General features: G+C 40.9%; 1 protein-coding gene across 1 annotated transcript; it reads right to left on the minus strand.

The window, feature by feature from the left end:
• Window positions 1-69,715: 69,715 nt before the first annotated feature.
• Window positions 69,716-240,099, minus strand: NPSR1 (neuropeptide S receptor 1). Its single transcript, XM_036739342.1, has 9 exons — window positions 239,950-240,099; window positions 221,326-221,458; window positions 102,626-102,729; window positions 98,363-98,456; window positions 95,257-95,458; window positions 81,940-82,016; window positions 77,110-77,196; window positions 71,142-71,322; window positions 69,716-69,800 (listed from the first exon to the last, which is right to left on the minus strand). The coding sequence occupies exons 1-9, from the start codon at window positions 240,097-240,099 to the stop codon at window positions 69,716-69,718; spliced, it is 1,113 nt and encodes a 370-aa protein (XP_036595237.1).
• Between the last annotated feature and the right edge of the window lie 33,454 nt (window positions 240,100-273,553).

Consider the following 273,553-nt stretch of genomic DNA (forward strand, 5'->3'; position numbering starts at 1 on the left):
TTTAAAGCCAAAATGACCATGGAGGGCTTCATTTTGTCTTGTTAGAGATATAGGTTTTTTGTTTCGTTTTTGAAACGAAAATGTAAAAAAAGGTTTAATGATTTTTTCTGACTTTTCTAGCTCTTAAAGAAAATTTGAGTTTGCTTCATTTTGGTTCTTTTTGACTGTAATTGGAATATGAAGGATGAACAAATAGTATTATTTATCTTATTATGACTACACTTCATTTTAAAATGCTGCTTTAAATTACTTATGCTTATTTTGGAAAGGCTCATTTTTTTTTTATAATCTATGACCACCCCGCCCCCACTCTCAAAAAAATTTTCCTTAGAGTGTTTGGAAATAGTAGCAAGATTTTAAATTCTATGCCAACTGTGACTTTGGCAGCAAACACAGCCAATTACATACACAGTGTTCTCTCCATTAACTGCAGGCAGTTGAAGCCTGTTTTTGACCTAGAGGCTAACAAGGCCACCTCCTTCCTGCCCAGTTGGATTCTGAGGCTCCAAGACTTCAGGCTCACTGACCTTTAAGGCTGCCTTCAGTGTTGTCCTCATGTTCTCTGTCAGCATTTCTGGGGCTAGTTATTGGAGTTGTTTTATCTTCCCTTCCTCCAAGCAAACGGCTCTCCCATTCGTTTTTCTGTATTTGATATAAGAGCCTAGCATGTGGGGAAAGTACTATATTCGCTTCACAGAAAGCAAAGCAAAACAAAAACCTCAGACAAATCCACTAAAACCTGGTTTCTTTGGGCTAAGGAGTCACAGCCCCTCTGGGGCTAGCTTATAATTCCCAAATAATCTTCACTCTAGGACTTTTCAAGTTAAAGGTCTCTGTGCATACTGGCTCTTTATAGTAGGGTTTTTTGGTTTTCTCTAGTTTTGTAATTTGCCGCTTGTCTCAAGTTGTGTTTCCTAGGTGTGTGTTTGTTTTTTTTGCAACAGTCCCAGTTAAACAGGGTAGGGTTAGAATGGAGCAAGTGTAGCGCCTGAGGAGAGAGCAGAGGACATGGGTTAATGGTTGTTGTCCTTCATGTTCAAAGAAGACCAGAATGACTTTCCTGTGTTGAGGTCATAGTACAATGTGCCCGACTATGGCTGATCAGACCAGCAGGAGCTCAGAAGGCTCCATTGCAGGCTGGCCACACATAGTCTACAGGGACATTTGGGGTGGAGATGGCTCTAGATTTGCATGTCTCACATTTCTTTTGAGCTGCTGCAGTTCTGCTTTGCTCCCAGAGCACAGTGCCTTCTTTGATGCAGGCATGCCAAATCAGGAGGCTTTTAAGAGTCTCCTTGGACTCCGCAGAGCTGGGAAGAGTCAGGGAGAGAGCAGTAGAATCAGGAAAGTCACGATCCTATTCTCTGAACTCTTAAAGCAAGGAGATAAGGGTATTTGGGTTTGGGCTTCTCAGCTACTCCTCCCCTTGCCATTAGTAAGGATCGACTAGTGACATACTCTTGGCATATAGTGTTTCTCTTATATCTGCCCTGGCTTTTAATACATTTTGCTTAAAACAAATTCCTGAATCTTTCTGACTACAAACTCTATAAACGTGTTCAGTGAATTCACATTCAAGATAGGCAGGAGATTCTGTACAAGCAAATCAACAAAATAGACTGTATATATATATATATATATATATATATATATATATATATATATGTATATATGTATATATATGTACATATATACATATATATATACACACACGCACATATAGTCTGTCACTGCTACATACACTGGCAAAAGTTAGTGGTCTAGATGTCTTTTCAAATATTTACTTTTGTAACACTATTTATTGATGTGATTCCACCAGCAGCTTTAATTATATTGTAAGCTAACAGAAGACTAGATGGCCAAAGGGTACGTTCAGCCATAACCGTATCTGGTGGCTATAGATATCTTTTACTGTATCATAGAGTAGTAACATGTTCACTATATGATGACAAACAGTATTAAAGCTCAGTATTTTATGTATTTTTAGGATTTTTAGAGTCTTTCTTGCTTTTATGTGAGGATGGGCAAACACAATTATAACATGTCTTCTGCCTCTCTCCCTACTCCCACCTCCCACATAGGGTAACGTTTATATTGTGAATTAGGCTCCAGAAGGGCTGAACAGAGTAGGCTTATAAAATATGCTAATGAAATCCAACAGAGAATAAATGGATGGATTGGGAAGGACATATCACAGCACTGTATTTTTATGGATTTTCTGACAGTTTACATGTATTATGTCTGTTAAATTTTAAATTGTGAAAACATGTATGTTTCCTAATTTTCTCTTTGGTCTCCATTTTTTCTATGGGGAAGGATACTCACCTTGTCTGTTATCATTGGCGGGGAGTAGAGAAAGACAGAAGCACCACTTCGCCTCCTTCCTCCCCCCACCCCCTGCCCCAGCCACACCACCCATAAGTATTTGAGCATGGGGACCAGGCAGTGGCCTGAACACATTTCTGAATTGCTTTCTTACTAGGAACATGCAGAAAAGCGTTATTTCCAGAAGTCTACCATTCTAACCACAGGGTCCATTACTACTCACGCTGCTTTACTCACCAAACAATAAATAGAAAGTTTTCTTTGTGGCATTGATGGGTTAGTAAAGTACACTGTCCAGCAGTGGCTCTCTTTACCACGTCCCATCATGAAAAATGGGATTTTTAGAGCTGGAAGAGGTTGTAGAGATCATTGACTCCAACCCCTCATTTTACAGATGAGGAAACTGAGTCCCAAAGGGTGGTGATTTTACCCAAGGGGACACTGCTAGCTTCAGAGCCAATATTTGAGCCCAGATCTTCTGAATTCTAGTCCAGTCATTTTTCTACTGCCCTTCTCTGGGTCGGGGTCGTGGGGTCATGTGGAGATTGGCTTTCAACCATACCTACCTATCCACCTACCTGCCTGTGAAACTTGATTGCCTCACACGACTTGGTACATGGAGTGCTGTGCTCTTATAACCCAGCTTGGCTCTTTAGAGGCAATGCCCTTAACCTATGGAGAATGCAGATGTCACTTCATCCGGCCTCCAGCAAATCACTGCTTTTCCATGAACATTTCAGGTTAGGCTTTTCTGGCCAACTCATGCGTCAACAGCTCCATTCTGTAATTATTAGCACCACCCACCCACCCTTCCCAGCCCCTCCCCCGCCATGGTCTAAGAAGGAGATATGTCCAAACTTAGGAGATTTCCCACTCTGCAAATACCTGCACACTATGTCTGGCACATCCAGCAAGGTGTGGACCCTGGGCAGAGTGGATCCATGCCTGGCTGGATGGTTCCAGATGTTTTCCTCAAGAAGCTCATCCTCCAGGCGACAGTTTCTAACTTAACCCGGTAATTATGAACACTTGATCACATGAATCAGCTTATTGATTTCCAGGAGCCCTTGAAGTTTTTCCATTGTCTTCACTAACCAAAGGAGGTTGGCAGCCCTCCCTCCCTCCCTCCCTCATCCACGGAGTGGCAGAAGCGATTTTCCAATGCTTGGCTAATAATAGTCACCGCTTCCTCTTTTGTTGTTACTGCCTTGACCCGTTGGGTGTAGGAGTCCACCAATGAGGCCACTTCTGTTTGGGCTCTTGAATGAACCGTCTGGTACCAGGACAAGTCTCAGACTTTCCTTATGCCTGTATGTCCATGAGATCATTGAGACTAAGGGTCTGAGGTCATGTTGGACACATCCTAATTGGTAATATGCCTAGGCAAAATAATTTATAGTCTGTTAAATAGTTCTGCCCTGCACTGTCCACATAGCCACCTGAAAATGAATTCCTTTCCTTCTTTGGGAACGTTTAGCTGGTCATCAGGGGGATGTCTACCCCAGGCATGAAAAGACTTCTTTCTTCCAGTAGGATGGGAGGAAGAGGACAGTTTCTTTCAGTGGCCACGGAGGCAGCTGAAGCAGGCTCTGTGAAGCACTCAGAGCCTGGTCGGACATTGAAGACACCAAGGTCATCTGCTGTATCCTGGGCTATGGCCAACCAGCCACTGGACTTCAGTGACTTAGAGAGAGTGAGGCTAACAATTTTGTGCAACTCTGCCTCACTTCAATTCACACGAAAGTCAAGACGTCACCCACAATGTCACTGATCCTCTTTGAAAACGAAGGACAAACAATAGCTGGCCATAGAACCCTGTCCAGTACCCATCAGTTTGCTGCCTTATTTCTTATACCACTACTTTGGGAGTAGGTTATTGTTTATCAGTCAGAGGCAGTTCTCTCCGAGTCGAGGCAACAAGCATTTATTCAGCTCCTGCTACGTGCTAGGAACACAAAGGTGGAGACGGGGGCAGGGGGGGAGGCGGGGAAACATTTCCAGTCCTCAAGAAGCTCACAGTCTAATGGGGAGACAACATGCAAACAAGTGTGTCCAAGCAATATATATTACACAATATAGATTGGAGATATCAGAGGAAAGGCGCAGCCACTAAGAGGGAATGGAGAAGGCTTCTTGGAGAAGGTGGGACTTTCACTGCCATTTGAGGGAAGACATTAGGCTTCAAGACCAGAAGTCACTGTCTGATCCTCTCTGTTCTTTTAAAAAATTCCCCCATCGTCATGCCCAGGTGCTGCTGATAGCAGTGACCTTCCCCACAGCCTTATCCCTTTATTTCTGCTCACTCTCCATATCCAACCTCTGGCTCCTTGAAGTCCTCGTATCTCCAGAATATTATCTGAGGAGTGGCCTATTCAGGTCCCATTCTGTGTCAGAAATGACCCATCCAGCACCTGAAGAAGAGCTGAATCACAAATGTTATTTGAAATCCCACCACCCACATATTTCCTTGATTGGGTTTCACTACCTAGCCTGGAGTAGTCTAGCCAAACATGTTGGTGAATGATACAGAATCCACCGCTGGGCAGCAGGCACCCCAAGGCCCTTATATCATTGCTAATTCCTAGAGCAGTTTCTTTCCTCAGCGAGTTCCTTTGTATTCTGTGTATGTGTCCAAATCATTCACATTGCCGTATATACTGATGTGTGCGTGTATACACACACACACACACACACACGCACACGTATTTATATACACACATTTTCTTCCCTGGTTGGAGATTAATTTTTTATGTGCCAGGCACTGTGCTAAGCTCTGAGTAAACAAATAGAAAAATGAAATTTTCCCTCCTCTTAAGGAGCTTACATTCTGATTGGAGAAGATAACATAAAGGAGTATTTGGCTGCATGCCAGACGGAAAGCCCCAGCAGTCCTTCCAATGCACTATCAGGCAGATGACCATTCCACAGAGGTCTAAGGAGCACAGCAACAAGATAGATGGTATCTCAGGGCTGTAGTTGATGGCTCACTGCTTATCCAAGCAGTGTAAGGGGTCATACTGGCCTTGCAGCTTAAGGGGTCTGGACCATGAGGGTGGGAAGAGGGAATGGGCCTGAGGGTTGGAATGGATTGAAGGGCTTCTTTTACCTGCTTTACCTAGCCTCTAAATGTCTGCTGTAATCTGGGCCAGATGGGCAGGGTGAGGGGGTCACTGGGGGAGAGGGAGGGATCATATCCTCATCCAAACTATATTTTTCGGAAATCCTTTTGTATCCAGTTGGAACCCTGCCCATGAGTTTGGAGGTTGCAAAGAGGGCACTTTGGTCCTGGTGTCAGGAAACTCTAACAATTAAGAGTTGTCCCAGAGTATATGGGCTGCCTTAGGATATGTTGGATCCCTTCCCAGTGGAGGTCTTCAGGCCAAGGCTGGATGACTACTTATCAAGAACATTGTAGGGGGGATTCTGATTCACTGATGAGCTGGCCTGGATGGCCACTGAGGCCCTTCCCAACTGAGGCTTAGTGATTCTGTGGCCTGTCTTCTGATGGTGCCATATTTGGATACATATCATCTTTCTTTGGAGCATGAGAAAAAAGTGCCTCTCGAGAGCCCCAAACTGGTTACAGGTTACATGGATTCACTCATCCTTCTGTTCCTCTCTGTCTAACATTCTTCCATCTTCACACTTGTAGCTGACACTGGTTTAGATGTTTCTCTTTCCACTAAGATCCTTCTCTGCTTCCTCCTTGAAGCTCTACTTCCATCATCTTAAGGAGCACTTTATCCTCCATGATAACCTGATGAGTGGAGACACACCTTTAAAATGGAGATTCATTTGTACCTTGAGCATCTATACAAACATAAACACCACAGATCTCTGTAGATCACTGCAAAATTTCCTTTGGCCTTCATATTTGCTTAAATGAGATCTTTTTAGTCCTTTGCCTGGAGAATTTCCAGATCTCGTGGCTAATAGTTGCATCTAGGTTCATTGTCAAAATGCCTGGGTTTTGTTCCTATTTTCTTGCAAGTTTTATTTAATTTATACCTTTCCTTCTGATACGACCATGACACAGTACCTTCAACTGGCAAGCAGCCTTTTTTTCCCTATCAAACCCTAAGGGAAACAGAGACTGCCTAAGCTTCTCTTTGTGTGAGGTTCTGTAGCAAGAATTCACTTAGAAGCAAGGTGCTCGATAATTAAATCTAATTGCTTACATTAGTGAGTGCTTCCCACCAAAGTTTGGATAGGTACTTCTTACAGTTAATTCTCTGGCCACTGCACTTTTCATGGATGGCTCCTAATCGTCTAGCTTAGTGTGCTATATATAGTAGCCATTTCTTCTCTTGCTCATTTAAAAGGAAACCAGTACTTGGTAGTCAATCGATAAATCTTTTGAATTATTTTTTCTAAATTCCCTTTTCTCCCTGTGACTTTTAAGTTTCTCAAAAGTTTGAATCATCATTGGCATATTTCATTATGCAAAGAGAGAAGTTGCCCGTGATGGAAGCAATCAAATATTTGTGAATTCTGATAGAAACTTCTAAAACATCGGATTTCTGTGGCCCTCTTCCTTTCACGGTATAATTGGAACCATTTTTTTAGATCTCACTTCGACAAAGGTTTTGATATGAAAAGATGACACAAGGGCCTTTGGCTTTTATCACATTTCTTACTTTTTAAATATAAGCATCTTAGGATTTAGAATGCAAATGTTAGTTGAAGGTTTTCTCATTGAAGAGACCCAAAAAGTGCATTAAGGAGGCAGGCTTTCTCCTTTCTATCAAGAGAATGTTTTGAATGGTATTTTCAAAGTAATAGCTTCTTTATTTAGAGTTTATTCTAAACTCCAAAACGAATGACTTGAAATTAGCATAAAGCATTTGACAGGACTTTCGAATCAAAGATAGTAATACAGAGAATGCTGTGTTATCTTAAAACACTAATTTCAATAGATCATAATACCTTTTAAGTGATTTTAAAATAGCATTGGGGACATATGCAAATTTACCATCTTAGAAGAACACTTTAATTTGCTAAATTAAGCTCAGATGCATGGATTTATTAACCTACCAACATAGGCTGTTTGCCAATGAGAATTCTAGCTCCCAAGAAAAACAAAAACCAAGACAATGTGTTTTTTGGAAAATGATTTATAGATAAATAGAAATTTGAATCCTAGGCAGTTTTATCTAAGTGGCTATGTGTAGAATTAAGTCTTATGGGAAGATTAATTTTTTTTAATTTATAAAGTTTTCCCTTAAGGGTGGGTATTTGTTTATTATCTAACATAATTCTAAGGCTGTGCATTTTTCACTGGGAATAACTCAGTGATCTGAGGTATCCAGATTTTGAAGATAGTAATCATTGAGGAGGAATTCTTCCTAGCATTTTATCTGGCCGTTTGGGTATGTAGGTGTTGCCCTTAACATTTCCTGTTGAGAAGTGCTGAATCAGCACCTGTCTGGCACCAAAAGCTTTTTAGTGGGTAGGGATGAGGGAGTGGGAAGAAGGGCATCTCTGTCAACATTTATTTAGGTTTTTTCATTACTGGAAATAAGCAAACTCACTTTAAACCTAAAAGCATTTATTATGGATCCCAGAAGATATCTGTCAATCACTAGATGCAGGTTCACCATCTTCATGCTGCTCATGTGGTGCTGAAAGCTGTCTGTGTCGTATTTTTTCTTGATTCTCACAAGCTCTTAGTCATTGAATGGAAGTTGTCTTAGGCAAAGTGAGGCCTGGGAAAGACCTTGATTTAGAAAGGCCAAAGTTATCCACTGCCTCCCTGCTGGACTTGGATGACTGGAGGAGAGAGTGAAGCTAACTTGGGCAGCTCTGCCTCACTTAAATCTACTTCATGAGCAAGCCAAGATATCACCTCACGTTGTCATCGGGCCTCTTCAAGGACAAACAACAACAAGGTACAAGAGAAAGGGAATGATCCTGTCCTGGTGGTTTTGGAAGCCATGGCAAAGCCCAATCAAGCCTTTCAAATGCTGTCATTTACCCATATATTGACAGTTCAATCTGCCCTTGTAAGAGAATCCTTATTGAAGGGATCCCTGGGTAGAATTTCCCTATTGACCAAATTGAATAAATGAATATTATAAGCACCATATGTGTGATAATGCAGACCCAGTTGATTTATCCATATGATCTGGTGTAGGAGCACATATAAGGTTAGGAATAAGACTGTCTCCCTAATTCTAAATGGCCCAGCGTTTCACAAGGATGCCCCCATCTCACTGACCGTGGAGTAAGGCAGTGGGGTTTTCCCACCAATGATAAGTTTATTTGGATTCTTTTCTTTTATGGTCCTTTTTTTTATCACATATGCAGAATGGCCAGGCAGGATTAGGCATCAACTGTAAAATATAAAAAATTGAGTTCACATACTTATTACTAGATACTTCATCTAGCAGGTAGCAGAAGGAAAGTGTCTGCTTAAGCTCCTCATTAATTCACAGATTTATCCCATTTGGATATTTTTCACTTTTGTAATCTCAGCCTTCTCCCTTACACCCAGAGACTTTCTGATGGGATGTCGCTCTTAGGTCCTCCTCAAGTCTGCCTTTCCTGCTAGCTTTGGCATAACCCAGGGCCCTTCTTTTCCCCAGTTCCCTTGTACAGCCTAATATTTCTTCAATCAAAAATATCCATGCCTGCCTACCTAGCCCATACAACTCTTGTCTGTCTTCCCATGGGGTCATCACCATGTGCTGGCAGGCTTCTTTAAGGACTCCTGGCATCCCAAAGATACCTGCCCAACTATCTATTGAATACTCTTAGCCATTGTAATAAGCACCAGTTGGCACTTGGATACCAAACAGCACAGGACTGAATGAGGTTGATTCTTCAAACTCACAGCTAATTAATGACAGTACTGGAAATAGACTTTGCCTCCTGACTCCCTGCCCGTATTCTTAAAGTATATATAACCTCCTGCATGATTAGAGTAGTATGGATGTATTCAACTCTAATTTAAATGGCATGTCACCCTGGAGGTAAATAGTTTAGGTCAGGGGTGGGGAACCTGCAGCCTCAAGGCCACATGTGGCTGTCTAGGTCCTTGAGTCCCCCTTTGACTGAATCCAAACTTCATAGAGCAAATCCCCTTAAAAGGATTTGTTCTGTAAAACTTGGACAGTTAAAAGGCTGCACCCGACTACCTAGAAGGCCTCAGAAGGCTTCAAGGCCACAGGTTCCCCACCCCTGGCTTAGGTCCTCATCTATTCTCCCCTGGACTACTCCTCTGTCGTATACTCAGTCTCTCCATCCATTCTTTCTCCTTTTCACTTAATTGTCCACACAGATGTCAAACTACTATTCATAAAGCATAGGTCTATCCATTCTCCATTCCCTCTGGGAAAATGCAGATTATTCTGGTGTTTAAAGCCCTTCAGAATCTGATGGCAATCTATCTTTCCAGATATATCTCATTACTGACACTGCTCCTCCACCAACATAATTTTCTTGAAGGTAAGAACTTTTGTTTTTGTCTTTGTATCTATATCCAGTGCCCATCATGGTGCACTTTAAATGCTTCTTGGACTGAATTGCAAATACTGTGGCTGAAGATTTGCATTGTACCAGTTACTGTAGGCTTTGAGGGTTTACAATAATCTTGCAACATGTTCAGTAAAATCCTCTGCCTTTATATGTTTGTTTTGCTTTGGAGATCCATAATTTTACGGCGATGGGCATTTCCTCCATTACAGAACTCAGTCCTCTGCACCTTAAGCTTTACTGTGGCCAGGAAAATTCATTACCTGGTGAATATTTACATTGAATCTGCGATATTTGAATGAGTTTTGCCCCCTCAACCTCTTCCCCTACCTCTTCATTGAGGCTTCACTCAACTCTAGGCAAAATTGTGAGCAACAGAAGCCTCCTTCCTACCTAATCTTTGTGCCTCCCTAACCTGGTGCCCCCATATCTCCTCCCTAAAACCAAGTGCTGATCGACCTCTTTCTCCATTGAAATCTATTTGTATCTCGTGAACTAGGGGGTCAAGAGATCAATAGCTGACCCTATGAACTAATGTGGACCAAAGGATTATTCCAAGGCTGTAGATGCTCATAATTATCAAGGCCTTCTGGAGACAGTGCCTCCACTGCTGTTGCCAAATATGTTAAGAATTTAAGATCGTAGATGTAGACTTGAAACTTTCTTCAGATACCATCGAGTCCAACTGTCTGACTTTATAGATGAGGAAACTGAGACCAGGAAAGTTAAATGCTTGCCCCAGATCTTATGGATAGTGAGCCTTAGAGGGTCAGGGTTTGTATCATGATCCTCTCTCTCTAGAGTCAGCCTTTACTGAAGGGTTGGGATTTTTGATTGGAGGGAGAGGGACTTGAGGACAGGTGGGACCTTTCACCAAAGCTAAGACAAGGCTTTTGTGCACCCAGGGCAAGGTTTGAGACATGTGCCTCTTACGTGTCACTATCCATCCACTGGAGACTTTGAGACTTCACCATCAACACATGCTTCTTGATATCACAAAATAGATGTCTGAATGCTACAGAGAACAGAGTCTTAAAACATATTCATTGACAACATCCTTGGCTGAAGTCTATAGCGCTTGGATCCAGTGGGCACTTAAATGTTTATTTGGATTTAATCGCTTTAATTGCATTAAATTTGAGGGGTGCTTGTATCTGTTGTCTTTGTGGTGCTCAGCTGTCCACCTTGCCTACTGCTGGTTTCACCTTTGTCTTTCGCCATCCCTGAAGTCATACCAAGAAGGCAGCCATGATGCCTGTCTATAAATGGACACATTGTACACTCAGTTACCATCTGTATGTTCCACACATGCACATACCCCATGTAAGCATATGTTGCACGTGTCTTGTTTGCGTACTAAGAAACTACCTGAATAGGACCTGTAGAGATTCCGGCTCATGGCCATTGTTGGTCATATTTGATGTTCTCTTCTCTAGTGGAGCTGCATCAACCAAAAGTACAAAAACGTAAGTAAAACTCAGATTTATCTATTGGAAAATTTTCTTCCCTATTTTATAGCTGACAAAAGTAGTTCCCATAACTAAAGAACATAGGGCTTTTTTTTCCTGTGACACAATTTAATTCAACCAATATCTGAATATCTGATACAGGCGAGGCACTGTGCCAATCACTGGGGAGGCAAAAACAAATAAAATCAGCCCTCCCCTCAAGGAGATTACATTCTAGTGACCTCAGATCACAAGGCCCTTCACATCTTACTGGGGGTAAGGGCAGGTGTTGCTGCTATTCCTGAGACCCGTGAGCTTTTCTCCCTGTGGATACCAGTTGGTCATCTGTTGCTAGTGACGGATGACAAGGGTGGCAGGTTCATTCTTCTTAGCTGGTTCTTCTCCATGATGACTTATTAAATAGAAAGGAGAAAGGGAATAAGGGAAGAAGAAGGATGGAAGGGGAAAGAGAGAGGTGATAGAAGGGAGCAGGGGAAGGGAAAGAAAGAAAAAGTAGAACAGGGAGGGAGAGGGGTAGGGCAAAGGAGAAAGAAAAAGATGAGGAAGGAAGGAGAGAGGAAGATAAAGGGAGAGGGAGGGAAAAGGAGAAAAGAGGAGAGAGTGGGAGAGAGAAAGTGCTGCTTATTATTTCTTTGAAGATCTGATTTAGCAAAGAAAGATTATTTCGCTCTTGTCTACATAATGAACATAGCACTTTTATAATACATTAAGGATTATAAAGCATTTTGCTCAGAACAACTCTATGAGGTAGATTCAACAAACAATTTAACAAGTGCTTATAATAATAGCTAGCATTTATATGGCTTTTCAAGGTTTGCAAAAAACTTTTACAAGTATCTCATTTTATGCTCCCAACAACTCTGGGAGATAAATGCTATTAGCCCGGTTTTACAGAACCTACCCAGGGTCACACAATCTTTTTGGGGCTGGATCTGAACCCAGACAGATCCTAAATGCCTGCCATGTGCCAGGCAAGGGAAAGACTAATAACAGAATGAAATAGTCCTTTCTAACATTCTACTAGGGAAGGAGGGGGAACAATATATAAACAAATCTAAATGTAAAATCTATAGGGTAATTTCTGGGGAGAGAACCCATGACTGGAGAGAAGAGAAGAGAAGAGGCCTATGTGGGAGGTGAGGTATGTGAGCTAAGCTGTAAAATAGGCTAAGTATTATTACAATAGAAGTGAGGAGGGAGTGCCTTCCAGCTATGGAGGATGACCTTGAAAGGCATGAAGACGGAACATCTTCCATGAGGAATAGCAAATAAGCCAGTTGTGTTGAATGTAATATGCAGGAAGGGGAATCATGTTCAGTCAGTCTAGAAAAGTAGTCTAAGGCCTAATTATGAAGGGCTTTAGATGCCAGACAAAGATGGTACCAATGGAGTTTTTTGAACAGAGACATGACATGGTCATAATTCGAGGGTCCCCAACCCAATGAATGTAAGTGTGGATGGCCCAAACTTCTCTGAATTAATCAAACCGATAAGAGGTGATTTTCAACTAAATGAGAACAAGTCCTTAATTTAGGAAGAGTGAAATGATTTGGTCTTTTGAATGAATATAGATGGCACTGTGCAGGAAATATTTTGTGACCAGCAGCAATAACTCAACACACCTCTGTGCCTAGGTATAGCCCAACAAGCCAGTCTGGAATCACATATGTTGGCAGCAGGACAGGCTAGTTGAAGAGAAGTTCTGGCCATATAGGTAATCTGTGTCAGGCAGACAGGCAGTAACATTAATTAAGCACCTTCTAAATCTTGGCTACTGTATATATGTTTGTGAGATCCATCAGAGTATCAGAGGTTCTCACCAGCAACCTGAGATCAATCATAGAATCCAACTGAGGCAGAAGCACTGTCAGAGGTGATTAAGGATGGATGTGGAAAGCCAGTCACCCAAAGACAAGAAGTTTGAAGAACAGTTTTTAGCTACTGTTCTTGCTATTTCTTCTCAGAAATAACCTTTTCTAAAAGCTAGCAGTTAATATTTGCTGACTGATGTTGATAGGGCACTATGGATGGGGTCCCATAAGTACTGATAACACTAAAAGCCACAAGCCCTCAGCTCTACCGCTAGAGTCATGAGCGATGTAGTGTTCTCCCTCTGGAAACCTGATCTGACACCTGAGAGAGGGAGCTGGAAGGGATGCTTCAAAAATAAGTATTATGCTTATTTTTGCAAATGAGAAAACTTAAGAGATTCATTCAAATTCTCGCAACTTGTAAGCTCCAGAGCCAGGCTTTAAACGCACCTCTCCTGATTCCAAGGCCAGCGCTTTTTCTGCTGTCACATGGTACCTCTTATGCCTGGAGTTTGTATATCTGCCATGAGGGGAACAGCAGTTCTGGGTTTTATCTACTTGTCAACCAGCCAGCCTTTCTTCATTTGTTCATTTAAGGAACATTGGTCAGACAACTACGTTTGGCCCGATATTACATGAAGTGCTTGAAATGATACAACATTGAGTCAAGATGTAGTCCCTACTCTCATGGATCTTATGATTGACTAAATTCTACAGGTGTGATGAACCAATGAAGGTCAGACAGGACATTCTTTCCCACTCTTTACTAAGCTACAAGGATACTAAACTGATTACTAACATTTGGTAACAAATTGCAGTTTGTAGCTTCTAATGCTGTCACTTTTCATCGCTGCTCACAATTACCAATGTTTGCAATGTTAAGAAATGATATGATACAAAGCAGTATTTAAAGAACCATAAACCTATCAGAGTCAGGCAGCTTCCTAACGAACCATTGATTACCATAGATCCCTGCTTAAACCCTGTTTAATCTAACTTAATCTAATGTGGCTTCCCTTTAAGGGAGCTCCTTGAATTAAGAACACTTGATTTATGAATTTGTCTTTCATATGGCTGAATGGCCAATGCCATTACTGTGTGTGTGTGTGTGGGGGATGAAAATATTCTCATGATCTGGACCAATAAATCACATATCCTACCAATACACTTTTTTGTTTTCACGTCCAAACTGTTTTGGGAACTGTTGTCTCAAATAGATCCAATTGGACATGACCCAACACATGACTGGAAGCTAGAGGCCATCTTCACAGGTGAAGATCCTGGCATTTGGAATGTCACTCGACTTTTTGAAAAAAAAAAAAAAAAACCTTTCGTTGTGCGGTTATAGGAGGCTTGGTGACAACATTTGACATGTCTCCCTCCTTGTATTTCATAGCATTATCGATTTAGAGATGTGAAGGACCTTCAAGGTCATTCAGTTCAACCTCCTCCTTTCATGGTTGAGGAAATAGATGTCTGGAAAGGTTGAAGGGCTTGCCCAGAGTCACAAAGGCATAAATGATAGAGGCAAAATTTGAACCCGGATATTTTGACTCCAAATTCAGCCTTCTGCTGCACCCCGCCAGAAAGCTATCATGTGGAAGAAGGGTTAGTCTTGTCTTGCTTGGGCCTGGAAAGGACTCCTGGGGACAAGGGGTGGACCTTGCTGAAGAGCCAACTAGAGCTCAGTGTAGACTGTTAACAATGAGACCTAAGCGCAAGCAGAATGAGCCATGTCAGGATAGAGAAGTTGAGCCCCTAAATTGAGAACTCCCAGCGATGCCTGGAAAACGACCTTCTGAGGATGCTGTGAAGGTCCATTCTTGGCCAAGAGTGGGCTGGACTAGGTGGGCTGGCTTTCTACTTAGAGAAGCCTGGAGTTTAAATGATATGAAAATGATGGTTTTCTCCCTTTACTCCAGTCTTTTTGTGGAGACTGTGCACATGCGGCCAAATGGAAAGCATAGCATGTGTGACATTTGTATAATCTCATATTCCTGCACAACAGAATTTCATCTGGAGCACTTCGCTGCTCTTCCTGCTTTTATTGTCTTGGAAATGAAACATACTTCCCATTCCAACTCGTGTGAGAATCCCGGCAAATGCTGCCATCTGAGCCCAAATGTCTGTTTGACATTTTTTTTTTCTCTCATGATGGGATTTTGGGAGGAATAGAACATCTGATCTATGTGGTGGGGATGGGGGGGGCACATGGAATGTGCAATATTCTAATGAGCTGGGTGATGAGTGTCAGACCAAGAAAGGGAGGAGGGATCCTCGCTGGGTATCAGAGCGGCTTTGCACGAGAGTTAGCTGCTTCAGTGATGAAATGTTACAGGGCTGGCCCTGGGTAAGAATGTGAAGTAGACATTGTCTTCCCAGGACCTCCAGACCCTCCCCGTCTGGATCCTTGTTAGATAAGGATGGAATCAGATGGCTGCTGAGGTCACTGAGTCCACACCGGGCTCCTGACCCTTCCTAGCTATGTGAGCCCTGGGCAAATCACTTCACCTTATCTGTAAAATTGAGATCATGATGGCACCTACCTTCCAGGGATGTTGGGGGTGGGGGTGGGGTGGGATAAAATGAGATAATATTTGTATTTGTATTGCAAACTTAGAGCACTATATAAATGCCAGATATTATTATTTGACTATGAATTTTTGTCCTTCTAAAGGGGGTACTTTCTATGAGTTTGAGAATTACTTGAATAACATTAACAAAGGCTGTGATTTATAGAATGGTAGAGAGATTTTGGAAAGCTCTTACCACAGTGCCTGGAACACAGTAGGCACTTAACAAAAGCTTGTTCTTCCTTTCCCTTCCCTTAAATATTTCTGATGACACCTGGTCTCATGGGAAGAGTTTAGAGTCAGAAAGTTTGGGCTAGGATCCTGGTGCTGCCATTTAGTATCTGTCTAACAGCCTTGGGCAAACCACTTTGCTTCTCCATGACTCAGTTTCTTATTCTGTAAAAGATGAGGTTGGACTTGATGTTTCTCCCTACTCTAAATCATAGGATTCTAGAAAGCTTTTATCCCCTTGGTGGGTGCTGCCCAGCTGGCAGGCCCCCAGGACCCTTCTGTTCTCTCTTTCTTCCTCACCAGCTCCCCACCCCCACCCCATTAAAACCTTCTGTTCCTTCCTTCCCACCTAGTTGCTTGTGATTGAATGATATCAGCCTAAAATACTTCCTGACCTCATAGGCATTTACATTTTAATAGAGATTTGCAGGTTTTAAACTTCAGATAATAGTCAGTGGATATGAAAAGAATTATTAACTTGAAATCCTCTGGAAAAGCACCCCCTAAACATAATAGCAATTGTTAATGTAGGAGCTGACATTTATGGAAACCATGGGGCTTGGGTTCCGATTCTATTTCTTCCTCTTATCACCTGTGTTAATTACCTTGGGATGGTCACTCTACCTCCCTGGGCCTCACTTTCCAAGACTGTAAATGAAGAGGCTGGACTCCATGATCCCCACCATCTTTAGCTCTAGAATATCATAATCTTAATGCTGGCAAAACGCTTTACATGTTGATAATGATAGCAAGCCTTCTTCATATCTGCCTTGTGAAATAGGCCCTGGCATTGTTCCCATTTTATAGACGAGACATAGGAATCTCAGGTGACTTGACCAGGATCACACAACTAGTGTCTGAGGTAGGAGCTGAACTCAGATCTTCCTGACTCTGGGTCCTTCACCATATTCACTACGTTACCTAATTCTGTTTGATTCTCACCCCAACGTTATACAAGGTGCTACAGCCATTGTCACCCCCATTTTACAGACGAGGAGACTGAAGCTCAAAAAGTGACTTGACCGCGGTTGCACAATGGAGTGGTCAAGGATGGACTCAAACTGACTGGAAGTCTAGGCAGGGATGTGCTGGAGCCAGCTCATACCGGCTTCAAGAGACCATCGCTCAGTTTTCAGTATGAACATTTGTACCTCAGAAGTGAGAAAATATCCTAAATCGGGGCTCGATTTATTGTTTTTTAAATTGAGTAGATTTGAGAAAGTGAATGAGAAAATGCTAACAATTCACGTTAAACTAAAAAGCGTATCGTGGGCACATTTTTTCCCTTGGAAGCCAATTGTTAAACATTTACCAGCACAACACTGAAGCTGGCCATTTGGAGAACTGCTGCTTTGTTTAAGGTTCACAATAATCCCTTGGAGTTGCTTGTTGTTGCCATTCATTCCTTTCAATCATGTCCAACTCTTTGTGGCCCCGTTTGGGATTTTCTTGGCAAAGACACTGGAATGATTTGCCATTTCCTTTTCCAGCTCATTTTACAGATGAGGAAACTGAGGCAAACAGGGTGAAGTGACTTGCTAGTAAGTCTGAGACCAGGGTTGAACTCAACTCAGAGAGATGAATCTTCCTGACTCCAGGTCCGGTGCTCTGTCCAGTGCACCAAGAGTAATTCCTTGGAACTAGAGACTGTTAGAGCAGAAAGGGACCTACCTACCCCATCATTTCACAAACATGGAAACTGAGTCCCAAAGAGGGGAAGTGACTGTGTCAAGTCACAGGCTGGTATCTGAGAGTTCATGTTTCTGCTACGCCCTGGTGACTCTTGTGGAGATTGGCAGAAGACAGGGAGATGGCAACGAAGCTGATCTCTCCTCTGTGGAAGAGAAGAGCTTTGCCTTTGCCAGTCATTGGACTTGAATATGGAACAGACACATCTGCTTCCTACTGACAGATGTTTTTGATGCTTTATACTTCTTGACAGCTTCTTTTCAGTTCCAAATGATTAGGCATTCCCTTTGCATTCTTACTGATAATTATTCCAGCCTCAATGTTTGCTACAATCACAGGGAGCTTTTGCTACCAGGTCTGCTCTCTCCAGGCATCCCAAAGAAACAAATGAAAGCATTACAAAATACAGAAATCTATTTGCTGGAGATGGCAAATTCTGCCTTTCACAGGGTAGGAAGTGGTTTATTTGGAGGGTCTATTAACATCAGCCTCCCATGGATAGCTTTCCGACTCTTAGATTTGGGATAAAGGAGATGGGTGCGGTCACTGCACAGAGTGTCATGTAGATGTTCAAGGGATATAGACATGGCACTGTTGCAGTTGGGGTCATGAGGTCACATGGGGTAGAGGTAAGACTGGGCATCCGCAAGAGTTTTCTCGGAAGCTTGATGCTGAGGCTTAATTATTGTGTGACAGTGAACAGTGAACAAAAGACTTTAGCAGTACAAAAGGGGAGGGTGGTTCTGATAAAGACCATAAGTATCACGAAGATAACAAAACTTTATTGCTACGCACAAGGGGAGGAGGGAAACGGCGGCTGACAGAAACAATGGAGCCTCCATTGCCCTTAGTCCATAGGCAGCACATACTGGGTTGGCTTTGGAAGTCCACGGGGCATTTGCACTCCAATCAAAGGCCCAAAGGCCCTCAGAGCTCAAACATACATAGAGTTTTAGACAAAGCGTCAATAGATAGAATACCCTGTCATTCATGGGAGAGGGAGGAGGGAATCAGGTGAAATGAGGGGATTTTCTGAATTTAACATCATGAATTAACATGGTGATGATGATGATGATGCTGATAGCTAGCATTCATAGAGGGCAAACCTTGAAGTGCTCTGTGGAGGGTACTTATTGTCATAAAGGGTTGCCATGTGGAAGAGCGATTCCAGGCCAATGAGGACGGAACCAGGGCAAAGGCCAACTTCAAGCTGATGTCAGTACGAGAGCTGCCTGCAGTGGGGGGAGGAATGGGGAACTTCCTCCCATTGCAAGAAGTCTGTGAGCAGAAGTGGGGTGGCCACTTGGGTCAGTTATGCCCTAGAGGGGATTCTTGTTCAGATATGGGTTGGACTAGGCTGCCTTTTAGGTCCCTTCCAACTCTGATTCTGTGATTCTAGGGTACAAAGAGGGAATCTTAGATCAAAGTCATTCAGACACTGCCTCTATCCCTTTCAATCAACTGCTACAGAAGTCTGGGTTGGGAGAGGCAATTCTGCTGCTGGGCTGGGAACTCTGCCCAGCAAGAAGCTGAATGGTTCAGAGCGAAGGTGTCACTTCTCAGCAGAGCCTCTGAGTGCCTTCTCATTTTAACCCATGGAGATGGCTAAGAGAAACTTGCTGGAAGGCTTTGATTTAGTGGGAAGCTTATTGGCTGCCAGTTTCAAGGAGAAGTCACCTTTGAGCATGAAAAGCTTTTTAACTTCCTTGGGTTGTCTAGCAATGGCATTTTAGTAATTACATTATATCCTTAGCTCAGGAAGGTTTTGAGAGTTAGATGTAATACTGACAACAGTTATTTGGTGCCTTGTTCAGACTTGAAGAGGCATCACTATGTCAGGGTTAATGTACAGTGTGTCCACCTGTGGCTGAACAGACCAATCCAAGTTCGGAAGGCTCTACCACGGGTTGGGCACAAATAGTCTGTATGAACATTTGGAGTGGACCTGTCTCTAAATTTGGGCATCTCATTTTTTTGAGCAACTGCAATTCTTTTCACATAGAGCACAGCACCTTCTTTGATGAGGGCACACCCTGCTGGGCACTCCTGTGTCAATGTCTCCCACATCTCACAACGGATTCCAAAGTGATTTGGAGAGACCTTGAGAGTGTCCTTGTATTACTTCTTCTGATCTCCATGTGAGCATTTGCCTTGTGTGAGTTCTCCATAAGATAGTCTTCTAGGCAAATGTGGGTTTGGCATTTGAACAACATGGAGTTTCTCCTTTTTTGGCAACACAATTGCTTGTCTCCAATTATAATCCTAATTCCAAATACCTCAACCTAAATCTCCCCCCACCTCCCAAAAAGACAAACACAATCCTTATAATAAATCAGCATAGCCAAAGAAAATCAATCTATACATCTGCTATGGTCAAAAATGTAGATCTCATTTTGCACATTGGGTCCACCATCCTTCAGTCAGGAGGTTGCTAGACTGCTTCATCTTTGGTTCTCTGAAGCCTGGATTGGTCATGGCTTTAATTGGAGTCATCCCATCTTTCTGAACAGAAGGCATCACACATTTGCTACCATAAGATGAGAACAACAGTGCTCCCTCCAAATGTAGACCAATTATGTGTTTATGGACTTTATATAAAGTATTTGCAGCTTGGATTATGACAAAGTCTGCAAACACTTGACAAGAAAACAGTATATTAGCTAAGGAGAGGGAAAAATGAATCCAAAAGTCTTATGGGTATTAAGAACAACTTAATTCAGGAATTATTAGACAAGCCATTTCGAAGTTCCAAAACATCTACACTCTCTTTATAGATTATAATAATGCCTTTGACTCAGTCTTGGGCTCATGGCTTGTTCATGTTTTGCAAATATATGTTCTTCTAGTAGTGCCTACTATCTGCCAGACGCTGTACTAAGTGCCAGGAACACAAATAATAAAAAGACAGTCCCTCCCCTCAAGGAGCTTACAATCTAGGGGGCAGGGGGAGAGAGATAACACAAAAAAAGGAGGCAGGAAAGCAGAGGTGGGGGGAGGGGGGCCTGGTACAACAGATAAGAGCAGAATAAGCCCAAAAGTCCAGTATTTGCCCTTTATCAAGGCATGCATTGGGAGGAGTTTGGCACTCAACCCTCCAGAGGGGAGAGAAAGCTGTGGTAGATGGTGTCAGTCAAAGCTTGAGTTAACAGCAAAAAAGATGCTTCAAAATAATGAGAATTCTAGAGTAATTGATGTCCATATGAAAACTGTTACTGCTAAAGACATGCCCCCAGGGTAATGTCGAGAACAATTTGTGTCCAATGTGGCATTTTTCAGGGAGACCGTTTAAGCCCATTATGGTTTTGCCCTGCCTAGAGCCCCTTATTATCTCCCAAACAGAAGCATTGCTTCCAAGTTGAGGGAGAACCAAATGAAAACATCTTATTAATGACTGATGTACATTATGGCATTGAACTATCTGGCTCTGCCCCCCCCCCCCACCAAAGACATTAAATACCTCCTTTATCTAGCAGAATCTTTCTCCAATGATATGAAAATGCCATTTAACTTGATAAATGTCAAATTATTAATCTTCCTCTCACTGGATGGACCTCTCACTTTTCATCTTTATCTCATCTGCCTCTACCAAGGTAAAACCTGAGAGTACCGGTGCCTCCCACTCTCCAAAGGGTGGCCACAAACTAGCTCATCTTACCAATCTTGTTTGTTTGTGTGCACTTGAGAACACCAGTGTATGTCATTTCTTCAAAGGAAACTATAAACTCACCCTTATTCATCCATGTTCCAATGACTCTTTCATTTCATTTCTGCTCCCAAAGCATCAAGCAGAGAACAGATTTTATTTATAGTCAAGGAACCTCCTTTCCCTTCCTTTTTTGTGGGCTTTTATTTCATTCCCCAGACACTTAGATAATCATTTTGGTCTGTAGCACTCCCTTCATTGGAGCCAAAAGCAAGGGGAAAAGCAGGGGTCCACTGGGAATTCAAGAACTGCCTGCATTCGAATGGACCATCCATGTATGTGGATGACATTCAGGTACCTTCCCCAGGAACCTGGACAATCTGTGTTATGGATGGAGCTGCAGCGAGGTTCAAGGTTAGAGTTCTGGTTTCTCCTAACTGTGGTTCTGCTTGGCTGCTCCCCAACCTGGTTGCTCTATTTCCAGCTTCTTTCCTCAGATGCTTTCCCATTGCTTCATTGCTACTGTCCTCAGTTCAGCTTTGTCATTCTGGCTCCGACAGGCTGGCCTCTCTCTCTCCCTAAGGAAAGTGTTACAGTTCTTTCGGAATAAAATAGTCAAAGTCTGAGCCATGTGGAGCTGTCCAGTTCTTTCAGACAGTCCTAGCACTGGAATATCTTTGGACCATTTGGGATTTTCTCTTAATTTCCCTGGTTCCACAAAGGTTTGCCTGAGTCAACTCTAGGAACCTCACTCTTGCTTGGATTTCTCTAAGGCAGGATTTTAAAAAACATGCACTTTTACTGTCATGGACACTTTTGGCAGTCTGGTGCTTACAGGCCCCATTTAGAATAATGCTTTTAAATGCATAAAATAAAATAGGATTATGGAAAAAAATAAATTATGTTGAAATAGTTATCAAAATGTATGAAATATCTTTGTATGTGTATTCTATCTATCTATCTATCTATCTATCTATCTATCTATCTATCTATCTATCTGTCTGTCTGTCTGTCTGTCTATCTACCTATCTATCTGCCCACATGTATGTGTGTTTTATCTATCTATCTATCCATGCTAAGTTTTAGACGATGCAGTAGATAGAGTTCTTGCCTTGGAGTCAGGAAGATCTAAGTTCAAATTCGGCCTCAGACACTTACTAACTGTATGATCCTGGGCAAATCACTCAATTCTGCCTCAGTTTCCTCATCTGTAATATGAACCAGAGAAGGAAATAGAAAACCAGTCCAATATCTTTGCCAAGAAAACCTCAGATGGGGTCACGAAGAGTTGGACATGACTAAAACAAATGAACAACAAATACCAAATTCATGGAACTTTGTCTGTATTTACCATTCCAGGTGCACTTAAGTCCATCCAGTTAAGTCCATGCTGATTTGTTCCCTTTCTCAGGGCCTGGGAAGTATTCAATCCACTCTGTTGGCACCTCCCAGTAGTCTTTTATGTATTCTGAATTGTTCTCATACTTCATTTCCCTTCTTTTCCATTTCTCATGCCATGAGGGAATGTCCTCAAGGTTTCTAAACTGTTTATGCAAATAGCTTCAGAGCTGCTCCTCACCTCTCTTGAGATCACCAAAGGGAAGAAGGAAGGGGCAGAGTCAGTTTTCTTGCAGCGGGTGAAGAAATTAAAGGCACAATGATATACTCTAAGCAAAGTGATTATTTTAGACCCTACCTCCACTCCTCACACCAAAATAGCTCTTCCCATATATACAAACCCCACCTCCAACTCCTACAGGATCCTGAATAGACCACCCCAGAACAAAATTTTGAATCCCCCGAGGCTCAATAAATTTTCTAACATTGACTTTTCGTGAATTGAATTTACTTAGAAGTATGGCTATCCATTCCCCAATTGAGAAATGGTCAAAGGATATGAACAGGCAGTTTTCAGAGGAAGAAATTAAAACTATCTATAGGCATATGAAAAAATGCTCTGGATCACTACTGATTAGAGAAATGCAAATCAAAACAACTCTTAGATACCACATCTCTCCTGTCAGATTGGCTAAAATAACAAAACAAGAGGATTACAAATGCTGGAGAGGATGTGGGAAAATTGGAACATTGCTACATTGCTGGTGGAGTTGTGAGCTGATCCAGCCATTTTGGAGAGCAATTTGGAACTATGCCCAAAGGGCTGTAGATATGTTCATACCCTTTGACCCAGCAATACCACTTCTAGGGTTGTATCCCAAAGAAATCACACAAGCGGGAAAAGGACCTATATATACAAGGATACTTATAGCAGCTCTTTTTGTGATAGCCAAGAAATGGAAATCAAAGGGATGCCCATCAATTGGGGAATGGCTGAACAAGCTGTGGTATATGAAAGTAATGGAATACTATTGTGCCATAAGAAATGGGGATGATATGGACTTCGTAACAATCTGGAAAAACCTACACGATATAATGCTGAGTGAGCGGAGCAGAGCCAGGAGAACATTGTACACAACCACAGATATATGGATTCCGTGAGGACCAACCCTGACATACTTTGCTCTTCTCAGCAATGAAAGATGCAAGGACAACTCCAGGGGACTCACGATGGAGAATGCTATCTTCATCCAGAGAAAGAACTGTGAAGTTTGAATGCAGATTGAGGCACACTTCATGCTCGCCTTTTTTCTTCTCTTTTGTTTTTGTTTTTTTGGGTTTTTTTTTTTGGTTCTGTCTCTTTTTTCTCATGATTCACCCCATTGGTCATAATTCTTTTCCACAACTTGACTAGTGCAAAATTAATTCAATGCGAAGTTATACATGGTAGTTATATGAGATTCCATGCCGTCTTGGGGAGGGAGGGGGGAGGGAGGGGAGAAAATCTGGATCTCAAAATTATGTAGAACCGTGTGTTGTAAACTAAAAATAAAAAAAAATTAATAAAAAAAACCATAAAAAAAAGAAGTATGGCTATTCATGAAAGGATTGAAAGTGACTAATTTGGCTTTGCTCATGATAGAACAAACCTTGGCATTAGCACTTTCAATTACTGGGAAGGTATTTTTTCTTTTAAGTGTGACATGTGTGTACTTTTGAACAACTTCTTTTAATTACTTATTAGTAGCTACTCATTTGTGCTTCATTAATGTAGATGCACACCATTAACATGCATTTACTAGTATCTCATTCATTTTTTACTATGCTAAGTGTTTTATCTGGATCTTTCTAAGAATATAATTTTCCCTTTTTTCTAATCTGGACCTATAATTTCATTGATATACAGAGAGGAAACCTTATCAGTGTAGATTGACAAATATTCAGAAATTTAGAGCAAGTCTTAGAGATTTCCAGGGCACTGAGAATGATTTTCTCAAGGACATACTGTTAGTATGATCCAGAGGCTAGACTTGAACCCAGATTTCGCCAACCCCGAGACTGCCAGTCTAATAGGGCAAGCTGCTGCCAAAGTCTCTTAGTACCATGGAATCATAGATTTGGAGTTGAGAGAGACCTTGGAGGTCATTGAAGCCAATAGTTTGCAGTTGTCACATCTGAGTTGGAAGTTGTTCAAAGGAAATTTTCCATAAGCCTTTGGATCTAGCACTGAGGAGGGGGAGGTTCCATGTTAGCAAACCACTTGGCAAGTGCTACCAGATTTCTTGCTTCTGTCACAGTATTGGTTAAAGGTGCTATTCCTCTGGTGCTCTTTAAGACCTAGCATCAACATTGAAATTGCTGACTTCCCAGAAGCAGGGATTGATATCAGGGGCCTAGCTAGCAATTCTAGAACCCAGGGTAAGAAGCATACAGATTCCTCAAATTAACTTTTAAGGGCAGACTACATATCAAGTGAAAACTTTGGGCCTTGGGAAACAAAGCTCCATGTATAGAAATGAAACCCTTAGGACACTGACCCTTCTTCCTCCCCACCTCACACAACCATCATGGGTGGAGACTCCTGGGATTAAACCAAGAAATTGGGCATTTGGCACCTTCATATGGAGTGTGCATACACAGGGATATTTTAACTAATTATAGTTATTAGTTATTATAGTTATTATATATGTAATATATATATCATAGTTATTAGTTATTAGTTATCTCTGCCTGCTATGGCTAATATAAATACTGTCAGGACCCTCTAAACCTAAGAATCCTACAACAAAGAGCCAGCAATCTCATTCTTGTTCTGACGCTGACAAGGAAAAAAGGACTTGAAGCTATCTCTTCCAAATCTCCCCACTAACATATAAGCCTCCTGCTGATCCCTCTAGCCAATTACCCCTTCTCCCCCAAAGGTATCACAACTATATTGCCCTTTAGAATGAAGAAGGATAAATAAAGGAAAAGTAAAAAAAGAAAAAGGGGGAGAGACAGGGGTGGGGAAGAAAACTGAATGAAATGCAGAGAAATTTGCTGGCAACTGGAAAAGTGGGCCTATGATGAGGATCTGGCAATAATGGTGACAGCGCTCAGGAGTCTGGTCCCAGATGATGTGTTGGGAGTGGAGGAGACAGGGGAAGGTGAGCATCATTTATCCTGGCACCAAAGTGGGACCCAAGAGAGTAAACAGATTTAATGTTTTCATTAACCTTTCATTTATGATGCAAGGTGTGAAGGTCAGCATAAAGGACAAATAAGATATTCAATCCATTGCATTGGTTGGAATAAAAAGTGCGATGAATGAGTTTATCTTTAGAAACAGTGTTAATAGCAGAAAGCCAATCAGGAACCATAGGGCAACAGGGAAGGCAAGAGGACTCCTAGAAGATAAAGACTTTTGTCTTTCAATTGCTAGTCTCTAGCATAGTACAGATGGATACTCAATAAATTCTTCTCAAATTGAATTGTAATTGGAAGTAGAAGGGAACTTAGAAGCCATCTAGTTCAACATCAACCTTTACAAGTGAATAAACTGAGGACCACAGGGATTATGTGACTTGCCCAAGGTCATACAGGCAGTAAATGCTGAGCCCACATCCTCCACTTTACCAAGCAGCTGTCCTTCTGGGCTACAATGGAAAAATGTTGAAGTACTTTTTTTCTGAAAAAAAAGTATCTCTCCCCACTTGGAGACCTCTGCACTATCAATATGGAAGCCCCAAAGGAACCCACAGAAAACTTTCCAAAAAAGGGTGTAGACTCAATTATAAGAAAGCATATGGAGAAGCAAACCCGGTCAGTTATGCTGTTAATGATGTCATGGCAGGGATCAAAGGCTACTTTAATGTGCGGCACTCAACTCTTCTTTGAACTTGAGAGGCCATTGGATGCTCAAATCACAGAGTCATACATGCTCTGAGTTGGAAAGAACCTCAGAGGCCATCTATTTTAAATGACACTTGAGTGAGTATCTCTTCTGCATCAGAACTGGCAAGTGATCATCCAGAATGTGCTTGGATTACCAGCAATGTGGGTCATATATCACTTTCCCAGACAGACCATTCTGCTTTTATTATTATCCCAGAAATTTGTCCCAACATGAAGTGTCAGTTTGCCTTTTTGCCACTTCCATCCATTGCTCTTAATGTGTTAACTCCTTGGTCAAGGGAAATCAGCCTAACCCCTCTCCCATGTGATAGTTAGCCCTTCAAACATTTGGGTCCTCCATAAGTCTTCTCTTTTTCATGCAAAACACTCAACTGATCCTCAGCTGAATCTATGGTATGAACTGGAGGTCATTTAGCATCTGGCAGATCATTTGAAGTCCCACCCCCACAGGGTTATTGAATACCATAAGAAGTGTTGTTAATTGCATGAATTGGAGCCAATCTGCCTTATACACCTCTGCACAAAATAATTTGATTTTATTGTTAAAGTCTTTATATGATGTCTTCAAATAGTTAGCAAGGGATTCTCTGATTTCCTTTACTTCCATTGACTATGAAGTTGCCTCTCTTAAAGCTGTGTGGGAATTGGGTACAATTATTCATGGATCTCCATGAATGTCTTTTACTTAGACCCTGTCTTGCGAGAATGATTCACTTAAAGTTTTTTTGATGTTTATTTTTATTTTGTTTAAAACTGAACGTGGAAGGGGATGATTCAATCTCTCTATCCTTCCAGGGTTGATATTGTTATATGTGAGAATAGACAAAGACAAGGCCATGTGGCATGAAATCTTTCATTGTATAATTGAAATAGTGCCTGGCTCAGTCACTGACACAAGCTGATTTTTAATAAATTCTTCGTTGATTGATTAACTGAAAGTTGACAAACTAACTTGAGTTTATGGAGGTTCCATTCCTTTGGGCACTTTGTACTGTTACTATCTGTGTTAATCTTAAGCGATTTCTAGCACCAATGGTTTATCTTATTGTATCAAGTGGAAGACTTAGTCAATTATCTTTGGAGGGGGCGGAGTAGTGCTTGAAATTAACAACCTCTTTTTGATCAGCTGTGTTGTTCTATAGACATTTCCTTTTCCCCCAGATTATCGAACAATAGTGATCCATGTCATAGTTTTTTTATTTGTAGTTCTAGCGCACATACTAACATGATAGAAGAAATGCCTTTGTTGTATACCTACAATTTCCTGGGAAAGAGAGCTTTTTAGGAGTTGTTTTTGCAATTGTGAAAAATCTCTTTTATTTTGAAAAAAAGAGGAAGAGAGAGTAGAGAATACAAGAAGGCATAGGGTAATTCAGAGTCATTTAGAAATTGAGGAGCAGAGTTCAAATGCCTTGAAGAAGATGAGAGCCTTGCTCCCCATTCCTCTACTCTTGGATGCTGGAGCAATTGACCCTTGGGACCACCCTCACATTTAGGGAGAAGAAAAGATTATGTCAGCATCCAGAAGTGTAAGGCATCTGTGAAAAAATGTGGGGGACCTGGTGGACCCGAAAAAAGAAAGGTGCTTAATAATAATCAACGTATAGTACATGTGTATAAAGTATCCTTAATTTGTTTAATTCATTTAAGATAATTAATTCATTTAAACTTTATGGTCATTCAGAAAAACTGGAAACAATTTCTACCCCTGAGGATGGCCGGGCTTATAAGCAACAGAATCAATTCTAAAATTAGCTTTTCGAGCTAAGGAATGAAGGAGTCTTTCGAAAGACCTTCAAACTGATTGTTAGCGATTAAGGGATTCTCTCCTATCAGTATAGGCCTACTCAAAGGGAGCTGTCCAGCTTCTGAACTCACCAGGCACTTCCAGTCTGGCTTATTAATGAACCTCTAGCCCCACCCTACGAAGGAGCTAAAAAACTATCAAAGGCCAATAAGGAGTGGCTGCTCTATTGGTTATCTGATACAGGCGCCCTTCTAGCTGGGTAGACTTCTTAGAGAAGTCTTTGGATTTGTATACTCTGAGCACAACACATTAGAGGTGTGTTTCCTGGGAATTTGGATTGTGGTGGGTTTTGCATAAGTATATTTTATTTATGTATATTTATGTACATATTATCTGTCCCAATGGAATATAAGATCCTTGCATTCAGGGACTGTTTCATTATTGTCTTCGTATTCCCAGTGCTTAGCATAGTATTTGGCACCAATGTTTGGTAAGTGGTCTGATTGATATAAATGCTGATAGATTAAGTGATTGATAGATGCCTTTGATGGCTGGCCCAAGGGTTCAGGGTTTGCTTTTTAGACCATGACATTAGACCATTGACTTTCCACTTTTCTTTATTTGGAGATCTCATTCATATGTTAAATTATCTGTACAACCCACACTCAGTCAGCTGTCTAGAATGAAAAAGTACCTTACAAAAACTAACGCATCATATAGGTAAGAAACTTAAAGGCACAACTATTAAATCCAGGTTGATATGTCTTGACAATCCAATTGGGATTTTATTGTTTTGTTACTGTATTGTTTTCTTCTCCCATTTTCTGTATAAGTCGGGAATCTCTCTCTCTCTCTGTCTCTCTGTCTCTCTCTCTCTCTCTCTGTCTGTCTCTTTCTTTCTCTTTCTCCCTCCCCCTTTCTCTTTCTGTGTCTGTGTCTGTCTTCATCTCTGTCTCTCTCCCTGCTTGCCCAGCCTGGTCACTGAGGAAGCACCCTGCCTGATTTCTCTAGGTTGAGGTCTTATCCTCAATTTCAGATTAATTCCCAGTCCTAATGCTCTTCTAAGTTTCTAGCTTACAGAAGTCTATCTGAACTGGCCTCACCATTCCTTGGGCACGTGACTGACTCCTCATTTACTTTTCCCCAGTTACTTCCTATTCTTAAGACTTTTCTAAACTGCCTCCCTGCCCCCTTCAGCGACTCTGTTATGGATCAACTCATCTCATTTTCCCTCCCCCACCCCAATTCTATAAACAGTTTTCTTGGCTCTTCTACATTACCAGGTACTCCCATTTCTGGCAGAGCCATGGCATTCAAATCCTTGTTCATATTTTCTTATTTTAGAATTCTCTCTTTGGTCCCATTGCTGTTGTTCTGCCTCACATCTGTTTGATGTATACAGACCCCACAATTACAATCAATATTGCTCCTGTCACACTGGGAAGTGAAGTGCATACTTTTGTAGGGAGTGGGGAGGGCTGGGATAAGGTTCTTCCCCATCCAACTGTGGTCTCTGTGTGTGGTATGAGAGGGAATGTTCAGGAGCCTCTATCTCTCACCCACATTAGAAGAGGCTCTACAGGCACCAGCTAACCTCTGGCTACCTGCTAACAAGAGCTCTTTTTGATCTCAGCCTGCCACGGTAAAAGGAACTCAGCCCAGGAGGCAGAAGACCTGGGTTCAAGTCCCACCCCTCTTCTGTCAGTTACTAACTGTATGACCCATAGGTGAGTCAATTCACTTCATGAGCCTCAGTTTCATTATCTGTACAATGGGAACAGTAATACTTTGACCACTTCTTGTACATGGCTTTTGTGTGAGAAGCCCTTTCTGAACTGTGAAGATCTATGTAAAAAGAGCTATTGATAATTGTGATGATGAGCCAACAGAAACCTCCCCTTTACCACACACACACACACACACACACACACACACACACACACACACACGGTGCAGTGCTGTGTACCCTCTGCCATGCCCCACCAGGCCAGCACCATGAGTAACTGCTTCTCCCTTTTCCTGCTCACCCCAGCACAGTGTTGTCAATACTGAAAGAAGTTGGGTTTGCTGAAAACTTCCAGAAAAATGAAGGATATTTAGGATAAAAGATCCACAGCTTAAAGGGACCAAAGAGGTCTCCAGTTCAACTGCCTCATTTTGCAGATGCAGAAATGGAGACCCAGAGAGGCTAAGTCACTTCTAGATCATACATCAAGTAAGTGGCAGAGTCCGTCACTTGGACCCAGATTCTGTGCCTACATGTCTGGCAGTCCTGGGGCCCAGTATCTGTCCTGTATACCTGACACGGTCTGAGCAGACTGGTAATTGGCTTCCCTGAGACCTGCAAATTGAAGGTGGATAAATGGGAAAGCTGTCATCTGGGTCTTTTGCTTTCTGTGTCTGTCTCCTTCCTTCAGTATGGGCCGTTGGAGAGCCCCACTTTCCCTCCATTAGCTGCGACAAGCCTGAGCTCTTCAGCTGAAGCTGCCTAGTTCTGTTATTTGAAGTACATGCTCATTATAGATTTCCCAAATAAGTCATATTATTCCATCAGAAATTATTTCTTCCAAACCAAATGACAGACCTGAAGCAATATCAGTAGAAAATGTCTGTGCCGTGCCAAGCTCCCTCTACCCAAATGCCTGGTGCTGTTCAGGGCAAAGTTTCACCACTGTGGGACACTCAGCACCCAAGAGGCAGCATGGCACATTGGAAAGAGCATTTGCTCTGGAGTCATGGGACCTGGGTTCAAATCCCACCTCTGGTCTTACTGGATGACCCTAAACAAGTTACTTAAGCTCCATAGGCTTTCATTTCCTCATCTGTAAAATGAAGGATTTGGATCAGAAGCCCTCTGAGGTCTCCTCTGGAGTGACCTCTAATCTGATGGTTCACAAATGGGTATCCACAAACATAACTTTTCTTTTTCAAGCCAGACCTAGAAATCAGTGAAGAGAGGTCAAGTCAACTCAACAGCAATCTGTTAGGCACTTACTGTTGTCCAAGAACTAAGTATGAAGTTCTAGGGATATAAATATAAGCAACAGGAAAGACAGTGCCTGCCCTCAGGAAGCTTGCATTCTAACGAGGGAAGACAACTAATAAAAGATAGCTGAATAGATGGGCTAAGGAGGAAAGGGTCCTGCCTGCATAGGGCCATGGTGGTGAAGTCCAGATGGTCAGGAGTGGAGCTAGGGGAAGAGTGAAGAATGGCTGGTCTGGGCATTTCCTCCAAATGTGGGTTATGAGAAGAACAATGGGATGAGGAGGCAGCCAGGGAGAAGAGATTTTCAGGGTGAGAATGCCTGCAAGGGCGGAGGCATCTTCCAAGGTAAGAAGGCAGCTGATGAATGGTGGCAAAGTCTGGGGAATAAGGAGTGGACCTGGGAGAGGGGCTGTTGTGAGCGTGCTTCAGTTACATAGTAGGGAGACAAGAGAGGTTGTAATTCATCATAAAACTGTAGAACATTATCTGAAAGACACTTTACAGATGGTTTCTCCAGATTACCCCAATATATAGATGTGGAGGCTGACATATAGAGATAAGTAACATGCCCCAGGTAATTCCATGAATTAGTGGCAGAGCTGGGATGAATATGGAGGCTCCCTGAGCTTTCTCCCACCACATCACACTGTCTCTCTAGCCTTTCCTTCCAGATGCACCGTCTCCCCTAGATACGCTAGAATCTCTTTCCTTAGCTGGGCATCATCATGCTTCACTTTGCCCCCAATCCAAGGATTGTCCTTACTTACTCCAACCCACTGGAACTTACCTTATCTTATTCCCTTTGGGCCTTCCAGGATGACAGCTGGCCAATGGGACTCACTAGGTCTCACAGTTGGCAGAATAAACCAAATCATATTTTATATACTCCCAAGGTGATGGCTATTTATTTAAGGAATATTATTGTAAATTCTTTTATAAAGAAATAACCCTTCTGACAAGTGAGTGTTGGTTGCTGTCCAAAAGTGATTATGTTGACCTTGAAGTAGTTGGTCATAGAAATGTAGAATCAGAAAGGACCTTTGAGATCATGTAGTGATGAGGACAGCTTAGACATTGTCCTCTTCCCATCACTATCCCTCTAGGAAAAGGAAGTAACTCATAAGCAGAAACAGCCAGGGTCCTTGCGGAATCTAAGGTGTTGTACCAAGTTAGCCATGCATTCTTGTCTTTTTCTGGCTTACTTATGATTAGAATATTCATAGGGTCTGAATATTCAGTGCACCTGAATAAGTTGTTTCTTAAAGAAATTTACATTTGGTCAAGGGTTGGAGAGCATCGTTTATCAGTTTTCAGTTTTAGAAATAAATGTCTGTCTAGTACCTAGACCTTATTTTGCCATAGCATGTTCCAGGATCAGAACTAAAAGCTGGGTCTCAGGATGGTTAGATCCCAGATATTTACATGTATCGTTGATGTATACTTTCTTCTGGGGTCAAGAAATAACAGGCAGTTGAGCTCTGTGAGGGTGGGCAATAGCTTTCTTTTTGACCTTAGTCTAATTGAACTGGAAAAATGGAGTTCAGCACAGACCTGAGGCATGAATCCTCTTTACAACCACAGCAGGGAGTCATCCTGCTTCTGATCGAAAACCTCCGTTGACAGGGAACTCCCAGCCCTTTACATACTTTATATATGGCCATCTGCCCTTTGCTTGAAGACCTTTAGTGAGGGAGAACCCACTAAATCTGAAGGCAACCTGTGGTACTTTTCGCAGAGCACTTTCCTAAGATTGAACTGAATCTGCCTCTGAAACTTCCACCCTTTGCTCCTACTTCTGTTCTTCTGGGGATGAGCAGAACAAGTTTAACACCTCATTGAATGAATGAATAAATGAATTTATTGAATGTTGAAGCCCTTAGCTCTTCAGAATAATAATAATAATAATTGTATCAAACCCACGACACTCACAAATATGTACAAAAGAAAAGCAGGGCCCCAAGAGGAAGGGCAGTAATAAGAAAACAAAGGGAAAACAGTGCTTTTATCAAGATCTTTGGCAATAAGGGGTTAATGCCTGATCCCTGGGGCACTCTCCCGGAAACTTCCCTCCATGTTGATATTGACTCACTAATGGCCACACTTTTGCTTCAGTCAGTTCACTAGCCTAGCCCACTTCTTTCCATCTTGTCCACAAGGGGAATATGAGACTTTGTTAAATGCTTTGCTGAAATCCAAGTAAACTCTTTTAACAGCATTAGCTTGATCTACCAGTTTATTAACCTTGTCAAAATAAAGGAAATGAGGTTATTCTGACCTGATGACCCCTGCCAACCCTTACTCTTTCTTCTCTAGGTGGTCATTAATGATTTATTTAGAAAGACATTCTAGAATTTTGTGAAGAATTGAATCAAAGCTCATTGATCTAAAGGCTGGTAACCATAGTTTGCTGACACCACTCTCCGACCTCCCCCATTCTTTAGAAGCCCTAACTTGACCTTTCCATCCTTCCTACCTAGCAATAGCCCCATTCCCCCTTTCCTTTTGCAGCCAATCTCCTAGAAAAAGCTGGCACACTCTATGCCCCCATGTCCTCTATTTCTACCTACTTTTCAACCTTGCAGCGGGGCTTTACACACCACCACTCAACTGAATCTGCTCACTTCAGCATTGTCAGTGATCTCTAAATTGCTTTATTTGATATATCTTTTTTCTTATTCTTCATTTTTCTTGAGTTTCCTGCATCATAGCACACCGTGCATCCACAACACTGCAGAGTAGGGTAATTGGGAAATGTTTAGAGATAACATTACACTTTCAAACTAAGTCAGTATGTGTCCACAGGAATCCTTATATATGGATTAGTGGTCCCCATTTCTATTTTAGTTTGACCCCATTGTTGTAGACTGAACTCTCCTTCTGGTAATTCTCTTGGGCATCTTCCTCTCCGTCTGTCCCTTCTTAGTTGCCTTTGCTGGGTCCTCAGGTAGTCCTGTTCTCCAACTGTGAACATCCCCTAGGGAAAGTCTGTTCTGAGCTCTCTTCTCTTTCTTCACCATGTCTCTTGTTAACTCCATTAGCTCTCATGGGTTCACTTATCATATCTATGAAAAGAAACATCCAATATAATATGTATAATATATACACATCCACACATACATATATACACATATACAAATATATGCATATATACATGCACAGGTATTATCATATTAGCTATCTTTTTTGTTGTTGTGTGTCTTCAGAAGTTCATTCTTGGGAACTTCTCACCTCTGCTATATTGACTTCCTCTATAGAATTTTAGTCCCTTTGCCTGAACTCTTCCGAATCTGCCCTCCTCAAACCTAAGGTGCTTTTTGGGCCATATTTGTATTTTTCTTCCTCAATCATGACTTCTTATATGAAACAGTCACTTTGCCAAGGTTCCCATTATTTCTATATCAGCAACCATTCTTTCCTTCTTCAGAATTAGGTTAGGAATAACAGTTCTCTTTATTACTTCTTCCAATTAGTAAAGAATTAAAATATCATTAGAGTCAAGTCAAGAATCTATCCCTCTGGCAGTTTTCTCCTTTCCTTGTTCTACTGTAGAAAAAAAGATCCTTGAAGGCAAGGATTATTTTGTCCTGGGTCCTCAACATGCAATACAGGGTCTTATAAATAGGCAATTAATAAATGTTAGTTTCATTGAATCGAATCAAATTTTTTTGCTAACATAGCTGAACAAATATTTTTATTGTCCTCAACCTTGGGAAATTGAGAATTAGTGCTTCCCATGATATTAAAATATTATCATGCCCCTTTTTTGTATTAGTCCTTAGTTATCTGCTTATGATTCTGCCATTTTCCTGTGGCCTTTTAAAATATTTTAATATCTGAGAATACCGGTGAGCTCTCCATGGAGCAGCACGGGGGTGGGGGTGAGGGGTCCTGAGGCTCAAATGAGATAATGGTAATAAAGTACTTGGTAAACCTTAAAGCACTATGTAAATGCCAGCTACTATTATTGTGGTTTGCCTCCAGTCTGGGGATGACTACATTCCCTTCACCTTCCATTACACTCCTGCAGAGCAAGCAGTGTTTATGGAGCAATTACTGGGGTGTGCTGGTGAATGTTTAACCGTAACTGGGCTGGGGGTGATATGGGTATATGTACACACTCTTTGGAGCTTAATCTGCATTAGTAACACTTTCTTAATTCTAGATAATCAGCAAAACAATAAAGCAAGTCCTGATTTGTAGAGATCACTGATTTCTGAAGTGTAAGTTGAAACAGCCTAGAATATAGAGTGCTGCGCCAGAAGTCACAAAGATCTAAGTTTAAATCGAGCCTCAGACACTAGCAATGTGACCCTGGGCAAGTCATTTAAATTCTGTTTGCCTCAACTTCCTCAAGCATAAAATGGAGATCAAAATTATACCTACCTCACAGGGTTATTGTAAGAATCAAATAAGATAATATTTGTAAAGTGCTTAAAACAGCACCTGGTACACAGTAGGTGCTTTAGATATGCTAGCTTTTATTATTGTTAAATGCTCATGCTTGAAATGGAAAGGCTCATAAGCCTCTAGCACATCTCTGCTGTAGCAATCTTCTTAGGTATTTTTTCTATATCTAGAGAGAGGGGGAGAAAAAGAAAGAATGAAAGAAGGGTGAGAGGGAAGGAAGGAGGGAAGGAACAAAGGGAAGAAGGAAGGAAGGAAGGAAGGCAAAAAGGAGATAAGGATATAGGGAAGGGAAGAAGGAAAAAAGGAAGGAAGGTAAACAGCCATTAAGAGATAGAAGGTTCATATCTGTCATGCCCTCTGGCTGATGATCCTAGAGGAAAGTCTTGCTTCCCACCTGCCCATCTCACTGGAGCAGGGTCACCCTATTCTCATGTCAGTAATCTTCAAGTTGACCTGAGATGAATCTTGACCTCTCTCAATAATCCTTCGATTCATAAGGGGAATAGCATGGCAACCTCGACATTGGGACATAACTTCTTTCTGTATTCATCTGGAAAGAACCCCAAGTCTGCAATCAGAGGACCTGGAGATTCAAATCTACTTCTGAGAAGTAAAACTTGTGACAGCCTTGGCAAGACCATTAGCCTTCTATGGGGTAGGGTGGGGAGAGAGGTGGGAAAAAGAATAAAAAGTGCACAGCAAAACAGCAAAGAAAACTTGGAAGGAAGCACAGAAAAACAGGGTAGCTTTGAAAATGGTATGTATCATTTATTTATTACATAGGCTTTTTAAAAGTAAATAGTATGAAATGGAAATTCATGGTTTTATATTGAATCCTCTTTTTATGTACATGGAAACATTCCCTTTTTTACCTTTTTCTATTTAAGTTTAAAATGAGTAAATTTTTTTTTAAAAAGAAAGAAATCTTTAAATATCATTAACCATCCTGGGCCTCAGTTTTCTCATCTATAAAAAGACTGTTGAATTAGATGGACCATGAGACCCTTTCCAGCTCTAGCTTAATAGTACTGATAATACAGGCTAGCATTTACATAGAACTCCAAGGTTTAAAAAGTGCTTTACAGATATTATCTCATTTTATCCTTACAATAGCCATCGGGCGGAGTTAGGTGCTTTATTTCTTGATTTTACATTTGAAGAAACTGAGGCTGACAGAGGTTAAGTGACTTGCCCAGGGTCACACAGCTGGTATTTGAAGCTAGGTAGGAACTGAACTTCCTCTAGGTCTAACTGCCTCTAGGATTCTGTCCTTGTTAGTGGACTGTGGCCAGGAGTCAGTACATGGTGGGGGTGCAGTTAGAAGTCTGAGATAATGGTGTAATTTGGTACTACCTGTGCCAATTAATATGGTTCCTCATCCAACTTATCTACCATCTGGCTTTACTATGATGACGTCTAAGTGGTCTGTTAAGACAAACTTTCTCTAAGAAAGAGTTGCCAATGAATGGGGGCACAATAAGCCAATACAGAGTAACTCGAATCCAGAACCCAAGACAAGTAACAGGAAAAGCTCACTGCCCACAATCCCCGTAAGAACCAGTTACATTTATTAAAATGTTCTGTGGCTGCAAGCAAGGCATTTGAGTCAAATGTTGAACTCCTCCAGCATTCTACAAACAACCTTCTTTCTATCTAGCTTCCTTTTCTCAGGTCCTGATAAGTAAAATCCTGAAGATGGCCACCATGACAAGCCATTCTTAGTGACTGTTCCTCTCCCTTCAGGAATACAGTGCCTTGTTCGTACCCCTCCACTCACGCTAGAGTGTAAATGACTAATAGTTTTTTTTCTTTTTGCAGAGCTTTGGTTTTCCGCATTTTACTGAATGCTTGAGATGGAAGGGAACTTTGAGATCCAGGAGAGTTCTCAACCTAGATGTTGGGAGCTTGTTTTTTTTTTTAATATTTTGATGATTTTATTTCAATGTAACTGGTTTCATTTGTAATCCTGTGAATTATATTCCATGCATTTAAAAACATCATTCTGAGAAGGGTTTTATGATTCAAAAGCCCATATTTGACAGATGAGGAAAGTAAGGCCAAGAGATGGGAGGGTTTGTTCAAGGTCACACAGCCCTTTGCATTTAATCAGGGTTCATAACCGTGTGTGATCGGGATGAGGCTGGACTGAGGCCCCACAATCAGAGAATTGCTCAGCTGCTGCTCATGGTCTTTGAAGCTATCATGTAGCACAAGGTCCTCAGTGATGCTGAAAGCCGCTTGGGGCAAGTGCCAGTAGCTGGGATAGCCGGAGCTGACTAGTTTGTATAAATTCTGGCCTTGTGCCTGCCCATTCCTGTTCCTACATGGGGTTAGAAGACCAAGCTTGGGCATCGGGTACCAATACAAGATCGATGTTTCCCTCTCCCCTAACAATGCAGGAAATGCTGTGAGAATGAAGAATGATAATTATCTTGTATCTCCTTTGTGACCCTAAAGGTGATAAAATGCAAATCATTACTATGTACAATAATTCAGACAGAGAGGAGGGCAAGCTGGTATCATAGGCATAGGGCATATGGAGCCAGAAGTAAATGAGTTCAAGCCTTGTCTCTGACACTGACTTGCTCTCTGAGGCCCAAGACCATAAGATAAGGTAACTTGTGCATTGATAGAAGGAATTTCCACACAGACAGAATCACAGGTGCAGGAAGGATAGCATGGTAGATTCAGAGCTGGGAGGGACTTGGAAGGCCATCTAGCCCAACCTCATCACCTTAGAGATGAGGAAGCTGGGGATCAGTGAGGGGAATGTGGGGGTTAAGTAGCCGGGGTGGGGCTCAAAGGCAGCACCCCCACCCTGATATCAAATCTAGAGCTCTTTCTTCTATGCCACCCCCATTGTCCACCCTGGACAAGTAGGAGGAGGACGTTAGGAGGAAGAATGAGAGGTCACAAAGGGTAGCGAGAAAAGGGTCTCTAAGTAAGAGGCTTCCAAGACGAACCTTGTCCTAGTCATGATTCCATAAAGCACATGTTCTTGGAATAATTCCAAATTCACATCTTATTACCAGCACAGCTGTTAATGGAAAATGAAGAGAATTCCAGCTAGAAAACATGGTGATGAGAGAGAGAAAATGAATGTGAGCCTTCATGGGACAAAGGCCTCACTTTGGCACTCCTAGTGTCCTGACTCTGCCAGAAGGACCTCAGAGGTACCATGTTATTTCTCATTTTATGGATTAGGCAAATGATGCTGAAGAAGACTGACTTGTCCCAGATCACACATGGAAGCGTCAGGGTAGGCTTGGAATCCAGGTTTTCCAGAGCCAGTGTTCACTGTGCCGTAGAGCTCTGCCCCTCCTACCACCCAAGGGAGCTTTGTCTTAGAAGGCATCTTTCTGTGAGGATGGAAGGTCTCCAAACTATGGCCCTGGAGTCAAAATTGTTGGAAGGCATGGACAAGAACAGCCCAGAATGAGCCAATTACAGCATTGTCTCATTGTTGGGAATGCCCACTGTTGGGAATGCCCACATCAATGCGATCTCAGATCCATTGGGTTATTTGGGTCTAGGCAGGTGTATTGTCTTTTCCTTTTTTGGGTCATATCTAGGATTTAATATGTATGGGAAAGTCTTTCTGCCAATGCAAATTTATAGTCTTATAGAATTGCTTAGGGCACTACTGAAAGATGAAGTGATTTTCCCCGATCACCCAGCCAGTATTTGTCAGAGGTGGGATTTGAATCCAGGTCTTCCAGACCTGAGATAAATGAAGACTAGAAGGGTGTGGATGCAAGGACCTCACTGGTATATAGATAATACATTATCTATCATGAACAAAATGGAGAAATATGGAAAAAAGTACCTATCAGATCCATACAAAGGAGGGAAAGTACATGATCAAATAAAGGATAGGGGAGATCATGAAAGATAAAATGGTTAAATTTGATTATATGAAATTCAAAGCAAATATATTATGAATATAAAATTTGCATAAGCAAATATAATAAAGCTAAGATTTAAAGGGAATCAATTAACTGGGAAAATATTTGCAGCAAGTTTCTCTGATAAAGGTTTTATTTCCAAGATATATAAAAAGACTCACTCATCAATTTTGTAAGTGGTCTAACGATGTGAATAGGCAGCTTGCTCTCCAAGGAAGAAACCCAATCTATTTATAGCCACATAGAAAAAAAAGCTCCAAGATACTACTAATTAGAGAAATGCAAATTAAAGCAATTCTGAGATTCCACCTAACACCCGTCTGAGTGGTGATGATGACAAAAAAGGAACATGATAAATGTTGGAGGGGCTGTGGGGAAACAGGCCCATTGATGCACTGTTGGGAGAGCTGGGAATAGGTGCGAGGATTTGGGAAAACCATTTGAAATTATGCACACAAAGTTATCGAACAGTGTGTGTCCTTTGACCCAGCTATCCCTGACCTCTACCCCAAAGAGATCAAAGGAAGAAGAAAGGTCATATGTGTACAAAAATATTTATAGCAGCTCTTTTTGGAAACCAAGAGATCTAACGATCGAGCAGTTGGCGAATTAGTTATGGCAAAGGCATGTGATGGACATTCATTGTGCTGTAAGAAATGAGGAAATAGATGTTTCAGGGACACGTGGAAAGGCTTAGCTGAACTGGCACAGAGTGAAGAAAGAGGAAGAGTAATTTATACCGTAGCATCAATAATACAAAAAATAAACAGATTTGAGCATTTTTCCTAAACTATCGGAGAATGAAATGAGCAGAACCAGGACAATAAGTCATACCACAGCAACCTAAAAACAAATATCTTTAACAGCTGTCAGCTACGTGCAATGCAGTGGGCATTCCTGATTCCGGAAGACTGATGATCAAATATGCTGCCTGTTTCAAAGAGGTGACGGATTTAGAGTGCCGAGTGATTATACATACAATCATATAATATGTATATATAATCATATGTATGTATATAACCATCTGTACCCGAATCACATATATACACATATCACATATGTGAATATGCACATATGTGTATACAGGTTTTATGTATGTAGATATATTAAATAAATGTGTCTATATACACCTATATATTTATGAACATCCATGGGGGAATTCTGTTTTGCTTGACTACATGTATTTGTTACAATAATTTTATTTTTTTTTCAAACTGGGTGGAGGGTGGAATAGAGGGGAAATAAATAGATTTCTGTTCATTTTAAAAACTGGACCATTAGGGAGCAGTGCACATGTGAAATGCTGTGGGCACTTCCAGATGAGGTCACTGTCTCACTCATTTTACTAAATGGTTTACTTGGTTGCAAGAGACCTCTCAGGAAGTGGGAGTAATCTGGGAATATCGTAATGTAAACACAGAACGTGTCAATAAAATGAGAGAGACAGAGACAGAAGGACAGAGACAGAGAGAGAGAGACAGAGAGACAGAGACAGAGAAAGAGAGACAGAGACAGAGAAATAGAGACAGAGAGAGACAGAAACAGAGAGACAGACAGAAAGACAGAGACAGAGAGAGACAGAGACAGAGAGAGACAAAGAAAGACAGAGACAGAGAGAGAGACAGAGACAGACAGAGAGACAGAGACAGACAGAGACAAAGAAAGACAGACAGAGAAACAGGGACAGAGACAGAGAGAGATAAAGACAGAGACAGAGACAGAGAGACAGAGACAGAGAGAGACAAAGAAAGCCGGAGACAGAGAGACAGAGACAGACAGACAGACAGAGAGATAGAGACAGATAGAGATGGAGAGAGACAGAGACAGAGAGAGAGAAAGACAGAGACAGAGAGACAGAGATAGACAGAGAGACAGAGAGACTCAGAGAGTCACAGAGAGATACAGAGACCCAGAGAGAGACAGAAGAAAATAGCTTCTCCAGGGGCTTACATTCTAATGGAGAAGTCACTGAGTTGTTACTCAACCAGGTTGAATGACCCCTCTCATCAATGAAGCAGGAGGGTCAAGCTCCCCACTCTGTGTGCATGGATGAAGGTCCCCTTTGGGGCTGGAAGAGAGAGGGGGAAATTGGGAATAGAGAGCATTTACAGTCTCCATGACAAATTTGTATTTCAAAAGAAGAGTTCATTAATTCCAGTAAATTTCTAAGTAGAGGAACATGGGAAAGATGTTTGGCTGCTTAGGATGAAAGGGAGGAAAAAAAAAGTGGGTACCCAGTGGTTTGATCCAAAACTGAGGAGAGCCCTGGGGGCCCTCTGCTTAAAGAGATTCTGGCCTCTCATTCCAATACTTGTAAAATTTACTGGGGTTAATGAGCTCGTCTTCAAAAACAAAACTACTCTGAGAGGGGGTTGGCTTAGGCTTCATTCACAAGTTAGTATGAACGACTCTGTTTAGCTCAGAATCTAATAGTCAATATTAAGGGAGCCAGGTAAGTTCCCCCACCCCCACACTGTAGCCCTTCCTGGGCTCCCAGAGAACAAAGCTTCGGGTCTGGGAGAGGGAGGGAGGAGCCCACTGAAGACTGAAAGCCCCAGCTGAGAATCCATGAATATGGAGGGACACTCCTGCTACTGGGCTGCCCTTTCTCTTAGGGGGTTATTAGCAGATCACTCTAATCTCAGCGGGAAGGAGCCTGTCTCAACAGATGGGAATCAAAGTATCCCAGAGGACTGAGGACATCGATGTTGGACATCAGCTGGAGGCATTTAATCCTAGGCTACAAGCTTTCCAAAGTAAAGGCTTCTATTGGGTTCTGGTCTGTTTGCAAAGGTGGGGGGGGTGAAGGCCTGACCCTTCTCTTTCTTTATAGTAGAATTATTTATTAGATAATGACTCTTTTTTTAAAGGAGCCTTGATTTCCAGCTGGTAGGGGGTCCTCCGAGGCCCTTCTAGTACAACGCTCTCATTTTACAGTTGAAGAAACAGGCCTGGCAAGGATGACATCAATAAATATAAAAAACAAAACACAGGAAGACCAGCATCCTGTAGAAAACTATCTCGAACTGTTTACATTTGAAGAAATGAAAAACTATATACTTGGACAAAAGCAACAGCAACTTATTTTCTCTATGTCCCTTCCCCAGATCTTTTGTGATTTGGTACTTTTAGGTTTTTCTTACTATCATTATTTATATATTCATCATCCATATGTACCTTAATTTAACATGTTCTGGCTGAGTCACCATTCTGCTTTGGGAATGACTTCTTGGTTGTGGTTGTTGCTGCTGTTTGTCCTTTGTTCTCCAAGAGGACCCTGACATCAGGGAGGTGGCAAGTGGGTGAATTGGATTTAAGTGAGAGAGGATGTGAAGAGGAAGGAGTGGGGGCCGAGGGGCTGCTTGAAGGAAGCCCAAGCAGGAACCTACTGCCCAAATCCAAGCAAGAGGCTCTGGGAGCTAGAATTAGGCCCATTATGACGTGAGGGAAGAAGGGGGTGAGAGAGACTGAGAGACCCAAAGAGAGACAGAGAGACACACACACACACACACACACACACACACACACACACACGGAGAGATGTTGTGGATGAAAAACTGCCCAAACAGGGCAACTAATTGTTTATGGGGCAGGGGGTGAGAATGAAGAGCTAGATCTGAAGAGACAGGCAGCCAGGTGGCTCAGTGGATAGGTCAATGAGTCTGGTGTCAGAAAGATTTGAGCTCAAATGCAGCCTCAGACTCTTTCTAGCCTCTGCCTGCCTCAGTTTCTTCATCTGTAAAGTGGAGATGATAATAGCATCTCTCTCTCTCAGAGTTGTTGTGAGGATGAAATTAGGAAATTATTCAAAAAGTGATTTGTGTGCCTTGAAGCATTACATAAATGCCAGCTATCAGGTTACTTTTACTACTACTCTGAGGTTGCCAACCCGAGGGTTTGGAAGAATGGTGGTGGTGAGCTTTCCACAGGAATAGAGAAAGGAGGAAGAGAGGAGGGTTTTGTCTAGCAAAGCTACAGATGTGAACCTGGATTCCAGGGGCGAGATGAGGGCTGCCCAAGTGAACAGATTTAGAGACAGAAGAGACCTTAGAGGAGATGAGTCAAACACCTTCAGTTTACACATGGGGAAACTGAGGCAGGTTAAAGGGCTTACCTAGGGATGTCAGGCCCTGCTGCTCCAAGCTTGTTGCTCTATCCACTACAGAGGCATAGAACCCCAGACCTAGGTCCAGGGATTCAATACACTCCCAGAGCTGTGGAACCAGATTAAAATGGAATTGGGGGACATTGAACAAAGTAAATAAAAATACAAAACAGAAATTTCATTATAGGTTAAAACCTAGTCACCATTCAATTTGGCAGGGATCATTATGGATGGATTAACCCTAGGCCCTTGTTCCTATTTGAATTTCACACCTGGAGCCATCACCATAGAGACAGTCGTGGAGCCCATGAGATGAGATGAGAGAGAGAGAGAGAGAGAGAGAGAGAGAGAGAGAGAGAGAGACAGAGACAGAGAGACATAGACAGAAAGAGAGACAGAGACAGAGAGACAGAGACAGATGGAGACAGAGAGACAGAGACAGAAATAGAGAAAAAAAGAGAAAGAGAGAGAAAAAGATGGAGGCCAGACTGATAGAGACAGAGAGACAGAGACAGAGAGGAGAGAAGGGCCTTGAGAATACCCCCACATAGAGGGAAGGTCGTGGATGGAGATCTGATAAAACAGACAAAGATGCCTTGGAAGAGTAAGCCTGAATTCCACGGTCTGGGCGCCAAGGAGCTCTGGGCCCTCTGGGGAGGAGAGGCAAGCAGTGCTTGGCTTGGGGAGAGGAAATCTAAGGACGATGAACTTTGTCTTTGCACTCTTGTCTCAAGTTTACCCAAGACTGGCCCTGGCCCTGGCCTGGAGAGGCTGCATTTCAATGGCCAAGATCAACAGCTCCTTTCCTTGGCTGTATTTGAAAATCCTGGAGTATTTACACTAGGCTTTTGGAAGCTCAGTATATGCTGCACCGCAAGTTAAAAAAAAGGTTGTGGAGATAAGAGGAAGACTGTGCCCGAGGCATATTAATGTCAAGGCTTTTCATACCCAGTTTTGTGCTCTGGAAACACTTCAACTTGGCTTACAGCACAAACTCTTGTTTTGGCCAGAGAAAAGGAGAACTTGAATTCTTTGTCCGTAGGACTTTTTAAACTTTCTCAAAACTTCATTCATTTACTCATTCATTCATTCATCATATATCTACTAGGCACTTGCCTTGTGCCAGGCATTGCGCTGGGTTACAAATGCAAAAATGAAGCAGTCCTTTTTAAAAAAAAAATTTCTTATTTATTTCATCAATATTTCCCAATTCCACATAAAATTTTTTGAAATTATTTTTTAAAAATTTGAGTTCCAAATTCTTCCCCTCCGTCCCATCCTTCCCTCCTCCTTGAGAAGGCAAGCACTTTGATTTTAATTATATATGTGAAGTCATGCAAAACATATTTTCATATTAGCCATATTGCAAAAGAAAACATAAAATAGAACAATGAAGATAAGGAAAGAAAAAAAGTCTGCTTCAATCTGCTCTCAGACTTCATCTTGTCTAACACTTTAAGGTAAACAAAGCACTTTTCAAATACATTCCTCGGTTCTCTCTCTGGAAGTGGATAGCGTTTCTCGTTGTGGGTCCTTTGGAATTGCCTTGAATCACTGTCTTGGTCGGAGTCACCAAGTCTTTCAGATTTGATCATCATGCAATGTTGCTGTTACTGTGTATCATGTTCTCCTGGTTCTGCTCACTTCAGTTTGCATCAGTTCGTCTAAGTTTTTCCAGGTTTTTAAAAAAAACAAACAAACCTTTTTTTTTTAAACCATCAGCAGTCCTTCTTAAGATTATTGTTTTTCACTGAGTGGTTGAGGGGGGGTGGTATAGAATAAATAAATTAAATATACATGCATATGATATATATATATGCATATGTATATGTATATACAGGTTAAATAATTTTAGGATGGGCAGGTGACATCTGAGCTGAGTCTTGAAGGACACCAAAGAGGAGGAAATCATGAGGGAGGTGCTCTAGGCATAGAGGACAGCCACAGCAATAGCATGGAGGTGGGAGATGGCCTTTCATGTACTGGAAACAGCTGAAATATAAAGCACACTCAGTGGGGTGATGCATAATCATCCTGGCAAACCAGGCTGGAACCTGATGGTGACAAATCTTTAAATGCCAAGTTTAGGAGTTTGCCTTTTATCCCGAAGGCTATAATAGAGTCCACACTCTGACCCTCAAAAAGTAATAACAGTGATAACTGATGTTTGTATGGATCCTAGGTCTAGAGCTGAAAGGAATTTCTAGGCCTATCTATATATTTTGTGAAGAGGTGACTGAAGATGAATAAAGTTATGTGACTGCCTAGAACTGCTCAGTCAGCCAATAATTATGGCATCCCTACTAGGTACTAAGAACCTACTAACTACCAAGTGCCTCTAGCCTTTCAAGTATTCAAATCAAGGTCTCTTTAATTCCCAGACTGGCTCTACCTGTTTGGTCAGGCTGCCTTTCCTAAGTCTGGGTGTGATATTGGCCTACACAGATTGCAATTTTTCTTAATGCAGTACAATTATTCTCTGTATCTTTCAATAGATCCTCCACAAAGGGTTCACGTAGGATATTGGATGCCACAGTTCTCTGAAATATGATGAGATGTGATACAGTATCACAAGGATTTGATTTAGGGGAATGGGGATCTACCCATTGTCCCTCCTTTACTCCAGCACCAACCCTCCTCTTTTTTCAGTCATACAAGTCCTTGATGGCTTGGGATATTTCATGCTTGTAAATCACTGTTGATAATGAGCTACATTGTGCCCGCTGTACCCATTGGCCTTTCCATGTTTCAGGTCCATGTATCATCACCAGGGGAAAAGCGATATGAAAAAATGGACTTTGGTGGTCATAAACGATCTGGCATCATTTAAGGCACCTTGACATTTCCAATGATGAACAAATGAAAAATATTGATCATTGTGTGTCCAGTAGGTGGTTATGAAGAGGAAGGAAGACACTTCCTGCTCTCAAGGCACCGACATTCTCAGAGAGGAAGAAAACGGGTATTGGAGACTCCATGTATGGGGCAGATGCAAAGCCAGGGAAGTCTTAGGATCTTCTTCTTTTACTAAATTCTAGGCCTAGTCCATTGTCCATCTGTGGTACTGACTAAGATGTCTGTACTGATTGACAAACTCAGTGAGATGCCACTTATTACTGGTGTGACTTTGGACAAGTCATTTCCCTTCTCTGGGCCTTAGTTTCTTTAACTGTAACATGAGGAGATTGGATTCAGCAGCCTTTGAGTTCTCTAACAGCTCTAAATCTATTAATTAGGTTTGGATACTGGCATAAACATTTACTACCTTTGCTTAAGTTTGTAGAGCCTCAGTTTTCTTATCTATAAAGTGGGGTGACCTGTTACTATGAGAGTCAAATGAGAGAATACTTGTGAAGTACTTTGCAAACCTTAAAATGCTATGTGGACATGAGCTAGTGTTATTGAAATTGCTTCTTGTCTCTGGCTTTCATGATCTCTCCTCTGAAGATGAAGCTTGTACTATGTAGGGCCTTGGGGTTGGTCTCCCTCTCTCAAGTTTTTCCTCACTTCAGTCCGTCATCCAATCAGTTCACAAACTGACTCTCCTAACACGCAGGTCTGACCATCTCATTTTTCACCACACCCTTCAATAAATCCCAATCTTTCTCTGCCACCTCCAGGATCAAATATAAAAATCCTCTGTTTGGCCTTTCACAACCTGGCCCCTCCGTACTTTCCCAGTCTTCTTACAACTCACTTCCCTCCATGTACTCTGTGATCCAGTGACACTGTCCCTTTTGCTGTTACACTCACAAGACGCTCCATCTCCGGCCTCCAAGCATTTTCACTAGCTGGTCTTGATGCCTACAGCTCTCACTTCTCCTCTCTCTCCTGGCTTTCCCTTTAGGTCTCAGCTGAAATCCCACCTTCTGCTAAAAGCCTTTCCCAGGCCTCCACAATATTAGTTATCCTGTGTAAATGTATCTTGTTTGTACATAGTGATTTGCATGCCATCTCCCTCATTAGATCATGAGATTCTTGAGAACAGGGTCTCTTTTTGACCTTTCTTTATCTCTCCAGTTTAGCCTGGCACTTAATAAATGCTTGTTCGATTGACTATTTGCCACTTCTTAACTGTTCAGTAGGTTGAGGGCAGGGGGAGTTTGGCAGATCACAGAGTTTCTGTTTCTGAAGATCTCTCATCTCCTTGGAGAAGAGGTACTGTTTTGAGCCTCCCTGAGGCCAAGAAGCAGTGGATATAATCAGGAAGAAACACAGGCTGGGGAAAGTCATTTGCTTCCATCCCAATTGTCATGGAGCATTGGACCATTTTTCTAGTATCACGTGTACTGTGGACAGTGCTGGCTGGATGTGTGTTTGTGTGGAGTGTGTGTGTGCGTGTGTGTGTGCGTGTGTGTGTGTGTTAAGCACAGAGAAAAATGTTTTTCCAAAAGCATTCCACGCTGTTATAGAGAATCTCCTGAACACAGCCCATATTGAAGAGGGACTCATTAAAGAGGATAAAGTCCTTCACAGGTTTCTATTTGTGGAAGTCAATGTATTTGTTGCATTTAGCACTCAGAATATTTCAGGATTTCCTTTAGTGAGATCAATTTAAACAAGAGTGACCAAATAATCCATAGAGGAAAATAAAAAAGTCGATGAAGGAATATTGCCCAGATTATGACATATGGTTGAATGGAGAGTCCATTAATTGCTCTAACACAGACATTGTAAGTAGATAATGAGCTGATTCCAGAAGTAAATATGATGAGAATGATGCTTGGTTTGCATTGGTTTTGGAACTGTGCACTGCTGTCAAGAATCCCCAACACATTAGAACACCCACATGATTTTTAACACACTTGTACTGCTGGTGTTGCTATATACTTTGTGAGTCATGGGACATTAAAATCTCCAAAAATTTGGGTTGACCAGAAGGTCAGAGGAGGGACACATGGTGTAAATGGGCTATAGTATTCTATTTTACCAGTAGTGGTTTGCAAACTGGGAGTAATGTAAAAGATTTTATGAAGGGAACAAATGATTGAGGGATTGTAGATGAGATCTTAGTACATGGCCCTCCCTCCTCTTTTTCAATCACAACAGGATAGAATACATACAAACCAAATGTTGCTCTTGTACCCGCAACATTTTTTGGATAATTTTTTTCCAATTATATGTTAAGATGGTTTTCAACATTCATTTTTAATAAGATTTTGAGTTTCAAATTTTTCTCCCTCCCACCTTCCCAAGATGATAAGAAATCTGAGATAGGTTATACATGTGCAATCATGTAAACATAATTCCGCATTAGTCATGTTGTGAAAGAAGAAGCAGAGAAAAAAAGAAAAGCCACAAAAAACCACACACAAAAAAAGTGAAAATAATATGCTTTGATCTGCATTCAGACTTCATGGTTCTTACTCTGGGTGTAGATGGCATTTTCCATCATGAGCATGAGTCTTTTGGAATTGTCTTCAATCATTGTATTGCTGAGAAGAGCTAAGTTAATCATACTTGATCATTGCACAATGTTGCAGCTACTGTGTACAATGTTCTTCTGGTTCTGCTCATTTCACTCAGCATCAGTTCAGGTAAATCTTTCCAAGTTTTTCTGAAATCTTCTTGCTCATCATTTCTTACAGTACAATAGTATTCCATTACATCCATATACTACAACTTGTTTAGCCATTTAACCCCCAGTTTATGGGCATCCCCTCAATTTCTAATTCTTTGCCACCCCAAAAAAGAGCTACTATAAATATTCTGGTACATATAGGTCCTTTTCTCTTTTTATGATCTCTTTGGGATACAGACATAGTAGTGGTATTGCTGGGTCAAAGAGTATGCACAGTTTGATTGCCCATTGAGCATAGTTCCAAATTGATCTCCAGAATGGTTGGATCAGTTCACAATGCTACCAACAATGCATTAGTGTTCCTACATCTTCTCCAGCATTTATCACTTTCCTTTTCTGTCATATTAGCCAATCTGATAAGTGTGAGGTGGTATCTCAGAGTTGTTTTAATTTGCATTTCTCTAATCAATAGTGATTTTGAGCATTTTTAATATACTAAAAAAGCTTTAATTTCTTCATCTAAAGCCTGTTCATATCCTTTGACCATTTATCAACTGGGGAATGACTTGTATTCTTATAAATTTGACTCAGTTCTCTCTATCTTTGAAAAATGAGACCTTTATCAGAAACAATGGCTGTAAAAATTGTTTCCCATCTTTCTGCCTTCCTTCTAATCTTGGTTGTGTTGGTTTTGTTTGTGCAAAAGCTTTTTGGTTTAAAGTAATCAAAATTATCCATTTTGCATTTCATAATGTTCTCTATCTCTTGTTTGGTCATAAGTTCTCCCTTTTTCCATAGATCTGGCAGGTAAACTATTCCTTGCTCTCCCAATTTGCTTATAGTATCACCTTTTATGTCTAAACCATGTATACATTTTGACCTTATCTTGGTATATGGTGTGAGATGTTAGCCTATGCATAGTTTCTGAGATACTATTTTCTAGTTTTCCCAGCAGTTTTTGTGCAATAGGGAGTTCTTATCCCAGAAGCTGGAGTCTTTAGGTTTATCAAAGAGTAGATTACTATAATTACTATATTGTTACTATAATTACTATAATCATTGACTTGTGTCTTATGTACCTAATCTATTCTACTGATCCACCACTCTATTTCTTAACTAGTACCAAATAGTTTTGATGATTGCTGCTTTATAATATAGTTTTAGATCTGGTACAGATAGGCCACTTTCCTTTGCATTTTTTTTCATTAATTTCATTGATATTCCTGACCTTTTGTTCTTCCAGATAAATTTTGTTATTGTTTTTTCTAGCTATATAAAATAGTTTTTTTTGGTACTTTGATTGCCATGACACTGAATAAGTAAGTTAATTTGGGTGGAATTGTCATTTTTATTATATTAGCTCGACCTACCCATGAGCAATTGATATTTCCCTAATTGTTTAGATCTGACTTTGTGTGAAAAGTGTTTTGTAAATGTGTTCGTATAGTTCCTGGGTTTGTCTTGGCAAGTAGATTCCCAAATATTATGTATTGTTTACAGTTATTTTAAATAGAATTTCTATTTCTATCTCTTCTTGCTCAACTTTGTTGGTAGTATTTGGAAATGCTGATGATTTATGTGGGTTTATTTTATATCCTGCAACTTTGCTAATGTTAATTATTTCAAGTAGTTTTTTAGTTGATTCTCTAAGATTCTCTAAGTATACCATCATCTCATCTACAAAGAGTGATAGTTTTGTTTCCTCATTGCCTAGTCTAATTATTTCAATTTCTTTTTCTTCTCTTATTGCTAAAGCTAACATTTCTAGAATAATATTGAATGATAGTGATAATGGATATCTTTATTTTACCCCTGATCTTATTGGTTAAGCTTCTAGTTTACCCTCATTGCAATAATGCTTGCTGATGATTTTAGATAGATACTACTTATCATTTTAAGGAGAGCTCCATTTATTCCTATGCTCTTTGATTTTGTAATAGAAATGGGTGATGTATTTTGCCCAAAGCTTTTTCTGCATCTATTGAGATAATCGTATGATTTCTGTTGGTTTTGTTATTGATATGGTCAATTATCCTGATAGTTTTCCTAATATTAAACCAGCCCTGAATTCCTGGTATAAATTGCCCTGGTTATAGTGTATTCTCTTTATGATAAATTGCTATAATCTCTTTGTTAATATTCTATTTAAAATTTTTGTATCACTATTCATTAGGGAAATTGGTCTATAGTTTTCTTTCTCCATCTTGGCTCTTCCTGGTTTAGGTATTAGCACCATATTTGTGTCATAAAATGAGTTTAGAAGAACTCCTTCACCTATTGTTCCAAATACTTTATGTAGTATTGGAATGAATTGTTTTTAAATTGTTTGTTAGTATTCATTTGTAAATCCATCTGGCCCTGTAGATTTTTTCTTAGGGAGTTCATTGATGACTAGTTCAATTTCTTTTTCTAAAAGGGGTTATTTAAATATTTTATTTCCTCTTCTGTCAATCTGGGCAATTTATAGTTTTATAAATATTTATCCATTTTACTTAGATTGACAGATTTCATGGCATATTGTTGGGCAAAACAGCTCCTAATTATTGTTTTAATTTCCTCTTTGGTGGTGAATTCACCTTTTTCATTTTTGATGCTGGTAATTTCATTTTCTTCTCTTTTTAAATCAAATTAGCCAAAAGTTTATCTGTTTTTTCATAAAACCAGCTCTTAGCTTTATTAATTCATTATTTTCTTACTTTCAGTTTTATTAATCTCCTTTGATTTTCAGAATTTTCAATTTGGTATTTAATTGAGGATTTTTAATTTGTTCTTTTTCTCACTTTTTTAGTTGCATGCCCAACTCATTGATCTCCTTTTTCTTCATTTTATTCATGTAAGCATTTAGAGATATAAAATTTCCCCTAAGAACTGCTCTTGCTGCATCCCAAAAATTTTGTTATGTTGTCTCATTATTGTCATTCTCTTTGATGAAGTTATTGATTGTTTCTATGATTTGTTGTTTGACCCACTAATTCTTTAGGATTATATTGTTTAGTTTCCAATTAATTTTTAATCAATCTTTCAATAACCCTTTATGTAATTTTTATTGCTTCATGATCAGCAAAGGATGTATTTAATATTTCTGCCTTTCTGCATTTGATTGTGAGGTTTTTATGTCCTCACTTAACTTCTCATCTAATAATTTGGATGCTATACCCCTTGGTGCATATATATTTAGTATTGATATTATTTCATTGTCCATGGTGCCTTTTAGCAAGATGTAGTTTCCTTCCTTTTCTCTTTTAATTAGATCTATTTTTTTGTTTTTACTTTGTCTGAGATCAGGATTGCTACCCCTGATTTTTTCTTATTTCAGCTGAAGCAAAATACATTCTGCTCTAGCCTTTTGCCTTTACTCTGTGTATATCCCTTTGCTTCAAATGTGTTTCTTCTAACAACATATTGTAGGATTCTGGTTTTTAATCCACTCTGCTATTCATTTTTGTTTTATGGGAAAGTTCATCCCATTTACATTCATAGTTATTATAACAAACTGTGTATTCCCCTCCATCCTGTATTTCCCTGTTCATACTTTTCTCTCTCATTTCACCCTGTCCTCTTCCCCAGTGTTTAGCTTCTGACTGCCTTCTCCAATCTGCCGCCCCTTCTATCAGTCCCCCTCCTTTTTCTTTCCCTTCTACTTCCCTATGGAGTAAGATTGATTTCTTTACTAACTGAGTGTGTGTGTTATTCCTTCTTTGAGCCAAATCCAATGAGAGTAAGGTTCAAACAATGCTCACCCCCTCCCTTCTTTCCCTCTATTTGTAATAGGTCTTTCATGCCTCTTCATGTGATATAATTTATCTCGTTCTGCCTTCCCCTTTCCTCTTCTCCTGGTACAATCTGTTTTTTACCTCTCAAATTTTTTTATCATCACATCAAAGTCAACTTCTACCCATACTGTCTGATCATGATTTTCACGTAGTCCAGTAATTCTCAAATTATCTCTCCTGGATCTATGTTCCAGGTCAGTTGTTTTGGTCTTCCCTGTCATTGTATTAGCTTTGTATAGTCATGGCTCTTTTTTTGTTCATTTTAAAAAGTTGAACTCTGCTCCTGGGATAAGGGGATACTATCATTCCCCTTTTACCCAAGTGGGACAGACCTTTCCCAAAGTCCTTCTAAATTCTCTTGGGCTGGTAAATTGTTTCACTCTATCTTTTCGTGAATTCTGTCACTCCAGAATTCTCTTAGAGGCTGGATTTAATTTGATTCTGAGGGAAACTGGGGACAGCTCAGCCAATGTCCTGGCTTCTCCACACCATCTTGGCAACCATATCTGAACCTATGTGTTAGCAAGGAAGGAAGTCCCTCTGTGATCTGTGCTTGTGTGCCAGGCAGGGCCTCTAGCTGCAAAATAGCCCTCCTGGTCCTTGTCTTGGTGCCTGGTGTTAGAAATTCAGCTTTCTAAAACCTGAAGGCTTTGTGCTCTCTTGGAGTCTCCTATTAAACGGAAAATGCCCTAGAGGGGAGGAAAGTTAAGCCTTTATCTACTCATGTCTTAGAAGGAATGAGGGTTGTTGGGGATGTAGATAGGAGAGGATATGAGCACATTTATAAAATATTAGAAGAGGATAAAGGAAGATTACAAGCATTATGGCTGTATTTATTTGTGTACAAACTATCTCAATAATCTGGTTTTGCTGAGTCTTATGCTAGTTCTTCAGATTTGACTCAATTCAATAGACACTGAAGATTTCTGCAGTCTCATTTTCCTCTCTCTGCTTTTTGCTATTCTTGTGAGGTGATACTGCTTATAATATTCATTTATCTTTCTCTAATGTTTTGCAAATAAGCCATTCTCTGCAAGGCCTCCCAGGAAGGAGCCAGGGAGATAGCACCATGGGAAATCCACTAGGTTTTGAGTCAGTGGGCCTGGCTCAAATACCAGCTCTGCTCCATATCTCCTGGGTGACCCTGGGAGAGTCAGTTAACCTCTCTCAGCCCTTGTTCCTCTTCTCTAAGTTGAAGATATTAGACTAGATAGTTTCTATGGTCCCTTTTAGCTCTAAGTTTATGATATTGTTGTAACATAGTGTGTTGGCAACCAAAAACAGGCTCCTTAGCACTTAGTCAACAAGTGCCCTTGAATAGTTTGGCTTTTTCCCCTGAACTAACTGAATGCTATTTGTATGTTGAATTGGAGTAAGCTTGTCGGCCCCTCCACCTTGCTTCCCTTGCTTAAGCTGATGGAAAGAACCTGTGCTTTCCCTGGTGTACCTTATACCCCCACAGAAGCTGCTAGCTGGCTGGTTAAAAACAGCTTCCGTTGGAGCCAGAGACAGCTACAGCTACAGCTACGGCTATATCTGAAGCCGAAGCAGGAGCTGCTGGTAGCAGAGCTGACCTACGGGAGGAAGCTGAACAAGGACTTGAGGCCAGTGGGTAATCTTTTTACCATAGAGGGGAAGCATGTATATGATTTTGCTTTATGCCATCATGCTTCTCTGTGGCCTCCTGGTTACTCTTGTGAGGTGGACTTATTGGGCCTGGAAGCTTTTGGTCAATATATCAAAATGGGGATGCTGGTTTGTGGGTTTGTTACTGTGGAGCCTAAATATATGCTTTGATTCTTCTGCCTCCTACTTTGAGAATCCCTTGTATCCAGCGGTTCTGAACCTTTCAGACACATATATGATCCTCTTTGAAATTATAAACTCTGCCCTCATATTACACATATACTCTGTGGCTATTTTCCCAATGCCCACAAACACTGACAATTCAGGTGCCCAGAGATCAACTGCTACATTTCCCCCCAGGATGTTATGGGTAGCCCTGAGGGATTAGGATATCTCTCTGATCAGAGAGCTCACAAGCCCCCACTGGTATATTCTCACACACCATCATCATCAATCAATATCAGTTAGTTGTTTGGAATTAATTAGCTTTCAGAAAAGAATATTTTACTAAGATTATATAGTAAGGCCAATTAGTGTATCCCATCCCCACTCCCAAAGGAAAAAAAGACTGTGACACATTCCATCAGTATACACAGATTCCAGGGGAAAGTGGGTTCAAGCTTAGGAAGTACATGTGACAAAGTGGTGACTCAGGTCCTGGCTGCTAGACATGGTTTTCTTCCCTTTATGGAGAGTATTTAGAACTTCCCTTTAGTCATGACATAGCTCTTTTTGCTGGGATTCTTGCAGTTTTGAAGCTACCTTTCCTCAATGTGCCTAGTTTGTTCTTGGCTCTTAACGCAGACAACAGTGTTTGTTGTTCTGGGGATGTAGCTAGGACGAGGACTCAGATGTCTCAAAGTCCTCTGACCCTCCAAAGTTCACAAGGTCCCCCTCTGGTCAAGGGCAGGGAGGGAGGGGGAAGCCAAGGGGCTCTTCCTCCTCTTAAGCATTTTCTCCTCTGGTGCTTGTCTGTAGGGTTTCTACCACTAAGCTTCCAGATGCCCAAACATTGAATTCCAAACTGGCTTGCCATTTTGAACAAGGACCATAGGGGATGGACCAAGTCCCCTCAACCAATCTTATACACTTCATTGGCAATATCACTCCATTTCATTCGATGACTTCAAATCCTTATAAATTGTCCAGGGACTTTTACATACCTAGTCTAAAGTCTTCCGTTGATAGATTGGTTTAATGGAGGCATTCTCATCTTAACCAAATGAGAATTACTTAACTCTAATTACTTTCACTGGGACGTGGTGATTGACTCCAGTCTCCTATTCCCACTCTTATACTGGGACTTTGTGATTCTTCCCAACTGCATGGAAATCTTGTGATGTTATTTGGTAATGAAGAGGACACTAGAACCAGATTTAGGAGAGATTTGGGTTTGAATCCTTTCTCTGACACCGATTAGATGTGTAATCATGGACAACTTGTTTTATACCGTGGTGTGTCTCAATTTTCTCATACATTAGCTGGGTATATTACAACTCAAAGTTCCTACCTCATAGGGTAGCTATGAGGCTCAGTGAGATAGTCTACACAAAACACACTGTAGTGTTACATGATCTGTGGTCAGAACTGATCAGCTCTACAAGCTCTCAGAGAAGGCAACCATTCATATGATGTGTTCAGAATAGGTTCCAGACTGGGTCTAGGTCTTAAATAGCCCTCCCATTTCCTAAAATCCTACCATTAGAGATATATTCCTTTAAGTCTTAAAGATTTTTGGCTCTTTCAGAGTTTCTTATTAATTTCAACCCTTAGAAAGTCATTTTCCCCAAATTTATTACTTATTTTTAACATTAAAAAGAATTGAGTCCCAAATTCTTTTCTTTCCTCCAGCCCCTTCTCCACCCACTGAGAGGGCAAGCAATACATTAAGTATAATGTAAAATCATGCAAAACATATTTCCATATTAGCCATGTTGCAAAAAAGGAAGAAAAATACAGAAAATACAAAATTATATTTCGATTTGCACATAGAATTCATCAGTTCTGTCTCTAGAGGTGAATAGCATTTTTCATTATGAGTGTCTTGGAATTGTCCTACATCACTGCATTGCTGAGAATAGCTAAATCACTGACAGTTGGCCATTGTACAATGTTGCTGTTACTTTGTACGATGTTTTCCTGGTTCTGCCCATTTCACTTAACATCAGTTCTTATAAGTCTTCCCAGGTTTTTCTGAAAGCATCCATCTCATCATTTCTTCTAGCACTATATTATTCCTTCACAATCATATACCACAACTTGTTCAGTCATTCCCCAATTGATGGCCATCCCCTCAATTTCCAATTCTTTGCCACTACAAAGAGAACTGATATAAATATTTTTGTACATGTGGGTCCTTTTCCCTTTCTCTCTCTGGGATGTAGACCTAATAGTTGTATTGCTGGGTCAAAGGGTATGTATAGATTTATAGCCTTTTGGGCATAGTTCCAAATTGTTCTTCAGAATGGTTGGACCATTCACAACTCCACCAACAGTGAATTACTGTCCCTATTTTCCCATATTCCTTCCAGTATTTGTCATTTTCTTTTTGTGTCATATTAGTCAATCTGATAGCTGTGAGGTAGTACCTCAAGGTTGTTTTAATTTGTATTTCTCCTATGAATAATGATTTAGAGCATTATTTTCATATGACTATAGATGGCTTTGATTTCTTCTTCTGAACTGCCTGTTTATATCCTTTAACCATTTATCAATTGGGGAACAACTCTTATTTTTATAAATCTAACTCAGTTCCCTATATATTTGGGAAATGAGTCCTTTGTCAGAGAAACTTGCTGTAAATTTCTTGATATTTCATTGTCTTTGATACCTTTTAGCAAAATGTAGTTTCCTTGAGTATCTCTTTTAATTAGGTCCATTTTTGCTTTTTCTTTGTCTGAAATCATGATTGCTACCTCTGCCTTTTTTGCTTTAGTTGACGCATAACAGATTCTGCTCCAGCCCTTTATCTTAATTCTGTGTGTGTCCTGCTGTTTCAAGTGTGTCTCTTGTAAACAATATATTGTTGGATTCTTCTTTATAATCCATTCTGCTATCCACTTCTGTTTTATGGGTGAGTTCATTCCATTCACATTCACAGTTATGATTACTATTTACTTTCCTCCATCCTATTCTCTTCTGTTTATCCTTCTCTTTCTCTTTTTACTCTGTCTCTTCTCAAAAGTCTGTTTTTCTCGGGATCATTATTACCTCCCTTACTTTGCCCTCTCTTTTATCAAGCCCTACCCCTCTTCTTTTATTGCCTTCCCCTTCTACTTCCCTGTTGGTAAAGATTGTTTTTATTCAACTGAGTGTGTATTCTTCCCCATTTGAATCAATTCTGATGAAAGTGAGGTTCAAGTCTTGACCGCCATTCTGCCATTTTCCCCTCTGCTGTAAAAGCTCTTCCTTGTTTACCTCTTTTGTGTGAGATAATTTCCCCCATTCTTCCTCTCCCTTCTCCCAGTGCATCCTTGAAGAAGGGTAATTAAATCTCGTCAGAAACACTCTGTGGTTTAATATAAAAGTCAGCCATCATCATCATCATCTCATCATCGTTGTCCTTGATGTTCGGTGATGTTGAGAGAGGGATGCTCCCAGGACAAGTCAATATTCTGTCATTAGTCTTTTGTGTTTAATGGACTATTGCTCAGTTAAATATACTGATTGCTTTTTTTGTAGTTAAATAAGAGTGTTGGGGTATGAGCCTCTCTCCTAGGGATTCACTGAAAGCATCCTTGGTACAATTCCAATGGCAATAGGATGACAGAGACGATCTGTATCTCATCTTGTTCCCACATAGTTTTGATTTCTTCTGTTATCTGTCTAGTTTGGGCACTTTCCATTCCAAACAATTCAGAGGTTGTGAGGATTCCTTATAGCCACATATCACCATCATCATCGCCATCACCATTGTCATCTTTCTTTTCATCCCTTTGGATGAATTTGGATAGAAATGGAGCAGAGACAGTCACCACCCTGCAGGGAGTGAGTGGATAAATTGTCCTTGTGGTACTTTTTCTGAAAGAAAAACCAGCCTCTTATTGCACGCACCTAATTGGTCCTTCCTTCCTGGCAAGTGCTAGCGAAATGAGTCTCACCACATCCACAGCCCCTTTTAATCAAGTGGAGACTGCCCAGAGCCCCTCGGCAGGCTCCTAGACCTCAGGTAGACAGAGTCAAGGAGGTAATGACTGGGATTTCGCAGGCCGCTTTGTTGGTGGCCCTCGCTCACCCCATAATCCTGTGTGCCAACCACCAACCCCAGCTTGAAGGACTAGCTAGGGCAAGATCTGAAGGCTCAGCATTTGCTTCACTTCTCTAATGAGCCATTAGTGGCAGCCAGGCCTGGGTGCTGGAGAATCAAGGGCCCTGAGTGTGAGCACTCTTAGAAACTTAGCTCCTTAGTAGCTCACCCGACACTTCAAATTGCAGGCCTTTAGCCATTTAAACACAGAATTCCAGGGCTTTCTAGAATGGCTGCTGCACTCAGAAAGGTCTGACTTCAAAGCCTGCCTCAGACCCTTGCTAGCTGCCATGTTAATGTGAGTAATTATGATTATTACTTGGACCGGATTTCAGTGATTTTATTACAGGGCCTCTCCCTCCAGTCAGGAAACTCCCTTTGCTGATGCAGCCCTGCAATTCATCATCCCTCCAAGAGTGTCATTTGGGCAAGCACTGAGAGGTTGTCACCTACCCAGGATCACACAGCTAGTCTGGGTCAGGGCTTGACAAAGGCCAAAAATCCAGACTGCTGTGATTCTCAGGCTGGCTTTCTATCCTCTGTCCTATTCTATGCTGCCATTTGGATAATAATAATTAATTAATTATTATTATTAATTATGAGTCATCTGGGAATTGATATTACCTTGAGGGAATCCCCAGCGGCAGAATGAACAAGCCTGGCTTGAAGGGATTTGAGGACAAAAAAAAGTGGAGGGGGGTGCGGTTTGGTAGGAGCCACACAGAATTTAGAGCAATTCAGTAGGATGGAGAGAGAGTTTATTTGTTTTAACAAAAGAGGAGAAATATGGTAGAATGGAAAGAAAGCTGGCCTGAAAGGCAAGAGCTAGACCTGGATTTTAGTGCAGGCAGTGAAGCAGAGGGGATAGGAAGCCAATGTTGGAACCAGGAAGACCTGAGTTCAAATCTTGTCTCTGACAGTCTGGCTGGGTGACCCCTTGACCAGTCACTTAGCCTGTCAGTGCCCCAGACCAGAGTCACTGAATGCATGTTTGTTGATTAAATGATTACCCAAGGTCACTCCTATAGTAAGGGTTGGAGGTGGAGGATGAATTCAGGTTTCCTGACTCTGGGCCAGCCATGGTGGGAGCTGCCATGTATTGTGATATAGCCTCACCTTCCAAGGGGAGAAGTTTCTTCTCTGTCCTGCTGTATGTCTTATGCTCATTCCTATCTCTATATCTTTGTTTATGCTGTATTCTATATTTCTTGTCTGGAACACCAGACCTCTTCTCTATCACCTGCCTCTCCTTCAGAGGTCACCTTCCACCTCATCTCGGAAGCCTTCCCCAACCACTTCTAGCCATGGCTATCTTTGTCACATTCTTCAAATAATAATCCTACATAATATGACATTTAGGGAAGGCCATCGGCTTTGCAGAATGCTTTATATATGATGTAAAGCAGATGACTGGGCTGCCAACCCATAACCAATATAGGGGGACGTGGAGAAGCATCTCTGGGCATGACATTTTACAGGGGAAGACTGTGCCCAGGTCAGCAGGTAAAGATAGACATATGACAGACATAGGGAGAGGCCTCCTTTCATGTGTTGGGTTTAATGGGGGGGGGTCATCACCTGTAAAGAATCCAAGGGTAAGATCAGATATAGACAATAACATAGATTCCCCTTTCCCTTTCTTTGCCTTTACTCAAGAGCTCATCTCTGCTAGGTCTAGAGGTCACTTGTTTTTGGACAAGTGCTGTCTCTGGGGGTCTATCTTGATTTGCCTCCATTGCCTTTGTGACTTCTGTGTGGAGTCACTCTCTGACCCTCCGACTGAGGTTGTCAGTGTTTCTCCTTCTGCCCAGATCCAAGCCTTCCTCCAAATCTCTACCTCTGCAGGTGTTAAACATATAACAAAGATTAGTGGCTGCCAGGTTTTCTTGATATATATTTAATGTGGAAGGAAACAGTAGAAAGGAAAGGGCCGTGTGTAATGGTAGGTGAACAGTTCAGATAGGAATCAGTCAGGGCTGCTGATTATAGAGGCCGAGTCAGCTACTTGCCCTGACCATCGCTTTCTCTTAAAGGGAAAGGAAATCATCCACCAGTTTGAGGGAGAGGCATGCAAGCAGCTCCCAGAGGTTGGGGTGCCCCAAGAGATCCTTCAGGCTTTTTCTCCACAAGGTAAGTATCAGGAAGAATGGCAGCTCATTGTAATTTTCTGCCTCCTCCTCCCAGAAGCCCTCCAGAAAAGCACAGTCTTACAAATGAAAATTCGAGTCTTGTTTCCATAGCAATGCAGGTGTGACATTTTCTCATTGCCTCCCAACAACCCTATAGATGTATATAGGAATTTAGCTAGATCACAAGGGCCCAGGAGGTGGTAGCTGATGTGAGATATCAGATGCTAACTCTGAGGAGGCTGGAGTTCCTCTTTTTTGGACAGTGTAAGGATGGTTGTGATTAGATTTTTTTTTGGCTCCTATGTCTTCAAGGGGAATATAGGGCTAAAATTATATATTCATGCCAAATATTTATATTCTGGGGCAGGGCTGTCCACAATACAGCCCGTGGGCTGCATGCAGCCAGCAGTGCGATTTTATGCGGCCTGCCTGTGGGTTTTAATTTTCAAGAGTGAAAAAATAATTTGCATGGAATGCATATTAGGTGTTTTAATTCCATCATTAACAAATAATCTCGTTGATGTTAATTTCCTTTGATGTTTTTAAGCAGTAATACGGATGAAACATATCGCACGGAATTTTCAATCGATCTGTGGGTTGTGTTCCATCTGTATGATGCAGACTAGTCAGGATATACTGTTGTGTTGTCGCTTTCTTGTTTTGTGTTTGCTTTCGTGCTTTGCCCCTTTGTCTGTTGTATTGACAATGTGTGTCTCCCACTTTCTATCAGTGTACTGTATTTTTTATTCTGGGTGAGGCCTTTGAATAGTTATTTTAATGCAGCCCTAAGATAACCTAAGGTTGGACAGTCCTGTTCTAGGGATATGATGCTCTTTTGGGGTTCAGGGTAAAACCAACTCTTTCTGGTCACTTGGGATGGGAAGTTGTCTCACTCTGGACCTGGATTGTAAGAGTTAGCTTCATCCTGATCAGATTGGATCCTCTTCTCCCCGACAAAAGGCAATTACCCATAGCAAGCAAACATATTTATTGAAGCAAGCAGTAACATTGTTATCAGGAAAATTATACAGATCAGATAAGGTATAGGATACAGGAGAGTCTGGAGTTCAATTGGGAAACAAGATGAAATCTCAGCTTAACCAAGGACAGCACAATTTTGCTGGAGACATTTGCACTTGGGGGTCTCTGGGGATGCAGGGACTGAGAATCAAGGGGCATATTGTGGTGCCCTCCCTCCTTACATGTCTGGGGCTCTGAGGCCTCCTGACTGCTCTTCAAAGCCCACCTTTGTCTCCTCAACCCTTCTCTCTCCATTTCTTCTTGGAAGTCTCCCCTTTGAACCACGAGTCATGGCTCCCTCCATGTACATACACAACATACAGGATCGCACACTGTCCTTCAAGGAACCATGTAAGCCCATTTGTGTGTGGTGCTACATACAGGTCTTTTTATCCATTTTACTGAGGAGAGAACTGAGGTTCTGAGAGGTAATATGCCTTGCCCATGTGTGATGGTCAGAAAAAAACAAAACAAACCCCTACGCTTAGGGGAGCCTCTGAGATATGAAGTTTGTGTGGGATACATTCCCCGTGTTCTAGACATACATTCCTCTTCCTACCTGGCACCCTCACCCTTCTCTGGAATCTTTTATAACTGGAACCTTCAGTCCATGCTTTAGATGCCCATGCCTCATGCAGCCTTGATCATTGGCGGCTATGTGCTTAGGTGACATCAGAGGTGGAAAAGCAGTTGGGTCCAACCAGGGCTGTGTCGGTTAAGTGTGTAAAAACTGGCTCGCTGAAAAAAAATGGATAGGCTACTCATTTAAAAATGTAATCTACTCCATTTTCTCCATCAGGGGAGAAGGGGACTAAGCATTTCCTCAGCACCTACTATAATTCTGTCACTTTAAGTCTACATCATCAACAAAACAATGAAACAGCTTAGACTCTTTCAACGTTTGCTGATTTCTGAGATAAAAGGCTCACAATGAAAATTTAACAATCATCTGTCATGAGATAGCACGAATGGCTACAAGCCCACTAGATGGAGCTGTGCAAGAAACCCCCTCCATCTTCCTGTAAAATCCATAGTCCTGCCCTCTCTGCTTGCTGACAAAGGGGGGACCATCTAGTCTGTGAATTACCGACATTTGGCTAGTATCATTTTCCTTGGTTAGTATCTGCCTAGTTAACCCCACCTTCCATTGAATGTTGTCTCGAGAACGGCTAAGAGTTGAATGCGCTCAGCAAACCAATAGAAACCAGGTGTGGTGGGGAAGAGGCCCATATGGTCCTCCTACAGGTGGCCTGGCTTTGGAGAAATCAGCCCGGAAAGATGGTAGCAGGCTGAAGGGGGCACCAGGGAGCCAAGATCCAGGCAGAAATACAGTGAGGGTGCAGAGTACACCCAACGGTCCCCCGACCCATTATTTTCTTGAATTATTTTTACTTGTTCTGAATATTGTTGTGGCCGCCTCAGTCTGCTCCTTCCTCAATCTTTTGGAGAGTCTGTATGGCATAGGGGTTAAGAGCAGTGGATTTAAGCCTGGGTTTGAATCCTGACTTTGACACTTATTAACCATGTGACCTTAAATAAGTCACTTAATCTCAACTTTCTATTAAGTGAGGGTATTTGGACTAGGCGGCTTCTAAGGTCCCTTCCAGCTCTACATCATGCTATGACTTTTAGCACTCTTTATACTGCTCTTTGTTCGTGGTATAGTCGGCAAACGCTCCACTTCAATGAGTGGGAAAAGGAGGAGGGAGGGAGAGAAGGAAGAAGGTAAGGAAAGAGGGAGAGAAGAAGGGAGACAGAGAGGCACAGCTGATAAAGATGCAGCAGAAAAAACCCAAGAGGGGCCTGGTGGAGGAGGGAGTGGCTCAGAATGCTCCCTCACTGAAGGTGGGAGAGAGGAGGGTTGGATTGGAAGTCAGTGAACACGGCTCCCAAAAATGCCTGTTCTCACCCCGTGACCCTTAGAGGTCACTTAAAGACTCTGGCCTCAGGTACCTAACCCGGAAAATGAAGGAGCCTCCTGTGCTAAATCCCCCTTCCTTTCCTCCATCAGGTTGTCTAATTGAAAAGGCCACCCATTCCATTTAGGACTTTTGAAGCCCATCTTTTCTAGAGGTGATTTCCTGCTGTTCTAGAAGGGCAGATTCACTAATGGTCTTAATTCCATCTTGTGCGTCAGGTTCTGGGGCTGCTAAGTTAGTTTGATCTCTAGTGTCTGGAATCATGGGATCCTAGGATTTAGAGTTGGAAGGGACCCAGCCCCTTGACTTGATAGAAGAGGAAACTGAGGCCCAGGGTGGTTCAATGACTTGTCCAAAGTCAGACATGGAGTAAAGCAGCAAAGCAGGGCTTGAGCCCCATCCCCTGACCCCAATTCAACATTTCCTCCAGTTTCCTTTAATGTTTATTACTTTTTTTTTAAAGTTTAGGTCTCCCTATGTTGCCCCAGCTAGAAGGTCAGAAACTGCTCATTGGCTGATCTCACCCCGTCTGTTGGTGATCTGCACCAGTTCATGCCCTCCTCAGGCAGCCTGGGGGCCCCTCACCCCTGAGTACTCCTCATCTGACTGCCCAGCTCAGTACGGATCCCCTGGCTTCCTCCCTGCCACACACAACTCATTCGCCTCAGCATCCCCGGCAGCTGAGTTGCAGGTGTGGGTGCCCACCATGGGTGGCTTTATTAACCAATCTAGGAAAGGAACCATGTTAGCAGATACCTATCCAGTGCCTTTGAATGACTGTACCCCTAATAAAATCTGACTCATCTCTCTTCCTGTTTGGATGGAGATGTCTCTCTTCGGGTCACTAATTCAGTGAATGCTTGTTGAGAGCTTATCCCCCCATCTATTTCCTTTCCTAGTATTTGATTTGAGGGGGGTGTATATCCTAGCCCAACAGAGCCATTCTGAAAGACAATAGGGCCTAAGGAAGGCAATCTTGATTTAAAAAAATAGTAAAGGATTTTGTTTCTGGAAGGATGCCACATGGTTGCAAATCGTGCGGCATCCCCATCTCGGAAGAATTAGAGTTGTCGGTGACCCAAGCGTCTGCAGGAAGGTGTCCAGTGGGTGGCAGAGACTGCGGCACAGCCCCACTTGTGACTCGGGTGGGAGAAATGGAATAAAGGCAGGGAGGGAGAGATCACTGATGTATGGCACCAATCTGTAGCCATGTGATATTAAAAGAACCAGAGGAAGGTCTCTGGTGTGAGGTATGGATCCTATGCAAGACTGATAAAAGGACATGGACATTAGGTAGGACAAAGGGACAAGGGTGGCTATCTACACAAGTGAAGGGAGTTTCCCTAGTAATAACTGACATTTCTATAACATTTTAAGGTTTGAAAAGCATTATACCTACATTATCTCCTTGGAGCCTCACAACAAACCTGTAAGATAGGTCCTTACCAGTTTTGTTCTAAAGATAAGGGCACCACAGTTTGGAGTGGCTTACTCAGAGGCATCTAGGTGACAGAGAGGACAGAGTGCTGGAGCTGGAGTCAGGGAGACCCGAGTGCAAGTGTGGCCTCAGACACTGATTCACTGTGTCTCTCTGTGCATATCTCTTAGCCCCTCCTTGCGCAGTTTCTTTATCTATGAAACAGGGATAATCAAAGCACCTGCCCCCCTCAGTCAGGGTGGTCGTGAGGATCCAAGGAGATAATATTTGCAAAGTGATTTGTAAACCTTAAAGTGCTATCTAGGCAAGGTGTATATACATATATAAATGCATACTTTTAGATGCACATCCATATCTGTGTATATAAAGACATGTGTGCAATATGTATATGCAATGCATGCATTCTCCACTAAAATTCCTTTTGAGTAGTTCACCAAGGTGGTGGCGGGGGGGGCAGGGTGACTCTCAGTTCTTCAAGGTTGTTTTGTAGGTCATGAACCTTGCTAAGTTTGACAAAGTTAAAAGGCCTGCATATCCCACTCTCCACCACAGTTTTGACACCTGGCTCCTCCCACCTGGGGCATCAGAGGTGGGAAAAGCCCTTCACTTTACCTACGAGGATCTTAGGCAGCTCAAGAGTTATTGCTCCCATTTTAGAGATGAGAAAACTAAGGTCACATGGCTAGGAAAGATTCAGACTGGGACTTGAACCCCGGTCTTCCAGCTCCTTGTCCTGTCCTTGTGCTACTGTACCACACAGATACTTAAAAGGCCTGGAATAAGGAAAAGACAAATTGTTTAAACTATTTGAGAATCTTTGTCAAAATAAAACTTGTTGAATGCTCCAAGGCTCTATTTTTTAGGTTTTCTTTCCCTTTAAATAACCACAAATTAAAGGTATTTGGGAAAAAATAGTGTGGGATATTGGTAAAACTAGAATTCAGTTAAATTATGTCCAACATGTGCCTGATAAGCTGAATAGATGTTTCCATTTTCCCTTAATTTGCTTCAGTGAAGGAAAAGCACACATTTCTTTTGTGGGCTTGACTCGATTAAATCCGCCTGCTTTTGTTAGACAGATGTTCCTTCGAGCCCTGAAGTGGGGAGCTGTTGTAAAGCCCTGTACGTGTCTCCGATGCAGGAGGTCAATGCCTTTGTATTGCTCAAGAGCCTGGCACTACCCTCCCAAACCCTCTCCTCCAACCTTCCTCTTGGACTATTGCCCACGTGGACACTCATTTTCTCCCAAGACTCAAAGTATGCCCAAGATGGTAAATTACATCCTCATCTCAGAGACCATAGTCATGGAGGGAAAAGACATAGAATTTGGCACGTTATTTCCCACCTTACAATGGCTCCTCAGGGCCACTGGTTAGAATCCCGAGCTTCCTGTGAGGTTGGGCTTGGACACCACTGGCTACAAAAGGCTTTTCTTGAATCCACCAACTGTTAGCTTTTTCTGTCTTGAAATTTGTAGTTAGTCATCCATGCGCACACAGTAGGCTCTCACTAGCACTTGAGAAGATTGAACTGAATGGAAATGGAATGTAATTTGAACAAAGTCCTCAGAAAAGGTTCCAGGATCTCTTATTCTCAAGACACACCTTTAGCCAATCGAATAATAAATCTGAATGCTGAGAACTAAGGAGATCTTGGTCTGACCTCTGGCTTTAGGCAGAGAAGCTGATACTTGTTTTACAGGTCCCATGAGAGGTTACATGGCTTGCCACAGCTGGTAAGCATCAGAGGGATCGATATCTTCTCATAGAATAAAATCCAAATCATTTCCATAATTCTCTTGGCAAGAGGCAGTGTGGGGCAGTGGGGAGAAAGCTTTCCTGGAAGCCAGCCAGACTTAGGTTCCGTTCTGAGCTCTGACACAGACTGGCTATAGGGCCCTGGGCAAGACCCTGGGCCTCAGGTAACTCCTGGGCACTATAAGCTGTAGAGGAGTGGAGATTCTGATTGATAGGGGAAGCTCCTTATACAGATTAAAGTTACAGGTCCAGGTTTAAAAAACAAACAACAGCCTTGTGACATAGTGGATCAAGTGCCAGGCTTGGAGTTGGGATGACCAGAGTTCCAATCTTGTTTCTGACACTGTGTGACCTGTCTGACCTTGGGAAGGGCCCTGAACCTCTCTGCACCTTGAGCAGCTTTACGATTTACAGACCGCAGCATGGCACCATGGGAAGGGCCCTGGATTTGGGGTTGGGGCCACTGGGTCCAGTTCCCAGCTCTTCCATTATTTCCTGTGTGGCTGTGGGCACCTTCTTTGTGTCTCAGTTTCCCCATCCGTAAGATGGGGCTGGGGTCCCTTCCCCATTTAAAATACAATCCTATGACCCACTGAGTCATAGGTTGGTTGTGATCTGTCTTGTTGGAGCCCCCAAGAATCATGGCTCTTAAGGTGCACCTATTTCCATCATTTGTTCAGCAAACATGCCGGACTCCCACAATCCAGGACCCTACCAAGTCCTTTCCATTTTTAACCAGGCAGCTTATCACAGCATCCCATGTGCCTGTTTTGTCCACCAGTGCTTGTTCTGAAGTGGCAGCAGCTGTAACAATGGCCGACTTTATCTGCGGCATGCAACATGCTTGGGAAGACTTACAAAGACTACTGATCACTGAGGAAGGCAGCAAAGGCCATTTACTGATGAGGACTTTACTGAGTCGTGGGACTTCTGCTGTTGGGTTGGAGGAAGAGTAAGCGGATCTCTGACTTGCCAGTCTAGAGTATGTTCCAAACCTTGATTGTTAATTGGCCCAGATTCCTGCGAAGGTTTTGAAAATGACTCTGTGCATCTGTTATGGAGAGCTGTGATCTCCAGCCAAAGGATGGGCAGTGCTCATTAATAAACAAAAGCAACTCTGTGCCAGTGGGGTCACCCAAGTCCATCCAAGTGGTTTCCATGAGTTTTAAAACCTGAAAACTAGCCTCAGATTTTTCAAATTTAGCAATACCCCACTGGGCAGATGGTGGCTGACGACTCCAATTTTAGACTAAAGGGATGTTTTCCCTCATGCACAGATGGGACAAGAGGAGTTCATGGTGGAAATACCACCATGACCTTAAATATGCCACCCCTGGGCTGACACTGTAATAAGGGCCAGAGTGCTATTAAAATATGTCCAACATTTTAATGACTCCAGTCTTGCGGCAGCAGAAGGAGATTTAAGTGCTGAATCCTGGGGAGGAGGGTTGTGCCAAGGACACTTTAATGTCAGAAATCTATGCAAAGCTAAAAATAAAACGCTCGTCCTTGTGCCCGTAGGTGGTGATCTATACATAACTGAGAGACATTTGCTCTATTTCCAAGAAGAAGGAATCTGACAATAGAAGGATTAAATAACTTTCCCCCCAAACTTAACCACATCCCATTTGGATCAAGGTCTTGAGAGGAAATGTCCTGGATGGCTAGAACAAGTGAAATGTACAGCCGAATGGTGCATGAGCTTCAGTAGATAAGGTCCTGGATCATGCAGATTGGAGAGGGAGGAGAAAGTTCTGATGGTGAGTCAGGCAGCTCAGTCAGGGGCCAAGGGAAACCTCAGTTCAGTCTGCGCATTGGGGAGAAGGGGCCCAGAACAGTGGGAATATTCCTGTTGGAGAATGGAGATGGGGAGAGGCACACTCTGAATTCTGCTTCTTTTCCAGCTTTGAAAAGGTCCCCTTGCCTTTTAATACTCCTTTCCCACAATCCTCTCTGGCTGTTGGCTTGTTCCCGCTGGTGAGCATGGTCTTAGTTCTTAGTTGCCCACATGTGTGGTCTTAGGTCCCTGGTTCAAAGGACAGGCCATTGCCAGTCCTGCTCCTTTCCAACATCAATGGTCAGCAGAACAAGATGTTGTGGCCTTTGCTAGATAGCCAGGCTGCTGCCTACAAACCCACCTACAATCCAAGGTTTTCCAGGAAAGGAGATATTGACAATCCCTCAATGGAAATGAACCAAGGCCAGTATTTAGAAGACACACCATTTCGAGGACTTGGCCATTGAATGATGTCAGTAAAGCCTTCATGAAATAATAAACTTCTCATGCCCCAGTCGATTTCCAGCCTGCCTTCTTCACTTCTTTGCCTTCTCTCTCCTACTTCCCCACCTTTCTTCTCTCCTCTTGGCCCAGCCCCCAATCTGTTGATGAGAGAGAATGATGGCAGAAAGGCCAATAAATGGTAACCCAGAGATAGAAGAAGCCCTGCTCCTTTTGCTATGTTTTATCGGTGACCTTCAATCAGCCTTCTCTGGCCCATGCTAATGACCAGGCCACAGATCTGTGTCTGAATAGAAGCCTTGTTGATCCAGCCAGGCAGCTCCAGGTTGGAGGCAGAGTTCATTTGGACAACGGAAGGGACGGTGGAGGGATGCCCGAGGCCTTTGCTAGCTCCTGCCCTGCTGATGGGGGCAATGATCAGAGTGCAGCCCCAGTGCCCCCAGCCTCCCTGTTAAACAAATTCTGGCTTGGGTCTGATGTGCATCTCATGCCTCTCTGTTTTCTCTTGGAAAGTCCCTCGTATATCCCTTCTTTCCCTAGAGAAGGTAAAGTGAGAAAACAAACATTAATTTTATCTATGGGACAGGTAGAGAATACTAAAATCATGCATTCCGAGCCAGAAGAAAGCTCAGAGATTGCCAAGTTCAACCCTCTCATTTTCTGGATTAGAGACTTGGAGCTGGAAGAGCCTCAGAGACCCTCCTCTAATCCAACTGCCTTGTTCTACAGAGGAGCTGAGACTTGGGGAAGTAAATTAACCTACCCAAGTTCACACAGGCAGGAAATGCCCAAGACGTGCGTTAAAACCAGATAGTCTGACTCTCCAGGGTAACTGAGGCCTGAGAGATGGGGTGATGACCAAAATGACACAAATTCATTCATTCAATGAACACTTAGTAAGCTTTTACTAGATATAGTGAGCTAGGTTATGCACCTGCGATATAGTGATGAAAATCAGAGTCCTTGGCCCTCGTAGCCTTGGGGGTGGGATGGTGGCTCTGGATCCTTTTTGAGCTTTGATTTTGGAAGGGCTACACCTGGGATCCATCTCATCCAGGCCTCGTCTAGGCCACCTCAGCCTGGTCTGTTGCCGCCATGTCCCTTTTCCTTTCTCATGCCAGAAGCTGGAAATTTATTTAGCCATAACCTGTTCCAACAGCCAGCTCCCTGTTAGTTTAGGGATAACGTAAAGGCCTGCAGGTCCTTGGGGCCAAGTCAGGAAGTTCTAGTTTTGATTAATTTCTCAGATATTAGATATGGGATCCTGGGCTATGTCTCTTGAGACTCTGTATCCCCATCCAAAGGCAATTGGACTTGATTAACTCTAAGTTCCCTTCCAGCTCTAAAACTGTGAGTCTCTGTTCCTGTGACCATGAGGGGCTTACATTCTACTGTACATGACCACATATATAGAGAAATGCAGAGTAATTCCAAAGGGAGGGAGGTCCCTGGCAGCTATGAGAATCAAAACAGGCCTTACTCAGAAAGAAGGTGATACTTGAGCTGAGTCTTGGGGGAAGAAAGGAAGTCCAAGACACACAGCAAGTGCCAGAGTCAGGATTTGAATCCAGGGCTTTATTCTAAATTCAGCTTGCTTTCATATTTCCCCCTCAGCTCATTCTGATTTCCCAGTGATCAGAGGGCCAGCAGCAGCATCTTTGATGGGAAGTCCCTACAACCAGGTGTTGAAAGGACTCAGGTGGCTTCAGTCCTTGGTTCTGCCCCTGATTCATGGTGCTTATCTCTCTGAGCCTGGGTTTCCTCGTATGTAAAATGTGGCTGCCCCAATACATCGGGAGCTCCCATCAGGCAACACCTGGATGACAGGGCTGAAGAAGCCGCCTGTGCCCAGGAAGCCAAGGTGCCATTGTTCTGACCTGCAGGGGTAGCAGAGGCTGTTGCTGAAGAGGCAGTAGATCAGGGGGTTGATGGCGCTGTTCAGGGCTGGCAGGTTTTGGATGATCACGGAGGCATAGAAGCGCTCTTTGGTCTCAGGGAGGAGACTGAAGTTGTCCAGAATATCAAAGAGGAAGTAGGGACTCCAGCAGATCACAAATGCTAAAAGGAGAGAGAAGCAAATTATAAAAATGGGATGAATGCTTAAGCTTGGCATGCAGATCCCCACCCAGCCTCTCCATTCCTCATGGCCTGGCTATCACCTTAACTTCTTGAATGGCCCCTTCCTGTGAGAAACAAAGTTATTAACAACCTTTGAAATGATCCACTGGTTAGTCTTTTCTCCAGCCATGTACACTACCTTGGGCTCACAAGCCCAGACTCTGAAAGTAATCAGAACCAGTCAGTTAACAAACACTTACCAAGAACTGACCTTGTCCGAGGACAAAGTCTGGCTCTGAGATATGAAAGAACTTCAGGGTTTAGCTCTTCATGATTGGATGAGGAGGTCTCCAGAAATAAAAGAAGAGTGGAAGGGACCCTAGAAGTCACCTCGTCCAATGCCCTCCTTTCATTGAAGTAGAGATTGGCCCAGGGTCACAAAGGTGGCAAAGCTGGCATTTGAACACAAATCTTCTGCACCCCAAATCTTCAAACCTTCAGCAAACATTTATTAAAGCTATTGCTTAACGTGTCAGACATTGTGCTAAGAGGTGGTGGTACAGAGACGACGACCAAAGAGTCTCTGTATGGGGCAGCTTGCAGTCTATCACGGTAACAAAACACACATGAGTATGCCGACATCTATATTTCTTTATCTAATTGTATCTAGATGTACACACATATTTGCATTCATGCGTGTACATGTATGTATAACATGTTTCTACACGCGTATAACATATGTATTAATTTGGGGGCAGAGGGATAAACAGCTGTAGGGATAAAGGGCTCGTGTAGCAAGCTTCGCTGCAGCTGAACTCTTGAAGGCAGTAAGGATTCTGAGAGAGGGGAGTGAAGAGGCATGGCATTCCATCCTGTACAAAGGTGTGGGGGCGAGAGATGAACGTCTTTGGAAGAAGAACAAGGCGGCCAGTTTGACTGGAACAGAAAGCACGGGGAGGAATTTATTTTCAGTAACTGTGCTATCCTAAAGCCTTTGATTGTTTCAGGAGCTTAAAACCAATCTCTCCACATGAGTAAGTAAGTGTAAATACTCATTTAAAACATAATACAGTTATGGGCTTCCTCACCTCCATTCAAATTCTCCTTGAGGGCCTTGCTTACAAAGATTAAAATTGTGTGTTTGTGTTTTACAAATCTCAAGCCCTCACCTATAAGCAAATGATATGCTAGCCATAAATACTGACTACCTATCCATAACGCCAACCCCCTAAAATCTACTATTGGGCAGAAACTTTCTTGGCCTGGTTATATGCTTAAACAAAATAAAAAAATACATGAAAATATAAAACCAATAATACTTCCAGACTGAGAGCTAGGCATAGCAGATGGACAGCCCATATGTTCCGTTGGTATCTACGCAGTGATGAGAGATAGACCAGTACAAACTCCCCATGTCCATTTATGGGAAGAGATGGAAAAACGATGCATAGGACTGGAAGATAGGGATGGGCCTATCTGCAGTACTGGAGAGTTGTATATCAATGAGCTCATGGATCCCCATAAATAACATTTGTCGTTTAGACTTTTCACTAGATAGAGACAATCTTATTGCTTCTGACCCTCAGGTATTCTGAATTAATGAGGCTTGGTTTAATCTTATTTCTATTTATTTATACAAAATGAAGAGGAGCAGACTGGTGCAGCGCTCATTTGGGATACAGACACCTATTTTAATTCTTATTAAGTGCATACTAGGCTCACTTGTTTCCAGATTGGCAGAGGGTCGCAAGTGCCATAAGCACCTTCTAAGTTTCTGCACTGAGCAAAGACCCGATTGTCTCACCTTGGTTATGGCTTTGGGGCTAGAATAATGTGAGATATCCATAAAATGCAGCTCTAAGTATAGTGATGATAAAGCTCTTCTGGGGGTCTCAGAGGAAACGCTCTATAGAGATACAGGACGTTTCAGCATCCCTTCAGATTGTTGATATAATGTGTGTGTGTGTGTGTGTGTGTGTTGGGGGTAGGGGGCGGGGAAACGGTCACAGAATCACGACTTTCAGAATACAGTCAAGTCATTTGACAATGTGCTTGTTCCAGGGGTGGTGGATGCTTTTAGGACACCAAGTCCTGCCTTCTAAAAGGGTCATCATTTTCCACATTCTCCAAAGTGCTACAGAAAGTGCTCCCATCGTTCCTTTGTCTCTCTGTGTGTGTGTGTGTGTGTGTGTGTGTGTGTGTGTGTGTGTGTGTGAGTGTGAGTGAGAGAGAGAGAGGGGGAAGGATATTTTTTAAACTCCAATTTCTCTTGCAATGGAAATGCCCTGGCGCTGAGCTGCTTTGGAATAAGTTCATACGCAGAGGTCTTTGCATCCTTCTGGGGTAAGGTCATATTGATGGAACTGAGTCAGGAAAGGGCACGGTGGAGCCCAGCCATGCTTGTGGCAATATGTGACCACAGAGTGGGGCTGACTTTCAAGCCAGCCTCTAGTAAAGAGAGCAGGTGAAATCAAGCAAACAATCAACTCCCCAGTTCTTTCTCTGTCTTGCCTTCTAATCTAGTGCTCACCTTCTAGCCTCAACTTTCCTGGCCCACAGTTGCTTTTCCTGTTTATCTTAGCCTCTTGGATTTTGGTACAAACCCCAACCTGATCTCTGATGGCTACCGATTGGACCCTATCCCCAGGACCGATGCTTCCCTAGTCACTAGCACACAGCACCCAGTAACAGCTTGCAGTGGTCTTTCTGGGACTCGGGCAACGTCCACGATTTCACCTCAAAAAGCAGATATGTTATGTACGCCAGATTGTTTGCTCTCAGGATGATGTGTTCCTTATAGACTTTTTCCTCTCTCTGGCATATTGTGGTTTCTTTCCCCACAACCATGCAAAACATCAGAAGAATAAAATAACAGACCCTCCCACATCATCAGGAGGGTTGTGGTTTCCTGGAAGCAGAACTTGATTTGGAGTCAAAAGACAGATGTTTGAATCATGGCTCTGACACATACTACCTGTGGGACCTTAGGCACATCATTTAACTTCCCTGGGACTCAAGGTACCCGCTCTCTAAAATGAAAGGGTTGGGACTGGATGGCTCCTTCCTAAGGTCCTTCCAACTCTCTGGCTCCTAAAGCACCTACTTCCCTCTTACTCATCTCAGATTATTTTGTGGTATGTGTGTGTGTATATGTGTATGTATGTGTGTAAACTCTCTGTCTATGTCTATCTCTCTGTCTCTCTCCGTCTCCGTCTGTGTGTGTGTGTGTATGTGTATGTATGTGTGTAAACTCTCTGTCTATGTCTGTCTCTCTGTCTCTCTCCATCTCTGTCTGTGTGTGTGTGTGTCTGTCTCTGTCTCTCTGTCTGTCTCTCTGTCTCTGTCTCTCTCCGTCTGTGTGTGTCTGTCTCTGTCTCTCTGTCTGTCTCTCTCTGTCTCTGTCTGTGTGTGTGTGTGTGTCTGTCTCTGTCTCTCTGTCTGTCTCTCTCTGTCTCCGTCTGTGTGTGTGTGTGTGTCTGTCTCTGTCTCTCTGTCTGTCTCTCTGTCTGTCTCTCTCCGTCTCTGTGTGTGTGTGTGTGTGTCTGTCTCTGTCTCTCTGTCTCTCTCTCTGTCTCTCTCTCTCTGTCTCTGTCTCTCTGTCTCTCTCTCTGTCTCTGTCTCTCTGTCTCTCTCTCTGTCTCTCTGTCTCTCTGTCTCTCTCTCTGTCTCTGTCTCTCTCTCTCTGTCTCGATCATGTGTTCTCTTTGTAAAGAATGTAAGTGACTTGAGGGTAAGGACTGTTTCTTGGTTTGAGGTTGGGTCTCCCTGTCTCACCCTGGCATTTATGGCTCCAATCCCAGTATCGATCTTGTTGAAAGTTCCAAGCTTCTCTTTCTAGCCTGGGCCCTTCACCCCTTAGGGAGCCTTATGGTGTTGTTCTTGAGGGCTCGCCATGTTGGTCCAAGACTTTGGGGCGCCCTCCTGATCTGCATTAGTCTTATTGCTGCTCACAGCTCTGGGGCTCATCAGCCTCAGCCTTCCCAGGGGTGGCGATGCCAGGGGTGGCGATTTCAGGGGTGGCGATGCCAGGTGCGGCGATGCCAGGTGCGGCGATGCCAGGGGTGGTGATGCCAGGGGTGGGGATGCCAGGGGTGGCGATGCCAGGGGTGGCTGACTCAATGCTTTTTCAGGGATGGATTGATGAAGAGCTTTGGACTCGGAGTCAGAAGATTCAGGATCAAGTGCTGGCTCTGCTCCTATCTGTGACCTTGGGCAAGTGCCTTCTTCTCTCTGACCCTCAGTTTCCTTATCTGTAAAATGGAGGTGCTGATGGATGTAATATCTGTTCATGGGGCTGTCAATGGGAAATCCCAGAACATTCCTTATATCGCTATTTAAATGGCTATCCTTCCTTAATCCACCTCTACACACGTGGCTTGCTGTTGGCTTAGAATGTCCACCCCGCCCCCAGCCCTGCTTTCTGACCGAAAGGCTGGGGGCTTTCAGGACCCTGGGTGCAATTTCAGATTACAGCAATCTTCCCTGTTCTGGAACAGAGTGTTTAGAAGCCTGTGCATTTTCAACTCAATTCCCAGGGAAACTGGATCCAGGTCTGTGAATGTCTTTTATCTACTGGAAAGACCTCGGATAAAAAGCCTTGAAACCCTGCAAGAACATAAATGTTTGCTCTTCCAGATCAGCTTTTAGAATTGGGCCACGTTTCTTGCTCTCCTGTTTTTCCTGCTTTGGATCCCTCCCACACTCCTCCCCGCTCCACTTCATCGTCCAGTCAGCATTTGTCCATTGTCTTTACTCTGGGGTTTTCACAGGGTCTAATGCCAAGAGGGGAACATGCTGGGAGCCTCTAGGATCCAAGCAATTTAAAAATCAATTAAAGATGGAGAAGAGCCTGGAGTGGAGGTGGAAAAGGGGCCTGGAATATTCCACACCCCTCTCCCCCTGCCCCTCTCCAGGCTTGGAGTCCTGGTTTCCTTCCCTGTTTTGCTCACATTAGGGATGGAGAGCTCCAACTCTCCACATTCCAAAAGCCTAGCTTAGCTACTTACACATAGTAGGGGCTCAAGAAATATTTTCAGTCAGAACCATAAAGAGGAATTTTGTGAAGGAGAGAAGGCTGAGGCCCAGAGGACTCTAGGACCAGGGACAGCGCCACCTGTCCAGGTGACAGCCCTGGAAATGGCGATCACTGGATGGAGGGGACTGGAGGGTGGTTGAAGAGCCAGAAGTGAGCCCCCCACCCCATGTCAGTGCCCTGGGTCAAAACTCCCTTCACCCTAACTTAGGACTCTATTTGTAATGAAGATGATCTTTGTGTCCTATTGAGAGGAAAGGGTGGGCATGAAATATACCCCGAGATGGGAGGATGGATGAGAAAGAGGAAAGGGCTGGACAGGGAAGGCACGAAAGAGAGGAGACCTGGAGATGGAGACAACCTGGAAGCCAGGAAGATGGATACTGGCTGTGTGGCTCTGGGCAATCGCTGCATCATTCATGGCTCTAGGCAGCTAACTCTAAGACTAAATGTGCCAGAGAAGATGCCAGAGAAGACTACCAGGGACAGGATTGGGCAGCTAGGTGGCGCAGTGGATAGAAGGCAGGGCCTGGAGTCAGGAGGACCTGAATTCAAATTCAGACACTTACTAGCTGTGTGACTCTGGCCAAGTCGCTTCACCTGTTTGCCTCGGTTTCCTCATCTGTAACACGAGCTGGAGAAGGAAATGGCTAACCCCTCCAGTATCTCTGCCAAGTGTCTTTGTGACACGGGATCCCAAAGAGGGACTGAACAACAACAGGTCCCCGATGCCTGGCTCACGGTGGCTAACTTACCAAAAATGATGACGATGCTATACTTGATGGCCTTGATCTTCGCCCTTGAGATGAGTCCTCGGTTGTAGCTGGAATGTTGTCTCTCCTCTGCATAGGAGAAGGGGGAAAGGGAAGATCAAACATGAGATGAAGTAGTCTCTGGATCTGACAGGTAGCTAGGTTACGTCTAGGTCCAAGTGGAGTCGAATTCTACAACTCTTCTTCAGTTCAATTAAATCAGCTCAATTTCCTCCCACTCCAAGCCCAGCTGCCATTCATCTTCCTAAAGCACAGGCCTGGCCATGTTAGTGCCCTGCTCCAAGACTTTGGTGGCTTCTGATCACTGCTACAATATAATACAAACGCTCCCATTTGGTACCTAAGAGCCTTTGAAGTCTACCAGCTGCCCGTCTGTCCAGAATGACTGCACTCTCCTTCCCCCACATATTCAGTATTGCAGTCACACTGGCCACCTTGAGGTTTCCTGAGCACAAGTCCATCTCCCATCTCCGTGCATTTGCTCAGGTTGTACCCCATACCAAGAAATGTTCTCCCTCCTACCCTTTGCCCATTCTAATATGGGTCACTTCCTATGAGAGGCCTTTACTGACACCTTGAGTTGATTTTGCCGCCTACAATTGGGGCAACTAGGTGGCACCATAGTGCACAGAGCACCAGGCCTGCAGTTCATAAGACTCCTCTTCTTGAGTCCAAATGCAGCTCAGATAGGCACTAGTTGTGTGACCCTGGGCAGGTCACTTAACCCCATTTGCCTCAGTTTCATCATCTCTAAAATGAGCCAGAGAGGGAAATGGCAAAGCACACTACCAAATGGGGTCTAACTGAACAACAAGCCCCCTGTAATAACTCGGTCTCTTTCCATTTATGTTCATGTGGCTTTGCCCTTGTAGAAGGTAAATTCCTTAAGGGTCAGGGTTCTTTTTTTTTCTTTTAGTTTTTGTGTCCCTAGCATGTAGGTCGTCACTGGGTCCAAAGCAGGCACTTCATAAATGGTTGTTGAATTGAGATGAATTCAACAAACATTAATTAGGCACCTACCACAGACCCCAACTGGCTCTTAATAAGAGTTCTGTTTGCTCATTGATTCAATGAAGGTGGTCCTGGGCGCCCCTGAGAGCTCCTCCCCTCCCAGGTCAGGGCAGTGGAGGCACCAGCCAGCTACTATTGGAATGAGGATTGCTTGTGGGAGCAAAGAGATTTAGCTGATGACCTCGAGGAAGACACATCACCATTGTCATTTTTTATTTCATCTGTAAAATGGGGTGATAATATGTTACTCGTGTCAAAGGGTAATTGTGGGGACTCTGTGAGCCAATGCATGAAAAGTGCTTTGTAAACCATAAAGAATTAGCTACTCTCAGCCAAACTCAATTCAACCAGTATTTATTAAGCCCCTACTGTGTACGGGGCTGTGGTCTGGGTGCTGGGGATACAAAGATAAAGTAAAATACTCCCTGTCTTCAGGCAGCTTACCTTCAAGAGGATTTCTAAGCATATCTATTAGTGTTTCTAAATTTTGGTGCATACATTCATATATATGCATATATATACGTACATATATTCATATACATGAAATGTGGGGTATGTACATAAATATGTATATATGTGTGTATGCACACACATAGGTACATGCATACATATACACCTCGGTAAGTAGGAGAAGGACTTGCCTTCCTATCATTTCAGTGATAAAGGGAACTCCTGGGTGAGGAACTTCCTCTACCAGTGCAGGAGGGAACTTTCTCTGAAATGTAGTCTTAGCAAGCTGCTTGGGCTGTTGGGAGGTTGAGTGACTTGCCCAGGGTCACACAGCCAGGATGTGGCCCAGATGGGATTTAAATTAAACTCAAGCATTCCCATTTTCACAGCCTCTTTTCTACCCACCACACCATTCTGCTGCTAAGCCAGGTATCTAAAGATATAGTAATCATAAGGGGGTCACTAGCATCTGGGGGGATGATCAGGAAATGCCCCAGGGAGGTGGGAGATGGAGTGGAAGACTTGGAATCATGGGGACCAGGGTTCCATTCCTGCCTCAGGCATTTCCTCACTGGGTGGTCATGGGCAAAGAACCCCTCTGGATTGGTCAATAGAGGCCCCACTTGTAGAATCTCCATTTCATTGACTTGAAGCTAAACTGAATTTCTTTACCAACCACCTCAAATCCCAAACCATGTAGCAGATCTGCTTTCTCTCCACCTAACCAGGGTGAGTGGAGGCGTAACAGCTGTCTGGGTGAAAAGAAAAGAACATGCTTCCATGCAGGAGTCCTTTGTGGTGGGGGGTGTAGAGGGGCTGTGAACTTAGCTTTAAGAAAATATTTCAATATAATCAGTTCCCTTCCTAATCCCTTGTATTTTTATACATTTAAAACCGTGATTCAGAGAAGGGATCCATAGGTTCTCCCAATCTACAGCCCCAGGGATACAGGACCCAAAAGCGTGAAGGAGCCTGCAGAGCACAGCTGTTACCTGGCAGGAATCGTGAATGCTCAGAAAAACGAGGCTATCTTTCCCTTGGGGGCAGGAAGGCAGCTGCCTGAGGAGCTCTCTTGGGAGGCTTGGCTATGACTGGCCCAGGAGAACAGGCGAGTTCCTAAGCCCTGAGACTCGCTGTGACTTAGTTTGGCTTTTAGAGTGTTAGGGGGTGGATTTAGCAAAACGACAGGGGTGGATTGAAATCTGCTTAAAATGAAAACTGGCATCTCTTTCCATACCAACACCAGGGATGATTGTATCAGATACCAGTCCTTGAGCTGGCCCTGAAATCTCTGAAGATCCCATTCAGCAGCACCCCTGCCTAGAAAGAAATGCCTTTGGCATTGAAAGAAATTTCTTCATAAGACAGAGAGAATCCTAAGCCAGCAGTTCCATGTTATTGGGAGAGCGAAGGAATTATTCCCTCTCCCCATGGGGACTGAGCATCTGATCAGCAGTCAAATCCGCTGTCAGAATGCATTAGCACCCTGGAGAGTCCAGAGGTTACCTGGGCACTGGCCTCCTGCTGGAGAGCTTACGTCTGGTCTCTGGCTTTAACTCGGAGCTGCTTTCCCATGTGCCCAGCCTGCCTTGGCAACTCAAGGCCCTAAGCTGTCACATGCTCCTGGCTCCTTTTAAAGAAGGTGCTGCCCAACATGGGAGATCATTTGGAGTCTGAATCTTGAAAGAGGGTGAGCCATCAAAAGACATCCTGTTGGTACCGCCTTCTCAAGTCCCTATCCCCTCCTGAATGCATTCAGACGTGATTCTAGAGCGGGCATCAGGGTTTCAGCACGAGATAATGGGCATAGAGAATACAATGTTGCAGTCTTGTAGGGAGGGGTCAATTCTTGCCCCAGACAACTGTTAGCTGTGTTATTTATTTATCCTTTCTGGGAAAATGCTAAGAGAAATCATTCGTTCGTTGGTTGTTTGTCCTTCATTCTCAAAGGGGACCATGACATCAAGGAGGTGATGCCATGATGTGTGAATGAACTAGATTTAAGTGAGGGGGCGAGGGCTATGCAAAGTCATGAGCCTCACTCTCTCCTACTGAGCCATCTGGGTCCAGCAGCCAGAAAGAGATCAGGACTGGTGAGACAAATAGCACTTGCCATGCAAGGTTGTGACATGCGTATGTGAAATGTTCGCACTATATAAATGTGAGCTCCCAGACAGTCCTGGGATCACAAATTGGGAGCTGGAAAGGACCCTAGAGGCCAGCCAGTTCAAGCTCTCTATTTTACAGTTGTGGAAATGGGTCCAGAGAGGTTAAATTACTGAACCACAGTCATACAGCTAGTGTCAGAGGGAGAATTTGGATTCAGATCTTTCTGAATCCCAAACCGGGCAGTCAATAAGCATTTCTTAAGCACCCACTATGTGCCAGGCACTGTGCTAAACACTGGGAATATAAAGAGAGGTCTAAGCCCAGAACTCTAACAGCTACACTATGCTATTAAGTTGACTAAAATTCTTTGGGACTTGAAAACCATTGGTTTCCATATAATTTCTCCTTTAGGGTCTCCCAAGAGTCTGCCTCTTACCGGAGGGTCAATACTTGGACTAGGAATCCGGAAAATCTGGATTCAAACCCTATCAGACATCTACTAGTCAGTCATTGCTGCCTGCCCAAGGCAATGTTTTCAAGGTTCAGAAAACTTTTGATCTCAAAGCACCTTGCTGCATGGGGATAGGAGCAGGGGGTGGACAAAAGGCAGGCTCTGATGACTTTAGGTGGCATGTCTCCTTCATTCACCAGGCTTCTTATATAGGCACCAGCAGAGAGAAGGCCAAGGAATGCCTTGTGTGTGCTGCAGAGAGGGTTGATGGCAGGGGGGCCACATTTTATTGTCTGCGGGTCCAAACAAAGCACAGGAAATCTATGTACAGGCCCTGTTACGTGTATGATGGTTTTTAAAGTTTGTTCATTCATTTGTTTGTTTCTTTTCATCCCAAGGTCCCTTTCCTTGGCTGAACACTCACTGGGCCGTGCTTGCCTTGGGTGGGGGGCTGTGATCTCATTGATCTCCAGGGACCTCCAGATGGAGGAACACCTTTCACCCAAGGATATCAGCTCTTGCACTGTGACTTGAGATACCAGGAAAAGGGAAATGACTTGTCAAGGGTCTCACAGCTAAAGTTGGAGGCACAATTTGAAGTCAGGCCTTCCTACACTGTCTCTTTAAAGGGAAGCCACTTGTCGAAAGAAAGCAGCTTGGCTGACTGATGAGATCTCTGAAGAGTCTATGGCTTTAGAGATGCCCAATTTCCCACATCCCAGCAGGAAAACTTATCAAACAAGTAAACCAAATTGAGAATTCAGAATGTGGTGCTAGGACCGGAGACTTACCAGAACAATTAGAGATGATCCTATCATGGGCTTTGCTCTTAATCCAGATGGTTCGAATCACAATGAAGTAAATAACACTGGAGAGAGAGACACAGAAAGACAGAGAGACAGAAAGAGAGAGAAAGAAAGAGACACAGAGAGAGACAGAGACAGAAAGAGACAGACAGAGAGAGAGGCAGAGAGACAGAAACAGAGAGATGGAGAGAGAGAGACAGACAGGGAGAGAGACAGAGACAGAGAGACAGAGGGAGAGAGAGAGGGAGAGAGGCAGAGAGGCAGAGACAGAAAGACATAGAGGAGGAACAGAGACAGGAACGGAGAAACAGAGAAATTCAGACAGAGAAAGAGACAAGATTGGGGCGGAGGAAGGAGGAGGGAAGAGAAAAAAGAAAACAAGGTGAGTTTCTCTGAGTGTTTTGGGTGAGTTCTCTGAGTGTTGAAACCTGTTGCATTTGAGGTTAAAAGCTCCCCCCCCCAACTCTGTCATTTCTCTGACCACCTTCCGCAACCACTGTCTGTTCTAACTTGGGGCTGATGGAAGAGCCCCTGTTCTAAGGCAGCAGGGCTTGTGTTGGCTGTAGCTGACAGGGTACTAATAATTTCTGAAGATTTTGTCCAGCCTCAAAAATGCAGAATTCTCTTAAAGGCTGTGCTTTTGAGCTGCTGCTCCCTTTTTTTCTGGGAGGGAGACAGGGGCCCCAGACAGAACCTTCTTAAGTCCCCGGTTTGTCTCTTTAAAGGCTCCTGCTCCATTACTCCATACCTGGTCTTTCTTAAATCCCTCCACAGTTCAAGAGTGAGAGAACATTGTGCAGTTTCTGGAATTCTCAGCTCTGCATCAGTCTTCCTCAAGGCTGAGGACTTTATCACCAGACAAACTGAGTCAAAGATCACAGGATCATCGAGTCAGAAGGGACCTGGGAGATCATCTGGTCTTGACTCTTTGGGGCCATCTATTCCAACCTTCTTATTTCATATACGGGGAAACAGAAACCTAGAAAAGTACAGTGAGTTGCCCAAGGACACAGGTAAGTAAGAGCAAATCCAGGCTCCATCTCCACGTCCTCTGGCTCCAACTCCAGCCTTCTCTCCCCTGCACCACGAGATATTTGTGGCTCTAATGAGCATTTGAAAATTGCAGCCAATGGTGAGTTGGGCCCAGATCTGAACAGTAGGAGGGGAGCAAGCCGGCTGGCCTCTGGGAAGTTACAGAGCTATTGTATGGACACCAGGCTTCCCATGAGAGTCAGAGCCCATTTTTCATACCAACATTCTGCTGGTAGCATGGTATCAAGACACACACAATGCCAGGGTCTCGGAAGAATGACACACATACATGTCACCCACAAGTCTGTGGAGCAGTGCAGATTGGGGGTGGTCAGGCTGCGCTATATACCCAATAAATTGAGTGTGGAAAGAGTCCTACGAATTATGTAATAAAGACCAAACGGGGTACAGGAAGACAGACACAGTTCCTATGTGACCTCTAGGAATTGACCTTTCAATGACACCACTATGTGTAAGGTCATTAGGTGGTGCATAGATGAACACTGGACTTGGAGCTAGGGAGAATTGAGTTCAAATCCTGTCTCAGACTCTTCCTTGCTTGTGATTCTGGGCAAGTCACTTAGCCTTTGACTGTATCAGCTTCCTCAGGAGTGAGATGAGGTCAGACTCCATGGCTTCTGAGTTTCCTTCCAACTTGGAGACCACGATTTCCTATTTATGTTACTACTCTAAAATGATGTGGTAATAATCTTTCTCTCCATCCAGATATCTACCCTTCTATCCTCTCTCTCTCTCTCTCTCTCTCTCTCTCTCTCTCTCTCTCTTTCTGTCTCTCTCTTTCTCTCCATCTCTGTCTCTGTCTGTCTCTGTCTCTGTCTCTGTCTCTCTCTCTCTCTCTCTCGGAACCTATTAATGAATCAATTGAGGCAGTAGTATGGAATGTTGGGTAGAGCACTGCTTTGGAGTTAAGACCTGTTGTGAAGCTGCCTCAGGTACTTACTAGATGTGTGATGCTGGGCAAGTCACCTAAGGGCTCTGTGCCTCAGTTTCCTCATCTGTCAAATGGGGTGTTTGGATTTTATGGCCCTGCAGGTCCTTGCCAGCTCTAAATTTATGATCCTGTGATCAGCCACGTAATCAAAAAGCATTTATTGTGTCTTGTGTCCTCTGTGTTCCAGGTTCTCAGCGGGGCGGGTGGGGTGGGGGAAGGAGGATACAAGTACAAAAATGAAACTGTCCTTCCTCTGGAGGAGCCCCTAATCTAGGGGAGGAAACAACATCTACACCTAAAAATGCACACAGAGTAGAGGGACCAGACCCGAGACTCCATCAGTGTAGGAGATCCCCACAACTCCTGCAGGGGGCGCTCCTCCTCTGCAACTCATAGCCCTTCGGAGTCATCCAGCGCGATGAGAGGCAAAGACACTTGCCCAGGGCCACACGGCCAATGGGGGGTGTCTGAGGAAGGACTTGAACTAGCTCCTTCCTTGATAGGAGAGGCCAATTCTTGATCCACTATGGCAAACTGCCAAAAATTTTTAAAAATCCTGGTAATCAGAGTTCAAATGTAGCCTCAGACACTTACTAGGTGTGAGACCCAAGAAAAGTCACTTCAGCCTGTCTGCCTCAGTTTCCTCATCTGTAAAATGAGCTGGAGAAGGAAATGGCAAACGGCAAACCTCTGGTGTCTTTGCCAAGAAAACTCCAAATGGGGCCATGAAGAGTCAGACATGACTGAAAACAACTGAACAACCACCACCACCAATGGTAAGGCGCAAGGAGGCACGGGCAGCTACCGGGGTTGGGAAGGGCCTCCTAGAGGCAATGGCACAGACCTGTGCTGGGAAGGAAACACAGGATCCTCTGGTAGGAGGGGGGTGGTGTCCTAGGCATTGGGGACAGCCCACGCCAATGTCATGAATGCAAAAGAATTCCAGTGCTTCCCTTTCAATGAGGAAATGGGCTTTCCTTCCCCTTCTTTGAGGGTTTCTAGGTCACAGGTCTGAGAGGAGAAGCCTCCAGGGCCATAGAATCATATCATTCAGTGAGCTGGAAGGGATCTTGGTCGGGCCTCAAACTTTTGATTTTCCTCTTTGCTTGAGTTTCAGGGGGAGAGTGGGCAACAAGTCCCTTCTTTTCAGTCTTTGTGAACATAGATGCTTCTGCCAAGCTCTGCTCTATGGAGCCTTGGAGGGCGGATCTACAGGTTGGGAATACTTCCGTCAATGGCAAGGTCAAATGTCACTGAGAAGAAACCCAAAGAAGGCACCAAAGCTGCCTCTCATTCTCTTTGGAACCGAGAAAGTGCTCCCTGGAGGCCCACATGCATCGTGCTGTTGCTGAAGAGCTCAGCTCTCTTGTTTCTCTGTGGAAGTGGGGTGATGCCACACTAGCTACACTTTTACGTACGATTCTCTTGGTTTATTTGTACAGCTTATTTTGGGAAAGTTAAGGTCAAGTAGCCACACAGCAACTTTTAGGACCACAGGTCTGCAGAGAGGCGGGGCCTCAGAAGTTAGCTGGTTCAAATTCCCTCATTTTACAGATGATGAGGCAAACTGAGACAAAATGACTTGTTCCAAGTCCCCCACGTAGAGGCAGGATTCCCAACCAGGGCATGGACTCTCAATTTGGCCTTCTCTCTACTGCCCCCAGTGTTTCCCAGAACAGGAGATCTGGAGCTGGGAGGGTCCTCAGAGGACATCCTTCATGTTACAGATGAAGGAACCTAATGATTTGCTTAAGATCACAGAAATAGGTAGGATTCAGACCCTGGCCCTCTGATTCCGTGTCTGAGGAAACCAAGGCACAGATACAAGAAGTGCCACATGTCACATGCCACATGGAAATTAAGTGGCAGAGCTGGGACCTGACAACATGCTCTGAGACCAAGGTTCTTTCCCCTGTACTGCTGCCTCCACTTCAGTGTCTAGTCACAAAAATGTTATTCATGCTTCTTTAAAAGATAAAAAAGAAAGATAATCTAAAATCTTATCATGCATGGTTGAGTGGGTGGAAACAAACACTTTTTCCTTGTGGGAGTGACAGAAAAACATTTTTTTTGCAGAATTTTCCCACTCTCTCCTCACTCAGGTCTTCACATCTCTAGGGAAGAGAGAGGCCAAACTAGGCCTTGGCAAATAAATGTACAGAGGACAGGGCATAATGACCCACATCCTGTTAATCCAGAAGAACGTCCGAAAGGGAATGGGCCATGGGAGAGTTTGGCAGGTGGCTGCTCTGTCTCCATTATCCTAGCTCTAGGGACCAGCTGCTCAGCTGTCATCTCAAAGAGAGTCAGTAGTAAACAAAAACTCCCCTTCATCTTCTAAGGAAAAGATGAAAAACCTCTGGCCCACAGAATGGATGTGGTCCTAAGGATATTTGCCCAGTAGGGCAAAAGTCTGCTAAGTTATCAAATGAGATGATATCTGTGAAGCACTTAGCACGGTGCCTAGCTACATAATTGTTAGAGATTATTATCATTGTTCAGTGGTCATGTGGTAGCAGTAGTGGTAGTAGTAGTAGTAGTAACAGCAGCAAAGTCTCCTTTCTGCCAAGAGCAGCACAAGTAATCACGTTCTGACTTACCTTCGTGATAATTGCTTCCTCCCAAAGGTGGAGAAACAAGCAAGGGCCTGCAGTAGTCTAGCAACAGTGAGATGATGGTCATGCACATTGATTTTGTCATATCTTGGCTGAAGTGGTACGTTCAGTCATGGCCACTACAGGTTAGGAAGGACACCAGTGGGCTGGAGAATGTCCAAAGGTGGGTGACTAAGTTGGGGAAATGTCTTGAGTCCGTGACATATGAGTTCTGGTTGGAGAAACTGGGCATGTTTAGCCTGGGGAAGAGAAGACTCAGGGAGAATGTGACCGCTATCTTCAAGCATCTGAAGGGATTAGACTTGTTCTGCTGCCCCCCCAGGTCAGAACCAGGAGCCATGGTGGAAGCTGAAAGGAGGTCCATTTAGGCTTGATAAACTTCTTCATAATTAAAGCTGACCCATAATTAAAGAGATGGTTTTGCTAGAGAGGTGGTGGATTGCCCTCTGTGGAGGTCTGGAGATTGAATTACCACTCATCAGGTCAGTTATAAGGATTGCTTTTGATTATGGGTTGAACTAAATGACCTCCAAGGTCCTTTTCAGCTTGGAGGCTATCATGCTTCTGCACGCTGCCCTGGTCAGCCATTGTGGGAATATCAGATTCCTTTCTGGGTACTGCAATTTAAGAACCTTGATAAGCTAGAGGGCTTCCAGGAGAAGTCGACCAGGATACAATTGCTGTTGTATCAATAAGTCCCTGCCATATGAGGATGCACTGAAGAAATTGGGGCTGTTTCCCCCCAGGGGATAAGAGAGCTGTCTTCGTCTGTATGATGGGTTTTTAGAAGACTGGTTCTGCTTAGCCGCTGAGGGCAGAAACAGGAGTGATGAGTGGAAGCCATGAAAAGGCAGATTGGTGTTGATGCCAGGAAAAACTCCCTAACTAGAGAGGTTGCTAACCAGTCACTCCACAAGCATTCATTAAAGCACCTACTGTGTGCCTCCACCTGAGCTGGGCACTGGGGATACAAAGACAAAGACGAAGCAGTCCTTGTCCTCTGGAATTTCCATTCTGTGAGGTTTACTTCAGAAAGGTGTTAGCTGTGTTGGGAGGCCCTAGGGAAGAAGGCTCCCCCAATAGAGGATCATGGGGACCACTTGACCGTATGTCAAGCAGGTATGTGGTAGAGGGGATTCTTTTTCAGGTATAGGCTGGACCAGACAGCTGTGGGGGCCCGTCTCTTCACAATTGGTGCTTTAGCTTCTCAGAATCTAGGTTCTGAGTGGGACCAAGCAAAGGTTCTGCTACTATCACAAAGAATAGAGAAATCGTTCCCTCTAGACTGTAATCTCCCTGAAAGCAGAACAGAAGTTTCTTGTACTTTTCCCCATCTACCCTTTAGCCCCTAGCAAAGTGCTGAGTACTAGTCAGCGTTTGATAGATGCTTGTTAGGAATGGGACCTTTTATAGCTGAAAAGACCACCAAGTCCCTGGGTTGTGAGTCTTGGGCTTTCTACTTCACCCTATGATATCCAAGATTTTCAGCAAAAATACAAATAAAAACCCAAGCCAAGTGGCCTATCTACTATTCCCTACTGTCACTTTTGGGAATTGATTTTAAAAACACTATGTAGTTTGCACCATTTATCAATAAAAACTCATGTGGCTCCTCAGATATGAGGATTTCTACCGAGCCCCAGTCACCTGGACATGCATTTCCTATCAAGATGGTTTTCCTTCCACCTGACCCTCGGAGCCTTGAGTCTGAGGTCGTGGGCACAGCTATGACCATTTTCAAAGGTTGCCCCCGATCAGTACCTTCAGAAGCTCCCTGCCCTGGTCTGCCACTCCTAGGCACACATCCTCTTCAGAGTCAGCCCTGGATCTGGGACTCAGCTCTGGGATGTAAAAAATGAAGGGAAAGTAGATACTGTGCAAAAGGCAAACCACTAACCAAAGTCCAAAGGAGTTTCTCCAATTTCTGTAGCTTCTGGAAGACATTTGGAAGAGAGAAAAAATTACAAAGAGAGAAGTCTATAATATCTGATGATAAAAGATGTGGGTGTACATCTCACTTAGAAGGAAGCCACAAGTCTGCCAGGACTTGCCTGCCCTTCTTTGGTTTTGCAAAATGTCTCAAAACAATTTAAGAAAATTTGGATACAAGAAGGAATTGGACAGACACCCTTCGCAATCTCACTCTAATCTGGCCTTTAGAGTAGAGGCTCCCTTTCCTTGCCTCCAGCAGTACCAACAGCTGGCCAACTGCCACCCACTGACTGTTAAGTCCACCAGTCTTGGAAGAGGCATCTTCCCCTCCCCCACCCAGACTGCTGATTCTACTTGTCCACTATCTCCTTCCCCCTCCTCCCGAGTCCTTTGAAGAAGCAGCTTCTATGGAGAAGGATCACCAACAACTGGCACCGATGGGGCAGGAAAGTTAGACTGGCTGGGTCAGCAAAGCTCCCAGAAAGGGAGACAGGCATGTGCAACTGCTGCTGCCACTTCAGTCATCACATCCCCTCAGACTCTGATGGCAAAACCCCCCAGGACACTGAGCCCAAGAAGCTTAGAAATAGTGGTGTCCTCCAGACCCCTGACCCTGCCTGCTTCCAGACCAGACTCCTTAGAGATCTTTGAAGAGGGGCCATTACTTGGGAGAAGTCCTCAGCTTCCACCAGCACCACCAGCAGCTGACTAATTGCCAACAATGGACTCATATCAAGGTCCTTGGGAGGGCCAGCATCTCCCAGACCACCTTCTGTTTCCGACTTGGCCTCTCCAACCATCATCCTGGGGTATGAGCCTTGTGGAGAAGCAGCCTGGTGACTCCTTCTTTGGGTGCCACAGCCATAGCTAGTGAAGAACCCAAAAAATGTTCTCATGGACAAAGACCTCGGCACCTTTCAATGTTTCAACTACAGAAATTGATATGATTTTATCAGTGGAAATGGTGGTAAAGAAGAGGCCTGACCATCAGCTTTGGTGTTGCACCCCAAGGACTACAGGGCCCTTCCAAGGCAGAAACCTCCTTCATGTTTTAACTCCTCCATTAGTACGTGAGATGTTTTAGAGCAGGGCCTTTCTTTTCTTTTTCCATCCCAAGGGCTTAGCATGGTATGGTGCCCCTAGTGAGCAATCACTAAATGCTTTTTAATTCATTCATTCCTTACTTTTATAACATCGTAAGTCCACGTTTGTGTAGTGCTCAAAGTCTGACAAGTTTTTACAAGGTACTTTGTGATTGATCACATCTCATCCGATCCTTCATTGTTCCTTCCTTCTTCTTCTCTCCCATCTTCCCAGGATTTTATTGCCCATTAGCACCTCTGCAAGGGATTGGAAGGCAGCTTCAGCTTTGAAAACAGGGGACACAGTGTTAGAGTTGGAGACCGGAAGACTTGAGTTTGAAACTTGCTCCACACACTTATTAGCTGTGTGACCTTGGGCAAGTCACTTGACATCTACCTACCTTAGTTTTCACATCTGTAAAATGGGAATAGCACCCATTCCCCAGGGTCATTGTAAGACTCAAATGAGATAGTCTGTATAAAGTACGTCACAAACCTTAAAGTATTGTACAAGTGTTAGCTGCTATTATTATCACGAACAATTCAGTAGAGATGTGGTAAAGCCATTTTGATGCTTTTTGGTGCCTTTAGTCTTTGAGCCTCCAGAAAAGCAGTGGATTCATTATTGCCCTATCATCCCCTAAGCTACAGGTCATAAGCCCCTTTGGTACACCTTAGTCAAGGTTCTTCTCAGGCTCCTCCAAGGGATCTGTACGTCACTGACGTGGCTCCTCTCTCTGATGAATATTGCAGCCCATTTGTGCTTCCTTCCCTCCTGACCAACTTGAAGATGGAAACATCTCTGCCCTGTTAGCTGGCTAGTACTCACAAGAGGCACATGATGGGCCCTTAATTTAAGCCTTCTCTGATTGGAGGACAAGTCACGGCTTGCATTCCACTGTTCCAGCCTTTGAAAGCAGCCGGTGCCCTCCATGCCACCAAGTTGTTGGGCATCAGGGGATAACTTTGGTGGAGATACTTTTTAGTCACTCTGGTAAAAAAAGTGAATCTGGGGAAGATGTGGGTAGAAAGAACCCTGGATTCTGCATTGGAGGTCCTGGGTTCAAATCCTTCCACACAGCCTTGAACAAGTTACTTTGTTGCTCTTGGCCTCAGATTTCCTCATCTTTGAAACAAGCGAGAGGGACTCACTCCATAATTTCCAAGGTCCCTCCTGGCCCAAGATCTGTGATCACGGAATCCTTCAGTAGGTAGCGACCAACGGGCAGGATTGGGTGATCATTTGTACATTAAGAGGACTTGTGCATTCCGGGGCCCCTGTGGATGAGTTTATGATTTTTGTCTAGAAAGTTGGTCCATCCGCTGAAGTCAGAACTGGGCCTGGGGCTAGGGAGCCATTTTCAGCAAACTTTTCTGATTGATCACTTCTATGCTCCCTGGGGGAAACTAAGCAGCTGGTCCCACGTGCCCTCTGTCCATTCATGCCGCAGTAATGGTAATGAGTTGTTTTTCTGGGTCACCACCGTCCCCCAATCTCTCCTGAATCTCCTTGGCGGAGCTCTTTAATTACTTCTGGAGTGAGTACCTGGCGTAATTGCTTGACTTCAGTCTTGGCTGTTTTCTTGGAACCTAATTGATTTCTCATTCCCCCACCGCTCGGATCCCGGGGAGGCAGCAGCCGAGGCATGAGGTACCTCGGGCCAACAATTGAGAATTAATAAGAGGGGGAAGAAAAGCAAGCTTGTCAGATGGCATCGATTTGTGATTTCAGAAAAAAAGAAACCAAACTAAACCAGACCGTGTTGTACTAAACGAGGGCTAAGAAGATTAGGGAGGGAGGGAGGAGAGCAGAGGCAGCAGAGAGGGGACAGCGCAAAGGGCACCAACCCCCAAACCACACCAGGGATTTAGACAACGTGTGTCTGTGTGTGTATGTGTCTGTGTGTGCGTGCCTGCGTGCCACACGGAGCACCAGCTGTTGCCTGATCTCTCAGATGCCAGTGACGATCTTACATTGTTTTTGTGCAGACACACATGGGCCTGTCGGTGTCTCGTCTGCGCCAGAAGAGCGCCAACTCCTTGAGGGCAGCACCTATTATCTCGCCTTTGTCTTTGTGTCCCCAGTGGCTAGCGTAGTGCCTGGCACATGGTAGGAATGACTGAGGAAAGATTGGTCAAGCAATTACTACGTGCCAGGCATTGTGCTAGGTGGCCGGTGGTGTAGTGGATAAAGCCCCAAACCTTGAGTCAGGGAGATCTGAGTTCCAATTTGGCCTCCTACTTCCTACTTGTATGACCTTTGGCAAGTCACTTAGCCTCTGTCTGCCTGTTTTTTCATCTGTAAAATGGGGATGATAACAGAACCTACCTCCCAAGATAGTTGTGAGGATAAAATGGAATAATATTTGTAAAGCATTTTGAAAACTTGAAAGTGCTACATAATTCTTGTGGTTTGTTTTTGTTCAGTTGTGTCCAGTTCTTCGTGGCCTGGCTTTGGGGTTGTTTTTAGGCAAAGATAGTGGGGCGGTTTGCCATTTTCTTTATCTAGCTCATTTTACAGATGAGGAAACTGAGGCAAACAGGGTGAAGTGACTTGTCTAGGGTCATACAGTGAGCGTCTGAGGCCAAAGTTGAGTTCAGGTCTTTCTGATTCCAGGCCCTGCACTCTACCCACCCTAGCTGCCCTCACCCATTTGCTAGTTATTTTCTTCCTTCCTTCCTTCTTTCCTTCTGTAGCACGGTGGATGGAGTGTTAGGTCTGGAGTCCAGAAGATTCAAGTTCCAATCCTGCCTCAGATACTTGCTGGTTGCATGACCTTAGTTTTTCCATCTATAAATGGGAATCATAACAGCACCTACCTCACAGAGCTGTTGTGAGAATCAAATGAGATAATATCTATAAAGTCTTAGCACAGTGTTTGGCACACAGCAGGTACCTAATAAATGCTAATTTCCTTCATATCTATATCTAATCTTCTGACTTGAGTCCCCTCATCCCACCACACACACATACATACGCATTTATATGTATGTATGTATGTACATATATAGATATATAGACATGGACATATACGCATGTATGTGTATGTATATATATGTATATATTTTTTTTCTGTGACTTTTAAGAGGATGAAGAGGAGAATGAGCCGACAAACCAAACCCTAGCGTTGCTGTCTCTGCTTCCTGCTTCATTCAAGGTCCCAAGCATTCTCTTATCTTTCAGAAATGCTCTCAAGTCATCAAGAGTAGCACATATGGAAGGTTTTCTATACTGAAAACAGAATTCCCCTCTCCAATGCTCCCCACACCTTCTCCTGCACCAAAGTATGACATCTTCTCAATAGTAAATGACACCTGGCAAAACTGGCAAGATGTGAGGCAGCTATAAGGTTGACAGTTATTCCATAAGCTTGGGCTCTGGCCAGGGGAGCTCCTGTCGGCTTGCTCTAGCCTGCCTAAGCCTGGGATTAAAGTTGATCCTAGACCCACCCAGTTGCAGAGGTCCAGTGGTAGAGGGGTAGATGGAACTGCTGCTGTCCAGGGTACTGAGCCAGGACTGACGGTCAGAAATGAAGACAAAGGCTGGCTAATGAATGGATTCAGAATGAAAGAACCGTTAAAGATTTGCCGCCTGAGCAGAGCAGGACCTTCTAAGTGAGTGATGGCGTAGGAGCCTCAGAGAATGCCGAGAGCGGCAGATCCAGATTGATTCAGTAGGGAGTCAGTTACTAGGTGACTAGGAAAGTAAGTATGGCAGTGATGTACAGAAAGTGGTTCTTAAGCTTCCATTAGTGCCAAGAGCTGTGCTAGGCTTTGAGGATTCACAGATTGTACTAGTCCCTGAGGCACACCCTTCATGCTAGCTGGGAGAGCTTACTCACTGCCCTATCAACACCCTGATCTATCTGCCTCAATTTAAAAACATTTTTTATATAATCTCTACTTTTCTATTATTTACTTTTTATATAATTTATATTTTTAATAATTTAGAAGAACTATTTTCTAAGATGTTCTCTTTGCTTTGACCCATATTTAATGACAGGATTTCAGAGTTATAAGGAACTTCAGTAGCCTTCTAGTCCAATCCATCCCTCACTCTAGATTCCCCTACAACACCCATGACAAGTGGTCACCCAGCATCTGGTTAAAGACTCTCAATGATGGATAGTTCTCTGCCCTTCAAGAAAACTCGGTCAGTTTTTGTACAGCTTGGATTGTTAGGAAGTTTCTCCTGACATTAAAACTAAATTTTCCCTTTCACAAATTTCACCTATTTTTTTCCATTTCAGATCTCTACTAGAGCCAGATAGAACAAGTCTAATACTTCCCCCCCCCATCCCCTTCTTCCTTCTCACACCCCTAACACCTTTGTTCATATTCTCTTTAGTTCCTGCCCAGACTATTTCAATAGCTTCCTTCCTAATTGGTCTACTTGCTTCAAGGCTCTCCTTACTCCTACCCTTCTTCTGTACAGATGACAAAGTGATTTTCATTAAATGTAAATCTGACCATGTCATTCCCTCTCTTGCTTAGGAAACCCCAGTGGCTCTATGTTGCTTCTAGGACAAAACATATTCATAAAAATGAAGTCCTCTGTTTGGCTCTTAAAGCCCCTTTCAGCTTGGCCACAACCCATTGGTCCAGACTCATTAGACATTACTTGCTTCTTGCTGTTCCTCCCATACAGTATTCATCTTTCATCTCTGTGCCTTTGAACTGGATGTCCTCAGAGTGTAGAATACATTCCCTCTTGCCCTCTAAGCTGTTGGTGATGCAGTGAATAAAGCACGTGCCCGTACTTAGGAAGTCCTGAATTCAAATCTTGTCGCAGTCACACTCTAGCCATGTGACCCTAGACAAATTATTCAACTTCTATTTGTCTCAGTTTCCAGAACTGCAAAATGTGGATAATAATTGAACCTATCTACCAGTGGTGTTGTGAGGATCAAGTGAGATAATTTTTGTAAAAAGCACTTAGCACAGTGCCTGGTACATAGCAGGTATTGTTTAAATGCTTATTCCGTTCTCCACCCAGTAGAAGCTTTACTTCCTTTAAGATTCAACTCAAGCTTCACCTACTTGAAGCCTTTCCTGATCTGAGAAAATGTGAGTGGCCTCTCAGCAATGTATTTATTATAAATGTATTCTTCATATACAGAAATACATACACACGTGTGTAAATACACAGATATGTATATACATAATACACATCTATCTATGTATCTATGTATCTATCTATCTCTTTCTCTCTTATCTGTCATCTATCTGTCTGTCTGTCTGTCTATCTAAAATAGTGTTAATGGATGGTAATCTTAGAGGGAAGGGTTCTTCCCACCAGAAGGGGTAGGGTATAGGTAAGGCCTCCTGCAGAAAATAGATTTTGAGGTGAGTCTCAGTCCATCCCTTTCCATTAAGCCCTTCCTGCCCACTTCAAATGAATGCCTATACTAGCAAATATAGCCTATATTTCAAACTTACTGCCTTTAGTGTTTGCTCCTCATCTCCTGTGATTCAATCTTGTCTATACAACAAGAATGTAAACTCTTTGAATATAGGGAACCTGTTTTTGTAAACATTAAATTGCTTTAATAATGTTCATTGTTTCGCCTATAACCACTGGCTTGGATTTCTTTTGTACCTCCCATAGTCCCCTGACTGGTGGCCATGTGTGAGCCATGTCTGAGAACGTGGCCACAAGTGCTTGTGGTGGTCTGGACAGGACTCTTACCTGATAATGATCAGGGGAATGAAGTACACCAGGAAGGCCACGATGGTCATGTATGGGATCCAGTAGGAATCATCAGGCCACAAGGCCCAGCACTGTATTTCTCCATTGGCTAGTTTCCTTTTCCCAAAGATGATCAGAGTGGGAATGGAAAACAGGAAAGAGAGGCTCCAGGCAACGAAAATCAGAACTTTTGCCTGCTTTTCTGTTTGAGAAAACCAAAGGATTAATCAGTAATTCCCTCCCCCTTCCTTGCAAAACTCAGAAATTCTGAAAATAAGTTTGTAAATTGAAACCACACAGGGAACTATATCTAAAATGTAAGATCCTTGGAGGTCTTTGCCATTTTTCATCTTTGTTTATCCAGTGTTTCATCAAAGGAACAAACAAAATATGTATGTGACAACAAAAAATATATCTGACCAAAGGTGAAGATGGGCTGGTCATTTAGTGAGAACAAGGGATCACCACTGATGGATCATTTGGCTATAGTTTTGCAACTGGAAGAGACTCTCAAAGTCATCTAGTCTGAAGTCTTTATTTTACAAATGAAGAAACTGAGACTTTGAGAGACAAGTATTTTGCCTTAGGTCATGTCAGCCATAAACAGTAGACCTGGAATTTGAACCTAGACCCTCTGAGTCCAAATGTAGCATTGTTTCATTTGCAGCATGCTTCTAGATGTTGAATTGGTTTCCTTGAAAGGTCAAGAGAACTCAAGAATGGCTCCTAGAATGTTAGGTGGACGGACCCCTTGAAGCAATCAGATGGGAGCAGATGTATGAGTGTTGTGCCAAACAAATAGACAGGAATGTGATACAATCTGAATCACTGGAGGAAGAACCCACATAAGAGATCACAACTCCATGAAATTCCTGTAGTATCTCTTATGTTTATCCCACGGTAGGTAATTAATCAATGCATGTTAAAATGACATGTCTGGTCTGGTTGAGTCTAATGTCTATGGATGTAGTACACACGTTGTTAGGGCTATTTGACCTCTTCTGTTGGACTTTCACCTTCAAACCCTTTGTGAAAATGAATCAGATCATCATCACATCATATAGGAAAGTTGTGTCTAAGTGACTGTATTGTGTTCCAGCTTCCAAGCCATGCCTACCTCCCCCCATTTCCTAAAAGACTGACCTCATCATCAATAATGTTCCCCAACGCAGGACTTCCAACTTATTCTCCATTAACTTCCAACAAAGATCTTACATTATGGTCAGCATTAGGCTTGATGATCTCCAAGGTCTCTTCCAGGTCAAATGTTCTAGAATTTAATTATGCTTTCTATCTTTGAGGAAGCAATGTGACAGAATACATATGGATTTAGAGGACCTTGGTTCAGATTTTGCCTCTTAATATAACATGGGCAAGTCATTGAAACTCCCCAGATGTCAGTTTCCTCCTTTCCACAATAATGTGGTTGGGTTAGATGACCTCTAATCTCTTTCAGCTCTATATCTATGACCCTAGTGGTCTTCACAATGAGAGGGATGGACTAGATAAACTTTGAATTCCCTTCTTGCTCTAACATATGATGCTAGAGGTCATTTACCTGATCAAATTCTCTGTTTCCTTATAGTGTATAGAAGGAAATGTAGAGGTCCTTTAGGCAACCCCCTCATTTTACAGATGAGGGAATTGAGTCCCAGAGCGAGAAATCACCTTCCTTGGAGTCATGGAGACAGCACAATGTCATTTTCCAAAGGTTTGTTTGGAAAAGAAGATAAGCTGGCCACATAACAAGGGTGAGGGGTAGCCAAAGGCCAACCTAAAGCCTTTGAAATCCAAATCTAGTCCCATTCCTTATATGTTCTTATGGTGCCTGTTTCACAGCATTGCGGGGAGACCAATGAAATTATTTATGTCAAGTTCTTTGTAGACTTTAAAGCACCATACAAGGGTCAGCTGTTTTTCCATTGTATGCAATTTACCTATTCACCTTCCATGACTATCTATGAAGGGATCTTTCATATAGAACTGGAAAGGAACTCAGAGGCCATCTAGTCCAATGTTTTCATTTTCCATTTGAGGAAACTGAGGCCTACAGAAGTCGAGTGGTTCACTCAAGGTCATACAAATGTTAAGTGTAAGAGATGGGAATTGACTTCAGGTCCTCTGACTTCAGAGATGATGTTTATTCACATTAGACCACACTGTTGCGCTATAGATAAAATTCCTTTTGCCTAAAAGTTCTCCATTTATTCTCTGCTAATTCATGGACTTTGACACTTTAAAAGCTTTAAAGAGACCTCTTCCAATAAGCCCTCCCAGGTTAATTCCACCTACCTCCAATGAGCCTTTATTCAAAATCCAATAGCAGTCGGGACCATACCAACTTGCCAATATCGGTATATTGCTCTGAAAATGTTCTGAAGCCATTTTCACCTTAGTGTTGCTTTCCTAGCTACCTGTAACTAGCTCAAAGGCAGGGGACTATCTTGTGTTTGCCTTGATTCTTCCTACAACCTTTAGTGAGCTCAGTGGCTTACAGAAGATATTCAATCATTGTTTCCTGAATAGGGTGACTAAGGCTAGGAAAACAAAAAGTTCTTAAAAATCCATTCTTAGTGTGACAGCTGCTGAATCTACTGTTCTGATCCATCTAACCAAATGTCTTGTTGAGAATGTCTTCTCTAACTCTGGTGGATGATTGGGCCTAAATTTTGAGTTTTAACCTTTAACTTCAGGCCCTGTAAAGATATTGGACTCCTCCCCTTCTCCTCACCCTGCCCCCATTATCAAATGGGCTCAGTTTATGTATCCTTTTGGCTATAGATTCGAAATGTTTTTTGGGGGGAGTCCCAAAATGACTCAGTCAGAAATTTCATCATAGAGTCAATGAGAGCTGGAAAGCACCTAAGGGATCATTTAATCCTAACCTCTTTATTTGACATAAAGAGAAACTGAGACCCCAAAAGGGAAAATTACTTGTCCTTGGGGAGGGTCACACAGGGGAAAAAATAGCAAAGTCCAGATATAAATGCAGATTCCTAAACTTTAAATACATAATTCTTTCCACTCCACTATATTGTCCCCCCTCCAAATAGTGCCTAGCAACTCATCCCATTGGCCACATTTTAGCAGCATCAAACCAACTCACCTCCTTGAAGAATCTTCATAGGGTAAACAATGGCATGATACCTGTCAATGCTGAGTGACACCAGGACATAGGTTGAGGCATATAGGAGCACCACCTGAAGGCAAGAAAAGGAGATAGAATGTCGCAATGTTCAGGGTGGAAGGAAGGATACCTGGCAAAAAGCAGCCATGTCTGGGGATGGTTGGAAGCTTAGATATTTTACCTTGGGGAAGAATGGGCATCACTCCAGATGCATGCACTGCAGGAGCTGGGATGGCTATCTATGTATCAGGACACAGGGCTGGGTGGGCAGTGACATTCTATTCTAGCATTCCTTGGGTGCCTGCGAGTTCCCTTCTTTTTACCAATCCTTGCATTTATTGGACACATTTAACTGGAAGTGACATTCACAGCTGAAACTAATATTCTTGGCCACAGTGAAGCCAATGCTTTATTATTATTATCTTAACCAGACTTGTGACCCTGCGCTTACAATGATATGGAGAATGACAGATGAGGCAGCCCCTTCTACTGATGCACACCAGCACCTGCTCCTCAGCTTCTAGTCTCAGCGACTTCATGGGGGAACCAAGACATCCAGCCACTTGCATAGTCGATATGCAGGGCTGTTGTGTGTTTCAAACAAGATTCTGAATGGGAAGCTCTTTAAGGTTTACAAAGTGCTTTACATCCATGATCTTGTTTGAGACACAACGCCCTTGTGTGGAGACTCTAGGAGTGCTAGCTGCTGTTGCTGTTAATGTTATCCTCCAGTCTAGTAATGACTTCCTCCACTTGTATAATTTTACCATCTATTTCCTCCTGTAACTCATTTAACTTTTTCTTTAAGAATTTCGATACTGCGCCATTTGGTGCATATATATTTAGTACTGATATTACTTCCTTGTCTCTGTTAGCTTTAAGCAAAATATAGTTTCCCTGCTTATCTCCTTTAATTAGGTCTATTTTTGCTTTTTCTTTGTCTGATGTCATGATTGCTATCCTTGCTTTTTTTAAACTTCAGCTGAAGTATAATAGATTTTGTTCCAGCCTCTTTTTTTTTTACTCTGTGTCTCTCTGTTTCAAGTGCATTTTGTAAAAAATGTGTTGTTAGATTTTGTTTTTTAATTCATTCTGCTATCTGCTTCCATTTTATGGGTGAGTTCATCCCATTCCCATTCATAGTTATGATTACTATGCATTACCCTCCATCCTAATTTTTTTTGCTTGCTTATCGTTCTCTGTCTCTCTCTCTCTCTCTCTCTCTCTCTCTCTCTCTCTTCTTTTACCATGTACCTCCTCAAAAGTCTGTTTTGCTTCTGATCACTGCCACACTTAATCTGCCATCTTTTTAATCCCCCCTTCTCTTATCCCCTTTTCTTTCCTACTTTCCTGTTGGTTTAAACAAATTTCCATACCCAATTGAATGTGTGTGGGGGGTGGGAGGGTGGGAGGGTGGGGAGGAGTGTGTACATTCTTCCCTTTTTGAATCAATTTCTGAGAGTGAGGTTCAAATAGTGCTTGTGATCACTGTCCCATTTCCCCCTCCAATGTAAAAGCTTAACATATTTGACTTAAACCTATACTCTCTATGTAGATTATTTCTAGTTGTTCTAATAACGATAAAGCTTTTAAGAGTTATATATATCACCTTTCTGTATATGAATGTAAACAGTTTAACCTTATTAAGTCCATTATGATTTCTTTTTCTTATTTATTTCTTTATGCTTTTCTTGATTCTTGAGTTTAAATGTCAAGTTTTCTTTTCGGCTCTGGTCTTTTCATCACTAATACTTGAAAGTCCTCTATTTCATTAAATATCTGTCCCCCTGAAGGATTATACTCTTTTGCTGAGTAGGTTATTATTGTTTATAATCCTAGCCCCTTGGTCTTCCAAAATATCATACTTCAAACCCTCTGCTTCTGTATTGTTGAGACATGGCCCCACGTTATGTGAATGGCTTCTTTCTGGCTGCCTACAATATTTTCTCCTTGACCTGGGAGCTCTGGAATTGGGCTATAATATTCCTGGGTGTTTTAATTTTGGGATCTGTTTCAGGAAGTGATCAATGTATTCTTTCAATTTCTCTTTTAATCTCTGGTTCTAAAATATTGTGGCATTTTTTCCTGATAACTTCTTGAAATATGATGTCTAAGCTCTTTTTTATAGTGACTTTTAGGTAGTCCAATAATTCCTAAATTATTTTTCCTCAATCTATTTTCCAGGCAGTTCTTTTTCTAGTGTGATGTTTCACATTTTCTTCTACTTTTTCATTCTTTTGACTTGGTTTTGTTGTTTCTTAATATCTCATGGAGTCATTAGTTTCTGCTTGCCCAATTCTAATTTTTAAGGAATTCTTTCTTAAATGAATCTTTGTACTTCTTTTCCCATTTGGTTAATTCTGCTTTTAAAGGTATTATTTTATTTAGTGTTTTTTTGTGTCTCTTTTACCAAGCTGTTAATCCTTTTTTTCATAAGTTTTTTTTTGTGTTATTCTCATTTCTTTCCCTGTTTTCCTCTATAACGATAGTCTCTTTCTTTAGCTCATCCAGTAATTCTTGTTGGCCTTGTGTCCAATTCATATTTTTCTTTCATGCTTTGCCTGTAGCTGTTTTCACATTGTTGTCTTTAAACCCTTTGGCTGCTCTTTTCAAAGCTGGTTCTGGGGATCTGCAAGTTTTCAGTGCTTCCAAGGTGGTTTGATCTTGGAAGATGTGTGGTAACTGCTCTCCTGGTATGCACTCTGGTCTTCCCCAGAAAGCTCTCCTGCTCCCTTGATGCAAGCCCTGGTGCACCTTTATGCCCTTGAACTATAACACAGAACAATGTCTGGACAATCCAACAGAGTTCTGCACCCAATGCCAATTTATGGGCCCCTGTAATATCTTTCTGATCAGTTGCCTGACAGTCTCCCTGTCCCCACCTTACCATCTTTGAATTAAGATCTCCTAGGGCTGCTGCAACCACTGTCATAGTACCTTCAAGGCCCATTGATGGTGCTTCCACCATGTGTGCTCTGGACTGGCCCCCGCCCTGGTGTCACAGACCTCTCCTGCCAAGCTCCTCAGTTGTTTTGGGCTGAAAAAAATGTCTCAGCCTGACTTTTTGTTGGCTCTGCTGCTCCAGAATTTGATTTAACATGTTATTTTAAATAAAAGGTCGTGAATTGTGAGGCAGTGGCACCCTATTCCTCCCTTGCTGCAGATTTTCATGCAAAGGCTGGTGGACCTCTTTTTAGGAATTTGAGTAATGAGTAAATGAATGAAAGAATGAATGAAGGAGAAAAAAACATTTATTAAGTGCCTACTGTATGCTAGGTACCCCAGTATTTAGCAGTGACTGGAACATAGTATGTGCTTGATAAATGTTTATTGCTTGATTACTTGATTACTTTGCCAAACACTGGATGTAGAAATTATAAAAACAAAGACAAACCCTGTCCTCAAGGAGCTGATATTATATAGGGGAGGACTCTTATATATCTATGTATACATGTGTGTATGTGTATGCATATCTGTATACATACATATACACATGCTCATATACATTATATACACACACCTACAGGTACAATGCATATATAGTCAGCAATCCATATACATATGTATATGTATATGTAAAGATATGTATATATAAGCTTTATATTCTATATTATTGAGTATATTATAATAATACATAAATTTACAATATATATTTTATACTATAATATATATATACTGTGCATGATATGACATTAAATATATTATGTAATATATATTCTCATTATTGTGAGTAATATAAATTTTATATTAAGAATACACAGACCTACATCTACATATGTGTGTGTCAGTATAGGGGTATGCGTATATATGTGCATATATACACACATGTATGTGTAATAGATATAGATGTGTATATACAAATACATTTATATTAATTTTATAAGTGTAAATACAATGTACATTTGTGTGTATATAAATGTGTGCATATATACATACACACAATACGATATACGTACATACATATATTTTTCTGCATGACAGCAGTGGCAAGAGATGGCATTCTAATGTCTATTTCATCTCTGATCTGTGATTCTGTGAATCTCTCGTTCTACCACATTAGTATGTATCCAAAGTATAAGTCCTTTAGCTAGAATGACAATTTCTATGACAATTTTTCTGAATTTGTAGAAGTGCTTTGAGGAATTGTAGGGATACGTCTAAATTCCCTTTCAGAGATCTCCTGGTGGGGGTTTGAAGGTGCAGAACACAAATTTAATCTCTCAACTTGACTTATCTGTATACCTGTAAGTAACGAATCACCCGACAGACCAAATCCGGTGCCATGAAATCCCCTGTGAATCGCCAAATAATATCTGTCATTATGTTGATGAGCCCTGTAAAAGAATCTGAAGCAAAAACACACGAGTAAGGAGCGATCAGTACTTTCAAAAGATACATTTGCGTACATCAATGGTCATGAGTTATTCTAGGTTATTTCACAGTGCCTGTCACGTAGTAGGCCAAAATGCTTGTTGACTTCAGGTACCCTGCAACCCTGGAGCTCTGAGTATTCCTGTCCAGGAAAGCTTCCTTCCTCTTTACTTGCACCTACTCCATGCCCCTTTCTCTGCTTTTTATCATCATCCCATTTCCCCTTAACATCGATTGGTTCAATCCTTTCTTTGGTCCTACTTTGCCCCCAATTTAGTTATTATTATTATTTTAAAAATTTTCTATTGATATAATCTGCTTTTACATTACCTTCATTTTTGAACATGCCCCTCCCCCCTCCCAGGGAGCTATGCTTTGTAACAAAGGCTAAAAAAGAAAGAGAAAAAAACCAATTCAGACAAATAGATGAAATATATGAACAGAATCCAATAGTGTATGCAGGGTTCCACATGCATCGTTCTTCTCTGAACACAAAGGAGAGACAGATGCATTTTTCTCATCTCTTTTTTTGAGGCTATTTGGTCGTTGTAATTACAGAGGATTCAGTTTTGTTGTTTTTCTTTCCGTTTACTTTCTTTGGTAGTTGTGTATGTTATTGGCCTGGTTTTGATTGCTTCACAGAGTCAATTCACAGAAATTCCCTCATACATCTCTTCATATTTAATGTATCTTACAATATAGTCAAATCCTATTATTATGTTCATGCACCATTATTGGCTTAGCCATTCCCCAACCTCACTTTGTATCCACTTCTTCCTTGCCAGAGCAAGTGCTGCTATGAATATCTTTGCTGTATATGAAATTGTTTGATTTGTTTTTGACCTCTTCATATATATATATATATAATATATACATACATGTATGTGTATATATGTATATGTGTGTGTGTACGTGTGCGTGTGTGTGTGTGTGAGAGTGCGCCTAGCAGCAGAACCTCTGTGTCAAAGATCACGGATGTTTTGGTCTCTTTCTGAGCATAACTCCAAATTGCATTCTAAAATGGTTGGACAAATTCACAGATCTCCTAAAAATGCATTAGTGTGCTATCTCCTATGGTCCCTCCAATATCAACTCTTTCCATCTTTTATTATTTCTGTAAATTTTCTGGATATAAAGTGAAACTTATAATTGTTTTGATGTGTATTTATCTTATTATTGTGATTTGAAGCACATATTTGTTAATAGGTTCCAATTTGTCACTTGAGAAATTTATTCATATGCATTAATCATTTATACTTTAGGAAAATAGCTCTTGAGCTTACGTGTTTTAATTCATTCTCTGTAGCTTAACTGTCAGACACTTATCACAGATATTATTTGCAAATATTTTTCCCTTCAACAGCTCTACTTCTTAGCCTAGCTGAATTGGTTTCATTAATTCAAAACATTTTCAATTTCATTTTATGAAAATTATTTATTTTATTTTTTGTGTTTGCCTCTGACCCTGTTTTGATTAAGAATTATCCTCCTTGCCTTAGATGTGAAAAAGCATTCTTTTTGATTCCCTTCACATTTTAAAATAGTCTGACCTTCAGTATTCATTTTGCATTTAGTTTGACATGTTGCATAGTATGTTGGTCTAAATCTAATTTCTTCCATGTTGCTGCCCAGTTTTCCCAGCCATTTTCATTGAAGGGTGAGCCCCTCATCAAGGAGTTTACATTCTCAGACTTATCAAAAACAGTTACCAAGTCAAATTCTTTCTACTTATTTTTACCTAGTCTGTTTCATTTATCTGCATTTCTATTTTTAACCAATGTCAAACTGTTTTGATGATACCTTCTTTGTAATGTAATTTGAAGTCAAGGCGTACCACTACCCTTTCATTCATACTTTTTCATCATTTCCTTTGTGGTTCTAAATCTTTTCTTTCTCAAAATGAAATTTGCTATTGTTGTGTTTAGCTCTAGAAAGTATCCACTTGGTTCCAATTTTTTAAAGCTCTTTTTCATGTTCTTAGAATTCATACTTCAGATAACTTGGAGTTTGGACATTTTTGATATTATTCTTGCAGGGCTGTACCATTATTTTGTAGTCATCTATAATTACCTGTCCTTGCAGGTAATTTTTCTTCATGTACTATATGTGTCTTTAAAAAAATTCCAGATGCTAAATGAGCTCTTTGTGCATTCTAATCTCCCTTTTCTTCCTCACTGGAAATGAATGAGAAAAGGGATTAATGGATTATGGAAAGACATTAGTCTTGGAAAATAAGAGCATCTCTCTTTTTGAGACAAGAGGAAAAGAAGAAAGGATGAGTAATGGGCCAGGTATATTGAGGCATGGAAGAAAGCGTAGTGTATGGTCACTCAATGTTAGAACTATAAGGCATATTAAAATCATCACTTTTGAAAGTCTGTTTTTAAATAAGAGGAAATTGGGCTCACACAGATGAAATAGCTACATGGAGTTCATGCAGCATGTTAGTAGCAAAGTGGGGATTGCAGCCCATCTCCTGTTTCTCAGATCCATGAACTTCCCACTACACCATAATGACAGATTCTAAAGTACAGTGACAACAAGAGTGGATTTGGAATGAGGATCAAGGATTGAAATCCAGCTCTTTTATTAAATTTCTGTGTAACATCAAGTAAATAACTAAATTCCTCTGTTTACTGATCTGTTAAATGAAGAGATTGGATATGTGATGTCTAAGTTTCCTTCTAGCCCGATTCTATGTCACCATGTTCTATCTAAAATAGATAAATGGTGTCTATAGCAGAAAAGGGAAATTAAGTTAATATCAAATGACTATCCAGTCATAACCTTTTAGTTTTGGAGTTGGGTCCTCAGAGGCCATTTGTCCAATCAATCAACAAGTATTTATTAAGCACCTCCTATGTGCCAGAGACTGTGTTAAGTGTCAAGGATACAGAGACAAAAAATAAAACAAACCATAGTCCCTAGAGAGTTTATGAAGAAGGATCCACTTTGCAATCCCTAATAAGAGATTATCTGTGAATTATTAGTTCTATCTACTTGTGTATTCAGTTTCCTGTGATATCTCACTTGGAATATATGCACGGTCAGTCTTCACTTATTTCATTTCAAGTGCCCTTGATTGGATTTATATGACTTCAGACAAATATACTTGACCAATTCTTGTAAGGTGCATTCCATCCCTGGCCAAGAAATCATCATTGTTAGATTTTAGTCCACGGCCCAGCAATTGAAACCCTATTTTTAGATTCATCTTCTTAATCAAAATGTTACTTTCTACCTTCAAATGGTATCAGGACCTCTTGTGTTGAATGGATGGTATGATATAGACAAAAGGAGCACAGGATGGGCGGGCATGAGTGAGCCAAAATTCAACTCTTTGGAGGGAACTTGAGAAATTAGATATTTGGGATGTAAATGCCACCTGTGCCTCTGTTGTCACTTTCTTGACAGGACTTCATGATCCCTAGTCCTGTTTTCTAAGTTCTTTTTGATAAGCTTGTTTCCTCCCAGGTAAATCACCAGTGTTAGATATGTAGGTATTTATTATTATGTCAAGGTTGATCAGTATTGGGAGTTTCTCTGTCACCTGCTAGAGGTACATGTAGGTAAGACAGTAGACCTCTCTATTTATAAGTTAGGTCAGCATATGACTATCATAGTTTCCCTTAGTAGGAAGTTACTAACCATCAATATCTGTACCTTCTTCTATTCCTGGGGGATTAGTGACTATTTCTGGTGACATCTGTGGGTTACAATCTTCAGGACTGTGAGCACAAGTTACTTTCTTCCCAGAAGGTACAAGTTTACCCTCTACCCCTCACACATATAGCTCATAGCTAAGAAGGTTCATGGTCTTTCCTATTTTTCTCTGGGTCACATTCTTTACCCTCTAACATCCTTACACAACTTAGGATTTTCCTTTGGTTCCCTCAGTTCTCTTCTTTCTTTTTCTTTATAAGCCATTATACTATTTTTTTTAAAGAAGCACTGTATTCTCCCCTGTGAACTGGAGTAGTTTCTCTCTAGCCCTCCTACCTTTGCTTCTTGTAGGAAGGAGGTTCATCTGGAATTTTGGCCTTGCCCTGCTGTTGCTTGCCAACGGCAAAGACTCAAATATAGCACGATCCTTGCAGTTCACTAAGGAATTCTTCTTGCTCTTCATATTCATTGAAAGTGAAATATGCAATTCTCTGGAACTCTAAGTCTAGATATTTGTCATTTTTGTGGCCAATTTTCATGGTGAACTGTCTACTTGCTATACCTGTTCACTTTGGGCTCAGTTAATATTCTTAATCCATGAAACCTTCTAGAAATCAACAATTCCCTTAACAAGTCTTTTTGAAAGATCCTTTTAATAACCCATTTTACAGCTTTGTAGGAATGGATTTGTTAAACATTTACTAGTTGGTAGGCCTTGGGAATATAAAAAATAAGCATGAAACAGTCCTTGCTGCCAAGGAGTATGCATTCTATCCCTCTGAAATGATCTTCCAGTTTAGTCTTTGGCCATGTGACCATATCTATTACTATTTTCTGAATTTTTTGAAAACTGATTTTGTAAGCTCTGATCAAGAGCTTGGTTATTAGTTGGCTGTCATGTCATGGTCACTGCTCCTTCACCAACACCTTCTTTTTGGTTGATCAGAATTAAGTAGGAGGACACCTTTCTTCATTGGTACTTCTACCTTATGAGAGAGGAAACTGTTGACAAGCAAAAGTTAGTAATTCAATTCATTTAAACATTTATTGAACACTTAGTACACACAAGTTATTCTGTGAGGTGCTGAGGGAAATGCAAAGATAAATAATACATAATATTTGATCTCAAAGAGTTTCTATTCTAATAATACTTAGCAAGTGTTTTGACTTTTTAAAAGAATGATCCTTCAATGAACATCTCATTTCCACTATTAGAGTACCTCTGTGTTAGTTTTATGATCTAATTTGGGAATGTATCGTCCATACCTTCTGTCTGGATGGGTGTTCTGTAGTTTATTCTGATAGCAAAATAACTTCTCTGATCTCTTATTATCACCAAAGTACTCTCCACTATGGCTTTATTCTCAGGTTTACTACATGTTCCTGGCACAATATTGCTCTCCACTCCTACCATTAGATTTATTAGCCTTGAACAACTTATTAGATCTAATGCTAAGAAAGTTTTAGGTGATCTTGTAGACAAAATGTATTGACTAATATTTTTCTGATATTTAGGGCTGCAAGAACTGTAGCTTTTACTGGTTCCTCTGAGAAGACATGATTAAAAATAGGCTGGCTCATAAACGGATTTTCAACTTGGACTAAATCAATTTCCCCTAAAGATGACTTACTACCTTTGTTCAGTATTTTCTCTCCCCAACAGATCCCCAAGCATCTCTGTAACTTTGGACTTCATATCATCATTCAAAGGTCCTTTTCTCCTGAGTCTCAGTGAAGACAGCCACAAGGCCTGGTGCACATCAGAAGGCAGACAACCTTCTGTGCCAGTGAAATGAACCCTGGGTTGCTGTCAGCATAATCTGAGGTGGAAGAAAAGAACCCGTTTGCCAGTTTGATTTAATTGGGCTGCCAAGAATCCCTGCTAAAGTGAGCAGCCAGGTTCGTCACAAAAGGAATGTTTTTTGCCTTCCTTCCCTGCCAAAGGGAGCCTTTTTATTTTTTCAAAGAGAATTATATGCCTCTTCTGGGATGTTAGCTTTCAACAAGAGGAAATCAAAGGTTGCCACAACCAAATACTAGGGTAGCCATGGGAACCAAAGGGAAGGCAGGAGGTCCTTGTATTTTATCATCAAAGCTTATTAATCACTCTGGATTTCAGGCAGCTAGTAAGGATTATGTTATTGATTGAGCTGTCATCCTACCTACAAGATTTCCCTCTTATATGGGCCAGGACAGTGGAAGAAAAGAGTCATTCTAATCTCTTCGATTCAGATTGTTAGATCTGGGTGGGATCTTAGCAATCTCATAGTCTAATCATTTAATCTTGCATATAAGGAAACTGAGGTATATAAGAGTAAGTTGAGTTGCTGTGTAACCCTAGGCAAGTCACTTAACCCTGACTGCCTCACCAAAAAACAAAAAAGGAGTGGTTGAGTCATCCACAATTGTGCAGAAAGGTTATAGGAGAGAATCCTATTTTCCTTAATTTCTGGTGTCAAACTCAAATAGAAAGTATCCCTAGCATATTAATTTAGAAAACCACAAATTAACATTTTATGCTTTGCACTGTATTTTGATCTATTTTGTTAGACATTTCCCAATTACATTTTAATCTAGTTTGAGCTACATTCCAGAATTCTACAAGCCAGCTGTGAGTTTGATGCCTCTGCTCTATACCATATTGAATATTTTGAATCTAATCTGCAGGATGGTATTGGGTGTATTAAGACTAGAGCAAAGTAGATTTGTGAAGGTCTGTCTTCAAGGAGCCTAGATTCCATTTTTCACACAATCCTCCAAAATTTCATTTTTAACGAATCTTGAAGGCTATTTAATACAACTGTGCAACAATTGTCCCTAGTAACCTCACCGGGGCCTTCCTTTCCAGTCGTCTCTACCCCACCAGAAACTTGGACTTCATCGCTGGTTCCCTCAGCTCAGATAAGGGAGGCTTTTGCTGTATCTTGACTAGATCTGGGCTGCTCCCAAACTTCCTGCAGTCTTACCCACGTGGCCCCATCCAAGGTATCCTCCTCTGTTTCCAGCTTCATGTGCTGTCTCCCCCCTTCAAAAGTAATCTCCTTGATGGAAAGACTGTCTTGCTCTCTTGTATTTTTATTTCCAGTGCTTAGCCCAGTGACTGGCCCATAGCCATTGCTTAATAAATTTTCTTAGCTATTTATTGTGAGAAATGATTATTTCTCATTTGTGTTTATTAACTAATTATTGAATCAGCACCAAGGTTTTCCCCCTTTTCTATTTTCTCATCCAGAAACCCAGGCCAAGATCTAATCAGACAGCAAAAGAAATTCTAAGTTTGGGCTAATGGGTGCATTCTCGTTCATTGTGTTTGCTCAGACAGGTCTGGGAAAAATGTGGATCCTCCCTTTTGTCAGACAGGTGATATGGAAATTGATAAGTCTGTTTGATTTAGGTGACCCAAGGTACTGCAGGACTCATTATAATATAGCCCATCCTCTCCTTGTAATATCCATTTTCTCATTAATTATTAACCGATTAGTGTTGATCGCCAACCTGAGGAACACCTGATCTTCCAAGGGCATATAGACTGTGAGCCCACTGCCATTAGGGTTCTTTGGTCTTAGAGAAACGGGCAAATGACCATCCTTTTATTAATAAACTTTCTGGCCTTGTTAATAAAATGATCAAATTATCCAGAAATTAAGGTTCAAGGCTTTTTAAAAGCACCATACCATCTATCTGTCTGTCCGTCTGTCTGCCTGTCTGCTGAGAAAGCCCATTACACTCTTAGTTCCATTAGGAAATTTTCCCTTGCCCTTGCAGCAAAAACAAAGCCAAGCAACCGACCAACCAAAGAAACAAAAACCCAAGCCTAATCCTTCTTCCACATGTCACTCCTTCAAATATTTGAATGTACCTCTTCCCCTTCTCCCTATCGTCCCTATGTGGTCTTTGGTGTCTAATGTCTGTCATCTTTTCTCCCCCTTTCTCTTAGGATTTCATACCTGAATTATACCTAATTGAGCCTAATTTATGTGCTATCCCTGCCTTGGGGAATTTATCTTTTAACTGCAATCCCTAAGGACCTTACCCAGCACATAAATAAGTACAGGTAGTCAATAAATGTTGGTTGATTACTTGAAGATTGCTAATTGGGTAAAGAAAGGACATCCCTTGTAAATGTAATTTCATGTAAAGGGACAATTTGGAAGGAGAGAAAAACACTTTCTTGTGCCTCTAAAGTCACACAAAGTAGGCATCTGCCTCCTATAAGATTGACACTGGAGTGCACAGGAGGTATCTAATTTTTCTCAAGTCCTAGGTTAGTCATGTAGGAAATCTTATGGAAATGAGATTTTTGAGTTGATCAGGTTAAATAACTGGTTGGTTAGAGTATGGAACTACTGAGGCCAATGCAATGGGTTTGATTCTGTAAGGGCTAGTTATCATTGGTCTATATAGCCTCAGAGTGTATACATTCTTATCCTGGTCAGCTATGCCACTGATGTCTGCAGTGAGCCCCAAGGAAAACCATGCAAATCATAGGGTCATGAAGCTGAAAGAGTTCCTTAGAGGTCACTTCCCATTCTACAGATGAAGAAATCGAAGCCCAGAGAGTTTAATTGACTTGTTCACATGGCTAATAAGTAACAGAGCCATGATAAAGGACAGCCATGACTGTCCTATTGATTTAATTCTGTTCAGTTCAGTTTGACTTGATTCAATGAAATTTGATTCAGCAAATATTATTAAGATTTCCAGTATGCAAGAACCTAGGTTAGGCGTTAAGGATGTGAACATGAAAATGATACTGTTCCTTTCCTCAGATGCTTCTAATCTTAGTGATAGAAAAGTACATAGATCAGATCAGGCCAGAGGCAAGGCTAGCTCTGCCACATCTTTAGATCAAATGCAGGCTGTCGGGGATGGAGGAATTCTAAGAGTCAACCAGATATGATCAGTTGGTTGGATCATCACTTTAAGGCTATGGATCAATTTGGACAGTCCTCAACTGCTGAGTCTTTGGTTGTATTAATATCCTTCATCTTCTGATTAACGTAATGAGGCAATTAGGTACACTGGTTAGAGTGCTGGACTTGGAATTGAGAAAATGAGTTCAAATCCTCTCTTAGACCCTTATAAGCTATGTGACCTGGGGCAAACCACCTTGTTTCTCTTCCCTGTTTCCTCATCTGTAAAACAGATAATTGCACCTACTTCATGGGGCTTTATAAGGACTAAATGAGATAATATATATATACATATATAAAAAATACTTAGTAAATGCTGGAGTGCTATATAAAGGCTAACTGCTATTCTCATTTAGATAGTACTTTATAGTTCGCAATATGCTTCATGTGTATCAGCTCCTTTGATCCCTACAACAGTCCTGTGAGGTAGGGACAATTATTATCCTCCTTTTACAAACAAGGAAACTGAGTTTGACAGGAATTATGCCTTGCTCGGTTACATAGCTTGTGAGGATCTAAGGCAGGATTCAAACTTGTATCTTTATGGTTCCAAGTCCAGTACTCCCCCAGCTAGCTGCCAATTTGATCATTGCTTTTCTTATTTCTTGTTTTTTTAATAAATTAATTTATTTTTAGTTTCCAACATTGGCTTCTGTAAGTTTTAAATTTTCTCCACCTCCTTCCGCTCCTCTCTCCCCAAGAGAGCATGCAGTCTGACATATGTACGCACTTTTATTAAACATATTTTCACATTAGTCATGTTGTATAGAAGAATTCAAATGAATGGGAGAAACCACGAGGGAGAAAAAAACAAAACAAAACCAAAAAAAGAGAGCATTCAGACTCCATATTTCTTTCTCTGGATGTGGATAGCATTTTCCATTATGAGTCTTTTGGAATTTTTTTAGGTCCTCATGCTGCTGAGAAGAACTTAATCTATCAAAGTCAGTCATTGCACATTGTGGCTGTTAATTTTTTTTAACGGCAATTGGGGTTAAATGACTTGCCCAGGGTGACACAGCTAGTAAATGTCAAGTGTCTGAGGCTGGATTTGAACTCAGGTCCTCCTGACTCTACTGCACCACCTAGCTACCCCTTGATCATTGCTCTTTGAGTCTTGCCTAGATTTTAAAAATGGACTCCACAGGTATGAATCAGGGGGCAAGAGTAGATAGCAATTTGTTTGAAACAGGTTAAGGGTCTTAGAGGATCACAAGTTCTATATGAGTCAAGAATATGACATGCTATTTAAAAAAATAACCTTTCACAATCTTGAGGTTCCTTAAGACAAACATAGCTTCCAGGAATAAGGAAGTCGTTATTCTGGATATAGGGTAATAGCCCTTCTGTACTCTCTAATTGCCAGGTCGTATACGGAGTGTTGTGTTTAATTCTGGCAACCACATATTAGAAAGGACATTGACAAATTGGTGAATGTGCAGAGGAGTACCACTGAACTAGTGAAGGAATTCAAGTCTATGTGATATGAGGATCAGTTGAAATAATTGGGAAGATTTACTCTGAAGAAGGGAAGCCATAAGAAGAATATAATAGCTGTCTTCAAGTTTTTGAATGACTGTGATATTTAAGGATTAGAATTGTTCTGTTTGATTCCATAGGGATGAACTGGAAGCAAAGGGTAAAGGAGAAAAGAAACACATTTAGGCTTGGTGTTAGAAAAAAAAACAAAAACAAAAAAAAATAACCCTTCCTAACCGTAAGATATGTCTCAAAGTAGAAAAGGCTTACTTGCCTGAGAAGTGATAGATTTCCCCCTCCTTGGAAGATTTCAAGGAGAGACTGGATGACTATTTACTGGTATATTGTAATGGGTATTCTTTTTAGAATATACGTTAGACTAGATGGCCTCTGAGGTCTCTCCAACTCTAAGATTCTGTCTACATGCTCAGTAGTTTTCATTAAATATGCTTCTCTGGAGCAAAATGCTATGTTTATCTAGTGGGAGTCAATGAGTCAGGTGCTCTATTGACCATTTTGAAAAAAAGTTCTGGGTAAAAGAATACTGACAGATTGGACTGTGATAGCCTCATTAACTATTTCTGGTGGGGGGTGAAGATCTAGAATTCCCTTAGGATCTCTCCCTTTTTCAGTTGCTATTACGCATTCTTTCCTGTTGGAAGAGCATGGTAAATCTTGCTAGCATCTACGGCCCATGCACCATAGTGCAGACAACTGGTGGGAGAATGTGGTTACCTCTTCTTTCAAAGAGTTTCTCAACAGATAATTGGTAGAGAAAATGGGTGGTCTCGCTAACCCCGTTCAATTTAGAGCTGCAATTTCCCTCTCTTTAATTCAAGGTTGAATTTAATGGAATGGATGTTTCCAATTTCTTGCTGGATTTTGGCAGGGACATATGTGTCTTTTGAAGGTATTGCATTATAATGAAATTAGGAAAGAATCCATCTGCTTTCCTTTCTAAAGGCTTTTGCTTTGTCTCACAACACTTCTTTCAGACAAATGACAGTAATAAGAACTGACAATCAGGTAACATAGAGGCAGTTTGTATTCCAAATTCTGGACAAGGTGGTTTGTTCATATTATTTGGAGTTCTTGTAAGATTAATGTTTGGAAAGTATGTAACCCTAGGGGTCTTTGTAAACAGGAAAACACTGAAAAGGAAAGAAGGAAAGTGGTTATTTGGACATTGGTCATCCACAGTGACTCTCATATCCACTCTTTCCTTTCCAGGACTGGGGTTGCCTTGCTATAAGATTAAGTCCCACAAATACAAATGCTATGTGTAAAGTACTGTGTTAGGCTACATGGCTACAAAGACAAAAAAATCTAGTCCCTCCTCTCAGGGAGCTTACATTCTATTAGTGGATAAAATATGTACACAATTATAGTACAAGAAAACTGAAGGGAGGAGAGAGTACTAACACCTAGGGAAATCAGGTAAGTTTTCATATAGAATATGGCATGCAATATGATTTTTGAAGGAAGAAAAGAGATATAAGAGTAGAGATGAGGACGGAGGACATTCCAGACATGAGAACCAGCTTGTGAAAGTGAATGGAGGTTGGAGAGTGTATCACTTTTAGGAAACAGTTTAGTGGTCCAGTTTGGTGAAAATACCAAACCCACGAAGAAAAGCAGTGTGAAAAAGTCTGGAGAGTTAGATTAGGAGTCTGTGCTTTATCCTATTAGTGATGGGGAGCCAACAAAGTTTGTTGAGCAGGAGTAGATGGGTAGAGCACCATAGTAATATCTGTGACTGTGACTCAAGTAGTTCATTTGGCAGCTGGATGGAGAATAGATTGGAGAGAAGAGAAAGAGAAAACTTGGAGATCAATTAGGAGACTATTTCAATAGTTCATGTCAGGACTGAGACAGAGGGTGGCTACAAGGAATGAGAGAAATTAATATTATATATTATACTAATAACTAATTATTAATTTGTGATACATCCTTTTCCTCCTATTTTTGTTAAGATTCCACTCCTGAAAAGGTCAGTCACTCTCTGAAAGGCATGACTTAGTTGCATGATTGACTAGGTTGGGTGGGACCCCACCCAACTGGGAAACCAGATTTCTGTTTAGAGTATAAACAGAATCCAGTCTGGGTGAGTCCTTTGCTTGGGGGAAGGAACTATTGTCCTTGATCCCTTCCATTAGATTTTTAGGGCAGCCATAAGCTTGTGAAGGAGAAAACTAGTCAGAGATGTCCAGATGGAATGGCTTCCCCTGCCCAGATACCTTGAGGTTTCTGAGTCTCATGATCAAGACAGGTTCTCAGTGGGAGGAGCTGAAGACTTTTAGTCCACCTCCTCATTAAATGTCCACCAATAAGGGTTGAGTTTCACTTGTCAAGGGAGTTCCCTGTCAGAAGGCACACATCTGATTTAAGGTTTTTCATTGTCTCCTTGGTTACTGAGAGAAACCACTGACCATCAATTTATTGATTATTGGCTAGCCTAATTAATAAATTGACTAATGATACCTGGAAACCTTTTCTCTCGGGGTTTTAGACAGAGAGATGTCCATTTTTAGACAGGTAGATGTCCCTGACCACAGCTCTCATTTCTCTTCCATTTTCCTGTCTTTTGCCTCATCCTTTCGATTTGAGCATCAGATCATCGCTCCCATATGCACATGCATGGACAAACTAATTTCCTTCTCAACAACTCTATAAATTCAATAATGAAAATTTTATGCTATTAACAATACTGTGAATTATTTCCTAACAACAGTAGCCAAAAATTAAGTGGAACAGCAACCTTGTCGGTCTTCCCCTCTCAGCTTGTTTTTCTTTCTTCTTTTCTAATTAAAGGGGCCATTCCTTGACTCACTTCTTAAAGAGGCCTATTCACTGAATGGACATTACCTCACTCTAAGTGAGTATATGAAAAAGTCTTAGCCTAAAAGGGCCAGGGTCTCCCATTGCATCCTGGACCATCTCTGGTCATCCTGATGAATATCTAGTCACTGGACCCAGATGGCTCTGGAGGAGAAAGTGAGGCCGGTGACCTTGCACAGTCCTCCCTCACTCAAATCAAAGTCTCATCATCATTTCCCTGATGCCATGGTCCTCTTCAAAAACAGAGGACAAACACAACAACAAATTTCATAATGATGTAAAAAAAAAAGGATTACTATCTCCATTTTTAAAAGGAGTAAAATGAGGCCTAGAGAAATGAAGCCCCTCGCCCCCAAAAACAATAGGCTATGAAGTGGGCAATCCAGAAATGACGGCCAATGTCGGGCCTCTTCCTGATGCATTATCATGCCTTCCTTGTTTAGAACAGGGCTTTTAAATCAGAGACCCATGAACCTAGTTTTAAAAATATTTTGATAAATGTGTTTCACTTTACTTGGTTTCCTTTTTATGCGTTTAAACACATCACTCTGAGAAGAGATGCAAAGGCTTCCTCAGACAAAGGGCTCATGACACAAAAAAGGTTCAGAACCTCTGAACCAGATGCTTTAGCCTCATTCCAGTGACTTCTGGGGGTTTTTTTGCCTTGGTTTCCTCTAGGACCTTTCTATTTAGAGGTGCAGCCCATCTTGGCAGTGGCCCCTCTGGCTTCAGGGAATTGGGGTTCTGTTAATCACTTCATAAAATACAAAGGGAAACCACAAGGCTGAAAACAAAGAGATGCATTTTACAAAGGTAGTGGAATGGCTCTATTTGTAGATATCAGATTTCTCCTCATGGAGGGTTGCAAGCAAAGTTGAGATGACCATTTCTCCGTTATGACTTAGGGGAGATTTCTTGTTCAGGGAAGCTATTCGGTTTGTATCAGAGAGTAGGTTAGCTAGAGTTTTCTCATGTAACAATAAATCCATTAACAAACAAACAGCATTTAAGGAACCAGTTGACCAATATTTGGCACATAAGAGATTTTGAACACAAAGTCAGATCATCGCTCAACCTGGAGATTAAAAAGACATTTACAGAACACGAGAACGAAGGATAGTAATGGTGAATGAATGCTGAAGAGTGCATAGTCCTATAAACAAGCTGTATTAAAAGTTTTGAAGAGTCATTATATAACAGGCATTAAACTTGTTCAGCTTGGCCCTAGAAGGGCAGAAGTAGCAGACTATATCCTTTGCTTTCTGGATTATCATATTCCAGGTTCTTCACTTCTTTAAATTGGTGGCTGCTAAATCTTTTGTGATCTTGGTTGTGGCTCCTCAGTTCTTGGATTCTTTCTTTCTGGCTGCTCATAATATTTTTTTCCCTGTGGATTTTGGTCTTAATATTCCTGGTAGTCTTCATGTTAGGGTTTCTTTGAGGAGATGACTAGTGGATTCTTTCAATTTCAACTTTGCCCTGTGGTTCTTAAGAGATCTGGGCAATTTTCTTTCAAGATTTCTTGAACTATGAGGTATAGGCTTTTTTTATTTTTGGTTCATTGACTTTCAGCTAGTCCAATGATTCTGAAATTATTTCTCTTCTATCTGTTTTCCATGTCAGTTGTTTTTCCTATGAAGTATTTCACATTTTCTTCTATTTTAAGACTTTTGATGTGTTATTATTTTTGATATCTCAGGGAGTCATTCGCTTCATTTGTTCAATTCTAATTTTCAAAGAGTTATTTTCTTTGGTAATATTTTGTACCTCTTTTTTCCAAGCTGATACTTCTCTTTTCATATCTTTCTTCTCCAATTCTTGATTCTCTTCCCATTTTTCCACCTAGCACCCTCATTTGGCTTCTGAAATCATTTTAACTCTTTTTAAAAATCTTACTTTAACTCTTCTAGGAATTCTTGTTGGATTTGTGTCCAAACTGCATTTTCTTTAAGGATGTGCTTGTAGATGTTTTCAAATCAGCAACTTCTTCTATGTTCATATCTTGAGCTTCCCTGTTGCCATAGTATCTCTGTGGTGGGATTATTTTTTTGTTTGCTTATTCTTTTATACCACTTCTTGAATTTGGAATATATGTTAGTGTGCTGCACACCTCTGCTATGGGGGAGGATGTCTGAGCTGAGCTTCTTACCTCCCTATATCTTTTGGCTACTTTCACAGCTTAGGCTAGGGGTCTGAAATCTTTCAGTGCTCCCAAAGTGGTGTCATCTGGATCCAGGTTTGCATTTGTCAGCTTGTCCTTGGTTGGAAGTTTCAGTAGACTGTGTTGGTCTAGTCATTATTAGCCTGCTGGGAAACTATCAAGTCTCAGAGTGACTGAATTGCCAGCTCCTCTTTTGTCTGGGACTCTTGTGCTACCCCACTGAAAACTTATAAGCTAGGCTAAAGGGTAGAGCTGAATCATTGTTCTGTTTCTGGGATTAGAGCCATGTAATTCCAAAATTAATTCCTTGCCCAGTACGCAGCTAGGGCCAATGCTCACGACTGCTCTTCTCTAACCTGGATCTGTGACCCATAACTGGGTAGTGGAAAGAAGAACTGCCAGATGGCACCTGCTCCTGTGCCCAGCAGCTCAGGGATGTCTTGGGATCTCTTTCTGCTGCAGTGCTACGTCCCTTGATGCCCTGTCTTGATCCTATTTTTATTTTTAAATAACATTTCATTTTTCCCCAATTACGTGTAAAAACAATTTTTAACATTTATTTTCTTTAAAGTTTTGAGTTCCAAATTCTATCCCTCCTTCACCCCCCCCCCTTCCCTGAGACAATAAGTAATCTGATATAGGTTATATGTGTGCAATCATCTAAAACATTTCCATATTAGTTATTTTGTGTAAGAACACCCAAACAAAAAAAAGAAAGTGAAAAATAGTATGCTTTGGTCTGTCCTGAGACACGGCAGTTCTTTCTCTGGAGGCGGATAGCATTTTTCATCATGAGTCCTTTGGGATAGTCTTGGAACATTGGATTGCTGAGAATAGCTAAGTCATTCATGATTCTTCACTGTCCAATATTGCTGTTACCACGTATAATGTTCTCTTGGTTCTGTTCCCTTCACTTTATACCAATACATAGAAATCTTTCCAGTTTTTTCTGAAATCATTCTGCTTGTAATTTCTTATGGCACATTAATATCCCATTACAATCATATACCACAGCTTGTTTAGCCATTCCCCGATTGATGAGCATCCCCTCAGTTTCCAATTCCTAGCCACCACAAAACAGCTGCTATAAATATTTTTGTACAAACAGGTCCTTTTCCCTTTTAAAAAAATCCTTTTGGGAGATAGACCTAGTAGTGGTATTGCTGAATCAAAGGGGATGTACAGTTTTGTAGCCCTTTGGGCACAGTTTCTTGGTCCTCTTTCAGTCCTTGGGTGGTAGAACGCTCAGTGCCATGATTCTCCTGGTCATCTCCCATCCCCAGTGTCTGCATACCTTTCTTTACTTACTGTGATTTCTTGCCTCTCCCAGTCAATTCAGTCTTTGATCCAGCTCACTAGGATACCATTGTAATTGCAGCCCCACCCTCTTCCTCCACTTTTCCTTCTCAAGCCATAGGTGGCAGCAGAGAGCACAAGCCCTTATAAAAAAGCCTGTTCTTTTGCTAATTAATAGGTGATAGAATAGATGGAAGCAATAGTTGCCGTAGGCACCGCTAGACAATAACATCATTCTCTCCAAACAATCAGGAATCGTTCTGCTTAAGCCTCCTCTTGGCTGACTGGTTCTTAACGCAAAAGCTCTAGAGGAGCACTTTTCAACCCCCCTTGCTGTGTCTTCAACTTTTCTCAAGGTTCTTCCACTCTAGCCTACCCCTAGTCCCTGTGCTGCTGTCTTGTGAATTCTCTTGCACTTCTCCTGCTATTGCTGCTCTTCCTTCTTCCTTCCTTCCTTCCTTCCTTCCTTCCTTCCTTCCTTCCTTCCTTCCTTCCTTCCATCCTTCTTTCCTTCCTTCTGTAACAGCAAGCACCCTGGCACATCTAGGATGGCCTGCTAGCACAGTTCTTCGATCTGCTTTTAAAGGAAAGATAGCTTTTGAAGGGGTCAACAATTTTACTTTAATTACAATCACTAGTTCAAGGGAAAGATCAGCACCCTGAATGTGAAGAAAATACAAGCAGAGAAAACGCATGCAGAGAAATTAGCACAAAGACCAACAGACAGGGCTCTAGCTGTCTGAACAAGGTAATACAACCACCTATATATACCACCAGATAAGGGGAGTACAGATACATCTGAGTAGTCAGAGAGCTCTGAACGAATGGCTACTCAGAGTCCCATCCAGGGAATCAAAATGTCCTTCTCATAAGCGAACCCCCAAAGCAAAATACCAACCTCAGAATATATACACTTCTCAGAGCCAGAAGGCATCACAACCCTCCTGATTCAAGCGCCTAATTAATTTAGTACCAAAAGGCGTGAAAGCTGTCCTACAAGCAAGCCTTCCCCTAAGCAAGTTCCTCCTTAGGCAAGTTCCTCCCCCATTGGGCTCTATGTGACTCAGAGCTCAAAGCAGCAAGACATCTGTGATTGAACACATGTTGTCAGATAGGCCTATTAATGGACAGGGAAGATCTTCTTATTCCATTAACATTATACCTCCCTCCTGTCCTTCCTTCCTTCCTTCCTTCCTTCCTTTCTTCCTTCCTTCCTTCCTTCCTTCCTTCCTTCCTTCCTTCCTTCCTTCCTTCCTTCCTTCCTTCCTTCCTCTCTTCCTTCCTCCTTCCCTCCCTTTTTTTTCCTTCTTTCCTTCCTTCCTCCCTCCCTCACTTCCTTTTATCCTTCTTTCTTTCCTTCCTCTCTCTCTCTCTCTCTCTCTCTCCCTCTCTTTCTCTGTGTCCCTTCATCCCCCCATCTCTTTCACAGCTGAAAGGAGAGTCTTTTGACTCTCGGAGGCTCACTTTTCCCTTAAGACATCACAGTTCTACAAATTACCTTTTATCAAATTAGAATCTTTTTAAAATAATAGCGCAGCCTATAAATGTTTGTATCATTTCTCAATTTCTTAGTTTTATCCTCTGTGTCAGAAAATATGCTTATACAATTTAGGAAAGGCAACCATCATACCTCAGCTCTGAGCTCTTTTGTTCTTGTTTAGTTATTTTCAGTCGTGTCTGACTTTTCATGACCTCATTTGGGGTTTTCTTGGAAGAGATGCTGGAGCAGTTTGATACTTCCTTCTCCAGCTCATTTTACAGATTAGGAAACTGAGGCAAACTGAGTTAAGTGCTTTGTCCAGGATCATACAGCTAGTAAGTATCTTAGGCCAGAGTTAAACTCAAGATGAGTCTTGCTAGCTCCAGGCCCAGCACTCTATCCACTAAGTCACTTAGCTGCCCCATCTGTTTCTTTGGTGCCCTTTAAACTATGTTTTTTCACACTCACATTTCTATAGTTTCCAATAAATAAAATGCTTTTTTCCTCTGCCTCTTTATAATATCAAATCCTTCCCACACAAGTAAGACATTATTCTACATTATTAGAGGAGATCCAAGTCCTCAAATCTGTACCACAGATCATTTTCTCTCCAAAGCCATCCAAATCCCATCTGAAAGCTGTTTCTTCATGTACATATTTTATCAGTTTACATTGAAACAACATTCTTTTTCTACTCATATTAGATATCAAAATGTGCATTCATAACAGTGGTGATATAATACATTTTTGAGAATCAATATGCATCTTCCTTTACACAAAAACATTCTCTGCCCTTTTCATCATTAACTGTTCCTTATGAAAGAAGTTCTTAAAGACAGAGTGTATCTTTCACATCCATCACCAGACTCTAGCATAGCTTTATTGAGGAGCTCATGCCCCAATGCTAGGGCCATACTAACCTAATTTTTTGTGTGTTACCATAGAGTGGTAGACCACAAGAATGCTGAGGATATAGCAGTATTTTGGATTTTCAGCAAGGAATCTGATGAATTCTTTTATGCTATGCATGTAGACAAATAGAGAACTATTGGTTTAATGATAATGAGGTTAAGCAGATTTGAAACTAAATGAATGACTGGACTCAGAGAGGGGTCATTAAGGCATCATCTGTCAACTTGGAAGGAATTCTCTCCTGTAGTGCCCAGCTCTTCTGTCAATGAAGTAGACAAAAGCATAGGGGGCATACTTAGGAAACTTTCAGATGGCGTGAAGCTAGGAGGGAGAGCTAACAAAGTCAAAGTCAAGATTCCAAAAGATCTGAAAAGCTCAGGATAATAGGTTGTATCTAAGAAGACGAAATGTAATAGAGATAAAGTTAAGCCATTCACACGGACTCAGGAAATCTAATGCACAATTACAGGAGAGCCATCTAAAGGTCGATGAGCCACGTCGGGGAAGAGTGAGTTCCCCCTTTCTGAAGGTTTTTAAGCAATGCCTGGATTACCATCTGAAGGGAGAATAAAGAAGGGATTATCATTCCAGGGGCAGACATGCTATGCAGTGGATAGAGCACTGGACCTAGAGTCAGGAAGCCCAGAGTTCAAATCTAGCCTCAGACACCTACTAGCTGTGTGACTGTTGGCCAGTCACTTGACTTCCGTATGCCTCAGTTTCCTCATCCACAAAATGGGGATAACAATAGAATCTACCTTCTAGGACTGTTATGAAAATAAGATGAGGTAATACCTGTGAAGTGCCCTGCTCACCTTAATGAACTCTATAAATGCCGTCATTATTGTTTATCATCATCACCATCATCACCATCATCATTACAGCAGGTGACCTCGGAGGCCCCTTCCGACTCTGAGTTTCTATGATTCTGTGCTATATTAAGTAATTGCTATTTTCAATGAATGATACCAAACGCCATGATGCCAGCTTTAAAAAGATTCCTGCTGTTGAGAAGCTGGTAATCTAGTTCTAGTCTAAAGGATAACAAGAGAAGGAAAACAAATGATGCCATTACCACAGCATATTCCAAATTACCCAGGCAAGTGAAGGATATGGATGATGCCTTCCTGGTATAGTTGACAAGTGGGCACTTAGGCAATTTGGCAAGATAAATCATATCCTAGGGATTTCTGTTATGTGTCAAAAGTCTCATTTTGGTTACAGAAAGCATTTAAGAAATTCTAATTTTCCTGATAGTTTCATTTCTTAAGAGGCAGTAAAAAACAAACAAAAACAACAAAGGGGAAATGCCGCTCAGTTCTTCATTCTGACCAGCTATTTGGTGATGCCAGTCTTAGGAGAAAGGGATGATGCTATTCTAGAACTCATAAGAACATAGACAGTAGGGAAGATAATTAAGTTCCCCAAACTTCAGGAAAGTAGATTTCAAGAAGCTGAAATTGAAGCAGGAATTATTCTAAGGCTGGAGACTTAAGGCCTAAACAAATTACCTCCTGACAACATCCACAAGTAATTAAAGAACGACAGAACTCGGAAGATTTGGAGAGAGTGGGCAAAGCGCTGAAAGACTAGAAGCCGACATATTCTAATTTTCCAAATGGGGTAGTATGAGATATTGAAGTGATAGAATAGCAAAATTAATGATTGTTATTGGCAAAATTCTAAAACATTATTAAATTAATGACTTATGAGCACTTAGAAAAGGAAATGGTGACCACTGGGAGTTAAGATGGCTTGGCTAAGAATAAGTTACACCAAATTAATACAATTTGCTCTTTTAATGAAGTTACAAGGCTGGGTGGATCATGGAAAGTTCTAGAAACACAGTGTATCTGGATTTCATCAAGGCACTTAATAAAGCTTCATGATACAATTGTGGATTTATAGCCAGTTGAGAATTTTAGTTAATGAGTTGATGCCAACTTGGAGGGAGGCCTATGTAGACATAGCTCAGGCTTCATGTATTGAACACTTTTATTCATGACTTGGATGAAATTTTAGATAACAAAAAACCTGGGAGGAATAGCTAATGTCTAAACAAATACAAGCAGGATTCCAAAAGATCTCATCTGACTGGAAAAATTTAATGAGATGAAATTTAGTCTAGGTAACTGTGTAGTTCTATAGTTAGGCTGAAAAACAAGTACATTTTCCATATTGCATAAGACTCCTCTCTTGCATGTTCTCAAACCAAAATGTAATAAGATACAACAAAACCTTAGTTCTCCAGTTCAAATTATATTTTTGGAGATTGTGGTTTGTTCCTGGGATATTTATTTCTTCCCTGGAGCCAACTTTTCTCTCTTGAATTAGGCTCTTTCTAGACAATACCACCAGTAGGGTGAGTGAGCTGTGGTCTAGCTTTGCCTATTCTCATTAAAAGAAAAATGGTCTTTTTGAACATTTGTAAAATGCTATTCAGTTTCCAGAGCCTTTGTCTATATATTGGCCATATATAGCTCCCTGTATGGTAACTAACAGGAGTGCAGGAACAAAGGTGCATGGCAAAGGTTTAATAACCATGATGAAAAACTGCAGCTTTTTATAATTAGGTCTCCTCCAGAAGTACCAGGGGAATAACAATATGTAGAAAAGGCAAAATAGAGGCATAAGCTAGAGACGTGGAAGGAAGCTCAAAGAAAACACCGGACAAAACTTTTATTCTACTGGTGAAGAAATGGAGCCTGGAGAAGCACAAATAAGTTGACTAAAGTCACATGTGCAGTAAGTAACAGAAGCCAGATTTTACCAAGGTGCTCTGACTCCACATCTCGTCCTCTTTGCTGGGTACTATACTATAGTCTATATATTCTCCAATTCTCCGTGTAGTTCATGGTTATTTGGAGAGGTTTTCCCAATACTTTGTGGGAGGAAACCAAGGGATAGTGAATAGGACAGTTTGACTGAAATGGTGTCTACAAACCAATAGCTCCTGGATGGTTGCGTTGTGATCCTTTTTTTAAAATAATTTTAGAGAAATACTAAAATTTAAATACATAATAAGAAAAATAAGCATTATAAACAAATATAAAATTAGAAAAGAAAAATATGTCATGCACACAGCAGAACATAGGCGAGGATTCAGAATATATAGCAATAACTTATCATTTCAAGAAAGCCTATATATTAAATACTGTGCATTAAGTTGAAAGCTATCCATTTCTTCTTGCTTCCTTGTAGGTTTTGTTTTGCTTTCGGATGTAGACTTTTTACTTTGCTTTTTTTTCCTCCTTCTTCCCCCGCTACCCGCAACCCCAAGGCAACAACTGAGCATGGATATATTTATATATAGTTATTGCTATATACACACATTATACATTATATATACATTATATACACATACATACTTTCTCTAAGAGATTCTACTCCTAATCTTGTTTTTATGTTTGTGCATATCTCTTTTTTCCTATTTCTCCTACCTTCTCTACTTTACTTCTACCTGCTACTTTGCCCTCCTCTTACTCAACCTACCCCTACTCCAGCAATCCCTCCCTCATCCTCCCATTCATCTAAATCTGAACACCCTTCTATACCCCTCTTTAACCTATACCCTCACCCTCCTCTCTAAAGATCCCTCCTTTATCTTCTGTCCTTTCCCTGCCCTCTTAGAGTTTTATTTCTTTTTAAATTTAGAAGACTTTTATACTCTTCTAGGTGTACATGTGTTTTTCCCTCTTAAACCTATTCCCAATGAAAGTAGTTTTCCAAAACTAACAGCCCCCTCCCTCATCTAATTTCCCTGTATTGGTTCTTCCTCTTGGACCTCATTTGATTAGATAATTATTCTTTTTTTAATATCATTTTTTTATTTTGTTTTTTGCTTTTTTTGGAGGGGGGATGGCAGGGCAATTGAGGTTAAGTGACTTGCCCAAGGTCACAGAGATAGTAAGTGTCAAGTGTCTGAGGCCGGATTTGAACTCAGGTCCTCCTGACTCCAGGGCTGGTGCTCTACTCACTGCACCACCTACCTGCCCCAAGATAATTATTCTTTTAGCTGTTCTTGAATGGTTTTACTTTATTTTTAAAGTCACATCATACTCATGTCTACCTCAACCTTTCTTATAAGCCATCTAATTACTAACAACAATCTTAGACATAGATTTTACATTTTCCATACATAAAAGGTAAACATTCTATCCTTATTTAGTCCCTTGTAATTGGTCATTGGTATGCACCTTATATTTCTCTTGGCTCTTGTATGTCAGATCTTCTATTGAGTTCAGGCTTTTTTTTAACAGAGTTGTGAAAGTATGACAGTTTATCTAATGTCCATTTTTTTCATTCAGAATTATGCTTAGCTTTGCTGGGTATGTGTTAGGCCGGAGACCCAGTTCTTTTGCTCTTCATCGTATAGTGTTCTAAGACCTGCAATCATTTAGTGTTGCCAACACTAGATCTTGTGTAATTCTAATTGTGGTATCATCATATGTAAATTGTTTTTTTCATATTGCTCATAATATTTTGTCCTTAATCTGGGGGTTTTGGAATTTAACAGTAATATTCCTGGGAGTTTTCCTTGTAGGAGCTCCTCCAGGTGGTGTTGGTAAATTTTTTCCATTTCTACTTTCCCCTCTTGTTTTAATGTTCCAGTACAATTTTCTTTAATTATTTCTTGTATTATTCTATCAAGATTCTTTGTTTGATCAGAACTTTCAGGTAGTCCAATTATTCTTATGTTTTCTTTTCTCTATCTGTTCTCTAGATCTGTTGTTTTTCTTATGAGATGTTTCACATTCTCTTCTATTTTTCATTCTTTATATTTTGGTTTTTTTTTTCATCTCTTATAACTTTGCTGGCTTCCCTCCACCCAATTCTGATTTTCAAGGGGTCGTTTTCTTCTATAAGATTCTGAATTTCCTTTTCTAATTGGTTGACTTTCTTGTTATAATCTTGTTTTTCTTGTATTATTCTCACTTTTCTTTTTAATCTCTCATATTTGATTTTTAAAGTCTTTTTTAAAGTTTTTCAATGAATTCTTTTTGGGCAGGTGAACATTTGACATTACTCTTTGGGGTAGAAGAAGCTTTCTTTGCTTCAAGTATCTCTCTGAAGATGAACCGTGGTATTCTCTATCCCCATAATAGCTCTCTGTGGTTGGATTCTTTCTTCTTTGCTTGTGCATTTTTTTCAATGACTCAGTTTTTATAATCACCTCTAGTCCTGGGGTATGGGGGATGGTGCCTCTGGCCTCTGATCCTCTTCACTTCTGTCCTCTGACGTTGAACTCAAACCAAGATCTCCAGCCTCCTGTAAATGCCTGCAGCCAGTGGTGTCCTGCCCCACTGCTTCTGCACTCACTTGGCGTGTGCTGGTTCCTTCTCATCCCCACCTCTCTCTGCAGCACAGCTGGATCCGGTGTTCCTTGTCAGCGGGGGTTCCCTCAGTCTTGCTCAGGTCAGACACCTGCCTCTCCTCACTGTCTCAGTGGTAAATGTTCCTGTGGTAGATTGAGGAAGCCTCCCAACCCAGCTACCCCCAGGGCTTGCCTCCTGATGTTAAAGGGGACCCTAACCTGGAGGTGTTTACTCTTCACCGGGAGGAAATCTAATCCTGGGATTTTTCTTCAGATCTTCTCTGATTGTCCCAAGAGGACCCCTGTTCTGCCCCTACTCTTATTTGTTTTCACAACTCTATGTTTGCCCAGAGGTGCTAATTTATCTCTTTTGTGGAGGAAAATCTTGAAAACTTGAAATTTTCTGACCTATTTCTCCATCTTCCCAGAATCCTCTCCCGTTGTGATCCTTTAGGAAAGATCCTTCACATTCCCCACCCTTGCTACATTTATCCTTCATGTTTCTACCAGAACAATCTTTTTTATATCATATATAGCTCCAGTCAAGAGACAGTATTGCCTTGTGGAAAGAGTAGTTCTAGGCTTAGCACCAAATGACCTGGTTTTGAACACTATATGTGTTATTTATTATTTGTAGGACCGTGGGCAAGTCACTTAATTTCTCTGGGCCTCAGTTTCATCATCTATAACCTGTGGGAGTTAGGCAAGATTATCTCCACAGTTCCTTCTAGCTTTAGGGGTATGATTCTGCCTCTATTCTAGTAAAAAGACAGGTGGATCAACCAATAGAAAGTCAGACAGACAGACAGCTAAATAGACTGACAGAAAGAAAGACAACTAGATAATGTCAACATATTAGGAGACACCCTGTTTTCTAGAGCCAAGGCCCAGCAAGCAAGCTGTGCCCTGAGCTTGGCATAACAACAATTTTTTGCCCTCACCCTCTGAATGATCTCAGTCACAGCAAAATCCCAGAATTGGAATTTATGATTGTCATATTATGTGTAGTGATCACATTAATTATTTAGATTTGTTGGAGTTTCCCTACTTCCTAGGGGATCCTGACCTGAAAGCTGGGGCTGCAGCAGATGTGCTGCAGCAGAAAGTAATCAATCACATCTCCTGACATGCTAAAGATCCCTGTGCTTATAATTGCTAAGTGAACCAAACCAGGTGCTGCACTCCTATTCTTGTCATGCTCACTCTGGTTCTGTACCCTGCTGAGATCACAAGGCTTGGTAACATTAACATTGAATCCAAGGCTCAACAGTTCTAACAACTTGGAGACTGCTCCCATAGGTCCCAAGAATGCCTTAATTGTCCCCCAAAATGCCACTACTCATGGACCTGCTATGGGAACTGTTTACTCAAGACCTAATAATGACTGTGTTATGGTCTAGCCCTGTGTGGTTTTTAGGCTTAAAATCCCTACCCCTGCCATAATCAAGTAAGCCCTCCTTCTCTGGAAGGTGGACTTTTTGCTTGCAAGCATTTTCCTCACTCTAAAATTAAACTGCTATTTCATTCCTGATTCACCTGTCTCTGGCCTGCTTTGTTAGGCTCTGGCCATCTACAGGTCTGTATTTAAAGGTCCTTTGTGGATAGATAAATAGATAATTAACAAAGCATTTACTATATTCTAGGCACTATGCTAAGCACTGGGAATAGAAATAAAAGCAAACAAAACAATCTCTGCCTTAAAGGAGTTATAATGTGTATGTGGGGTGGGGTGGGCTTGAGAGAATCCAATACATAAGAAGGAACTGGAAAGCAAGGATGAGGGTGGATGGGTGGGGGAAGTTGGAGAAATGACTGGGAAATAGTGGGTGAGCCTGGCTCTGGGAAGCTGGCCTTTCAGAGCCTAGAGTGGTTCCAGGAGTGGAGTAAAATAAAAAGAACTTAGAGACTTCCTATTCACTACCAAAGATATTTTAAATTCCTTTCCTGGACATTCAAGACTCTTCAAAATGTCGTACTACTTTATGCTTCTAGTAATTACCTGTCATTCTTGTCCCTGCACTCAATGCTCTATCCCAATTGGACAGCTCTCTAGACCCTGACCATGCATTACACCCTTCCTTGAATAGTTATTTATGCTCTTTATTATGCTTTGAAAATTCTCCTCTCTCCCTTTTGAAATTTCTCATCTTCTGTAAACTGCAGCTAAAATGTCACTTCCTCATTGAAGCCTTTCCTGATTTCATCTGCTAGTAATGGGCTGTCTTCCTCAGATCCCACTGAGTACCTTCCTTAAGAACTGATTAGTATAGATTTCCTTGGTGCCTAAAAAGGAATTCCAGATTGTTCAGGCATAGGTTGCTTGGGCTGGGCATAATTTCTGACTCATACTTCAAGACTGCCCAGGTCTATCTGATATGGAAACAACTGGTTTATTCTGCCAATTTAGTAGGGAAAAACAGACCATTTCATTGTATGTTAAAGAGGACCAAATAGCTTGGAAATAATTAAAAATACAAGTCTGAAACTTGGGAGAAACACTAGGATTGAAGACATCAGTAAAGGTGTCATCTGCCTAGGGGTGTAGTTGAAGTCACAGCAGTGACAGACTGCCAAAGGAAAGAATATAAAAGGGAGAGAGAAGGAGGTTAAAGACAGAGCCTTGATTAATAGTCTCTTTAAGGAATGTGCACAGGAGTTGAGAAGAGAATCAGGCAAGGATGGTATCTCTGAAGGCAAAAGAAAAGAGTAATTGAAAGGAAGGGCTACTGTTTCTCCCTTCATTCATTTTTTGGCAAAATATCCATTGCTGTGTTCCCCTCTTGTTCCTGAATTTCTTTACTTAAGTCTAATGATATATAATGGCAGCCCACTTGTGCCTATCCTGTTTCTTTTAAATAAGGCATATGCATCTAGGGCCACATTGAAGTGATGGATTTCATCCCACCAAAGTTTGTTGTTATTGTACATTCTTCATTCTCAAAGAAAACAAATAGCATCATGAGAATGATGTCTTGACTTTTGCTTGAATTCAGTTTGTGTGAGGCAGAGCTGCACAAAGTCATCACCTTCTTTCTCTCCTCCAGAGTCATCAAAGTCCAATGGCAGGACAAAAGTCAAGTTGACTGGCAATAGCCCTGGAGGCAGTAGATGACCTCGGCCTGTTTCAGAGAAATTCATGGGGTCAGACTCACTCCTCTAAGCTGAGTCCTCAGTTTCTCTTTTCTTTTTTGCAGTTGAAACATTGCATACTTTTGTCTAGACATTTGAAGCCATGAATTTTACTACTGGTCCCCTTCTTGGTTTTTTTTTCCCTCTCCTGTGACTTTTTGAGAATCTTAACTGCTCATCTTCTTTCATTACAGCTCCTCTCTGTGCTGTCTTGATGGACATACATAGAGATTTTCTCCCTCTTCCATCCTTTTTAGTTTAAATCCCTCTGTATTAATTTTGCAAGATATTAGGCAAATACAATTTCACCAGACTTTGTTAATTAATATTCATTAAAGTACTATTTCTCTTTACCGATTCTCTTCTTAGATAACTTCCTACCCCCAATAGTCTTTGCACTAGGTTTAACATGGCACAAATGTCACCAGCTTTTCCCTATCTGGGTATCCTGAATAAATGAAATGTACCAGGTCTATTTAAGGAAACAATGAAGTCCATACAAGACTTGCTCACTCCGGTGTTGGCATGTGCCAAAGGCAAGCTGCATCCCTGAGTGTCTGCTGCTTGCCCGTTGCCGAGTTGCTAGGTGATGAGCTGAATGACAGGTCTTGAGCAAGTGGTTTCTTCCTGTGACTTCTGAGAGTGACCACTCCTGCTTGTTGGAATTAGGTTATTTTGGATGCAGAAGATACTCAGGGCTGTTGGGGAGCTGTCCATAGCTGAATCTCAGGGGCAAGATCAAGGGGGGAGGAACAGAACAGGGTTAGGCTCATAACGGCTGAGGCAAAATCTCCATGAAAGTGAGGGAAATTGGAAAATGCATTGGTTATATAAGTGTAAACCTATTTTTACACTTGGTTCCTTAGACTTTTGTCTGATCTTAGAAAATGTTAGCCTATTTCAACATAGAGTGCTGACCTTGGAGGCAGGATGTCCTGGGTGCATTTCCCTCTTCTGACACTCGCTTGATTACGGGACCATGGACAAATCACTTAACGTCTCTCGGACTCAATTTTCTCTTCGTGAAGTGGGTACAACAATGACTGTTGCTTATCTTATGGCAGCGCTACGACGTTCAAATGAGATAACGAATAAAGGAGCATAGAGCTCGAGCTGGGAGGAACTTCGAAGGCCACATAGGAGAATCCTTTCATTTAAATAATAAAACGGAGGCTTAGGAAGCTTAAATGATTTCTTCAGGATTGTGTTGGTAGTCAGTGTCAGAATAGTCAGTCAGTTGAGAAGCATTATATAAAGAAAAGCAAAAGACCATCAATTGTCTTGAGGAGCTCACAATCTAATGAGGGAGACAATATGCAAAGGACCATATGTAAACAAGCTATATGCAGTCTAAATGGGAAATGACAGTTAGAAGGCCTTAGAATTAAGATAGATTGGGAAAAGTGGGATTTGAGCTGGAGCTTAAAGAAAGATGGAATCCAGGAGGTGGAGATGAGGAACGGGAGCATTCCAGGAATGAGGGTTATCAAATAAAAATGTCCAGAGCAGAGAGACCGCTTGTTTGAGGGACAGCCAGGAGACCAGCATCACTGGATCAAAGAGTATAATGAGAGTAGAGGGGTAAGGTGCTAAGAAGACTGAAAAGGGGTGTGTGTGTGTGTGTGTGTGTGTGTGTGTGTGTGTGTGTGTGTGTGTTTGTGAAGATAAGTTAGAAAGGGCTTTGAATGCCAAACAGAAGATTTTACATTTGATCCTGAAGGTGATAGGGAGCCACTGAAATTGGGGGTGACATGGTCAGACCTGGGCTTTAGGAATTTTGAACCCAGGTCCATTGACTCCATAGTCAATGCTCATTCTTCTCTGTTACATAAGTTCCCAGCACAAAGCATGTTGCAAACTTTAAAGTACTATAAAAATGTTAAAGTAATATACACATTTCAAGGGTCATAATTCTCTTGTCATTCTTCCTTCTTTATGCATATCTCCAAATCTTGAGCATACTTTATGCCTTTTTCTCATCTTTCCTGCTCAGCCTCATCTTCTTGTCCACTTGGCTCTGGTTCCTCATGGCCCGAACTAGTGTATCATTGTCTAAGACCAGGCTTTCTGGCTAATATTGCAACCTTTTCTGTGGAAGGCTATTCGCTGAATTTTCTGGCTGCTCCTAAGGGGAGCTGGGGCCAAGGGGAACAGCATAGAGAGTGAGCTAAAATGAGTATATTTTAAGTCATAATTTCTCATAGCATCCTGTGAATCTCTTGTGGACTCAAAGGAATCTATTTTATGATCCCTTAAGGCCCCCCAACTTTGCTAAGGCTTCTTTAATAGTAACTTCATCTATGACTTGAAGAAGCTTTGAAGGAGGCTCCAGCCTTTTCCCTAAGGGCATTGTGGGCAAAGAATCATTTGCTCTGTGGGGGTGATTTGAAGGGCTTACTAATAATATTTTCAAACGCTAGCTTACCTAGGATCCTTTCATTTCTCCATTGCCTGAGGTCACACACCAAGCTATTACTGATCACAGCACAGACACTCTCTTTTTCTGTTTACATCAATGCACCAGAGGACATTCCAAATGGGATGAAATATTAAGATTGAATTGGAGCAATTTCATGAGCTGGCTGGGCTCCCATTCCTAGCCAATGTCATGTACTTAGATGGCAATTAAAACCGCATCTCAAAGGAGAAAATTCTTACATCTGTGTTCTGGGGTTTCCTTTTAGTCAGCTCTATCAGCTTGGCACTGGGCCATTGTTGAAAATTAACTCCCCCTGCCCCAATCTGAGTTTAATGGTCGAATCCATCAACTCTCTGGGCGCTTTATTAATCCCAAGGAGATGCCTTCCACCTCAGTCATTATTGATGAATTAGGTAAACACTGATCGGGTTAATTCTCATTACAGCCCTCCACTTTACAAATAGCTTCTTCCCAAAAAGGACCTTTCAATTAGGTTTAATGTGTCACAAATTCCACTAGTGTTCCCTTTTTTAAGTCCCCCAGATAAATAAAAGCAATAGGTCTATTCAAGGAAATGGCCAGGTCCACTTAAAAGCTGCTTGCTCTGAAGTTTCACTAGGGGCATAGGGGCATCTGTCTGTCCCGGCATGCCCGGGGAGTTGCTAGGTAATGAGGAAAAATGCTCTCTTCCACATAATGTAACACTGAGTACAGGAAGATCTGATGTTTTCTTCAACCAGGAAAGGAAAAAGGACATAAGCTGCTGCAATATCCTCTCCCTACTCCAGCAGGAGGGCAAATTACTCAACTCACAGTGGACTCTAAAGAGCGCTTTCACTGCATGAAGTTCATATAGACTTTGAGCCCATACTGGGAGAGTGGATGTGATTTCTCTTCTTTTAATGAGATTTTTTTTTAACTTAGTGAGAGAAGTTTACTTGGAATATTCTGGAAGAGAAAAATGGAGTTTATAGTTGTATGCTATGGGAAAGAGAATTCAATCAAACAAATATTTCTTATACCCCTACCAGGGTATATGTACCAGGCACTGTGCTAGGCACTGGGGCACAGAGAAAAGGGAAACAGTCCCTGACTTCAAGGAGATTACATTTCCCTGAGATATATGATGACAGGGACACAGATAAGCACATTCCAAATAATTTGAAGTCAGTCAACAGCAAACAAGCATTTATTAAGCACTTACTTTGTGGGAGAAAGCATTAGCTACTGGGAGATTGGGTAAGGTTTCTTAGAGGGAGTATTTCCTGAGCTGAGCCTTAAAGGAAGAAAAGAATTCTGGGAGGTGCAAGTAAAGAGGGGAGTGGCTTGTGCAGAGGTGTGGAGATAGGACCCTGTCTCTGTCATCCAAGCTCTGATTTTGACTGGCAGATACTGACTATCTGCGTGAATGTGAAACAGCCACCTAAATGCTCTGAACTGCAGTTTTCTTAGCTGTAAAATGTGGCAAATATCTGCCACACACACCTCCCAGGATTCCCAGGATTATTAGAGGTAATATGCATGAAAACACTTTGCAAATGTTAAGGCACAAAATAAATATAGTTCTGATTGTGAGGAACCGAATTACCATGCAGCGTTACTCCCCCAGGTGTCCCCACCCAGCTCCATGTCGCTTGTAAATTTAGCAAGCATCTTTCTGTGTCTTCATCCAAGTCATTAATAAAAACATTGAACAATAAAGCCAAGGAGAGATCCCCAGGCAAATCTGCTAGGTTCAAATTGATCCTTTTTTGTCCTGGATCTTTGATTTGAACTGTGTGGGAACCTTCTACTGAGGAGGCATCATCCACTGATGGGATCAAAAGCTGCTCTGCAATTTGTAATCTTAGAGGAATTCCTGGGGAAGTGTGGAAGGGGCTGAGACATTAATGACTCACCCAGGGTCACACAACCAGTATATGTCAAAGGTGAGTCTTGAAATAAAATCTTCCTGACTTCAAGGCTAATTCTCTATCCACTATGCCACAGCTGACCTTCAAAGCTAATATTATTCAAAGTAATATTGAATCATTACTTTTTCATCTTATGGTTCAACTCAACCCTTTCAACTTAAGGTTCCCATATCCATGAAAAAAAAATGATCAACACATTCCTTAAGAGATCTGAGATCACTGTGAAGAACTAAAAAGACTAGGGCTGGAGGAGAATTAGAAATTGGTCTGAGCCGAGGAACAAGTGGCACTGGGAGGTAGCCACTGCACTCATTCCACAGTCAGTTTCGGACAGCCTTACCTATCTGCTATTCCAGCCATTATTTCTACCAGGGTCAATAAATCCCAAGCGCGTGTTATCTTCCTGATTCTGTCGTTCATCATTTTCAATCCTGTCTAACTCTTCATGACCCCTTTTGGAACTTTCTTGGCAAAGATACTGGAGTGGTTTGCCATTTCCTTCTTCTCATTTTACAAATGAGGAAACTGAGGAAAACAGGGTTAAGTGACTTGCCTGGGGTCACACAGCTAGTAAGTGTCTGAGACTAGACTTGAACTCAGGTCTCCTGACTCCAGGCCCAGCGCTTTATCCATTGTGCCACTTTCCTGATTAGATGTTAATTCATTTTTATGATTAACCCACAGCTTATCTTGATGATTAAGTTAATCTGACCCCTGTTTTTGATTACTACCCCCCCAAAAAAGAAAAACCCCAACTTCTGTACGTGGTGAAGATTCATGGTTTCATATTCAGTCTTGTTCTTTGGTGCTTTGTATGGGAAATACTCATGTTTGTTGATATTTTTCATGTCTACAATAAATACAAATAAACTAAAAATACTTTAGCTGTAGGCATGCTGGCAAATATGTCCTTTCCAGACCTCTATTTGTCAATTACAGTCCATCTAGACTCCCCCCCACTTTACTATACATATGCATATACTTGTACACATACACACATGCTATAATTTATACATATTTTATATTGACTGTATATAACATACATATTTTAGATGAAATTTTTGTCAACCTAGCCACGATGCTACACTGTTTACAATAGAGCATATGTAACATGTATTTCAGAGTCCCTCATTCTCTTTATTTATATTTTTAAGTAAATATTTTTATTGTTAACCTGACAGCCATCAGCAGCCAGAGCATTTCCATACACAAAGAAAAAGAGAAAAGGAGAATTGCAAATGAAACTATGAATCTACCAGGACTGTCACTTTGGAAAGCAATTCCTTGAGAGACTGGGAAGCAGGATAAGCAAATTTTAATGGCTGGCTTAGGGCCTGGGAAATTTTGAAGTATGGGACATCGACAAGCAAGGACAAACCTGGTTGAGATTTCACAGTGAGAGGGGCAGATACCCAGGAAATAGCCATAAAGTATGGACTCCCCCTTGTATTTGTCAAGAGAGGAGAGGTACCTTGAAAAGGGGAGAGGAGAGCAACAAAGAAGAAGGAGGGTAATCTTTGCACAGACTTCAACTTCCCAATGCTGTCTGGGACCAGTCTTGTTATAATCTACCATTTTTTTCTTATGGCAAAATTCTATCTATGGGTTAGGCTAGATATCCATAGTTGCTTTTTTCTCAGAAGAATTCTCACTTGTTCCATATTCTTTAGGGACAAGTTTTCAAATGCAGTTCAGTTCATTCGAGTGAAATTAATATCTACTTGAACTTTTTAGTCACATGATCTATCAAGGGTGCATAGACTCAGAAATCTCAGAATCAGGGACATTGTTAAGTTAACCTGACACTGACATCACCCATTCACACAAGATGGGCTCAGTTCTCCCCTCTGCTGCCTGAGTTTACAGGGAAAGGGGGCACTGGATCTCATTTTCTTCAAGAAGACAAAGGGACTCAATGTTCTATTCTAACAGTTATAAGCAAGTGAGTTCTGTGGAAGGGCTGTCAGGAGGAGGTGAGGCAGCATCCAGGATGAACACCTCCTGCTTTGCATTCATTCATTCATCTATTCATTCACCTATCTAGGGCAGCCAGGTGGCCCAGTGGATAGAGCACTGGGCTTAGAATCAGGAAGACTCATCTTTGTGATTTCAAATCCAGCTTCAGATGCTTACTAGCTGTGTGACCCTGGGCAAGTCACTTAACTCTGTTTGCCTTACTTCCTAATCTGTAAAAATGAGCTAGAAAAGGAAATGGCAAACGACTACAGTATCTTTGCCAAGAAAGCCCCCAAATGGGATCATGTAGAGTCAACAACATCGCCACCACCATCATCATCATTATCATCATCATCATCTATTTTTTTGATCGTTCATTCATGTCAAGGCAAAAAGAAGTTAACACATACTTACTATGTGCCAGGCACTGTGTATAGTGATGAAGAAGGCAGAATCATCCCTGCTATCAAGGATCCCACATTCTAGTGGAGAAGACTACATGGCGATAACTAAGTAAATACAAGATATGTATAGAGTATATGGAAGGTAATCCCACAGGGGAAGGCTCTAGGAGCTGGAAGAACCAAGTATGGCCTCCTAGAGAAGATTTGAGATTTGAGATAAGTTTTAAAGGGACCCAAGGAAGGGAAGAGGTAAGGGTGAGGAAGGAGAACATCCCAAGGCATGAGACAGCCAGTATAGATGCCCAGAGGTAGGAGGTGCATGATCATCTGCGAAGAATAGGAAGTAGGCCAGTCTTGCTGGGTTTTGGCACGTGTGGAGAGCCATAATAAATAAGAATACTGGAAAGTTAGGAAGCGATCAGTCTATGACAACTCTAAATGACAAACAGAGGATTTTATATTTTTTCCTGAGGGTAATATGGAGCCACTGGAGCTTTGATTATATGGGGGGTGGGGGTAGGAGGGGGTGTGTATGACACTGACAGACTTGTATTGCAGGAAAATCCCTTTAGCTGCTGAGTGGAGGATGGTAACCTGAGGCAGGCAGATCAATTAAAAGGTTATTGCAATAGTCCAGGAGAAAAGTTAGGAGAACTGATGTGCAGGATGGTGGTGACTGTGTGAATAGATAAAAGGAAATCTAACTCAGGGAAGTTGACAAGGTAGAAAGGACAATATTTGGCAATGGACTAGATATATGGGCTAAGTGGGAGTGAAGAGTTGAGGATGGCATCCAGGTTTGAGCCTAGGCAAGATGGTGGTGCCCTCAACAGTAATCGGAAAGGCCTGACAAGGGGAGGGTTTTCGAGGAAATATAATGAGTTCTGTTTTAGACACATTGAACATGAAATGCCTACAGGACATCCAGTGTGACATGTCCAAAAGGCAGCTGATGATGTAGGACTGGACCTCAACAGAAGGCCAAGGATTGACCATCTAGGTCTCAAAATTATCTGCCTAGAGACAACAATTGAACCTATGTGAGCTGACAATTTCACCAGATGAGATAATATAGCACAAAAGGAGAAGATGATCCAGGGCAAAATCTTGGAGCAAAAGAAATAGTAAAGTAGTGGAAAGGTCAGACAGATAGGAGGAGAATCAGGAGAGAGCAGCGTCATGAAAACTTAAAGAAGCTCTGGTATGCTTCTAAGCGTGATGCTTTCAGCCATGTTGTCAAATGCTTTCAATGAGAATGAACATGGCATCAAGGTCAGCTACCGCACTGATGGTAAATTCTTCAACCTGAAAAGGCTAAAAAAGTGGAGGGAGTGTTGGTGCATGCTTTTCTGTTTGCAGATGACTGTGTACTCAATGTGGCCTCTGAAGCTGAGATGCAGCAAAGTATGGATCGATTCTCTGCTGCTTATGCTTATTTTGGCCTAACAATCAACACCAAGAAAACACAGGTGCTCCATCAGCCACCACCACACCATCCACACGTGGAACCATTGGTTACAGCAAATGGAGAAGTTTTGAATGCCGTGGATATCTCACCTTGGTAGTATCCTTTTCAGGGATGTAGACTGATAATCCAGAAGGAGTTCAATAGTGTTTTACTATGGGCAGATGAGGAAGGATGAAGGGTTGAGAATAGACCATTAGATTTGACAATTAAGAGATCACTGAAAATTTGGAGGCATTCAATTTGGGTATTATCATGAGATCGGAAGCCAGGTTGCAGAGGGCTAAGAAGAGAATAAGATGAGAGGAAAAGGTGGCACCACGTGTAGATGGCTTCTTCAAGGAGTTTCAGTGGAAGAAAGGAGAGGAGAGAGCAAGAGGTGCAAGAATTTTTTAAATATGTCTTACAAGTTGGGCATTATTCTTGGCACTGGGGATAAAGATATAAAAGGTAATGATTCCTGAATTTAATGCATTTAACATTCTATTGGAGATGAGCAAAATGAAGGTTTGAATGGGCCTCGTACTGTGGCATCAGGTTTAGGACCAAGATGTGAATTGATAGGAGAGGACTGTGATTTTGGGTCTTGCTGAAGGAGCGAGTCAAAGGGTACAGAGCTGGAAGCCTGAGGGTCCTGACAAACTTTATTTACTTTTCAATTTTAAACCTTACTGGAAGGTTTCCCTCTCCCCAGATCCCTGGTACCCAGTGCTGTACAAATGTGTTCCTCCTGCCCCTGCCTGCATTGTGACATCCTATTGAAGTCTTCCCTTCCCCACCAATAATATCAAATCTCTCATTCCCTTAGTAGAGCTGATTTCGGGTAGTATTAATAGGAAAGAAGGCTGATTAGCCAATCTCTCTCTAAGGTGTAAATGATTGATATCCCTTTGACTCTTTGAAACAACGGTAGCAGTCCTTAATCCGTCACTTAAAAAAGGTGGCTTACTAACCCAGAAGAATTCCTTAATTGAAATGTCAGGTGGGATAACAAAGTGAAAGAAAAATCAAGAAGCATAGAACATTTTTGTTGCTTTGGTGTTGGAGGAGGGAACAAATAAACAGATCAGTCCTTTCCGAGAGGGGAGTACATCTGCCATAGACTAGCACTTTGAAATTGTTCTTTTATTATGGATTTGCCTTCCAAATTAAGTCTCAAATCCTTGCCTTGACATTGAAGGCTGTTTTCAATCTGTTCCCAACCTCATCTCACCTCTCCCCTCCAGTCAAACTGGATACCTCACCATTCCCTTACGTCCTTCTACTTTTTAAAACCTAAGGCTTGTTTATAACATCCTCTAACTCTGCCATATATTTCTCTTCTTCTGTACCTGTTAGAATTCTTTATGGTTTAATTAATATCACTTCCTTTGTGAAGCTGCAGCCTCTTACTCAAGCCAGAAATTATTTCTTCTTGAATTGGAAAAGATATTAGAGGTCACTTAATCTAATCCTGAAGAAGTGTAGTCTTCTCCAGGCCAAATATTCCTAGTTTCTTTAATTGACCTTTGTATGGTATGTCCTGGTTTTCACCCTTAGGACACATTATGGCTTGTCACGTCCTTCCTATACAGTGATGCCCAGAACTGAACCGGATATTTCAGGAGATGCCTCATGGGGCAGAGGGCGGTAGGATTGGGAATTCTTTCACTCTGAGTACCATGTTTCTGTTGCATAATGGATAGAGGTCAGGCCTTGTAGCCAGGAATACCTAGGTTCCAGTCTGGTTTCTGACATTTACTGCCTATTTACTCTGGGCAAGTCATTTAACCTTTCAATAGTCCAAAGGAGTTTCTTTACCTGGGAGTTTCCTTTATCAGTGAAATATAAGTCCAGTCTCTATCGTTAAGAACGCATTAGCTTTTGTGAATGAGTCAACAGTGAATCACATTCTCAACATGTAGTCCATCTCCAGTTTTCTTATAATAAATGTTGCTTAGATATGTCTGCATCATCCTGTACTCATGAAGTTTATTTTTTAAAATCCAAATACAGAGCTTTACAATTCTCCCTACTCAATGGCAGGCTATTCTATGCCATACCTCCTGGCTTGGGACCTCTGCCTCCCACCCATGCCTCTAACTTCTATTATGTGCTACTGATTAGTGTGATTTTGAATTTAATGGGATAGGATAGGATAAAATGGAATATACTGTACTGGAATAGATTGGGTTGGAATTAGGACAGACCAGAATAAGATTAGGTAAGATAGGACAAAATGGGATGGAACAGAGTGCAGTGGGATAGGAGATAATGAAATGAAATAGAATCAAGGAGAATGATATGAAATATAGTGATACAGTAGAGAATAACAGAATGGATTAGAATGGGCTGGGATGGAATGAATGAAACACAATCCTACAGGATGAAATGGAATGGCATGGAGTAGTTAGGATAAAATGGAAGAATAGAATTTCAGAACCTGACAAGATCTTTATGATTATTTGTTCTAATTCTCTCATTCCAAATGTGAAGACTTGAGGAAACTGAGGCACAGAGTGATGAAATTATTTATCCTTTGTTATATGGATAGTGGCAGGGCTGGAATCAGATCCCAGTTTTCTTATTTCCAAGCCTACAGTTTTTCTGGGGGGTGGGAGTACAATATAAAAAAGTACTCTTTTTTATTTTTTTTAAAAATAATTAATTTATTTCTAGTTTTCAACATTCACTTCCATAAGCTTTTGAGTTCCAAATTTTCTCTCCATCTTTCCCCTTCTCCACCCCAAGACGTCATGCCATCTGATACAGGCTCTACATATACATTCATCCAGTCTAGGGTTTTTTTTTAACACTAGACAGTACACCTAAATTTCAGATTGAGGGACTCTTCCTAGTGTCCTCCGAATCAGGCCATGTTTGTGACTGACTCCCTACTTCACCTTCATTTAAGGCCAACCCTGATGGTGGAGAATAAAGAGCAGAAAGCTAATATATCCCTGGCAGAGCCTAAATGCCAGTGAAAGAGAAAGCACAGGGGATCAGATCCTCAGATATTGTATAAGTGAGGAACACAATGGAATTCTGCTCCATTACTGATTTAACAGCCCTAAAAGAAGCTTGCCTTGATGCAGACAGCTTCATTTTTTTTCCTGGTTTGCCAGAAAGTAAAGAGAGTCTGACTGACATCTACAGAAAATACACATCGAAAGTGTGAGCTAATTTCATTCTGAATCAAAGCCCAGGGACGTTTTCTTTCCTTCAGAATGATAGTAATTGGCTTCATTGTGTTAGACATGAGCCCCTGCTCAAAACCCAAGCCATTATGTCTGCTTCATTTCAGAATTGAAATGGGCAGTAAGCACGTAATTTCATCTGCTCATTATGTTCCTTATGTTCGCTGCCCTTTCAATATAAATAAACTCATTGACCCCCAGGTTGTTCTTCCTCTCCTTCACCCCTATCCCCCAAGTCATTGGTGATTTGACTCTTTTTTTCTGTTATCCTTCTCTGTCTTGACTGTCACGGCTCAGGGTCATGGGAAAGGCAATGTCTCAGTTTATTACCTGGTTTAGCTGTTTATACCAACACCATTTGTTTAAGGAGATTTCCTCATTGAAAACCGAGGCCTGATTTGGAAACCTCATGGTAACTGGAGCCTGTTCATTAAAGGCAGCAGCCCTTTGAAGAATCGATGGCTTTATACACCTAATTCTCCTACCATCTATGGAGTTTTGAACATGGATGCTAGATTTTTGTGACTCTGCTCCAATGAAGAGAATCCAGAATGCCCCATTGGAGCCAGCTCATCTGATTCTAAATCTAGTCCTCGTTCTACTATACCAAGCTGCCATGTTCCGTATATTCTCCCTGATTTGACTGAGAGATCTTTGAAGGCATGGCCTGCCTCTTGTACATTCTTTGTCCCTTCGCAAGGACTTTGTACCAGTATATGTATTTGGGCTCTCTCCTTGTAACTATCAAGGGTTTCTGTGTGGCTGCTTATGAGGTTGCTGTGTCATCTCCATCTATATGTTAGAAGTGACATAAGACTAGTGTAAATTGTGCAGAATGAAGAGGCTCCCACTGTCTCTAAGAATCTCCTCTGAGACTTTGAAGCATTTCAAATTCCTATCAAGAAGTTGATTATTAAGGATCTTATAGAGATATCTGAATTTTCATTGGGTTAAGGCATCATCACATTAACTAGTGGGCAAGTACTTTGAACAAAGAGCCATATGTAGGATGAACAAGTCTTTGTTAGCTCCCAAAGACATCGCTCTCTGTTGTTTCTGTTCAGTCATGTCTGACTCTGTTTGATCCCATTATGGAGTTTTCTTGGTAAATATACTGGAATGGTTTGCCATTTCCTAGTGGATTAAGGCAAATGGAAACTAGGTGACTTGTCCAAGGTCACACAGCTACCTAGTGTCTGAGGCCTGATTTGAACTCAGGCCTTCCTGACTCTAGGACTGGTGCTCTATCCACTGAGCTGCCTGGCTGCCTTTCTGAGGGACTGGTAAATTCAGATGGGAGAAAAAGCAGGGAAGGTGGTTAAGAACAGGAAAGGATGAGAGCTCACTTTTATTGAGTTCTTTAAGGTCTGTGGAACATTTCCCTCACATCAAGCCCACGAGAGAGGTTGTGCCAGTATTGATCCCATCATACAGAAGCAGAACTGAGAAGCTGTGCTACTTGCTCATGAGTACATAGCCAGCAAGCATCTAAGGCAGGATTCAATCTCAGAGTCTTCTGACTCAAAGGGCAGATTGCTTTCTGGTACTCCATTCTGCCTTTCAGAACAGGGCTCCTGTATGGCAAGCTGTCATATGGAATCTTCAGGGACTAGGGGAAGCTTGAGAAGCAGGAAAAAAATGGACAGAGCTCATAATTTTTCCTTGGGTTCCTCTGATGAGTGAGTGGGTAGAACCTTTGAAGACAGTCAACAGCTGTATTTGAAGCTCTCCAATTCTGCTTTTTTGGGTGAAAGAGTCATGTTCCTAAGAAGTGGTCGGCAGAAAATTTATACAAACCTACAAAATAATTACTCCAAAAGTCCTTATATCTCATGACCTGTAAACTTAAAAATAGGATGATATCTCCTTCTTGTCCTTCCTATATATCCTCTTCATCTGATTAAAACTCCCTCAAGTTGATGAGAGCTATCTTTGGTTCTGAATCTGTGAACCTCTGAGAATTCTATGGAAAGAAATATAGATATTTTCTAAGCCTGCTGAATGGCATGAATAGGGATACACAGAGAGAAGACACTGCTGTAGCCCAGCCTCGAGGGATTGGAGGCTTGGTTTAGGGAACACTACTTCTAATCACTCCACTGCTCCTTGCTGTCATGACAGTTGCTGCCTGGTGAGAGAAACCTGACTTTAGACTGCAATGCTGTCCCAGCTTCTATCCCTGGTGCTGGATTTTTTGTGATGGCTCATTCTCGGCCTCAACTTCCACCCATGTAAAAGAGGGGCAGGGTATTTCTTCCAGAAGCAACCCCTTGCTCTCAGATGTTTTGAGTCATCGCTACTTAATAAGGTTGACAATGGCTCTTTTGAGTGTGTGAAATAAACTTATTCAGAAAACCACTTCTTTCAAACACCTCTCTGGGTTTCCAGTAGCCTCAGAGAGCTGATTCACTGGAGACTATGAAATATTAAAGAACAAGGAAGGGGAGAGCTAAGCCAGCACAGCAATAGAATCTTCTGACTAGAATATGAAAACAATTCCAGATCGAGATCTTTGGGAGCAGAGATATGTTCGACCTTTCCATTTTTCATTGTTCCTTTTTGAGAGTCAGAATGTCACAGTGGGTTGTTTGTCTCAGAATAGTGTATTCTGCTCTGGGCACCATAGATTAGGAAGGGCATTCACAAGCAGGAGGGTGTTCAAAGGAGGGACAACCAGCATGAAGAAGAATCTTGAGGTCCAGGCCATAAGAGGATTTATTGGGGAAATTAGGAATGTAAGGAGGGAAGACTTAGATAGCTGCATTCAAGCATGTGATGGGTAGTCAGTTGGCAAAAGGGCAGCCTCGTTCTGCTTAGCCCCAGAAGGCAGAACTGGGAACAAGAGACAAAATGAAAAGGGGCCAATTCAAACCTGACATAAGAAAACTTTCCTACCACTCTGAACGAGCACAGAGTGGGGTGACCACAGAATTGGAGTATTCCTATTCACTTAAGATCTTCAAGCAAAGCCTGGATGACAGCTTCTTGGATAGACTGTAGAGAGGACATTTTTAAGGTTATAGGTTCTTTACCTTATTTGTATCTCGAACCCCTTAGGCAGTCTTCTGAAGCCTGTGGATCCCTTCTCAGAATAAAATATCAAATACAATGCATAGGATTACAAAGAAAAATCATTATATTAAAACACAGCCACAAAAATGTAAAAAAAACCAAGTTCATTACACCCGCCTGAAACTTATAAATGAGGCCCAGATTGATAATCCCTGGGCTACATGACCATTGAGGTCTTTCCCAGCCCTAGTATTCTATGATTCTATGACCTGGCTTTGATTCCTATCTATTATATTTACTAGATCTGTAATCCTGGGTAAGCCCCATAATCTCTCAGAACCTCAGTTTCTTTTATTTGCAAAATAAGCATAATTATAAATGCACCATTTGCCTTGTATGGTGGTTGCGAATAAAGTGCTTTTTAAACTTGAAGTGCTATAAAAGTATGAGTTATGGCCATTTCTACTTTTCTTGAGGTTTTCACAAAGATGAGAATGTTGGGAATGCTTGAGAGTCCTATCAACAAGCATTTTATTAGCAGAAATTAATAGTTGGGCCTTTCATTTTTCATACTTCTACATAATATTTTCATTTTTATATATCTTCAAAATCAATAATAATGAAATGTCTTATTCATAAGAATTGAATTAATTGAATAAAAATTGTCTTATTCAAAGACTGGAGGTATAATAGCAAATAATTTGCTCATAACATCATTTAAATTCTCTGTTTGGAGGAAAAATGAGGATTTAATCGAATTTTGAATTGTGTTTATCCTGACAGGATTTTTAAGGCTCTAAGCATGGGATTTATTTTTGATGGGTGACATAGAAATAGAAAGATGGGTAACTTGGAGGAAAACTGAAAGATTCCTGTTTCCTAACTCTCCATCCTTTCCCCTGGTTGCTCAACTCTACTTTGCTTCCCCTTTCTCCTTGTCTTCCTTGGTCCTCTTCCATTTCTTGAGTTATTTGCTTTTAAGCTACAGTGTTATAAAGGCAAGGGCATCTGCAAAGTCTACCAATGGGGATACCACTACGTGAAATGAGCCTGATTTACTGACTGATCTCACTTTTGCTCTACTCAAGAGGGGAACCAAGACAATCAAGACTTAGGATTGAGGAGACATTCAGTAAGGAATTTTTTTTTTCTCCACAAATTCTTTCCCTAGGGTTACTAATAGGGGTACCCAGCTTTTGGCATATTAATTCACCTCGTTCACATACACTAATACCTTTCAAAGTTTCCCTTATTGACTCTAACTTTTTTCATTGATAACACAGAGTTAAGTTAAGAGACTTTAGAGATAAGTTTGTTAAAACACCTCGTTTTATAGATGAATAAATGAAATTTAAAAAATTATCAAATGCTTACGATATTTAAAGCACCATTCTAAATATTGGGCATACAAATAGAAAAAAGGATTCAGTCTCTGATTTTTAAGGATATCCTTCTTTAATAAAGGGAAACAATTAATATAGAAGGTTTCAGCTATACCATTTTCACCACATAATTGTCACCACTGCATAATTGTCACACCCTGTTTTTTTCAGTCCAAAAGTTAGTTTATAATCTCTCATTGCATAAATGTCGCATGGCATAATTCTGTTAGTCATGCTGCTTAAGCGGTAAACAGAACAGCAATGTATTTACCAGTAGTATGTGGATGCAATTTATCTCTCACGCAATGTGAGCCATGAGTCCAGAATTCTTAGCATACATGCACTATCAATATTCAATTTTAATGTAAACACATGAGTATTTCAAATATCCTAATCTTGTACGAAGACAGTTTAGCAATACATGATTTTAAAGTAATACTGGCACAATTATTTTCAAAAAAGTTTACATAATGGTCTCACTCCACTTTTTTCCAAAAAAAAAATTGGCACGAAATCCATAATGATTATGTGGTAAAATATGGTAAGTCAGATGAAATGTCCCAGGATCCCGCAAAACAAATGGTAATGAATCTTTTAAAATTTTTTTCCATTGATAAAATCAGATCTCTTTTTGATATTGAGCCACTTGATAGTGACAAGGACTTTGACATCAAGAACTTTTTTTTTTCCTGGGTCTTCAGTAGCTATGAGTGCTGAGAAAGTGGGAAACTGAAGATGTAGTACCTTGTAGTGCCCATTGACAGGTCAAATCTCCACCAGAATTGACCCCTGTATGATGGCTGTGTGGGCAGAGATCAAAGCAGGACTGGTGGTCTGGGGGTGGGGCCACTGTTATTCCCAGGACACTTTGACTGTCCAAGACTGTCTGTCTCCATTGGAGTGTGAGGGGAGGTCATTATAGAGAAGCCACAATACTTCTCTCACGAATTCAAAGCCTTAGCACATACTGGTATTTAGAAAGAACCTAGTGGAGACTAAGACCCAAGAGGTTTAGTCGGGACAATGAAGGGAAGGGGAGAGGGAGCTTTTCTCTCTAATAGCTCACTTAACGTCAGATAATAATGATGATGATGGTGGTGATGGCTGACATTTATAAGTCTCCCATTTCATTGGAGCCTCCCAAAACCTGAGCAGTCAGTGCTTCTAATATCACCATTCTCCCAATCACAGGCTCAGAGAACCATAGGAAAATATCGGATAGAAATTTCTTCTCTGAGTTGGGAAAAAGGCTAACTTTTCAGTAGGGGATATAGGTAAGGTCTTTGGTCCAGTCCAATGAACACTGTATCTTCACAGCAGCCAATGAAGCACTTCTCACAATGTCAGACCAGTTGCAAAAAACATTTTGATGAAGAATTTCATTGAGGTGATTGAATTTTCCCCAGGCCAATGAAACAGCTGGGTCCTATGGCCAGAGGAAATGAATTATTCTTCCCGAAAATATTTGCTGGAGGTAGTCTAGCAAAAGACATGTTCTGAATCTCTACTCCTTTGGAATTTTTGCTTTTCTTCTACTCCTTACTGAAAAGGACACTTCCTGCAAATTCAGTAGGACTAAATCCCTAAGGCAAATCTTTGTCACCTTGATAAATCTTCTTATTTTAACACAAGCACTTGTTTTCCATATAATATTTTGGAGTGGCTCCCTGGGGAAGCCTTTACTATGTCCCCTCCAAAGGTCAACTCTGGTTATTGTCTGGCAGTGAAATGTCACTGAACGGTTCCATGTCATTAGTTCCAGAAGAAACCTTTTAAACTAGGAGTAGTTTTAGGTTGAGCTCACCCAGGAATCTCCAGGGTTGCTTACTCAATGACACTGATAAGAGTTGCTTGTATAAGAGATAGAGCTCATGCCTATAGAGCAATCTCTTTTTTTTTCACAGTCAAGGTCAAAGTTATGCATCTCTCAAAGTAAATTTAAGAAAACTTGCCTAAAATCCCAAAGGAAATAATTCCTGGGATTTTTTTATTTGGAAATCTGAGCTGGGATTTGGTGAATGAGCTGGCAATTTGATAAGAAATGGAAAACTCCAGGCCTGCCAACTCAGGTAGAATTAAGAGGAAGGCTGGCCATGATTTATTCTATTCTATCTATTATAACTATAATTTATTCTATTCTATCTATTTTAACTATAATCTATTATAACACTTACAAAGTCTCAAAGTCTAAGATGCATTTTATATGCACTATCTCATTTGGTCCTCAAGCAACCCTGGGAGGCTGGTGCCGGTGTTTCTTTTTAGACTGCATCTCTGATTTCATTTGCATACCTCCACCCCCTCAAGGAACACCTGGTCTGCAATTTACAGGCTTAGAGGCTGCCTGGAGGCAGTAAGTGGAAGTCAGTGGGAGAGGCAGGAGCTCAGCACAGGCCTTTCTGAGCGCAGGCTTTGCTCTCCATCTACTATGCTAGGATGCCTGTATTCTCAGAGATGAAGCAAATGGGGCTTACTGAGTTCACGTGACTTGACCACAGTCTCACGACTAGTTATTGTCTGAGTTGGAACATGAAATCGAAGGCTGGCTTTCTCTCCGCTACACCATGATGTCTCCCTTATAGAAGAAGCTGAGGCTGAGTCATCTCAAGTGGCTCAGCCAGAATTCCACAACTGGTAAGTTTTGGAATCTGAACCCAGGTCTTTGTAACTTCAATGATGGCTTTCTATTCACTACAAAATTCTGCCTTTCTTTGGGAAAATGAGGTTGAGAGAGGTTAAGGAACTTGCCCAGAGTCCCATAGCACAGAGGAAGGCATCGGGACTCCAGTCTTCCTGACTTCAAATATTTATCACTGTAGACTTTCAGTCTAGAGGTTTAGACCAGCATCCGGGGTGGAAGAGAGAGGTCCTCTTTTTTCTTTTGATGATTCTAATTCTCTGTGGCCTGGTCTTGATTGGGTTCTAATGTCTCTGAAAGTGTCCTTCCTACCAGACCCCTCTTTGCCGCTCCATAGTCAATCGTTTCTTCAAGAGGCAGTCTTGTATAGTGGAGAGGGTGTGGATGCACCTTGGTGTTAGGAAGAGCTGGGTTCAAGTTTGCTGCTGACTGTGGGCATGGCATAATCTTTTGGTGCTCGGATAGCTCTCTTGGTCTATAAATTATGGAGGAGTTAATGATATGCATCAGTGGAGGGACTTTTCTTATAGTGAGTTCTCTACTGGGTAAATCACAGACCTGACCCCACCTCCCCTGAAACTCCCCTCCCCTAAATTACTCATTTGACATCTCATCTAAACATTTGTTAAGGACCTACTGGATTTAGAACCATGGTGAGCCCTAGAGGAGACACAAAATCAGCATAGGACCTAGTCCTTGCCCTCATGGAACTTACATGCTAAAAGCAAGATAAGAGAAATACGTATCACTATCATATGACAATATTATAAAGTATGTTCATTAGAGAATTACAAATAAGATTATCATGTGATATTTGAAGAGGAAGGCCCTTATTTTCTGGGCAGGGGAGGGCAGAAACCAGAGAAGGCTTAGCAGAAGACCTTGCTTCCTTCTTTACTGAGAAAATTGCTGGTCATCCATTGTGAGCTTCCTCTTCTCCCTTATTTACCTCTTAAAACTTCCCTACATTCCCCCACTTATTGCTCTTTTTATAGTCTCAGATGAGGAGCTAGAGCTTCTTATATTTATTTATTTTACTTTCAATTCACGGAACAAAACAAGCCTTTCCACAACACAGTACAATAAAAAAGATGATTGCACATGACACCAAGTACGACTTGCTATTCCCTCCAAACACACAACAAAGCTATCATGTAAATTTCTTTTTGCCCTTCTTTCTTTCCTCCTCCCCCTGCCCTAGATTAGATAACTATTAGCATTATTATTCGATTAATACATTACTATTCCTATCAATAGATTTCGACAACTGCCATTACTACTAGTAGGCTACTATTGGACACATATAGGTGCATATGTGTAAAATTATTCTATACATACTCCTATTTATCAATTTTTTTCCTCTGGATGTAGATAGGGTCTTTCTTCATATGTCCTTTATCTTTAATTTCTGTATTTATAATAATCAAAATGACTTAGTGGCTCGAAGTTGTTTTTAAAACAATATTGCTGTTAACCATATACAATGTTCTCTTGGTTCTGCTCATTTTGCTCAGCATCATTTTGCGCAAGTCTTTCCGTGCCTTTCTAAGATAATTGGATTCATCCTTTCTTATAGCACAGTAGTATTCCATCACAAACATACACCACAACCTGTTCAGGCATTTCCCAATTGAGGGGGATCCCTGTAATTTCCAGTTCTTTGCCACCGCAAAGAGAGCTGTTATAAACATCCCATTTGCACTTAAAGTTATAATTACTATTTGTGATTTTCTCCATCTTATTTTTGCCACTGTTTTCTTTCTCAGCGTCTCTTTTTACCCTGTCCCTGTTACCTTATTTTCTCCCCCATCCTCACTGTAACAACAATGTTGCTAGCAGCCACTGTGGCTATGTAAGACCAACAACAACCAGTACACAGAAGGCTGCTAACACAGGTTCTTTGATCTGCTTTTCTAAGGAATGCAACTTTAAGGGATTAATAATTTCCAGTTTAATCAAATATATATACATATATATATATATATATATACACACATATATATATACACATATGCACACACACACACACACACACACACACACACACACACATATATATATATATATATATATATATATATATATATATATATATATCATTCACTTAGTTCTGGGGGAAAAGACCAGCCTCCTGAACTTCAAGGCAAATACAAACAGAAATTACAAACATCAACAGACTGACCTTGTCTGATTCAAATCACAATTCATAGTTACCAGAGAAACACCAGTATCTATCGGTCTGGGTTACAAAACCAGGGGGTGGGGGGCAGGTTCAATGGGTTGCCCAGAGTCTTGTCACTCACATCCTTTCAATGAGTGTACCACACCCTCAAAAAGTCAAACGCCCGTCTCAGATCTTATGTACCTGTCTCAGGGCCTTGAGGCACTTCAGGCTCACCATTTAGGGTGTGAGAAATCAGTGTGGGAAACTCCAGGCACCAGCACCATGTCATAGTCATGTACAATTCAATGATTCTCCATTGTCTTAGTGCTGAGAAACATCGCAAGGCAAAAGATCCCACCCTACCTGCCCCATTCAAACAAAGAACAGTGAAAAGTCCCATTTTGCTTGCCATTACACCCACTTCACCCTCCTCTACAAGAATCCTTCCATTTTCTCCCCCTACCTCCATTCTCTCTCCTCAATCTCAATCCACGCGTTGCTCCAGAAGTCCCACCCCATCCTGTCCCCCAGTTTTCTCACCTCTCTACATGTTCAGAAGACATCAGAAAACATATTGTTTCCTCTTCAACACAGATTGGAGGAAGGTTCCAACATTACCACCCTCCACCCCCACCTGCTTCCTATTAGTGCTTCCTTTAAGCCCCATTTTACCTTTTTCCTACCCTTTTAGAATCACCCCATCAGACACAGCTCAGCCCCAACCTTTCTTTTAAACTACCTTAGTAATGATGACCATTTTAAGAATATATATATGACGAGGCTAAAGAAAATGATGAGGTAAGGAACCATAGGTTTTTAGGGGTGCTTGAGACCCTAGAACACCGACACACCAGGTCCTGCCAAATGAATTCGACTCAAGCCTTCTCAGTCAAGGAAAACAAAGTTTATTAAAGATTTGCCATAATAGGTAATCTTATCTGTGAAGCTTTTTTTCGCAAGCAGGCCAGATTCAATCTACTGAGCTATATTGAATCTGAGCACCTTCCTGGAGGCAAGATGGAGCTTATACACAGAAAAACTGTGTGAGGGATTGACGGGCAGTCAAGTAGTCTGGGGTGACTAGAGGAGGGGTTTAGTTAGGGTCTTGAGGAGGAGTCTAAGGAGGATCTTCATGGGACTGGGGTGACTGGAGGTCAAGACTCCAGGAAACAAGAGAATGGGATTTTTATGGGATCAAGGATGGGAAGCAGCTGGACAATAGAGGGCTAGGCTAGGTAGAGATTTGGGCCTACATAATGAAAAGCTTATGGTCTCAGGTGAGGCCAGATTTAGTGGGAAGATTCAAGGAGAGTTCAAAGGAGTTCCCAGAGACTGTACACCATCAGGTTCAAGGGGGTTCCCAGAGACCGGACCCCCATCATTATTTATTAAACAGTTTCACCTTAATGAGCACCTTATTGGTCTTTAATGTTTTTAGAGCTTCTGTGTTCTCCGTGTCCTCCTCTCCTTTCTCCTTAAGAAGCTGAGACAATCTTCTCTCAGTCTCTGTCTTTCTCTTTCCTCTCTTTCCCTCCCTTCCTCTCCCCTTCCCTCCCTTCCTTCCCCTACCCTTCCCTTCCCCTCTCCTCTGCTCCCCTAAGTATTGTCTATTCCCACTTCCATTCATCTCCTAATCCTTTTTCAATCTTACTTTTGACCACCACACTTGATTGAAACTGCTCTCTCTGAAGTTACCGAAGTTCTGCTAATTGCTAAATCCAGTGACCTTTCTTCGCTCCTCATTCTTTTTGACTTCTCTGTAAACTTTTGACACTGTTTACCACTCTCTCCCACTAAATAATCTCTTGTTTCCTTTTTTTTTGATGCTGCTCTCTTCAGTTTCTCCTCCTACCTCTCTCATCCCTCCTTCTGTCTCCTTTGCTGGCTCATTATCCATTTCCCATCCTTTAAGCACAGATATCCTTCAAAGCTCTGTTCTGAGTTCTTTTCTTTTCTCCCTACACACTGTGCTCTAATTCATCCTGAATCAATATATCTAGTTCTCTCTCTCTATGTGTCTCTGTGTCTCTCTGTGTCTCTCTGTGTCTCTCTGTGTCTCTGTCTGTCTCTGTCTGTCTCTGTCTGTCTCTGTCTCTCTCTCCTTCCTGAATTCCAGTCTTGCATTGCCCACTGCCTACTTGGCATGCAAACTTTGGATAGGGAGAAGGACTGGTTCTGATTCCACTAGTTTAGAGAACTCCCAAGTGAGCAGACTCCTCTGGTCAATGCAGATCGGCACCTTCTCCACCATTAATGATATTACAGAGCTGCGTAGAGCAGTGAGATATTAAGTGACTTGTCTATGGTTATTCTACCAGTATGTGTCAGAGGTGAGCCTTGAACTCAGATGTTCGTGGCTCTCTATCCACTGTGCCACAATGACCCTCATAAATGTCCAACCAAACTTAGCCCAAATGGAACTTCTTTTCAAACAGTCACATAACCAACAAGCGTTTAGCAAGTTTCTATCATGTGTCAGTCGCTTTTCTAGGCGCTAGTGGTTACAAAGACAAATAGTAAATAATACTAATAGTTAGCATTTTATAGAGCCTACTATGTGCCAGACACTGTGCTGAGTACTTTACAAATATTATCTCATTGGATTCTCACAACAGCTTTGAGAAATACATGCTACTGTTCTCCCCATTTTACATTTGAGGAAACTGAGGCAGACAGCGTGACCTGCCCACAATCACACAGCTAGTAAATATCTGAGGTCAGAATTGAACTCAGATCTTCCTGACTTCAGGTCTAGTGCTCTAGCCACTGTCCCAGCTGCCCGGTGTTTGCCTGTTGCAAAACCTCTGAGTTTGCATTCTGCTAGAGGAGATAACATTTATAGGGACCAGCATAGCTTGAATACTTACAGAATGAATGCTAGGTGGTTTGGGGGTGAGAGGGTACTAATAACTGAGCTACTTTCCCCATTTCTGAGTGTTTCTCTTTTTTTTCTTTATATTCCTTTTCCTTTCTCCTTCCAGGAGAAAGTTGTTTCCCAAATACAATACCTATAATGGGAGATCCTTCTGCTATGGCAGCCCAGTTCTTTGTAGTGCTAAAGGGCCAAATATGCTTTTATGTGCTAATAACTTGATTCCAAATGGCTCAGTGAAAAAGCATAATCTAAAAAGGTACCAGGTTTTTATGGTAACACACTTGAGTAAGGATCTATTGTGTACGCGAATAGCTTTAGCAGAAACATTTCCCTGGCCAAGTCCAATTCATTAGAGGCCTGATGTAAATTCCAGGTTGACCTGTGAAAGTCATTTGTGTAAATATGTCTATACAAACCACATAACAGGGAGAAAAACAGGCTGCCAAGGGGAGAGCTTTAATTATGCAAGGAGTTTAGTATAACTCAGGACTTCTGTCAGGTCAGGGGAGACTCAGTTATTTGTCCTAGAAAAGGAAGGAACCTGACCGGCAGGGGAGCTTTTAGTCTTGGCACAATGGAGTTGTGATCCAGAATGTTACAACGACAGCAGCAACAGAGCTGGCATTTCCGTTGTCCTCTAAGATTTTCCAAGCACTTTCTGCCTATTATCTCACTTGAACCTCACAATGGCCCTGTGGGTAGGTACTATCAATACTGCCATTTGTACAGAAATAAGGAAATGGAGGCTCACAGAGATGTTAAATGAGCGACTTGCTCTGGGTCAAACAGTCCACCAGTGTCTGAGGCAAGGTATCAGTCAGATCTTCCAGCCTTCCACATAGGTCCTCCTTCCATCGGCCACACTGATGTGAAGGAAGATAAATGCTCTGGGTGGTGGAGACAAGGAAGGAGCACATTCCAACCATGGGGCTTGGCCTGGGGCACCGGTGCCATATTGTCAGACATCTAGGTGGCAGGAAGCCCTGAATTCAAATCTGGCCTCAGACATTTACTATCATCCCTGGCCTCTTCCTATCCACTTGGCTGCTTCCCTACTGCCCACAAATATACCCTTGTTTCCCCTCTCTTCAAAAATTCCTCGCTTGATCCATCTGTCTCCGCTAACTATCTTCTCATATCTCCTCTGCCTTTTGTATGAAATTGCTTGAGAGAGTCTTCTATACCAAGCACCTCCACTTTCTGTCCTCTCATGCTTTTAACCTCTCTAACCTCTAACGTTCCGATCTCCTCACCCAACCAAAGCTGCTCTCTCTGGAGTCACTAGTCATCTCCTAATGGCTGGATCTACTGACCTTTTCTCGATCTTCACCTTGCAGGACCTCCACAGCCTTTGACAGTGGATCACCCTCTTTTCCTTGATACACTTCTCTCTAGGTTTTCATGGCATTACTCTCTCCTGGCTCGCCATTTCTTAGGTCTGACTGCTCCTTCTCAGTCTCCTTTGCTAGATATTCATCTAGGTCATGCCCACTAACCACATATGTCCCACAGCTTTGGACTGTGCCCTCTTTACTTCTCCCTCTAGATTATTTCACTCCATGATCTCATCAGTCCTCATGGATTCACTTATCATCTCTGTGTAGATGAATCTTAAATCTACTTATTCAGCCCTAAGCTCTCTCCTGACCTCTAGTCTCATATCTCCAACTACTTATTAGACATGTCAAACTGGATGTTCAAAGACGTGGCAGCAGGCCACAATGCAACCTATGTGGCCCAAACCAGATTAAAACTCTGATTGGTAAATATTTAACAAAAATAAATAAAAGAACAATAAAACATAGATAAGATCACATTTAAAAATGAAATCAATATATGACCTACAGGAATCCCTCCATATGTATTAGTGATCCTTGTTCTATTTGAGTTCAACATCGTTGCTGTGAACATCTTAAATTCAATACATCTCAGGCTGAGCTCAATATCTTTCTCTCCAAACCCTCCCCTCTTCCAATCTCCCCTATTACTGTTAAGGGTACCTCCATCCTCTCAATCCCATAGGCTTACAACCTAGGAGTTATCCTCAACTTTACATTCTTTCTCACTCCCCCCATAACTAACCTGTTGCCAAGCCTGTTGATTTCACCTTTGCAACATCTCTCAAATGTGCCTCTTTCTCTCCTCTGACACTGCCACCATTCTAGTGCAGGCACTTATCACCTCATGCCTGAATAATTGCAATGGTTTGCTGGTGCCTCAAGCCTCTTCCAACTCCAATCTATCCTTCATTTAGCCACCAGAATGATTTTCCCAAAGTGCAAGGTAGATGATGCCTTCCTTCCACACAGCCAACTCCAATGGCTCCCTATCACAAATAGGATCAAATATAAAATCCTCTGCCACTCAAAACCCTTCATAACCTGGCCTACCACATCTTTCCATTCTTCTACACCTTATAGTCTGCCCCTCCTCACCATGTGCTCTGAGGTCTAATAACACTGGCCTTCTTGAACAAGACACTCCATCTCTAGACTCTAAACTTCATTGGCAGTCTCCCATGCCTAGAATGCTCTCCTTCCTCATCTCCATCTCCCAGCTTCCCTCAAGTCCCAGATAAAATCCCTAAAACCCCTAAAGATGTTTATAGCTTGAACATTTTCAGCTTCCAGTGATACAACCTCATGAGGTAGAAAGTGAAAATACTATGATCTCAATTTTACAGATGGGAAAGCTGAGGCAAGCAGAGGTCAAATTACTTGCCCAGTGCTTGAGCACATCCTGGTTTACATTTTTGTTACTAGAATTCCTGGACTATTTGCTTCTTTTCCCATGAAAGAGCAAACATATTCCTACCTAATAATTTATATTTGTTTATCTCTGTGATTCCAGTGGTATAAGGGAACTTCCAGAATGTAGACTCTCTCCACTGATGCAGTTTGGTAGTTTTTCTGTAACTTATAGTTTTTGAGCAGGGATTCTTAACTTTTTTTGTGTCATGTGTCACATGTCAAGATTTGGCAATCTTTTGTAGCCTATGAACTCTTTTTCAGATTACCATTTTCAAGTAATTGAAGGAGACTCCAAATTTCAATTAGAGATAGTGAAATAAAGATATAACTTCCTCCTAATGCAAGTTCACAGGTTACTGAAACATATCCATGGGTCCATGGACTCCAATTTAACAGCCCGTCTTAGAGAATTGCTTTTGCCACTGAGAGATCAAGTGACTTGCCTGGAATCACCTACCAATATGAGTCAAAGGCAGGACTTGAGCCCAGATTTTTCTGACTGTGAGGCTATCCCTCCCTCCTGTACTCCATGATGCTCTCAGCACACATATGAGATCACAATGATGATGGGCAGCTAGATGGCATAGTGCCACCTAGTGCCAGACCTGGAGTCGGAAAGATTCATCTTTGTGAGTTCAAATCTTTGTGTTCAAATGCAGCCTCAGGCACTTACTAGTTATGTGAACCTGGACAAATCACTTAACCCTGTTTGCCTCAGTTTCCTCATCTGAAAATGTGTTGGAGAAAAAAAATGGCAAACTACGCTAGCATCTTTGTGAAAAAAAAAAACCCCACAAACAACCCAAATTTGGTCACAAAGAGTCAAATGTGACAGAAGAAATGAACAGCAATAATGATGGAATTGATAGGATTAAAGAAAGCTCCCTTCTTTTAGCATGTGACATTTCTGATGCTTCTAAGTGTTATTGGAGGATTCATTGTCATTTCCAGGGATGGCCATCTTCCCTTCCTAGCCAAGCTTGTCTCTAGTGGCCCTGCTGTTTCACTGAAAGCCCAAAGTTATTTAGTATTCCAAGGCGCTGCCTCCATTCTCCTAACAAGAAAGCAGGAAGAAAAACCCTTTGAAAGAATTATGTCAAACATATGCATCCAGATGTAAAGGGAGGGAATGTCCTGCCTCCTGTTACACCAAGGCATTGAAACAAACATCACTAGTTCCCTTTGCAGATATATTTGATGTTGCCACTCTAACTCCATAAAGACAATGGCCATCCATTCAGGTATACCTTTTTAAAAAAGATGCCCACAGATTCAGAGAAACATGGGAAGACTTATATGAACAGACACAGAATGATCCAGAGCCATGCAAAGTAAGTCAGAACCAGGAGAATAATATACCCAATGATGAAAATGGTGTTAATGAAAAGAACACTAAGATGAAACTCTGAATTCTTATTAGCTCCTGATCTCTGAGAAATACTGATGACCAGTCACGGTCACGGAAAGCAGGCAGTGAAACAATATGCTTTTTCCCTCTTGGCGGAGAGCTACGGGATCATAGGCTCAGAATGTTGCACACATTGTCAGGCTCAATCTCTGTAATGGTTGCTTCTGACTGTTTTTATTTGTTACAAGGGAAGAGTCAGTTCAGGGATGAGAGCAGAGTGAGAGGGAAGTGGAGGCTGTAACCCGGAAAGACTGTGATATAACAACAGAAGGCATGTTGCTTGACTATGCATATTTGTTACAAAGGTTTTGTTTTTTGTTTTTCCTTTCCCAATGGAGTAGATGGGAGGGAGAGAAAATAGATGTCTCTTAACCTAAATATATTAAACTGAATTTAAAATAAAAATAAAACATTTAAAACTAATTAATAAAACAATTAAATAATAAAGCATTTAAAATAGTTTGTCAAGTGCTCTGCAATCCAGTGACACTGGACAAGACACTTCATCTCTAGACTCTGTACTTCGCCAGCAACTTCTCATGCCTGGAATGTACTCCCTCTTCTCTGCCTCTTGCCTTTCCTGGCTTCCCTTGAATCCCAGTTAAAATTCCACCTTCTACAGAAGTCTTTCCCAATCATTCTTAATTCTGGCCCTTTCTGTCTGTTAATTACATTTTATTTATCCTATTTATAACTTGTTTCTACATAGTTATTTAATAATAACATTTAAAACTAATAAAACATTTTAAAAATCATTCACGCTTCAAGTCAATGATCATACATACCCCTAGGAACCCTGGTACCTTGGGAGTGGGATATAGATTAGTCATTGGGAAGATTAGGGAACCTCCAATACATTCTGAATTCTTGGTCACATATAAATCAGACTTAATGGCAGCTGAGGTCCCTTTCATGTCTGAGATCGTGATTTTGTGTCAGAATTCACTTCAATCTGTGGCTGCTTAGCCTCTTTTTAGAGAATCTAAAGGAAGAGGAAATCTCTATCTCCTGAGACAGCCTACTCTACTTTAGTATGATTCAAATGGTTAAGAACTTCTGGGTATCCCCCCAATCAGAGCATCTGACTTCCTGCTGGACTCTATTCCAGTCAGGGAGGGGCAGAATTACTGATGTATAAAAGGATCGACTTTAACATTTTGGAGAGAAACAGTAGCATAGGTCCCTAAGACCTGTGGCTTTTCTCCTTGGAAGGAGGAAAGAATCTTGAGGCTGAGAACCCAATGAAGAGGCTGTTGTATTAGTCCAGGAGAGAAGTTAGGGCCTGGACTAGAGCAGTTGCTGAGTGAGTGGAAAGAGGAAGGTAGATATGATGTATACACACACACACATACACACACAGCGGGGATAGAAATGACATAACTTGGCAGACAATTAGAAATGGAGGGATAGGGAGAGGGAAGAATCAAAAAAGATTCTGGGGTTGAAATCGTGAGGGAATAGAAAAATGATAGGTCCCTTATCAGAAAGAGGAAAAAGGGTGGATTTATTAGGGGGTAAGAATAAGCTCAATATTAGGCACGTTGAATGTAGAGATAGCCATGGGCCCTCAAGGTTGAAATGTGCAATACAAATTTGATGATGTGGGACTAAAGTTCAGGAGAGAAATTAGGGCTGGATATAGTTCTGGGAATCATTTGAATAGAGGTAATAATTGATCCCATAGAATTTGATGAAGTCAACAATAGAAAAAGTATAGAGAAAGGAGAAGAGCAAACTATGAAGAGCCTTGGGAGACTCCCAGAGTTAGAGGTTGTGACATCATGGTTTATCTAGCAAAGGGGACCAAGGAAAATTCATTTGTAAAATAATAGCACTAGACCTGATAGCCTCTGAAATTCTAGCTCTAAATTTATGATCCATAAAAAATGTATTTACTGTGGCAGTCCTTTTTTTCTTTGTATTTGTTTCAAGTAAAAAGAAAATCAGAACCTCAAAGTTGGAAGGGATCTCATTGACTGTCTAGTTTGCTTATGCCTGAAAAAAATCAGCAGTATAATACACTTGATAAGGTGTTATCTATCCTTTGCTTGAAGACCTCAACTGAGATATTTTATTTATATTTATCATTACTCTTTCCATCTTTCTCATTTTCATCATTATCTGTTGGGCAAATTACTTCAGTTTCCTCATCTGTAATATGAGGATGTTGCATCAGATGGACTCTGAGGTCCTTTCTAGGTCTAGATCTGTGCCATTGTGGTTTTATGAAAGTTGCCAAGAGTTACATTAAGGTTTGCTAGAGAGGAAAAAAACTCTATGGAAATTGGAGCTGTCCAAAAATTAAATGGGTCTTCTTGGGAGGTCATGCATTCTTCTCGATTGGAGGGAGGTCTTCAAGCAAGACTGGAAAAGCACTTGTTGAGTAGGAGGCACGAAAAATTCTTGGGCAGCTCCAGCTTGGATCAGGTAGTTTCTATGTTCTCTCCAAATTCTGAGATTCGTCCTAAGAAAATGACTATAGGTCACATCCAAGCTTTGTCCAAGACAGGTATCTTTGAGGGGGAAGAAAGCTCCCCAGATCAAAACTAATATGGCAAACCTCAAATGATTTCTTTTTTATGTAGCATGTATAGAACACTTTCAGATTGCAATGTGCTTTACAAACATCTTATTTCATCCTCGCAACATCCCTGGGAGGTAGGTACTATTCAAATTCCCATTTTCCAGATGAGAAAACAGCCTGAGAAAGGTTAAATGGCTTGCCCATGGGTATACTGGAAGTGTCTGAGACAGTAAACCCAGGTCTTCTTACCTCCAAGTCCAACACATATTTACCAAACCATCCTACTGCATAGATCTGTCCAGATCAAGGTCAACATTGCACCCTGGAAGGAGGGGACAGAAAGCCATGGAGAAATGGCTGGTTTGTCAGGAGCCAAGTCTCAGCATCCCTTCCTGGCAGCCTGGGCTTAGCCAAGTTCCCTCCTGGATCAGCTGCATCTGCCCCACAATTGGCCCAGAGAGAAATAAGGTTCAGCATTTCTATTTCAGCAGAAGTGTGTTTGAAGTTCTCAGAGCTAACGGTGCCTCCAGTAATATAATGAAATTCTCTCAGCAGGGTCTGAATATCTATTCTGTCCCTCTCTCCTCTACATCAGCCTTGGTCTCCTATCTTGCACTCTACTGGTTAAGATAGAATAAAGAAGTCTAAACTTGGGCAGGAATTCACCTATAAACTTGCTGATCCACACCATCCTGAGGGACAGAGTTAATTGTTTTGGCTTAGAAGGCTTCTCCCTTTCAGCTAATGCTAAGTTAGTGTGAGCAGCAAATGCCTTTCTGTCAAGGAGGGAGCTGATTAAGCAGAGGACATGAAAATGCCCAGATGAATTGGAAGGCAAGATCTGTGACCATATTTCATTTGGGACTCTAGATTCCCCTGCCTGAGAACTGTTTTGGAAAAAAAAGAAAACATTGAATTTAGCCCAGGGTAATGAGCAGTAGCTTTGGTACAATGTTTGCATAAACATCATTGAGATAATGAAATTCATGGATTAAGAGACAGCTGGTGCACTGGCAAATGTATTGAATTTTGGACCTGGGGAACTGAGTTCCAACATCAATTCTACTCTACATTACCTGTGTGACTTCAGGAAATTGCTTATGTCTCTGGGTCTCAGTCTTATCATATGTAAATTGATGGAATTGGAATAGTGGAAGCCATTCCAAGGCATCATCTACCAACTAAGATGGAAACTGAGTAAAATCTGACATCAGTTACCCTCTCTCTAGAAGGTGTAGAGCTGTCAAACGATATAAAGGCTTGAGACCATAATAAGTGAATCAAGCCAGTATTTCATCAAGTCGAATATGATGCAGTGATAACGATGACATCACTTAACCAACAATTCAAGTCTCCTCAAATTAACAAACATCTATTAAGCAGTAACTATGTGGTAGACACTATGAATGCATGTATGCATGAATCATTCATTTATGGGAATACAAAGAAAGGCCATAAATAATCCCTGTTCTCAAGGGGCTCAAAGGCTGAAGGAGGTGATATGCCAACAACTATCTGTGACTTTGTGGAGGCAGTTAGGTAGGGGATGGAACACTGAGCCTGAAGTCAGAGAGATGGAAATTTAAATCTTGACTCAGATGCTTACTAGCTGTTTGACCCTGGGCAGGTCACTTAACTTCTATTAGCCTCACTTTCCTCATCTGTAAAATTTGGATAATAAAAATATCTCCTGGGGTTGTTGTAAGGAGAACATGAGATAATATCTATAACGTTTTTTTTGCAAACCTTAAAGGGATATGTAAATGCTAGCAATTTTATGTACAAAGAAGATATATACATATATGTATATATGTGTGTATGTGTAATATATATATGTATATGTGTATATATATGTATATATATATATATATGAAAAATTGGAGATAATTATGTAAGGAAGGCACCAGCATTAATAAAAGAGACTTGGAAAGGCTGCTGGCTGCTGGTACAAGGCTGGATTTTAGCCAGAACTTGAAGGAATTCAGGGAAGCCAGGAGGTAGAGGTGAGAAGGAAGAAGCTGGCGAAAATGCCCAGAGTTGGGAGACGGAATGTTAAATGTGAGGAACAGCAAGGGCATTCACTGGCACTAGATTACAGGCCATGTTGGGGTAAGGAAGGCATGACAAGACTGGAAAGATAGGAGGGGGTCAGCTTATAAAGGGTTTTATATTTTTAAAAATTATTTAGTATTTTACTTTCCCCCAATTACAACTGAAATAGTCCCTCCCCTCAAGGAACTTAGCTTCTATTTGGGAGAGATAACACTGGTTTATGAGTATATATCACTCAAGAAATCAACAGGCATTTCTTTAATGTGTCAGGCACCATGTTGGTGCTGCTGGGGGATATAAAGACGTGAATGAAACCATATGTACCCTCAAAAAACTGGCATTCTATGCTGTGAGTATTTATAAAATCTTTGCCAAACTCAACACAAGGTCATTTGTTGGAAGGAGGTGCTAATCCTGGAGGTGGGCGTGGGGGTCGGAAAGGCCTCAAGAAGGAGGATTCACATCCTTGATCTGAACTTTAAGGTAGCAAGGGATTCTAGGAGATTGTGGTGAGGAAGGAACACACGCCAGGCACAGAGAGACCAGTAAGGTTTGCAAAGACTTTCCATATGCACCTGTAATTGCAGCTTCAGAAAGGTCTTGGGGGCAAGGTGCTAGTTTTATGTGTGATTTCAATGAGGCAGCTGCACCTGTGAGAGGTTATCATGTTTCCTGGGTCACATAGCAAGGAAGCATCCCGGATAATATGCAAATACAAGTCCCTCACTGGAGGATAAGCTCCCCAAGTACCTGGTAGAATCAGGCAGTCAATGAGATTCCAGTGCCTTCCCCCATTAATTATTTCCTGTTTATCCCGACTATAGCTTGCTTTGTATCCATTTGTTTGCATGTTGTCTACCCTGTTAGACTGTAAGCTCCTTGAGGGCAGGGGCTGTCTTTTGCCTTTTTGTATCCCTAAGGCTTAGCACAGTGCCTGGAACATAGCACGTGCTTAGCAAATGTTGATTGATCTGTGACAGGCACTGTGCTAAACCCTACTCCCAGGGCCTGGCTTATGTTGTTGTTGGTGAGTTGTGTCTGACTCTCCATGACCCCAACTGGGGTTTTCTTGGCAAAGATACTGGAGCAGTTTGTCATTTCCTTCTCCAGCTCATTTTACAGATGAGGCAAACAGTGTTAAGTGACTTGCCCAGGGTCCCACAGCTAGTACGTGTCTGAGGGCAGATTTAAACTCAGGAAGATGAGTCTTCCTAACTCCAGGCCCAGCACTCTATCCATTGCACCACATAGCTTCCCCTTGGCACATAGAAGGTGTTTAATAAATGTTTATTGATGATTGATTATATGCTTGCTATGTGACTGTGCCAGGGCCTGGCACATAGCAGACTCCTAATAGATACTTTTTGCCTGGTTCCCAACAGTTTATCTACTGCATGCTTCCCACTAATTTGTCCTACCTATGGTCTTGTCTTTCTACATCCCTTCTACCCCAGTCTAGCCCACATAAGTGGCACACACACACACACACACACACACGTCACTCAATATGTGTTTGTTGGATCGAATTCATCATAGTCATTCATTTTCTGGAATTAGTGGCCATTAATAAGGCTTGATTAAGAATGCTCACGCCCTTTTGTTACCGCTGAAAACAGTAGCTTGAAATGGGATGCCAGCATAGTCTGTAGATAGGCGCCATCTTTGTGTTTAGTCCCGTGTTTATTCATCCAGATGCATGCCCATTAATGCTCTTTAATGGGCCCCCTGATCCATGGTGGGTGTGCCAATTTTCAAATAAATGCAATCAAATCCCTTTGTTCCAATAGAAGCATGCCTATTAAGAGTGTTCAGCAACATTTTAATGGTGAGCGCCAAATGAATCTTAACTAAAATCTTTTTCTGAATTACTGCGCCTGTCATATTCCACATGTTGATGATTTATTATCCAGGGAAGAATGCCTGGGCCCTTGAATTATCACAATCCTCCACCTATTGATGAAACTTTGTAAGCAGAGTTACTGAGCTGGATTCTCCCACGAATGTAGGGTTTTACTCTCGCACTCAGTACTATGGATTCCTGATGGATGATGGCCTTATTGAGAGGAGTGAAGGAGTCAGAAAAATCATAGCTGGAAAGGCCATTTGGTCAGTCCCTGCAGCCTTGAGAAGTTAAAGGACTCACCCAAGGTCACACCTCCAAGAAATATCAGAGGCAGGATTTGAATTCAGGCCTTTGACTCCAGAGTCAGTGTCTGCTCCATTACATTTGTTGACAAGGAGGCATATTTTGTCATTTGTTCCTCCAGCTTCCCATGTTTTATAATTTTCTCTTGGGTGTCTCCACCTCCTCTCAAATACCTAGTCCAGTCACGTTCTCTGCCCTTTCCTGGCTGATCAAAAACTGAATTATTTTGGGGGAAGGATCTAAGGAACTCATTCCCACTGAGGTGTAAATAACAGATAAAGCTTCCTCATTCAACCACCTTGGTATCCACCCAAGAACCCCCTCATTTTGTCCTCTCCTTCCCAAGAAAAGCCACCGTGAGTGATTCGGTCTGGCAGAAAGTTGGGAAAACTATATCTTTCTTATTTTCCTCATCTATTTGCCACAAAAGGAAATGATATTGGCCTGGTATGATCTTTATGAAACTATTCTGGCTCTTCGTGATAATCTTTCCTTTTTTAAGTACTTAATCAATATACATTTTAAAGTGTCTACTACGTTCCTGAATTTTCCCCAAGAATTTGTCACACCATTCTTCTCTGAAACCGAGATGAAGTCAGACCAGCTCATTACTGGCCTACTTTTCTCAGTCACCATATTTCTTCAGAGACTATGAACAACACCTCCAGAATCACACCTGCCAGTCAGTACCTTGGGATGGAGTTTGCCTGTGCCTGGTGATTTTAATTCATGGATGTCAGTTTAGTGCTATCTTTCTATTGCCTCACTTTCCTTGGGCTCCAATTCCTTCCTTCCTTCCTTCCTTCTATCCTCCCTCCCTCCCTCCCTTCTTTCCTTCCTCCCTCCCTCCCTTCTGAAATCTTTCTCTAAATTCTTTGAAACCCACTCTGCCCTCTTTATCTGTTGTGACTCAATCATCAATGTCTGACCTCCAAGGCTTTCCACAACCTGGCGCCAACCAACTTTTAATCACTCCATTAACAGATATTTATGATTTTCCCATTTTGTGCTAGGCACCTCGGTAAGCACCAGGGATATGAAGACAAAAAAGAAACAGCTTCTGCCCTCATGAGACATGTTCCCTCAAGGAGACAACATACATTCAAAAACACATGCAAGAAGTATTTCTTTTCAAAATACCTAAGTGTAGGATAATTGGGAGGGGCCATTAGCAGCTGGGTGTATCAGAAAGGGCTTCATGGAGGATGTGGAGCTGAGTTGAGTTTCTAAGGAAACTCGCCCTCTGAGAGTCAGAGATGAGGAGGGAGTCCATCCCAAGCATGAGCAGCAGCCTGTTATTATTTGTCATTTTACAACCCACATATTTGTGTAGAGACATGAAGACGTCAGTTTTAATATCGTTCTGCTTTTTGTATATTGTCTCCTCTGAATTACTGTGGATTAGAAACCTAAAGGCAGCTGCATTTGGTAGGGAGACCAGAGCACAAATCTTGCCTCCTGCCCTTAATAGCTGTGTGACCCGGGCAAGTCACTTAACCCTGTTTGTCTCAGTTTCCCCATCTGTAAAGAGGGGATAATAATGGCACCTACCTCCTAGAGTTGTTGTGAGGATCCAACAAGATAACATTTATGAAGTGCTATATTATTATTCCTGGGATTCTTCATTGATGGTCCTCTCAGTATGCTGTGCCAGTTACTCTTCACGGTGTACAGATCGGCTTACCATTTATACAGTATTTCTCCCTTCTCTTTATGTAGTTTCATGCAGCTGGGTGGCCCAGTGGACAGGGCACTGGACCTGGAGTCAGGCAAATCTTAGTTCAAACCATGTCTCAGACATTTAACCAGCTGTATGACCCTGGATAAGTCACTTAATTTCTCTCAGTATCAGTTTGCTCTTCTGTAAAATGGGGATAATAATAATGTCTATTTCCCAAGGTCCTTAAGAGAATCAAATGATATGTTTGCCAAGTGCTTTCCACTCTTAAGGTACTGTATAAATGTTAGCGATTACTTGTATTTACTTTGAAGTCTTTCCTTCTCTCGCCAGAACTGGAAGGTCTGTTCTATAGTGACACGTGTGGTGTTTTTCCTCATCATCTCTTAGATGAGGAAAAGCTCTTCCTTGTTCAAGGGCATAGCCCTACTCTTTGGCAAGAGTCTGACCCCACTCCTTAGCTCCAAAGATCCGTTGTCTTTCTTCTCTGTTGCCTTTGAAAACTTCCAACTTTCTGGCAAAGGGTGGATTCGCTCTTGTCTTTTTGGCTTTGGTTGTTGTTTGACCTTTTCAGTCACGTCTGACTCTCTGCGAGCCCATGTGGGGTTTTTCGTGGCAAAGATACTGGCCATTTCCTTCTCTAGCTCATTTTGTAGATGGGGAAACTGAGGCAAACAGGATTAAGTGACACGCCCAAGGTCACACAACTAGTAAATGTCTGAGGCTGGATTTAAACCCAGGTCTTCTGGACTTCTACAACTAGATGGTGTAGTGGATAGAATGCCAGGCCTGAAGTCAGGAAGACTAATCTGGCCCCAGACATTTACTAGCTTAGTGAGTCACTTAACCTTTTTTGTCTCAGTTTCCCCATCTGTAAAATAAGCTGGAGAAGGTAATGACAAACCACTCCAGAAAACCCCAGATGGGGTCATGGAGAGTAGGGCATGACTGAAACAACTGAACAACCACAAGGCAGGATAGTGCAGTGGTGTTCACCTTTAATAAAAATGGGAGCTTACTAAACTGTGCAAGAATCCCTGCTGGCCAATATGCCTTTGAAAAGCACATATGAACATTATCTAGGCTTTATTGTATTTTTATTTTCTTGTTAAATATTTCCAAGTTACATTTTAGTCTGGTTTGGGCAGCACTCTCAGGCTCTGCTGTCTTTGTGTTTGCCACCTCTGGCATAGTGGACAGAGATGCCCCAGCTGGCTTCCTGACCCTGGGCCAATCACTGAAGTGCTCCCCTCCCTAGGTTCTCTTCAGATTCTCCTCCTGCCTGACTGCTTGCTCCCAGTCTCCTTTGCTTCTATGAGGTGGAGGAAGAGCACTCCAGGCATGGTGGATACCCAGTGTAAAGACAAGTCATGGATTGCCATTTGCGGGGGAACAAAGACCAGGCTAATTGGCTTAACCACTCTTGGCCTCAGGGCCTTCATTTGCAAAATGAAGCAGTTGGACGGATTACTTGTCAGGATGCTTTTAGCTCCAAATCTCTGATCCTGTGAATAAGGACATCTCAGAAGAAATGCTGTGCCAACACCTTTTGTCTTCCCCATTGGGTTAGTGGCCCAGGAAGTCCTACTTTTCTCACTTGTTTAACTCAAGGAGACTTTTTACCTTACTCCAGAAGCTTTTCAGAAATGACTTTCTTCTGCAGAGAAACCTGCTGGGATTTGTTCTGTCTCTGGAGGTTTCCCCATAATAACCACACCCACTTCTGCCAGATGTAGCTTCCATTTGGAATAGGAGTACTTTATAATCCCTTCCTGCTTTTACCTCATTAAAGTGACTAGATTGCTCCCCGTTGGCCTCTATACAGCCCAGGTTACCAGATCCTGACGTGCGTCATCTTGGTTCCTTGAGCCATTGACCAAGAAAAGCTGTTTCTACAACCTTAGCTTCATGATGGGCCCGACAGAATGGGAAATCAAGTTCACTGACTTCAAACAGCCTTCCTGAGCCCTACAAACACAGGATTGCAAATCCAGAGGCAGAAAGAGACCTCTGCTCCAACACCTTCATTTTGTAGATGAGGAAGCTGAAGCCAGGCTAGGTTCAATGACTTGTCTAAGGTCATACATAGGGTCATAAATCTAGATCTAGAAAGCAACTTGAAGACTATTCAGTCCAACTCCTTCTGAGCAATTGCTCTTTTCCCTATTTCTAAAAGATGTGAGGGGCATAAAGGAACTTACCACTTTTAAAAATCTGGACACACATCAGGGCTCATTATTCAAGGCTGAAGTGTTTCCAGTTAAGAAGGTCATTCACCTGGGCTCCACAGGAGATTAAGCTGCCTGGTTCTGGGCAATCTCATTAGGCTTATGTGTGTCTGGGTGTTTTGTAATTGAGAGCAAAACCTCATTACTATGGGGCCCATTAGTTTGCAATTGGCAATAATTTTGTGGAATCACAGAACTCACTCACTTAATAACTATTAGCTGAGAAGCTACTGTGTGCCAGGTATGGGCACCTCTCAGAAGCTCAGAGCTGGGAGGGATCTCAGCAGCCTGGGTCCAGCTAAATGAGAATCTGCCTTATATGAGGAGATACCATCACTAGCTGAAGTATCCACTCCAGTTTTGGAGGACCCTATTAGGAGAGGAAATATGGTGTGGTAGATAGAGCTCTGGGTTCAAATCTCACCTCTGATGCATATAGGATGTGTGACCCTGAAAGTCATTAAAACTCTCCATGGCCCCAGGCTATTCTCCAAGACTGTAAGTTGCAGGAATAAAAGTCTGTAAGAAAGGACTGGAGGATCATAGAGATTACCAATTTAAAGATGAAAGCAACTTCTGAGATCATCCAAACCCCTCCCTTTACAGATGAGGAAACAGACCCAGAGAAGGGAATTGACTTGTCCAAGGTCACACAGGTCATAAGAAGCAGAGTGGGACTACAGGCATGTGCCACCACCCTGACACAGAGGGCTTTTGACATGTTACCTTATTTGATAATGGGCAAAGGGGAAGAGCAAAGGGAAGAAGGAATTGGGAATGGGGTTCCAGAGCTGTTTGTAGCAGCTTAAAGTGGGAAACTTGAATTAAAACTGACAGCACAGAGCAGAGAGTGCTAGTTCTAGAGTCAGAAGGCTTGGGTTCAAATGCCACCTTTGATTCTTAATGCCTGTGTGATCTTGAGAGAGCCAAAAGTCACTTAACCCCTCTGGACTTAACTTATCTGTAAAATGAAGGGATTGGACTGGATAGCCTCTGAGTTCCCTTCTGCCCTAGATTTATGATCCCATTTATTGTAGAGTCTGTTAGAATCTATCCCATAGAGTCATGCCCTATCTTTTCAATCTTTCCTTTCCTTCCACCCCACCCATTTACCTCTCTTCTCACCTCTACTGCAGCCAGGCAAGCCTCCTCACTATCTCCAGAATCTTGGTTCGTGAATGAGACCAAGGCACTCAACTTTAATTGAGTCAAGCAAACTCTGCTAACTGCTTCTTGAGCAAGAATAATCTGTTGCAAGCCATGTCTTCTCAAAACCGAGCCTTTGTTCCTGTTATTTCCTTCACATGAAAGTCCTTCCTTTTTACTCTCCAGAGATCTGTAATCAACTTATCCTTTAAGGCTCAATCAAATATTGTCTCCTCTATGGGTCTTTATTCACCTCCAGGTTCACCCTGATCTTTTGCTTTTCATATCATTATAACATTTACTTGACTGATCATCTAGCCGCCTGATTGTATGCTGAGATATTGTTTACCTAATTACTTTCCATGAGTCCCTCTTGTCTTTCTGATGAGATTATAAGAGCCTTCATAGTGGTCTCTGAGTCATGTATTTTTCTCACATCATTCACAATGCTTAGTATATCATCAGAAGAGACTTTACTAGGATTGCTTTGCCCTGGGCAAGCAACACAAAAAAAAACCCTCAGATCAACTCTCTGAGATAAGGTCAGTTTGCACAAAGGGTACACCAAGACAAGACCTTGGCTCTCAAGACACAAGACTCCTTGGGAGAGATCCCTTGGAACACCACCCAAGGCAAGGGAGACAAAGACCTCAGATATTGAACTGTGAACCTTAAGATGGTTTTGGAGAGGGAAGGAACAGGGTCAGGGCCTATATGTATGAAGCTGAAAGGGACCTAAGAGCTCATCCAGTCCCTTCAACCTCCATTTTACCGATGAGAAAACTGAAGTTTAAAGAAATGAGGTGACTTGCATAAGGTCGCAGAGTAAGTATCTGAGGTGGGGCTTGAACCCCAGGCCCCTGACTTCACAGCCAGGGCTCTTTCCGAGATGCCACATTGTTATTCTTTCTATTTCAATGAAGCCTGGTGTGGAGGAGCTCTCATGGGGAGGGAGTGAAATCATCTGATAGATTCCTACTTTAATTAATTTCTCTTGTTATATATTCAATTCAGTTATTTGAAAGACTACGAGTAAAGTAAGCAAATAAGGTAAATCCTCTAAATTTTGTCAATCTGTAGAAAAACCCAGATTGCCCCACCCTAGTTCATGGTCACAGGACATAATTGTTAAATAGAATTTAATTTTTTCATTGAATTGACCTAAACTCATGTAATATGTATAAGCTTTAAATGCTGATATTGATTTCTGAATCTGTTCTTGTGAACCAAAAAGAGATTAGTGTCTATGATTTGTGGTTAGTGGTTGATGTTTTGCAGTGCTTTCTTGGTTTCCACGGCACTTTGTATACATTTGTCATTTAATCATCTTCCCAACCCTGTGAAGTACAACAGGTGTTATTGCCCCCTTTTACATATGAGGTAAGTGGGAATTAAAAGGGTTAAGTTATCCACGGTCACACAGGCAGCAAGTGTTGGAAGTAGGATTTGAACCCAGTTCTCTCATGATCACAAGTGTAGTATTTTATTTACTACACCAGGAATGAAAGAGAACACTGGTAATGCAATCTAGGGACAATACTAATAAATCCTGTCTAGCCCTGTGGTTACAGAGTAACTACTATGCTTTTGCAGTCTAAAAAATTGATGGACTTTAATTAATCATATGAAGCTATGAAAATTTCTCCAACTAGGAAAATCAGAAAAAGGATACAGCAGAATTGTAGGCTGACTTAGCACTTGACATAAGCATCTTTTGCTGAGTTCAATTTGGATGAAATCAATTGGTTAAAGAATACAGCCCCTGCAACAACAGTCTAAGGCACTGTGTTCCCATTTGGGACATCCTGTCAACCTCAGAAAAACTCTGAGGTCAGGGGGTTGGCAGAGAATCAGAGAATCCTAACTACTATTACTAGAGAGGTGAATTGCCATAGGTCTGCTTCAAGGGGTGTGAGGTGAGAGTGAATTCAATACCAATGAAAAGGAAATTAATGCAATTATTAGGAGCTATTTTATCCAATTGTATGCAAATAAATCTGACAATCTAAGTGTAATGGGTGAATAGTTACAAAAATATAAATTGCCCAGATTAACAGAAGAGGAAGTAGAATACTTAAGTAACCCTGTTTTAGGAAAAGAAATTAAACAAGCCATGAATAAGCTCCCTGAGAAAAAAAATCCCCAGGGCCAGATGGATTCACAAGTGAATTCTACCAAATATTACAGAAAAATTAATTCCAATACTATATAAACTATTTGGAAAAATAGGTAAAGGAGTCCTACCAAATTCCTTTTATGACACAAATGTGGTGCTGATAGCTAAACCAGGAAGAGCCAAAACAGAGAAAGAAAACTATAGACCAATTTCCCTAATGGATATTAATACGGAAATTTTAAATAAAGTATTAGCAAGGAGATTACAGCAATATATCACAAAGATACACTGCGACCAGGTGGGATTTATACCAGGAATGCAGGTCTGGCTGAATATTAAGAAAACTATCAGCATAATTGGCCACATCAACAAACCAACTGAAATTGTATCATTATCTCAGTAGATGCAGAAAAAAACTTTTGACAAAATACAACACTCATTCCTATTAAAGCCACTGGAAGGCATAGGAATAAATGAGGCCTTTCTCAAAATGATAATTATCTTCTATCTAAAACCATCAGCAAGCACTATCTGTAATGGGGATAAGCTACAAGACTTTCTACCAAGATCAAGGGTGAAGGAAGGATGTCCATTATCACCACTATTATTCAATATTGTATTAGAAATGCTAGCTATAGCAGTAAGAGAATGAAAAGAAGTTGAAGGAAGTAGAACAGGTGATGAGGAAACATAACTATTACTCTTTGCAGATGATATGATGGTATACTTAGAGAATCCTAGAGAATCAACCAAAAACTATTTGAAATAATTAAGAACTTCAGAAAAATTATAGGTTATAAAATAAACCTGCATAAATCATCAGCGTTTCTACATATTACCAACAAAGTCCAGCACCAAGAGATAGAAATAGAAATTCCACTTAAAATAATTGTAGACAATATAAAGTACATGGGATTCTATCTGCCAAGACAAACCCAGAAAGCATATGAATGCAATTACAAAATAATTTTCACAAAAATAAAGTCAGAGAAATATTAATTGTTCATGGATAGGCCAAGTCAATGTAATAAATGACAATTTTACCTAAAATAATTTACTTATTTAATGCCATATTAATCAAACTACTGAAAATTATAAAGCTAGAAAAAATAATAACATTCATCTGGAAGCACAAAAATTCAAGAACATCAAGGGAATCAATAGAAGACAATGCCATACCAGATCTCAAACTCCATTACAAAGTGGTAATCATTAAAACAATCTGGTGCTGGCTAAGAAATAGAGTGATGTACCAGTGGAATAGATTAGGTAAATGACACACAGTAGTAAATGATCCTAGTAATCTAGCATTTGACAAACCCAAAGACCCAAGATTTTGGGATAAGAACTCACTATTTGACAAAAATTGCTAAGAAAGCTAGAAAGCAATTTGGGAAAAACTAAGTAGCAGCTAATACTTCACACTGTATACCAAGATAAGGTAAAATGAGTACATGATTTAGACATAAAGGGTGATGTCAGCAGCACATTAGTGGAGCAAGGTATATCTTAAAAATCAGGACTATGGGTAAGAGAAGAATAGAACATTATAGGATGTAAAATGGATAATTTTGATTACATTAAAAAATTGTATAAACAATTCCAATGTGGCCCATATTAGAAGGAAAACTGAAAACAGGAGAATTTTACATCCAGTTTCTCTGATGAAAGCCTCAGCTCTCAAATATATGGAGAACTGAGTCAAATTTGTAAGAGTATAAGTCATTCCCCAATTGACAAATGGTCAAAGGATATTAACAGGCAGTTTTCAGAAGAAAGCAAAGTTATTTGTAGTCATATGAAAAATGCTCTAAGTCACTATTGGTTAGAAAAATATAAATTCAAACAACTCTGCCTCACAACAAACAACTGCTTCACACCTATCAGATTGGCTAATATGACAGAAAAGGAAAATGATAAATGTTGGAGGGGATGTGGAAAAATTGAGACACTAATGCAGTGTTAGCAGCTAGGTGGCACACTGGATAGAGTGCCAGACCTGGAGCCAGGAAGACTCAACTTTGTGAGTTCAAATCTGGCCTCAGATATTTGCTAGCTGTGTGACCCTGGACAAATCACTTAACCCTGTTCGCCTCACTTCCTCACCTGTAAAATGAGCTGGAGAAGGAAATTCAAACCACTCCACTATCTCTGCCAAGAAAACCCAAAATGGGGTCACAAAGAGTCAGATGTGACTGAAAAATGAATAAACAAAAAACAACAGGGCGGAGCCAATATGGTGGCTGGAAAGCAGGGACTTGCATGAGCTCCCATCCAGGTCCCTCCAAACACCTATAAAAAATGGCTCTGAACAAATTCTAGAACTGCAGAACCCCTGAAATAGCAGAGGGAAACAGCTTCAGCCCAGGACAGCCTGGATGGTCGCAGGGTAAGGTCTATCGCACGGACCTGGGAGCAGAGAGGAGCAGAGCCCAGCATGGGCTGCGACTGGACCAACCAGACTGGCAGCCGGGCAGAACAGGCTCTAGCGCCCTGAATCAGTGAGCTGTGGCAGTTGACCCACAAAAACCAAAGACAACAGAGAAGGTTAGTGGGAAAAGCTCCTGGGACAGAGTAAAAAGAGTTTGCAGTTCGGCCACTGCCTGGGGGCACTGGATGTGGTGCAATGCAACTAAAGAACTACAGCTGTAGTTGCTTCTGGCCCCAGGCCCACCTGGTGGGAGGAATTAAGTGGCAGATCAGAGGAGGAGTGAAGAGCCTGCTTAAGATCTGAGTCAGGTCCTTGCTGGCTATTCTTGGGGAAGCAGGAGTGCTGGTATGGCAGAGCTGGCTGTATAGAAATAGCTCTGAAAACAACAGCGCATCCCCTCAAGGTTAGAACAAAGTACTCTTTACAAGTGGTCATACCCCGACAACGAAAAACTCAAGGGTCAAGTAAGTTGGCTGGGAACATGGCCAGGCAGAGAAAATGCACTCAGATTGAGTCTCAGACTTTGGAATCTTTCTTTGGTGACAAAGAAGACCAAAACATACAGCCAGAAGAAGTCAACAAAGTCAAAGAGCCTACATCACAAGCCTCAAAGAAAAACATGAACTGGTCTCAAGCCATGGAAGAGCTCAAAAAGGATTTGGAAAAGCAAATTAGGGAAGTAGAGGAAAAATTGGGAAAAGAAATTAGAATGATGCGAGAAAACCATGAAAAACAAGTCAATGACTGGCTAAAGGAGACCCAAAAAATACTGAAGAAAATGACACCTTAAAAAATAGACTAACTCAAATGGCAAAAGAGCTCCAAAAAGCCAATGAGCAGAAGAATGCCTTGAAAAGTAGAATTAGCCAAATGGAAAAGGAGGTCTAAAAGACCACTGAAGAATATACTACCTTAAAAATTAGATTGGAGCAAGTGGAAGCTAGTGACTTTATGAGAAATCAAGATATTATAAAACAGAACCAAAGGAATGAAAAAATGGAAGACAATGTGAATTTCCAATTCTCATTGGAAAAACCACTGACCTGGAAAATAAATCCAGGAGAGATAATTTAAAAATTATTGGACTACCTGAAAGCCATGATCAAAAAAAGAGCCTAGATATCATCTTTCAAGAAATTATCAAGGAGAACTGCCCTGATATTCTAGAGCCACAGGGCAAAATAGAAATTGAAAGAATCCACAGATTGCCTCCTCAAATAGATTCTAAAAATAAAACTCCTAGGAATATTGTTGCCAAATTCCAGAGCTCCCAGATCAAGGAGGAAATATTGCAAGCAGCCAAAAAGAAACAATTTGAGTATTGTGGAAACACAATCAGAATAATACAAGATCTAGCAGCTTCTACATTAAGGGATCAAAGGGCTTGGAATACGATATTCTGGAGGTCAATGGAGCTAGGGTTAAAACCAAGAATCACCTACCCAGCAAAACTGAATATCATGCTCCAAGGCAAAATATGGACTTTCAATAAAATAGAGGATTTTCAAGCTTTCTCATTGAAAAGACCAGAGCTGAATAGAGAATTTGACTTTCAAACACAAGAATCAAGAGAAGCATGAAAAGGTAAACAAGAAAGAGAAATCATAAGGGACTTACTAAAGTTGAACTGTTTTGTTTACATTCCTACATGGAAAGATGATGTGTATAATACATGAGAGTTCAGTATTAGGGTAGCTGAAGGGAATATACATATATAGAGAGACAGAGGGCACAGGGTGAGTTGAATATGAAGGGATGATATCTAAAATAAAAAATCAAATTAAAGGATGAGAGAGGAATATATTGAGAGAGAGAGAAAGGGAGAGATAGAATGGGGTAAATTATCTCACATAAAAGTGGCAAGAAAAAGCAGTTCTGTAGGAAGGGAAGAGGGAGCAGGTGAGGGGGAATGAGTGAATCTTGCTCTCATCAGATTTGACCTGAGGAGGGAATAACATACACACTCAATTGGGTATCTTACCCCACAGGAAAGAAGGAGGAAGGAGATAAAAAGGGGTGACGATAGAAGGGAGGGCAGATAGGGGGAGGAGGTAATCAAAAACAAACACTTTCTACAAGGGACAGGGTCAAGGGAGAAACTTGAATAAAGGGGGATAGGATAGGAAGGATGCAAAATATAGTTAGTATTTCACAAAATGAGTATTGTGGAAGGGTTTTACATAATGACATGCATGTAGCCTATGTGGAATTGCTTGCCTTGTTAGGGAGGGTGTGTGGGGAGGGAAGAGGGGAGAGAATTTAGAACTCAAAGTTTTAAAAGCACATGTTCAAAAAAAAGTTTTTGCATGCAACTAGGAAATAAGATATACAGGCAATGGGGCATAGAAATCCTATCTTGCCCTACAAGAAAGTAAGGGAAAAGGGGATGGGGGGGAATGGGGTGACAGAAGGGAGGGCTGACTGGGGAATGGGGAAACCAGAATACATGCCATCTTGGAGTGGGGGGGTGGAGGGTTGAAATGGGGAGAAAATTTTAATTCAAACTCTTGTGAAAATCAATGCTGAAAACTAAAAAGATTAAATAAATTAATAAATGATCCAAAAAAAAGAAAAGAAAAAACACAAAATGCACTGTTGGTAGAATTGTGAACTGATCTCTGGAGAACAATTTGGAACTATACCCCATGGGCTAGCAAAATGTGCATACCAATCTCTCACCTAACAATATCACTACTAGGCCTCTATCCCAAAGAGATAAAAAAGAAAAAGGATCCATATGTTAAAAATATTTGTAGTAGCTCTTTTTGTAGCAGCAAAGAATTGGAAATTGAGGATTACATTCATCAACTAAGGAATGGCCAAAAAAGGTGTGGCATATGATGCTATGAAATACTATTATGCTATGAAGAAATGATGAGGGGGATGGTTTCAGAAAAAAAAAACTGTGAAGATATATATGAACTGATGAAGAGTGAAATGAGAGAGAGAGAGCATTGTACACAACACCACCAATATTATACAATAATTAACTGTGAGTGACTTAGCTATTCTGAGCAATACAATGATCAAAGACAATTTTGAAGGACTTATAATGAAAAATGCTATCTGCCTCCAGAGAGCAAACTGAACACAAATAGAGGAATACTTTTTAAACTCCCCATTGTCCTCTTCTCCCTCCTCCTTGTTTTCTGTATTTTCTTGTGCAAGATGGCTAATATGGAAACATATTTTGCATGATTGCACATGCATGGTCTATATCAAATTGATTGCTTTTTTTGTAAATTCTTTTTTTTCTGTTTTTGTTTGTTTTTGCAGGGGGGAAGGCAGGGCAATTGGGGTTAAGTGACTTGCCCAAGGTCACACAGCTAGTAAGTGTGTCAAGTGTCTGAGGTTGGGTTTGAACTCAGGTCCTCCCAACTCCAGGGCCAGTGCTCTACTCACCGTGCCACCTAGCTGCTCCCGATTGCTTTTTCAATGAAGGGGTGGGAAAGGGAAGAAAGCAGAGGATTTGGAACTCAAAATAAAAAAAAAGACTTTAAATTGTTTTTACATGCAATTGGAAAAAATATAAAAATTCAAGGGATAGGAGGATGGATAAGATTGCTTGATTTTGTGGATACTTTGGGCAAACTGTCTCCTGAAATTCCTAATTAAATCATATAAAATTCATTTCAAGAGGACCAAAACATTAAGATTCTCATTTGGTCTGTAGCATAACTTTGATCATAACAGAACACAGGGTTTAGGGGCAGGACTTGTACTCAGGTCTATCCAGAGGCCAAGACCATTCCTTTATCTACTCCACTCTTCTTCCTCTCAAAACCAAACCAAACCAAACCAAACCACATTGTCAGTGTTAAATATATGGACTAGAGGACACAGTGTCTAAGGATTTAAATGAAGAACTAACTGAAATGGAAAACTATGTACACAGTAAGGTAACAATTGGACAAGATGTTTAACCTTCCTTTTTTAGAACTCAGCAAATTTAATGGAAAGATAGAAATGAAGAAAATTACAAATTTAGGAAACATTGGAAAAATTTGAGTTGGCAGACCTCTGGTGGTTATTATACAGGCATCAAAAAGGATAGATTTATGTTTCAGGATCACACAAGTACCTGAAGGAAAAAAAATCATGATGTGAGAATATAAGAAATTCACAAACAGATGCAGCAGGGAAGGAATATGAAATACACTTTAGAAACCATAAAATGATGGGCAATGATGGATATAATAAATGATACAGACTCAAATGAGTACTAAGCAGTCCTATATTGAGTAATGAATGAATCAAAGAAAATAACTGAAAAATTAATTATCTGAGAGATTTTGATCATTCAAAAATAGTTAAGTCCTACCATTTGTCGAAACACTGTACAAGGTGTTGGAATAAATAATATATCAATGCTTTTGTAAAAGAGCTAACAGTTATTAGAGGACAATTCATCTCTTATTGTCTATGTGACCTTGAAAAAGCCACTTAACCTCCATCTTGATTGATGGGGTTCAGAGGGAAACATTTCTGGGACAAGGTCACCGTCCTTGGAGTCAAGAAGATCTGGGTATGAATCATGCCTCAGGATTCTTATCAGCTGTTTGGTTCTAGGGAAGTCACAAGCTCTCTGTGTCTCAGTTCCTTTACCTTTAGAAAGGGGACAATAAGAGTACCCATCTCACAGAGTATTTTTGAGGATCAAAGGAATTAATATTTGTACAACACTGAAAATTTTAGAGCACTATAAGAAGGCTATCATCATCATCATCATCGACCACAGTAGTCTATTACTCTATAGCAATCAACAGGGAGGGAAATACCAATGAAATACCTGATTTCTGGGCAAGAGGCATTTTTTTCTTTTGCCCTCTGAACAACAAACTAGCAGTGACCACGCATCCACTAAGTATGTTGGAGTTATAACTTTCTCCCTCTTATTTTCCTGCCCAGTTCCCTTATGTATCCAGGAACTGAATGATCTGAATTTGACAAGCCTTCTGTGGGGTTGTGACGATAGGGAAGTAAGAGATCACACTACATAACGTAGTGACTGCGTTTGATCATATAATTCAGTGTCTTCCTTTTTTGTCTGTGTGCTAAGGATAAGAATCTTGGAGAAGGCAGACAGCCGTGTAAGGAGGCAGTTTCCCTCAATCATTAATTACTATCCAGGTCATGAAAGAGCACCTAGGCAGCTGTTATAGTTGTTTGGAATGGCCAATGAGAGTTACTTCTCTGTGTTGTTGTGAAGTCCCCTAGGGTGTATCGAGCAGGGACTTGAGTGCGCAAAGAAGGAAAGGTCAACAGGATTTTCATATTGCACTTGGCATGATTAGTGTGAGAAGGGGAGAGATGATGTGGCATGATTGAGAGTCAGCAAGAATGGTTTGTGGGCACATTCAGGGTGTATCCTTGGCAGTTTTGTGAGTAAACTGGTGTAATTTCAAAAGGGATTGAATTTTCCTCCTTTAATGAGCCTTGATTTCCCAAAATATGTGAACACTGGGTTAGGTTTCAAGTGTTGAGAATGTGCAACTCAGGGTCCTGATATCCTTCTGTCTGGCAATATCATCCAGTTGGGAGGGATGAGGGCAGCCCTGCATCTGAATGGCACAATGCTGAGCCCCAGGTAATGTCTTTCCAGAAAAAAAGAGAGTGCCAGTGGCATGTGAGCAAGACTTAAGAGTGTGGAGTTACTGGAGATTGGTATAACTGCAAGTGAGTGTGTAACATTGGCTATGCGATGAGCCAACCATGAGATTATTAAGTCATAGAATTTTCCCCAAAGGGTAATTAATTCAACTTGCCATAGAGAATCCAAGCATTGTACCAATGCTGACTTAATTGGCAGGCATTTGAAGGTATAAAACATTGTCTCAATTAAAAAGAGATATTAAAAATAGCTTATCACGCACCTCTGCTTTTGTGATTTCCTTTCCTGGCTCTGGAAGTCACTCTGTGTCACCGATTATCTCTATAGTCTCAAAACTAAGTGAATTTTAATTAAAAAAATATATGCTTATAAAGAACTTGATTTCTGGAGGGAATTATGGATATTGTGAAATTCAAAGGTGGTAGGATGTCAGAATTCCCCAGAGGCTTGGGAATCAACATTTATCTTCACTCACATTCAGAGTCTCTAAAATTCAGAGACATTGACATGATCACTAATGCAATTCCATTCCCCACCCACCTTTATGTGACCCTGCCTTCCTCACTTCTGCCTAATCTCTTTGGGAGAAGCTGTGTATTATTTGTATAGGCTTTATTCTACATGCAGTTTTAGTCATTTTTTTTTTATGGATTGTGACTTGTGATTTTGTTGGTTCTAGGGAATGCCTGGATTGGAAATTCCTTCTACCAAAGTGCAGGTCAGGACTTTGTTTGCAACTTGGAGTCCTAGAGAGTTGCCTAGGGCACTGAGAGGCTAACTGATTTGTGACAGTCCCTGCCCTCAAGGGGCTCACAATCTAACGGGGAGACAACATGCAAACAAATATGTACAAACACGCTATACACAGGATGAATAGGAAATGATGGAGAGAGAGGGAAGGCATTAGAATTAAAAGGGAAGGCATTCTGTACAAGGTGGGATTCTATTTGGGACTTAAAGGAAGCCAGGGAGGGCAGTGGTTAGAGTGAAGGATGTTAAAGAATTCCATTTGGGGGGACAGCCAAAGAAAATGCCCAGAGCTCAGAGACAGAGTGTCTTGTTTGTTAAACGGCCAGAAGGTCAGTGTCACTGGATCGAAGAGTATATGTCAGGGAGAAAGGAAAGTATAAGAAGATTGGAAAGGTAGGAGGCAGCCAGGTTATAAAGGGGGGCAGCTAGGTGGCACAGTGGATAGAACACTGAGCTTGGAATCAGGAAGACTCATCTTCCTGAGTTCAAATCTGTCCTCAGACATTTACTAGCTGCATGACCCTGGGCAAGTCACTTAACTGTGTTTGCCTTAGTTTCCTCATCTGTAAAATGAGCTGAAGAATGAAATGGCAAACCACTCCAGTATCTTTGCCAAGAAAGCCCCACATGGGGTCACAGAGCATCAGACACAACAGAAAAACAGAACGACGACAACACCCAATATGAAGGGATTTGAAAACCAGAGTATTTTGTATTTGATCCTGGAGGTAATAGGGAGCCCTTGGAATTTATTGAGCAGAGAGGGGAAATGATATAGATGGCCCTGCACTTTTTTGAAAATCCCTTTGGTAGCTGAACAGAAGATGAATTGGAATGGGGAGAGCCTGGGAGCAGGGAGACCCACCAGCAAGCTAGTGCAGTTATACAGGTGTGAGGTGATAGGGGCCTACGCTAGAGTAGCCGTAGGGTCAAAAGGGAGAAAGGGATACCTTCTAGAGGTGATGCAGAGGTAAAATTAACAGGCCTTGGCAACAGCTTGGATGGAAGGAGGGAAAGAAGTGATGGAAGTATGGTGGAGTGATACAGATCTATATTCAATCATGGAATTCCTTGACAGTAAAGAACACTCTGTGACTGTTCCATTCTTCTTTCCTAAACAGGGCGCACTGGAAAGAACACTGGCTTGAGAATCCAGAGAGCCACTGAGTTTGAATCCCAGCCTGGCCATTTCCTCCCTCTGAGATGGTGAGCAACTTGCTTCATCTCTCTGGGTGGGCCTGACGGCAATTGCACTTGGTCTTGGGTCTGGTTTTTCATCATGTGGCCTTGATTCCTGTGCATTTCGATGATTCCCAGTAAATGTGATTTCCCAGTAAAATATAGTATGAGAGTTTTCATTCTGTGACTGACCTCCAAATTAAGGCTATTAAGGGATAATTCAGTCATACAGATCTGTTTATGCAAGCAGAAAGGTTTATGATGCCTCAGGTCATCAACACCAGAAATCATCAACAGTTTATCCTTAAAAAGCCTACAATGATCAAGGTGAATTCTGCAAAGGAATGTTAGAAACAGCAACACATTACTGTAGTCCACAAAAATTTAGCACCTGATAAGCTAGCAAGACATGAGCTGGCAGCTAGAATTACATATCAGAAGCTGGCTGTGAGAAATGTTTTGACAGAAGACAAATTCCTCATACCATAAGTACAGTCCTCACAATATTCCAACCAACACAATAATAAATTGTGCTGAAGCCAGGACATTATCACCAACCTAACTGATGCCTCCCTACCCTTATCAGCACATGATAACTATTCATAAAAACTTAAGAACAGCATTTTTAATAGATGATACCATTCCCTGAACTCATAACCTCCAAGCTACATGGAGTGAAAAGCTTTCAAAATATAGAGACCTAGCAGGGGAAATCAACATCATATGGGAAAAAAAATGAGACACACACCCTCCTCCAATATGCTACGGGAGTTGTCTATCAGTCAATCAAAAATATTTATTAAGTGTCTACTATGGGCCAAACACTATGCTAAGTCATCTCGAATTTTCTGTCTGTAACCAATCAGCTGACAAATGACCACTTTACTCTCAGGAACCTCTAGCTATAGAGTATTTCTTAGAGACTGGAGAGATTGATTGACTTGCTCATGGTGGCAAAGCCAGTCTGTGTGAGAGACAGAGGCTGAAGGTTGGTTCTCCTGGGTTTGGAGGTCAGTTCTCTGTCTACTACTCTGTACTGCCTGTCATGGTAAGAGGAAAAAGATAATAACTTGTCCACCTGCGTAATATTCTTTTACCAAACATTAAATAGAAGGGAACAATCCCAGGAGAATGGCTTTTCCTCAAACAGTCTTTAGCCAAATTCCATGGACAAGATGATGAGAATAATAAGGATGACGATGATAAGTGTGCATACATGCATATGTGTACATGAATAAATGTATGTATAAATATGAATATCACCTTAAAGTGCAAAATATTTTATAAATATCTTATTTGATTCTGTAAATAACCCTGATGGGCACTGGATTGGTCAAAGTCTGACATTGGAGGAGGGAGGAAAAGAGGGCCTGGGAGGAGCTGGGGGGGCGGGGAGAGAAGTGGGGGGAGAAAGTTGGAAGAGGCAGAAAGAGAGGGAGAGAGGGTGAGAGATGTGAAGAGGGAGATGGGGGAGAGAGAGAAACATGGAGAGAGGGAGGGAGAGAGAGAGACAGGGCAGGGAGGGAGTGAGGGAGGCAGAAGGGCGTCAGAAAGCAAATGCAATACAGGAGAATGGTCTATAGGGAGGTGATTAATAGTCTAACAATGTCTCAGTCATAGGACTGAACTGTGTGGGAGACAAATAGCTAGATCAATGAAGGAAAAGCTAAAAAAGGAAAACATCTATGTGCCCTGAACAATCAATCATGGAATCTGAGTCAGCAAGCTGAAGGCTCTTTTGGACTGGCTAGGACAGAGCCACAGAAAAACATTCACCTAAGAGAAGGCCAAGTGACACTGGCATTCCTGGTGCCACCCATTGGCTTCTCATCAAATGCTGCATGTCTCCAAAGTGATTCCTTTCTTAGACACTGGTGGTCCAGAATCTTGTGGAATGAAGACTGCTGCACACATGAGGCAGCCTAGGAGCTCATAGGGTTCCTCTCCATCTTTATTTCATTTTTCATTTGAAATCTTCATCTCCCAGAACCTTATGAAGCTGGTAATGTCATCACCTGAACAAAGGGCCAAAGATTATGTGGGAGGGGCTGGGAACTCTGGGGGCACCATGAGCTCTGCAGTAACACTGGAGATCAGCTTCACACTGTGAATAGGACAAATTCAAACTCCCCCCAAGAGATCATGAAGTTGGTGAGGTCCTAGACTTGGGAACCGGCCTGGGCTATGTAGCAGGTGATTCTTCCTCTGAAATGATGTAATTTAGGGAGAAATTTCTGGAAGAGATGGATATTTAGTGGGAAAGTTGCTGCTCCTTGAAGGAACCAACTTGGGGGAAGTGTTTGGATGCTTTAAATGAGGCAGTTAAAGCTCATAGGGTCCTAGCTCTGGAGCTGGGATAGACCTCAGGGCCACTGAGTCCAATCTTCCATTTGCATATGAGTTCAGAGGCTCAGTTAGCTGAAACACTTCCCTCGGGATCACATTTATAATAAGCAGCCAAGCTAGGCTTTGGACTCACAGTCATGTGTTCCACTGCACTGCTGGGGGCCAAGAAGTATGAGGAGTCATGTGACCCATGACCACTTATGTTAAGTCTGGGAAGTATGGACAAGTTTTGGTGGTTTCCACTCTGTAGGCACTTGCCCTGCCTAGCACTCTCACTTCCCTTTTTCTTCTTCACATTACTTTCTCTCTCCTCCCCAACTCCATTTCCCTTTTTTCTCTCCCCTTTCCTTTCCTCTTCCCCCTTTCTCTTCCCTAAAGTACTGTAGTAGTTAGAGGGCCGGACTTGGGGTAAGGAAGGCCTGGGTATGACACTTTGGAGCTGTGTGACCCTGGGCCTGCCACTGAATCTTTCTGGCCTTTAGTTCCCACATCTGGAAAATGAGGAGGTGGGACACAATGACCTTGAAGGTTCCTTCCAGCTCTAGAAATGCCATATCAATGTCTGTGATACCAAAGTATCCCTACTTTGAGATCCACCCTGCCCACCCCCACTCCTGCAAGATCCCATCAGCCTTGGGGACTCCACTTCATCACCACCTTCAGTGCCTCTGATTGAAGGGTGGAGTCATGAACTTTCCAACCTCCATTTAAGGAAAGAATCCAGGTCAGAACATCTCATTCCTTACCTGGCTGCACTACATTGGGACTTCTCTGCCTTCCACCATGTCTCCAGTTGGGTACCTTTCCTACCCCTCCCCCCTTTTCAACTTCCCCTAATTATATTATTCACTCTTTGAGGTCAGGGACTTCTTTTTTTAATGTCTGTATTCCCAGCATTTAGCACAGTCCCTGGAAGACAGCAAATGTTTAATAAATATTGATCGACTGACAGATTCTTCCCCCCTTAAAGGCCTCCATAAACACTTCCTGCTCATATCTACCAAAACTGTGTCACAGGACAGTGTCTGAGAAATTCACTCATACTTAGAACCATAGCAATTTGCACTTTAATATGGAGATAGAGCTCCGGGTCCAAGAAATTCATTTTCAAGATGGAAATGTTAGGCATCAGAGAGCTGCTAGTGGTTCAGGGGACAGAGGAGGAGTTCAAATCATACAATGACCTTCTCACCCAACCAGTCCTATACCTAATTCATGGAGACCCCACTTGCTACTGAATTGTAGAGGCAGCTAGGTGGTACTTTGGACAGAGTGCTCCACCTTCAGTCAAAAAGATCTGAGTTCCAAGTCCAGCCTTAGATACCTATTGTATGGCCCCAGGCAAGTTACTTAACCTCTCTTTGCCCCAGTTTCTTCATCTGTAAAATGAGAATAATGCACTTACGTCTCTGAGTTATTGTAAGGGTCAAAGGGGATTATATTTATACAAACTTTTCTCACGGAGAGTTTTAAGGGTAACCAGCATTTTCCAAGTGATCTCACACATCAGTGGCTTGATTTCTGATAATTCACAATGGGTCCTTTTGAAATTTATCTCTTGTAATGTCTCACTGGGCAGGGGGTGGGGCGGGGATGGTTTTGGAAAGGAAAGGGATAGAAAAAGCAGAGATATTAGCAAAAATGAGATCCAGAAAACAAATGCACTCCTTGGACCATCTGTGAAAAGAAGTGTCTTTTTTAAAAGCAAAATAAATGAGTACAAACAAGATTTTGGAGGAAACTGTGTTGAAAGACTTGAGGGACGAATTGTTTCAAGAAGCCTTCAGTACTTCTGAAGTACCTATTTACTTGCAATGATAGGCTAATTACAAATTATTCTTATCTTTTAATTGAAGTAATTTCCCCAAAGCACTTGATTCTTCAATGGTTATTAGCCTCATTACAATTACTGTAAATACTTGACTGTAACAGAACTGTAGGTCTTTAAGCAACATTCACTGATTCAGGCTTTTTACTTATTCAAACTGGCCTTCCACTCTGTCTAAGCAGTGACAGTTGACTGTGTCCATACATCAGGGGCATAGATCTGCTACAGGCATAGAAGATGACCTCAGAGACATTTACATGCCAAGAAGCAGGGGCAAGAGGTTTTATAGATAGATGCTCTTAAGGAAGTTGGAACCTTCCTTTCGTAGGCCGGGAGATTGATTTTATGCCAGGAAGTTTTCTGTCTGATGGAGTAATCGAGTCAGAAAGGACCTCAGAGGCCATCCGGTTTGAACTCAACTGAAATAAGAATCTTATATACAGTGTACTCAACAAGTGGTCATCCAAACTATGTTTGTAGACCTCTACCAACAGGGAACTCACTAGTTCTCAAGGCAGATCATTCATTCAAATTATAAAGAAGTTTGTTTCCCCCTTAGATTAAGGTACATGAGAAGCTTCCATCCTTTGCCCCTGTGGGGGCCAAACAGGACATGTCTAATCCCCCCACCATGTAGCCTTTACATACTTGAAGAAAGCAATCACATCTGCTTTGGCTCATGTCTTTTCCAAGATAAACAACCCAGATTCATTCAACTATCTGGTTGTCCCTTACGTATTCTCCAAGTTCATCAATATCCTTCCTAGAGGATATTGACAGTAGGCCTACTATGTTTGATATTGGAAAAAAAAGCATATGATTATTGTATGTAAAGAGGGACTTTTTCCCCTTTTAAATAACCTTGATGAGTCAGCAAGCATGTATTAAGCACTTATTATATGCCAGCTACTTTGCTAATCTCTCTCTCTCTCTCTCTCTCTCTCTCTCTCTCTCTCTCTCTCTCTCTCCCCGCCTCCCTCCGTCTCTCCCAGACATATATGTATATATACATACATATATTACATATATTTCTATACATGTTGTCTCCTCAATTAAAATTTAAGTTCTTTGAGAAAATGTTTTTGCTTTTTTCCTTATCTACGTATATATTTTTATTATATACATATCAAATACATATGTATAAACATACATATATGTATCTATTCATACAGAGTAGATGAGAATGAATTAACAGCTGGAGGGAGGGGCAGGAAAAGTCTCCTGCAGGGGGTGGTACCTGAGTTGAACTTTCAAAGGAAGCCAGGAAATCCAAGCGGTAGAGGCAAAGGACAATATTTTAGGTATGGAGGACAGCCATCACAAAAGAGAGGAGAGGTGGCTTACTTTGTGTGACTGATTCTTGAGTGTGTGAAGAGGAGCAATTTGTAAGAAGACTGGAAGGATACAAGGGGAAAGGTTATGAAGACCTTTAAGTGTGAACAGAAGATTTTATATCTGATCCTGGAGGCAATAGGGAGTCATTGCAATTTATTGGGGGGGGTGACATGTTTAAATCTTCTCTTTAGGAAAAATACTGGGCAGCTAATTAGAGAATGGACTGGAGTAGGGGGAGACCTGAGACAAGGAGACAAATTAGAAGGCTATTGCAACAGTGCAGGAGAGAGGTCATAAGGGCCTGAAGTGGGGCTTTGGTTGAGTAGGTGGACAGAAGGGGACAGGTATAAGACATGCCTTAGAGACAGGATCGGTAAGACTAGAGAACCCACTGGATGTGGGAGCAGAGTCAGAGGGAGAAGCCAATAATGATAGAAGCAACAATAGCTAAGATTTCAATGACACTTTAAGGTTTGCCAAGGGCTTCATAAATATTATCTCATTATCCTCACAGCTGGTGAGGCAGGTGCTATTATCCCCACTTTACAGAGGACAAACTGAGGCTGAGAGAGGTTAGATATCTTGCTCAGGGTCATAAAGCCAGAGAGTGTATGAGGAAGAATTTGAACTCAGATCTTCCTGACCTCAAGTCGACCTGTCAAATTTTCTAAAAATAAAAATGCTTCAATATCTCAAAGACCCATGACTTTTCATTTCCTACCAAATTCTTTGCTCAATTCTGCCTCCTTGAACATTATGCTTCCCCTAGGATAAATTCATCACCAGAAATCCCATAATCATGGAGATTGCTTCAACTTTTGTCCTCCACACCTTCTCAGTACCCTCAATTGCCCTTCCTTTCTGATTGGAGAGCTGGAGGGCAGAGCAATGAATTCTTCCCAAAGCATCCACTTATAGACAGTGCAGACTTTCCAGCCAACTCTCCATCTCCCACTAGCTGAACATTATAGCCCATCATACTCTCTGAAGCCCCACCCTTTTCACCTTCCTGGTTGTCTTCTCCCACTAGATGTATAAGCTCTTTGAGAGCACAGACTTTTTCTTTTTCTTATTTCTATCCCCAGTGCTTAGCATAGTGCCTGTCATACAGTAGGCCCTTGATAAATTTCTATTGACGATTCTCTCCACTGATGCCCATAGTAATCTTTTTTTTAATTATGATTTTTTATTTTTAGTTTACAACACTCAGTTCCACATGATTTTGAGTCCCAGATTTTCTCCCCCGCCCTCTGAGACAGCATGGAATCCAATATATCTTCTACATATAACTTCGAATTCAACCTGTTTACACAATAGTCAAGTTGTAAAGAAAAATTATGACCAACGAAATGAATCAAGAGAAAGAAGAAACAAAACAAAAAAAACCCCAAAAACAAAACAATAACAAAAGAGGAGGGAAAAAACAAAAGAAGAAAAAAAGGAGAGCAAATAGTTTGCCTCAATCTACATTCAGACAACATAGTTCTTTCTCTCGATGTAGATAGCTCTTTCTATCATGAGTCCTTTGGAGTTGTCTTTGCACCTTGTGTTGCTGAGAAGAGCCAAGTCTATCAAGGTTAGTCATCACAGAATCAATATATCTGTGGTTGTGTATAATGTTCTCCTGGTTCTGCTCCACTCACTCAGCATTATATCATGTAGGTTTTTCCAAGTTATTATGAAGTCCATATCTTCCCCATTTCTTATAGCACAACAGTATTCCATTACATTCATATACCACAACTTGTTTAGCCAATCCCCAATTGATGGGCATCCCCTTGACTTCCAATTCTTTGCTACCACAAAAAGAGCTGCTATAAATATGTTTGTACATATGTGTCCCTTTCCCATTTGTGTGATCTCTTTGGCCTTGGAAGTGGTAACGCTGGGTCAAAGGGTATGCACAAATGCCCATAGTAATCTTGCTACAACTTGGAAGATAGTCTCTGAGGGCTGTTGGGACTGTAACATTTAGTCTCCATAGCTGATCCTGAAATGAACTCTTCTGACCTTAGCAAGCCTTGGTCCACATATAATTTTCAGTCTGTTTTGGAGTCTATACCCAAAGCCTTTCCTGAGTGGTGGGACCTACAAGAACTTAGTTGTTTATAGGTATTGCCTTTGAGAACCCATGATCATCTCTGTGGAATTACGAGAAGTTGGACAAAGTTTTTAGAACGAAAATCATGAATAAGTAATAATAGCTTTTTGAATGTGTAATCTTTTTTTCCTTGGGTTTATCAAACACTAATCTCATAAGTTATGTTCAGGAGATCACAGGATTGCAGATTTAGAGCTGAAAGGGACTTTAGAAGTCAAGTCCCTTATTTTGCAGATGAAGAAACTGAGTCTCAGAGAGGTCAAGTGCTTTGCTCAGGATCCCATAACTAATAAGTGTTTGAAGTGCAATTAGAACCCACCTCTTTCTAACTATGAGGCCGGTGCTCTATTCTCTATAACTCATTGTTTCCATTGATCTGTTTTCCCCCCAGGAACAGAGAGTCGTTACAATTATTTGTTTTGTGATATATTTTCAGAGCTGCCAGGTCAAGTCCTTCATTATTTTTTTTATAGATTCTATTGAGATTCTTTCCTGTTCATTTTAATTAATTCCATATTAAATTTAATGACTTTCCCTAACACCATCAACTTGCCTGTTGGAATTTTGATTGCTATTGTATTTCATCTGTGAGTTAATTTGGGAGGCATTGACATTTTTACTATATCGAATGAATCTAAAAATGGGTAGGGGATATTTACTCATTTGTCTAGTTCTTCCTTAGCTTCTATAATAATTATCTCTGCATAGACCTAGAGAGAATCCCTTTTTCATTTGGATTCTATGCAAGACATCAGTCAATCTAACCCAAGCTGATCTACAGAATTTAGTAAGTGGCACATTGTGCCAAGGCTTTCAATATTCTTTCCATTCGGGCACCAAGTTAGGTTTGTATTCCTTCGCCATGTCCAACCATACTACCTGACTTCTTAAGTGTCGTCGCCATTTCCTTATACCTCATTGGGCACTGAAGTGAATAGAGAAGTACTGGTTCCACTGTTACTGATGTTGAAACTAGGTCACCATTGAAAGTTGACAAATGCATTTACTTAGCCATCTATTTGGAGTCCTTCTAGTTTAATCCATATGTTCTTGGGATAACATAGCTTCATTGGGTCTTCTGCTAAACTTTTCATAGACTTGTCTATCCCTCCACTGAGCTTTGCTATTTTGTGAGGCTGCATTTCTTGTAGTCTTCTACCATTTTTCTCTGGAATGTTTTTATGAGTGTGTTAGACATGATGAGCTCAATGATCTTAGAAAAACATGGAAAGACTTGTGGAAAATAATGAAGAGTTAAATGAGCAGAACCAAGAGAATACTGTATATCGTAACAGCAATTGAATATGACATTTTGACCATTATAAATGCCCAAATTAACTATAAAGGACAAACGAAAAGGCTACTTGCATCCAAAGGAAGAACTGATAAATAGAGGTAAGCATAGAATAATTATATGTACGTATGTATATGTATATATACACACACATGTGTGTGTATATATACATATACTTACACATACACATACATACACACAGACACACAGGCACACACACACACATATACACCTATTTGTGTCTAATGGTAGCTATTTCTAGGGTGGGGGGAAGGGAAGAAAAAAGTATAAAAAGAACAAGAAATAAATTTACATGATAACTTCATTGCATATTTAAAAGTAATATTAAGTTGTACATAATAGATTTGCAGTTTTATGTACAATCATCTTTTTAAAAATATACACTGTTATGGAAATGCTTGTTTTATTCCATAAATTAAAAATAAAATAAATTTCTAAGGCCAACTATATCCTCAAAACAAACAAAAAATGAATATGTTATAGAAACAGGCATTGGCCTTGTACGCTCTATCTGTCTCCTTGGCAAAGAGATTACATGTTTGCTGGCTAAATAAGTTTCTTGTCTTTTGTCTTCCATATCATGATGGCAGTTTTACATTTGTTTTTATTTGAGAAATAACAATGATCAAAATCCATGCATTTCCCCTTTTCCTTTGGTGAAATTGCCAACAGATACTTTGAATGTTATGTTCAGCTTGCTGTAGTGCCATGTAGTATTGGCATCTCCTTTTCACTGTTTTGTCTAACTTTGTTTTGATTTTACCTTTGCTCTGAATAGTTTATGGTCTAGCTGGCTGAACATAGTTATTTTGGAAATAGCTCCCACATCTTGTTTGTGGGCATTGCCTTTAAGAAACCACGGTCATCTCCATGGTCACGAATCAGTCTTGAATCATTTCTTGTCTATGATACAGTTAATTTCATTTTTGGTGATGTTTAGTGCTTACTCTGTGTATCGCCTTCCAACTCTTAAAGGATGTGCAAGCATGAAGCTTTTGATCTATAAGACTTTTGCCTCTTGTATTTTTTAATCCTGAGCCATATTTTCTAACCCATATTGTGCCATCATCAGCTCTTCATTGAAGTTACCAAATCGTCAATACAGATGTTGGCTTGGTTTGGAGGATCTTGTCAAGTTTCTTGCAGACTTTCTCTTCTGTAACAGAATGGTAATGAACTGCTATTATCTTCTTAGTAATCTTTTTACTTGTGCTCATCATAAACACTGCAAAGTATATCCTCTGTTGCTGTTTTTCAAAATAATCGGTCCCTTCCATTGCCCTCTCCCATAATCAAGCAAAATTAAAATAGAAATAAAACCTTCAATACATAGCTGCATAGTCTGGCAAAATGAATTTCCACGTTGGTCGTATATGAAAAGGAGGTCACTTTCTACATTTTAAGTTAATCACTTCTCTGTCTAGAGATGAGTGTCACGATCAATTTTTATTCCTTTGGACTCTAAGTCTATCATTGCATTGATTAAAGTTCTAAAGATTTTCGAAGTACCTTTGGTCTGTAATGTTCTTATCTATGCATTCGTTGTCTTACTGTTTCTACTCACTTTACTCTTCAGTAGATTTGAGATCTTTCCAGTTTCATTTCACCGTTTCTTATGGTATAATAACATTCAATTACATTCATGCACACAAATTGATAAGCTGTTCTCCGATAGAAGGATACTCCCCCCCACCCCTTTTTGGCTCCCATGAAGAGCTGCTATAATTTTTTTGTACATATTTTCCTCTTTCTTTGATTTCTTTGAGAGTAATGGGAATTGTAGTGATATAGCTGGATCAAAGTCTATAAACAGTTTAGTAACTTTCTGGGCATAGTTCCAAATTGCCTTCCAGAATGACTGGATCAATGCATAGCCCCACCAGGAGTGTCCTGTGTGCCTGTTTTCCCATAGCATCTATAACATTTGTCATTTTCCTCTTTTGTTATTTTTGCCAGGCTGATAAGTATGAGTGGAAACTCCAAAGTTGCTTGAATTTTCATTTCTGTAATCATTAGTAATTTAGAGCACATTTCTTACATAGTACTTGATAGTTTAGACTGCTTCTTTTGAAAATTACCTGTTCATATCTTTTAATCTTTATCTTTTTGGGAATAGTTCTTAGTCTTATAAATTTGAACCAAGTCATTTTATATCTTGGATATGAAAACTTTATCAAGACAAATTGTTGGAAAAATTGTTCTACAGATACACTTCTTCCCTTCTAACATTAATGACATTAGATATGTTTATCCAAAAATGTTTATATTTTATATAATCAAAACTGTCCATTTTATCTTGCACAATACTCTCTATTACTTGTTTATGCATGAGCTCTTTTCTTATCTATATATCTAAAAAAAGTAATTTCTTCCCTGTGCCTTTAATTTATGATGTGACCTTTCATCATGTAGATCATGTGTCCATTTAAATCTTATCTTAGTGTATGGTGTGAAGCATTCATCTAAACCTAATTTCTGTCAAACTGCCATTCAGTTTTCCCAGTAGTTTTTTTGGGAGGGGTCAAATAATGAGTCTTTCTGTCAGTTACTTTGGGATCTTTGAATTTATCAAATACTATATTATTATGTTTATTTCTGTCTGCATATTGCATAACTAATTTGTTTTACTGATCAACTTCTTTAAAAAAACAGAATCAAGTAATTTTAAGGATTACTGCTTAATAGTACAGTTTCATATCTGGTATTAATAAATCTACTTCCTTCCCACTTTTTCTTTATTATCATTGAGATTCTTGGCCTCGTGTTCCTCTACAATAATTTCATGTTTTTTAGCTTTATGAAATATTTCTTTGGTAATTTTATTAGTATAGCACTGAATAAGTACATTTATTTTTGTTTTCTAGAGTTTTTAATAGAAATCAGAGTAGGATTTTGTCCAAAAATTTCTTCAACACCTATGGATACAATCATAAGATTTTTATTATTCACATAATTAACATGGTTTATTATATTCATAATCTTCCTTAACTTGTATAAATCCTTTATTACTAATCTAAAATTAATCATGTTTATTCTATTTCTAGCATTCTATTGAATATACTATTTAAATTGTTAATATTCTATTTACAAATTTTACATCTATGTTCCTTTAGTTTAGTTCCTTCTGTCATTTTCTTTCTCTACTTTCTCCCTAATTTAGGTATCAAGATCATCTTTGTATCATGTAAGAGATTAGAAGGGTACTTTCTTCTCTTATTATTGCAAACATCTTTGGTAGTATTGGAATTTTTTCCAATGTTTGATAGCATTCATTTGTAAATCCATCTGGTTCTGGAAATATTTTTCTTCTGTGATTTCATTTATAGTTTGTTCAATATTTCTGATACTTAGTTATTTAAGTAATCTATATATTCTTTTGCTAATATGAGTATTTTATGTTTTTGTAAATATTTTCTTTAAGATGTCAGTTTTGTGAGCCTATAACTAGGCAAAAGCATTTGCGATTACTTCTTTATTTCATCCTCAATTGCTATGAGCTCCCTTTTTTTACATAAGCATTTTGGTTTTTTTCCTCTTTAAAAAATAAGATTAGCCATTTATTTATTTTATTGATTTTCTTCTAAAAAACCCCAGCTCTTGTTTTTATTTGTCAATTATGTGGCCTTTTTTCCTTTTTTAATTTTATTAATCTCTTCTCTAGTTTTCAGAATTTTTAGTTTCTTATTTAGTTGGGGATTCTTAAAATTATTATACCAAGTTTTTTAAAAAAATTGATGCTCATTTCATTAACAGAAAACATTTCTTGCATAAAGTGGGGCTTGAGTCCTGAAGAAAGCTAGGGAAGTCAGCATATAGAGTGGAGGGATAGCTTTTCAAGTATGGGGGACAGCCAGGGAGAAGACACAGAGTCAAAAAGACTAAGGTGTGCAAGAAATAGCAAGACATCCAGTGTTGCTAGATACAAGAGTACATACAAGGGAGTAAAGTCTAAGGAGACTGGAAAGATAACAAGGAGCCTCCTGTTTAAAGATTTATAGGAGGAAATGACCAAGAATTTTGCACAGGATGAAAAGATGAGGATCCAGATTGATAAGATCCTTGAGTCCATGGACACAGACTGGAAAAGGAGGTCGATCAGTCATGTTTCAAGAGTATAGGATAACAGATAGATGACATATATTGATAGTTTTGTTATAGACATGCCCTGGGTATAAATAAGGTACATCATATTGCCAACAATGACATGCAGAATCACTGGTATCAAATATATAGACAGTATGATCATAGCATTAAAGCTAGAAGGTGCCCCAAAGGTCACCTAATTCAGTGTCTTCATTTTACACATAAGGAAACTGATACCCAGGGAAATTAAAGAATTTGACCAGGGTCATACAGGTAGTACCTGTGAGAATCGGGATGTGAACCTTATCCTAATGGCTCTACAGCAAAGGTTCTTCACCTTTTTGTGTGTTATGGACTCTTTCTACAATCTGGGAAATCTTGGGGATCCCTTGCAAGAATTATGTTTTCAACTATATAAAATAAAATATGTAGGATCACAAAGGAAGCCATTTGTACTTAAACAGTTATCACAATATAAAATCAGAATTTGTTACAGACAGGAGTCTTTATGCATATTATATACAAGAAGTATTTTAAAAACACCCATAAGTTAAAAGTTAGATTTTATTATTAAAAACAAATCAGTTTGAAAGCAGTTATTGCTAAGTTTGAATAAGAATATTAAAATATAGGGTGGTCTCTAACTAGGTAATGTACATGTCAAGTTTGACATTCAATCTATTTCAATGTCTTTGTTTGGATGGTTACAAGTGATGAAAACTTGGCTTCATAAAGATGTGTTCCTGTAAGTGGAATAGAGTTTCCATATCTCACTTTACATGATGAGAATAGATTAGTGAAAGAAAAAATATGTTTTTCCCATTCAAGACCCCCTGAAACCTAGATTCTTTGGAGGTGCATAGACCACAGGTTAAGAGACTCTTCTCTAAACACAATACTCTTTCCACTGTATGGAGGACAATACCAAGGACTCATACAGCTGGAAAAGGAGATTGATGAGTTACATTTCAAGAACAATGGAAAGCATATGGACAATTTAAGTATTGAGCCAGTATTCATTAAATATTAAAATGCTCCAAGGAAGGACCATTGTGTGGCTCCTCCAAGAATTTATGCAAGAAAATTGGCAATTGCCCAGGATAAGAAGTCCTTGGTAGACTCCGCTACACATTTGTCTAAGGCTCAACTCAATGTAGATATTCTAAAGAATCTGTGGGTTACAATTCATGCATCGACTACCCGTGAGGCAATTATTATCATCATTAACATTTATATATAGCACTTTAAGGTTTGAAAAGCACCTTGCAAATAGTATCTCAGTTCAAACATCAAACTAATAAGATTGCTGACAGAATGGTGTAATGGAGGCAACATTGGGATTGGAGACAGAAAACTTGTGTGCAAATATGGGCTTTATTACCTATTTCCTCTGAAACCTTGGGCAAGTTGCTTCATTTTGGGGAGGTCTCCTTTTATCATGTGAAAAACAAGAGGGTTAAACCAGATGATTTCCTAGGTCCTCACAAGCTCTAAATCCTATATATTATGGTTGTAGTCTTGATGGATGGAGAGACCCCAGTGGGATCAAAGACTCATTTAAGTATTAAGCTCCTGGCTGTATTTCATTTATCAGTATATTAGCAAAAACTTCTGCACTGATATTCATTCATTCACTGTAATTTTCTTTTCAGGTCCTTTTTTTCATGTTGGCAATCAAAACTATATCTGCCACAGGGAAAGCATTGTGTAGCATGTCATTTTTCTCTTTGTTTAGGAATGTATGTCTATGTAACATAGGGATTATGTTTTTGGCCATTTGGGGGAAAATCTCTTGTGAATCCCTTTGGTAATGGTAATTTTTATCTTCTAAATCAGATGCAGATTGGTTAGAATAGACCCCTTCCTACAATAGAAAAGAGAAGGCACAGATAGAAATTGCTGGAATGACTAATGCACCCAACCATGCAACCCCTGGAGCCAAAGAAATTGTACCAACTCCTGTATTTATCCTTATCTCTCTAACCATGACTGGTGCATTGAAAATTACCTATAGTGTGTTTATATTAGATTAGTGCATTTGTAAGAAGCTTCAATTCCTTTGGGCTACCTCATTATAAAACTACCCTTAACAGCATTAGGGCACCGATAATGGTAGTATTAGTGCTAGACAGAGACATTTTCCTGGATTATATTTCCACATACAAGTTCATTTCCCAGAACCCAAACAAGACGAACCCAAAGGTGGTAGTGAGGTGGGAGCATGTGTCTTTTTGTATTTTTCCTTATGAGTCAGTGTTTCATCTATGGTTTGTAAGCTATTAGACCTTCTACTTAGATCAGAGGATGCTAAAGCATCCATTCCTTGAGATCCAGAACTAGATTAAAATCATCTCATTAATAGCCTCATTAGTGACTTCATAGATTTATTCTCCTGTGATTTGTCAAATTCAATTTTTCGTTCTTTTGGACCCAGTCATCATATCTACCTATCTTGCCCCAATCTCTCTGCTGATGTCCAATCTGGCCTTTCAGACATCTTGGAGTGGCTATCCAGCAGACATCTTAAATTCAATATGTTCAAAATGAAATTCATTCCCTTCCCCCCTGAGTCCTCCCCCAACTTCTACTTTCCCTATTACTGTAGAGGTCAATACTTATCCTTCCTAGGCTCACCACGCAGGAGTCATCCTGGATTCCTCACTATCCCTCCCCCCATAGCCAGGCTATTGCTAAGACCTTTCAATTTCACCACTGCAGCATCTTTGGAATGTGCTTCCTTCTCTCTTCTGACACTGCCACCGCTTTAGTGCAGGTCCTCATCACCTCATTCCTGGATAGCTGTTAAAGCCTGCTGGAGAGTCTGCCAGACATAAGTCTCATCCCACTCCAACCCATTCCCCATTCAGCCACTAAAGTGATTTTCCTAAAGTGCAGGTCAACTCCCTCCCGCCCCCAATAAATTCCAGAGGTTTCCTACTGCCTAGAGGCAATAAGAAATTTTACTGTGTTTGATAATATAGAATGCTCTGTGTGGCTAAACACCGGGTTATAATAAAAAAGGCAAACAATAGTACCTACCAGCAAGAAGCTCAGAGAGAGAGGGAGAGGGACAGAGACAGAGATACAGTCGGGGGGATGGAGGAAGGGGGAGAGACAGAGAGACAGAGAGACAAAGGGAGACAAAGAGAGACAGAGAGAGAGACAGAGAGAAAGACAGAGTGGGGTGAGGGAGAGAGGGAGGGAGGAAGAGAGACAGAGAGACAAAAGGAGACAAAGACAGACAGAGAGAGACATACAGAGAGACAGAAAGAGACAGAGACAGACAGAAAGACAGAGAGGGGTGAGGGAGGGAGGAGAGAGAGAGAGAGAGAGAGAGAGAGAGAGAGAGAGAGAGAGAGAGAGAGAGAGACAGAGACAGAGACACACAGGGACAGAGAGACAGAGACACACAGGGACAGAGAGACAGAGACAGAAAGATGGAGACCGAGACCGAGACAGAGACAGAGAGAGATTGTATAGGAACTTCAATTGGACAATGACTTAAGCCAATTAAGAGAAGGACGAGGGTAGGATGGTTTTCCTTAGGGAAATGGTAACAATCTTTAAATGAACCCAAATATTCTTTCTTTTGATAATGTTGCATGGCTGTGAGTCATGAAACAATGTGTCCTCCAAGAAATTAAAGTTGAGAATCACACAACAGGTAATGGAGTCACACAGATGTTGTGACTGGGCTTCCACATGTATAATCCCAGTAGAAAGGATATAAAAGATAATCCTCAAAGAAACATAACACTAAACAGGAAGATAGGCTGGTCATGTGGCAAGAAGAAGGGTTAACCGATGAACTGTCCTGTCAGCATCCTCATGATAGAATGTAACTGAAAAGAAGATCCCTAGCCATATTTTCACCTGACAAATCCATATGACAAACTTGTATGTCCCAGGTCTGTGAGGAAACAGAGGAGATTCACACGGAATGAGTAGCCATTGATGAGCCTTCATCTACCTTACTGGAAGAGTTATCCACCTAGATGAGATCCCAGATGTATCTATCAGCTGGTGAAAATGGAAGACATTTGCCCTGGAGAAGAGAAGATTCAGGAGCAGCATGATGGTAACCTTCAAGTGTTTGTTATGGGGAAGAGGAACTGATTACTCTGTTTTATTTCCTGAAGGACACTACCCAGAGCAATGAATGGAAATTGCATAGAGGCACATTTAGGCTGAATGTCAGGGAAGAAAACTGCCTAACAATCACAGCTTCCCCAAATGGAATGGGCTGCCTCTTTGGAGGTCTTTATGGAGACAGTGGATGGCTACTTGTTGGGTACGTTATAGCATGGAGTTCTTTAGAGGAAGAATTAGAATAGACTGGATGACCACTGAGGTCCTTTCCATTTCTCAAGTTCTGTGAATTTGAAGTTAGAATCGAAAAGCTAGTCAGGACAGTCAGAGTTCAAACCTGGCATAAGACACTTACTAGCTGTGTGGCTCTGGGCAAATCACTTAACTTCTGTCTGTCCTGGTTTCCTCAAATATAAGACAGAGAATAATAAAAAAACCTCCCAGGGTTGTTATGAGGATCAAAACGAGATAATATTTGTAAAGCAGTTAGCACAGTCCTTGGCAGCAAGTAGGCACTTGATAAATGCTTGTGCCCTTCCCCCTTTAATTTTTAAGTATACTTTGAGCCTTTCCTTCCTTTTGATAAATTTTCTAATTATTTAAAATTCATTTTATTGGATTAAAAAAGGACTAAGTATAAGATCTCTAAAGTCCTTCCCTGACTTAAGATTTTTTGATTTATGTTCTGTACGTTCTAGTAAAAAGCTGATATTAATATATGCTCTTTGTTTTCCAACTTAGTTCCAGTAACTGTGTCACCTAATTGTTTCGCTCAGCTGGTGGCTGGCCTTGGCAATCTTTCCTTGGTTTTGTAGTTTCATAGTTACCTATAAAATGAATGAATGAAAGGAGTAAGAAAAATGATGTTGGAAATAAAGAAAAATTAGGGAAATGGAATGAAAAAATTTATTAAGAGCTGACAGTCTTCTTCCATCTTTTTTGAAAAGAAATATGAGACCCTAATTAACTCATCTGACTTTTAAGTCCTTCAGATTCAATTCAAAAGCTATCTTACTCACCTCCTCCTATTAATACTATTACCACCACCACCCGTACCACTACCAAAACTACTACTACCATGACCACTAGTATTACTGCTACCACTATCACCACCACCACCACCACTACCAATCTAGTACCACCATAGGTGTATAAAGTGCCATATATATGTCACCTCCTCTGAACAGCATTGGAAGAATGTGCTGTTATCATTCCCATTTTACAGATAAGGAAAATGAGGCTAAGAGTATTGATTGACAAGTACTTATTAAACTCTTACAAACAGATGAAGAGGGGCTGAACCAAGATAATGGAGTAGGCAGCAACCCAGTTTAACTGTCTGTCTTAATATTCCCTTCTAAACAATTTTAAAATAATGCTTCAGATCAAAATTTGGAGGAGCAGAGCCAAAAAAATGGTCAAAGGGAGACATTTTTTCTGGCCTAAGAAAATTTATGAGGTCTGCAGGAGGTTTTTGAGGTGGAAGTCTGTTCAGGGTACACACGGGCCATGGTGGCAACAATTATCAGCAGCAGCATCTTTGGAAACTCTCACTCCAGAAATGGGAAGGGGTTCAGACAACTGGTCAGAAAGGCATTACCGGAGAGTCATTGGTGGTGTGAGGTATCTCTGGCACGATTGGTAATTCCATTACCTCTATGTAGTTCTGGGTTGCAGTTGTACTTGTGGCTGGTCATAAGGGAGCAGGGCCCCTGATCACATGTCCAGGACCAAACGGAATGCTAGCACTTGCAGCAGCAGAGGAACAAGGGCCTTTCCTGGGTAAAGACCAGAGCATAGACCTGGAGAGCAGTTACCACACCTTTTTCTGGATCACCCCACCGTGGAAGCACCTAAAACTTGCAGACCCCCAGAACTAGCTCTGAAAACAGCAGCATGAAAAAGCCAGAAGCTTGGGACAGTGACTTGACACCTCCAGGTGATCAGAGCCCAACTTTAACATAGAGTTCAAAGTCAATAAGTAGGTTAGAAAAATAAGGAAACAACAGACAAAATAACTTGACCATAAAAGCTACTTTGCTGTTGTTGTTTATCCTTTGTCTTTGAAGAGGATCAACATCATCACATGGTGATGCCTTAACTCATATGAACTGGATTTAAATGAAGCAGTTGTGCAAAATTGTCAGCCTCACTCTCTCTTCCTGCAACATTGAAGTCCAATGGCAAGACAATGATTAGTAATGGCTCAGGATGCAGCAGATGACCTTAGTGTCTTTAACGTCTGACCAAGCTCTATGCACTCCACAGTGCCTGCTTCAGTCACCTTCATGGCCATTAGAACATATTGTTCTCATCCACCCACTCCACTAGGGGAAGTCTTCACATGCTTCAATAGACACCCCCCCCCAACTCACCAACCAACAGGCTTGTGGCTTCTTGGTTACCCTCAACCTGGTTTAGCCCATCTGTCAAGATGGTTTACTGGGGTGTGGCCACCATACATGCTCCAACTTCTTGGAGCTACAGTTGGGAGTTGAATGCCAAGTGGACACCAAACATGGATAAGCAGCTGAAAAGGCTCGGAAAGCCCTTACACTAGAAGTGCTAGTCATCCTTGAACACCCTATAGTGGGGAGGACATAATCTCAGAAGATAATAATGCAAAATAGCTACAGCCAAAGCATCAAAGAAAAATGCAAATTGGACGCAAGCCCACCAAGAATTCCTGGAAGTCTTAAAGAAATAGATAAGAGTGGGAAAAACTGAATAAAAATGAGTGATACGAAAATATTATTTTTTTTTGAATTTCTTTATTTATTTTTAGTTTACCACGCACGGTTCTACATAGTTTTGAGTTCCAGGTTTTCTCCCCTCCCTCCCCCCTCCCTCCCCAAGACGGCATGGAATCTCATATAACTGTCATGTATAACTTCGCATTGAATTAATTTATGCACTAGTCAAGTCGTGGAGAAGAATTTTGACCAATGGAATGAATCATGAGAAAGAAGAAACAGAACCAAAAAAAAACCCCCCAAAAATAAAACAAAAAAGAAGCAAAAAGGCGAGCATTTAGTGCGCCTCGATCTATATTCAAACTTCGCAGTTCTTTCTCTGGATGAAGATAGCATTCTCCATCGTGAGTCCCCTGGAGTTGTCCTTGCCCCTTAGGTTGCTGAGAAAAGCGCAGTATGTCAGGGTTGGTCCTCACGGAATCCATATATCTGTGGCTGTGCACAACGTTCTCCTGGCTCTGCTCCGCTCACTCAGCATTATGTCGTGTAGGTTTTTCCAGGTTGTTATGAAGTCTGCATCATCCCCATTTCTTATGGCACAATAGTATTCCATCACCTTCATATACCACAGCTTGTTCAGCCATTCCCCAATTGATGGGCATCCCTTTGATTTCCAATTCTTAGCTACCACAAAAAGAGCTGCTATAAATATTTTTGTACATATGGGTCCTTTTCCCGCTTGTGTGATTTCTTTGGGATACAACCCTAGAAGTGGTATTGCTGGGTTGAAATGTATGAACATTTCTATAGCCCTTTGGGCATAGTTCCAAACCGCCCTCCAAAATGGCTGGATCAGCTCACAACTCCACCAGCAATGCAACAATGTTCCAATTTCCCCACATCCTTTCCAGCATTTATCATTTTCCTGTTTTGTTATATTAGCCAATCTGACAGGAGAGATGTGGTATCTAAGAGTTGTTTTGATTTGCATTTCTCTAATCAGTAGGGATCCAGAGCATTTTTTCATATGCCTGTAGATAGCTTTAATTTCTTCCTCTGAAAATTGCCTGTTCATATCCTTTGACCATTTCTCAATTGGGGAATGGCTTGTATTCCTATATATTTGGCTCAGCTCCCTGTATATTTTAGAAATGAGGTCTTTATCAGAGATACTAGTTGCAAAGATTTTCTCCCAATTTTCTGCTTCCCTCCTAATTTTTGTTGCATTGGCTTTTTTTGTACAAAAACATTTCAATTTGACATAATCAAAATTATCCATTTTGCATTTTGTAATGCTCTCTATCTCTTGTTGGGTCATGAATTCTTTACTTTTCCACAAATCTGATAAGTAAACTATTCCTCGCTTTCCCAAATTACTTAGAGTATCAACTTTTACTCCTAAATCATGAACCCATTTTGACTTTATTTTGGTATATGGTGTAAGATATTGGTCTATGCCCAGTTTTTGCCCTACCATTTTCCAATTTTCCCAACAGTTTTTGTGAAATAGTGAATTATTAGCCCAGAAGCTGGCCTCTTCGGGTTTATCAAAGAGTAGATTGCTAAACTTGTTGATTTCACCTACTTGTGTACCTATCCTATTCCACTGATCCACACCCCTGTTTCTTAACCAGTACCAGGCAGTTTTGATGACTGCTGCTGTGTAGTACAGTTTAATATCTGGTGTGGCTAAGCCACCATCTCTAGCATGTCTTTTCATTAATATCCTAGATACTCTAGACCTCTTGTTTTTCCAAATGAATTTTGTTATTATTTTGTCCAGCTCAGTAAAAAAAAATTTTTGGTAGTTCTATTGGTATGGCACTGAATAGATAGATTAATTTAGGTAAAATTGTCATTTTTATTATATTAGCTCGGCCTAACCATGAGCAACTGATATTTCTCCATTTATTTAGATCTGATTTTATTTGCGTGAAGTGTTTCATAGTTATGTTCATATAGGCCCTGGGTTTGTCTTGGCAAATAGACTCCCAAATATTTTATAGTGCCTTCAGTAACTTTGAATGGAATTTCTCTTTCTATCTCTTGCTGTTGGGCTTTGTCAGTAATGTATAGGAATGCTGAGGATTTATGTGGGTTTATTTTATATCCTGCAACTTTGCTAAAGTTGTTTATTATTTCAAGTAGTTTTTTACTTGATACTCTAGGATTCTCTAGATAAATCATCATATCATCTTCAAAAAGTGATAATTTAGTTTCTTCTTTTCCTATTCTAATTCCTTCAATTTCTTTTTCTTCTCTTATTGCTACAGCTAATGATTCTAGTACCAAATTGAATAATAGGGGTGATAATAGACATCCTTGTTTCACCCCTGATCTTATTGGGAATGCATCTAGTTTATCCCCATTACAAATAATGCTTGTCGATGGTTTTAGGTAGATGCTATTTATAATTTTGAGGAAGGTTCCACTTATTCCTATGCTTTCTAGTGTTTTTAATAGGAATGGGTGTTGTACTTTGTCAAAGGCTTTTTCTGCGTCTATTGAGATGATCATATGGTTTCTGCTAGTTTTGTTGTTGATATGGTCAATTATGCTAATAGTTTTCCTAATATTGAACCAGCCTTGCATTCCTGGAATAAATCCTACCTGGTCATAGTGTATTATTCTCGTAATGAGTTGCTGCAATCTTTTTGCTAATATTTTATTTAAAATTTTTGCATCAATATTCATTAGAGAAATTGGTCTATAATTTTCTTTCTCTGTTTTAACTCTACCTGGTTTGGGTATTAGTACCATATTTGTGTCATGAAAAGAATTTGGTAGGACTCCTTCTTCACCTATTTTCCCAAATAGTCTACAAAGTATTGGAATTAGTTGTTCTTTAAATGTTTGATAGAATTCACATGTAAAACCATCTGGCCCTGCAGATTTTTTTCCTGGAGAGCACCCACAGGGAGTGAGACGCCAGGGAGCCAGACCCCCTCCCCCACACCTCAGGAAACTGAAGGTTATAATTCTAGACTCACAACCCCCAGAATAAGAAAGCTGGGACAGAAAGGCCTGAGACCCACAGATAGAAATTCGTGGTAGAGCCAGCAAAAGGCAAACCAACATGAAGAAGAACACAAAAAAAACCGAGGACAAAAGATTCTTTTTATGGAGACAGGCAGGATCAAAATATCAACATAGAAGAGGATAGCAATGACACGGTAGATACATCAGATACCTCAAAAGCTAATATGAACTGGTCTCCAGCCCAAAAAGCACTGCTGGAAGAGCTAAAGGAGGATTTTAAAAACCAAATTAGGGAGCTAAAAGAAAATATGGAAAAAATGGAAAAAAAATTCACTGATGAAATCAAGTCCCTAAAGAATAAGATTGGCAAAAAGGATATGGAGATTCAGAATCTAGAGAGAGAAAAGGACACCCTGAGAGGAGAAATCAACCAATTGAAAATGGAGACTCAAAAGCAAAATGTAAACACTAACTCATTCAAAATTAGACTTGAGCAAGTGGAAGCTAATGAATCTATGAGGCATCAAGAAGTAATAAAACAAAACGTAAAGAATGAAAAAATAGAAAAAAATGTGAAATATCTGATTGGCAAAACAACTGACCTGGAAAATAGATCCAGGAGAGACAATTTGAGAGTTATTGGTCTACCGGAAATCCACGATGAAAAAAGGAGCCTTGACAGTATCTTCGAAGAAATTATCAAAGACAACTGCCCAGAGGTCCTAGAACCAGAGGGCAAAATAGTCATTGAAAGAATTCACCGATCACCCCCTGAAAGAGATCCCAAACTGAAAACACCAAGAAATATTATAGCCAAATTTCAGAGCTATAAACTCAAGGAGAAAATACTGCAAGCAGCCAAAAAGAAGCAATTCAAATATCATGGAACTACAGTCAGGATCACGCAGGATCTCTCAGCTTCCACATTAAAAGACAGGAGAAATTGGAATATGATATTCCAAAGGGCAAAGGAGCTGGGAGTACAACCAAGGATCAACTACCCAGCAAAACTAAGCATAATTTTCCAGGCAAGGCGATGGACATTCAATGAAATAAGGGAATTCCAGACCTTCCTGATGAAAAGGCCAGAACTCAATGGAAAATTTGACCTCCAAATACAAAACTCAAGAGAGACATAAAAAGGTAACCAGGGGGAAAAACCCCACAAACCTTATTAACCAATAAGGGCAGGTTGTTTACATCTTTATATGGGATTATATCATCTTATGTATATTTTTTATGTATATGTATATAGATATATATACATATATATATGTGTATGTGTATATATATGTATATATACATATACATATATAAGTCATTCTTGTGAATGGTACAACTATTATGACAAATGAAAGGGATATACATAGGTTGTGAATGCCTGTATAAATTAACTGATGTAAAGATATAAATATAAATAAGAGATATAAAGGGAGGGCTATGAGGGAAGTGGTAAGGAGGTAGTAGAAAAGGGTAAATTACACCAAAGGAAGTGGCACAAAAACATATTATAGTAGAGGGAAAGAAGGGAGGGAGAAGAGCAGTATTTGAGCTTTGCTGTCATCTGATCTAGTTCAAGAAGGGAATAACATACTCTGATAAGTTTAGAAATCTAACTTGTCCTACGGGAAGTGGGAGGGTAAGGGGGGAAAAAGGGAGGGGGGTGGGCAGAAGGGAGAGGAGAAGTTGCAAGTGGGTAACGGTAAGACAAGGGAGGGGAATAAAGAGGGAGGGTTAACTGAGGAAAGCAGCGGTCAAAAGCAAAACTTTGTTGAGGAGGAGAAAGGGAAAGGGAGAAATAAAAGCATAAACAGGGGGAATTAGGATGGAGAAAAAGACACAGATAGAAATCATAACCCTGAATGTGCAGGGGATGAACATTCTCACAAAACAGAAGCAGATAGCAGAATGGATTAAAAACCATAATCCTACAATATGCTGTTTACAAGAAACGCATCTGAAACAGGGGGATACACATAGGGTTAAGGTAAAAGGCTGGAGTAAAATATATTGTGCCTCAGCTAAAGTAAAAAAAAAAGCAGGTGTAGCAATCCTAATCTCAGACAAAGCAAAAGTAAAGATAGATCTAATTAAAAGAGATAAGGAAGGACATTATATCCTGCTAAAAGGGACCATAAACAATGAAGCAATATCATTGCTTAACATATATGCACCAAGTGGTAAGGCATACAAATTCTTAGAGGAGAGGTTAAGGGAGTTACAGGAAGAAACAGACAGCAAAACTATAATATTGGGAGACCTCAACCTCCCCCTTTCTGAACTTGATAAATCTAACCTCAAAATAAATAAGAAAAAAGTTAAGGAGGTAAACAGAATTTTAGAAAAGGCACATATGATAGACCTCTGGAGAAAACTGAACGGGGATAAAAAGGAATATACTTTCTTCTCAAAAGTACATGACACATACTCAAAAATTGACCATGTACTAGGGCATAAAAACCTCACAATCCAGTGCAGAAAAGCAGAAGTAGTCAATGCATCCTTTTCAGATCATGATGCAATAAGAATCATTTTTAATAAAGTACCATGGAAAAATAAGCTAAAAACTAATTGGAAACTAAATAATTTAATTCTAAAGAATGAGTGGGCCAAAGATCAAATCAGAGAAACAATTAATAATTTCATTCAAGAGAATGACAATAATGAAACAACATATCAAAACTTATGGGATGCAGCAAAAGCAGTTCTTAGGGGAAGTTTTATATCTCTAAATGCCTACATGAATAAAATAGCAAAAGAGGAGATCAATGATCTGGGCAGACAGCTGAAAAAGCTAGAAAAAGAGCAAATTGAAAACCCCCAATTAAATACCAAATTAGAAATACTGAAAATCAAAGGAGAGATTAATAAAATTGAAACCAAGAAAACTATTGAATTAATAAATAAAACAAAGAGCTGGTTTTATGAAAAAACCAATAAAATTGATAAACCTTTGGCCAATTTGATTAAAAAAAAGAAAGAAGAAAATCAAATTACTAGTATCAAAAATGAAAAGGGTGAGGTCACCTCTAATGAAGAGGAAATCAAAACAATAATTAGGAATTATTTTGCCCAACTGTATGCCTATAAATTTGACAGCCTTAGAGATATGGACGAATATCTACAAAAACATAAACTGCCCAAGCTAACAGAGAAGGAAGTGAAATTTCTTAATGACCCCATATCAGAAAAAGAAATTGAGCAGGCCATCAACGAACTCCCTAGGATACGAAAATATTATTAAAAGAGAACTAACAGCTTGGTAAAAGAGGCAAAATATATTGAAGAAAATCATACCTTAAAATAGAATTGGCCTAATGATAAAAGAGGCACAAAATTCACTGAAGAAAAGAACTTCTTGAATTAAGGGGGCAGAGCCAAGATGGTGGCTGGAAAGCAGGGACAAGCGTGAGCTCCCCACCAAGTCCCTCCAAAAACCTGGTAAAAAATGGCACTGAACCAATTTTAGAACTGCAGAACCCAAAAAATAACAGAGGGAAGCAGGGCTCCAGCCCAGGACAGCCTGGATTTTTGCTGGGTGAGGTCTATCCTGCACTGAGCTGGGAGCGGAGCGGAACTGAGCAGAGCACAGCCCAGTGTGGGCCGCTGGACCAACCAGACCAGGAGCCAGGCGGAGCCGGCCCTAGTGCCCTGAATCCGTGAGCTGTGGCAGTTGCCAGACTTCTTAACCCACAAACACCAAAGACAACAGAGAAGAACTGCAGAACCCACAAAATAGCGGAGGGAAGCAGGGCTCTATCCCAGGACAGCCTGAATGGTCTCTGGGTAGGTCTATCCCCAATGGAGCTGGGAGTGGAGCACAGCAAAGCCCAGCATGGGCTGCGTGGACCAACCAGAGCAGGAGCTGGGTGGAGTGCGCCCTACCACCCTAAATCAGTGAGCTTCAGCAGTTACCAGACTTCTCAAACGACAAACACCAAAGACAACAGAGAAGGTTAGTGGGAAAAGCTGCTGGGGGCAGGGTGATAGAGTTTGCAGTTCAGCCACTGCCCCCAGGGGCAGCAGAGGTAGGGCAGCTACAGAACAACAGCTGCAGTTTCTTCTGGCCCCAGGCCCACCTGGTGGGAGGAATTAAGTGGCAGATCAGAGCAGGAGTGAAGAGCCTGCTGAAGATCTGAGTACAGTCCTGGTTGGGGGTTGTTGGGGAAGGAGGAGTGCTGGTGTGTCAGAGCTGGCTGTAATAGCTCTGAAATCAACAGCGCATCCCCCCAAGCTTGGAACATAGTACTTGTTACTCTACAAGCAGTCATACCCCACTGAAAAATTCAAGGGTCAAGTAAGTTGGCTGGAAACATGGCCAGGCAGTGAAAATGCACCCAGATTCAGTCTCAGACATTGGAATCTTTCTTTGGTGACAAAGAAGACCAAAGCATACATCCAGAAGAAGTCAATAAAGTCAAAGAGCCTACAACAAAAGCCTCCAAGAAAAACATGAACTGGTGTCAGGCCATGGAAGAGCTCAAAAAAGATTTGGAAAAGCAAGTTAGAGAAGTAGAGGAAAAATTGGGAAGAGAAATAAGAAGGATGTAAGAAAACCATGAAAAACAAGTCAATGACTTGCTAAAGGAGACCCCCAAAAATACTGAAAAATATACTGAAGAAAATAATACCTTAAAAAATAGACTAACTCAAATGGTAAAAGAGCCCTGAAAAGCCAATGAGGAGAAGAATGCCTTGAAAGGTAGAATTACCCAAATGGAAAAGGAGGTCCAAAAGACCACTGTAGAAAATACTACCCTAAAAATTAGATTGGAGCAAGTGGAAGCTAGTGACTTTATGAGAAATCAGGATATTATAAAACAGAACCAAAGGAATGAAAAAGTAGAAGAGAATGTCAAATATCTCATTAGAAAAACCACTGACCTGTAAAATAGATCCAGGAGCGACAATTTAAAAATTATTGGACTACCGGAAAGCCATGATCAGAAAAAGATCCTAGATATCATCTTTCAAGAAATTGTCAAGGAGAGCTGCTCTGATATTCTAGAGCCACAGGGCAAAATAGAAATTGAAAGAATCCACAGATTGCCTCCTCAAATAGTTCCCAAAAGGAAATCTCCTAGGAATATTGTCACCAAATTCCAGTGCTCCCAGATCAAGGAGAAAATTCTGCAAGCACCCGGAAAGAAACAATTTGAGTATTGTGGAAACTCAATCAGAATAATCCAAGATCTAGTAGCTTCTACATTAAGAGTTCGAAGGGCTTGGAATACGATACTCCAGAGGTCAATGGAGCTAGGATTAAAACCAAGAATCACCTACCCAGCAAAACTGAGTATCATGCTCCGAGACAAAATATGGATTTTCAATAAAATAGAGGACTTTCAAGCTTTCTCAGTGAAAAGACCAGAGGTGAATAGAAAATTTGACTTTCAAACACAAGAATCAAGAGAAGCATGAAAAGGTAATCAAGAAAAAGAACAAGAAAAAGAAATCGCAAAGGACTTACTAAAGTTGAACTGTTTGGTTACATTCCTACATGGAAAGATGATGTGTATGATTCATGAGACCTCAGTATTAGGGTAGCTGAAGGGAATGTGCATATATGTGTGTGTGTGTGTGTGTGTGTGTGTGTGTGTGTACATATGTACACACACACACACACACACATATATATATATACACACAGAGAGAGAGAGAGAGAGAGAGAGAGAGAGAGCAGGCACAGGGTGAGTTGAAGATGAAGGGATGATATCTAAAAGACATAAAATCAAATTAAGGGATGAGAGAGGAATATATTGAGAGAGGGAGAAAGGGAAAGATGGAATGGGGTAAATTATCTCATATAAAAATGGCAAGAAAAAGCAGTTCTGTAGGAGGAGAAAGAAGACAGGTGAGCGGGAATGAGTGAATCTTGTTCTCATCAGATTTGACCTGAGGAGGGAATACCATACACACTCAGTTGGTTATCTTACCCCACAGGAAAGAAGCAGGAAGAAGATAAAAAAGGGGGGATGATAGAAGGGAGGGCAGATGGGGGAGGAGGTAACCAAAAACACTTTTGAAAAGGGACAGAGTCAAGGGAGAAAATTGGTTAAAGGGGGATAGATTAGGAAGGAGCAAAATATAGTTAGTCTTTCACAACATGAGTATTGTGGAAGGGTTTTACATATTGATACACATGTGGCCTATGTGGAATTGCTTGCCTTGTTAGGGAGGGTGTGTGGGAAGGGAAGAGGGGAGAGAATTTGGAACTCAAAGTTTTAAAAGCAGATGTTCAAAAAAAAGTTTTTGCATGCAACTAGGAAATAAGATACACAGGCAATGGGGCATAGACATTTATCTTGCCCTATAAAAAAGGAAAGAAAAGGGGATGGGAGGGGAGTGGGGTGACAGAAGGGAGGGCTGACTGGGGAATAGGGCATCCAGAATATACACCATCTTGGAGTGGGGGGAGGGTAGAAATGGGGAGAAAATTTGTAATTCAAACTCTTGTGAAAATCCATGCTGAAAACTAATTATATTAAATAAATAAAATATAAAAAAAGAATTTCTTAAAAAGCTGAATTGGCTGAATGGAAAAGGAGGTACAAAAAATCACTAAGAAAATAAATAGAATTGGCCATTTGGAAGCTAATCACTCCCTGAGATATAAAGAAACAATAAAACAAAGTCAAAAGAATGAAGAAATAGGAAAAATATGAACTGTCTCATAAAAAACTGTCCTAGAAAAGATAAAGAACAGATAAGAATTATTGGATTAACTGAAAGCCATAATCAAAAAAAAAAGAACCTAGACATGATATTTCTAGAAATTGTCAAGGAAAACTTCCCTGATATTCTAGAACTGGAGGTTAAAATAAAAATTGAAAGAACCCACTGATCACCTTCTAAAAGAGATACCAAAATGAAAACTCCCAGGAATATTATAGGTAAATTCCAGAGCTCCCAGGTCAAGGAGAATCTATTTTGAAGAGTCAGAAAGAAACAATTCAGATATCATGAAGCCAGACTCAAGGTCACACAAGCTCTAGTGATTTCCATATTAAAAGTATAGAGGGCTTGAAATATGATATTCCAGAGGGCAAAAGAGATAGAATTACAACCAAGAATAATCTATCCAGCAAAACTGAGTATAATTCTTCAGAAGACAAATGGACATTTAATGAATAGAGTACTTCCAAGCATTCCTGATGAAACGACCAAAGATGAGTAGAAAATTCGACATTCAAAAAGAAGACTCAAGAGAAACATAAAAAAATAAAGATGAAAGAGAAATCATAAGAGACTCAATAAGCTTAAATGGTTTATATCCCTATATGGGAAGATAATTCATATAACTCATCAATATTAGGACAATAAAAAGGAGTTTACATAGACAGAAGACATGAATGTGAGTCTATTGTGTTGGAATGGTCACCCCCAAAAATGAAATGGTGAGACAGAGGTATATACTGGGAGAAGGGGGAAAGCAGAATGGGGAAAACTTTCTCATATAGAAATGTACAAGGAAGAGTTTTTATACTGGAAGGGAAAATGAGGTGGTGGTGGTAGGCAATGCTCGAAACTTATTCTCATCCGAATTTATTCAAAGAGGGAAGAATGCACACACACACGCACGCGCGCGCACACACACACACACACACACACACACACACAGTGGTGTATAGAAATGTATCTTACCCAGTATAGAAGTAGGAGGGGAAGGGGATAAAAGAAAAAGTAGGGGGATGATAAAAAGAAAAGAACATTAAGAGAGGCAGTGGTTAGAGGCCAAATAGACTTTTGAGGAGGGACAGGATAAAAAGAGAAGAATAAACATAATAAAATGGGATGGTGTAAAGGCAATTAGGAAAGGCATGGGAAGATCTTTCCTGCCCATTCACTGGGCTTCAGGGGTGGGGCTCTCAGGGTCCTGGGACTGGAGCCAAAGCCTGTGGTGGGAGGAGCTTGCGGAACGGTTGAAGCAGAGCTAAGAGGCAGTTGGTGAGGCAGTTGGAGAAAGCAGTTGAGAGCTGAAGGAGAGAGGAAGCAGTCATCTAGCTGGAACACAGCTTGGAGATTGTGGCGGAAGTGGCAGAGATGGTAGCAGGTGCTACAAAAAGGCAGGACTGACCCTCGTGGAGACCGGAGAGTGCTGAGCAGGGGCTTGAGGCCAGTGGGTGGTCTTCTTGTTGGAGGGCCCTGGCATTGTGGGGGGAAGCACCAGTATGGCTTGACTTGCTGCCATAATGTTTTTCTGTGGCCTCCTGGTCACTATTGTGAGATGGGCATACTGGGTTTGGAAGATTCTTGCCAGGATGTCGAATTGGGGACACTGGTCTGTGGGTCTGCTACTTTTGAGTTTCAATAAATGCTTTAACTCCTCTGCCTTCTACTTAGAGAATTCCTTATATCCTGCAATTACGGACCATTCAGGCATATTCATGGTTATCTTTGAAGTCATGAATTCTGCCTTACTAATATAGATGGAGGGAAATGGACAGTTAGTAATCATAACTGTGAATGTAAATGGGATCAATTTCCACATAAAAAGAAAGTGGCTAGTAGAATGTATTAGAAACCAGGATCCAGCAATATGTTGTTTGCAAGAGACACACTTGAAACATAAAAACAAACACAGATAAAATAAGGGGCTAAATCAGAATCTAATATGCTTCAGCTGAGATAAGAAAAGAAAGGGGAGCAATCATGATCTCAGACAAAGTAAAAGCAAAAATAGACCTAATTAAAAGAAGTAATCAGTGAAACTATATTTTACTAAAAGGTACCCTGGATGATGAAGTAATGTAAAAAAAATTTACAGCAAATTTCTCAGATAAAGAACTCATTTCTCAAATATATAGAGAATTGAGTCAACTTTATAAAAATAAGAGTCATTCCCCAACCTGTAAATGGTAAAAGGGTATGAACAAGTAGTCTTCAGAAAAATAAATGAAAACTACCTATAGTTGTAGGAAAAAATGCTCTAAGTTACTATGGATTAGAGAAATTTTAATTAAAACAACTCTGAGGTACTACCTTATACCTAACAGAAATGACGAATGTTGGAGGGGTTGAGGGAATAAAAGGTATACTCATGAACTGTTGGTGGAGTAGTAAACTGGTCCAACCATTCTGGAGAGCAATCCGGAACCATGCTCAAAGGGCTATAAAATATGCCATTTGACCCAGCAATACCACTACTAGGTCTAAGGAAAAAAAGACCTGTATATTAAAAATATTTATGGTAACTCTTGTTGTGGTAGCAAAGAATTGGAAATTGAGGAGATGTTCTTCAATTTGGTAATGGCCGAACAAGTTGTAGCATATGATTGTGAGGGAGTACTGTTGTGCTATATAAGAAATGATGAAGAGGTGGTTTCAGGGAAAAAAAAAACATGAGAAGACCCATATGAACTGAGTCAAATTGAAGTGAGAAGAGCCTGGAGAACATTGTGCACAGTAACAGCAATGTTGTGAGGATGATCAGCTGTGAAAGACTTGGCTACTCTGATCGATACAATGGTCCAAGACAACTCCGAAAGACTCATGATAAAAATGCTCTCCACCTCCAGAGAGATAACTGAGATGAACTCAGTGGAAATTGAAGGATCATTTTCTCACTTTATTTTTTTTGCAATATGGCTAATATGGCCATATGTTTTGCATGATTTCACATGCATAATTGATATCATATTGCTTTCCTTCTCAGAGGGTGAGGGAAGGATTGGGAGGGAGGGAATCTGGAACTCAAAAGTTAAAAAGAAAAGAACATTAAGAATAAAAAAATATATGTTTTAAGAAAACAAAGCTTTTATATACTAGATTGCATAGGAGGGACGGCAATGGCAGTTGGGAAAAGCTTCATGCATAAGATGGTGCTGAGCTATATCTTAAGGGGAAGGAAAAGGAATAAAGCACTTATAGAGCACCTACTGTGTTCCAGGCACAGTGCTAAGTGCTTTACAAATATTATCTCGTTTGGTCCTTGCAATGACCTTGGAATGTAAATTCTGTTATTGTCTCTATTTTACAAATGAGGGACCTGAGGCAAAGAGATGCTAAGTGACTTGCCCAGGGTCACACAGCTAGCAAGTGCCAATACCAGATTTGAACTCGATTCTTTTTGGATGCATGCCCATTGCACCACCTAGCTGTATACTTAAAAAAAAAACTAGAAGATGTCTGTGGGGAGAGGTAAGGAGGGTGTATATTCTAGGCATGGGGAATGGCCAGTACAAAGGTTAGAGACAGGACATGTAGTATTATGAATGAGGAACATAGAGAGGGCTAGTTTGACTGGAGAGTAAAATGAGAAAGGAGGAGTAATGTCCACTGAGATTGGAGGGGTAGGCTAGGACCAGTTTGTACACAGCTTTAAAAACTACAGAAGACAATTTATATGTTATTCTAGAGGCAATAGGGAGCCATGGGAGTTATTTGAGGTGGGGAGAGACATAGATTGCTGCTTAAAAATATTACTTTGGCAGCAGTGTGTAGAATGGAATGGAGCTGGGAGGGAGACAAGGCAGGGAGACCAATTAGGAGGGTGTTGAAATAACCTGTGCAAAAGGTGGTCAGGGCTGAACTAAGGTGTTAGCTGGGTGATGAGACAGAAAGGATGAAATGTAAGAAATAGGAAGATAAAATGACAAGATCTGGCAATGATTGGATCTGTAGGCTGAGGGAGAGTGAAGAGTTGAGGGGAATGTTGGGATTAGGAAGCTGAGGCACTGAAGGATGGTTGTGCCTGGGAAGAAAGGCAAGTTTAGGGGCAAAGGTAATGAGGTTAGTTTTAGAGATGACCTAAGATGTCTCTGGCACATACAGTTTGAAACATTCATAAGGCAATTGCTGATTTAGCAGTGAGGCTCAGAGGGGATACTGGGGCTAGTTACGGGGATCTTGGAGTCATATGCATAGAGATGATTATTAAACCTATGAGGGGAAGGGGGGAGAGGGGGGGGAGAGAGAGAGACAGAGAGAGAGAGAGAGAGAAAGAGAGAAAGAGAGAGAGAGAGAGAGAGAGAGAGAGAGAGAGAGAGAGAGAGAGAGAGAGAGAGAGAGAGAGAGATGGGGGGAGAAGGAGAGAAACAGAGAGAGACAGAGACAGAGAAAGGGAAGGGGAGGAGGAGAAGGGGGGAGAAGGAGGAGGAGGAGAGAGAGAGAGTCCTCAACATTCATGCCTTTAGCTCTCACAACTTCAAGCATTCATGTGATTTTATTAGCAACCTCATTTTGACTTTTACATTGGCAACCATGCACATTCATGGATGCGTACAGTAGAGAAAAAATGCAGCATTATACCTGCAAGTTGGTGGAGCAGCTGCTATCTGCCATACTAGGTACTTCACTGGTCTTGTTCACTCTACCATCGTAAAGAGCTCCTGGTACATTTGTCACATATTTTCGTTGTTTGTCTTTAATACTCAAGTTTGTTCTTGTAATCATGCCCCCAAAGCCCAGTGCAAGTCCTTTGGGTGCTAAACCTAAATGTGCAAAATCAGTGATGAAGCTTAGTGAGAAAATCAAGGTATTAGATAAACTCTGTGCTGGAATGTCTGCAGTCACTGTTGGCCACAAGTTTGTTGTTAATGAATTGACAATTTACTGTTTCCACAAAAAGGAGAAAAATATTCATTAGAGCATTTCTAAATCTTCAGCAACTGTATTTTAGCACTCTCCAGCAAAAGATTATAGCTTTTCATCATCACAGGGACCTAACCTCCTAATTCCCATAGGTTCAATGTATCAACATTTGCTTTTTTGACTTTTGCAACATTTTCTACCAATGTTTCACCTGCAAAAGTTGAGAACTGTCTGTACACGCATGTATATATGTACATACACAAATATATATGAATGATACAGATGTGCTTATGTGTATATCTCTATATGCACATGTATATGATACTTGAAACTTTACATATATGTGTATTTACATTTACATATGTATGTATTATATATCATGTTATTTCTATACACATACATATGTCTTCCTCCAGTGCATCTTTCTCCCTTGAAATTTGGTCCCACATTTCCCACTGCCCTTTGGACATCTCCACCTGCATGGACCATCGACATCTCACATTTAGCCCATTTAAAATCCAGACTGTCATGTTGCCTTGCAGTTTCACCATGTCTGTGAAAGATACCAATCACTCCATCCCTCCCCTGAGCCCTTTCTGACTTAGTCTTTTCTGCCACTGGCACATCCATCCATTGTCAAGTCTTGCCAGCTCTACATCCTCATTCTCTTTCCCCTGTGTTCCCTCTTCTCTGTTCACACTGCCACACCCCGAGTTTAGTCTTCATCGTCTCTCATCTACACTAGTACAACGGCCTCCTGACTAGCTGCTGTGCCTTTAATCTTCCCCACTGGCTCTTTCCCACTGAAGGTGAAAAAGCCTTCTTGTGGTGCTTGTCTGACCCTGTCATTCCAGAAGCTTGAGTAGTTTTCCATGGTCTAAGGGATGAGACATGAGTTACCCTGACCTTGAATTTAAGGCCCTCAAAGTGTTGTTCGACCTTCATTTCCAGCCTTATTTCACCATCTCCCCACATACTCCATGTTGCAGCCAAACCAGATGACTTGCAGTTCCTTGATTCCGTCTGGCATTGTCCCATCACTATGCATTCACACAGGCTGTCTCCATGCTTGCCACATTCTCCTTCCGCATCCTCACTTGGAGACATTCTTTTCTTCCATGACTACCCAGCTCAGGCATGCCTCTTCTATGTTCTTTCCACAGCTCCCCAGGACCTGCCTTGCCTGGGCCCTTCCATTGTGCTCCCACCAACCACACTATGTAGTCCTTACTTGCCCCTCCATGGAGCTTGAGGCAGGCAGTGTCTAGCCAACTACAGATCCTCAGAGCCTTCCTTGCTCCTACTAGAGCTTCCTCATCACAGCCTTCACTCCTATTCATGTCCTGCTGCACACAGCTGGAGAAAAGGCACCAAACCGTGTTAGCTGGTTGCATAATCTCAACTGGGCTCTCACTGCAGCAAGCATCTTTCACACTTCCCTGATTGATTTACTATCCTTTTCACCACACAGGCATTTCCAAACTTTTTGATCCCTCTTCAAACCTCCCACAATTCTCTCTGTCTCTCTCTGTCTCTCTGCCTCTGTCTCTGTGTCTCTGTTTCTGTCTTTATCTCTCTGTTTCTGCCTCACTCTATCTCACTCTCTCTTTCTTTCTCATCACTCCTATGAGAATTTTGCCTCATTTACCTGAAAAAAATTGAGGCCATTAAAGAGAGATCCATCTTCTCAACTGTCATCATCTCATCTCATCACTCAGCATTCAGATGCCTCTGTCACTCTATCCTCCTTCACCTCTGTTTTACATGAATAGGTAGCTCTTCTCTTCACCAAGGCAGACCCCTCTATAGGCAAATGTGATTTGACCTTCTCTAGCACATTGCCCCCTTTTCATCATCCCTATTTTTTTCTATAGCATTCAATTACTTTCTATCTGTTGGCTGCTTTCCTACCACCTATGAATATTTCCATGTTTGTGCCATCCTCAAGCAACTCTAACTTGATTGGTCCATCCCCACTAGCTATTATCCTATATCTCTCCTCCATTGTGTGGTTAAAGCCCTTGAAAAGGTCTTTGACATAGGTATCTCCAATTTCTTTCTTCTCAATCACTTCTTAACTCTCTGCAGTTTGATTGCCAACCTCATCATTCAACTCAAAGTCTTCTCTCTAAAATTATTAATGAGCTATCTCTTAATTGCCAAATCTAATGGCCTTTTCTCAGTCCTAATCCTTCTTAAACTCTCTGCAGGCTTTGACCCTCTCAATAGACCTCTTCTCTTTGGATATTCTCTTTTCTGTAGATGTTTGGAACACTACTCTATCCTGGTTCCCCTCCTACCCATCTGACTACTCTTCGATCTTCATCAAGGTCATTCCCACTAAACATGGCTGTTCCTTAGGGCTCTGCCCTGGGCCTTCTCTTCTCTCTCCCTCCTACCATTCTGCTATGTCACATGGTGATCTCATCAGGTCCCAGGTTTCAATGATCATCTCTATGAAGATGACTCTCAGATCTATTTGTGGAGTCCTAACTTCTCTCAACCTCTGGTCCCACATCTCCAGCTGTTATTACCCATCTAGAAGTGGATGTGCTATAGACACCTTAACCTCAAAATACCCCAAATTGAACTTGTTATTCCTGTCCCCTCACACCCTCCACTCTCCCTAACTTCCCTATTTGCCTGGAAAATTTTTCCATTCTACAAAGCGTCTGGTCTCACAGCCTAGATGTCATCACTCTTACTCACTATGCCTAACCAGTGGTTAGTTTATGTCCTTTCCACCTTCATAGCATCCCTTGTATATGTCCCCTTGTATATGTCTTCTCTGGCACTGCCACCAGCCTGTTACAGGCCCTTGTCATCTCTCGCTTTGACTCTTGCTTGGACAAGACTGCTGATTGGCCTCTCTGCTTCAAGTTATCTCCCACTCTAGGTCATCCTCCATCCACATGTCTAATTGATCTTCCCAAATTTAGCTTGTCTCACTATGTCATCCCCTATTCAACAAATTCCAGTGGCTCCTAATCACCCGTATGATCAAATATAAAATCTTCTGTTGGGTTCTTAAAGTCTTTCATAATCTACACTCTTCCTATTTTTCCAGTCTTCTTATGCCTTATGCCCTTTAACATATTCTTTGTCCCATTGACACTAGCCTCCTTGTTGTTCCTGGAACAGGACAATCCATTTTCATTGGTTGTCCTCCATGCCTGGAATATTCTCCCTCCTCATGTCCCCTTCCTGGATGCCCTGGAGTCCTTTGAGTCTCAGCCAAAGTTTTTCCTTTTCCTCCTTAATCTTAGTTCCTTTCCACTTAGATTACCCTCAGTTTACCCTGTATATATCTTGCTTGTTCATAGTTGTTTGCATTTTGTCTCCCCATTAGACTGTGAGCTCTTTGAGATCAAGAACTGTATTTATTTTTACACTTCTTTGTATCCCCAGTGCCTAGCACAGTGCTTGGAGAAGATGCTTAATAGAGGCTAATTGACTAACTGAATATTTCCATTCTAATTTTCTCTAGATTTCATCCTTATCTTTATGATTTACGGACTTGTAATACTTTTTGTTTATAAATCATATTTGTCCTAGCAGATTGTAAGCTCATTGATTCTAGAGTGTATGCTCTTGTTCCTCTTTGTGTAATGGGTACAGAGGGTGCCACTCACACTATAGTACCTCAGACTTCTCACACTAGCATGTAAACATTTACTTATTCTCTTGGTTGGCCCACTCATTCCAACCTGTCATCACACTGGAAGATCTTGACTTCTAGACAATCATCACCATCGTGTGGTTATGCTCAAACTTTCTCAGGGTTTACAGACAACACTATTTTGGGGCAATCCACTTATCTTAATCACCACTCTTGCTCTTCAGTCCCCAATGATGGGTATTTATTTATAAAGCCAGTCATTCACAGTTGTGACACTTTTAGATGTTAGGAATAACTATTTATTGAGTAACATGGCAAAAGAAATAACAATAACTTGCCAGATGCTCATATATTAAAACCACATGAATAACATATACATCATGATCTACATGTAATCCTGGGCCACAATCTCCCACTGATGCACTCCATATCTAGGAGAGGGTGGACACACTTTTAGAAATTTGCCAATGAGGCAAACGAATGAGGAAAATCTGTTAGGGTAATTTAAACTCTAGAATTTAAACCTTTGTTGTCCTCTTTCTGTCTCAGAAACTGTCCATTAAGGTTCCTGGATGAATATATTTTCTGGGATGAATAAATCCTTCTGCTGGTAGTCTAAATTGATCCATGATGTGCTTGACTAATACCTCATTGGCCATCTTAGTTAAACTAATTAGCCTACTGAGTGTTTTCTCTCCTTCTCAACTGTTCCTCTGATAAGCTAGACTTACTTCTTGACAGCAATTGTAGAATATATCACTTTCAGCTTCAAGCTTAGCTGATGCAGTTCTGGAGTGTATATTTTCAACATCTGCACTCTCTTGCTTCTCTTCTCTTCCTAGTTTCAGTCTTTCGATCCTCTCTGCAAGTGACTTCACCTTAGCTTATGATTAATTATATTCTTATCTGTCTATAACCAATTAAACTTCATTTCTCTCATAAATATACAACAGTTCTGGTGTCCATATTTCTTAAGTATACAACAGCTTGTCATATTCAAAAGAATTAATCATTTATCTCAGAACTCAGTTGAGCCAGACTCAACCCTTAGTAACTATTGCACAGAGTAACTATTTCTCTTAGAATTCTGAGTAAAGCAGAGGGCTCATCAACAAAGGGATTTTCCATTGCCAGTGCCTTAATGGCCATCACTTAATAAGGAGATAGGGGCTGGACCTGTGATTTAATTAGCATGGAGAACTCCTTTTTCAAGAAACTCTACCAAGGGAGGTTGGCATAAAATTTCATGTGTGAATAGTGAAACTCTCAGAACACTAGTGAGTCACAGCACACATCTCTTGTGAAGCCTTAATGTAGTGCAGGTTTCATAACCTGGGGTTTGTGAGCTCCCAAGGAGTCCATGAATAGATTTCAGGGAATCTGTGAAGTTGGATAGGGGAAAATGCATTTTTAAATTTCAATTTATTTTATTTTAAAAACATTATTCTAAGGAGTGGTCCATAGGCTTCTGCAGACTTGAAAAAGGGGAAAGGTCCATGACACACAAAACAGTTAAGAATTCCTGAATTACAAAGGATGTAGACTGAGCAGAATTTTGAAGGAAACAAGGGATTATAAGTGGTGGAAGTGAGGAGAGAATTGCCTTCACAATGAAACAATCTCTGTCTTCAAGGCATTTATATTCTACTGAGATAATATATCTTAGTTACAAATAAGGATAGCACATGGGAGGGAGTGAGAGGAACAAGAATGTTTGATCAGGGAGAGAACAGAAACAGCAGGCAGTTGAAAGGGGATATTAACAGCTGGAGAGAATAGGGAAAGATGAATAATTCAGCGTAAATTAATTCCTGTGAATAATTCACATGGAGGATCATGTAAAATAAAGTTGGACAAGTTGAACTTGGGTTATGGAGGACCAGGAAAGAGAGTTTAAATGGAACAAAAATGACTTTTGGATTATGTATTATCTTGGGTCACTAGTGATACCATCTCCCTTCCTAGGTACAGACAAGGTAAAGTTAGGAACTAGTGGGATTCCCCATCCAGTATTTCTCCACTCCCACCCTCCCAATGGCTCACCTGTGATTGCTAACTGGGTCACAAAGAAAGTCATTCGTGACTTCCTCTTCCTCTTCCAGGTAGAGAACAACACGAAGGCATTCCCCACGATGGTGAAGACAAAAAGGATCCAAAGGGTTACCAGCTGCTCTGTCTGTAAGAGACACACCAGGGAAAGGAGAATGCATCTAGGTTCATAAGGGATATTGACTGAAGGTGAGACAATCCTCAGTTAAGGCTAAGAGTGGTGAGAAGATCCTTAGCCACTTGTGACAAAAAAGGCAGAATGCGAGTTTGTAATGGGACCATAGAACTTGAAAACTTTCTCATTACCGACTAAGAAAACAGATGGATTCAATTAATAGCAATATAAGCTTATTTGAAAGACATTCAAACCACAGTATTTCTTCTAAGATGTGGTTTCAGTCTTATGCGGTTCAAAAATATGCCCCTTTAAATATTCCACAAAAGAAATGTTGCTACTATAGCTGTATTCCATGATTAATTATAGAACTCAAGCTGGAAAGAACTTTAGAGATCATCTGGTCCTCCACATTTGGCACATAGGAAGTACTTAATCGATGTTTTTTTTTAATTTTTCATTCCATTTATTTTGTTTACATGTCAGAAAATGGAGGCTTAAAAAAATTAAATAACTGACCCAAGGTCATATGGGAAGTCAGAGGCATAACTTGGATTGTAACCCAGGATCCCAGTCCAGTTCCAGGGTTCTCTTCAGCGCACAATGGCTATGCACCAATTCATCCATTTACTCAATAGTTATTTATTAAACAGGGGTCATTTCTAGTCATCCTGGTGAACATCAGGCCACTGGAGCCAGATGGCTGTGGAAGAGCAAGTGAGGCTGGTGACCTTGCACAGCCCTCCCTCACTCAAATCAAAGTCCACTGCAAGTCACGTCATCATTTCCCTGTTGTCATGATCCTCTTCGAGAACGAAGGACAAACACAACCAACAACAACAGACAGCCTATTTATTAAACAAATATTATTGTCCTATTCAATTATTATTATTAAACTCTAGCTATTAAACTCAAGTATTATAATATAATTATTATTATTAATCTCAATAGCTATTTATTAAATACCAGTTACATGAATGTTAGGAAAGAAATAAAGATGAATAAGGCATAACCCCTCTCTTCAAGAAAACTTGGAATTAACAAGTTCTGGAATTAAATACTGCCTCTGACACTACCCAAATGAACGCAAAGAAGTCATGTGAAATCTCTAACTCCCAGTGTTATAATCTTTAAAAATATAGATCATTCATTTAATGCCTACCACAAAGAGATTTTATGAGGTTTTGATAAGATAAAGTGTGTATATTCCTTGGCAAACTTCTAACTTCTCAGTAAATGTTACACGGGCAGCTAGGTGGTGCAAGGCATAGAGTGCTGAGCCTGGAGTCAGGAATACTAATCTATCTTGAGTTCAAATCTGGCTCAGACACTTGTTAGCTGGGTGACTTTGGGCAAGCTATTTAATCCTGTTTGCCTCAGTTTCTTCATCTGTAAAATGAGCTGGAGAAAGAAATGGCAAAGCCCTTCAATATCTCGGTCAAGACAATCCCAAATGGGGTTGCAAAGAGTCTGAAATGACTCAACCAAGTGCCACATTATTATTATTGTTGTAATGGTTAATATTAACTTGTGTTATACTTGTCGATGTATACATTGTACTCCCCTCCCCCGTTAGAATGCAAGCTTCTTAAAGTATGGTTCTTTGTTCTTGCATCCCCAGTGTTCAGCACAGAGCCAGCATACAGTAGGTGCTTAATGAATGTTTGCTGATTTTAGTGTCATCTTTTCTTATCCTCCTGTCAGAATGCAATTAAATGTGCACGGGGCCATTTTGAATATGTCAGACTCTGGTTAATCGTTTTGAAAATCGGGTCCTGAATCCCACAGAATTATTTTTGCAAACCACTTAGTGTGGCGTTCTTTACAAATGGCAGTTAGGTCTAAATCAGTCAGTCGACATGCATTTATTAAGCACTTACTATGTGCCAAAATGCATAAAAGTAGGCAAAAATATGCTCCTTGCCCTCAAGGAGCTCACATTCTAATGGGGGAAACAACATGAAAATAACCATGTACATATATTCACTGTGTAAGGGGAAGGTAATGTTACCTTGGCAAGTTAATTAATCTCTGTCAGCTTCAGTTTCCTCATCTATAAAATGGGGTTAGGAAAAGCAAATGAGATAATATATGTGAAATTCTTTGTAAACCTTAAAGATACACACATACGTACATGTATATGTATACATATACCCACATAAATATGCTTTATTGTTATTGTTGTGATTTCTATCATCTAAAAGGCAAGGCATGGTGGGGGAGGGCAGGAAGGGAAGGAGGGAGAGAACAGGAAAGGCTTCAATCAGAAAGTGAATTTGAGTAGAGTCTTAAAGGAAACTAGGGGAGCCTGGAAACAGAAGTGAGGGGGGCACCATTCCAGGCACTGGGAATAACTAGTGCTAAGACAAAAGTCTGGGAGATGGACATTGGGAGATGGGGTGTCCCATGACAGGAACAGCTAATTCTGTGGCTTCATCTTTTGGGAAAAGGAAAGTGAGCTAGGTAAGCCTTTGGCAGGCCAGGCAGCCTGCTTCTATCGTCCTTGAGAAAGCTCATATAATCAGTGAGCCAATGTCCATTTAGTTGAACAGGCTTCTCTGAGTTCCTTTGGGATGGAGGTTCCAATGCTGTGAACTCCAACCCAGGGCCATGCTAAACCCCTGGCAACTTCAGAGAGGGTCTGTGCTAGCATCACTTTTGCAGGGGAACAAAGGTGGACTGATCATAAATCCAAGGCTTAGGATCTGGTGGATCAGTGATCTTGAAGATCTTTTTTTTTAAAGCACATCAGACCCAGTAAATTCTGGCTCTTTGCTTAGGCAGAGCCTGAGCTAATTATGTTTGGGGATCCTGGAACATACAAATGCATTAAAGGCCTTCTTTTGCATTGTTGGTAGTAGATAATCTCCCCAGAGCAGGCCATCCAAATCCCCACCATGCCAAACCATGAGGCTGGGTTTCCAAGTAAAGTGGCACCTGGATGTTCTCTGTGACCCAAATCTAATTGCTGATGTGCCCCAGAGCCAACAAGAATCCATTTGAAGACAGAGAGGTTGCTGGCTCCCACCTCTGAAGCTGGCCCTAGCCCACAGCCAGGGCAGCCATGTGTCTGACTTTCAAATGAGAACAAAACTTTCCCCAGATCCAGAGCAAAGGCTGACTATAAACTGGATTTGCTTTGTGTACCATTAGAGTACCTTTTTGGCTACCAAATAAAATATACTAGACTTTGCATCCTAGGATCTGGATGCAAAGGCTGGCTCTGCCACATAAAAGCTAAGTCATTTCTCTTCTCTGGGCCTGAGTTCCCTCATATAAAATAAGGAGTTGGGCTAGATGAAGTCTAATGTCCTTTTTTTGATCTTAAAGCTCCTATCCTATGATCATCTCAGGATTCTTAAAAGATGGTATGTCATCTGTAATTGCTCCTCATCCAAGGCCTGTGGAATGGGTGTTGCCTGCTTGACTCTAGACCAAATGCCATTGCAACAAATCTCATTAGGATCGTGATATATGCCTGAGATGTCTAAGTCCCACTCCCATTTTATTTGGGAGAATATTCAATATAACCACATTCAAGTTTAATCAAGGCATGGGAAAATGACTTTACGTCTGTTGAAATGGAATTTGTCCTGCACCAAGAAAACAAAGATTCTGAGGACCATGGAAAGAGCTCAACATGTTATTTTTTATTAAACAACTTCATCTTCATGTGTTGGCATGATCTCCCATAGTTGAAGACCAGAGGCTCTATTTCTAGGACTATGTCTAAAGGATGACACTAAATGACCTCTTTAACTTTTTTCAGCCTATCCTAGAAGACAGATTTAAGGAATATATCTGTTCTCTCTGTCCTGACCAGTTTTATGAATGGGATTTGCCAGTGGCCTGAAGCAGTTCAGCACCAACGCTGTAGGTCTAGTGCTAAGATTTTATTCAAACTTTTATTATCCTTAGCTTTATTTTCTCTTGGGTAGGTTCAATTTCTTTCAGACACAAGGGATTATGGAGCTCATTCATTTGCATCCAATACAGATTATTAGTGAAATGCTCAAGTTTCACTTGAGAGAGGAGAATCTCATTTTCAGTCTTTATTTTGATGTTAGAATCCCATTATAGAGCTGCCCTGAAAACCACTGGATCTTTCCCTGAAGCTCAGGCTTTGAGCTGTCAATCATGACCTTGTCAAAGCTTTCTCCTCAAAGAGGGTGACCAGCGAAAACCATGAAGTGCTACCAACAGCTGGTGTTCCCCTAGGCCCCTCAAGTTTGCAAAAGGCTTTATGTGTGTACTATCATTTGAGCCTCGCAACAACCCTGTGTAGTAGGTCCTACAGGTGACATCATCATCTTCATTTTCATCATTACCAGCATCCCCACCACCACCAGCATCATATTACAAGAAAGGAAATTGAGAATCCGTGAGGATATTCATGGCTAAATAACTAGTAAATATCAGAAGCAATATTCGAACCCAGGTATTTCTGACTCGATCTTGATATTATTTGCTACGACCCAGTGTGAGGGATCCATTGAAGGATGTGGTATCATAGGTAATAATAACTAGCATTTATGTGTAGTTTTAAAGGTTTACAACGTGACTCACAAACATCATTTCAATTGACAATGGCAGCTCTAGCTGGTAGGTGCTATGGTTATCACCCCTATTTCACAGATGAGGAAATTGAGGCAAAGAAAGGTTGAATGACTGGCCCAGGGTCACACAGCTAGTCAGTGTCTGAGTCTGGATTTGAACTCGGATCTTACTGACTCGAGGCTTAGTGCTCTGTTGACTGAGCCACAAAGCTGCTGACGATCCTAAGATCCTAGATCTAGAGCTGGAAGGTACTCAGGGACTATCTAATCCATCTCCCTCATTGTACAGAGGAGGAAACTGAGACCCAGAAAGGTCAAGTGAATTGCTGAGCATCATACAGGTAAGAAACAGCAGAGGTAGGATTTGAACCCAGGGCCTTTGCCTCCAGGCTAAAACTCTTTCTGCTGTGCCATGACATTTTAGCCTGAAAAAGAGAACCGTTGGGGGATAGGGAGTGAGGTAAGACAGTTGTTTTTGGGAACAGTTTACGGAATAAGAGATTAAACTTCTGTTTGTCTTGACCTTGGGGGAAGGGGAGGGAAGAGCTGGGAGTTCTTGCAGAAAGTTACATGGAGTAAGAGTAAGTTTAACATAAGGAAAAGACCCCAAACCATTTACAGTGACCAGAAGGAGAATGGGATGTCTTGGGTAGTATCTTGTCTCTGCTGATGTTTACCCGGGGATTGTAGGACTCTCATAGGGTTCATGACTGCGGGGCGGCAGACTAGATGGAGGACAGATAGCCTGGTGTAGTGGAGGAAGGATGGGCTTTGGTGTGCGGAAGGCCTGGGTTGTAGTCCCACCTCAGACATTTGCTACCTGTGTGATCCTGGGCAAGTCACTTAGCCTTTGTCTGCCTCAGTTTCTTCACTTATAGAAGGAGCTGGCATCAATGATGACTAACTTCCCTTTCAATTCTAAATCTAGGGTCAAGGAAGCCTTAAATACTCTTCTATCACCAAGATTCTCTTATTAATCTTATTCATCCCTTCGATGATCTCTCTGGATCTTGAACCACTGTAGCACTGTCAATCACAGAAGCCAGGAATCATTAGAATCTGCCAGTTAGGCACTGAACTAGAAATGGATTAAGATCTTAGCTTAAATAGATGATTAAACCATGGTTCCATAAATTATGCCCCAAACTCTTCCATTACTAGAATGTTTCACCTTGTGACTCACACCTGTTGAAATTCATCCACCTATTGGAAGCTCCCAGAGACATGGTTAGCGTGTATGGATAGCCAATCAGCCACACCTTTCTTGACCCAAAGAGCTTTTCACTTCATTGTTGCTGTTTGTCCTTCATTATCAAAGAGGACCATGACATCAGGAAGATGATGCCATGACTTGCAAGTGAATTGGATTTAAGTGAGGGAGACCTGTGCAAGGTTATCAGCCTCGCTTTCTCCTTCGGAACCATCTAGGTCCAGTGGCAAGATGTAGATCAGGATGACTGGAGATGGACTTTCACTTCATAAATAGATCACAGGACTTGAACCATGTTGTTTAAAAATTTAAAACTTCATCATGGTCTGTAACTGATTATATTTAACAATATCATACTATGTATTACCAATAATGAACATTGAATAATATCACATATTATCCAGCTACAGCAGCTTCCTTATCATACCTTGAAAAAGGTATTTCATCTTCTAACTCTAGGCATTTTCTCCATCTCTCAAATCTGGAATGCTCTCCTTCCCCATCTCTGCCCCCTGGCTTCCCTTGCTTCCTTCAAGTACCAACTAAAATCCCATCTTCTACAAATAGCCTTTCCCAATTTTTCTTAATTCCAATACTTTTCCTCTGTAGATTATTTTATATTTATCCTGTCTATAGCATTTTACATAGTTTTTTTGTGAGATATCTCTTATTAAATTGTGAACTTCTCAGGAACAGGGACTGTCTTTTTTTTGTTTGTATTCCCAGCACAGTGCCTGGCAAATAGAAGCATTCAGTAAATGTTTATGGGCTGACAATTATATTCATTGAGGTAAGGGTACGGAACCCACCTTCCTACCCCAGCAGGATCTGACAGAACCTGTGCTTTCCCAGGAGAGCTTCTGAGAACCTAGAGTTACTTCCATTGTGCTAGGAAGCATTTAGTGGAGGTTTGGCACTTATAACATTAATTATTTCAGACTATATTTTTATTGAGCCTTTGTTTTTTACCTTAGTTCTTGAATCTATCCCTCCCTTATCTCCTATCCTGTGAGCCATCTTTTATAACATTTTAGAAAGAGGCGAATGGAAGCAATTGAACAAAACCATTGGTGACATCTTTCATACGTAGCAGTAAATGTGACATTCCACCACCACTGTCCCCCACCTCTGCAAAGAAAGGGGAGGGTGTATATTCTAAGGTTTTCTCCAGGACCAAGCTTGTTCACCATACTTACTCATTCTGTTCCATCTTTTTTGTTCTTTCTGATTACATGATGGTCAACACTGTGTATATTGTATAATATAATTTAATGGTCACTTTGCTTCTTCCTCACCAAAGTATTTAATTTATCAGTGGTAGCTAGCAGGATACCAAGCTGATGTAAGTTGTCAGATGTACCCTCTAGAATTCCTGGGCTTGTTTTGAGAATATGAGGTAACTGATTCCAGATGTACCAAAAAAATCTACCACAAGCTGTTCTAGAAAGGTTTTTTTTCCAAAGTGGTTGATCTTGTTACCTGCAGACAGAACATTTATTGCCTTTTACTGAGCTCCAAACAAGCAACAGCATAAAGGGAAAAGATACATCTTATTATGTTCTCTACAGCCTTAATTCCCAGACCTATGGTCTTAATGCTATATGCATTAAGTTTCTGTTACTGCTGTTGTTAGTCTATAAAGTGCTATAAATATGAGCTCTGCTTACTTCCGGGGGAGGAAATCAGCAGTACGTGTTTTACAAATTTTCTTTAAGTGAATTTATGTTTTGACATGTAACAGATGCTGCCCACCTGCAAACTTCATCTGTAATTATTGAAAGGAAATCCACATGAAACTCATATGGAAAAATGCTCTGTCGTGACTGATGAGAGAAACTCAAATTAAAGCAACTCTGAGGTATCATCTCACACCTATCAGATGAGCTAAAATGATGGAAGGGGGAAATGACAAATGTTGGTGGAGATGTGGAAAAATTGGGACACTAATATGCTCTTGGTAGAATTGTGAACCGATTGAACCATTTTGGAAAGCAATTTGGAGTTATGCCCAAAGAGTTGTAAAACTGTGTGTGGTAAAACTGGTTGTGAAACCCATCAGTATTATGATTGGGTCTACTTCCCAAGATGATCGGGAAAAAGGGAAAGAAGTTATATGTTCTAAAATATTTATAGCAGCTCTCTTTGTAGTGGCAAAGAATTGGAAAATAAGGGGAAGCCAGTGGGGAATGACTGAAAAAGTTGTGGTATATGATTATGATGAGGTACTACTGTGCTATCAGAAGTGATGAGCAAGCTGATTTTAGAAAAAAACATTGGAAGACTAGTATAAAACAATGCAGAGTGACATAAGCAGAATTGAGAATGTTGTATATAGGAAGAGTGACATTGTTCAAAGAGTAACTGTGAATGATTAGGCTATTCTGAGTATATGATTATTCAAATCAGCTACAAAGGACTTAGGAAGGAAAGTGCTACCCATCTCCAGAGAAAGAACTGATACATGGAAGTATGTATTGTATAGTTCCATACACACACACACACACACACACACACACACACACACAATGTTCACCTCTGTTGTGGGGCTGGAAAGGAGGGAAGGAGAAAACTCAGAACTCAAAATGTAAAAATAAATAAATGTACTTAAAATGGAAAAAAAGATTTAGAAAAGAAAGTAAAACCATGTTTTAGAGTAGGGGTTCTTATCCTAGGGTCCACACCCAAAGGAATCTGTAGACAGATTTCAGGGGGTTTGTAAATTTGGATGGAAAAGAATATAGCTATTTTTACAAACCTTTCATTTCCTTTGTAATCCTGTGTATTTTCTTTTATGCATTTAAAAACATTATTCTGAGAAGGGTCTATTGGCTTTACCTAACTCAAAAAGGAAGGAAAGGAATAAGGATTTCTTAAGCACTTGCTATGTGTCAAGCACTATGCTAAGTACTTCATGAATATCTTATTTGTTCTTCACCACAGCCCTACCTGGGAGGTCCTTCTGGTCGCTGTGTCCAGATGGCTGTGGAGGAGAGAGTGAGGCTGGTGACCTTGCACAGCCCTCCCTCACTCAAATCAAAGTCAACTGCAAGGCACGGCATCACTTTCCTGATGTCATGGTCCTCTTCAAAAACAAAGGACAAACACAACCTGGGAGGTAGGTGCTATCATTATTCACATTTTACAGATGAGGAAACTGAGGCTGACAGAGGTTAAATGAGTTGCCTAGCAACATACAACTAGTGGATGTCTGAAGCTGGATTTGAACTCAAGTCTTCCTGATTCCAGGCTCAGTGCTCTACCCATTGCGCTACTTAACTGAGAAAGAAAAACCGAAAGAAAGAAAGGAAGAAAGAAAGAAAGAAAGAAAGAAAGAAAGAAAGAAAGACAGAAAGAAAGAAGAAAGAAAGAGAGAAAGAGAGAGAAAAAGGAAGGAAGGAAGGAAGGAAGGAAGGAAGGAAGGAAGGAAGGAAGGAAGAAAGGAAGGAAGGAAGGGAAAGGAAGGAAGGAGGGAGAGAAGAAGGAAAAAGAAAAAATTAAGAACCTCTGCTTTAGAGAACAGAATATTACATAGTATGTCAAGTGAATTCACAGGAATTCACAGAATAGAATCCCCTTTACAATATTTTAATATCCCTGATAATTAAACATCTAGCCTCTGCTCGGAGACTTTGCCCACTCCTTCCTTAGGACAAGTCATTCCAGTTTTGGACAGCTCCTAGTTCTCCAGGAGCTCTTTGCCTTGCTGACCACACTCCCTTCACCCTCATCCTCTGAACATCCCCACTGCTCCTAGTTCTGCTCACTGGGGTCCAGCAGAGCCAGTCTAACCTCTCTTTCTCCTGGGCGCATTAATTTATTTAGGCAGCACAGTGAGAGAGAGAGAGAGACAGAGAGACAGAGACAGAGAGACAGAGACAGAGAGAGACACAGAGAGAGAGACAGAGAGAGAGGGAGGAAGGGAAGGACGGAGACACACACACACACACACACACACACACACAGAGAGGGGTGGGGGAGAGCTGACTGAAGTTAGACAAAGGCTTGAATCTTGCCTCTGGCACTTACTGACCCTGGGCTTTTTCATCACCCCCAGGCAACTCTACAAGACACCAAGTCACAGAGCAGATGCCTACATTGGTAGAGGGAGATTCCTCATCCAGGAGTTTCTCACATCAATTAAATCACTCATCTCAACTCCAAAAAATGTTTGTTCATTTTTCCAGTCTATTTCTTGACTCTTAACTTGATGTTCAAGATGGACTCTGCTCTGGGCATGCAGGGGGCACTGTCCCAACCTTCAGGTTTCTTGTGCTGCTGTTTTCCCAGCTAGTTCTGGGGGTCTCCAGGTTTTCAGTGCTTTCAAGGTGGTGTGATCTAAGGAGAGGTGTGGTCATGGCTCTCCTGGCCTGTGCTCTGGGCTTTACCCAGGAAGGGACTTTGTTTTTCTGTAGCTATAAGCTCTAGTGCTCCTCTTGATGCTGGAACTATGACCGTGTCCCCTGTTCTTCTGCAGCTGTAAGCCCTAGAGTTCCTTTCTGCCTTGGGCCTAAAACCAGGGCCCTTGCTTCCTTGTAAGCAATCACAAGCACTCTTCTCTGCCCTGGAACTGTGACCAGGGCCCCACCTGTGATCAGGGCCCCTGCTTCCCTGAAGTCACAAGCACTAGCGCCTCTCTTTGCCCTGGGCTGCAACCTGGAACAGTGTATAGGCAATGCAACAGGGACCTGCACCTGGTGCCAGCGAAAGGTCCCTTGTAATCTCATTCTGATTAGTTGTCAAATCCTCTTACTGTAGTCTCTGGGCTGAGAGCTCCTGAAGCTGCTGCTGCCCTGATGTAGCCACCTCTAAGACCTGTTGCCTCTGCATGCACTGTGGTCCAGGCCCATTACCACCCTGTGAGACTTTCCTGCCAATCTCCTAAGTTGTCTTGGGCTGAAAGTTGGTTCATGTGGATCTTTTGTTGATTCTGCCACCAAGACTTTGATTTGAGGCATTATTTAGTTTGGAGGGGCATGTTGGGAGAGTTCAGCTGAGTTGTTGTTTGTACTCCACCTTCTTGGCTGTGGCTAGAGACCTCCCTATGATCCATTATTCAGACTTGCTACCAATTAACAAAAATACTGCCTAAGTCTGTTGAAATTGACCCATACATCCTTTGTAAAGCAGACAGAGGGCATAGTATTTTGAACACTCATTTACCTTTTATTCCTAAGGTTAAAGGGACCCTCCCCATCCACCAAAGTTATGGGTCCATAAACAGGATCATCTTCACATAGAATCCCTCCTACTGTCTATGCCAAGAGGGAGATATGAATATTTCCTCCAAAACTCAAGCCCAAGTTCTTTAAAAGCAAATAATTATTATAAACTAATATTTTAATCTGATACCTCACCTCCTGACTCCTATGTCTGTATATAGCTTGAAGTGGAGAAAACTATTAGGTGCATCAGAGCCCACAAAAGAGTTAGGTTTCTTTTCTACATAAAGAGCAGAGGGCACAGGAGCCCCAACTAGCATGTGCTGGCAAATTTTTAATAACTAGTTCTCCAGAAAAAAATGGACACACAACACCCATAATTTAATCTGCTTTATCAACATTTCTCTACCACTTTCTTCAGTCTAGACAATTAACAAAACAATAAATCAAGCCCTGATTTGTAGCACTTACTGATTTCCAAGGTATAAATAAATGTTCATATTGAATATTTAGCAATTGGCTCTTTTAATCCCTTTCAAGTTCACCCCATCACACCCCGACTATTGCCTTCTTTGTTTAATTGCATCCTGGTTGTTGTCATATGATGATGTCATTAACTTACTCATTCTGAGCCCATTCCGTGTTTGGTACTGTTCCTAGCTTGGGCTTCCCTTGGGCATTGCGTTGTGTTTTAGTTTCTTCCTACTGGATGTCTTGTCTCTGCTCCTCCTGTCATTCTCAGTTTCCTGGACATTTCTATCCCCCATTAGTTTCACCACTCCACTAGTCTTGTGGTGGCAGTTGATCATTGATCGCTGCTATCAGTTTTTGGCCTTCATCCTTTTAGTGTCACCTGTTGGTTATCTCAGCTCTAGTCTGACAGGATGTGGTGATTATAAAGCCCCTCCATGATAAATGCAGTTTGATAGTGTTTTAATCATAGCTTGAGACTACAAGTCACCACACCCAGCTAACAAAAATCAGAAACAACGCCCTTAGGCCCTGACCCGCAGTTTTAGCATTAAAATTTCATAAAGCATATTTCATAAAGTTTTAATTTTATTAAAATTACGTACTATAACCAGTGGGGAAAAACCCATTGTTTCCTCATGCAGTTTTCACCATGAAATGTAGGCATACCCTAAATTCAGAAATGAGGCCTCTGCTGTTTTTATTCTGAGCATGATAGGATTTACTGCTAGAAGGAACTTTGTAAATCATTTTATCTGGCAGCCTCCTATTATAGATGAGAAAACTAATGCTCATAGAGATAAACTGAATTTCCCAAGATCATACAAATTTAAGTGCCAGTGCCAGGATTCTAACCTGTATTCTATTAGAACAAATTCATTGCTCTTTCTACTGCATTATGTTAACTCTCTACTATATGCTACTTTTTCTCCTTCAAAAATCACACCCACTCTTTTTAAAATAGTATTTCATTTTTCCCCCAATTAAATGTCAAGGCAATTTTTACCATTCATTTTTACAAGATTTTGAGTTCCAAATTTTTCTCCCTCTCTCCCTCCCCTCCCCTCTTCTGAAAATGGTAGGCAATTAGATGTAGGTTACACATGTACTATCATGTAAAACATTTCCATATTAGTCACAATTGTGAAAGAAGAAACATTTCAAAAGGAAAAAAAACACACAAAAAAGAATAGAGTGAGTGAAAAAAGGTATGATTTGTTCTGCATTCAGAGTCCATCAGTTCTTTATCTGGATGTGGATAGCATTTTCCTTTGTGGATCCCTTTGTACTTGTCTCAGCTCACTGTGTTGCTGAGAAGAACTGAGTCATTCATAGCTGATCATCACACAATGTTGCTGATACTGTGTACAATGTTTTCCTGGTTCTGCTCATTTCACATTACATCAGTTCATACAAGTCTTTCCAGATTTTTTGGATATCTGCCTGTTCATAATTTCTTTTTTTTCTTTTTTTAAATTAGATTTTTTATTTTTAGTTTGCAGCACTTAGTTTTACATGTTCTTGAGTTTCAAATTTTCTTCCCTTCCCTCCCCTCCTCCCTGCCCCCCCCCAAGATGGCATGCAGTTCCATATAGACTCTACATAAACCTTCTCATTAAACTTACTTACACAGTAGTCAAGTTGCAAAGAAGAATTATGACCAATGGAATGAATCGTGACAGAGAAGAAACAAAGCCAAAAAAAAAGAGAAAAAAAGAGAGCAAATAATTTGCTTCATACTGCATTCAGATTCCACAGTTCTTTCTCTGGATGGAGTTAGTTTTTTCCATCATGAGTCTTTTGAGGCTGTGTTTGAGCCTTGTATTGCTGAGGAGAACCAAGTCTATCAAAGTTAGTCATCACAGAATCAATATGTCTGTAGTTGTGTATAATGTTCTCCTAGTTCTGCTCCTCTCACTCAGCTTCAGATCATGTAGGTCTTTCCAGGTTATTATGAAGTCCGTATCTTACCCATTTCTTATAGCACAATAGTATTCCTTTACATTCATATATCACAACTTGTTTAGCCATTCCCCAATTGATGGGCATCCCCTTGATTTCCAGTTCTTTGCCACCACAAAAAGAGCAGCTATAAATATTTTTGCACATATAGGAGCCTTCCCAACTTGTGTGATCTCTTGGGGATATAGCCCTAGGAGTGGTATTGCTGGGTCAAATAGCATGCACATTTTTATATCCCTTTGGGTATAGTTCTAAATTGCTCTCCAGAATGGCTGGATCTTTTCACAGCTCCACCAACAATGTATTAATGTTCCAATTTTCCCACATTCTCTCTAGCATTTATCATTTTCCTGTTTTGTCATGTTAGCCAATCTGACAGGAGAGACGTGGTACCTAAGAGTTGTTTTAATTTGCATTTCTCTAAGCAATAGTGATTTAGAGCATTTTTTTTCATATGCCTATAGATATTTTCAATTTCTTCCTCTGAAAACTGCTGTTCATATCCTTAGACCATTTCTCAATTGGGGAATGACTTGTATTCCTATAAATTTGCCTCAGTTCCCTGTATATTTTAGATATAAGGCCTTTATCAGAGACATTGGTTGTAAAGATTTTCTCCCAATTTTATGCTTCCTACTCTTCCAAGGGCATATAAACTGTGATCCCACCACCATGATTGGTCTTTGGCATTCAAGATTGTCATTGACACTTTTATTAACAAAATGCTAGCATTATTAATAAAATAATTAATTTCCTAAAAACTGCATCTCTCAAACTTTTTAAATGTCATAATAGAGGTATTTAAGCAGTATCTGGATGACTATCTTTTGGTCATGTGATAGAGGGAATTACTTTGGGGTACAGGTTGGATTGAACAGCCTCTGAGGTTCCTTCAAGTTCTCAACTTCCATAAGGTAAGAGCAGATGCTTTCTCCCCCCTCTTTTTTATCCAGACCAGCAATTTCATTATCATTGGAGTCCCTTAAGCAAAGCAAATGACCACTTTCTCATTTTAGAGAATGGCCTAAGGTGCTGAGACTTTAACTGCCTTGACAAGGATCATACTGCTAATTTGTCTTGGAGATAAGCCTTGCACTCATGTCTTCCTAACTCAGCTCCTTATCCACTATAGCTTGCTACCTCTCATAGCTGTTCTCAAGATTTTGATAATGATCTAGTTTTCTGGTCAGTGGGTCAGGGGAATGGGCTTGAGTGAGGCTGTGGGGAGAATCTATGTGCCCACATGGATCACCATGCCCTCCAGAGTCCTGCTTGTATATTCCAGGCCAAAGAGCCCCACAGAAGAGGTGAGAGGTGAGGCTGGCCCTTGTTGCAACAATTGGCTAGCAGCTGCTGTGGGGGTGAAAGACCAACACAAGCCCAACCCTGCTAGCACAGGTTCTTTTGATCTGCTTTACTAAGGAAAGTTAAGGGGCTGACAAACTTATTTTAATCCAACATACAAATATCATTCACTTAGTTCAGGAGAAAAAGCCAATACCCTGAACTTCAGAGCAAATACAAGCAAGTTACAAACATACATTATAACCAGACCAAATATAATTCATAGTTACCAAGAAACCATCAACATCTGGGTTGATGAGCTGGGAGGCTCTTAGAGTGGCTGCTCGGAGACCTACACCAATACTCCTCCAGGAGTGAAAGCCTCAAGCAAATAACTCTGTTCTCTTTTTTTATAAACTCTTTAGGTGTCATCAAACGTCATCTGAGTGACCAGAACTTAGGCTCCTACTATTGGTTCTGGTATTAGCAACTCCCCTTAGGGTCCTGGTGGCTTGCCACCTCTCTCAAACTAGTGAACTAGTTTGCTAACCAGCCTGGGGCTTTGCACCTAGTAGTAAAAGGGTGTGGGCCTGGGGTTTAGCACCTAGTAAGACTCAATCAAAGAGACTTAATTAATTTATCATTCTAAACAGTAAGAAAGTCCCATCTAAAACAGTAAGAAAGTCCCACCTTAGTTGCCAATGCAGCCCTAGGCTTGTTTGGAGATTCTCCCAGTTAGCTAAACAGTCATGAATGTTAGAGCCACTGAAGAAACTATATGAGCCATGGAAGGGAGAGCTTGCTCTCTAATTTCTCAGGGACTTGATTGCCACTTAAATAAAATGACAGAGTTGAATTAGATAGTATCTAAGGTAACTCCCAGCTCCAAATCCATAATTTTGTGAATTTCTCATGGTTAGTTCAAATACTGCAGTCATGATAATGAATTGTAGATATAATGGTAACCTCTATCAAGTTAATAAGCAATGTTCTTAGTTTATGCATTTTTTGACTGTTAGACATAAAAAGTTCATAGATTAAGAGCTGGAAGAAACCTTAAAGTTATTTAGTTGAACCATCCATTTTATAAATGGGGAAACTGAGTCTCAGAGAAGTAAAGTGACTTGTCCAGGATGCTAATTAATAAATAATCTGGGTGGGATTTGAACCTCAGTTCACTGGCTCTCACTGCACCACTTTTTGTTCTGTATAGTAAGCTGCTACCTTCCTCTACACAAAGCCTCTATCTTGGCTAGGGCAATGATGAATCTAGGGTTCTAGGGCTTTTCTGTTTCCTTAAGCTTCTTTATGGAAAATGCTAAAAGGTCCCTAAAATGGTGAAAGGCCCCTAAATTCAGAGGTAGTTTAAAGTATAGCCAGAGATATTCCTGACTGAGATGAGAATATTTGAGCAGTGGGAGGGTCTTTCTGTTTTGAGTCTCAATCTGCCCTCTGTGATTGCGACTTGAGGGAATAACTATATTCATTCACTCATGTATTTTTCTCCTCATGTGTCCCTCCTTCATGTTGAAAAGAAAATCAAAGAAAAGATTTCCTCACCTAATCCCCTCCCTGCTCCCTGAGATGCACTGATTTTCCTGCTTTGAACCATCCACCCCAGGGGTCAGCAGAGGGACTATGGGGCCATCATCTGCCTGGTTCTCTGCATGACCTAGGGAAGAAGAGAACATTGCCTTGCTTTCAACAATTTTTTTTCTTTTTTACAAAATGATTTCTTGTCTTTGTTGCAACCTTGGAAGCCCTTTGTGTAAAGCTGAATATATTTTTCTTGCTCTACCAGACATGAAGGGTTAAACCAAAAGAGCACCATCTGATTCTGGAAGGTGCTCTGGGGAGAATAAGGGATCTCCCTTTCCTGTAACCCCCTAGATTACTGCCCCTTTGTATTTCTGTCACTTTCCTACTACCCTTGGGACTGTTTGTTTCGTGAGAAAAAACCACAACCTCAGGCTTGGCCCAGGGGAAAATGATGTTGTTTGGCACTGAGAAGGTCAGTCCAAGGAATGACAAGAATCAGGACTCCTTTGGATGTCTTCAGACTGACAAATTTCGTTATCATTGGCATTGGGGATATAAGCTAAAGTCGCATCAACTGCCTGGTCTTTCTCCTCCTCTTCCAAACTGAGTCTTAAACTCCCAGGATCCTTTCTTGGCATTTGATTATTTTCTCTCTTCCTCACTAACACATGGGCATATCATCTAAGATCTCATAAGTCATGTTCTTAGGGATCACTAGGACCTTAGGGTCCCCTACGATTACCAGAAGTAAAGTGATTGCCCTGTTTCTCTCACCAACCAACACATTTGTTTCCTCTTCCTCCATGGCCATGAGTCCTTAAAGGTGAGGCAGGAGTGTGGCAATAGGCGGTGGAGACAGAGACAGAGAGACACAGAGACAGAGACAGACAGACAGAAACAGAGAGGAAAAAGAGAGGAGAGAGGGAGGGGGGAAGGGAAGGAGGGAAAGGGTGGCATAGAGAGAGATAGAGATGAGAAAGAGAGGACAGAGGTGGGGGAGGACAGAGCCAGAGAAAGAGACAGAGAAAAAGAGAGAGCAAAGAGACAGAGATAGGAAATAGAGACAGAGAAACAGAGTCAGAGAAAGAGATGGAGACACAGAGAGAAAGAGACAGAGAAAGACAGAGAAACAGAGAGAGGTAGGGAGGGATAGAGAAAAACATACAGACAGAGGAGAGAAAGAGAGACAGAGAGAGCAAAGAGTCAGAGAGATAGGAAGAAAGAAAGAAGAGAGAGAGAGGGGGAGGGGGAGGGGGAGGGGGAGGGGGAGGGGGAGGGAGAGGGAGAGGGAGAGGGAGAGGGAGAGGGAGAGGGAGAGGGAGAGGGAGAGGGAGATCCCCTGAAGTTTGTGTTGTTTGCCTGTGAAAGTCACATGGAGAAGCTGTTGTTGTCAATTGACCACAGAACTCATTGTGAAGAAGATTTGTTTTGTCAGAATCTATTCAGCTCAGTTTGATAAACAAGTGTCCATATGCAAAGCACATCTGGGGCTATTTTCAGGTGCTTTACATGCAGATGCCTCTAAGAGCACACACGCAGCACCCTAACATCCTTAGTTGTTAATAAACATGATACTTGCTTTTCACCAGTGCCTCGTCACTTTGCAGAGATTTTTCACATGCATTTGCTCCTTGAACCTCACAGCAGCCATCTAAATAAGCCTGGGCAGGTGTTATAATCTTTTCAGATCAAGAAACTGAAACTCCAAGAGTTATAGTGACTCTCCCTATATCCCCCTGCTCACAGGTGGGGCAGCTAGGGCCAGAGCTGCCTGCCTTGTGCTCACTCTCAGACTTTGTAGTCAAAGCCCTGACCTCAAAACATCACCACAAAGGCTTAATTAAAGATCCCAAAAAGCTGCCTTGAATTCTGAGGTCTACCTTTGCCTTTTCATCCATCCTTTCGCTTGGGTGAAACTAAGCCTCCCATCTCCTTAATACCTACTTTAAACTTAGGGAAACTGAATTCCTTCATTAAGGCTGACATCCATAGCACCACCATACAGGAAAGGAAAAGCCACATTTTTGTTTGTTTGAGGGAAGGAGATGTAAAGAAATCAATGCCTAAGATGACTCCTAATTCATTTTTGACAATGGGACAAGAGTACAGCCTGTCTGTACTCACAGGAAACCATATGCAGGTTCCTCCATACCATTTAAAGTCCCCGATCTTTGGGAATTCCCTAATTTCTGAACTTTAGGTTTGTTAGGATTGAGAAGCCTTGCTAAATATTTGACAGTTTTCTTTGTGCTGTGAATTACTCTCAAAAGACAGAGTCCGATGGGCATGAAGATGAAGAGGATGAGAAAGCAGCCCACTTACCTTAAAGGAGTAGTAGAAAGAACCCCACTCCTCTTCCTCTTCCACTTCAGGAAAAGTCACAGTTTCTGCACAAGTTGCCAGGGGGCTGGAATCCCGTGGTTCCATGGTCCCATTGACAGTCCAGCCGCCCTCTGTGTCATTGACTTGCATCTTGTCAGGGAGCCCCTACAGTCCACCCTGCCCCTACTGGCTTGCCGGTGACTGTGGCCAAGTCAGCACTGCCTGGCTCTCCCCTGAAGAGCACAGCAACACATTCCAGCTCTGCGTTGTCTCCGCTGCCTACCAGAGGCAAGCACAGGGCTTCAGCAGAGGCGAGTAAGCAGAGCCAGAGCTGGAGAGAAACCTTTCCTCAGGCACCTACCTCCTCATTGGGGGAGGGGAGTTCTGATACCATGGAGTTGGGGGCTGATGTGCTCCTGCCAGCTGGGCCTCCAGTCCTTCAGAAACCCAGCTATTCTCCCTACCCACTCCCTTCTTCCCTGGTCCTCTCACCTCAGATAGTGCTTTAGCCCTCATTCACCTGGAGACTCTGGACACGACAAGGTACAGGTCTCTCTTCTAGGGACAGTCTGGGGTCACTGATCTGTTTTCTGACTTCAGAACTGGTCGCTGTCTCTCCTCAGACATCATCACAATTGGGGTTTTAGAAGGAACAGGGATCAGTGCTTGCCTTAAGCTCCTTATATCCACTGGGATCACGCATTTCTTTGAGCTGAGGTATGAGTGAATTGTGCTGCCCAGTGTTAGACCTGAATCCGAAATGTCATAAATCCATGGATACGAGGCACAGGTGTTTTGGGGGTGAAAGGAGAGGTGAAAAGGAGGGATTCAGTCTATTGTCGTTGTTCGGTTCTTTTAGTCATGTCCAATTCGTTGTGACCCCATTTGGAGTTTTCTTGGCAAAGATATTGGAGTGGTTTGCCATTTCCTTCTCCAGCTCATGTTACAGCTGAGGAAACTGAGACAAAGAGGGTGAAGTGACTTGCCCAGGGTTACAAAGTTAGTAATATCTGAGGCCAGATTTGAACTCAGGAAGATGAGTCTTTCTGACTTCAGACCCCGAACTTTATCCACAGCACCACCTGGCCACCCTGATTCAGTCTAGATTGTACCTTATAGGCCATTCTCAGAGAACTAAAAACTCGGAATTCAGGATGAATTGCATGGTACAATAGAAGGAATGCAGGATTTGGAATCAGAGCACCTGAGTTCAAATGCCCTCTTTGCTACAGTACTTACTACTTGTGTGATCCTGGCCAAGTCACTTAACTCTCAGTTTCCCCATGTGTAAAATGAGGGAGTTGTACTTGATGGCATGTGATGTTCCTTCCAGCTCTAAATCTATGGTCCTATGATATCAGACATCATACTCAATCATACCTCCACTGATGGGGAGCTCACTGCTTCTGGAGGCAGCTTGTTGCACTTTACTGTCCTTATTAGGAAGAGTTTGCTGACATTGTGCCAAAATCTCCCTATACCCAATCAGTCATTAATAGTTTCTTACTGCAAACAGGACCATCATGAATGAAATTTACTCACATCGAATAGCAGCATAGTGGTCTGGGAGCCAGGAAGGCTTGAGCTTAAGACTTTCCTCTAATAATCCTGACTGGGATCCCAGACAAGCCACATAAACTCTCCATGCCCAAAACAACTCTGTAAGACTAAGTGGCAGAGCATGGGTTGATTCCCATGCTTGATACCAAAGTTCTCTCTTGGGAAAGGGAGCTTCTACACTAAGTCTGGGCCAATAAACCAGTGAGGAGTATGTTCACGAAGCCTCTCTAGGATATTGTAGATCTTTCCATCTCCATCCTGTTTTGTTTTAAAATCTGCTTTTTAGACTTGTGTGATCTGGATGTACAATTTGGCCAGACTACTCTGTTCAATTTTATTCTTGAGCCAAATTCCAACTTTTTACTTGGCACTCGAGGCCTTCACAGCCTGTTACCACCCTGCCTTTCCAACCTAATCTTGTATTACTCCCTCTATATGTTTCACATTCTGACCAGACTGGACCCAACTCTCTAAATCCTGACCTCTCCTACCACTGTGTCTTTGTTCGTGCTTTTCCTTTCCTTCTTTTAATCTGATAAGCTCCTGAGTCTTCAAAAATCAACTGAATGCTCCTGCTCCAGGACTCTTTCCTTGATAATCCTGATTGGTGCTGACCTTCCACCTTGGCCCAAAGGCTGTTTTACTTGTAATATTATATATGTGAGCCATCTGTGGAGGATACCTTTCAGCCTATCAGGGTGGAAGCTCCTTGCAAACATGGTCTTACTCTTCCCTAAACTTTTTATTTCCTTAATACTAGGCACAGGGAGGACTCTTTATACTGTAGATGCTTAAGCAATCAACAATTAGTATCAATGTGGGCATGTGGGCACAAGAGTATCTATACCCTAATCCCAGTCTGCAGATTGGATGCAGGTGGCTAACTCTTTGGGCACCTAGGGGGTACAGTGGATAGACTGCCGGATCTGGAGTCAGGAAAACTCATTGTTATGCTTTCAAATCTGGCTCCAGATGCTGACTAGCTATGTGACCCTAGGTAACTCATGTAACTCTGTTTGCCTCAGTTCTTCATATGTAAAATGAACTGGAGAAGAAAATGGGAAACCACTCTAATATGTTTGCCAAGAAAACCCCAAATGAGGTCATGCAGAGTTGGACATGACTGAAATGACTGATAACTCCTTTAATGGCTAGAATTCTGTGGAAACACAGGGTAAAGTATGTGTATGATGGGAAATGAAACAAAACTAAACCAAAAAACAACATGCATTTATTAAAGGAAATACAATTGCATATGACCAGGAAAACTGAGGGTTACCTTTCTAGTCTCCTGTTTCTTAGAGCTGATTGTGTAACATTCAATGGTACTTACTGTGTGACCCTGGGCAGGTCATTTAATCTCTGTCTTCCTGTTTCCTGAGTTGTAAAAAGGGGATAATAATAGCACCTACCTCTAAGGGTTGTTATGAGGATCACAAAATGAGATAGTATTTATAAAGCCATTACCACACCATTACCACATGACCTACTACCTGGCATGTAGTAGGCACTTAATAAATGTTTGATTCCTTCCTTCCTCATTGGTTAGCATCAGGATCAGAATTGCATTTCCCATGTTATTTCCTTCACTTTTTGATGACTTAGATTTTCATTAGAGCACATCAATAATTTATCAGTTACTCTACTTTTAACATAGAAAGAGTTCCAGAAAATGTCTGAATGGTTGAATTTCCTCCAAAATGCTCTGTCAGGCTGGTATGGTAGGCATACGGTCTATTTCTCACCTTCAACGTCTATTTCCATCTTCTGATCTTTATTGTGTTCCCCAAATTTTATTGTTTTTTCTTTCTCTTCATCCATTGAGGGATGTGAAATTGTTAGAAGATTAAATCAGCATCCAAAGCAACTAAGAGAGGTCTAGTTTCTAGGTAAAGAGAGATAACAATCCTACCGTGCTTGGAAAATGCCTCGGATAAAATGTGATGTTCATTTATGGGTGTTACGTCATAGGAAAGACACTATCATTGTGGTTGTGCAGTTGTTTCAGTTTTGTCCGACTCTTCGTGACTCCATTTGGGGTTTTCTTGGCACAAATACTGGAGCAGTTTGTCATTCCCTTCTCCAGATCATTTGACAGATGAGGAAATGGAGGCAAATAATCTTAAGTGTCTTTTGCAGGGTCACCCAGCTAATAAGTGTCTGAGGTCACTTTTGAACTCAGGTCTTCCTGACCCCAGGCCTAGCACTATATCCGTTGCACCGATTGGCTGTCCCAGAAAGGACATTGGTATGCCAGAGAGCATTAGGAGGAGGATGGTGGTGTACAAGCGGCAAATCAGTTGAACTCTCCCTGAATTCTCCTCCAAACAACTTTAAAATAACACTTCAGATCAAATTTTGGAGAGCCAGAGCCAACAAAAGTTCAGGTGAGATATTTTTCCACCCCAAGATAAATTAAGAGGTTGGCAGGAGAGGCCTGTGACGCTGGGGTGGAGCTCTGGTTATAGTGCAGCCCACACCACAGCACCACCAACGTCAGGCTGAGGGCCTATAACATCCGTAACAGCATCTGTTACAGCAGCAGCAAGTTCAGGAGCTGTCAGCCTGCAGATGGGAAGGGGGTTTGACGACTGGTCAGAAAGAGATCACGAGAGACCATTTGCTGCCACTGGGTATAGGACCCTGTTCCATTGTCTATAGGCAGTTTTGGGTTGCAGTTCTAGGGTGAAGAGGAGCACTAGTGATTGTGGCAATAAGAGAGCAAGGTTCCTTTCTGGGTAAAGATCGATGCACAGGCCAGCAGAGAAGTGACCACATCTTTCCTTAGATCATGCCATCTTAGGAGCACTGAAAACTTGCAGATAAATAAAACTAGCTCTGAAAACACCAGCATGCAAAACTTAAAGTTTAGGATAGTGCTCTGTCTATCCCAGAAGCATAGCCTAGCTTTAACATAAAGTTAAAAGTCAAGAATTGACAGGAAAAACAAGCAAACAACAAAAGAGAACCTGACCATAAAAAGCTACTATGATGATAGGGAAAATTAAGACAAAAACTCAGAAGACATGGATGTCAAAATAGCTACAAGCAAGCCTCAAAGAAAAATGTAAATTAGATACAAGCCCAACAATAATTCCTGGAAGAGCTCCAAAAAGGATTTTAAGGGGTAGAGGGAAATTAGGGAAAAATGAGAGTGGTGCAAGAAAATATGAAAAGAGAATTCAAGGATCAGTAAAAGAACCACAACATATAGAAGAAAGTAACACCCCCAAACCAGAATTGGCCAAATGGTAAAAGAGGCACCAAAATTCACTGAAGAGAATTCCTTAAAAAGAGGAATTGGCCAAATAGAAAAAAAAGAAGTTTGAAAGATCATTGAAGAAAATAATTCCTTTAAAAACAGAATCAGAAAATGAAAGCTAATGACTTTATCAGACATCAAGAAACAATCAAAGTCAAAAGAATGAAAAAGTAGAAGAAAATGTGAAATATTCATTGGAAAAAAACAACTAACCTGGAAAACAGATCGACAGATAATTTGACAATTATTGGACTACCTTAAAGCCATGATACGAAAAAGAACTGAGACATCATCTTTCAAAAATTATTAAGAAAACTTCCTTGATATCTTAGATGCTGAGGGTAAGATAGATATTGAAAGACTCCACTGATAACCTCCTGAAAGGGATTCCCAAATGAAAACTCCCAGAATATTATAACCAAATTCCACAGCTCCTAGCTCCAGGAGAAAATATTGCGGGAAGCCAGAAAGAAACAATTCAGATATCATGTAACAACATTAAGAATAACACAAGATTAAGCAGTTTCTATATTGAATGACTGGAGGGCTTGAAATATGATATTCTGGAAGAGAAAGAAGCTAGGCTTATAACCAAGATTCAGCTATACAGCAAAACTGAATATAATTCTTCTGTAGAAAATTGGACATTTAATGAAATAGGAGACTTTTAAGTCTTTCTTATGAAAAGACCAGAGCTGCATAGAAAATTTGAGAAATCGTAAATAACCTAATCAGCTCAAACTGTTTACATTCCTATTAGGATATTGAGATACCTATATGGCAATATGGTACCTGTAACCCCTAAGAACTTGATCATTATTAGGGCAGTTAGAGAGAATATACATAGAGGACACCAGTGTAAGTTAACTATGGTGGGATGATCTCAAAAAATGAAGGAGTAAGAAAGAAGGATGGACTGGGATAAGGGGGGAGAAAGAAGAAAGTGGAGAAAACTACCTCACATTAAAGAGGTGCACAAGGAAGAGATTTTACAGTGGAAGGGAAAATAGGGGTGTTTGTGGCAGCCATTGTTTGAACCCTACTCTCATCACAATTGTCCAGTGATGGGAAAATATATACATTTCAACTGGGTATAGAAACCTATCTTGCCCAACAGGGAACAAGGAGGGAAAGGGGATAAAAGAAGTTGGGGGTGGAGCTGATAGAAGATAGGGCAGATTAAAAGAGTCAGAGGTCAGAAGCAAAACCAACTTTTGAGGAGAAGGATAAAAAGAGAGAGAAAGATGGATAAACAAAGGATAATAGGAGGAGGGAAATACATAAGTAATCATAAATGTGAATATGAATATGATGAACTTGCCCATGAAACAGAAATGGATAGCAGAATGTATCAGAAACCAGAGTCCAACAATATTGTTGGGACAGACTTGGAACAGAGAGACACACATAGAGTAAACATAATGCACTGGAAGAGAATATACTGTGCTTCAGCTGAGGTTAAAAAAAAGGCAGGGGTAGCAATCATGATCTCAGCCAAAGCAAAAGCAGAAATAGACCTGATTAAATGAGATAATCAACAAAATTACTCTGAAGCAGCTTGGTGGCTCACTGCATAGGGTGCTAGACATGAAGTCAAGAAGCCTCATCTTCCTGACTTCAAATATGGTCTCAGATATTACTAGCTGTGTGACCCTGGGCAAGTCACTTAACCTTGTTTGCCTCAGTTTCCTCATTTATAAAATGAGCTGGAGGGGGAAATGGCAAACTACTCCAGTATCTTTGCCAAGAAAACCCCAAATGGGGTCAACCAAGAGGTGACACAACAAATGACTGAACAACAATAACAATAAAAGGTAACAGAAAATAAAGTAATATTGATACTAAACATATATGTATCCAAATTCTTTAAGGATAAGTAAAATTAGATATAGGAGGAAATAGACAGTAAAACTATACTACAGGGCGTTCTTTAAGTCCGCACACACAGGCAAAAATGCATATTTTCAAGAAATGAAATGATTGAAATTTTCAACAACATTTTATTTAATTGGAATATTAACAAATAACATCTTCAATATGATTTCCATCATTTATGATGCAAAGGTTGATGCACTTGGCAAGATTGACGTGTCATGTACAACTGAGAAAAAGATATACTCCTTTCTATTTCTATTCAGTTTTCTCTAGGTGTACATCATATCTAACTTTTCTAAAATTCTGTTCATCTCAGTAACTTCATTCTTTTTTATGGCTAGATTTATCTCGTTCCTAAGAGGATAAAGTTGGGGTCACCTACTACAGGATGTTCCTAAAGTCTGGACATAGATAAAAATGCATATTTTCTTGATATCTTTTTTGTAGGGGGGGAAGGCAGGGCGATTGGGGTTAAGTGACACACAGCTAGTATGTCAAGTGTCTGAGGCCAGATTTGAACTCAGGTCCTCCTGATTCCAAGGCTGGCGCTCTATTCACTGTGCCACCTAGTTGCCCCAAAAATGCATATTTTCAAGAAATGAAATGATTGAAATTTTCAACATTTTATTTAATTGGAATATTAACAAATAACACCTTCAACTTCAAATAACTTTTTTGATAAATATTATTTTATTTTTTTCCCCAAATACATGTAAAGATAATTTTCAACCTTCATTTAAAAAAATTAATTTATTTTTAGTTTTCAACATGCATTTCCACAAGATTTTGAGTTCCAAATTTTCTCCCCATCTCTCCCCTACCCCCCACCACAGGATGGCATGCATTCTGATTACCCCTTCCCCCAGTCTGCCCTCCCTTCTATCACCCCACCTCCCCTCTTATCCTCTTTTCCCTTACTTTCTGGTAGGGCAAGATAGATTTCTTTACCCAATTGCCTGTATATCTTATTTCCCAGTTGCATGTAAAAACAATTATTTTTTTTTATTTTTATTTTTTTTAATGCAATTTATTTATTTAACATATTTGGTTTTCAGCATTGATTTTCACAACATTTTGAATTACAAATTTTCTCCCCATTTCTACCCTCCCCCCTACTCCAAGATGGCTTATATTCTGGTTAGAGAGGAGGGCTGACTGGGGAACAGGGCAACCAAAAACAATTATTTAACATTTGTTTTTAAAACTTTGAATTCCAGATTATCTCTCTTCTTTCCTCCCCACCCACCCTCATTGAGAATGCAAGCAATTCAATATAGGTTATATATGTTTAGTTATGCAAAACATTTCCATAATAGTCATATTGTGAAAGACTAACTCTATTTGCCTCCATCCTATCCCACCCTCATTTATTCTATTTTCTCCTTTGACCCTGTCCCTTTTCAAAAGTACTTGCTTCTGATTACCCCCTCCCATAATCTGCCCTCCCTTCTATTGTCCTCTCCCCCTTATCCTCTTTCCCTCCTACTTTCCTGTAAGGTAAGATACCCAACTGAGTGTGTATGTTATTCCCTCCTTAAGCCAAATCAGATGAGAGTAAGTTTGACTCCCTTTCACCTCACCACTCTTCCTCTACATTGTAACAGATTTTTCTTGCCTCCTTTATATGAGATAATTTACCCTATTCTATCTCTCCCTTTCTCCTTCTCCCAATATATTCTTCTCACCCCTTAATTTAATTTTTTAGATATCATCCCTTTATAGTCAACTCACCCTGTGGCCTCTGTCTATATATATATAAAACATACATATACATATACACACACATATATATACACATATATACATATATATGTATATGTATGTATATACATATATGTACATACATACATACATACATACACATATATTCCCTTCAACTACCCTAATACTGAGAAAGGTCTCATGGGTTACAAATATCATCTTTCCATGTAGGAATGTAAACAGTTCAACTTTAATAAATCCTTTATGATTTCTCTTTCCTGTTTACTTTTTCAAGCTTCTCTTGATTCTTGTATTTGAAAGTCAAATTTTCTATTCAGTGCTGGTCTTTTCATCAAGAATTCTTGAAAGTCATCTATTTCACTGAATGTTCATTTTCCCTCAACTTTCACTTTTTAATAAGATTTTGAGTTCTAAATTTTTCCTCCCTCCCTCCCTGCTTCCCTCCCTCCAACCTCCTCTCTCCAAGACAGCAAATATTCTGATATAGGTTACACATATATAATAATCTTAAACATATTTCCACTTTAGTCATGTTGTGAAAGAAGAAACAGAAGAAAAGGAAAAAGCCATAAAAAACAAAAAAAAAGTGAAAATGGTATGCTTCATTCTGCACTTAGACTCTGTAGTTCTTTCTCTAGATGTGGATAGCACTTTCCATCATGAGACTTTTGAAATTGTCTTGGATCACTGTATTGCTGAGAAGAGATAAGTCAATCACAGTTGATCATTGCACGATGTTGAAGTTACTGTGTACAGTGAGTGTTCTCCTGGTTCTGCTCACTTCACTCAGCATCAGTTCAGGTAAGTCTTTCCAGGTATTTCTGAAATCTGCCTGCTCATTATTTCTTATAGCACAACAATATGCCATTACATTCATATACCACAACTTGTTCAACCATTCCTCAATTGATGGGCTTGCCCTCAATTTCTGATTCTTTGCCACCACCAAAAGAGCTGCAATAAAAATTTTTATACATGTAGGTCCTTTTCCCTTTTTAAATGATATCTCTGGGATACAGAACTAGTAGTGGTATTGCTGGATCTGAGGGTGTGCATGGTTTGTTTGTCCTTTGGGAATAGTTCCAAATTACTCTCCAGAATGGTTGGATGAGTTCACAACTCTAGCAATAGTGCATTAGCATCACATCTTCTTCAATATTTATCATTTTCCTTTTCTGTCATATTAGCCAATGTAATAGCTGTGAGGTGGCACCTCAAACTTCTTTTAATTTGCATTTCTCTAATCAATAGTGATTTAGAGCATTTTTAAAATCTGACTATAGATATTTCAATTTCTTCCTCTGAAAACTGCCTGTTCAAATCTTTTGATCATCTATCAGTTGGGTAATGACTTGCATTCTTCTAAATTTGATACAGTTCTCTATATATTTGAGAAATGAAGACTTTGTCAGAAACAGTTGCTGTAAAATTGTTTCCCGTCTTCCTGCTTTCCTTCTAGTCTTGGTTGCATTGGCTTGTGCTTTTTAATTTAATGTAATCAAAATTATCCATTTTGCATTTCATGATGTTCTTTATCTCTTGTTTGGTCATAAATTCTTCCTTTCTCCATAGATATGACAAGTAAACTGTTTCTTGCTCTTTTATTTTGCTTATGGTATCACCTTTTATGTGTAAATCATTTACCCATTTTGATCTTATCTTGGCATAGGGAGTGAAATGTTGGTCTATGCTTAATTTATGACATACTGTTTTCCAGTTTTCCTAGGAGTTTTTGGCAACAAGTAAGTTCTTATCCCAAAAGCTGGAGTCTTTGGGTTTAATCGAACAGTAGATTATATAATCACTTAATAGTATCTATTCCACTGATCCACCACTCTGTGTCTTAGCCAGTACCAAATAGTTTGATGATTGCTACTTTATAATAGAGTTTTAGATCTGTATGGCTAAGCCACCTTCCTTTGCATTTTTTCATTAATTCCCTTGATATTCTTGACCTTTTGTTCATGCAAATGAATTTTGTTATTATTGCTTTTTCTAGCTCTGCAAAATAATTTTTTAGTAGTTTGACTACTAGGGCACTGGATAAGTAAATTAACTTAGGCAGGATTGTCATTTTTAGTATATTAGCTCATCCTACTCACAATTGGTATTTTTCCAAGTTTTTAGATTTGACTTTCTTTGTGTGAAAAGTGTTTTGTAATTGTGCTCATATAGTTCCTAGGTTTGTTTGGCAAGTAGACTCCCAAATATTTTATATCAACCATTATTTTAAATGAATTTTGTCTTTCTGTCTCTTCTTGCTAAGTTTTATGGGTAATATATAGAAATATTGGTGATTTTGTGGGTTTATTTTATATCCTGTGATTTTCCCAAAGTTTTTAATTATTTCAATAGTTTTTAGTTGATTCTCAAGAATTCTCTAAGTATACCATCATATCATCTGCTAAGAGTGATAGTTTTGTTTCCTCATTGCCTCTTCTAGTTCCTTCAATTTCTTTTCCTTCTCTTATTGTTAAAGCTAACATTTCTAGTACAATATTGCATAACAGTGGTGATAATGGGCATCCTAATTTCACCCCTGAGCTTACTGGGAAGGCTTCTAGTTGATCCCCATTATAGATAATGCTTGCTGATGATTTTAGGTAGATGCTACTTATCATTTTAATGAAAGCTCCTCATTATTCCTATGCTCTCTAGTGTCTTCAATAGGAATGGATGCTGTATTTTGTCAAAAGCTTTTTCTGTATCTGTTGAGATAATAATATAATTTCTGTTGTTTTTGTTATTGATATGGCCAGGTACACTAATAGTTTTCCTAATATTGAACCAGCCCTGCATTTCTGGTAAAAATCCCATCTGGTCATAGTAATTTTCCTTAAGAAAAATTTGCTGTAATCTCTTTGCTAATGTTTTATTTAAAAGTGTTACATCAACGTGAAATTGGTGAACTTGGTCCATAATTTTCTTTCTATGTTTTAGCTCTTCCTGGTTTAGGTATCAACACCACATTTGTGTCATAAAATGAATGTGGGGATTCTTTCTCCATCTATTTTTCCAAATAGTTCATATTTGGTAGAATTCATTTGTAAATCCATGTGAACCTGAGATTTTTTCTTAGACAGTTCAATTTGAAGATTGAATTTTCTGTTCAGGTCTGGTCTTTTCATTAGGAAAGTTTGAAAGTTCCCTATTTTATTGAATGTCCATCTTTTCCCCTAAAAGATTATGCTCAATTTTGATTCTTGGTTGTAATCTAAGCTCCTTTCCCTCCCAGAATATTGCATTCCAAGTCTTCCAGTCTTTTAATGTAGAAGTTTCTAAATCCTGTTTAATCCTGACTGTGGTTCCTTGATATTTGAATTGTTTCTGTCTACTTGTAATTATTTTCTCCTAGACCTAATAATTATGGAATTTGATTACTATATTCCTGGAGGTTTTCATTTTGAGATCTCTTTTAAGATTGGTGGATTCTTTCAATTGCTGTTTTTATTATAATTTACCGCAATTACTCTGGTTCTAGGATTTCAGGGCAGTTTTCTTTGATAACTTCTTGAAAGATGTTGTCCAGGCTCTTTTTTTGAGGATGGCTTTCAGGTAGTCCAAAAATTCTTAAATTGTCTCTCCTGAACCTATTTTCTAGGTCAGTTGTTTTTCCAATGAGATATTTTATATCTTATATTTTTTCATTCTTTTAATTTTGTTTGATGTCTCACAGAGTCATTTGCTTCCACTTGCCCAATTCTAACTTTTAAGGAATTATTTTCTTCAGCTTTTGTACCTCCTTTTCCATTTGGCCAATTCTAGTTTTAAAGGAGTTGTCTTCTTCAGTGAATTTCTGTGCTTCCTTTCCCAAGCTTTTGACTCTTTTTTTATAATTCTCTTACATAACTCTCATTTGTTTTCATGATTTTCCTTCCACCGCTCTTATTTGATTTTTAAAATCCTTTTTGAGCCCTTCCTAGAGGACTTTTTGGGGCTTGAGATCAATTCATATTGCCCCTCAAGGATTTGTATGTACACATTTTGACGTTGTCTTCTTCTGCATTTGTGAGCTTTCTATCATCAGGGCTTTTTGTTTTTTGCTCATTTTAAAAAGTTGTGCTCTGCTTCTGGGGTACAGAGGGCACTGTCCCAAGCTTCTTGCACTGGAGGCCAAGGGCCTGGTCACTGGATTTCTGCCTCAGGGCCTCTTGGCTTGTCCACTGCACTAGGGTGGCCTGGCCTAGTTATGCCTACTGTGCCCTGGGTTTCAGGGTTGGTAGTTTGCCTCCTGAGCTGGGGTTGGAGGCCTCACAGGTGGCCTGCTCTGCTACTGGCCTGCTGAGCCAGGACTTCAGGGCCTTGGTTGCTGATCTGTGCTGTGTCTAAGAACCTCCTTCTGGCTTGCCTAGACTTTGCCAGTGCTGGGCTCCCTTCCCCTTTTACCCAAATGGGATAGACCTTTCCTGAAGTCCTTCTCAGTTATCTTGGGCTGGAAATTGTTTCACTCTGCCTTTTTGTGGATCTTGTCACTCCAGAATTCTTTTAGAAGTTTGATTTAATGTTGTTTCCAAGGGAAACTGGGGAGAGCTCCGGCAACTTCCCAGTTTCTCTCCACCATCTTGGCTCCGCCTTTCTAGAACTTTCCTTAAAATGATAAGGAGCAACTATCTACAACCATCAGCAAGAATTATCTATAAGGGAGATAAGCTAGAAACCTTCCCCTTAACATCAATACTGTACTAGAAATGCTAGCTATAGAAATAAGAGAAGAAAAAGAAATGGAAAGAATTAGAATAGGCAGTGAGGAAATAAGACTATCACTCTTGGCAGATGACATAATGGTATGCTTAGAGAATCCTATAGAATTAACCAAATAATTAACATTAGCAAAGTTGCAGGATATAAAATAAACCCACACAAGTCATTGGTATTTATCTCTGTATATTACCAACAAAATTCAGCAGAAAGACATAGAATGGGACAATATAAAATACCTAGGCATCTACTTGCCAAGACAAACCCAGGAACTATATGAACACAAATACAAAATATTTTTCATAGAAACCAAGTCACGTCTAAACAATTGGAGAAATATCAGTTTCTCATGGATAGACTGAACTAATATAATCAAAATAACAATATCTAAATTAACTTACTTATTCAGTGCCCTACCAATCAAATTACCAAAAATTATTTTATGGAGTTAAAAAAATTAAAAATTTATCTGGAGAACCAAAAGGTCAAGAATATCAAGGGGCTCAGTGAAAAAAAATGTGAAGGAAAGTAGCCTAGAAGTACCAGATCTCAACTGTATTACAACAGAGTAACTATCGAAATGATTTGGTACTGGCTAAAAAGTAGAGGTCTGCATTAGTGGAAGAAATTAAATACACAATACCTTGTAGTAAATGACCATAGCAATCTAGCATTTGACAAACCCAAAGATCTAAACATTCAGAACAAGAACTCACTATTTGAGAAAAATTGCTGGGAAAGCTGAAAGTTAGTTTGGCAGAAACTAGATATAGGTCAACATCTTACACCGTTTGCCAAGATAAAGCCAAAGTGCATATATGAATAAAAACATAAAGGGTGATATGATGAGTGAATTGGGAGAACATGGACAATTTTTCCTGTCAGATCTATGGCTAAGAGAAGAGTTTGTGACCGAACAAGAGACAGAGAGGATCAGAAGAAGTAAAATAGACAATTTTGATTACGTGAAATTAAAAAGCTTTGTCACAAACAACACCAAATGCAGTCAGGATTAGAAGCATGAACCTGGGAAAAGTTTTTACAACAACTTTCTCTGATTTCTCAAATATATAGAAAGCCGAGTCAAGCTTATAAGAAAGTGAGTCATTCCCTAATTGATGAATGACCAAAGGATATGAAGAGTCAGTTTTCAGAAGAAGAAATCAAAGCTATTTATAGTTATATGGGAAAATGCTCTAAATCACTACTGATTAGAGAAATGCAAATTAGAACTGCTGTGAAGTACCACCTTATGCCTATCAGATTGGCTAATATGACAGAAAAGGAAAATGATAAATGTTAGGAGGGATGTGGAAAAATCAGGACAATAACACATGGTTGGTGGAGTTATGAACCGCTCCAACCATTCTGGAGGGCAATTTGGAACTATGTTCAAAGGACATTCAAATTCCCTCTGACCCAACAATAATACTACTGGGTCAGTATCCCAAAGAGATCAAAGAAAAAATAACTCTATGTACAAAAATATTTATGGCAACCCTTTTGGTTTTAATAAAGAACTGGAAGGGTTGCTCATCAACTGGGGAAATGGATGAACAAGTTGTGGTCTGTGATGGTGATGGGACATGTTTTGCTATAAGAAATGATGAGCAGAAGGGTTTCAGAAAAAAACCTGGGAAGACATGTGAACTGATACAAAGGGAAGTGAGCAGAACCAGGAGAACATTGTATACAGTAATAGCAATACAGTAATGATGATTAACTGTGAATGACTTTGCTATTCTTGGCAATACAATGATCCCAGACAATTCCAAAAGACTTATGATGAAAAAATGCTATCCACCCCCAGAGAACAAACTGATTGAGTCTAAATGCAGATTGAAGCATAATTTTTCACTTTATTTGTCTGGCTTTTTTGCATGTGGCTAATATGTTTTGCATGATTTCACATGTATTATTGATATCACATTTCCTGCCTTCACAATGGGTGGGATAGAGGTGGGATGAAGGGAGAGAATTTGAAATTCAAAAACTTTTACAAAAACAATTGTTAGAAATAAACAACAGTAGTTTAGGGGCAGAGCCAAGATGGCGGCTGGAAAGCAGGGACTAGCGTGAGCTCACTGCCGAGTCCCTCCAAAAACCTATAAAAAATGGCTCTGAACCAATTCTAGAACTGCAGAACCCACAAAACAGCAGAGGGAAGCAGGGCTCCAGCCCAGGACAGACTGGATGGTGTTTGATTGAGGTCTATCTCGCATGGAGCTGGGAGCAGAGTGGAGTGGAGCAGAGCCCAGTGTAAGGGCGTGGACCAACCAGACCAGGAGCCGGATGGAGCATGCCCTAGCACCCTGAATCAGTGAGCTGCAGCAGTTACCAGACTTCTCAACCCACAAACACCAAAGGCAATAGAGAAGGTTAGTGGAAAAAGCTGCAGGAGTGGAAGGAGCTCCTGATTCGGCTACCGCCCCGGGGGCAGCGGGAGGTGGGGCAGCTACAGAAGTACAGCTGCAGTTGCTTCTGGCCCCAGGCCCACCTGGCAGGAAGAATTAAGTGGCGGATCAGAGCAGGAATGCAGAGCCTCCCAAAGATCTAAGTCCAGTCCGGGTTAGGGGTTCTTGGGGAAGGAGGAGTGCTGGTGTGGCAGAGCTGGCACATCCCCCCAAGCATGGAACATAGAACTCTTTAGTCTACAAGCAGTCATACTCCACTGAAAAACTCAAGGGTCAAGTTAGTTGACTGGGAATATGACCAGGCAGCGAAAATGCACACAGATTCAGTCTCAGACTTCGGATTCTTTCTTTGGTAACAAAGAAGACCAAAACATACAGAGGGAAGGAGTTAAAGTCAAAGAGTCTACAACAAAAGCCTCCAAGAAAAACATGAACTGGTCCCAGGCCATGGAAGAGCTCAAAAAGGATTTGGAAAAGCAAGTTAGAGAAGTAGAGGAAAAATTGGGAAGAGAAATGAGAAGGATGTAAGAAAACCATGAAAAACAAGTCAATGACTTGCTAAAGGAGACCCAAAAAAATACTGAAAAATATACTGAGGAAAACAACACCTTAAAAAATAGACTAACTCAAATGGCAAAAGAGCTCCGAAAAGCCAATGAGGAGAAGAATGCCTTGAAAGGCAGAATTAGCCAAATGGAAAAGGAGGTCCAAAAGACCACTGAAGAAAATACTACCCTAAAAACTAGATTGGAGAAAGTGGAAGCTAGTGACTTTATGAGAAATCAGGATATTATAAAACAGAACCAAAGGAATGAAAAAGTGGAAGACAATGTGAAATATCTCATTGGAAAAACCACTGACCTGGAAAATAGATCCAGGAGAGATAATTTAAAAATTATTGGAGTCCCTGAAAGCCATGATCAAAAAAAGAGCCTAGATATCATCTTTCAAGAAATTATCAAGGAGAACTTCCCTGATATTCTAGAGCCACAGGGCAAAATAGAAATTGAAAGAATCCACTGATCACCTCCTCCAATAGATCCCAAAAAGAAATCTCCTAGGAATATTGTTGCCAAATTCCAGAGCTCCCAGGTCAAGGAGAAAATACTGCAAACAGCCAGAAAGAAACAATTTGAGTATTGTGGAAACCCAATCAGAATAACCCAAGATCTAGCAGCTTCTACATTAAGGGATCGAAGGGCTTGGAATACGATATTCCGGAGGTCAATGGAGCTAGGATTAAAACCAAGAATCACCTACCCAGCAAAACTGAGTATCATACTCCAAGGCAAAATATGGATTTTCAATGAAATAGAGGACTTTCAAGCTTTCTCAGTGAAAAGACCAGAACTGAATAGAAAATTTGACTTTCAAACACAAGAATCAAGAGAAGCATGAAAAGGTAATCAAGAAAAAGAACAAGAAAAAGAAATTGCAAGGGACTTACTAAAGTTGAACTGTTTTGTTTACATTCCTACATGGAAAGATGATGTGTATGATTCATGAGACCTCAGTATTAGGGTAGCTGAAGGGAATATGCATATATATACATATATATATGTGTTTATGCATATATATAAATGAATGTGTATGTATGTATATATGTATTTGTGTATATATATATATATATATATATAGAGAGAGAGAGAGAGAGAGAGCGAGAGAGAGAGAGAGAGTGGGCAGTGGGCACAGGATGAGCTGAAGATGAGGGGAAGATATCTAAAAGAAATAAAATCAAATTACGGGATGAGAGAGGAATATATTGAGAGAGGGAGATAGGGAGAGATAGAATGGGGTAAATTATCTCACATAAAAGTGGCAAGAAAAAGCAGTTCTGTAGGAAGGGAAGAGAAGGCAGGTGAGGGGGGAATGAGTGAATCTTGCTCTCATCAGATTTGGCCTGAGGAGGGAATACCACACACACTCAATTGCGTATCTTACCCCACAGGAAAGAAGAAGGAAGATAAAAAAGGGGGGAAGATAGAAGGGAGGGTAAATGGGGGTGGAGGTAATCAAAAACAAACACTTTCAAAAGGGGACAAGGTCAAGGGAGAAATTTCAATAAAGGGGGATAGGTTAGGAAGGAGCAAAATATAGTTAGTCTTTCACAACATGAGTATTGTGGAAGGGTTATACATAATGATACACATGTGGCCTATGTTGAATTGCTTGACTTCTTAGGGAGGATGGGTGGGAAGGGAAGAGGGGAGAGAATTTGGAACTCAAAGTTTTAAAAACAGATGTTCAAAAACAAAAAAAAAGTTTTTGCATGCAACTAGAAAATAAGACACACAGGCAATGGGGGGTAGAAATTTATCTTGCCCTACAAGAAAGGAAGGGAAAAGGGGATGGGAGAGGAGTGTGGTGACAGAAGGGAGGGCTGATTGGGGAACAGGGCAACCAGAATATATGCCATCTTGGAGTGGGGGGAGGGTAGAAATGGGGAGAAAATTTGTAATTCAAACTCTTGTGAAAATCAATGCTGAAAACTAAATATATTAAGTAAAAAATGTGCATAAAAATAAAAACAGAAATAAATAAAAAATAGAAAGGAAGCAGGGATCAGAGCAGGGATACTGGGATAATGAAGGGCTTCAATATCATGCTTTATCTGTTATCTGATGGAACTAGAGATGTTCTGTCTACAGCAGAGAAGGCTCAAGGTGGAGGGCATGAGAGCTGTTTTCAAGTATTTTATAGGCTATCATGAGGAATTCAAATATGACCTATTTTGCTAGATTGTGATTGGCTTTAGTCAGTATTACTAGGGATAATGTGTGGAAGTTGTAAAAAAGCAAATTTAGACTTGAAGTAAGAAAAATCCTCCTCACAATTAGGCCTATCCAAAGGGGAATGGACTACCTTGGGAAAGTGACCTTGCCCTCACTTGAACAAAGTCTAGATAATCAAGTTTGAACATGGTTGTATGGGTTGGAACGGGGATCCTTGTTTGGGTACTGGTTGGACTAAGTGGTCTCTGAGGCTTGTTCCAGTTCAGAGGTTCTCTAATTATGTAATTTTGTGTCTTTAAATTTCTATTAAGAGCGAGTCTGTGTTTTAAACTTCTTTTCTATGCCCTGCAATGCAGATCACATAATAGGCACTCAATAAATTATTGTTGCTTTGAATTGCAACGCACTGTTCCTGTAAACAGAAAATCAATCAGCAAGCACGTATTGAACAGTTGCTGGGTACAGCATAGTGAAAGAGGCTGCAGGGGCTGGCAGGATCCACAGCAGGATAGCCTGAGGAGCTTACAATCTAGGCAAGGAGACACGACAAGTGCCTATGAAAAGAGTGATAACAACATGATGAATGACAAAATAGAACACCAAAAAATGATCGATTGAAAGGTGGTGTTTTTAGGTATATAGTGAGAGTTTAGAAGAGGGAGAGAAGTGTGTTCTTTAGTAAATTTAATTTTGGTGTTCATTTAATTTAGTAGCATGGAAATGACCAGACAGACTATGGCAGGACCCTAGGCTGCATCGGTGCTGAATGAGGCCAAATCAATCATCATTGAAGGCAGAAGAAATCTTCTGTGCTGTTTTTGCGAGGCAACAAGCTGACCATTCTACTTTTAATCTCATCGCATACATCATCACACATAGCACTTGGATTCTACCATGGATCTGTGCGTTGAATTACGTAGGAAATTCCTCCAAAGCTTCAAGTTAGCAGACCATCTATGTGCCTTCTTCCTATAGGTCTTTGGTTCAAAAATCATGTAACCTTAAATACCTACCCTCTTTTCTCTGCCACCATCTAAACAGAAGGATGCAGTGTGGCCCAGTGGAAGGGGCACCAGATTTGGAGTAAGAGGGTTTGAATTTGAATCCTGGCTCAGTCACTTAACCTCATGCATGACTTTGGGCAAATCACTTCACCTCATATGTAAAGTGATAGGTTTGGATTAAATGGCCTCCAAGGTCCTTTCCATTTCTAAAACTTTGATTCTATGTGAAGTAGAAGGAGACCCTTGAAGGACCAAGGACTGGTTTTTCTTGGTTTCATGGTTCCTTTAACCAGTCATTACCTACTAGCCATTCTCTCCTCAAGGTGAGATCATAATGTCATAGAGTTAGAGCTTGAAGTGACCATAGAGGCCATGCTGTCCAATGTCCTCCTTTATAAAAAAAGAAATTGAGGCCTGGAGAGACTAAGTTTTTATCCCAGGTCACCAAGAGATCAGAAGAGCCAAGGCTCAACTTCCTTCTTGTTGGCTTCCTTCCTGTGGCTTCTATGGCACTGCCCTTTCCTGGTTCTCCTACCTCTCTGGTCCCTCCTTTCCAGTCTCCTTTGCAGGATCACTCCCCACTTCCCCCAGATCACCATGACAAAGCTCTGTACTCTGTAATGATCTCTGTTCTTTACAATCTCTTTGTAGAGGGTCTCCTGACTGACCCAAATAGTGATAGCTATGAATTAGATAGTGTTTTAAGGTTTGTGGAGTGCCTTGTCTCTTTTGAACTCCCAACCACCTTTGGAATAGGTGTTAGTATTATTCTATTTTACAGATGAAAGGCTGAGAAGCTACACAACAGGTCAGGGCTGCTGAAGCCAGATTCGAACTAAGGTCTTTCTCACTCCAAGTCCAGCACTCTCTCCCCTTCACATCTACTAAGGCGGTAAGGCGCATGGACAGGCAGCATGGCAGATTAATTGGAGGGAAAGGGAGAGAAGTCATTGTTTGGAGCACCATGTTTGGTTTAGCACTCCGCTCCTTGGACTCCAAGCTTTGTTCCAGAAGAGGTATCCTGCTTGAGATATCTGCGTAGCTGCTTCTTAGTGGGCAACCTCAGCATTGCCAGCCGTCCAGAGTGAGTTCTTGTTGAGTTGTACTCTGGGGAGTGCCCACATTATTTTTGCTTCCTTGTCTTTTTGTGGCAGCTTGTTTTAGCTCCAAATCCAGTAGCAGCTTGGAGAAAATGAATTTTCCAGCCCACTGGATTTGCAATGAGAACAGCCATACTGCATGGCTGGCTCAGTGGTTCAGGGCTGCCTTGCTTCAGAGTCTGTCTTACCATTTAACAATATAGATGCCTCAGACATGGGACATCGGAGACATTGCAGATGAAGACAGAGTGGAGCATCTGTGAAAGTCCAGGTGCGGTGGGTGAAAGAGAGCTACTGGTCTATATTGATCAGGGGAATAGATTTGAAAAGGGTGCCTGCTGTATGGGTCGACCAGGGTCTACAGGGGTGGGGAACCTGTGGCCTTCTAAATCCTCAAGTGTGGTCTTTTGACTTAATCCAAATTCGACAGAATGTTTGGGCAAAATTGAACAAACATTGTACAAACGTAATGGCTCTAGGTTCCCCACCACTGAGATAGAACTTCTTTGCCACTAAGTCCCTACATGGGGTACAGGGAATATCCTTAAGCAATAATGATTTTTAAAGATACTTTTGTTATACAACTGAAGGACTTATTAGCTACAGACCTTGAGAGCTCTTTTTTAAAAAAATTTCTTAATATGCTATCAACAGAGCTCCACTGCTGCCCTATTCCCTTGAGGTTTACATAGTTCAATGGACACTTAACTGTGACTAATTTATCTGTTCAGAGACCCTTAAGATAAATAAAAGGGAGAAAATAGCTCTCAGCTATTTTGTGGCCAAGATTCAGAAAACTGAAACAGCACATTTCAAAGTTGGAAGGAATTTCTTAGCAGTGTGGTAGAGTGGAGAAGGCTCTACACTTGCAGCTACAAGGATCTGGGTTCAGATTTTCCCTCTGACATGAGCAACTCACCGAACTTCTCTAAACTTGAGTTTTTTTCAACTTTAACATGAAGGAAATAATATTTGCAGAATCAGCCAGGTGGTCTGAGACACTTAATAGCTGTGTGACCCTGAGCAAGTCACTAACCCTGTTTGCCTCAGTTTACTTATATGTAAAATGAGCTGGAGAAGGAAATGGCAAACCATTCCAGTACCTTTGCCAAGAAAACCCCAAATGGGGTCACAGAGTCAAACACAACTGAAATGTCTGAACGACAACAACAAGAATCCACCTCAGAATTGTGGGGAGGCTCAAGTCAGACAAATTACGTTTGAAAACATTTAATGCATAGTATAAATATCATGCATTATTGATGATGCTAATAGAGCTGTTACTTTTGGTCCAGATCTGTGACTTCATTGGTGTGATGAACTCACTGTGAAGACCCTCACTTACTAGTGCAGTGACTCAATTATTATTCAGCTGCTGGTCTTAGAAAATGACCTGAGTCATCGAGGGCTTAAATGACTTGCCCAGGGCCACTCCAGGGTCAAAAGCAGGGTTTGAACTCATATACTTCTGACTGAGATACCAACACTTCCCACAGTGCCCTGCTGGCTCTCATTAGTATGAATAATAATAATGGCAGCCAGGCAGCACAGTAGAGAGGGCACTAGGCCCAGAGTTGGGGAGACCCGATTTCAAATCCATCCTCAGATATGTGACTTTCGGTAAGTCACTAGACTTGTTTACCTCAGTTTCCTCAACTGGAAAGCGGCCTATATTGAAGGATTCTTGTTAGGATCAAATGAAATATTTGTAAAGCATTTAGCAGGTTGGCAAATATAGTAGGTACTATGGAAATGCTTATTCCATAATAATAATACATTCTAATTTTATCTTTCTGTCAATTTGGAAAGGGGGGTGCCATCTACCCTTCTTTCCTATTAATGTAAGAACAGAAGGTGCAGGCGTCTTAACTGAATCAATCAGCTGAGTAGTAGGTATTAAGGCATTTTCTTATAACACTAAAACAATGTAATAATATACGATGTAGTTTTAATCTGTAAGCAGGTTTTGCCTGTGCTCTGTGATAACTCTTAGGTATAACCAATTTTGATCGGTTCAAGAAGAAAACAGCTGATTGGTCAACCAAATAAGCTAACCACACTTTGAATGAAAGCTTTTCAGGAGTTTAGCATTCCAGCAGCGGACGATTCCACCCATTTGTGGACACAGACCTTTGCACCTATTCCAAAGGGTGCCAAGAAGGAGAGGGAAAATAAGCTCAGAAGGGCTATTATAATACCTCTTTGCCCCTTTACCCATTGACCATACTATCAGAGAGACTGGATGACTAGGGGATAGTAAAGCCAGCAGGCAGCAGAGAGGCTCACCAAAGACAACACACCTGAGGGAGGAAGTTTCAGGACACAGACCGCTTGGGACAGCCAAAAATGCCAGCTATGATCTCAAGAGAGAAGCCGGCTCTTGGAGCCCAGATGAGCTACTTTACTTGCAAAGAGCCATGCCCAAGGGGATTTCTATCAGGACCCTTTAAAAGGACTTCCAGTGCCAGGAATTGTGAGTTACATATCGCTACATGTAGTCTTTACACGTGAGCTTCAGTTGGAGCCCGTTCTTCTTATGAACACTGTATGTTTGTAGGAAGGTGAAATGAAATCACTCAATAGTCACTTACAGAGAATTAATAAAATCATATTCCTTGGTTCATGGGATAATGATTTGTCCTTTTTTTTCTTTTACTGTATTCATGTATAACTTTGCTAAAAGTTTGATTAAGTCTATGGGGTGATTTTTAATGGGCAGTATACCCGTGGGAGCTTGTGACCTCCAAGAGTAGGGTAGTCAACTAGATGGTTACTCCTAGAATCCAAGGCAGTAGTCATGCCTCTAGGGACCCAGCCTGTGAATATTAATGCAAACTGGGAAGTAGCCCAGAGAGGGTCTTATACTTCAAAATGTAGAGAAACTAATGAGGTAAAACATTATTATGGTCCTTAATCTCACTGGGGTAGAAAGATGAAAAACTTGGTGGGGAGATGAGAACGCCACCCTAGATTTTGTGATGGAGAAAGGAAAGATAAGCTGGGCTGAGTCTAGGGTATACTAAAGATTTAGGAGAGCAGATATCAGTGTTCAAAGAAAGGATAAATAGCATCCCATGGTCTAAAACTCTTCAAGGCAACTGAGCTCAGTACAAATGGTAAAACTCTCAGAAATGAAATTCTGAAAGCACAGTGTAAACAATTGCCAAGAGGAGAAAAAGGAGAAGTGGTCTAAGGAAAACAATGTTGGTGCATAGAGGATGAATCCACCAACTAGATTCTAAAATGTGTTAAATGGACCAGAGCTGGCCTCTAACCTGTGGGTGGCCAGAGCTGCACAAAGCAGGCCAGAGGCAGATGCGTCAGGGATTAAGCAGAAGTTTAATGAATTTCAGAGTGAGGAAAACACTTTCAAGTGGAAGCTCCCCCCCACCCTTCCTGAGAAGGAGGGTTTAATATGCTGGGGCATGGCAGTGCTTTATATACATAAAAAACCATAAGTGGGCTGGACCATGACATGATCATTTTTAGCTGCTCTCATGGCAAGCTCATGTGTGAACAATGGAGGCATTCCTGGCTCCCGTGGGAACAGTCTCCAAGTTGATTGTCTCACAGTGCAGTACAGAACCAGAGTTTAGCATGGTGGGAACAGGAGTGCAGTAGATGGTTCTGTTCACTTAGCTATCATAAGAACCAGGGATTGTGACCATGTCAGAAGATGTGACGGATGTCTCTCAGGTCTCTGGGAAATAGAGTGAGCTCCAAACATAAACCCCTCAGTGAACACCTGATGCTGGTAAAAGCAATATATTTTGCCAGAACGTGTACCCAGAGTGCAAAGGATTATTGTTATGCCAAGCTCAGGGCACAGCCTGCTTGCTGGGCCTTAGCTCTGGGAAAAATGGTGTCTCTAAAATATTTTGACAAAGATATAATCAGAAAATGCATTAAAGGGCAAAAAATGGAAAATAAATATAAAATTTATGTAAAATGTAAAATGGTGTCATACAAAGATATGTGTCAAGTACACTAATAACCAGAACACACAAAAGATTGTGAAGAATGATAAAAATGAAAAAAAAAGATTTAGCTAGAATGGAGAAGGAAAGAGGCTCAGAGGAGTTGTAACAGCTGAGTAGAACTGAGAATCCCCCATTCACTCACCCCAGTGACTTGTGAATGTCCATCTTGGGTGAGATAGCTGAGTGTCACGTTCTTTCTGGTTACCATTGAGTATAAAACTTTCTATTTCTCAGCTTTACCTTTCATTAGAAAGCAGTGAACTCATTGTCTAGGGTGCTGTGTATTTGTATATTTACCTAGTCACCACCTAGCTCTGAGCCCCCACACGATGAGTAACACAGCCTCTTTGTAAAGTGCTACATCTCAAAGAATATTAGTTATGTGACTTTTGCATATCCTTTGGATTTAACTGAGGCAGAGTTTCACAAAGTCATCAGCCTCACTCTTTCTTCTAGAGTTACCAAAACAAAAGTCAAGATGACTGGCAATGGCCTGGGATGCAGTGGATGACTTTGGCATCTTCAATGTCTGACCCAGCTCTAAGCTTTCTCACAGCACCTACTTCAGCTGCCTTCATGGCTGCTGGAACAAATTATTCTTATGTGCCCATTCTGCTTGGGAAGTCTTCACATGCTGGGGGTAGACATCCCCCTGACTCACTGATGGGTTTGAGGTCTGTCAGTTACCCTCAACCTGGTTTAGCCTGTCTGCCATCAACATGTTGTCCTGTTGTCAGGATCGAAGGCAATAACAATTTGAAAGTACTTTGGAAACTTTACATCACTATATAACTGGTAGCTTTTATTCCTTAGAGTTGGTCAGGAGACACCCTAAGAAGAAAGTATAGAGAAAAAGAGGTAGAGCATTGCCATGCTGATCTGAGGCAGAATGGGGAATGATCCTGCAAAGGAGACTGAAAAGGAGGAACCAGAGAGGTAGGCGAACAGGAGAGGGCAGTGTCATAGAAACCACAGGAAGAGAAGGTATCCAAGAAGAATGAAGTTGAGCCTTGGCTCTTCTGATGTCTTAGTGAACTTGGATAAGAAACATAGTCCCTCCCAGCCTCAGTTTTGCCTTCTGTAAAGGAGAGCATTGTACTACTTAGGTTCTGCCATGACTTCTGCCTCTTAATCTGTGAGATCATGCTTTGAGGAGAGACTGGTCCTGAGGTGATGATGGGTCAAAAGACCATGGCAGCTGATGAAATGAAGACAAACAACCCCCAAATTCTTCATGGATCTCCTTCTGTTTTATAGAATCAAAGATTTAAAATGGAAAGGACCTTAGAGGCCATTTGGTCCAAATTCCTCACTTTGTAGATGAGGTAAAATGACTTGTCCATAGCCATATGTGAGGTAAAGTGACTGAGCCAGGATCCAAACCCAGGTTTTCTCAGCTCCAAATCTGGCGCCCTTCCTGTACCACATGGCTTCCTTCTACTGAGAAGGTGGCAGACAGGGAGTCAGTGAGTACTCAGGATCACCCAGATTTCAGCCAAGACCTCCAGGAAGAAGAGGCATGGGTGTTTTTCAAACTGAGGAAATGATCACATTCTTGAACTCACGGATCAGTGGAAGCATCCAAGTCCTGACTGATTCAGCCTCATCCATCACTGATGTACCCTGGTGGCACAGATTCATTCCATAGCCTGCTCGCTTCTGTACCACTGAAACCAAATGAGGCCAAAATCTGAATCCACTCAGGAATGCACGGTTATCTCTCTCCTCTAAACTCCCAGTAGTTATGTAAATCACTCATTTGTTCCAGTGTTCCCAGAATGCCCTCCATCCTCTTCCTCTGTGGTTGAATTAATATCTGTCCTTCAGATCAGGTTGTACCTTTAAATACAACCTCCTCCCAAAAGCTTTCCCTCACAATCCCCGTCATTAATGATGATTTTCACTTGGAGCTTACTTTGCTTTGCATTCCTCTAATGCCTTTCACCATCCTGGTATCTCTCCTCTGAGTGTTCTCTAGCATACTAATGTCTTTACTAAAATGTGGCCTCCAGAACTGAACATCATATTGCAGATTGGATATTACCAAGGTTAATGAAGTAGGAGTATTATCTCCCTAGTCCTAGGAACGATGACTCTCCTCATCTTTTGAGAACTTGTCTCTAATCAATGAAAGGAAACACACACACGCACAGACACAGACGCAGACACACACACCATTTTATAAATGATTACAAAATTACAATTTCTAGCACTTCACCACCATCACTATGAAAGTGGGAGGAATAAAGAAGCCAAGGAACTATTGTATTATTTTTTGTCTTCTTTATGGGTTATTGTGGCCTAAGGAAAAACCAAAACATTTTATGGCTAACCTGCTGGTGAGAAGCCTTGATGCCTATTTTTTAAAAAATTGCTACCCTAGAGGCTTTCTTTGGATCTTCAATATTCTGTATAAAGGCCAATTCAAAAATTCCCTCTTGAAATCAATGTTCTCTGCTGACATCATACTCACTCCACTGGTCCCTGGAAAATTAGATTCGACATGCAGAGGAGCTAGCACCTTAATGTTGTCTCTATCCACAGCTTACTTCACTAGAGACTTCAGGTAATTTCTCTTTTAGTGAGGCCTGGGATCGTATATCTTGTTTGAACTAAGATATCTCACTCCTATTGGAAGAGCTCATTCACTCTGTATATTGTCTGGTAAAGTCTCATGGGTACAGTTTCTCTTATTCCTGTTTCCTATTAGCTTTGATAAATGGATTTACTTAATATTCATCTTTGTATAACTGGTATTTGCTGAAAAGAGCATCAAGCCTTATAGCTTAGGGGCACTTCTTCTCCCGGAAGAGACAGTAATCCGGAGTGCAGCTTAAACTAAAAATTATGTAACCTAGGCTAATAATACTGAGGCACTCCATATGTATATGGATATGTATTTGTATGTGTGTGTGTGTATATATACACATGTATGTATGTATATGTGTATATAAATTCTAATTTTATATGTATATATGTATATATATGCATGTATATAAATGTGTATATATATGTGTATACGTATAATTTTGTATATATGCACATGTGTATACGTATAAGTGTGTGTATACGTGTATGTGTGTATAAAATTCTAGCCCAGCACCTTCTCTCTGAGAAGAGTAGAGTGGCCAGCCATGTGGCACCAACATCCACTTCCTTCCTGACAATTAAAGTATCTTTTGGAGAAGGGTAGGCAGAGGAGACTAGAGATATTTATTCATGCCTTGCTGTGAGTCACATTCAGATATACCACTGTGGATTACACATGACTTATATTGACAATACATACACAAACACACCCCTCCACATGACAGTAACTGGTTTAGTCTCCTCCCCGAATGAGAACCTTACTGTGAATGTGAGGTGGCACAGGATTGTGGAGGACTTCGAAAGCCAGGTAAATGACTTTGAACTTTACTAGGCAGCCAAGGGGACAAATGAAGTTTTCTGAGCAGTGGCATTTTTCTAGATACAACCACACAAGGGCAGTACGTGATCGACAAGGACTTCTATAGGGCAAGCAGAGAAAACACATTATCAAGGGCATGTGGACCTGGCAATAAGAATACACCAGCCAGGTTTCAAAAGTGGAAGGTGTAAGACGGACTGACCAAGTGCTTCAGTCCTTTCTATGGAATATGAAAACAGCGAGAGGAAATTGTCTGGTGTTTTGGCTAGACTCTCATTGGAAGTTTACGGAAAATCATGGATTTGTACAAGATAAGACGGAAGAAAATATGAATGCTGACCACTATAATACCATCATAAGTACATCAAAGTAAGGAAACATCATTATTGCTATCAAATAACTGAGTGGCTGTTGGAGGGGGAGGGGGAGGGAGAGGGAGAGAATGAAAGACATATGTTGGGATAGAATTGACCTTGGCAATTTAATCGTTAATTGAGAAGGAAAGGGAAGAGTTAGGGCAGGAAATGAAAGAGAAGTGTCAGGAAGCAGGCACTTAGCACTGTTTCCTAGCCTTCCGGCTGGCGGACACTCCAAAGGAAAGTTCAAGGTTCATCACAAGCTAACTCAAGTCTGATGAATTGTGATAAACAGTTTTCTGGCTACAGAGTCACTAATTCTTAGATTTGTGAGGACTCTCAGAAATTAGCTGCTCCACACTGTGCTGAAACGAGAATCTCCTCTCCATCATATGTAGGGAGTGCTCAGCTGGCCCTTGTTTAAAGACCTATAGGGAAGGCAAACCCACCTACTATAGAAAACCATAAAAATAATGAGTTCAAATCCCACCTTAAAACTAATTATAGGACCTTCGGGCAAGTCATTTAACCTCTTTTGGCCTCCGTTTCTTCATCTGTAAAACCAGGATAATAATAGCACTTGACTCACAGGGTTGTTGTGAGGCTCAAATAAGATAACATATATAGTACTTTGCAAAACTTAAAGCTCTGTGTAAATGTTTATGATAATAATACTTTCTCCTCCTCCTTCTCCTCTTCCTCTTCTTCCTCCTCCTCCTTCACCTGAGTTCAAAGCCTGCCTCACACACTTCTTAGCTGTGTGGCCCTGGGCAGGTCACTAAACTGTCTGCCTCAGTTTCCTCATCTATAAAATAAGGATTATAATGGCATCTACGTCCCAGAGATGCTGGGAAATAAAAATCCTATTTGTCAAACATTGGGCAGCACTTAAAGGGTCATATAAATGTCGGCTATATTATAGCTCTGTTATTCGCCATATTGTGACCTCAGTTTCACTTTTCTTGCTCATTAAATGACAGATTTGGACTTGTTTTCAAAGAGGACCAATGGCATCATGGGGTGATGTGTTGACTCATGGGTGAATTGGATTTAAGTGAGACATCAGCCTCACCCTCTCTTCCAGAGTCATTGAAGTCCAATGGCAAGACAAAAGTCAAGATGCCTGGCGATGACCCAGGATGCAGTGGTGTTCTTGGTGTGTTCCATATCTGACCAAGCTCTAAGCACTCCACAGCCCTGTTTCAGCTGCCTTCATGGCTGTTGAAACAAATTGTTTTCATCTGCCCATTCTGCCTGCGGAAGTCGTCACATGCTCAGGGTAGACGTCCCCCAACTCATCAATGGCTTTGAGGCCTGTTGGTTACCCCCAACCTGGTTAAGCCTATTTGCTATAGTATTTTTGGAACTGTAGGTAGGAGTTAAGTGCCAGGCAGACACCAAAGGTAGATGAGCAGGCCTGAAAAGGGCCCAGCAAGCCCTTATATCAGAGGGGCTAGTCCTCTTTGAACACCTCATATGCTTTGAGCCTGGAGTTAGGAATATCTGAGTTTAAATCCGGCTTCAGACACTTAACTAGCGGTGTGACCCTGGGCAAGTCACTTAACCTCTATGGGCCTTAATCCACCAGAGAAGGAAACTGGGTTTGGACTAGATAAAAAGAAAGTGACTTAAACTCTTTGTGGCTTGGTTTTCTCACCTTTAGAATGAGGAAATTGGATTAGATGACCTCTACTGTTCCTTCTAGGGCAGGTGGCACAATGGGAAAGCTCATCTTCCTGAAGTCAAATTTGGCCTCAGACACTTACTAGCTATGTGACTCTTGGCAAGTCACTTAACCCTGTTTGCCTCAGTTTCCTCATTTGTAAAATAAATTGGAGAAGAAAATGTCAAATTGTCCAATATCTTTGCCAAGAAAACCCCAATTGGAGTCATGTAGAGTGGAACTTGACTGAACAATAACAATATTCCTTCTTCATCTAGATCTATGATGCTATCAAAGGATCACTGGGACCTGAAAGGTCCCTTCTGGCTCTAAAACCTTTGACCCACTCTGAAATCTCACTGTGAATGTGATAGCCTTTTCTGCTAGTAAACAGTTTCCCACCAGCTCAGAGAGTGGGAAGGGCCCTTTGGTGAATCATCTGCAGATTCACATCTGGCCCCTTATGCCTCATTCTCTAGTCCTTTGAAGCTTAGTACATCTTGAACAGAGATCTACAGTGCCTCTGTCCTCATCTGTGATACTTCCATTTCCTGGGATAAAGAGAATTGCGACAGGTTTCATCTTTCAAAATAGTGCCATGGAGCTGGGTTCACTATTAACAGATCCCTCTACTTGTTACTTTGGGCTTATGGATGGCTGAGAGAGTAGAATTTGAAGACTCTAAACAGCTCAATCAACATTTCCAAATGTCACTTCAGTACTTTCAGTTCTTGCTGCTGCTGTTTCAGGTCTAGACCTGAAATTGGGCAATTCCCTCTACCAATGAAGATCAACACTAATCTTCCATTTATGTTGGCAGAACCTAGTTCATTGAGAGATGATGTGGCTTGGTTTTCAGGCACATGGCCTTTAGGTTTCAGAGGCAGGCCTTGGACTTTGGTCATACTCACTTTGGTCTACTACATCATTCTGCCCTTCTGTATACCATACATAGTGCTTACATAATGGATTAGCTTTCCTCACTACAGATATACTAGGATTTTTTTCCTATGTATCCTCCTGACCTTCTGTACTTTGGTTTCTTTGTCCACTCATGTTTAGCTTTGTGAGAAAATTGAAAAATCACCACGTATCTGTTGCTCACAAAATCAATTATTCATAGTTGCCTTGACAATTTATTTGACTGTACGGCTCACTACTTTGTTTCTTTTCTTCCCAAACAGGTTAGTTGTTGAGAGGAAAAATAATATAGAGAAATACCACATGAGTTCAGGACCAGAACTTACTGTAGAGTCAATTAGCAATTCCTAAATTACTACTATGGGCTAAAGACTGTTAAGAGAGGATGCTTTGTAAATAATGTAAATAATAAATTCTAGAAGAAAAACAATGTTGGCCTTGTTATTTGGCCAGTCTCATTTAATGCGTTTTAAAAGAAATATTTATTGATATATTTCATTTTAACATGAATGGAAGAATAAGAAAATGAAATAAAAGAAACAACAAAAAGAAACTAAGAATGATAGAATATGTGAGACAGAAGGAAGGAAAAAAGAAAGAGGAAGGAAGGAAGAAAGGAGGGAAGGAAAGAGGAAAAGAAGGAAGAAAGGAAGGAAGGCAATGTATTACATATCTACAGCTTGATTCCCTTTTTTCCCCTTCTAACCCCACACATATTTAACCAGAACTAGCCCAAATGGATGGGCAATAATATTGGGTTGTTCTGGAGTGTTTTTGCTGGAGTGAGGAAACACTGGGATAGAGTTTTAATTTTTCTAGGCTTCTGAGGAGTGGGAGCAAATGATAGTAACATAGCCATTGGGGGAATTATGGGATCCCTGGGATACAGGAAACTTTTCAAATTTCCTTTAGAGGAGGGGAGCATATCCTAGACAAAGTGGTATACAAACCATTTTTCTTTCTTGTTTGTTTTGTGTATTACGTTCCAGGATTTCTTTTCACTTTTTTTAATTGAGAAGAATGGGACACGGGCTGGAGTTCCTTGGTACATGAACATGTACATGCCAACTTGTAATACTTTCTCTTTGGCAATGTCACCAGTCATTTTGACTTTTGTCTTGGTAGTGGACTTAGATGACTCTAGAAGAGAGAGTGAGACTGACAACTTTGTGTAACTCTGCCCTACTTAAATCTACTTCATCACCCTGTAATGTCACAAGTCCTCTTCGAAAACTAGGTATGAACAACTTTCTCTTTGATGTAGGACCTCTGGATCTTGGTGGCTATCTTTCTCAATGAAACAAATGTAAAATTCATTACTGTTAGTGTCTTGTGGATTCTATTGCCTTACAAATTTGATCTTGAATGCCAGTATTGGGCAAATCTATTTTACAATTTTTTCCCTTTTTTTTTTGCAAAGGCAATTGGGGTTAAGTGACTTGCCCAAGGTCACATAGCTAGCACATGTGTCAAGTGTCTGAGGCCGGTTTTGTACTCAGGTCCTCCTGTCTCTAGGGCTGGTGCTCTACTCACTGGGCCACCTAGATATCCCTACAATTTTCTAAAATATGATATATGGTTTTTTGTTTTATCAATAAGTATTAGATTGCTTTTTTGAGTCCTTCACTCTTTCTTCTACATATGTTGTTCCAATTTTTCTATCTACTGACTTTGCTCCAAAAAGCCATACAAATGATGCTTTTCTTTAAAAAGTTTCGTATCTCTCTCTTCAGTCATTTCATTTAATCCTTTCTGCCACTTTATGGTTTATTGTGACCATTCCATTCTCCAGTATGGCATTTTTGTTTGCAGTTTTTGCATGATTGTTCCTTTTATATATTGTATTTGCAATTAGGGTGGGAGTTTTTTTTACTGTTTTCTCTTTTGGAGCACTTAGGTAATCAAATGCCTTTGCTCAGTCTGGCCTTTGTTCCTTTGATTAAATCAGGAGTCTTTGATAAGTCTCCTTATGTCAAGGGAAAGCCTAGTTGGTTGTGATACCCTTGTGATCCTGAAGAGAGCATATAAATTCAGAGGTTAGCGTTTTGTTTGGGGCTGTCACTCACTGGAAGTGTGTCATGTGATTTGACCAGACTAGATGCTGGTTAGCCACTCGAGCCCCCCAGGTTTGAAAACCCAGATGTTGGTGCCTCTTTGTCTGGTAACTATGTAATTCTTTGGTCAGACAGCTAGAAGCCTGTCTGTTGATAACTGTATGTGTTTGCTCTGTTTGTACTTTCTCTGAAGTTCAGGGGCTGGCTTTTGCTCCTGAACTAAGTGAATGGTGTGTATATATGTATATGTATATGTATGTATGTATGTATGTATGTGTATATATATATATATATATATATATATGTTTAATTCAAGTGAGATTGTTAACCCCTTAAAGTTGCTTTCCTTAGAAAAGCAGATCAAAGAACCTGTGCTAGCAGCCCTCCTGTGTGCTGGTGTTATTGGTCTTACACCTCCAGAGCAGCTGCTAGCCGCATTGTTGTTACTCACACACACACACGTATGTATATATGTATATGTATGTATATGTGTGTATGTATATATTGTTTTTTCACCCTAAACTATTTTATCAAGTATCATTAAGCCCTAAAATGTGCAAGCTGATGTTCTAAGAACAAAGTGAAAAAAAATGAAACAATCTTTTTCAAGAAGCTTACATCATTTTGGGAAACAGCATGTACATGGATAAATATGGAGTAAACACAAAGTAATTTAAGGAGGAAGAAAGTGCTAAGAAAATATCTCCTTTGTGTTATACTAGCTAAACTCTGCTACAGTTGTATTAGATTTTCTTCTTGCTTTTTTCTTTCATCTCTCTGATAGTCTTCCTGTAGAGATTTCCTTTCCACTCATTTTTGTTTTTCTTTTACTTTGTTTGGCTCATTCATTGCTG

The sequence above is a fragment of the Trichosurus vulpecula genome, chromosome 9 (assembly GCF_011100635.1).
Source record: "Trichosurus vulpecula isolate mTriVul1 chromosome 9, mTriVul1.pri, whole genome shotgun sequence".
Lineage (NCBI taxonomy): Eukaryota > Metazoa > Chordata > Mammalia > Diprotodontia > Phalangeridae > Trichosurus > Trichosurus vulpecula.

Excerpts from the sequence above, each read along its gene's own strand:
- NPSR1 (XM_036739342.1), bottom strand. The coding sequence starts at position 240,099 with ATGCAAGTCAATGACACAGAGGGCGGCTGGACTGTCAATGGGACCATG. Across the intron at positions 102,730-221,325 it reads GACCCAGTTAGCAATCACAG|ATTCTTTTACAGGGCTCATC; the intron begins GTGAGCCATTGG and ends TTTTTGCTTCAG. Across the intron at positions 82,017-95,256 it reads ATTCCCCTGATCATTATCAG|TGTTATTTACTTCATTGTGA; the intron begins GTAAGAGTCCTG and ends CTCTCTCTCCAG.